Below are 246,933 nucleotides of genomic sequence, written 5' to 3'. Positions count from 1 at the left end.
TGGGCAATTTAGTGAGAACTGGCTCAAAATTAAAAACAGAACTCCTCCCCCCTGATTTTATTTTGGTTTTTTGTGTTCTCTTGTGAGACAAGGTCTCACTACATAGCCTAGGCTGGCCTCAAACTTGCAGCGATCTTCCTGCTTCAGCCTTCCAGGTTCTGGGATTACAGGAGTAAACCACTATATCTAGTTTCAGACTTTTTGTTACATACACACACACACACACACATTTGACTAGACCTACGTAAGATTAGGATTATTAAAGTCACCACAGGGCCCTCTACATTGTCCCCTGGGAGACAGGAAGAAGGGCAGTGCCGGGAACAGAGTCGTGTCCCCCCACCCAGCACCTCCCAGGGACCTACCTGCCTGAGCCACTCTGGGAATAGAAGCACAAAAGAAATCAAAAACAAAAATATGACACCATCAGAATAACAATAAATACATAAAATAACAATATAGCACACACAGAAGGTTGGCACACCCTTGTCACCCTGGTGATACAGAGATGGCAGGGGACCTCCAAATATTCCAAATAACACAAAGGAAATATTACAACTCCCAACCTGGGAGCCTGCTAGGTGTCCCACGCGCCAAATTCATGTCCTCTAAAACCAAAGAATTCTAAGAACAACGAAGGCGAAAAGCACAAAACATTTATGGGGGAAAGAAAGCTTCCCTCTGAGACCCACAGGAAGGTTCCCATGTGAGTGGCTGGGGACTCTGCGGCTGAAGGGAGTTTCATAGGCCAAAACCACCAGCTGAGGCAGGTATAAACGGGGAGAAAATATAATTAACCAATAAAATTACAAATATAATCATTTAGGTAACACTGGTCCAATGGAAAATCATGAGGTGGGGCAAACTACGATGAACCAATAAGATTATGAGGTTAGTTGCTTAGGTAACACTGATTCAATGGGAAATCATGAGGTGGGATAACACTACAGCTAACCAATAAAATTATGAAGCTAGTCGCTTAGGTAACACTGATCCAATGGGAAATCGTGAAGTGGGACAACACTATGGTGAACCAATAAGATTGGCAGTATAGTCGCTTAGGTGATATTAATTAAATGGGGATCAAATGGGCATGGAACAGACCAGGGGCTTTCCCAAAGGCAGGTTTGGGCCCCCACTTAAGGTGATGGTACCGGATTAGAATATCAATCATTGTGCATCGGTAGGGGAAATAATGGTGGTGTAGTCATTTTTCTATCCTTAGACCTGAACTTCAAGGAATGTACCTCCAGCCAGCTGTTTTCGTACTGACTACTTTGAGGGCCCAACCCTGTCTGAGTGCCTAGAATATTGCTAAATAACTTAGCTATCTGTAATACACTCTGGAAGGCTGAGGCAGGAGGGTTGCAACTTCCAAGGCCAGTCCAGAAAACATAGTGAGACACTATCTCAAAAACAAACAAGCAACTAAATCAGTAAACACACATCTGTAACATCCTTTATTATCATCAGCAAGCAAGCAGTACTGGACTGTCCACGTCCTTTTTGCTTTGTTTTTTTGATAGAGCAGATAGAATCCAGAGGCACTGTACCACTCACCTACATCCTTTTTAAATGTTTTTTTTTATGTTTTTATTTTTATTTTAAGACAGGCTCTCACTAAGCTGCTCAGGCAGACCGTAAACACTATTTATTTATTTATTTGTCTTTTTGAACAGAATTTTGCTATGAAGTTCAGGATGGCCTTGAACTTACTCTGTAGCCCGGGCAAGCCTCGAACTCTCAGTGATCCTCTTACCTTAGTGCTGGGATGACAGGTATGCACCACCACACCCAGCCTAGACCTTAGACTCTCAATCTTCCTGCCTCAGCCTCCTGTGTAGCTGGGATGACTGGTGTGCACCCTGGCTCCACCAATGTGGGCCCTATATTTTTGTAAGATTCAAGTGCAACAGGTCTGTGTGCACCAGGGTCCTCTGAACAGCTGGGGAACGAGTGACAGTGCCACAGTGTCCCTGGGCAGCAGAGCTTCTCAGTTCCGTGATAGCCTTATGAGTCTGGCCTGGGTATGTAGCTCATTTGGGGAAGGAATGAAGCAACTCCAGTGTGTATTCTGATGGGCAGAGACGTGAGAACTGTGAGGAACAGGCGAGGCAGAGACCAGCTGAAGCTGCAGGGTCCGTGTAAAGGCAGCAGGGCACAGAAAGTATTGTACCTGAGTGTAGGCAGACAGAGGGCGAAAAGGCCATCTATCAGGAGCAAACAGAAGTGGGATTTTTACAGGGCTTGAATGAAGGCCAGGTGTCGATGTCCGCTCCCGGCCGGCAGGAAGGACACACGACAAAGTCTGGTAGTGGACAACCTTTTCTTTTTATTTTCCTTCTCCGTACAGCCTGCCCTGGGTTCTCCCAGCTGAAGCCTCCTCTGGTCCGCTCCCCGCGGCTCCTTTTGTGCTTCAGTCTGCCCCAAAGCCTCTACCGGTCCGCTCTCCGCGGCTCCTTTTGGGCTTCTACTTCCGGGCTTCTATCTGGCTTCTACTTCCGCCCAGGGGTGGCACCGGTATATATACGGGTACAGTGTCCAATCATGTTAAAGTAAGCAAGGCAAGCTGATTGGCTAACATCATCAGTTGCCAGGCAGACTATATTGTTGAGCGGGTTGTTTACGCGGTAAGCAGGAAACTAACATATTCGATGGGAGGGGTAATCTACCTCAGGCTTTGCTCTTTACCACAGGCCGCACGTCCGCCGCGCAAGGCGAGCTATCACAGACGCGGCTCCCAACATCTCCCCCTATTTTATTTTTTATGAATGTGCGCATCGTAGCCCTTCCTGGACTGGGTGCAGAGGCTTATGCCCTATGTGTAGGCCCACCGTAGGTCCTTGGCTTAGACCCTGGTCGGCCGTCCCATGGTCCGCCAAGGCCCTGAGGCCCTCGTCCTTTTTCTAGGGCCAGGCACAAACTGGACGGAACCTGGATGCACACAAGCTTGCACTCATTTCCTCTCCGTAAAGAAATCCCCTCGGAGAGAAATTTAGACCTGGGCAGCATCTAACAGTCCAGCGGCTTACGTGCAGGATGGGGTAGGGCCTGGCTTAGGTCGAGTCGTGCTGGGGAGGCACGCTCTTACCCGTCATTGACTCACCTACCCTGCTGTGTATTGTCACCTTATGGAGGAGAATGAGGGATGCCCGCCATATCTAGACTCGGTCGTGGGCCAATTGAGCAAGCCATGCATATGCCTGAGGATCTTCTTGTCCATTTCGGGCTACCGCTATTTCTATTCATCTTATTGGTTGGTCTGTGATGGATCTCCAGTAGGGCAGGTCTGATCTTCAGTCGAGGGCTTTGTTGCCCGTGTCAGTCTCTCCGGTATCCACAGTGGTTCTCGTCCCGGTTCCTGTGGGAAAACACAAACCGCGCCTCGGTTCCAGCTGACCACTGGATCCGGGCCCATCCATTGTCATGCCATAGATAACCGCGCCTTTGGAGGCAGGCCTTGGCTTACTCCCCCTTTTTGTTTTTTATTTTTTATTTTTTATTTTTATCTTTTTCGTTTTTTTTTTTTTTTTTTTTTTTTTTTTTATTGGTACCAGGGATCGAACTGGCGATTGCCTGCTTACAAGGCAGGCGCTTATGCCGCTAAGCTAAATCCCCAGCTCCCATTTCCTCGACCGGCGTTTCTCTCAGCCTGCTCTGCAGAGAACTCTGCGTACCAGGCTCGCCAATCCAGGTAACTGCCCGAGGGCAGACACGCCTTTGTCAGCTGAATCCAGTCCGCGGGGGCGAGGGGCCCAGAAGACAGATTCTCCAGCATGGCAATGGTGTAAGGCGCAGTCGGCCCAAAGGTTGTAACTGCATTTTTAAGTTCTCTAATCTGCTTTATCTCAAAAGGCTCCCATACATTGCGTCCCTGGCCCATAGCTACTTGTACAGGAAATATCCCGTAGGGGCCACTATCTATCCCAGGTGGATGTACCTCATGAGACAAGCGTCCCCCCTGCCAAAGCCGCCTGTAAAAATACCGACCCGCCGGCGGCGGAGCATAAGACAGCGGCCGGGATTGGGCGGAAAATGGGGGCCCGTGCATCACTTCCTGTTCTGGCGAAAGGGGAGAGAGCTCCCAGGCGGCCGCCTCGTGGCGAGGAATCGCCTCCGGAAACGGCCCCCAAGGTGGGGCGGAAGGCTTCGCCTCCCTCTCGCGCCGGGGAGCGCTCAGGAGCTCTCTACTCCTCCGCAGACCAGGTTGAGCAGAGCGCAATTCGCGGGGCAACGCTGGAAAAGAACCCTGCGACTCCTTATCGAGCGACTTGGGCTCCTGACAGCTGGTCTCTTTGGCCTCCTTGCCATTCAACTTTCCCTCGTCCTCGGAGTCAGACGACTCCGAGGCTAGAGCCCCGTCCTCCTCCTTAGCATCCTTGTTCCCCTTGACGGGCCCCTCTCGGGAGCTCCCTGACTGGGCCTGCTCAGATACCCTGCGTACTTTTGTAAGCTCTTGAGAGCTTTCTCCACAACCACCCTCGCTCTTAGTGTTGCTACCTAACATGTTTCCCATCTTTTAATATGTTACTCACCGCGTGAGGCCCAAGGAATCCGCCACTTACGCGTGAGCCTGAGGGGAGTCTAAAAGCCCTGTAGGTGCGCGCCACCCAGAGCCCAGGCTTATCCCCAACTCACCTGTCTCGCAGCTCTGTACTGGAGCGTTGTCCACTTCCACGTCTCGGGGGTGATCAGTCCCCGGGCGGGCCTCCAAATGTCGATGTCCGCTCCCGGCCGGCAGGAAGGACACACGACAAAGTCTGGTAGTGGACAACCTTTTCTTTTTATTTTCCTTCTCCGTACAGCCTGCCCTGGGTTCTCCCAGCTGAAGCCTCCTCTGGTCCGCTCCCCGCGGCTCCTTTTGTGCTTCAGTCTGCCCCAAAGCCTCTACCGGTCCGCTCTCCGCGGCTCCTTTTGGGCTTCTACTTCCGGGCTTCTATCTGGCTTCTACTTCCGCCCAGGGGTGGCACCGGTATATATACGGGTACAGTGTCCAATCATGTTAAAGTAAGCAAGGCAAGCTGATTGGCTAACATCATCAGTTGCCAGGCAGACTATATTGTTGAGCGGGTTGTTTACGCGGTAAGCAGGAAACTAACATATTCGATGGGAGGGGTAATCTACCTCAGGCTTTGCTCTTTACCACAGGCCGCACGTCCGCCGCGCAAGGCGAGCTATCACAGACGCGGCTCCCAACAGCCAGGCCCATTAGGCGGGATGATCTTATAAACCTCATGGGTCTCAGTTCTCTGGATGTCTCCTGCCTCAGTGGGCAGAGTCCCTGAGGCATCTGCTATGGATGCTTGGATGTCTTCAGACATCTGGGTGTTTGCAAGATTTCGGCTCCAAATTGATTCTTCTACGTATCCCATGTTTGCCAAGGGCATGGGTGCTGACCCAAGAACGCTGCCTTGTGGCACACAGAGAGTCAGGTCCAAATTGAGTCTGACAAGAACCGGGGGCCGGAATCAACCCAGTCATCCTGGAAGCCACCTGCCACATCTCTAAGCAAATCCCATCCAGGACTGCACCAATATGCAGGTTTCTCACATGAAGTAGCTTCCCACCTTCATGTTATGGAAGAAAAGCAAGGTTTATGTTCAGTACAGTGGTGCATACCTGTGATCCCAGCAATCCAGAGGCTAAGGCAGGAGGATCACAACTCTGAACTCAGCCCGAGCAATTCAGAGAAACCTTGTCTCAAAATAAAAAATACAAAGGGCCTAGGATGGTGCTCATGGGCAAGTGCTGGTGTTGCATGTGTGAGGCCTGGGGTTCTGGCCCCAGCAGCAAAAACATAAAAAATGAGTGTTGGTAGTGAAAATAATGGGCGTGAAGCAGATGTTGCTAATGGGATGGAGCTGAAGTTCTGTGTGGTCCTGATCCAGGCGTGGGCTGGCCTGATTCTCCCAAGAAGCCTGCATTCCCCTGCTTGTCCTGAAGGACTTCCTGCCACAGACCTTCCCCCGGCACTGACAGCTCCGGCCTGGGGTGATCGGGGTTAGGCTTAGGGTCAGATTGTGCTTACCCTGTGCTTTCCTGGGCTTCTGGCTGCGTGCATCTGGGGCCGTCGCAGCCCATTGGTGAGCTCATGGAAGCCAGCAGTGGGGTCAGAGTGCCAGCACACAGGCAAGATGTGGGCAGGCCACACGAGCTCTAATTCTGCTGCTCACAAGTGTGGCGCTGGCTGAGCCCCGCCTGCCTGCACAAGGCATCTACTGGGTTAGGTCAAGGGTAGCTGAGCATGGCTAAGCCTGGTCTTCACAGCTGGGATGTAGCTCAGTAGCAGCCATGGATTTTCATCCTCAGCAGTGCAGAGCAAGAAAAGAAAAAAAATCTGGCTCTCCACTTATATTTGTCAATAAAGTTTTATTGGCACACAGCCCATGAACTGATCCCCTCTTATGATTCTCATACCTATCACTGTCCATCTCATTATTTTTGTCTTGTTTTCTGGAGAACTCTAACACAGGCTTCTATATCAATTACCGAAGCCTATGTAGCTCACAAACATTTATGCTTCCAGCCCTGGAGCCCAGGAAGTCTGAGATCAAGGTCAGGGGCAGCATCAGGCAGAGATGGCATCTGGAGAGGGCAGAGAAGGGGAAAGATCCTGTTACTTCCTCTTTTACAAAAGCCATAGTCTTAGCCCCATGTGGTGGTGCACACCTCTAATTCCAGTTGTCAGGAGGCTGAAGCAGAAGAATCACCATGAGTTCAAAGCCAACCTGAACTGCATAGCAAAACCCTATCTCAAAAAACAAAAAGTTTATAACCCTACATGGGAATGGCACCATTGATCATCTCCAAATACTACCCCACAGGCAGAGTAGGACTGAGCAGAGAAATACAGGTGACCCAAACACTGCAGCATGGGAGTCAGCACAAATTCAATCAACAAACCCTTGTTGAAGCCTAGTGGGTCCCATGCGTACTTTAGGGCCACCAAGACCCAGACACCCTCCTTGGTCCTGTCACCATGACCATGCCCTTGGGACAGAGTACTCAAAGGAGCAAAGCTTCGTTTGGATCACAGTTTCTGAGGCTTCAGTCCATGTCACCAGGCTGCTGGTCTGATGTTACCAGGGTGACACAGAGTAGGTGGAAGCAGAGAGCCAAGGGGAGGAGCCAGGGAGCTAGTATCTCCAGCCCATGGCTCAGGCTGGGGATCGAACTCACGACTGACTGCTTGCAAGGCAGGCACTTATGCCGCTGAGCTAAACCTCCAGCCCCCTAAGGCCCTTCTCTTAAAGGCCCAATAAAAACTGTAGATGTTTCTTTTCTGCTTTCTTTGCTTAGTTTTTGTTTTGTTCCACATGTAGTTGAGACTTGCCCTGGAATCACTGTGTAGCTCAGGATGGTCGCGAACTCGCGGCAATCTTCCTGCCTCAGCCTCCCGCTGTATTCCTGCGTTAGCCAGAGATGGCACTCATGGCAGTTATGATAGGAACAAAAACACTTTGCTAGTAATAATTGTAAGAATTAAAGCGGATGCAACAAACCCATAAAAACATCAAAACGTTACTGAAGAGGGTCCATCCTGCAGGGCAGGCTAGCCTTTAGGGCGCTGTAACTGCAGGCCCATGACAGGGTCCTGTCTGTCCGGGGCAGTGGGGTGGCATAGGGATGCAGCCTATGCTCTGCGCTGAGCCCCTGCGTTCATCTGCATTTTCAAGAACACGACGTGGGAGAATGTTACCTGTTCTTCTGCCATGGCTTAAAGATAGAAAACACTGTTAATCTTCAGGGCCAGGTTGGTTTAAAGGTTGCCGGGCACCGCACCGCCCCGCCCTGCCGAGCCCCGCCTCTCTCCTCCCGAGGACTCCCTAGGATCCTCCCCCATCAGAGGACCGGACCCTGCATGAGGACCATACTCACCCAAACCCCGCCCCGCCCGAGCCCCGCCCCGCCCGAGGGCCCCATCCAGCGTATCGCAACTGTCAGGGGCGGTCGCGTTGATGCAGTTCCAGAACTGGCTGGCAGAGGGCGCGGTTCCCCCGTGCTTCAGAGCAGCCGGAATCGCTGGGAGGAAGGAAAGGCCTGAGCCCAAGGCTGCAGGATGACTCCGGACCGTGCAGCTCTGGGCTTCTCCGAAAGAAACCGGGTGTTCTAGCTGTGCGCCTGTCATTCCGCACTCGGGAGGCTGAGGCAGGAGGATCGCTGCGCGTTCGAGGCCAGCCTGGGCTATGTAATAAGATCCTGTCTCAAAAAAAAAAAAAAAAAGAGAGAGAGAGAGAGAGAGAGAGAGAGAGAGAGAGAGAAAGAAAGAAAGTGGACGTCATGCTCTGGACTGCAGGACTCCCAGATGCGGGGGTGGCGCCACAGGGCCGGGCGTCCCGCCACCCTCCCACCCTCGCCCACTGTCTTCTTGTCGCTTATGGAGCAAAGGCTCTGCGCCCTGGGTTTGGGATCTGGGCCCCCAAGGCCACAAGGCACCGAGTCTCGCGCGGCGCGGTCCTCTTCTATGACCAGGGCCTCGTCTGCGTGGACCCTGCGAGACCCTCCCTCCTCGCGCCGTCCGGGATGCTCCGGGATCCCCTTTCGAGGGTCTGCATCAGGCCGCGCGACGGGGCCCTGCGGGAAGGGTCCCGGCAAAGGGGCTGGGTTAGGAGGTTTATGACGACCTGGCATTACCGAAACATCATCTTTGAAGTGCCATCGTGCACTGTATTTCTCGCTCCTTCCACGGACACAGTGCTGTACTGCCTACTTAGGTGACAAGGACGAAAAGAGAAGCCTGCGTGTGCTTGGCACCGATGACCTCTCCTTTCTGCGTTTCCCAAAACCGGGATCCAGACCCAGAGAAATCTGATTTCCACCCCGGCGGCTACAAAGCCTTTGAGGAACCCTCTGCTGGTTCTGGGTGACCCTTGGCTCTGCCCGACTCCTGGAGCCTCGCATCCCTGGGTCCTGGGAGGAGCAGGGCAGCCAGCACAGTGACACAAGCTCAGTGCCTTGGGGTCACTACCACTGTTATGGGTGAGGAGGGGATGGAAGCCACCCTTTCCCAGGATCATTGGCACTGTCAGGATGTTTTTTTTTTTTTTTTTTTTTTTGTCTTTTTCCTTTTTATCGGTACCAGGGATCGAACTCACAACTGCCTGATTGCAAGGCAGGTGCTTATGCCGCTGAGCTAAATCCCCAGCCCCCAGGATGGGTTTTTATTTTGTTTTGTTCTTGCTTTTTTGAGACAAAGTCTGGCTGTGGAGTCCAGGCTGCCCCTGAGCTTGCAGCGATCCTCCTGCCTCAGCCTCCCAAGTGCTGTGTTCCAGGCATGCGGCCCTCTATTGGCAGATGTCCAGATACATTGGTGGGGAGGGTTCAGGGGCAGATGCTGATGAACCAATCACAGCCCACAGGACCCTGGGGACCCAGCCCAGGCACATAGTGACAAGTGGGTGGCGATTTCCTCACCCCTAGCTGGGGCAGTCAGCCCAGCCTTCCTGGCTGGCTTGCTCCAAAGCTCCGTGGGGCCAGGCACACAATGGTTAACCTGCAGCCTGACTGCAAGCTTGCCAAGCCAGGGTCTTCTTTGTTACCCATTTACCAGGGAGGCTGCCAGCACAGACCTGGAAGGTACCACGGACAGCAGTTTCCAAGCTGGCCTTCTGGGTAGCAGACCTGTTTCCCAAAAGGTTCTAGATTGACCAGCAGCCCATGTTTCTGGGGCCTGGAGTCCCCGGGAAGCCAGAGGCTACACCACACAAGGCCTCTGTCGTTCAGGATGCCCAGGCCACTTGGTGCTTGGCACCTCTCTATCAGCCCACAGAGGGGACAGGTGCTTCCTGGGCACCTTTGGGGCCCTGAGCACTCTGACCACAGCATCCACAAGACTGCTGCTCCTGGGCAGGAGACAAAAAGCCTACGAGGGGAAGGTAGCAGTGGTAAGCACTGGACAGGTGAGTGGGCACTGGCAGCCCTGGGATGGTGGGGAAACTGAGCCTCAGGACAGACAGGCAGCACCTCTTGAGTGGCACAGAATCTGAAATGTGAATGACGTAAGAGGGTGCAAAGTGTAGAGTTTGAGCTTGCATGTGCAAAGGTCCTGGGGCTGCAATGAGCTGGATGTGCAGGGTGGAGGATTGCTAAGCAGGGAGTCTGGAAATGCTGGTGATGGTCAGAGAGGGATATTACTGACATCTAGTGACACCTGGTGAGTACAGCCAGGGGCCAGAACAAGGTAGACCCCCAACCCCAAAAATTGACCAGCCTATGTCCTGTGGAGACCGATGGAGTGTGGGCTAGGAATGCAGAGCAAGTAGGGTACGCGTCACAGTCAGCAGTCCTCCCATGGACACAAGAAGCAGTGCCCAAGGGGCGTGGCCAGCACAGCATGGGTGAGGCAGAAAGATGAGGAAGGACAAAGTCTAGCCTCAAACTCAGGGATCCTCCTGCCTCAACCTCTGAGTGCTGGTATGACAGGTGTGCACCACTGTGCCCAGCATGATGCGTGGATATGGTGACTTTCAAGAGCCTGGTTTGGTGAGTGAACTGCCCCTCTGCATGGGCTCCCAGGCATCTGCATCCTGCAGGTCATGGGGCTAAGCTGGGGCAGGGCAGCCTACCCTGTTTCTACCCTGGTGACAGATCATTTTGGGGTTTGGGGACAGATCATTCCCTGAGTGGGTGTGCTGTGCATTGAGGGTACTCTGCACCAGCCCTGGCCCTTGAACCCCAAGTGCCCAGGGCATCCTTGTGGGTGACAGCACCTAACATCTCCCTCACCATGGGTGTGCAGGGACAGGGGACAGCTCTGGCAGCTGATGGGCAGGGTGCAGGACCCCTCGGGTGCCCCAGCAGGTGCCACTACCTCCCCGCTGCTCTGTGGCCACCCACCAGCTCAATTACACAGACTCTGGGGACCGGTGCCCTGAGCCTGGCAGCCCCTGGCCTCTTGGGAAACAGAGTTGCTGTGGCGACACTGAGCACTGACTTTCAAGGCAGGAGCCTCGGCAGTTGTGGGAAGAGCAGTAACACTTCAGGACCTGCGGGTCCCTGACCCATGGCTGCCCCACCGTGGGCCTGAGCTTGGGCTCGGCCATCCCCAGGAGGGCAGCAGCATGAGTGGCGGAGGTCCCCTCAGTCCGGGTACCCGCTGGCGACTGCTCCACGGCCTGGCAGGGCCACTGCCTGCACCCGTCCCCAGAGGGGTGGCCGTCTACATCAGCTCTGCCACCTCGGGTGAGCTTGTTGGGGGGCTGAACCAGGAGGGTATGAGGGTGAGACAGCACAGCTGGGGGGGTCTGGCTGCAGGGGCATGGGGACGGGGCTAGGGCCAGCACCTGCCAGACCCACTGGGTCCCCCACGAGCGCATAGAACTGGACTCAGCCAAGCAGGTGTCTGCTTCCCCTGCGTCCGTCTCCATCTCTGTCTTTCTCTGTTTTTCCCTGTATCTCTGTTTTTCACTGTCTCTGTCTCTGTTTCTATCTCTCCCCTGTCTCTGTCTATGCCTCTCTTTGCCTCTGTCTCTTTTTGACTCTATCTCTGTCTCTCTTTGTCTCTATCTCTGTCTCTCTGTCTCTCTGTCTCTCTGTCTTTCCTTTGGCAGTGCTGGGCCCAAAATTCAGGGCCTCAACCTCACCCCTGAGCCACACCCAAATCCTTTTAAAATCTTGAGACTGGCTCTCACTAGGTTGCCCAGGCTCCCTTGGAATTTGCCACCCTCCTGCCTCAGCCTCCTCAGTAGCTTGGATTATAGGCATGTGCCACCTTGGCTAGGCTGGTGGAGGGCTCGCCTTCCCCTCCCCTCCATCCTTCCTTTGTGGTGCTGGGGTCGGCGCCCAGGACCCCTCCAACCCGAGCCAGCGCATCCCCTGTTCTGTCTGACAGCCACGCTCAGGGTAGGTGATGTGGCTTTCAGAGGTCGAGGCTGGCAGCCTCCTGCGTGTCCCTTCTGGCCCGAGCCTTGGTGGGCACTGACAGCTGGCAGATCGGCCAGAGCAGCCCCGGTTGGGGTTCCATTTCTACCACTCACTTGCCTGAGCCCTGCAGATATGGACGCGGAGAGGGAGGCCCTACTGGGCACCGCCTGCCCAGAGCTGCTGACCATCTGCCAGAAGCATGGCCTTCCCTTCGAGGTGAGCACTGTTTTCCAGGCCCGTTCACTCCCACAGTACCGAGAGGGCCCCAGGGAGCCCCCAAAGCTCCCCCCCACTGCTTTTTATTCTTTTCTAATGGGACAGTATCTCACCAGGCCACCCAGGCTGGTCAGAATGTGCAATCTTCCTGCCTCAGCTTTCTGAATAGCTGGAATGACGGCATAGCCCATCAACCTCTTCTTGGCCTAAGTTGGAATTTCTGTCCTCACTGCGCTAAGGAAGCTGGGCTGGCAGGGACTTCCCGGTGCCCTGTGCCCCCTCGGCCTCTCTGTCCAGTGCCCTCACAGCCACGTACAGCTGCAGATATGGGGTTGCTGGAGTGTGGCCCCTCAGCACCCCCTCCCTTGCAGGGGATACGGGGACAGGGAACATGACCCACTCACTGAAGGTCACCATAACGATGCCACCTTGTTTCTCTCAGAGGTCTTCAGCTGTGAATTTTTTCTTTTTTTTTTTTTTGTTGTTTGAGGTAGAGTGGCCCAGGCTGGCCTCAAACGCACAGCAATCTTCCTGCCTCAGCCTCCTGAGTGCTGGGAGCACAGGCATGGGCCCCCAACCCCAACTTGTTTAAATCCTTGTAATTCACATAAAAGAGAGGCTGCCCAAAGCTGCGGAAGGAAACAGTGCTTGGGTCCAAGGGCACTGAAAAAAGCAGCCTCCTCAAGTCACCCCACACACACACCCCTTCGTCCCCAGGCAGTAGATCTGCGTTGGGGCCTGCGGAACTCAGAGGCTGCTGAACAGCTGACCGTCGACCTCTGCCTAGAGGAGCTGGAGCGCTGTCAGAGGACGTCCTTGGGCCCAGCCTTTGTTGTGAGTGTGTATGGGGGGTGAGGCCTCAACCCTCTCTCCGTCAGCAGAGTGTGGCCCACCTGCACCCCAGTCCAGCAGCAGAGGCAGGAGTAGAGAGTGGGAAGGACTGAGGGGTAGAGGGTGGGGTGGTGTCTCTGCTTGGCTCCCTGTCCCTTGGCCTGCCTGGGGCAGATATGGCTGTCCTCCCAGCACTCTGGGAGGCTGAGGCAGGAGGATCTCAAGTTTCAGCCTGGCCTGGATAACTGAGCGAGACCTTGTCTGGAAATAGAAAGTAAAAAGGGCTGGGGCTAGGATCAGGCAGGAAAAGTACAGCACAACTCCCGTTCACAGGGGACAGAGCCGGCCTGGGCACAGGGGCCTTGCAGTGCCCGCTGCTGCCCTGCCAAGCTCCCTGCCTCCAGCACCTGCTGGGCCACGCCCGCTCCTCCCCTGGCGGGTCTGGGAATTTTCCATGGAAACTGGAGCTTTGGGGCCCTGGGCCATGGGGACAAGACACTGGTAAATAAGTCAGCGCCCGTGGGACTGGGCTTCTGCGGGGGGCTCCCCAAGGCCCCGTCCTGGTCCCAGGGCCCCTCACAGCCGGGCTCAGAGCGGTTCCAGTCTCAGCTCTGGCTGCTCCCGGCAGGCTATTTCTTCTTCTCTTCCTTGTTTTGCTTTGCTTTTTGCTCTGGAGTTTTGTCTTTTGTGACAAGGTCTTGCCCTATATTCCATGCTCAGGAACCCTCAGGATCCTCCTGCCTGAGCCATGCAAATTCTGGGATTGCAGGCCTGTGCCAGCCAAAGTTTCTCTCTCTCTCTCTCTCTCTCTCTCTCTCTCTCTCTCTCTCTCTCTCTCCATTGTGTTTTTCTAGCACCAGAGATTGAACCCAGGGCCACTGCGCAGAGCTGCAGTCCCAACCTCTTTTCCATGTTTCTTTTGAGACAGAGTCTCACTAAGTCACCCAGTTAGCTCAAACTACCAACCCTCCTGCCTCAGCCTCCCAAGTGCCAGGATAACAGGCATGCACCGCACACCCCACTGCAGAACTATTGTTGGATAAGGCTGTCCCACCTGGTGGGCACCAGAGAAGCCTGCCCTGCCTGCTCCCTGCCACTGCCCACCTTGCTAAGGCAGGCAGAACCACCGAGGCCACACAGGGGACAGCCTCGTGTCAGGCCGGTGGTCCTGGCCAGGCTCCCTGCCGGTGACAGAGACAGTCAGGCCCTGCCCTTTGCTGCTTTGGGGTTTTCAAAAATGTATTTATTTATTGTTTGGTACTGGGAATTGAACTCAGGACCTCAGGCTTGCCAAGCAGGTGCTGTGCCACTGAGCTAAGCCCCTGGCTCAGAGCCATAGGTATGTGATGGGGTAGGGGGAGTCTGGTGACTCTGGGGTACAGGGGGTGTCAAACGGGAAGCTGAAGCACAAACCTGGCACATTGGCATGGGGGAAGAGCCAGGAAGTGAGCTGCGGGTCCAGGAGCCAGTGAGGGGGTCATGTGACATAAAATAAGAGTGAGTGGGGCTTTCCACCTGAGCTGTGCCTGCTCGGGTTGGTGCTGGTGACCCCATCTCATGTCTTCACGACATCCTTGGGCTGATTCCTGAGCTGCCTCGGGAGGGATCCAGGAAGAGAATGGAAATGTTTGGGACTCTGAACCCTTGATGGTAATGAAAGCTCCCCTGTCCAGAACAGGCACAGCAGTGCCTGGCTATACTCCCAGCTGCCTGGGAGGCTGAGGCAGGAGGATGCCTTGAGCCCAGGAGTTGGAGGCCTGCCTGGGGAGCCTGGCAAGGCTCTACCTCAAAAACAAGGTGACACAAAACAAAGCCCAACTTATCTGCCAATTGTCCAACACCTTGGATTCTAGCACATGCAAGAGCCTATCTCTGCTTGTATTTTTTTTTTTTTGTTCTTTTTTTTTTTTAAATTTGGTTTTGGTTTGTTTCTTTGGTTGGTTGGTTTTGTTTTTTTGGTACTAGGAATTGAACTCATGACCTTGTGTTTGCCAGGCAAGTACTGTGTCACTGGACTATATCCCTAGCCTCTTTTTTCTTTTTTCTTTTTCTTTTTTTTTTTTATCAGTACCGGGGATCGAACTCACGACTGCCTGCTTACAAGACAGGCGCTTATGCCGCTGAGCTAAATCCCCAGCCCTTCTTTTTTCTTTTCTTTCTTTTTGGTACCAGGGATTGAATCCAGGTCTTAGGGTAAACTGAGGCACAGCTGAGACCACTGAGACAGGCAGAGTTTAAGCAATGTGCAAGGACTTTATTGCAGACCGGGTACGGCCAGGCCAAGGGCGGAAAGACTGCTGGCCCCAAGCCAGGGATGAGAGTTTTACGGGGGTTTAGGCAGGAGCTGGGGCATTGCTGAGGCGGTAAGCATTTGGGTCTCTGAGTAGGGCTTTGGGGCTGGGTGATGAGCAAAATGAGGTACAGGGTGTAGGCAGAATCAGCTCTCTGCAGGCTGAGCTGCCAGGGGCAGTTGCCAGCTTGCTGTTGAGCATGTCCCAGGTCTAAACAACACATCTGGGGGTATCTCCCTTCGGGCTGAGCCCGCCGCGTTACTGGAACAGAAGATGGATAGGGGGTGCAATTTCTCAGGCTCTCTGGGTCTGAGTGCTGGGGGTCGTGCAGGATTTTTGAAGAAGAGACAGAAAAAGTGAAGGGGATGGGGCTGAGCTGAGGATAACAGATGTGGCCTCCCTGGTGTAACCATCATCCCTGGCCCACGGCCCTGAGGGGCCCTGGCATGCAGCCCTTCAGCCAGCCACACCCTCCACTGTGTCCCCAGGCACTCGTTGGTGACCAGTACGGCCCGTGCCCTGTGCCCCGGCGCATCGAGGAGAAGGAGTGGGAGGTACTGCGGGCCCAGCTGAGCACCAGGCCCCGAGACCTGGAGCTGCTGATCCGTTGCTTCCGGCGCGACGAGAACTCGGTCCCCCCCAGCTACGTGCTGCAGGCAGTGGGCAATGAGGAGGCCACGGGGCCCGATGAGCCCACCCTGACCTCAGCTCTGCGCACCGCAGCGCAGGAGGCCCAGAGGCTGGGCCTCATCAGCCAGGAGCAGTGGCAGCGCTACCACCACTCAGGTGAGCAGGGACCCTCTCGGGGATGTGCACCCGCGTCCTAGGTCCAGAAGACACAGCCCGTGTGTGGGGCAGGGGAGGCAGGAGGATCCTAAGTCCGAGTGCAGCCCTGGCCATGGAAAGACTTAACGAGACCTGGCCTCCACATAAACAGAAAAGGCTAAAGAGCAGTGAGAGAAGAGAGCCCCAGGGTCCAGTCCCCAGGACTGGAGAAAGAATTAACAATCAGACCGGTGTGCTGAGGGGCAGTGGGTGCTTTGGGGTGACTTAACACAAGCATTGTGTACCCCGAGTGTGTGCTGTGGTGCCCGGAAGATGTGTAGTGACTATGCAGCCAGTAGCCAGTCTGGGCTAGAGTGACTTGCACATTAAAATTTAGGAGTCAGGGGCTGGGGATTTAGCTCAGCGGCATAAGCGCCTGTCTTGCAAGCAGGCAGTCGTGAGTTCAATCCCCGGTACCAATAAAAAGGAAAAAGACAAAAATAAAATAAATAAATAATAATAATAAAATTTAGGAGTTAAACCAGATGTGGTGGTGCACTCCTATAATCCTAGTGCCCAGGAGGCTGAGACAGGAGGATCACCATGAGTTCAAGGCCAGTTTGGGCTACATAGTGAGACTCTGTCTCAAAAACAAAAAGAAAAACAAACCTGACAAGCTGGTCATTTCCACAATTCTGTATTTTCAGGCCACCATTGGCCTCAGGCAGCTAAATCCGTGGACAAGGGAAGACCATATGGAAATATTAAATATGAAATTTTCTATTACCAACATATCCAATGTATTCAAGACTATCAACATCAAATATATTGATTTACTTTTAAGACTTGATAGATTCTTGTTCTGCATGATTGGAGATTGGACTCTGGATCTTTCTGCTGAGCCCTATCCCTACCTATTTTTAGTTTTATTTTGAGACAGGGTCTCTAAGTCACTAAGTGGCCCAAGTTGGACTCAAACGCAGGATCCTCCTGTCTCAGCCTCCTGTGGCACTGGGCTATTCTGCTTTATTTACCAATATGAGGAATATGTATGAACAGAACCTTTGCCAAGAGCAAGAGACTAACTCTGCACACTTCTGCCTACCAGTTGGTGGATGTACTGGGACTTTGGTTGCAGGCTGCAGGTGGGACCTCACAAGACCTAGCATCTGCTCACATGTTCCAGGACACTTGTCACCCTTAGGCTCCCCGCCTTCCTGGTCCCTTCCCCCCATCTTTGTTTTTTGTTTGTTTTGACACAAGGTTTTACTGTGTAGCCCAGGCTGGCCTGGAACTCACAGTGATCCTGCCTCAGCCTCCCAAGTCCTGGGAGGACAGTGTGTGCCACTGTGCCAAGCTCCCATTTAGCAATTTAGTGAGACCCTGTCTCAAAACAAAAAATCTAATTAAAAGCTCAGTGTTAGAGACCTTGCCTGGCATGCCTGAGGCCCTAGCTTCCACGGAAACAAAACCCAGATCTGAAAGTTTAGATCATTGCTACTCAGTGTGTTCCCTGGACCAGCAGCAGGGGCATCATTTAATAGGGGGGTGGTAACGTAGACTCACAGCCCCTCCCATGAGCTCCAGATCAAAACCTGGGGGGGGGGGTATAGCCAAGCTTGGAAGTGCACATCTATCCTCCCGACATTCTGGGAGGCTGAGATGGGAATATCTGAAACTTGAGCCCAGCCTGTTTAGTGAGACAAGGCTCAAAGTAAAAAAATCAAGATGTGGCTGCAGCAGAGGCCTGGTGCAGAGGCACAGGTTCCCCCTGTACGGAGAAACCCCACCCCATGGTGCCCGGCACCAGCCTGGCCACTACGGTCACGTCCTTTCTGCAGGGCTGCAGTGGGAGCTAGAGCTTGGCCTGCTTAGCGGTGCCCCGGGGGCTATGGCATTTCTGCGAGAGATCCCTGAGCTCGACAGGCACCTACTGCAGGACTGTGCCCTGGCTGTGGTGGACCGGCTGCCCGATGGCTGCGTGGATGTGGCCGCCCAGGACGTGCTGAGTGGCCTCAAGCAGCGCATGACCCAGGAGAGGCCTGGGGCTCTCAGGGTGCTCCGCCTGCCATGGGCTCGCGACCTGGTGAACCCCAAGAACAAGGCCCATGCATGCTACCTGCATGAGCTGGGGGAGCAGTTTGTGAAGGGCGCCTCGCTCCAGCTCCTGCAGCGCCTGCGGGAGCTGCCACCCAACCCACCTGGCCCTGCTAGGCTCTTCGAGGACATCCGCCACCACCTGTGGCAGGGTGCCCAGGCCACTAGGACCTTCATCGGCCGCCAGGAGCTCTTGGTGCGGCTGGGCCAGCGGTTGCGGCAGGATGATGGCCACTCCCATGGGCCCCTGGTGCTTGGCGGCACCCCAGGTGTTGGGAAGACCACAGTGCTCTGTAAGCTGGCGGAGCAGGCGGCTGGGCTGCTGGGCCGCAAGACAGTGACGGTGCTGCGGCTGTTGGGGACCTCGCAGGGCAGCTCAGATACCCGTGGGCTCCTGGCTGGCCTGTGCCTACAGCTGTGCCTGGCCTTTGGGCTGCCCACTCCACCTAGCCAGGTGCTGCAGGCCCATGCCAGGCTGGCTCACTTCTTCCATGTCCTGCTCCACACCGTGAGCCGCAGGAACTTCGAGTCGTTGGTCATCCTGCTGGATGCTGTAGATGACCTGGACCCTGGACACCCCGCCCGAGCCATCCCCTGGCTGCCTGTCGTCTGCCCTCCACGGGTGCACCTCATCCTGTCTGCCTGCTCAGGGTGGCACGGCGCTCTAGACGCTCAGCGAGCCGCTCTTGGGGACCAGGATGCCTGCTGGGAGGTGGGGCCACTCCCAGTGGACCAGGGCCAAAAGATGGTGCAACGGCTGCTGGCTGAGGCTGGACGCACGCTGAGCCCAGCCCAGCACGACATGCTGTGGGCTAGCTTGCCGGAGTGCGGACACCCAGGGCGCCTGTGGCTGGCTTTCCACGAGGCCCACAGCTGGGCCTCCTTCTCCGTGCCTTGGCCCTTGGCTGCCACCGCTGAGGAGGCCACACACCAGCTCTGTGCCCGCCTGGAGCTGACACATGGCCAGTTGCTGGTGGCCCATGTGCTGGGCTACCTCGCGGCTTCCCGGTAAGTCTCCACTTTGTCGAATGCTTTTTTTCCTATGCTAGGGCTGAGAGCCAGGGCCTTGGGCTCACTGCTGAGTTCAGCCCTCTTTAAATATTCTGAGATGGCAGCGTCTCCCCTAGTCTCTAAGTTCCCCAGAGCTGGGCTGGAACCTCTGACCCTCCTGCCTCAGCCTCCCAGAGTGCTGGGATGGCAGGCATGTGCCACCGCACTGGTCCAGGCAGGAAAACCTTTTGCAAACAAACTTCTCTGAAGAACTGATCACATAGAGTAAACCCTCTAGGTTTATTTTCCAGTTTGTCAGGTGGAAATCAGCCAAAACCAAAGGGGAAACCCCAATTCCCGTGCATTTGTGGTCACAGAAAGAATAAAAACCAAGTTTACCAATGCGTCAGGAGACTTGAGGGATTGAGGCCCCCCCCCAAGCGGCCAGCAGGACCTGGTCTCAAACACAAATGCATGGAACTCCCAGAAGCCGAGAGAAGAGGACGCTGGTGAGGGCCAGGGGTTGGAGAAGGGGAGACGGGGTCAGCGGCAGGCTCAAGCTTTTGCCATAAGACCAAAGGGACTTGGGCACAGCAGTGGGCACCTGTCACCTCAGGACTCCAGGAGGTTGAGGCAGGAGGATGGCAGGTTCCAGACCAGCCTGGGCAACCCAGCAGCTTAGTGAGACCCTGTCTCATAATACAAAGTGAAACACCCTGGGGTGGAGCTCTGAGTGGGGATCTCTGGGTGTAACCTGCAGTCCTGCCAAACAGTAAAAAGGAGGAAAGGAAGGGAAGGACGAGGGAGAGGGGATGCTGCATTTGGGGGGGAATTTGGACCCGAGGCCTAGAGCTGAAACTGCTGTGGCTCCAGGCTCCGGAGCGGCCTGCAGCCCAGAGACAGGGGCACTGTGGTAGCATCCAGAGGAAGAATCGCTATGGCAGCCGAGTCACCGTAGGAACCAGGTGCCTGGGATCAGTTCCCACCCCTCTCCCAGGGTCCCCGAGTGCAAGCCCCCACTCTTCTCTGGGCCTGGGGCTTCAGTTGCTCTGTGATCACATCTGCATGCCTGGCCTGAAGGGTAGGAATCTTCCTGGCTCACGGTGCCTGTGGGGTCAGTCCATGGTAGGCTGCTCCGAGGCAGAAACAGTTCACAAAAGGGCCTATAGGGGGACAGCTGCTTGCAGCATGGTGGCCAGGAAGCAGAGCGAGAAGGAAGGGGCCAGGGCAAGAGTTCAGTGGCCTCCTCCAGCCAGGCCCGGTCTCCCACAGCACCTTCAGCCAGGAGCTTAGCCATGGAGAAGCCTGGCAAGAGCATAGTGATAGAACTGTGGGGGACTGGCGGCAACTGAAAAGATAAGAAGTATAAAATATAAATGACCTTTATTTTGAGAATGCAGGGAGAGACACCCCCGAGCACCTGGGGAGCGGCATCTCCACCACGGGGTTGGCAATCTCTCTGTGGAACACGTGGAGTGAGGCACATAAGTAGCCTCAGTTTGGGGTGGAACCTAAGGGGGGCATTAGGGATGCACAGGTAGCCCATTAGTCTTTGTTTGGTGCCAGAGGTAGATTCCTAGGGGAGGGGGAGATAGGAGCTCCTTGGCTTTACCGGCTACAGTGTCCTGTCTGGCCAAAACCCTTTCATATAGGACCCTAATTCCATGAGGCTCTGGGGACGGCACCACTCTGCTCCACTGGCCCCCAGGAGTGGGCTCTAAGCCCTCAAAGGCAAGGCCCTGGGGCCCTGGTTCTCATACCACACGTGTGGACTTGCAGAAACCCACTGCAGCTGGAGCCAGCCCTCACAGTCTTGAAGCTCCCTGGTGTGCTAAGGGTCCCTATGACTGAGCACTGGCAGCTAAGAAGCAGGAGAGAGACCAGGACATCTCTTCCTGATGCCCTGGACACCTCAGGATTCCACAAGCAAGAAGGTGGCTGGCAGATGCGGCCCTGGGCCTCAGACCACAGTTATTTCCACATCTTCCTCAGCCAGTGCGCCAGGTCTCAGCAGAGGAAAACGTGTGCATGGGATTTTAAAACCCACAGCCCAGAGCCCAGAGCCCAGGGGCAGTGTATGTGCAGCCAGCATGGAAGCCTCTGCCCTGCCCCTCCTGCTCTGATGTGCTTGTCCATCTTCCCAGTACTCTGGGAGGCTGAGGCAGGAGGGTCCCAAATTCTAGGCCAATAGGGCCACTTAGGCACTGAGCGAAAGACTGGCTCAGAATAAAAGTGGAGAAGATTTAGGGGGTGCAGTGCAGTTCCTGGCCTGGGAGTTGGGGCGTGTGCAGGAACCCTTGACAAGTGGCCTGGGGGTAGGGGTAATGGCGGCGGCTGCATGAGAGATGCGGGGCACCTCGCCGTGCAGAGCTGGCCACTATGCTCCGACCCATCCCCTAGGCATGGGCTATCGGAGGCCGAGCTGAAGGATGTGCTGTCCCTGGATGACGAGGCACTGCTGGCTGCCTATCGAGACTGGACGCCACCCAGCCAGGAGATGCTGCGCTTCCCGCCGCTGCTGTGGGTGCGGCTGCGCCAGGACCTGGGCCACTACTTGGTGCAGCGGCCCATGCATGGCACCACGCTGCTGGCCATCGCCCACAGGTGGGGCCAGGGCCTGCGGACCCACAGCTCAGGCTCCCAGAGCTCCAGGCCATACTCCAGTCACTCTCAACCCACCCACTCCAAGTTCTTAAGAACATATTTACTAGCCAGGCATGGTAGCACATGCCTGTCATCCCAGAACTCAGGAGGCTGAGGCAGGAGGGTTGCCAACTGTCCACAGCCAGCCTGAACTCAAAGCAAGACCTGGTCCTAGGTCTGAAGTGCTGGGGTGGAACCCAGGGCCTCAAGCATGTGCAGACAAGCGCTCACTGCTGAGGGCACTGCAGCCCTGTTTATTTCTCTTATTTCTTCGTGAAAGCAGGGATGCAGTTCAGGGATGTCCCACCCAACCCTTTTTGATAAAGTGTTTGAGGCAAGGCTTTGCTAAACAGGTCTTGAATCTGGAGTCTCCTGCCTTGGCTTCACTGTGGTCACAGGTGTACATGTTGCACGCTGCTGTGGTTCTGCCTTTGGTGTAAGAGAACTGGAATCCAGGACTCCACTCGTCTCAGGCCAGCGCTCAACTCTGAGCTGCATCGTTTAAACAGGGCTTAGCAGCCCTGTTTAAAACTGGAGTGAATCATGTCATGCAGTTTCTGGTTCTCAACACAGCACAGTTGAGTGGTGGTCAATGCCCTGCCCCATGCAGCCACCATCTCGCTTCAGATGTTTCCATCCCCAGGGAGCCCAGTCCTTGAACCACCCCTTCACTTCTCCTCCTCCAGCCCTTGGGGACAGCCAGTCCACTTCCTGTGGACTCTCCTGTGCTAGACACCTCACATCAGTGGGGCCATATGCCATGTGGCCTTTCAGGTCTGGCTGCTGTCACTCAGTATCGTGGTTCCTAGTTTCCTCCATGCTGTAGCTGTGTCAGAGTTGTGCTCCTTTTCATGGGTCAGTAATATTCCATTCTATGGTGGACTCCCCTTCATTGTGTTTATCTGTTCATCTGCCCACCTGAGGTCTTTCTACCTTTCCACTATTGTGTACAGTGTTGCCATGAACATGCACAGTTTATTTTTCATTACTTTGTTTTTCGTTCTTTTGTATTTATTTATTTTATTGAAATTGAGATCTTGCTAAATTCTCCTGGATGGGCTTGAATTTGCAAGCCTCCTGCCTCAGTTTTCTGAACGCTGGGGTAGCCATGTGCCATCAAGCCCGGCTTCCAAAGGCTACTTTTTAAAGTCTATATATTTAAGCAACAGAGAACCAGCCAATTTAGGAACAAACGCTAGGTGACAAAGGAACCCAGACCTAGGCAGAAAGCCCTAGAGGGCATCTGGGATGGCCTGGGGGGGGTGTCCAGCGTGGCTCCCCAGGGACACAGGTGGCTCCCTCTGGGCTCTTAAGTGCACGGACCCAGGCTGCATCCCCGCTCCCAGCCTTGTTTCCACCACCAGTCTTGTCCCGCCCCAGACTGTGTCCCAGCCCCCGTTTTGTCTCCAGCCTCCGGCCTCGCGAGCTATCTTTGCCGTATTCCTGCCCCCGCCCCTAGCCTTTCACAGCCCCATTCGGAATCCCGCCTCATCCCGTGTCCCCGCCCCCACCCTGAGTCCCAACCCTCCCAGTCCCAACTCCCCCCCCCCCGCCTTTTCTCCGCCCCTCCCGAATCCCCGCCCCTAGCCTTGGCCCCGCCCCATCCTGACTCCACGTGGCCACACCCCCTCGATGTCCCCGCCCCTTCTCGAGTCCCCGCCCCCGGGCCTTGTCCCCGCCCACAGCGTGTTTCCGCCCGCAGGCAGCTGGCTGAGGTGGTCCAAGCGCGCTACTTGTCCCCTGCTAAGGCGGCCGCACGGCACCACGTCCTGGCCGACTTCTTCTCCGGCGCCTGGAGCCAGGGCACCAAGAAGCACATCACTCTGCTGTGCGTGGGAAGACCGCAGAGCCTGGACCGCAAGGTGAGAGCCCCTGCCGGCCTCCTTGGCCACCTGGTCTTCTCCAGCCCACTGTTCTCCCCGTGAAGCCGAGGCGCCCCAACCCCGGGGCACAGCGCGGGAAGGGGAGCTAAGGAGGAGGGGGTGCAGAAACCCACTTGCCAGGAGAGAAAAAAAAATCACTGAATTTGGGAACATTAATCCACCCCCAGGCCAGGGATATAGCTCAGTGACACAGCACCTGCCTGGCAAACGTGAGGTCCTGAGTTCGATTCCTGGTGCCAGAAATAAATAAATATATGAATAAGAAAAGGATGAAAGGGCTGGGGGCACTAGTCAAGGGCCAAGCATCCACCGATCCCTAGAGCACACATGTCATCATAGATGACACAGCCGCTCAGAGACGTTGAGCCCCTCCCCCCTGTGGTCCTAGGAGGAAGGTCAGACAGGACCCTTCACATGCCCTGTGTCTTCCGAGCGACTCCCGCACTGTCCCTGGCTCTGAAGCGCCCCTTGTCTTTTGAGCCGAGGTGCAGGGCGACCTTGCTGGTCTCTTCCCACTCCACTCAAGCCTCTGTAGCCTCCCAGCCTTCTGCTGCATCCTGAAACCCTTGTCCTCCCTCATACCTCCAGGTCTGTGCCTTTGCTGCTTTTGTTTGCTTTGCATAGAGATGGGGTCTTGCTCTGCTGCCCAAGCTGGACATGGACTCCTTGGTACATGCCACACTCCTGCCTCAGCCTCCCCAGCAGCTGGAACCCCAAGTGTGTGTGTGGAACTTTGCAACTTTGGTGCTTTCTGCACACTGCCAAACGCACTCCTGCTCACCCTCTGAGGCCCGGCCCAGTGCCCCTGGCTCTGAGACCTCCCTGTGCTCAGGAAGGGCCTCACCCCTGCTTCAGATGCCTAGCTTGGGGCCCTTACTCTGCCCACTGGGGTGCTGGAAGGACCTGGGCCTCCAGCGCTCCAGCCCCCATCCCCACCCCTGCAGGTGGCACCACAGCCCCTGTGGTTCTCAGACTCCGTGGCCAATGAGCGGAAGCTGGCAGAGCTCCCCTACCACCTGCTGGGGGCCGGCCGTAAGGAGGAGCTGCTTCGGGACGTTCTGGGTAAGAAGGTGTGCCAGGCCACAGGGCAGCCAACCCAGGGTCACTGGCGTGTAGGAGCTGGGCACTCAGGTCCCTGGGTCAAGGCTGGGACACTGTATGTGTGGCCTCTAAGGACAGCGCACAGGGCGACAAAGCCTGTGAGAGACTCACAGAGAGTCTGTCTTTCTGTTATCCATGTGTCCATCATGTATTCATGTATTCATTTGTGTATCATTCACCCACTCACCCATCTACCCAGGCATCCATCAGTATGTATCCAGCTACTCATGGAACCCATCAGTCTACTCACTCACTCATCTACACACTCACCCGTCCTCCCACCCTCCCATTCACCTGTCCACCTACCAATCCAGCCACCCCCCATTCCCCATCCCCACCTACCTGCCCATCCTCCCATCCACCCACCCACCCACCCGTCCTCCCACCCATCCTCCCACCCACCCACATGTCCACCTACCCATCCACCCTCATCCTCCATGCTCCCAGCCACCCACCTGTTCACTCACCCGTCTTCCCACCCATCCCGCTCTCTCCCACCCATCAATCCCCCATCCCCCACCCACCCGTCCTCCCACCTACCTGTCCATCCTCCCATCCACTCATCCATCCTCCTGCCCTCCCTCCTCTGATTTTCTGCCCCATCCTGGAGACCTTGGTGGGATTTCCTGCCCACAGTGGTGGCGGAGGTGCTCTGCCCATCCCCCACAGTGCAGAGTGCAGCCCCACTCCAGGGTGAACGAGGCTGCTATGTCCTGCTGGGTTGGGACCCTGACGGAGGTGGAGGACCCACTGAGCCCTGTGTCTGCAGGTGACATGAGCTGGCTGTCCTGCCGGGTGCTGTCCGGTGGTCTCGATGCCCTGCTGGATGATGTGGACCTGTGCATGCCCCATGTGGATGGCCCGGAACTGGGCCTGGTGCGGGAGACACTCGAGCTCTGTCGCCCAGCCCTGGAGCTTCGGGGTGCAGGTGAGCGGCTGGCCCTGCTGGGGCCTCTCCTGCCTCAGCCTCTGAACTGCCTCACTCCTGGAGCCTGCTTTGGTAGTTGGTGACTCAGTGACCCCTGGCATGCCTGGCCCACACTGCTCCCTGGAGGGCAGTGGCGGCGGCATCACCTCAACATGTCAGCTCCCATGGGCTCCAGACACAGTGACCATGGGGTCCACTCGGGGGTGAGGGGCGCTTTCGGGGAGCAGCTTCGCCTGCCTGGGCCCCGGACCACTGGTTCTTGCCATCTGTTCCACTGCAAATGCTGGGACCTGTAAAGACTGGTTTTCACAGCCCTGGGGGTTAACCCTAGGGCTTCGGTTGAGCTCCATCTCCAGCCCTTTTTATTTAATTATCTTTTGGGGCAGGGTGTTGCTAAGTCACTAATTAGCCCAGGCTGGGCTAGAACTTGCTTTCTGCCTCAGCCTCCCACAGAGCTGGGGTCCAGGGCTGTGGTGCATGGGGGGCAAGCACTGGGTTCTCCCAGCCCCTATTTTACCAAGCACTGATGCCTGATGTTGCCTGTTTCCCTTGGCCCGTTTTTTTTTTTCAGTGCTAGGGATGGAGGCCAGGGCCTTTGCACGGAGCCTCACCCTCGGCCCTTTTTACTTTTCATATTGAGTCCTGGTTTCCCTGAGTTGCTACACTGCTCAGGCTGATCTCATATTCCCATCCTCCTGCCTTGGCCTCCCTGAGCACTGGGCAGACAGGTGCTGAACCCTGCTTCCATTTACCACCTCCAGCTGCAGCAAGGGCGGAGCAGCCTGGGCCGTGAGACCTGACGAGCAACCTCTAGAGTTGTGGGCTAAGTTTTGCCTCTGGCTGCCAGGAAGGGCTTGCGAGGCCACCCCCACCAGGTCCCTCCGGGGTCCTGGACACCCTGCTTCCTGAGTCTAGCAGCCTCAAGACCCTTGGTGGCCTGGGCCTTGGTGCAGCCCTTTCTGCAGGGCGCGGTTCTCAGCTGCAGCAGGAGGGGCAGGAGGGCCCTGTGGAGATGCAGAGTCCAGGGCAGAGACGAGATCCTTGGCGACCTCCAGGCCTAGGGCATCTCCCGAGCTCCAGGACGGATGGGCCCTCATCCAGGTGGTACCTCAGTGGGCCCTTGGCCGACCACACAGTTGGGTGGGCTCAAACCCAGCTACCAGCGGGCACCGCAGGCACCTGCCTGCTCCAGGCTGCAGGACCAGGTCCAGGTCCAGGACCACCTCTGCCCGAAACTTCTCTCTTGTGCCCTCTTGGGGTCCTCAGGCCAGAGCTCATCAGGGCCACATTCCCAGCCCTTTTTGTTGATTCTGAGCCAGGGTCTCACCAGTGTTGAGTTGCCCGGGCCAGGCTTGAACTTGGGCCTCTCCGGCCTCAGCCCCCCAGAGTGTTTTTGCTGCAGCATTGGCAACAGTCAGGAGCCTGGAGGCTGCCAGGAACGGTGGGTGGCAGGGACCACACGGATGGTAACAGTCCTGTGTACCTGTGTCCTCTGCAGAGAAAAGCGTGCTGTACACCGAGCTCCTGGCAAGGCTGCAGGCCTCAGCACCCTTGTACCCAGTGCTGGTGGGGCCGCTGTGCCAGCAGGCCCAAGCCTGGCTCCATGCATGCCCATTCCCACTGTTGGTGCCACTGGCTGGATGCCTGACCCCCCCTGGGGGCCCCCTGTATGCCACGCTCACTGGCTGTCACAGAGGTGGGTTTCCTGGCTGTGAGGTGGGGTGGGTGTGGGCTGGGGTGGGTCCCGGGGACACCATCAGCTGGTGCCAACTCATGCTGACTTGGCCCTCGGTGCCCTGGGGAGACAGGACCCTGGGGTAAATCTGTCCCTGAGCCAGGCTGGGGACACTGTGTCACCCCAGGGCCTCTGCCAGGTCCTGACAGAGGGCAGCGCCACCTGTGCCTGGGCTCCCATCTGCAAAGGGTGGCCCAGCTGTGAATGCACAGCTGTCGTCCCTGTGTGGCTGCAGGTGTCACCGCCCTGGCATGGAGCCCAGAGGAGCAGAGGCTGGTGGTGGGCGCCCAGGACGGCATGGTGACCGTGTGGGATGTGCAGAAGCAACGCGTGAGCTATGTGCTCATGGGACACACAGGTGGGGCAGCCAAGGGAGTGGGTACCATCTGGGTCCCACGTAGACAGACTCCAGGGGCCCTGCTGAGCCTCCACTGTATGGAAACCATATAGTGCATTCCTGCAGTGCTCAGCTACAGCTGTCTGACCCATTGCACCCCACTCAGGGTGCACCTGGAATCCCAGCCACACAGGAGGCCGAGGTGGGAAGATCACAATTTTAAGTCCAGTCGGGGCCACCTGGAGAGACCCTGACTCAAAATAAAAAGTTAAAATCAATTAGGAATGTAGCTCAGTGTGAAGGCTCTGGATTCAATCCCCAGAGAGAAAGCAAGAGAAAGAGGGTGATAGAGAGAGAGACAGACAGAGAGATAGACAGAGAGACAAAAAGACAAAGACAGAGACAGACAGAGACAGAGTCAGGGAGAGAGACAGAGACAGACACAGAGAGACACAGAGACAGGGAGAGACACAGAGACAGAGACAGGGAAAGAGACAGAGACAGGGAGGGGGAGAGTGAGCGAGCTGTGGATGGAGCTTGGCAAGAGGGTTCTGAGTGCAACCGTGAGTACCACAGAAGAAAAGTCCCCCTCCCTCCTGCCCTGGCATTGCTCTCCCCTGACAGTTTTAGGGGAGACATTCATGCAAACCACAGCAGATTCTAAATTTGTCCTTCTGCCTCTTCTATCCCCACCCCCCGAGGATGGGGACAGAACCCAGGGCTTCAGCTAAGCTGCAGCTCAAGCCCCCTCTATTTTATTTTGAGGCATGGTCTTGCCAAGTTGCCTGGGCTGGGGTGGGACCTGGATCCTCCTGCCTCAGCCTCCCAGTTTGCTGGGATGAGTGGTGCATCACCAGGCCGTGTAACAAACTCTTACTTGTTGTTAGGAAAACACTGAAAACAGTTTATTGAGAACCCCAAAGCTGTCATGGGTGTCAGTGGTCTGGAGCGGGCAGGCTCGCTACTTCATGGAGGCTGTACATGAGGGTACATGAGGCTTCAGGGACTCTGTGAGGAGACTGTCACACGGAGCGACACTAAAGGTCACATTATAAAAACTTACAGTGGCTAACTAGTGTTCCAACCACGCAGCACAGACTGAAGGTTTCCCATGCTTGTCTCTCCCCAGCTCTTAGAAACTGACATCATCCTGGCAGGGCATGGCAGTACATGCCATCATCCTAGTACTCAGGAGGCTGAGGCAGGAGGGTCCTGCAAGTTTAAGGCCTGGACTGCATAGTGAGACCCTGTCTCAAAACAACCAAAAAAAAATTTTTTTTAATACCTCCTGGACAGGCAGCCTTGTAAAATGCAGGCTTGATTATCACATGTTCAGTCTCTGGAGGACCCCTTGCCCCCTGCCCTCCATTGCATTTTTCACTCCCCTCTGTGATCCATTGCTCAAACTGCCCACCTTGTCTTTGAAAGCCAGGTGTCCTTGCACCCACGGCCCCAAGATGATCTGATAGAGACAAGCACCCTGGCTAACACCTGAATCCTGCTGCAGGCGAGGTGATGTGCGTGGCCGTGCTTGCCCGGGGGACACTGGCCATCTCTGCCTCCAGGGACCGCTCGCTGTGCCTGTGGCACTTGCTGTCTGGCCGGGAGAGGTGGACCCAGCGGGACATGGGGCTCCCAGACTCCCAGCCCTTCAGCCTCTGCGTGGATGAGGCCCACGGCGTGGTGTATGTGGCCTGGGGTTCGAAGGTAATGCGCAGCCACCCTGCTCTTGGAAGCCCAACTGGGGCCAGAGCATCCAGCAGCCACAGGGTGTGGGGCTCAGCACTGGGAGGAGCTGGAAGGGACTTTGAAGGTTGCCATTGGCTGAGACAGTTTCTGTGACCCTAAACCTGAGACTCTGCTCCCCTCTTATTGGTCCCTGTAAGTACCCTTTTATCACAGCCACAGTTTTGTCGTGCTGATGCCAAGGTATTTCATGGTGTTGCCCAGGCTGGCCTCAAATTCAAGATCCTCCTGCTTCTGCCTCCTGAGTGTAACTGGGTTACAGGTGTGCACTATCATGCCTTGATCTATGATGTTTTTATTTTGGTTTGGGTTTTGGAGACAGGGCCTCACTGTGTAGCCCAGGCTGTTTTCAAACTTGCAGTGATTCTTCTGTGTCAGCCTCCTGAGTGCTGGGATCACAGACGTGTACCACCACCATGCCTGGCCACATGGCTTCTACTTTTAAAACTTTTCCTAAACCTGGCACAGGCTGAGGCTGAGACAGGAGGATCACTACAAGTCCAGGCCACCTGAATGCTATACTGAGATCCTGTCTCCAAACAAATAAGCAGACAAAATCATACACAAAACAAGAATGGACATGAAGAAAGGGGCTTGGCTGGGCACAAGTCCAGCCTGTCTCCAGCTACTTGGAAGGCTGAAGCAAGAAGATCTCTTGAACCCCAGATCCAACTCCCTCCCACTCCCACCAGGTCAGCGCTTGGAGTCTGCAAACCTCAGAGCTGGTTTTCCGCATCCTGGGTGACACTGCCAACCCCTGCGTGTGCACAGCTGTGCTGGTGTCCAGGGCCAGGCTGCTGACCCTGTCCAAGAGTGGTGCTGTCAGCATGTGGAGCTCGGCCACTGGACAGCTTCAGGGGACATGGTCGCTGTCCACCACCCCAGAGGAGACCCTGACCTGTGTGGTCCCCATCCAGCAACAAGGGAGGGTGATCGCGGGGTTCAGAAGTGGCTCTCTCACCATGGTAAGTGACTGACTACAAGACCAACACCGCTTCCTCTTTCAAGGGCATGGCAGTCACAGGCAGTGCATGTGAGGGTGACCTTCCTCATGGGTTTTACTGAGTGCACTTGGACACCTGGTGTCTCCTCCTCCTCCTCTTCCCATCTCTTTTTTTTTTTTTTTTTTTTTTTTTTGGTTTTTGTTGCTTTGCTTTTTGAGACAGTGTCTCCCTGTACAGTTCAGGCTGGCTTCGAACTCACTGTGGAGCTTTGGCTGGCCTCAAACTTGCTATCCTCCTGCCTCAGCCTCCTGGGTGCTGGTATGATGAGGGCCGTTATAGTTTTATCTTACTTGAGATCTCTGGGGCTCCTGCAAGGGCCTGGCCAAGTTCGAGGCTGGCTTGGGCTCCACAAGGAAAAAAAGCTCTGGGCCCTGAGCTGTAGCTGCAGGGCAGCAGCTGACACCCCTGCCCGTGGCCAGGTCTCCCCGGATGGAGTGCACAGAGACCGCCTGCTGGATCGGCTCCCAGAGGCACCGCGGTTCCTGGTGCTAGCCGAAGATGAGTCCCTGCTCGCTGCAGGTAGCCCCTGGCTCTGGCTCTGGGGACCATGGGAGGACACAGAGTCAGGCTGGCGTCGGGTGCAACCAGGCCCTGTTGCCCTCATCCATGCGTGCATTCCAGGCTTTGGGACACGTGTGCGGGTGTTCCTGGCTGACTCTGAGGGCTTCCACCGCTTCCCAGCCGCTGACCTGGAGCATGAGGACGTGGTGGAGACGGCGGTGTTTGGACTCCAGAACAACCTGTTGGTCACCGGGTCCCGGGATGGGCTCGTGCAGGTGAGGGGATGTCATGCCCCACTGTGGCTCTGTGGAGATGGAGGGCCAGAGCATTAGGGACTGCTGAGCACACCACGCAGGGCTTCTCCCTGGGGGAAGCGGAGTCCCCAGGTCCCAACAGACCTGGGTGTGCCTTGCTCAAGTGGCCCAGAGAAAAGCAGTGCCCCTGCCCCACCCCCCAAAAAATGGGTCTGGGCTCAGAGCACCGTGTGGGGAGAACGAGCTCAGGTCCAGCATTGCCAGGGGTAACAAAGAAACCCCAAGATGCACACCTGCGAGCCCAGTTACCTGGGAGACTGAGGCAGGAGGATCTCCAGTTTGAGCCTAGCTTGGGCAACTTAGTGAGACCCTCAAGTGAAACAGATAAAGCTGCAGGCACAGCTCAGTGGCATCACACTTGCTTAAAGCATCTGGGTCAAAATAAACTAGGCAGCAGCTTGCCTGCCTGGCTTGTGCAAAGTCCTGGGTTTCATTCCTGGCGAGAGAGAAGAAAGAGAGTTTTCTAATATCCTGGTCTCAAAAGTTCTCTGCAGTGTTTTTCTTTCTCTCTCTCTCTCTTTTTTTTTTGTGCTGGAGATCAAACTCATGACCTCGGGTTTGCCAGACAAGTGCTCTGCCGCTGAGCTAAATCCCCAGCCCTATTTTATTTTGCTTTTGAGAGGGCCTCGCTGTGTAGCCCCAGTGGGCCTCCAACGCACCGTGATCCTCCTGCCTCAGCCTCCTGAGCGCTGGATGGCAGATGTGTATCACTGCACCAGGCGCTCTGCAGTCTTAGAGATGCCTGAGGATCTCAGAGAGCCTTGGTAGCCCAGGACTTTGTGTGTGTGCACGTGTTGGAGCCGTGGTTTTTGGCATGGCAGTGCAGAGGCGCAGGCTGGCTACACACAATGCCAGAGATGCCGGGAGGTGCGGACATCCTTCCCAGCCCTGCCCCCCACCCGCCCACCCCTTAAGTATCCAGCCCCTGCGGGGCCTCCTTAGGGAGCAAGGTCCTGGCGCACATGCGATAGGGGACGCGTTGTGCTGGCTGCTTGCGAGACACATGGTGACTTGTGGGGTTTCCAGGGTCACAGCGGCATCACCGAGACCACGCGTGTTCCTTTCCCAACACTGACATCCCAGGGCATGTCAGCAGCCATGGGAATCAACCTTCCTGATGTCACTGGCTTTACCCGCATCCTTTTCCACTCTGGGATAGGCCTGCCTCGAGTAGCCCTGGATGGTGACCTTGATGGTGACCATGAGGTGGCTCCCAGGGGTACGGGGCGGACTCAGGAAGGCCCAGGGCTTCCTGCAACAATAATTCGCACGCGCGCACACGTGTGTGTGTGTGTGACTATGCACACGTGTGTGCTCATACGCACGCGCACACATGCACTCGTGTATAGGTGCGGTTACACATGTACCTGCACACATATGCACGCTATAGACTTCCTGCATGCCTATCCTTCCTCATATGCACAGGTCTGCACACACCTGGACATGGGTGTCCGTGGACTCGGGATATGGTTTCGAGTTTCCAAGCCCTGCTGGTGCCTGGCTCATGGGAAGCCAGGCAGGCTTACACTGACTGCACTGCACATTTATTTCCAGGCAGTCAGGAAACTTCTGGAACTCTCTGTCGCTTACTCTGGAAGAGCAGAAAAGGGCTACACAGCGAGGCCCTCTTCTTTTGGAACTATTAGGAAAATGTGTTTCGGGGGTTGCGCTTTTTTTCTTTTGGACAGTCTCACTGTATTGCTCAGGCTGATTTTGAACTCCTGGCCTCAGGTGACACTCCTGTCTTAACCTCCTGAGTAGCTGGGATGTTAGACAGGCACCATTGAACATAGTTCCAATCCTACAAATACCTTGAGAGGGCCAAGGGTGCCTGCCACTTTGAGAACTCTCTGAGAACCACTCTGGCATTTGCTTGGGGAGCTCTGGGTAAGTTAAAAAGTATAGGCAAACCAGGCATAGTGACACACTCCTGTCAGCACAGTCCTAGGGAGGCTGAGGCAGGAGGATTGCCTGAGTTCAAGGCCAGCTTGGGCTATGTGGGGAGAACCTGTCTCAAAAACAAAACCAGAGGCTGGGACCTAGTGAAAGCCTACAAGGGCGCCTGAGACTTCAGCTGAGCCAGATAGATGGATGGACAGTGCCTGTGCAACCATCTGCCTCCCTGTCATGCTGCAGGTATGGAGTCTGTCAGAGCAAGGGGTCCTGCTGGATGTCCTGGAGAGTACAGGCGGCCCAGTGAATCTGCTGGTCCACGCTGGGACCCTGGTGGCCTCTGCATCCCGCCAGTCCTCGTCCCTCAGGGTCTGGGACCTCAGCAACCTGCAGCAGCCACGGCATCCTGTGGCCTTCCTGGACCGCACTGGCCTGGCCGCCGTGTCACACCATGGCAGATATGTCTACTTCCCAAAAGTTGGGGACAAAAGCAAGATCACTGTGTGGGATGTGGCAGAAGGTATGTAAGCCAGGACTTGGGCCCTGTGTATGGTGAGGATGGAAGCCCTGCCTCGGCTGAAGAGGTGAAAGCAGACCTAGGGGGTGGGGGCTCAGGAGACAGTGTTCACACTGAGGTCTGGGGCTCAGGGGGCAGATCCAGTGCTGGAGTGCCATGTCTGGAGTGGGGAGGCCCACTTCTGGGTTGCTGGTTGGTGGACTTTTTCTATCATCCAACAGTGTGGGAGAGTGTTATGTCCCCATTTTATTTTTATTTTAAGACAGGCTCTTGTTATGTTGCCCAGGCTGCACTTGACTTTGTGACCCTCCTGCCTCAGCCTCCCAGGGTGCTGGGATGATGGGCATGCGCCACCTGCCCAGCTGTGGCCAGGCTCTTGTGCCCTTCTCCCAGGCACTCTGGACACCCATGGGGAGACCTGACTTTTCCAGATGAGGGGCTCCCTCTGGCAGAGGGCACCACTAGACAGAGGTAAAGCAGCGGGCACCCTAGGCTCTGGATGAGCCTGTAGTTGAGGGGCCTGCAGTGGGGACCCAGAGAGATACTGGGGTAGGAGGCTGAGGCAGGAGGGTCATAAGTTGCAGCCCTGGCCAATGGCAACTTAGCCAGACCCTGTCTCAAAATGAAAATTGAAGACAGGGCCAGGGCTACAGATCAGTTCAAGGCCCTGGGTTCCATCACCAGTGCCACAAAAAAAACAAAGCCAGCCAGCTACATGGCACCCTCATGGCTTCTGGCTCTCCCCCGGCAGGTGAGGTGCAGGATGTCCTGGACGTGTCCAGTGAGGTCCGGTGCCTGGAGGTTGCCGAGGGGCCCAAGCTCCTGCTCGCGGGGCTGGCATCAGGAGCCATGCTGGGCTTCCCGCTAGACGCGCGGCAGGATGTGTTGTGTGTGCCCCCACCTGAGGCCCACAAGCCAGTGGTGGGCATGGCCCTGAGCAAGCGTGAGGACCGGCTGGCCATCGCCTACGACAACATCGTGCTGGTGCTGGACGTGGTGCCTGGGGACCCATGCCCGGCCATCGAGGGCCCCGTGTGCATCTTTTACACGCAGCTGCCTGAGACCGTGACCAGTGTGGCTGTGCTAGATGACTGCCGTGTGCTCTACGGCATGACCAGCGGCAACCTCTTCCTGTACGCATGTACCAACTCCCAGGTCTTCCCCCTCGAGGCCCATGGCAGCCCCATCACCTGCGTGGATGTCAGCCATAGTGAGCTGCTGGCAGTCAGCGGATCACAGGAGGGTCGGCTGTGTCTCTGGGACCTGAGGGCATGCGAATGCAGGCTGGAGCTGGACCATGTGGTACGTGCCCGGGAGCTGGGGTGTGGGTGTGAGACCCAGATGGGCCATTTAGCAAAACCTTGTTTCAAAAACTAAAAAACAAAATAAAACAAAACAAAAAACTAAAAATGAGCCGGGCATGGTGGCTCATACCTATAATCCTAGCACTCGGGAGGCTGAGGTGGGAGGATCGTTGGGAGTTCGAGACCAGCCTGGGCTACAAAGTGAGCTCAAGGCCAGCCTGAACTGCATAGTGAGACCCTGTCTCAAAAAGACAAAAAAAAAAAAAAAAAAAACCCAACTAAAAAGGGCGGAGTATCATCCTTTGAGTTTGGTCCCCATTACCGAAACAAAACCACAATGGAAACCAAAACGAAAACCTCTGCAATGGAGAGGAATACAGGTTGAGTGTTCATTATCTAAAATGCTTGGATGTTGGACATGGTGGTGCCCGCCTATTATCCCAGCACTCAGGAAGTTGAGGCAGGAGGATCTCTGTGAGTTGGAGACCGGAATGGTTTACATAGTGAGTTCAAGGTGACTCACTACAGATTGAAACCCTTAAAAAACAAAACAAAACAAAACAAAAAAACACGAGCCAAAATGTCCTGTGTTGAGGATCTTTTCAGATTTTGGAATATTCGCAAATCTCTAAGACGTATCTTGGGGATAGGACCCAATCTATGCAGGAAATTCATTTTATGGTTTAATATACACACCAATGTCACTTTATACAATATTTTTAACAATTCTGCCCACGATAGGAAGTTTCATGGTGTGGAATTTTCCACTCCTGGGTTTCCTGTTTCGAACTTGAAATTCTCAACCTGTGATTCACTTTTCCTGTTCTGGAGTCTAATCTGGGGTCCCCCAGCATTTTCTTTTCTTTCCCTTCTTCCCTTCCTTTCTCTGCGGTCCTCAGGATTGAACCAGTGGCTCATGCGTGCTGGGCAGGCTTCTCCACAGAGCTACAGCCCTTCGGCTTTAGTTTTTATATTTCATTTTGAGGCAGGGTCTCACCATGTTACCTAAGCTGGTCTCATGGTTGTCTCCTGCCCCAGGCTCCTGTGTTGCTGAGATGACAGGCATCCACTGCTGCACCTGGCCTGAAACGGGGCTTTCAGCATAAAATGTTTAATTCAGTGAATTTATAGTGAGCATTCATATGTGCGAGGCCCTGTGGAAATGGGGCACTATCATTTGCACTCTCTGGTGCAAAGCATCTGCCACCTCCCAGACCTGGGACCCCCACCCCCCATTTACCCAAGCTTTCCTCGGACCCTTCCCCCCCCCCCTGTGGGGCTCAAAGCCTGGCTCCAGGGCTGGTCCCCAGTGACTTCCCACTTGGCATTCAGATCCTGTGGTCTGTGTTGAACAGAGCTCCTACTGCCCCGGGGTGCGCTGTGCCTGCTTCTCCAAGGACGACAAGTATGTGTTCTCGGGCTTGGAGGACCGCTCTGTCATTGTGTGGAGCGTACTGGATGGTGAGTCTCACTTTGGATACCGAGGGCCCTGGCTTAGCTTCTGGCCCCCAAAGGCCCCTGCCTCACCTCCACTGGCCTGAAGGAGGACCCCTGACTTCTATGATGACAGATCCACACATGGTCTGCACAGGCTTCTCCCCAGGGGCAGCCTCTCAAGGGAGTGCATGAAGGAAGTGGCTGTGGGTGCTGCAAAGGGGTCTGCGTGTCTGAGGAGGGTTCGTGGGGTTTTCTTGGTCATGGATACAGCCCCTCAAAGTGGGAGAAGGTTGCTGAGCCACACATGGCAGAGGCCTGGCTGTCCCATGCCACATTCTAGCTGTAAGTTTGAACTTGACCTTCCAGGTGTTTCTGAAGGCACCTTCTTAAATGTAGCAGGATAAAACATACTTGGTTTCATAGTTTATGAACTAGATTTGTAGCCATTGTATGTCTTTTGTGGTGTGGATGATGGAATCCAGAGCCTTCATGCCAAGCTACATCACATTCCTGTTTAAATTTTTCATTTTGAGACAGGGTCTAAGTCACTAAATTGCCCAGACTGGGCTCAAACCTGCCAGCCTCCTGCCTCAGCCTCTCAAGAGTGCTGGAATGACAGGCATGGGCCAATATACTGACACCCTGTAGTGTAACACAATGTAGCTAAGACACTAGTCAGCCACAGACAGTTCAGAAGCCAAGGTCTAAGGACTGTGGCCTTAAAAGCCCATCCTGACCTGGTTCATAACCTCCCTTCCTTCTCTCCCTCCAATAATGACACTGACTGACCCCCTTCAGGTCAGAGACATATACAAGGAATCTAATCTGCAGTTTATCTCTGAATCTTCAGAGTTCCCTTATGCAGGTAGGTTTTGCCAAGGGAATTCCCATTCTAAAGATGAAGGGAAGAGCAGCCTGGAAGGTTCCTTGTGACACCATGCTGGTATGGGGTATAGCAAAGACCCTTGTACCCTAGCTTTCTTGTCTTCACCCAACAGGCACGCTGCTGGCCAGCCAATTTGTTCATGCAGTAGTGACCAGAATCATCCCCACTTCCAATGGCTTCATTGCCCCCACAAGCCATGGTTACATCCTCCGGCAGCGGTTCCAATGCCCAGCCTCCTGGGCCTCACAGCAGTACCCGCTAAGGAACTTCCAGAAGGCAGTGTGGAGGGTCAAATGCAGGCAGAGACAAGAGCTGGCGGCGGGTGCCCTGCAGGACTCGTCGGAAGGGGCCCAGGGAAGGAAGCCCAAGCCCAACAAGCGTTCCCAGGTCTGCCTGATTGTGTGAGTCCACAGGTCAGTCCTGTTCAGACTGCCTGCAGCACAGAAAATGACTTTCTTGGAGGACATCTGGCCCCATGACCTCCGAGCATTTTCTGTTTCTCCCTTCCTTTCTTTCCCATAAGGGCCATTCTCAGACCTGCAGCTCCTGGTTGGCAATATGCAGGCCAAGGCCCTGCCAGCTCCAGGTAAGGGGATAAAGTGCTTCCGGTTCCTAAGAGTTGCCGCTAGCGGCTCGTCCCGCCTCCAATTGGCTCCGATTGGCTGAATTTGCGTCCTTGAACCAGTCACCTTGCTCTGTGAGAATGCAGCACTCTGATTGGCTACCCTGATCCAATTTCCGCCCCTGGGCTGGCGATAAAAATAAAAAATCACAGCAGGCTAGGAAGGGGAAAGGTTGCTGTTCCGGTGCTGATAGGGAGTGGAGTGGGTGCGGGAGTGGGAGACAGGCTAGACCAGCCGTGAACCGCGGAGCTCTTGGGTCAGCGAAGGCGCAGAGGCAGGTAGAGGCGGGTCCCAGTCACCGGCTCCTGCTCGGAGGTCAGACACTGGGTCCACTTTGCAGACCCAGGCGCTGGCCGTGCAGAGGTGACTCGGGTACTCCAGGTCCCAAGGCCGAGGCGTGAGAACGTTGAGGAGTGACAGCCAGGAGCCGTCCCTTCCGATCCTTAGGGCCTGGTTTGTCCTGGTTAGCCTTTGCAGGGAGGCGGATTACTGCGCAGGGGGTGGGGTGGAGGATCGCAGCTGTAGCGCCCTACTGTCAGCGCTTGGTTCCTGGTGTACGTCGCCGGAAAGCCAGACTTTCCACCACGGGTTCCCGTTTGTAAAAATTGGCAATGGACTCAGGTGCGCGACTGACCCTGCCTATCACCAGTGCGTGAGCTGGTCGCAGGACTCGCGCTGGCATTAAGATGATAAGCATGCTACAGTTCTCGCGTCCCCAGTCTCTGCAGCCCTAGTTTGCAGGATAAAATGCTGTTACAGCTTGCAAACTGCAGGCTCTCGGGAGCAGCAGAGAATGCGCGTGTGTCTCTGCTCTGCTGCTGGCCCGTTTACCCATGTAAGTGGGACAGCCTTGCGGTTCCCGCCCAGTTACACAGAGCTTCCTCTTCCTCTTTGCCAGCAGCCTTGAGAGGCTCCCCTTGCCTTGAGGCTTTTGCTGTAATGCTAGGAGGCTTCAAACCATCCAGTCAAATCCCTCCTTGCCTCCACTGTAGCCTTTGGAGATTCCAAAATGCAACCCTGCAAAAAGGCTTTTTCACGGAACCAAGTGGAACCCAGGGCTCTTACAGGCTAGGGAAGGGCTCTAGGGTCCAAGACGCACCCCAGCCCAGAAAATAAAGCTTTTGAGCTCGATGAGACTACTAGCTCATCCATTCATTCCCAAACCAGGCCTCCAAGGCAGGCCAGGGTAGTTCTACAAATATCTTGGTCTCGTTCCATTTTAAAAACGGTTGTTAAAACAGTTGGTTGAGTGCAGAGGCACACACCTCCTGGGGAGGCTGAGGCAGGAAGATCCCAAGTCTGAGCCGGCCTGGGCAACATAGCCAGACTTTGTCTGAAAATAAACAGTTTTAAAAAGCACAGGAGATGCAGCTCAGATTAGAACACTTTTCTAATGTGTAGAAGGCCTGGGTTCAATCTCAGCCCTGACTGAAAACGAAATTAAGTTGTCCTTTCAAAATGATGTCCAGGGGCATTGGGCAAGAGCTTTTTTAGGTTTTTAAATTATATTTTATATTTATTAACGTGTATTAATTGTACTTACTAATGGGCTTTGGCATGATAAGCATAAAGTATGCACTAATGTGTGAGAAGACCTGTAATTGGCTGCCACCTTATATCTGCAGGCCGCACCACCTTAACTCCTTCTAGGAGTTAAGTTTGGTAGTTAAGCAGCACCTTGCCTACCTAGCTTGTTTGGCCTGGCCTATTCAGGAATTATGATAATCAGCCCGCCTTATGAGCGAGTGCGGGAAATTTGAAAATTTGAAAATCTAGATTAACCTATAACCCTCAGTCTTGCCACTGTTGCTAAGTTACCTGCTGATGTCTCAGAACCCAACTCTCTCCTCCCCAGTACCCTAATATTTGATACTCATTCCTTGAATAAACAAGACTTGATCGGACTCCGTCTTGTCTCCATTCTTTGCATCTCTTGTTTCCTTTTCATCCCCACTCTCCCTCTAGGGTCTCTGTGGACTTACCTGCAGGCTGGGACACTAATGAAATTCAGTCTCCATTGATCCAACCCCCATTCTCAATGTTGTGATCACGGTTGAACACTCAGGTCGACTTCTTTAGCTTCCGTGTATGAAAAAGGTCGTCTCTGTCTGCTTCGTTTCACTTCACATAATGATCTTCCAGTTCTATCCACTGTGCTGTGAATGTTGGGATTTCATTCTTCTTTATAGCTTAATAATATTCTGTCATATATGTACCTTGGTTTCTGTACCCATTCAATCATTAATTCGACTCAATCAAGCCATAGCCAAAGCAACATCTTTTAGGGAGGTGGGGATTGCTAATTTAGGATTATTCTATCATCTCTATTTACCTAAAGAACCCATGTAGATTATAAATGGAGCCTTCATAAAACAAAAACAGCATAACAGAAAAATCCCTTGTGACCCCTTCTCCAGGATTCAGGAGTGTATGTCATACAGAAATAAAGTGGATGCTGTGATGAAATAAGATTTCATCTCTTTTAAAATCACTGTATGCCTCTCAACATGGGCAAGGAATCATTGTGTGTGAACACAGTCACATAGCCTTTGTGACAGGAATACCTCTGAAACATACATGTGAGGCACCTCCACCATGGTGAGACCATTTGGCAGGGGCTCACACAGGGAGGTGCTGACATCCCTAATGATGTGATCTTGTGGGACCAACATGGGAACCTGGGCTATCCCTGACCACAATGACATTACCCAGCTTGTGACTATACTAATCGTACACAGGAAAGATATTTTTACTAATAAAATACTATAAATAGTTGCTTGGATTTATTTTTTGGCAGGGAGTTTTCATTTGATGATGTTTGGTTTGCTCTGTTTGTTGGCTTTTGTTGCTATGACAAAATGCCTGAGATACCAATTTACCAGGAGAAAGGTTTGCTTCTACTCACGGTTTCAGCAGGATTGGTTAATGCTTGATGGCCCTGTTGTTTGGACCTGAATTTCATGATGTAGGGGCATGGAGATAAGGCAGAGGAGCTCACTTCATGGAGGCCAGGAAGGTTAGAGACAGAAAAAGAGAGAGCAGAAAAGGGGCTAGAGTCCCAATATCCCCTTCAAGGCCACATCTGATGACTTCAATTCCTCCTACTAGGCCTCGCTTCTTAAAGGACCCATCATACCCCAATAGTACCATCAGCTGGAGCTTAAGCCTTCAGCACAAGAGCCTTTGGGGACGCTTATGCTCTAAAACGTAACAGTTGCTGTGGATGTTTGGCCACCACTGTGCTGTGGAGAAGATGAGCCTGCATGAGGTCTCCCAAGACCAGCACAGTAGTGACAGCATGGTCATTTCCATCCCCTCCTTTCTCTCTCATGGCTATAGAATGGGCCACTCAAGATAGGGCACTTTTTGACTATTTGACCAATTACTTCCAGCAACAGAAGTAAACTGAATTGCCCCAAAGCAACTGGAATATTCTGTCCTTCTATTGTTTCCTTATCACAACTATTTCCTTGGTTCCAGAGCAAAGCTGCACTGTGAGAAGAAGGAATGTTACATCATTATAGGCTTGGTCCTGGGAGAGATGTGGGACTTTTAAGAAGTGGAGCCCAATGGGAGGAAGCTAGGTCATTGGGGGTATGACCTTGGAGAGACTGTAGGATGCTATTCTTTCCAGCCCTGCTCCTGGGTCTCCTACCATGATGTGTTCCTCCCCATATCCCCAGAGGTGCAGAGCAAATGGTCATAGACTGAACCTCCACATCTTGAGCCCAAGTGAATCTTTTCAGTTGGGCATTTCAGGTGTTTTGTTACAGTAGCAGAAAGCTGACTCAGTCTCTGGCTCAGCACTGAGAAGCAGCAATTGTCATGCCTCTGTCAGTCCCCGTACTGAGGCCTGGGCCTAGAGCAGACTCAGAGAACACCTGTCTCAGGCATGCAACTGGAGAGGCAAGGGAAACAGTCATCAACACGATGGCACAATGGTGAGTGCTTGCGTTGCCTGCACTTGGCCCTGGCTTCCACGCCCAGCAAGAAAAATAATTATTATCTTATTTTTGAAAACATAAGTTGAATGCAAGCCAGCTGTGGTGGTACATGCTTCTAATCAGCACTCAGGAGACTGAGGCAGGAAGATCCCTGCAAGTTTGAGGCCCGCCTGGGCTACAAAGTGAGTTCAAGGCCAGCTTGAACTATATGGTGAGATTCTGTCTCAAAAAGGCCATAAATAAATATTGAATGCATAAATTGAATAAATAAAATGCATGATAAAATATCAATTTTATTTATTTACTTATTTGTTTGAGATTAGGTTCTGCTATGTAGTCTAGGTTGGCCTTAGACTCACTCTGTAGCCCAGGCTGGCCTTGAACTTAGGTGATCCTCCTGCCTCAACCTTCTGAGTGCTGGGATGACAAGCCTGTGTCAACATGCCCAGATTTAAGAGTTTTAAATAGGCATTCCTGCATGAAATGTCCCTCATATGCCCCCAAACATCTGTTATAGCTATTGCTTTCAAACTAGAATACAATCGGGATGGCTCTGCACATTGTGATTGGACATATGCAGATGTTTGTGTTTTGTTCTTTTATGTTCTAGAACAGGGATTGACAGATTACACCAACAAACCCGCCTCGTCTCTTCTTTTCTTTTCTCTTCTCTTTCTTTTCTTTTCTGTGTCCCTTTCTTTTGCAGTGCCAGGAATGGAGCCAGGGCCTCCTAGATGCTCTACCACTGAGCCACGCCCCAGCCCTTTTGTTTTTTGTTTTGTTTTGTTTTTCTTTTTTTCTTTTTCTTTATTTTTATTTTTGTGTGTGTGTGTCTTTTTCGTTTTTATCGGTACCAGGGATCGAACTCATGACTGCCTGCTTGCAAGGCAGGCGCTTATGCCGCTGAGCTAAATCCCCAGCCCCCTGTTTTGTTTTTTGGAGTGAGACACAGGGAAATAAGGAAGGCAGGACCATTGGCAAAGAATATGTGCAAAAACCAAGGAGGCAGGGTGCCTGCACAGAGCATCATCTCGATTGGCTGTCCTGGATCCTCCCCTCCCCCCCATCATCCAGTCATCCAGGGACCTACGGAGACACTGTCTGGATTCAGTCTTTAAACCACCTTCTCGTTTTATAAATAAAGTTTTATTGGCACACAGCTGTGCTTGCCCGTAGGTGCTGCATGTAGCTAGCTACCTTTCTGCCTCAATGGCAAAGCTGAATGGTCTTCCATGGCATGAGAGAAAAGAGAGAGCAGATGAGAAAAGCCCTTGATTGAGGGCACTGGAGAGCTGCTGCAGACTCAGGCACCCGCTAGAAGCTTCCAGACTTCCAGACAGGGGACTTTATTTGGAATTTGATAGTGGGCGGGGTTGAAGGGGCGGGCAAAATGATGTATTGACAGCTGATCGGAGGAGCCATTGGGCTTGCGCAGAAAGCAGGCAATTTGACATTTGGGTTTGCCAAAAGAGCTCAGGGAGGCGCTGTCCAGGAATCACTGAATACCTAGGATAGAGAACGAACTGTCCCAAAGCCACAAACACTGACTGTCTGGTCCTTGCTGAAAAATTAAGAATAAACTAAAAATGTCAGTCATTGTTCTTAAGGCCTAACTCAATTCAAAGTGAACATTTGTTTTCTTTCTTTCTTTCTTTCTTTTTTTTTTTTTTTTTTGAACATTTGTTTTCAAGTAGATTTCATTTCTTTGGGTGTGTGGGTGACTGGGCTGTGACATCTGTCACTACATTGATTGCCCAGGTTGATCTGCTTGTGTTGGCCAGGCAGGTGTCCCCTTCTTCCATGCCTCATGCGCCATTTCCTGAGCTGCACACTCTGCTGAAGAGGAGCCCACCAAGGATATGAGACTGTGCTCCCATGAGGACCTCCAAACAAGCTCTCAAATAGACTTTGGTTTTTGTTTTGTTTTGTCTTTTTGAGACAAGGTCTTGCTATGTAAGTTCAGGCTGGCTTTGGGCTCACTTTGTAGCCCAGGCTGGTCTCGAACTCACAATGATCCTCCTGCCTCAGCCTTCCAAGTGCTGGGATTACAGGCCTGTGCCACCACACCTGGCTAGAGACTTCATTTTTTTACAGAGCAGCTTTAGATTCATGGAATGGAAGGCACAAAGATTCTCCATGCCACATCCGTGCTGTCTCTGCCATCCACCACGCAGGGCGAGAGAGTTGTTATCATGAGAGAACAGCCACTGACAAATCACTGTCCCTGGGTAAACTTCATAGTGGTTGTTGCACAACTGAGACTGAACCCAGGGCCTTCGCCCTGACCTGCATCCCCAGATCCTTATGTTTTGTATTGTAAAACAAAGTCTTTTAAGTCACTAAGTTGCCCAGCCTGGAGGTCAATTCAAGATCCTCCTGCTTCAGCCTCCCAGAGTGCTGGAATCACAGGCATACACCACTGCACTTGGCTCCAGATTGGCATTTTATAAGGATATCTCATAGGTATATTAGTTCTCTGGCTCTGTCTCTCTGTGTTATGGTTTGTATCTAGCCATCTGCCCATAACCTCCTGCAGTCATAAGTGGGGCTTTTCAGAGATTTCTGGATCTAGAGTCTGTGATGCCAGCATCAAGGGTGTGTGATTTAGTCCACCGGCTGGTTTGGCATAGTCCTGGGAGCAGATAATGGGGAGGCCACTCGGTGTGAGTGCTGCCTGCCCTAAGGGTGTGCAGCCTGGGTAGACTACAGGGCCAGAAAGGCTGCTGTTACCCCGATGCTTCTTCACTACTCTGATGCTTTGCTGCCTTCTGCCCTCTATGAACTGTTTCTCCTCTGTGATGCCCCTCTGCCTTGGAACCAGCTATAGACTGAAACCTCTACCATCTGTGAGCCAAATAAACTTTTCCTCCTTTGACTCTGGGTGTTGAATATTTTATCTCAGCAATGAGAAAAGTAACCACCACCCTTTGTCTTCCAGGGTCTTTACACTGAGTTGCATCCCCAACCCTTTTTATTTTTTATACAGAAACAGGGTCTTTCAAAGGCACCAGGTTTCCCAGACTTACCTGGAACTTGAAATCCTCCCACTTCAGCTGCCAGAGTAACTGCAATTACAAATGTGTGTCAGTGTACCAAGCTGGTGTACTAATTTATCTCTGCATAACAAATCACTTACAATGAAATACACTTATCAGCCATATGTGGTGGCACATGCTTGTCATCCCAGCACTTGGGAGGCTGAAGCAAGAAGATTGTCACAAGTTTGAGTGTAGCATTACTACATAGTGAGTTCAAGGTCAGCCTGAGCTACATAGTGAGGCCCTGTCTCAAAAAACCAAACACACAAAACCCTACTACCACTACCGACACCACCACCACCACCACCAACAACAACCCGTGCACTTATCCCCTAAACCCTGAAGGCAGGGCTTAACTGGACTGAGGGTGGGTGCAGGTCGGCTGCACAGGCATTCACTGAGAAGTACAGAGGCTGCCGGAAGCTCCTTCAGGTTGCAGGCAGAACCCAGCTCCTTGGATGAGGGGCTTAGCTCCCAGGGGACTGCCTTTCCTTGAGAATTTTTTGTTTTTATTTTTGTTTCTGAGGCAAGATATCTCCATGTAGCACAGGCTGGCCTCAAACTTGCCATGATTCACCTGTCTCAGCCTCCTGAGTGCTGCTATGACAAGTGTATGCCATCATGCCCTGCTTACTTGGGCAGTTTGCAAAACAGTCAGATCCTTCTTCAAAGCATTTTTCTGTCTCTTCTTGTCCTGACTTCCAGGCTCTTTAGATGCCAGATTAGGCCAGGCCCACTGGGCATACTGTCTTTGCTTATCAACTTAAAATCAGCTCCCCTGGGACCTTAAATGTACCAGCAGGGTGCCCCCACCTCTTCCAGCAGAGTGCCTGCTATGGTTTGGATGGCGGTTCAGTGTGTACCCCAAAGTTTCACGCTCCAGGAGCCAGGTCCCAGTTTGAGGATGCTGTTGAGAGCTGGCGGGACCTTTAAGCGGCAGGGTCTATTGGGAGGAAATGAGATTATCAGGGGGGCCTAGTGATACCCTGGCTCTTCCTCTTATTTGTTCCCAGGCCCAAGCGGAAGCTGTTCTGGGATCTGCTCCTCTCCCCCTCCCTTCCTCACTGCCGGTGAGAACAACAGGGCCAACTAGTCATGGCTCAGAGCTGCGGACCTGTTGGCCAAAATGCACCTTTCTTCTCTGTAAATTGATTTACCCTGGATGCTTGCTATGGCGACTGAAAGCTGAGCCAGTGTGCATACCTGGAGGGAGGTCTTGATCCCAGGGATGCACAGTTCCATACTTCAGAAATTTGGGATTCAAAGTTCATCACCTGTAGGCCAGGGATTTAACTCAGTGGCATAAGTGCCTGCCTGGTAAGTGCCTGGTCATGACTTCAATCCCCGGTACAAAACAAAACAAAACAAAACCCAGAAAAACAAAGTTCATCACCTGGGAGGACTACATAACCTCCAAATGGGACCTTTCAATCTTTCATTTTATTTTTAGTGCTGGGGATGATTTCAGGGTCCTACAGGCAAGAGCTCTGCCACTGAGGCACACCTTGAGCACGCCTCAGCCTTTATACTTACTGGACTTATTTTGAGTTGAAGTCTTGTTATGTATTACCCAGGCAGGCATGAACTTTCAATTCTCCTGCCTCAGCCTCCAGAATATCTCTTGTGACAGGCATCCTTGAGGCAGGAGATTAGTGCTTGGCCAAGCTGTCTGGCCAAGCAGGTGTGACCTGTCAATCACAGAGATCCAGGAGACAAGCATCCAAACTCTGCTCCTGGAACCAATCAGAGAGTGCTATCTTGAGTTGCTCTGGGGAGTACTCAAGCGGGTCTCTGATAGGCTGGCCTGGCCCTGTCAGCTTGAGGATGGAGGTGTGGCCTCTGTGTTTGTCAGCTGGTGGCTCACTCTTAAGACCTTGCTTCTTCCACTTCCAGTTGGCTCACATTCGCCCTGCAAAGTGTCTTTCCTTTCCTTAATAAGTGTAAAACCTCGCTATCTTTTGTGGGTTTTTTGTCCAGTTCTTTGTTCAGGAGAAGAACCTGGGATCGCTAGAAGGGTCCCCAGCACTCTGGAACCGGTGCCACCTCCACCCCTAGCTTAATCCCCTCTTTTCCACTTGCTAAATGCTGTCTCAAGAAAGAGCAACCGAAGAATCTTATTTTCATACCCAGTGAACGCTTAAATCGGAACAGAACCCGCACCCCTGAGGGAGGTGGCATTGTGCACCGACCCCACCTGCACCGCCTTGATAGCGCATGCGCTTTTGGTGCTTGCCTACGACCACACTCTGCGCAGAGCGACTGCAGACTGCAGAATACCTGGTTCCCACGCAGCCATGGGTAGGACAGGGTGCAGGCCCTTTCTGGGCAGGGAGCCTTGGATTCTGGCTGCTTCCTGCCCCTTCTCTCGCTCTGTTACCCAGCGCCCATCATGCTTTGCGTAAGTGATGAAACAGTCTCCCTGCACCTCCTGGCTCCTCCAACCCCTTCCTTGCAAGCAGTGCAGCGATGGGGAAAGCAGTGTCTGCTCCAAACCCATGCTAAGGCCAAAAGCCTTAACTCATCCCCTGCCTGCTGTTTCATTATCCTGCACTCTCTTTCTCCCCCTACCTCTCAGAACTCCAGTTTTTGTTTTGCATTTTGAGACAGCATCTTGCCGGCCTTGACCTCATTATGTGTTGGGCGCAGGCGCTCAACATACCATACCCCACTTGGGACTAAGGACCACGCCAGCTTCCGCAATGCGCTACGTCCCTCTTTAAATTAGCCAACCCGTGTGCACTTCGTGCTCACTCCATACTCTGTGGCAACTCCTGATTGGCCACAGCTGGATATAGTAGCCAGAGCCTACATCCCATTCCCGCCCTGCTTCCTTGTGGCAGCCTGTGATTGGTCACGGCCGAATATATAAACCAGAGCCCACCTAAATAAACTAGCAGTTAACTGTCGTCCACAAGAGCGTCTCCTGTCTCCTGTTCATTGGAGCTGCGCCGGTCAACTGGTGGCCCGTACGGGGGGCCCGGAGCACTGAGACCCTCTCTCCGACAGTACGAGGAGAGCTGAGACCCTCTCTCCGATGGAACAGAGCGTTAACAGGTAAAACCGTCAAGCGCCAATATCGGGGGCTACTTGGCGGGCGGGGGCTGACAGGTTAAACTGCTCAACGTTGGTAGCGGGGGCTACGCAACAGGCAGCGGGGGCTGCAGGGCCGGATAGCGGGGGCTATCGGGCAACCTTGGGCGGACGCGTCGCAAGGGTCAGGAACTCGTAAAGAGAGTTCCGGGGGCCGTAAAGAGGCCGGTTTTGGGGGCGCCGTAAAGGGGCGCGGGGACTAAGCTGTCCCTGTTACAAAAAAAAAAAAAAAAAAAAAAAAAAAAGGAAAAAAAAAAAAATAAAAAGAAACTCTTGAAATTCCGGTTAACATGGGTAACACGGCTACTCAGCCACTGTCAGTCGCCTTAAGCGACTTACTGAGAGAAAAGGGATTACAAATGAAACAAGAACAAATTCAAAACTTCCTCGATCAGGTCGATAAGGTAGCACCTTGGTTTGGTCCCACGGGGTCCATTACCATCCCCAGCTGGGATAAATTAGGGAGAGATCTTGACTTTGCAGCAGAAAATGGCCTCTTGGAGCCAGGAGTCAGACCCCTTTGGGCAGTAGTGAGAAGCTGCCTTGCAGACACCTCTTGTCGTGACCATATAAGGGCTGGCGCCATGGCGCTTGATTACCATCAGGCAGAATCCTCCCGCGAGCAATCTCGTGAGTCCAGTGCCGTAGGCGAGGTGACCTCACCCAACTCAGAAACAAAGGACTCGTCAGATAATGAGGGGGAGGAAGAAGTATACAAAATGGTGGATGCAGACACCACCAAAAGAGGGGAAGTCACACACACGCAGTCGAGAGGGCCTTACTCTGAGGCCATAAATGAGCTGCAACGCAGGATTTCTCAGAGTAAATGGGTCAATGAAAGTGAGTACGGGATCCCAGGGCCGCCCTGTATAAGTCCTACAGCTCTACCTCCCGACCCGCCAGATTATCATGCTCACCGGAGACCCTGCCATCAGCTATGTAGCTGTCCGCAACGGGTCCAGACGTCCCCTGGGACATTCCAGGAAGACCTTTGGCATCAAGTCAAAAGAGAGGACCCAGGAGGCCTGGGCCGTTTTCTCCAGGCTTTTCCGGTTGCTGTAGATGCTCAGGGAAACAGAGCCCACCTGCCTATAGATATGAAGGTGATAAAGAATCTTAAGGAGGCCAGCACCATGTACGGTGTTAATGGAGCATATACCCTGTCCCTAGTAGAAGCCATGGCAGGAAATGCCATGACACCTGCTGATTGGGCCAGTTTGTGCAAAGCAGTGCTCAGCCCAGGCCAATATCTTGATTGGAAAGCTTGGAATGTTGAACTTGCCACAGAACAGGCCCAAGCTAATGCCCAGAACAATCAGGCCGCCTGGAACGTAGATATGTTATTAGGACAAGGGCAGTATCTCAATAACCAGCTGATTTCCACAAGAGGTGTATGCACAGATAAATAGAATAGCCATACAAGCATGGAAACGGGTCTCGGCTAGGGGAGAAGTCTCAGGCCACTTGAAAAAAATTTTGCAGGGCCTGAGCGAGCCTTTTTCAGATTTTGTGGCCCGCATGATGGAGGCAGCAGGGAGAATTTTTGGAGACGCAGAGACAGCCATGCTGCTCATTAAGCAGCTCACAGCTGCTCTGGGTCAGCACCAGGTATAGTTCGTTAACTTGGCAGGAGTTGGGGCTTGCCATTGTTGACGGCCCTACCACGAGACAAAACAGAAGCCGCATCCAAACTTATTCAAGAGCAATTAAAGTTAGGCCATATCAAACCCTCAAGTCTATTCTGTTTAAACAAAAGGAGGGTATTGCCCAGGGCATGACACCTAGGGCCAGACTAAATCTCGCCCTCTTCACTTACAATTTTGTAAACATCAACCCACAAGGATCCACGCCAGCACAGCTACATGCCAACCCTGTCGCACCCAAACATGGTTGGGTACGCTGGAAAGACCTCCTGCATGGGGTGTGGAGAGGCCCCAGTCCAGTACTTAGTTGGGCGAGAGGGGTGGTCTGTGTCTTCCCGCAGGAAGAAGGCAGCGAACCTGTCTGGGTCCCGGAACGCCTGATACGTCCCTGCAAACCACCAGACCCTGACCCAGAGGAAACGTCAACCACAGAACAGGGGAACCAACAGGAGCCTCACAAGCCAGACCAAGCAAGTATACCCACAACTCCCATTAACTATGGCACCTTGACCAACTCCCCTGGTTAGTAGCCTCCTTTTCCCCTCCTTCTTGCATCTCGTACGGTCCTTGCAGCCAATTACTTTTCTAAATTGCTCCACCGCAACCTGTTGTATGTTATAATGTTGGGATAACAGTACACTTTCAGCTGTTGTTATGCAGGTACTCCAGTTCGCACCGGTTCCAGTTATGGCGGACTCAGACGAGTTTCCTGTGATCCAGCTCGGGCCAACTCTCCAATTGGCTTTCATAAAGGAATGGGCAGGAACAGGGGCTCTGGCTACCATAACTACACTTGCCGCATTCGGCAGTCTACTTCTGCTCTGTCGGATTCGCAGACAAAGGAATAGGGACAAAGTATCAAACAAGCATTGCTGATCATGGAATCTGGTCAAAGCCCGGCAGCATGGCTCACCATGCTGTGACGCAGGTGTGGAGCAAAGCATCGCAGGGGGTGTCGTCCTTGGCCAGGAGACACCCCGGTCCCCATGTTGGCGAGCACGCGGGTTGGGCTCATAAAACAGATTTCCCGCCCCCTCCAAAAGAGCACCAACGAGTAGTGAGGCACTGTCATGACTGCAGCGTGACACCTCACGAGGGGCATCGACCTCTGGAGACCCTGCGTCAGTTATAAAGAAAGGGGGAGATGTTGGGCGCAGGCGCTCAACATACCATACCCCACCCGGGACTAAGGACCACGCCAGCTTCCGCAATGCGCTACGTCCCTCTTTAAATTAGCCAACCCGTGTGCACTTCGTGCTCACTCCATACTCTGTGGCAACTCCTGATTGGCCACAGCTGGATATAGTAGCCGGAGCCTACATCCCATTCCCGCCCTGCTTCCTTGTGGCAGCCTGTGATTGGTCACGGCCGAATATATAAACCAGAGCCCACCTAAATAAACTAGCAGTTAACTGTCGTCCACAAGAGCGTCTCCTGTCTCCTGTTCATTGGAGCTGCGCTGGTCAATTATGTATCCCAGGTCATCCTGGAATTCACAGAGATCCTCTTCCCTCAGCCTTTCCCTTGCTGGGATTACAGGTATACACTACCCACCTGGCTACCTTCTTTTGGTGACTTGAAAATGTACAAAAAATGTACACATTAACTTCCCTTGAGGAATATAAACATTATGTGCTACACGCATGTACTAATAAACTAAAATAAAACATAAATTTTAAAAATAAAACCTACAAAGGAAATGCATTATCTCTTGCCACTGATGTGTTTGTTACAGGTGAAATTTCACATTTGTGTGTTGATTATTTGATGCCTGTCTATTCTGAAAGAGCGTTCTCTGTGGGCGAGCTCCATGTCAGAGTTCAGCATTTTATTCCCTGTCAGCTCACTGCTAGTATTTCCACTTTTCACCACCCCTGGGTTACTCATTGACTGTTCATGTATTTGATAAACACCTGCTAGTGTGACTCTCTGTTACCAGGATTTGCATTAGAGATGAACCACAAAACCAGGGTGATATGCAAGGAACTGTGGCAGGTGGGTGGGGGCTTCTAGTGACGGTGTCTCTGGATGACGAAGTGGGATGGGGGCACAGTTCTGGTGGCCAAAGAGCCTCATATGTCAGGCAGTGGTGGGAAGCTCCGTACAGCAGAGGGCAGTGGCTTGGCTGGAAAAGTCTCCCAAAAATGATTGCAAGGACCTGCAATGTTGCAAGTGGGTGATTAGATTTCAGCTCTGCTGAAACAGGATCTTGGAGGCGTGGGGGTAATGAAGGAATCATACATGTTCTCTGTGGGTTTTTGTTTCTATTTGGTGTTTTGTTTTGCCTTGCTTCGCTTTTTGGTACTGAGGATTGAATCGAGGCTCTTCCCACAGGGCTACATCCCCAGCAGCCTCCCTGTTTTTTTTTTTTTTTTTTTTTTTTTGTCTTTTTTGAGACGGGTCTCGCTATGCAGTTCAGGCTACCCTTGAGCTCACTTTGTAGGCCAGGCTGGTCTTGAACTCTCAATGATCCTTCCACCTCCAGCCTCCTAAGTGTTGGGATTACAGGCGTGAGCCACCACGCCCAGCTTAGCCTCCCTGTTTTAAAAGGGCTTTTTTTTTTGGGGGGGGGGGCTTTCTTGGTTTTTGTTTTAATTTGAGACGGGATCCAATTAACTTGCTAGGTTGCCCAGGCTAGACTCAGACTTGTGACCCTCCTACCTCAGCCTCCCAAAGTGGTGGGATTACAAATGTACCCACAATGATCCTTTCCCACTTCACACCACCTAGGTTGGGCCCTTGGTTGGGTGGTCCCTGGGCTCCTGAAGTGATCCAGCCAGGAAAAGATGCGGTCAAAGACAGAGAGTGAAGGTCAGAGCAGCAGGACTAAGGGGAGGACCATTGGCTGAAGTACCACACCCAGAGCCCTGTACGGGGTGCCCATACTCCCTTATCACGTCGACCTCCTATAGCAGGGATCCACCAGCTGTCTCCAGAGGCTCAATACAGAAACACCAATAAAATGCATCTACTAACACTGAAATGTGCATTTCTCAGAATTTTCATGTGGCACGAAATGCTGCTTGAATTTTTCTCCCCAGCCAACGTGAAATCTGTGAAAACTATCCAGAGCTTGCACGGCCAGCCCGAAAAAGCTGGCAGCAGGTTCTGCCCTGCCTAACCTGGGTCTGTCAATCGCGAGATCTAGGATTCCAGCTTCGAAGCAAGGAACTTGCGACGATTTTCGCCAGAGGCCACGCCCATCCCTACCATCAGGCCTCGCCCACAGAGCGTGGCGGCACATGCGCGGTTCCGGCTCGCGCGGGGGCGGGGGCGCCGTGGCTGCACTTCCAACATGGCGCACGCTGGCGGCGGGGTTCCCGCGGGCCGGGGGCTCGGCGGTGCCCGCTGGGGTCGCTCGGGCTCCGCGGGCCACGAGAAGCTGCCAGTGCACGTGAGTGGCGCCCCGCTCCCCGAAACCCAATCCCGCGGCCCCGCAGCCCGGAGACGCGAACCCCGGCCCCGCCCGGCCCTGCCTCAGCCAGCCCTTGGGGCGCAGCCCGGAACCCTTGACCCCGGGCGCCCTGACCCCGCCCCGCGCCCTCTCCGGACCTCCGGGGCCCGCTCCGGACCCCACCCCGCCCCGTTTCACCCTCTGCCCGGCCCACCCGCGCCCCCGCCCCCCGCAGGTGGAGGACGCGCTCACCTACCTGGACCAGGTGAAGATCCGCTTCGGCAGCGATCCCGCCACCTACAACGGCTTCCTGGAGATCATGAAGGAGTTCAAGAGCCAAAGGTGACCGCGGGGACCCTTCCGGCCCGGGACCCCTGCCCCGCCCCGGCAGGCGTTTCCCAGTGGGTCGAGCTTCTGCCGATGCCCCCTGCACCCCGGTGACCTTGCAGGAGGTTGACCCTGGTCCCAGTCTCAGCTTTTCCTAGAGAAATCAGGGTGCCTGGTCCCCACCTTGCGCTGCAGTGGACATTGCTTCGCAGAGGGCCGCGGTCCATGGGAGGCAGACTGAGCTGGGGCCTGTCTTTCTCAAAAATGTTGGCTGTTATGGAAATTTTGTTGATGGAAGATCTGGAGAAATTAATTTTGATTTTGTTGTGCTTCATTTTGTAAAGCGCTGCGTGAGAATGGTTTTTCTCTTGATTGATTGCATTTTGGCGTGGTCTCCCCTTTAAGGCTTGTTCTCCAGGTGCCTCTCCTGGTGCCCCCTAATCTCAGTCCTGCTTGGAAGGGACACAAAATGCTTAGTAAGGTGGAAAGCATTATTATTCATGGCCTGTTTTTTAGGCTAGAGGTGGGAAGGTGCCTGGGATGGGCCTTTGTTTTTTATGGGAAACTCACTGGACCTCGAAGTAGATTTTAGGGATCTACCTCCTTGGCAGAAATGAGGCCCTCAGGTCCCACGCTTTAGGAAGACCTGCGGTCTGTCGTTATGTGTTGAGTTTTCCAAGCATGAGCAGAGTGCCTGGGGGAGCTGTGCCTTGTGAAAGTTCTTCATTTCTTCCCAGAGGGCCTGGGGTCCAGGCCTGGCATTGGGATGCAGAAGGTGGATGAGCCCTCTGCTCCCCTGTTAGATGCATGTGGTTGTGGTGTGGAGGCATTGGGAGGGGGTCCACTCCGCTGGCCACCCCTCTCGCCCACTCGAGGTCTCTCCCTTGCAGCATCGACACTCCCGGAGTCATCAGACGTGTGTCCCAGCTCTTCCACGAGCACCCTGACCTCATTGTGGGATTTAACGCCTTCCTGCCCCTCGGGTATAGAATCGACATCCCGAGGAACAGCCGAATAAACATGCAGTCACCTCTGTCGGGCCAGGTATGGTGGTTCCAGTCTCGGGCCTGGCACATCCCCTGCACGTCATTGTGGGAAGCCAAAGTGTAGGCTCTGTTGCTTCACTAGAGCAGCACAAGCCAGAGCAGACATCGTCACAAGGGAAGCCTCTGCCTCTCCAGCCGGTGCATGAAGACACGCACAGGAGGCCTGGGGTGTGGATTCGAGGCACCCCCAGGAGCCTGCTAGATGCCATGGTTGAGCCATGGGTGTGGGAAGCTTTGCGGTTGGCATTGCTGGGGTTGTGGGCTCAACCCAGGCTTAGACTTTCCATGCTTTCCTTTTGGGGTGATGGCCTGCTGCCCTGTCCGCTGCTGTGTCCCTCTGATGCTCCCCAGATACCCCCCCAGCAGAAGTGCTTTGGGGTGTGACTGGGTGCCATCTGTATCAGCGCAGCTGTCTTCAGCCCTGGTTCTTCCCTGTGGGGGATGGGGCTGCCTAGCACCTTATGGTACCCATAGCAGCACTCTCAGCTCCCAGCGGCTGGATTGTTGGGCAGTGACCGCAGACAGTGCTGCTTGTGTTGCAGACCTGTCTGAGTGACCCACAAGTGCAGCAGGGCATGTGGGAGCCCTAGCAGGGACACTGAGGCATCTCCTTCCAGGAAATGGAGGAAAGGAAGGAGGAGGGGGAAGAAGAGAAGGAGCAGGGAGCTGGGTGCACAGAGGAACCAGGAAGGCTTGGGACAGATGCACTCTCCCCTCCTGCATGCCAGGCATGAGGCCAGGCAGCCCTGCTGTAGGAATGCAGGTCTCTGACCCCAAACCCCCGGGAGCCTGGCAGCTTCTGCAGCTTCTGAGGTGTGGGACGGAAGTGGCCTTGCAGCCCCTAGCCTCCAGGGGCTTCCGTGCTCAAGGTTGGGCTGGGAGACCAGCCCGGATGCCCCACAGGCTGACCCTGAGGGTGGCCAAGGGCCACCTGGGATTTTTCCTTGTGGTGCTGGAGGACCCCAGGGACTGACCCATTGGCCACCACACCCCACATTGGGCAGTGCCCTTGGGGTGCCAGATGCCTTGGAAGCCCAGTAAGGTCCCCTCACCCGCATGAGGAGGTAGGGACTCCGGACATGTTTTCTGGCTTCATGATTTCAGCTGTGGCTCCCTTGTTCTCTGGACCTCTGCAGCTAGGATGGGAGAAGGTGGCCCTGGGGGCTAGGGTGGAAGGTGGGGCCGAGGCTTACCATGTCACCAAGTGTCCCTGGGCAGAACACCAAGTGCCTGGGGTCAAGGAGCAGACATGGCACCAGCCAGTAAGGACCGGGGAGCTGGGAAAGGTAGCCAATGCCGGCCTCCATTGTAACTGCAGCTCCTGAGATGTCCCACCCCTGCTCAGGTCACCATCACACCACCCTGGGTTCAGCCATTCAAAATAGCACATGCCTGTAATCCTGGCCCTCAGGAAGCTGAAGCAGGAGAGTCCCAGATTCAACAGTTTAGTGTGAATCCTGTTTCCAAAGGTACAGTGAAGAGAGCTGGGCCTGGAGCTCAGTGTGAAGGCCTGGGGTCTGTCTCTTAACTACACAGGGAATAGAGCAGACAGAGCTGGAGCTCAGCTCCCATGTCACTGCTGTCTGGTGACCCATGGACACCCATTTGTGGCCTGCAGTCCCAGAGCTGACTTGGGTAGGAAGAGGAGGCAGAAGGTGGTGGGGTGGTGCACTTCTGTTGTCGCAGCACCCTGGGGTGATACAGGAGGGTTGTGGATTCCAGGCAACTTGGGCGAGGGTCTGAAGGAAAAAGGCCTCAGTGTGGTTCACTATGGAGGCCCTGGCTTCCGTCCTCAGTGCCACAAGAGAAAAAGCAAAACAGCAGGCAGGCTGAGGCCTTGAGGGACCCATGTGCTGTCACCAGGATGTGGCGGGCTGGATGCATCCCTGCCTGGGGACCCCAGCTGGGGAGCCAGAGGTGGGGTGGGGGGACATCCTGGATGAGGTCAGGATGCAGGAGCAGCTGTGAGCAGAGATGCAGGACGGATTGGTGACAGCCTCCTGTGAGAGAGGTGCTGGGGGAGGTGACCCCTCCCCTAGGGCCAAGTGACATCGCTGGAGGAGGATGGAGACTGAAGCTACACTGTCCCAAGAGGTCCCCAGGCAGCTGCTAGCTCTGCGTGCTGGGTTCCTGTACCACCCTTGATGCTGTTAAATGCTGTTTGAGATCTAGGATCACTGTGGGTGCAGCTCAGTGGCATGGTGCCTGCCTGACTAATGCAAGGTCCTGAGTTTGAGTACTGGTACCAAAAAAAGATAAAATCTGAGGTCACCTGAACACACAGGGCCATGGGCAGATGCCTCTCCTGGCAGTCAGGGTCTTCCCAGTGTGCTGTGGCTGCCACCACTGATCCCAGATGTTCTACTTTCTCCAAAACAACCCATCCTGTGGCTGCACATGCCCCTCGAGGTCTGCGGCCCGAATTGCCCCCATCACCCCATGGTTTGAAGGATCAGCCACGTGGGCTATGCTGAGCTCCATTTGTTTGCTTTGTGTCTTGCACTACTGGGGACTGAACCTAAGACCTTTGCACTGAGCCCCGCCCTCGGCCCTTTTCTGAGATAGTCTCCCTAGGTTTCTTAGGCCGGGCTGCAATGTGCAACCCTCCTGCCTCAGCATCCTTGAGTACCTGCTTGTGGAGCACACCTCTCCCAGCCCCCTTAGAGCCAGGCTGTCCCTGGCCATGAGCAGTGCTGCTGTCCCTCAGATGGAGTTGAAGGATCAGAGCTATGTTGGGCTCCACCACACTGGCCCTCAAGCCTGGCTGTGCTGGCCTGTGTGTGGGCAGGGACAGCGTTTTGCATTTTATGTCATTTTATTTCTGGTGCTGCTTGGAGCCACTACCAGGCACTGTCTTTCTGTCACCATTCTCAGGGACACAGTGGCAGCTCTGGTTGGGGGAGGGAGGGCGTCCATTGTGGCCGTGTGCACCCTGTCTTGGGCCCAGTGCCCTGGCTGTTGTGTGGGAGGGGTCTGGAGCCGGCCTTTTGAGACCTTGGGCAGCTGTCAGGGACAGTGAGGCTGTGTAGGGGCCTGGTGATGTGACAGTTTCCCAATTGGAGGTGGTCAGGGCAAGGGCAAGGTCACTGTGCAAAGGGCTGGCTGTGCCCCGAGGAGACTGGGGAACCGGGGGGGGGGGGGGAGTGGATTTAGTGGATACACAGGGTGGACTGGGCAGCCCGCTCTGCCCTCTAAGCCCCAGAAAAAACCAGTTCCACATTTAATTCGAGAAACCAAACTTGCAGGGGAGCACGGTGGTACAGGCCTGCAGTCCCAGCCGTGCAGGAGGATCGCAGGTTCAAGCCCAGCGTGGACAGCTTGTGGAGACCTTGTCAGAAAATAATAAAGGAGCAGGGCCTGGGACGGGGCTGGGGAGCCCACAGGGAAAGTGGATCCGCTGTGCCATCCGGCGCTGACTGCCTGTCCCTGCTGGTTGTCAGGAGAACGTGCACGGCCATGGTGACTGCGTGGAGGATTTGAAGCAGGTGCCAAACAAAGAGGACAAGGCCATGGCGCCACTAGAGGCTGACTCGGTGGAGTTCAACAACGCCATCAGCTACGTGAACAAGATCAAGACTCGCTTCCTGGACCACCCAGAGATCTACCGCTCCTTCCTGGAGATTCTGCACACCTACCAGGTGGGCCCTGGCCTATGTCCCAGGCCTCTGTTTTACTTAGGTTGGGGCCCAGATCTTGCTTGTTGCCCAGGCCAGGCTGGAACTTGTGATCCTCCTGCATCGGCCTCCCCTAAGGCTGGGATCACAGGTGTGCGCCCAGGTGCCCAGCTCTTTACAGTGTCTATTTTGAAACAGCGGCTTGCTGAGGTGCCTAGGCTGGCCTGGAACTTTCAATCCTCCTGCCTCAGTGTCCTGAGTAGCTGGGATGATGAGTGCAGCCACCACACCCAGTGTGAGCTCTCTATTTTTTTATTTTAAAGAGAGTAAAATCGAACACAATAGAACAGAACAAAAGAGAACATAAGAAAGCAATGTAAGAGACGTAAATTTCAAAGCAAGACAGAGATCTTCACTGTCTTATCATATTGTCTGTTTTCTTCCAAATAGTTGACCATATCTTCACATACATAGAATTCACATGAAACAGCATAGTATAGAACTGATCTGAACAAGATGAAGAAGGCATTTTAGGTCAAGATTAGACAACAGGAAAGTCAACAATGGCTGTCATTGTGTCTTTGAGCTCTCTCTTAAAAATGAAATCTAGCTGGACTCAGGCCTGTCATCCTAGCACTATGGGAGGCTAAGGCAGGAAGGTCAAATGTTCAAGCCTAGTCCCAGAATAAGGAGGTATGGGGCTGGCAGGTCAGCCTGATGGCCCTAGGTTCAGGCTGCAGGGCTGCTCCCGAATCTGTATGATCTTGGTGTGTCCTGGGCAGAGTGAGGGGTTCCTGGCACGCGTGCCCATGTCAGACTGCTGTGGTCCCTGCCCCGCCTTGCACTTGTCCCCCTACCCACCCTGGCCTCATGCACCCCCATTACCCCACAGAAGGAGCAGCTGCACACCAAGGGCCGCCCATTCCGGGGCATGTCAGAGGAGGAGGTCTTCACTGAGGTGGCCTCCCTCTTCCGCGGCCAGGAGGACCTGCTGTCCGAGTTTGGCCAGTTCCTGCCTGAGGCCAAGCGCTCACTGGTGAGTCTCAGGGTGTGGGAGGGCAGCAGGTGCATTTGTGTGGCCTGGGTACCCCCACCCCACCCCCATCCACTGTGGCTGGTGCCCTGCTTTCCCTGTCCCGCCTTCTGCCGGGCCTGAAGCTTCCTGGAAAAGCAGAGGTGTGATTAACTTGATGTCTTGGAACTCTCTGTGCCCAAGCACCATAAGGCCATCACCTCTGTGGAGCTTTGGGGCACTGGCTGGCTGCCAAGGGAACCCCAGCCGCGGGAGCCCCATTGGCTTCCTGACCCCATGGGGTGGCCGTGTGTGACTGGCCACTGCTGCTCAGTGTCGTAATCTTGAGGATCGTACAGTTGTAGCTGTGTCAGCCCGGTTGCACTTCATGGCCAAGTAATAGGCCACTGTGCCAATGGACCCTGTGTGTGGGTATGGGTTCTCCCGATGACTGTCGGGTCTTCTGGCTGCTGCCAGGGGCACTACTGTGTCCTGTGCTCCTCTGAACACCAATTCCAGCCCTGACCACTGCCCACCTTTCAGGAGCTGCTGGAGCTTAGGTGAATGCACACGCGTACGTGTGTGTGTGTGTGTGTGTGTGTGTGCGCGCGGGTGTGTAAAATGCTGGCATACAGGCACCCGACCTACTTTCCATGGCAGCTGTACTGCTACACAGCTGTGCAGGACCCACCATGCCCATGTCCTGGCCACGATGCGTGTGTGTGTGTGTGTGTGTGTGTGTGTGTGTGTGTGTGTGCGCGCGCGTGCGCGTGCTCGTGCATGCTGTGTTTCTGGCTGCTCTAGCTCCTGAGCCCTAGGCTGTCTCCTGCTCCCCACATCCCGTCCTTGCTGAGTCCTGAAGCTTCCTGCAGCGCCCGGTGTGATTTCCCCTCTGCCCCGTGTGCCCCTCTCTGTACTGTGCTGCGAGGTGCGCTGAAGTGGCTGGCATTGGCGGAGTTCATGACCTCGGTCCCTGCCTTGCTCCTGCTTTCGGGTGGATGTGAGGTGCCATGGAGGCCATGTAGTGCTGCTTGCCCCTGGAGCCCTGTGAAGCCCAGCTCTGAGGCCAGGGTTAAACAGTGGCTCCCAGTGCGGGGCCTTCACCCAGGGCTCTACCGCCGTTGGCCCTTTCAGGTTTTATTTTGAGGTGGGATCTCACCAGGGAGCCAGTTAGCTGCTCAGGGTGGCCTAGAACTCGAGATCCTCCTGCCTCAGCCTCAGTAGTGCTGGCATGGGCACCACCGCGCCCCTCCTCAGTTCTCTGGTGAATGTGTATGTGGAGGGGGTGGGTCCTGGAGGAGACACCATCGTCCCCAGGCTGGGCAGGGTGGTCTGCAAGCCCTAGTTCTGACTGTAGGGCTCTGCTTTTGGGCCGGCCTGACACAGCTTCCTGTCCTTGAATGCTGGGCAGTGTGGGTTTCCCTGTGTCCTTGCTGTGCTGATGAGTTGTTGGCCCTGGAAGGTGACCTGCGCCGGCCCTGCTGCTCCTGCCCCTGCTGTCGTGGTTTGTGGTCTGCTCTGTGTCTTCTTCATCTGAGGGTGACAGGTGGCACGTGGGAGCGGGTGAGGCCTTTGGGGTGCCTATGTGTCACCGTCCCCGGCAGGACGGGGCTGGCAGTGCTGGCTTCTCACCAGGGCCAGGCGATGGCGCCCTGAGCGCCTGGGCAGGCATTGTTCTGGTCAGTCCGGACTCCTCTATCCCAGGCAGGTGTGGGGTGGGGGTGGGGGCTCTGGGGCCACCCCAGCCTACACAGGGTGGTGGGATCTGTGTGGAGCTGCAGGTTCCTGGGGCTGCATACCCCCTCACCAGTGTTCAACAGCTGGCCAGGAACGCCTGTGCCTCTGTCCACCACGCTGGCCTGGGCTGCAGTGAGACCTGTCTCAGGGTAACTGCAGCTGCTCGAGCAGAGGTGAGGAGGGTGGCCGAGGGCAGGGGAGTGCGAAGGTCGGGCCTCAGCTTCCTTCCCTGGGGCTGGGAGCAGCTGCGGTGGTGCATGTATCTGGGAGGCTGCTGTCTGCTGTCCCATGTACCTCGATCCTCGTTGGCTGTGCCCTGGCTGGGGTCCACAGCCTGGCCTCTGTATGCCTGGTACCTGCAGTGTGCTCCCCACCTTTTGTTTCTCGGGTCTTGTTGAGTTGTCCAGTTGCCTACTTTGTGATCCTCCCACCTTAGCCTTCCAGAGTGGGGGGGTACCAGGCGAATGCCACCACATTGGTCCAGAGACTTATGTATTAGGGGACAGACGGTGTCCTGTTGGCCCCATGCCATGGCCTTTTGTTCTTTCGGCTCTCATCCTCGGGGTCTGTGGGCACCCGACAGTGTCATATTGGTGCCGTCTATGTGTTGTGTCCCTGGGCTGCAGCTCCCCACGTTCAGGGTGGTAGGAGGGTCTGGGGGAGCCAGGGCCGCTGTGGGGATGTGGGCGCCACCCACCCCATGTTGCTGTGCCCTCGCTGTGCCCTGGTCCTTGCAGGGCGGCCGCCTGGTGGGGCCCGCCCCTGACCCCAAGTCCCTGCAGTTCACGGGCGGCGGGCCCTGCGAGGTGAGTGGCGCCCCGAAGAGCGAGCACGAGAAGGGACTGGAGCATGGCAAGAAGCGCTCTCGGCCCTCCCTGCTGAGGCCTGTGACGGCGCCTGCCAAGGTGAGCTCCGCCTGCGGCAGCCTGGAAGGGGCCCAGAGCCATGGGAGCTATGGGAGCCGACCCACCCTGCCTGGCTCTGCCCAGTGCTGACGCTGACCTGCGCCTCTCACAGAAGAAGGTGAAGCTGCGGGGCACCAAGGACCTGTCGCTGGCTGCTGTGGGCAAATATGGGACTTTGCAGGAATTCTCCTTCTTCGACAAGGTGAAGCTCAGTCCTCCCCTTGTCCACCCTGGGGGCCTCAGCCCCATCCTGTTCCTGGGCTGGGGTGGAGCTCAGGGACCAGGCAAGGCTCTAGGACACACCCCACAGCCACCTGAGCCACTGGGTGTTGGGGGTCAGAGAGTAGCTGTGCTGGCCGGGCACATGGAATGTGCTACCCTGTCCCCCAGGTACGCCGTGTACTGAAGAGCCAGGAGGTCTATGAGAATTTTCTGCGCTGCATTGCCCTCTTCAACCAAGAGTTGGTGTCAGGGGCCGAGCTCCTGCAGCTTGTCAGCCCATTTCTGGGGTGAGTAGTGCCAGAGTGGAATAGTGGGTCCAAAGGAGCTGTCCTCAGTGCCTCAGGGTAGTAGCTCAAGGGCAACTCCCCATAGCCCTGTGGACACGAGAGGCACAACAGTGCCCTTAGCACCCTGAGCTGCCATGCCTGGCGCTCAGCGGGTGGGTGTTTTCTATATATGATATTTTGCCCCAAGCTCTGCTGAGTCCCATCCTGTTCACCTGGCAGCATGGTGTTGGTACACATCGAAGCCGGGCCGGAGCAGCCCCTGGGGTCCACGTGGGTTTCGATGCCAGGATCTTCATGTCTGGTCCCCTAGGAAGTTCCCGGAGCTCTTTGCACAGTTCAAGTCCTTCCTGGGGGTGAAGGAGCTATCGTTTGCACCGCCGCTGGGTGAGCGTGCAGGGGATGGTGTGAGCCGAGAGATCGACTATGCATCCTGCAAGCGTATCGGCTCCAGCTACCGCGCCCTGCCCAAGACCTACCAGCAGCCACGCTGCAGTGGGAGGACGGCCATCTGCAAGGAGGTGACCATGGCAATGGGGGTGGCTCTGTCTGGAGTCTGGCAGGGATGTGGGGCCGGGCTGCTTCCTTGCCTTGTGGACCTGGATTGATCCCTGTGGGGCCCTGGGCCTTGGGTCCCTGACCTCAGCTTGGTGCCGTGTGAGTGTTCAGGGTTGGTGGGCAGCTGCTGCTGTGGTTGTAGATCCCTGCCTGCGAGTGGCCCTGTGGCTGGAGTTGCCTGTCCAAGCCCAGCTGGCCATGTAGCCAGGTTTCCATTGCCAGGGTCTGGGCATGGGCAGCATGGTGTCCCTCAGAACAGCCCCACAGTTCATGTCCTGTGTGTGTGACCAGGTAGCAGCAGCCCGTGAGGTGGGGAGACCCCAAAGTGCCTGTGTCCGTTCCCTGTGTAGGTGCTGAACGACACCTGGGTCTCCTTCCCCTCCTGGTCCGAGGACTCCACCTTTGTCAGCTCCAAGAAGACACCATATGAGGAGCAGCTACACCGCTGTGAGGACGAGCGGTTTGAGGTGTGCACCTGGCCCCAGGATGAGCGGGACCACAGCACATGATGGCCTGTCTGCCATCCAGTGTAGTGATCGGGCACAATGTTGCTCACCTGTTATCCCAGCTACTCAGGAGACTGAGGCAGGAGAATCACAGGTCAAGGGGAAGCCTGCTCCACTTAGCAAGACCCTGTCTCAAATTTAAAAACATTTTAAAAAAAGAACAGGGTGTAGCTCAGTGGTGAGCCCTGCTTAGTGGGCGAGAGGACCTGAGTTTAATTCTAGATACTACAAAAAGCATAGCTCGAATTAAGCTTTATTTCTGCTCGTTGAACCTTTGAAGTATCAATTATGAACAGCATAAAATGTATCTGAGTCCTAGGTCTCCTAGGAGCATTATCTAGGAGCAGTGATGTCACATAAAATAAGCACAAGCTGGATGTGGTGGGGACAGGTAACCCCAGCACCTGGGGGACTGAGGCAGGGGGTTGCCATGCGTTTAAGGCCAGGCTGAGCTATGTACAATACTCTGTCTCAGACAAAATAAGTAAAATTCCAGCACAGAGTCACAGCCACGGTGTTGACTCCGTGATGCCCACCAGTGTACTTCACAGCTCAGGGACAGGGTCTCACTGAGCCTCCAACTTGCCCAGGAAGGGCCCAGATCTCTGCCTCAGCCATCTGGAGGCTGAGATCGCAGCTGTGCCTGGCCACATGCTCATGGGGTTGACTGATCGGGAACAGTGGCACCTGGACTCCTGGTTCTGGAGACCCAGAAGCCCAAGGTCCAAGGCTGGGGCCTGGCACAGGCCAGAGAGTGGGGCAGAGCCAGCAGAATCATGTGAGTTTGTGGGGGGGGGGGCAGTGGTCCTTGCACTGAGTTAAGTGTCACCACACCAACCCTGCCACACACTCCCTCCCTGGGTCCGCAGTTGGACGTGGTCCTGGAGACCAACCTGGCCACTATCCGAGTGCTGGAGAGCGTGCAGAAGAAGCTGTCACGAATGGCGCCTGAGGACCAGGAGCGCTTTCGGCTGGACGATGCGCTGGGCGGCACATCCGAGGTGATCCAGCGACGCGCCATCCACCGCATCTACGGCGACAAGGCACCTGAGATCATTGAGAGCCTCAAGAAAAGCCCTGTGGCTGCCGTGCCTGTCGTCCTGAAGAGGTGCCCATGCCCCCTGGGGTACCCTGCTGCCCAGCGTCTGGGGGTTGGGACCGGCGCCATCTATGTTTAGCACAGATGGGACTTTAACCTGTGATTGCATAGCTGGGTGTGGTGGCACGTGCCTGTCATCTGAGCACCGGGAGGCTGAGGCAGGAGGGACACTGTGGGTTCAAGGCTCATTTGGGCAGTGTAGGGAGACCCTGTTTCAAAAAACAAAACAAAAGCAATTTGGTTGGATCTGCAGATTGGAAACCTAAGACAGCAGGGCTGGTTGTAGCTCCTTCAAACACAAGTGGGCTGGGCCTGCTGCTGCGTGGAGCCTCCTCGGTACCCTGGAGGCTGAGGCAGAAGGATCGCTCCATGGTCAGCACTTCTCATGCAAGAGGCCCCAGGCTCCTGCCCCAGTACTGGACGGGACGCATCCCCAGATGGGGCCCCTATGCTGCTGTCTGACGGTCCGTCCTGTTTCTGTGCGTGGGTTCTACACAGGGCAGTACCAGGTGGCACTGCTGTGTCCTGGTGTCCCGGAGCCTGGGAGGGTGGCTATGAAGGGTGCTGCCCTTGGGCTTCAGGTGGGGGGCTACAGACCCTGTCCACCTCTAGGCACCTGAGCACATTTAGGGCTCGTGCCCGGGCCTCCCCTTGGAGCTACATCCCCCTTCCACATCTCTTAAGTCAGTAAGGTTCCCAGGATGGGCTTGAACTGGAGATCCTTCTGCCTCAGCATCCCAGAGAAGGGTGCCAGTGCCCTCTGTCCCTCATGTGTCTCACCCTGCTTTGCCCCTGGCCCCCTGAGCCCCTTGCCCACCCACCCACAGGCTGAAAGCCAAGGAGGAGGAGTGGCGCGAGGCACAGCAGGGCTTTAACAAGATCTGGCGTGAGCAGTACGAGAAGGCCTACCTCAAGTCACTGGACCACCAGGCCGTGAACTTCAAGCAGAATGACACCAAGGCATTGCGCTCCAAGAGCCTGCTCAATGAGATCGAGAGCGTGTATGATGAGGTGAGTGGGCGCCCTGTGCCTGGTGAGACGGGCAGGGTGCTTGGCCCCGGTTGGCAGTGGTGACAGCCGTGGTGGGACGGTGTGGGGTTGTCTCCAGGGCAGGGCACCGTTGCCCCTTGGGACACGGAACAGCCTGCAGGACCACTCAGGCCCAGTGCCTGTGTTCCCTGGAGGGTTTCGTGACCTCACTCAGGCTGAGGCCCCCTCACCTTGCCTCACCTCCCCGGGCCGGGGTGACAGGTGGTACAGGGATTTAATGAGGCAGGGGCCCTGTGCCCCTGGGAGAGGGGAGCCGACCCAGAGGTCCAAGGCCCCGGCTTCCTGCCTGTGGGATGTTGCCCCCTGAGCCTGCCATATTACCCATACCCAGGGCAACCTCTTTGTGGGTCGGGGACCCCTGTGGGTGGGGGCAGGTGGATTGGGTGGCTGGACTGGGCCTCCTAGTGACCAGCTGCACCTCACAGCACCAGGAGCAGCACTCAGAAGGCCGCAGCGCACCGGCTAGCGAACCGCACCTCATCTTTGTGTATGAAGACCGGCAGATCCTGGAGGATGCGGCGGCACTCATCAGCTACTATGTGGCACGGCAGCCGGCCATCCAGAAGGAGGACCAGGCCACTATCCAGCAGCTGCTGCGCCGCTTCCTGCCTGGCCTCTTCTCCCAGCAGCAGCCGCCGCCACTGCCCGAGCCTGATGTGGCTGACGAGGGCAGCCCAGCTACAGACTCCAGCAGTGGGGGCAGCCAGCGGAAGAAGTCAGGGCCTGCGCTGCAGGGCGGTGCCTCCGAGGACAAGGACAGGGACAAGGTGTCCCTGGGGGATGCTCCAGCCCCTGAACCGCTGCTGCCACCGCCCCAGGTGCTGGATGACGTGTACAGCCTGTTCTTTGCCAACAACAACTGGTATTTCTTCCTGCGGCTGCACCAGACACTGTGTGCGCGGCTGCTGCGCATTTACCGGCAGGCGCAAAAGCAGCTGCTGGAGCACCGCAGTGAGAAGGAGCGCGAGACACTGCTGCGTGGAGGCCGGCGCGAAAAGGGCGGGGACCCAGCTATGGAGCTGCGCCTAAAGCAGCCCAGTATGTGCCACCACAACCCCTGCTGTGGGCTGGGGTGATAGGGAGTCGGGGACGGGAGGACACGCTGGCGCTGGGCATCGCACGCAGCTCTGCCTGGCTGATGTGGGTGGGGCCCAGGTCCATCTTGGCCTGGGGAGTTTAGGAAATTCCAGCTCGGGCTGGGGATTTAGCTCAGCGGCATAAGCGCCTGCCTTGCGAGCAGGCAGTCGTGAGTTCTATCCCTGGTACCGATAAAAAGGAAAAAGACAAAAAAAAAAAAACCAACAGGAAATTCCAGCTCAAGGGCAGGACGAGGAGACGGGGAATTATCCCGGTAATCCCAGCACTCAGGAGGCTGAGGCAGGAGAAATTATCCCGGTAATCCCAGCACTCAGGAGGCTGAGGCAGGAGGATCACTGCAAGAGGGAGCCTGGGGCTGCCAGAACTGTGTAGCAGGACCTATCCCAGAAAACCAGGAAGGGTGGGGTACATGCTGGGCACAGAATGCCTCTGGGCTGGGGAGACAGTGGAGAGCAGGAGGGTTGGCCACACTGGTCTGGACTGCAGCCCCCTCGGGCCCTCTCTGCACATCTGGGGTGTGGGGGAGGCCAGGTCACCTCAGTTGCAATGTATGCCTTCCATGCCCTCTGGACAGTACAAGTGCCTACCACCAGTCCCCAGGGAGGGTGCTGTGCTTAGGCCTACAGGGTCCAGGTCCACCATCGCCACTCACTGAGCCTGCTTGCTGGTACACAGGCGAGGTAGAGCTAGAGGAGTACTACCCTGCCTTCCTGGACATGGTGCGTGGCCTGCTGGAGGGCAGCATTGACCCCACACAGTATGAGGACACACTACGGGAGATGTTCACCATCCACGCCTACATAGGCTTCACCATGGACAAGCTGGTGCAGAACATCACGCGCCAGGTAAGGGGGTGCCAGGCCGGGAGATCTCACCCTGCCCCTGCCCAGGAGGCACCCAGTTGGCAAGCTGACCGCTGACCACTCCTTTCAAACACTGATGAAATTCTGATGTGTACTGGACCATGGGAGCAGGGCATAGGAGAACACACTTGTGTTCCCCTGCACTTTTGGAGGCTGAGGCAGGAAGATCACAAAGTTGAGCCCATCCTGGCAGCTCAGTGAGATCCTTGTTTCCAAAATTTAAAGAGGTTGGAGTATAGCTAAGTGCAAAGGGTCCAGTTCCCCCAGGGTCCTTTCAGAAGTAACCAGTTCTGGAACATTCTGAGCATCCAGATCCAAAACTCCTGTGTCCACAATGCTCTGGCATCAAAGCCTTCTGTCTTCCTTGTGATGGCTGCGCTGGGAGCTGCGTATGTCCGGCGGAACTGTTACAGCTCATGAGAGGCATTGAGCAGGGTCCTGAGTTCCAGTCACCCATACTCCAACCTAAGCCACCCTCCTTACCGTGCAGACCCCCAGAAACGGACATAGCCCAGGTGTAGGAGGCTGAGGACCTGACAGGAATTAGGACATCCAACTGTGCCTCTGTCTGGGCAGACACCACCACCCCTGGCCCAGTGCCCCTCCGAGTGAGACCCAGCCGCCTGCCCATGTCCCCATCTTGCATTGGCTTTGTGGGTCTGAACTTCTCCCTGGGGGGGGGGGTTCTGGGAGGGTGCTTCCATGTTGGGCAGCTGTCACTTGGCACCGTGTATCCAGGCCTTGGCCACAGGTGGTCTGGGCTGGCACCACCTCCCTCTTCAGGCCTGAGTAGTACTTGGCTGTCCTGGGCCTTGCTGTGGCTATGTCAGTTCCTCAGGGAGCCGGAGATGGAGCTGCCCTGAGCATCAGTGTGCGCTCTGGGGTGACTCAGCCTGCATGCTATGCTGGGTTATAGGACCTGAGGTGCAGGAGACTGGTGTGGCCCCTGGCAAGGGCACTGTCTTCAGAGCTGGCTCCCTCCAGTCTCCCGTGCCCCACTGGGGACCCCTGAACCCCCTCCTGGCACCAGTGATGACATACAGCCATCCTCCTTCTCTGGGACCTGGGGTGCTGGCCTGTGTGCCCCTGGGTTCACATGTTTTGATCAGATTTGTTTTGATCTGAATGGGCACAGGGCAGTCTGAACTAGTTTTGGGCGGCCTGGACTTGTTCTGGCAGGCCTGAGCCAGTTGGGGTCCAATTGGCTCCCGTCCAGTCTGGTTCGGTCTAGTCCAGCGCAGCACAGCCTCCACATGCCCTCAGCCCACCCTGTGCCCACAGCTGCACCACCTGGTGAGCGACGACCTGTGCCTGAAGGTGGCCGAGCTGTACCTGAACGAGAAGCGGCGTGGCGCGGCTGGTGGGAACCTGTCCTCCCGCTGCGTGCGTGCTGCCCGTGAGACTAGCTACCAGTGGAAAGCGGAGCGCTGCATGGCCGACGAAAACTGCTTTAAGGTGGTGGTGGGGTAGCCCCTCCCCCATTCCTCTCACCCTTCCCCTGCCCAGCCTGAACCCCCTCCCGCTTTCCAGGTGATGTTCCTACAGCGCAAGGGCCAGGTGATCATGACCATTGAGCTGCTGGACACTGAGGAGGCGCAGACTGAGGACCCTGTGGAGGTGCAGGTGCGATGCAGGCCATGCTGGGTCCCAGGGCCTCGTCCTCGGTGGCCTCATCCTTGGTGGCCTCATCCTGGCTGGGGCCTCTGGGAGCCATGTTCTGTGAGGCTAGGACTGGTTGCTGGACCCCCAACTCAGGAGCAGTGAGATCGCTTTGCACTGTTGACACCCCTGTGCCCCAGTCTGAGCTTAGGCAGCCAGGGCTGTGGCTTTGGCCCTGGTACTCTGGGAGGCTGAGGCGGGAGGGTCACAAGTTCAGTGTGGACAACTTTGGAGACCTTGACTTGCAATGAAAAGGGTGGGGGTTGGGGGTGGAGCCTGGTGCAGTCTCAGCGTCCCTGGGAGGAGAATCGGTGACTGGCTGCATGCTTTGTCCTTTACTGGACCCCTGGGAAGCACCCCCACCTTCAACCCCTCCCCTTTTGCACTTATGTCTTGAGGTTGGTCCCACTTCCGAGCGCCAGGCCCTGTGCTTGGCCTCTAGCCTTACACAGCCAGAGTAACCAAGGCTGAGCCCTGAGGCTGCCGGATCAGGCTGGGACTCTTCCTGCCTCAACCTCCAGTGGCTGTACCCTAGGCCCGGCCTCTGCTTTCCTCCTGCTTATGGCCCAGTCCCTCCATGATGGCCCAAAGGGTGGCAATGCAGCTGGTTTGTGGGCTGTGTATGGCTGTCCTGGGTTGCTGCGCCTCCGGGCTTAGGGGAACGACAATGTGGCTACGTACTCTCTGCAGCACTTGGCCCGCTACGTGGAGCAGTACATGGGCACTGAGGGCACTGAGGCCTCGCCTGCCGAGGGCTTCCTGCTGAAGCCGGTATTCCTGCAGAGGTGAGGCGGGTGGGCTGTTGTGCTCCACGTGATGTGGGTGTGGGCTGGGCCTGTGGCCCAGATGTCCTGGTTCCTTCTGTCCCTTCCCTCTGCGCCCGGTGCCCAGGAACCTGCGCAAGTTCCGGCGCTGGCAGAGCGAGCAGGTGCGAGCCCTGCGAGGGGAGGTGGCGGGACCCTGGCGGCGGCTGCTGGGCGTGGAGAGTGCGTGTGATGTTGATTGCCGATTCAAGCTGAGTTCGCACAAGATGCTCTTTATCGTCAACTCCGAGGACTACATGTACCGCCGTGGCACACTAGGCCGCGCCAAGCAGGTAGGAGCTCTGCCTGGGAGCCCCACTGAGTTCCCAAACCCTACACCTTAGGACCCTAAGTCCTGGCCTGGGAGCCCTGCCTGAACCCCCAAATCCTGGGACCCAGAGCCCCAGACCAGGGAGCCCCGCCTGAGCCACCAAACCCCAGGACCCTGAGCCCCCAAACCCTGGGACCAAGAGCTCTAGTCCAGGGAGCCCTGTCTGAGCCCCAAAACCCCAGGACCCCAAGCCCTGGCCTTGGGAGCCCCACCTGAGCCCCCAAACCCCATACACCAGGACTCTAAACTCCAGCCCAGGGAGCACTGCCTGAGCCCATAAACCCTATACCCCAGAACCCCAATCCCCAGCCCAGGGAGCCCAGCCTGAGCCCCCAAACCCCACACTCTGGGACCTCGAGCTCCAGTCCAGGGAACACCACCTGAGCCCCCAAACCCTGGTACCCCGAGTCCCAGCCTGGGAGCCTTGCCTGCCCCCTGCCCCTGCAGGTTCAGCCCCTGGTTCTACTGCGCCACCACCGGCATTTCGGGGCATGGCACGGACGCTGGCTGGAGGACCACGTGACTGGGGAGGCGGCTGGGCTGGTGCAGGACTGGCTGATGGGTGAGGAGGATGAGGACATGGTGCCTTGCAAGACGCTGTGTGAGACGGCCACTGTGCATGGGTTGCCCGTCACCCGCTACCGCGTGCAGTACAGCCGCAGGCCCGCCTCACCCTGAGCACTGGGTCCTGGACCCAGCCTGGCCCACTGCATCATCACTGCAGGGACCCTGGGGCGACAGGCAACGCCCCTGCCCTGAGCACATGTTCCTGCCCGTCATATCTACGGCTGCAACCTGAACAGCTCTGGCCCAGCTTCCTGGCCTCTACTGCAGGGGACAGGGTGCCCAGCTGTCACTGTCCCCAGAGCCTGGATCAGGATTGGGGCCTGGGCCCTGAGGGCAGCCCCCCTGCAGAGCTGTGCCTGCCTGGTGCTCGCCCGGCTCCTGCAATACCCCATTGGCCCCTGATGCCTGGGAGGAGCCGGAGCCTGCCCTGCATGCTCCTCAGCGCCCTTACCTTGAGTTTCTTTTGGGCCTTGAGCCCCCCACAGCTGTATTGGATGTAGCCCTCCTTTTCTATTTATTTGCACATTAAAGATTAACATGAACAGAAGCTGAGGCTGTGAAAGTCTTTGTGGGAAGAGGTGGCTGTGTCTATGCAAGTGCCAGGTTTCAGGACAACCCCGGCCTGTGCACTGCTGTGTACCTCCCAGAGTCCTGGCAGGCAGCCCTCAGGAGGGACAGTGCTGGGATGGGTGGGGCAGGGCTTTGAGGTGCCACCTGCAGAAGGTGGCAGCCCTGTGGGCCCAGTGAGTCCTGCAGCTCAGCCCTGCATGTTTTTCTGCTTTGCACAAAAGTCTCAGCAAAGTGTAGATGTGGTGGCCTGCTCCTGTCATCCGAGCATGGGGAGGCTGAGGCATAAGGATTCTAAGTCTAGCCTTGGCAACTTAGCCATACTGTCTCCAAGGCTAAAGGGGGTTGGAGAGGGAGTGGGTGGGGTCCTGGGCTGTACCCCGGGATGAATCTCTGTCCCATACTCCTAGCGTCTACATTTCAGCCATGGCCTGGGTGGCGTGTGTATGATCTGTCGGGGCTGTAAGCGCAGGACAGTTGCACAGCAATGCCGACATCTCATGCTCTTCTTAGCACTCCATGGGCCCAGGCTGAGGTACAGCCCTCGCTGGTCCTGGAACTCCGGGCTCCGGCCTTCAGAAACATGTCCCTGGGTCACCACCTCTGCCATGCATCACCTCCTGTCAGAGGCAAAGTGGGTACCCCAACTTTGCTCTGAAGATGGAAACGCATGGAAGCTGAGCAGGAGATGGGGCAGAAGTTCCCACAGTATGGCTGGCCCATGGGGTGGCATCATGGGCCCCATGGGCACAGGTGCTACACACATGCCTTGCTATGGTGTCACGGAGTCACTGTGCCCTACTGCGTGTGCATTTCTGGCCAAGTTCTGAGCCAGAGCCCTCGCTTGGTGCAGTGTGGTCCCAGCTTTGATGACCAAGGCTCCCAGCATTTGCCCTCCCTCCCTGGGGGTGGTGCCCGGGTCTGGGGCCCTGGAAGGCTGGAGACAGCACAGTCACTTTCCGGCCATCTCTGTGTGGGACTGGAGCAGGAAACGGCCACTTGGGAGCCCCACCCTCAGTTTCTGTTACTGTCAGGGGCCCGGCCTGGCCACTGCCTGGAAAATCCCTGTGGTCACCCTGGGACCACTCCACGGACCACTCTGCTCTGCTGGCCTGTGGAGGACACCATAGAGACAGCGGGAACAGGCCACCTGCCCACTCACACACTCGCAGCCTCCCTGGTGGCCTTGGGAGTACCAGGTCACCACATCCCACTTTATCTCTGCAGCTCCGGAAGCTGCCCTGGGTGACAAGGCAGGAAGCGTTGGCCACTGACGAAGGGACGGCAGCATGTGGGAGCCCCTGCTGTGGCTGCTGGTGCTGGGGCTCGGCCTGGCAGGTAGCACCTCAACCCCCAGTGTCTATGATGAGGATGACGGTGAGTGGCCTGGCCTTGAGGTGGGGACTCTGCCCGGGGGAGTAGAATGTGGGGGCCCTGGCCCCAGTGCTGGCTTCTCCCTTCCGAGTCACTGCCTGTCTGGTGCTAGTCCCAAGCTGGGTCCCTGAGCCCTCTCTCCCCTCTCTGCAGTGGGCTTGACAGGGCCTTGGGCCAGTTCTGAGGCAGCAAGGACCCCACAGCAGGTGGCCCCACGCAGCTTCCCGGGCCAGGCCTCTGCCAACGACAGTGATGTGCTGGAGCTGCCGGACCGCTTGCAGGTGCTGCTACTGGGCTGGGCACCCACACGGCTGGTGCCCGCGCTATATGCGCTGGCACTGGCCGTGGGGCTGCCGGCCAATGCACTGGCACTCTGGGTCCTGGCCCGACATGGTCCACGGCTGCCGGCCACCGCGCTGCTCATGAATCTGGCAGCCGCCGACCTACTGCTGGGCCTGGCACTGCCCCCACGCCTTGTCTACCACCTGCGTGGCCAGCGATGGCCCCTCGGGGAAGCGGCCTGCCGAGTATCCACAGCCACCCTCTACGGTCACATGTATGGTGCAGCGCTGTTGCTGGCTGCCATCAGCCTGGACCGCTACCTGGCGCTGGTGCACCCCCTGCGTGCCCGTGCGTTGCGGGGCCGCCGCCTGGCCACTGGGCTCTGCATGAGTGCCTGGCTAGGGGCCGCCACACTGGCCGCACCCCTGGCCCTGGGGCGCCAGACCTTCCGCCTGGCAGGCTCCGGCCACCTGCTCTGTCATGATGTGCTGCCACTGGCCACACAGACAGCCTTCTGGCGGCCAGCCTTTCTCTGTCTGGCTGCACTGGGCTGCTTCCTGCCGCTGCTGCTCATGGCACTGTGCCATGGGGTCACACTGTGTGTGCTGGCAGCTGGTAGCCGGCGCCACAGCCATGCACTGCGACTCACGGCATTGGTGCTGGCTTCTGCTGTGGCCTTCTTTGTGCCCAGCAATGTGCTGCTGCTGTTGCACTACACAGACCCCAGCCCGGGTGCCGGTGGGGAACTGTACGGTGCCTACCTGCCCAGCCTGGCGCTCAGCACCCTCAACAGCTGTGTTGACCCCTTCCTGTACTACTACGCATCCCCTGAGTTCCGGGACAAGGTGCGGGCACAGCTGCGCTGCTGGTTGCCCAGGACCACTGCCACATCCCAGGGTTCCCAAGACGTGGGCAGTGCAGGCACCGGTACTCACTCCTTGCACCCCTGATGGCTCTGCGACCTTGGAGGTTGGAGGCCTCTGTCCTGAAGAGGGTACACAGTGGCCCTGGCCCAACGCAGCTGGAAGTGCTCTCCACCCAGAAGTCCCTGCCACTGTGGACCCCATGGGTCACGGTCACAGCAGCCCTGGGAACCCAAGGGCTCAGGTGCAGGTCCCCACGATGTGGCCCCACTGCAGCCCAGCCTGTGCAGCCCTGCCTCCCTGGAAGCCGGCCTGCTTTCCTCTCCACCCCGCCCTGCCCCCCACACCCACCACCTGGTCCCTGTCCCATCTGCCTGGCCTCATAGGGTGGGGGTGGGGACACTTGAGTTGGGCTCACTGTGGTCCATGATGCTTCCAATAAAACCTTAAAGGACATGAGACAGCAAAATGTCTGGCCCTGCACAAACAGGGACAGTACACCCTGGCACTAAGGTGGGTCTGGGGAGGGCAGGAGCCTCAGTGATGGGAGGGCCCTGTGGGGAGAGGGGCAGAGGCAGGCCAAGGGATGGCCAGGGTGCTGGATGGGTCGCCAGGCAGCTGGGTACAGCAGTCCAAGGGTACAGGAAAGTGGCCTGCAGCATTTGACAGCACTAGGGGAGGCCACTCTGGGGCCTGACCCAGGGCTCCTGTGCCAGCCGAGCTTCTGCCCACCAGGCTGCACCAGGCCCCACTATGCTGATATAGGGGCTTGCTAACTTGCCCAGGCTGGTCCTGAACTTGCTACCTTCTCATCTCAGCCTCTAAAGGAGCTGGAATGACAGCTGCTTCTGGTGAATTGGCAGACTCCCCAGGAGGCAGAGTCCCCTCTGTATCTCTGAGGGACTGGCTGGGTACTGCACTCCTACATACCCTCCCTACTTCCTGTCCCAGAGGACCCCAGGCCACTGTGTATCTGTGTCACCTGCCGTGTGCTGCTGTCACTTGGCCAGGACGTTTCTGGTTTCTCCAAGGTACCAAACCTCCTGAATGCTTTCCCACCCCAGCCAGAGACATTAAGGGTTTACCTTTGGGTGATGTGCTGGGCTCAGAACCCTGAGCCTCGTTCAATGCTAGGTTGGTTTGTACAATTTTGAGACAGTATCTCAAAAGGAGCCAGCCTGGGCATGAGCTCCAGACTGTCCTGCCTCAGCCTCCAGGTTGTGGCTCAGTACCTGCCTCTTCCTGCCTGGCATGTCCACAGCTCTTTCTAAGCCCCAACCTGTCTGAGCAGGGCCCTGTGGCCCAAGTGATCTGTAAGGGGAGCTGTCCTCTAGCCCTTCCAGCCCTGTGGCTCAGAAAGGCTTCACACTGCAGCAGGGACAGGGATGGGGCCCGGGGCTCTGCAGTGGCAAATCCACCTGCAGTCATCAGGTGGCAGCTTTATCAGTACCAGGGATCAAACTCACAACCACACACTTGCAAGGCAAGCGCTTATGCCACTGAGCTAAATCCCCTGCCCCCAGGTGGCAGCTTTAAAAAACATAAAAAAACAAAACGCAGGCCAGGTGTGATACACATCTATAATGTCAACACTTTTGGAGGCTGAGGCAGGAAGGTTATCTGTTCAAATCCAGCCTGGACAACCTAGCAACTTAGCTGGGCCGGCTGCTCTCACTGGGTGTGGTGTATGTACCTCAAGCCTTGGGAGGCTGATGTGGGAAGATCCAGTTCCACGCCAGCCTGCGGTATGACCACAGTGAGATGGTCTCAGAAAACATCAGCCAAGAGTGTGCTGTCCCTGGCTTGCTGCATTGGTACAGGCCCTGGCCATCAATCAGGAGCAACAGGAAGCCAGCAGCATGCTGGGCTCAAGGCTCTCTGTGTCCCGTAGGTGGGGGCAGGAGAAACTTTCTTTCTGAGCCGCACAGGTTTCCTCCTGCAATAGGCCTGGGGGGCTGCCAGGGCACGAAGGCTAAGGGATCCAACTGGCCAGCGAGAACTGTGGGTGTCCAGGAGTGAAGTCACCTGGGGTGGGCCTGGATGACTTGGGGAGCAAGGCAGAGTGCAAGGGTGTGGTGGGCTGGCCCTGGGACTAGGGGGGACATTGGCTTTCCCAGACTGGCTCGTCACCCACAGCCACACCCCTTCCTGCCATCCCTTGGGGTCACACAAGTTCCTTTTAAGCATGAGACACCGAGGGCCATGCTAAGCAGTGAGGAGCTCCATGTCGTGAGTGGGCGGGTGGCATCCAAGGACTCTGTCCTCAGCTGGCCCTGGGGGGCTCCGACGTGCTTCTGGCGGGGTGAAATACCAGCGGCGGGCAGCTTCAGCACCCTGCATGTCCTCCCAGGCCTCCTGGTTGGCCAGTGCTGCCTCCTTGCTGGCCTGGGCCGCCAGCTCCATCACCTGCGCAAGGCTCCTGCGGGAATGGAGGAGGTAAGGAGGTGTGTGTGTGGCCGGAAGAGAAGGAAGGCCATGACCCTAGAACTCTGGGAGGCTGAGTAGGAGAGTCAGGAGCCTAGGAAATGCAAATGGCTCCTTGAAAGCCCCAGGTCTGTTGCCCAGTGCTGCAAATGATTGCATGCACATGCAGAGTCCAGCCTGGGAAGGCGGCAGCCCTAAGTCACTCAGGGCCATGCATCCCTTTGGCCACCCCTCCCCTGCCTGGGAAACCGAGCCACCCGTTGGGTAGGGGCCACCTCTGGAGTTCGAGGTCCTTCTGCTTGGTCATGTCCCTGAGCTCTGCCAGCAGCACCAGTGTCTGCCTGTGCTCCTCAGTGCCAATGCCTAGGTCGGCCAGCAGGCGGCGGGTGGTGGCCAGCTCGGCCTGCAGGCTACCTGGAAGGACAGGGCACTGGTCAGGGGTGGGCACAGGGTCCTGCCCCGTGGGGACTGGCCCAGATCCTACCGAGGAGCTGCTGGCCGTCACCCTCCAGGTGGATGGCTCTCACGGGCAGCTCATGCCGTGTGGTGTCCAGGGCCATGGCCAGCGTCCTGTAGTGCTCCTGGAAGCAACCGGCCACTGCCTCGAGGGGCTGCAGCACCTCCACCTGCAGGAGGAACCCAAGAGGCCAGGCTGCAGGTGGAGCTGGAGGCAGTGCCGTCCTTCCCAGTCCTGTCTCTGAGTTCCCACAGTAGTGGCAAACATAGGAAAGCTGTCTCCCAAAGACCTGGCCTGCACAGCACCCTGAGGCTGTGGCTGGTGAGGTCTGGGGGATACCTGTGCCCCAGAGGGGCCACACCCCAGTTCACCCCAAGGGCCTGCCAGTGTCCTGGGATGCGATGACTTTGGGGCAGCAGTGATGGGGGCAGATGCATCTGGGGTCCTAATGGGAGGAGGAAGCCAAAGCAGATATGGGGCCTACACCTGTCACCCTAGCACTCTGGAGGCTGAGGCAGGAGAGCTGGCTCGGGCCAGGTACTGCCACCTGCACCCACCTGGGCATCCAATGTGCCTGCCAGTGCCTGGCGCCTCTGCTGGAGCAGCAGCTCACGCTGTAGCTTGTGGCACTGCTGCTGCAGCCGGGCACGCTCCTGGCCCATAGCCAGGAGACTGTGCTCTGCCTTCTCCTCCAGCCCTGCCAGCCCATTCTCCATCTGCAGGGATGCAAAGCTCAGCTTGGGCCATGGATGTCCAGGCCCCATCCCTCCTACCCTTGGGCCCAGGACAGTGAGGCGTCACCTTCAATGTTAGCAGGGTCAACAGTAACGTCTGGGACTCCACCATCTCCATCACCTCCGGCAGATCCTGTGAGGGAGCAGCACTCAGGAGGCTGAGGCAGGAACACCACTGAGCTGTAGCCCCTGTCCTTTCAAAAGTTGAGACAGGCTCTCCAGGCTCTTGCTGAGACAGCAGCTGCCCAGGCTGTGTTCAAACTTCCCCTGCCTCAGCCTCTGGAGTGCAGGGAGGACAGGTGTGCTCCCCACACAGCTGGAGGAGCCCACTAATATGCATGGGGACTTGGGGCTAGCCCCCGGAGACCAGGCCAGTGTGGCCCAGTGTCCTCCTGCTGCATGCTTACCAGGCCCTTTCTCTGCGGGGCCATGAAGGAGGTCGCCTTGGGTTTCCTTGACAGCATCTTTTCCAGCTGTGGTGTTTTCCTGACCATGCTCCTGTCTACAAGGACAGTGGGAGGGGCACAGACTGTGTGTGGGGGCTGGGAAGATGTGGCCACCACTGGGGCTGCCTGGGAGCTGCACTCGCTGCTGCTGCTCAACAAGCATGAGAGTGCACTGGCCAGGCGGGGACAGACCCCAGTCCCACACAAGGTTCCCACAGTACACCTGCGCCCTGGCCGCCCCCACATACCATTGATGGCCGAGAGGTCCAGGTCAGGCGGTGCTGTGCCATGACCCTCCAGCAGGGTGGATTGCAGGTCACCCTTGTCCACACCACTGCAGTCTCCTATGTGGACAAGAGGCAAGGTTGGCGCGGCTGACCATGCCACAGTTAGAGGCGGGGAGTCCAAGTATCCGCCCCAGCCAGAGTGGATGCCCCACAGGCCTGGGGACCCTGCGCACCTGCGGGCCTAGGTGGCTGGCCAGCTCTCCTCACACCATCTGTCACCTTCCCACCGCCTCTGGCAGTGGTGTCTGCAGCTGGGGTCTGTGCAGGATGGCGACACTCAGGGGATGGACGGACCACACTTCTGGCCCAGCCGTGTGAGATGGCTGGACCCTCATAGCTAGGGTGGGCTCAAGGCTCGTGTCAGCCAGCACAGAGGACACAGGAAACCTTGGTGCCAGTCCTGTGGGACCAGAACCCTAGTCCCAGGCCATGGCTGCCCCCTTACCTTCTTGGCTGCCTTCTTCTCATACTGTAGGTAGCGGGACTCCACCATCCTCCCACCTGCCTCAGAAACCAGAGGCTGGTGAACGGGAGGACTGAGGAGCCCAGGGCCTTTGCACTGGGCCGCATCCCTGGCCCTTCTTAAACTTCATTTGGAGACAAGGTCTGTGCTGTCAAATGGCCTGGGCTGGGCTGGGCTGACCCTCCTGCCTCAGCCTGTCAGAGCGCAGGAAGGAGGGGCCCGTGCCAGGGACGCATGGGGCACTTTCCTGGCAGGGACCAACACACTCACCTGGTACTCTTCTTCCCCTGGCCCTGGAGCTGCCAGGGGTGCTGGGCCCCGACATGAAGGGCTTCCTGCAAGAGGGCAGAGGTCTCGTTCATCTCTGCACCGAACACCTAGTCCCAGGGAATGGGGGACAGCCACCTCCCCAGGAAGAGCAACAAGGTGGCCAGGGCCATGTGAGGAGGCATCGAATGGGGATTCGGACTCTGAGCCTCACTGAGACGGCAGCTGGGTCCCTGGTGGGGCGGGCCAGGGCCCATCCGAGGTCACCCTCCTGCCCCGGCCTGGGTGTTTAGGTGCTACCAGTGCCCATGGCACTGCCGTCCTGTCCAGGAGGTTGGACCTAGGGCTGGCATGGTGATGCACGTGTCGCTGCGTAGGCTCAGACACAGTAACAAGACTGTGCCTCTCTGGGATCGGAGACACCAGAAATCACAAGGGTAGGGGGCTATTGACATGAGGAGAGGAGCTGGGTCAGCTCAGCACCCACAAAGCCCTGCGAAGGCACCTGGCACATTCCCGGCATGGCTTGGGGGGCAGGAATGTGGTAGTACATGCCTGAAATCACAGTACTCAGGAGGACTGCAGCTAATTCAAGGGCAGCCTATCTCAGAAAAAAAAATGTGTGGGCATGAAATAGCGCCCAGGAGATGATCTTGCTGCTTGGCATAGGGAAACCTGGAGAGAGGAGGTAGACAGCCTGGGTGACTGTCGCAGGTTCCCCTTCCCAATAGTAAAGGCTCTGGAACCAGGCTGGGGCAGGAGGGCGACCTCGGATGGGCCCCTGGCCCAGCCCACCAGGGACCCAGCAGCCGTCTCAGTGCAGCTCAGAGTCTGAATCCCCATTCGCAGCCAGCTGGCTGGTGAAGTAGAGAATGGCCAATGTCATGTTCAGCTTGTAAGAATTTAAAAATAGACGGCTGCCGCCTGATGTAACAGAAAAGAGGGCCTGAGACAGGCCTGGCCGACTAACCAGGGATGCAGCCTCCCTCTGGGATGATACCAGACTGGGCCTAGAGGACGGAGGCAGGGCTGGGGAGGCCAAGGCCAGCCCTTATGGGGCTGAGGCAGGAACAAGATATCACCAGCCTTGGGTGCCTGCTATGCTATGCAAAACTAAAGTACTGGAAACCTCCATCATTGTGGATGTTGATGCAGGTGGATCACCAGGAGTTTAGGGGCTGCCTGGGCTACATAGTGAGACCCCATCTTCAAAAAAAACAAAACCAAAACACATAAACTTAAGCAAATCCAAGAAGCCTTGGTTTCCTAACGTCCAGATGCAGTGATGCATTTGGTTCTAAATGTGAGCCCCAGCATAACTCTGATGTGCTCTAGGGCTGAGACTGTCCCCGAGGGACAGCAGGAGACAAGAAGCCCTGCCCACACACAGCTTCACCCTTGTGCAGATCGGTCAGCCAGACGAAGCTAGATCGGTTTGCATTGAGGGGAGTGAAAGCTCTGTTTGCTCATCATGCAAAGATCTCCAGGCATACCCTTTTGTGGAAAGGCAACTCCTCGAGTACTTTAGTAAATCAGTCTGAGAAAAGTGTCTTTTCTTTTGCCTTGACAGGAGCTGTGACTTTACCCAGTCTGTCCAAATATTTATTTATACAGTCCAATGCTAACAGTTTTTTTTTTGAGACAGAGTCTTACTTAATAATCTGGGCTGGCCTCCAACTCACAGTGATCCTCTTGCCTCAGCCTCCCATGTGCAGGGATCACAGGTGTGCACCACCATACCTGGCTAATGCTAAGTCTTTTTTTTTGTTTTTGTTTTTTGTCTTTTTCGTTTTTTATCAGTACTGGGGATTGAACTCACGACCGCACACTTGCAAGGCAGGCACTTATGGCGCTGAGCTAAATCCCCAGCCCTAATGCTAAGTCTTAAGAAAGGCTGAAACGGCTTTTTTTTTTTTTTCCCTTCAGCAAATAAACAACTACTATTTTTCTGTCTTATTGTTGAGGAACATTAAATCTTGAGAAAGTTAAGAGTTTATTTAGGTGCCTGTTCAAAGTATTTTTAAAGTAAAGTTTTATTTTTAGGAAGCTAACTGTCCAGGTTTAATACAATCACACTCATTGCCCTAACACGCAATAAAAATAAACTGTTCTGCTAAATTGCTACCTTGTGTATTCCTTACAGGAATTTAGCTGCCAAGAGCTTTGTTCCTCCTACTCAGTGAGAGACAGTTGTGCTTTATTATAAAAATGTATATTTTTGGCCAGAGGTATAACTGAGTGGCACAGTGCTTGCCTGGCAAGCATGAGGTCCTGAGTTTGAGTCCTGACTCCACGCACATGAAATGTATGTTTAAAACAAAAAGTATGTTTTAATTGGTAAACAGACATTGACTTTTGTAGACTATACAAAATCTTGCAGTTCTCTGTACCTAAGAAATTCTAAAGATGCCCCCATAAAAAACCACCAAAACAAATGCAGCCTAAGTGCTAAACTGTAATTCCTGGTATTTTCAAAATATTTTTTGTTTTGAGACAGGGTCTCACTATCTAGTTCTGGCTGGCCTTGAAATCGCAGGGACTCTTGCCTCGGCTTCCCTACTGCTCCCTGTGTGGGCCCACACCACCATGCCCAGCTGTAATTTTTGCTACCTGACATAATTAAGTGCTTGCCCCAAATGCTAATCCGAGTTTGGATAAGAAGAGGGCTCTGACTGCAATGCTTAAGGCACCTCCCCAACAAAAGTAAACCTGCCTCACAAATTGGTTCTGACGGCTGGAACCTACTTTGCTCTTACTAGTTTTACTTGTTTTTACATTGTGGTACTTGGCATGGACCCCAGGGCCTTTATGCTGAGCTCCCATCTCCAGCCTTTTCTACTGTGAACCTGGTTTTGCTAAATCGCTGAGGCTGGGCTTGAACTTGCCATCCTCTTGCCTGGGCCTCTTAGAGTGGAGGGATTAGGGGCCTGTGGCTCCTTACCCAGCTGTTTTCCTTTTTGCTCCTAAGCTTTGTAACTACCGAGAGCAAATCTGGTGTTTCAGGGCATTATCACCTACAGCCTGGCTACAATGAAACGACATGAACTCTACATCCACTTGGCCTGAAAATCACTCTGCTGCTAAGGGGACCGGGCGCGAGGTCACAGCCAATTAGGGGGAAGCTAACAGCCACCCGGGGTAAGGGAGAATAGGACGATGACAACACCAGAATTAAGCAGAGGACAGAGGTGCTGCGAAAGCGCTCTGTGAACAATGGCTTGAGAGCTCAGTGAGGTGGGGCAGTGCCTATGCGGGTGAAACGGCTCCTTATAAGTCAGCGTCTCTCAATGAGAACTCCGTGGCTTCCCTGACTTCCTGAGGCTGCGGGCGGAACCGCTACCCACGCTTCGCTTCAGCTCCGATGCTGGCGCAGAGGTGGCCCAGCGGGCGACCCGGCTCGCGCGTGGGAGAGGAAGCCGCGGACTCCGCCCGCGGCTTAGGGCTCCCTAGCTGGTCTGGCTGTCACCCTCCCGGACACAGGAGCCGGGCATCGGAGGCCCCAGAGACTCCCGCGTCTCCTTCCTAGCCCTTCTCCTTCCCCTTCGCTTTCCGCCAACACTGTCCCCCTGGTTGTTGGGGGCCGGCAATCGGGGTGGCCCCGACCAGAGAGGATAATGACACTCGCCCGGCCCGGAACGCGCAGCTAGCGTTCCACTTCTTCCTTGCTCCTGCTGGGGGAGCCTGGGAAATGCGTCTTCCTCTCTCGGTGCGCCCCCAGAGTCTCCTCCATAATCCGGGAGCATGACGCGTGCGGCGAGAGGAGGCAAAGGCACGCAAGGGTGGGCGCCGTCACTGCAAGGGCGCTAACGCCCCTGCTGTACGCCAACACCTCCCCCAGCACCTCCGAGGGCACAGGGCGTCACTGGCTGTGTTTCGGGGCGCAGAGAAGCGAGGCAGAAGCCGAATCACTCGCTCTGACTCACTAACACGATAGCGCAGAGCCCTGGACTCGAACTCCAGGCCGGGTCAAGAGCGCGAGTTCCGGGCATGCGCAGATGCCACAGGGAGCGGGGGCACAATTGCCGCACGGTTCTCAGAGGGGTCGGGTCCCGAACTCGCCCCAACGATTCTCCTTTCTCAACTTTCTGCTGGCGAGCTGCAGCCCTCGCCAAGGCCTCCCCTGAGGTCCCCACAAACCCAGAACGCGGGGCCTCCACTCACCCCGCGCCGCGCCCCGAGAACTCCGCCATTTCCCGCCTTCCACTCAAAGGCTCGGCGCCGCAGGTGAGACCTCACGGCGAAGGCGCAGAAGGGGTGCCCGCCGGGCGGGGCGCGCTGACACAGTGCGGAGCGGACGTCCCGTGCGCAGGGACTCCCCTGCTTTCCTCATACTTGGTATCGCCCAGCTGCTGCTGGGAGCGGTGGCCGCGGTCCAAAGGAAGGGGCGGGAACTAGAGGCGCCCCGCCTCCGCCAGCGCGGGCGTCACGCTCCCGGGGCCCGCCTCTCCGGAACCCGGAAGTAGGCCGCGCGGGGGAGCGGCGGGTGCGGTGGGGCGGAGCGCGGCGGCGGGGCAGCGGCGGGGCAGTGGCGGCGGCGGGCGGGCTGGCGGGCGTCCGAGTGAGGATCCCGCCCGGGACCGGCGGCGCGCGGCGGCCGAGGCCCAGGTGAGCGCTGAGTGGCTGCAGGAGGGGGCGCCAGCTCGAGACGGATGGGGGTGCAGAGCAGGGTCTAGCTGGGGCGCGTGAGGGGTGGCGCGGGGTCCGGGGGGCGGGCAGAGGCCGAGGGACCGGGAGGCGGAAGAGCGCGGGCAGCCCTGAGGAGGACGTGGCTTTGGGGACCCTGAGGAGAGTCGCAGGAAGCAGGGCTGCGGCCGAAGAACTTAGTCGGGGGCCCGGCCGGGGAGGCGAGGCTGGGTGCGGCTGGGCGCGGAGTCTAGACCGGCCTGGGACGCCCCGGGAGTGAGCGGCTCCCAAGCCACTGATGTGGCAGCCGCCGGCTATTGGGAAGGGGGAAGCGGAGGTGGGAGGGGAGAAAAAGGGGGGTGGCTGATGAAGGGGACGCGGGGAGGCAGGGGCGGCACAATCCTGTGTGGGTGTTGGGGTGCAGTCCCGGAGGTCTCCCCTTCCGTCTTGATTCCCCTTTCTGGCTTCACACTCGGTAGCTCTAGGATGGCTAGGTCCCTCCCCCGCCTTGTCTTGGAAACTCTTAAGCGCTGTAGGTGCCCAAGAGGGTCTAGCTGGATCTTGGGGTTCCGGAACGTGGGGGCCCTGAGCTGTGTTTCAGAGGGGATGGGGATACTGCCACCTCTGCAGCCTCCATCCTTAGACTTAAATGGGTAAAACGACACACAGGAAGTGTGTCCCTGGCGATGGCGGCTGTGAGCTCAGCCTCGGCAGTGGCCCAGCCACCGTGTGCCCCCCCTTCTTTCCGGGGCTCCCTGGAGGCCAAAAGTCGCTGAGGGGCTGCTGCTATGCCCCTCTGGCTGGTGGTCGGTGAGGCCATCCCCTCGGGTTCCAGCCCCTCCCCTGCCTCCCCAGGCATCTTCTGGTGTTGGAGTCCCAGGAATCCTCAGGTGTTGGGGTGGGAGGCCACCTTGGCAGCTGAGGGCACAACCGGGGCCTTTGTCTCCCCTGTCGAGGGGAAGCAGCTGGAGGTTTCATTGGCATCAGTGTTTCCCATTCTCCACTGTGGGGTTCTTATCTGTGATCTGCTAGAAAGGATACTGCTTATGTGGGAGATGGGTCTGTGTAGTTCAATATGTAAGAAGGCCATAGAGGAGCACCCCAGATCTTTTCCTGAATGTTCTGTCTTGGGAGGCAGAAGGTTTGCAGCCTTGTTTGCCCCAGGACACACAATTACAGCCCAGGCTCGTGTGTAGCAGACGTTGTCTTTGTGCCTGCTCTGGCTTAGACACCCTGGTGGCCAGGGGGCCGGGACAGAAGGACATAATCGTCCATCGTGGGATCTCGTGGGGGCTGCCTCCCTGCACCAGAGCATGGTCCCCTGGGGTCTTGGATGGGACACCAAGGGTGCTGGGCACTGCCTCGGACAGGTCTCCCCCCAGTCCTTCAGCTGGGAGGGAGTGGAAGGCATTGGCATGATCAGCGTTTTCCACCCAACCCCTCTCATTAACTCTGCCGCCTGCAGGACCCGCCCTGCCTTCTGTGTTCTGCAGCACTGGCTCCGAGGTGGTTCTTTGGGGTTCTCTCCCTGCAGTACTGGGCAGGGGCCCGGGACCTCATCCGTGCCAGGCCAGCGCTCAACACAAGCTGTACTCCTATGCTTGTCTTGGTGAGGAGAGTGCAGTGCCCCTGTCCCCAGAGTGGTGCCTGGGAATTATTGGGCAGGGTTATCCTCACACCTGGCCTGTGCCTGGGCACCAGCTGGGGGCTTGGGAATCTCCCTTGCTTTCTGACCATGGGATCTACTTCTCTTCCCCAACAGGGGCCACTGAGCAGCCACTTCCCTTTCCTTGTCTTCTCGAGCACCAGGTGGCCTGAGCTCAGTGCTGGGCATGGGGCTGGCCCTCATTTCCTGGGGACGGGTGCCTGGGAACATTTGGTGTTTGGGTATGGAGGCAGAGGCCACACAAGGTGTCCCTGGGGCGGAGCTGGGTATGAGCCAGGCCCATCTGGGACTGGGGGATTCCAGCAGGCTTCCCAGGAAGAGGCAAATGGCATGAACAGGTTCCTAGCTGCCCCTCACCCAGGACCCGGCTTGGTGCATGGATCCCCCATTGCTCTCATATTCTGCCAGCTATCAGCAGGCATGTCTTCCTTGCCAGCCCTGTGATGGGCACTGGCTGATGGCAGCTTTGGGAATTGGGCCTGGGCTTTTGCAGGTGCAGAGTCCTGGCTTGGGTTAAATTGCTTCAGTTTCTCAGCTGCACCGCCACTGTGCACCATCCTTTGCTCTGGACCACCGTGCTCTGGGTGAGGCCAATTCTAGGAACCAGAGGTTCCCAGCCCAGATCCTGGCCTCAGTGGGCCTGGCATCTGTGCCAGGCCGCTTCCAGGGCGTGGAGATAGGACCCCAAATTGTGTCTCGAGGTCACTTCCTGATCCGCAGGTCACCTGTGAACCTGTAGCACCCGGGTCTGATGGAGGAGCTGTGGGAGGGGGTAAGGGGGAGCAGCAGGGACAGTGCAGGGCCTTGGGGACTGATGTCCCTCCTTCCCTGTGGCACCATGTCTTGAAATTTGGAAGGCACTGTCCCCGTGTGGGAACACACTGTCACTCCTCTGCTTACGAGATTAGAGATACCAGATCCCGGTCTCAGAAGCTATCTCTCAGGTTGGCCTGGATAGAGGCTGAAGGCAGCTTTTGTTATCTGCTGTGCCTGGAGATGCCCATGGGTCCCCGTGCCCCTCACTGTCCCCAGCCCCCGCAGAGTGTGGTGTGTGCGCCCAGAGGCCTGTACCCTGGCCTCCAGCATGCCTGTGCCAGGCAGCCCCTACACAGCTGCCCTGCAGAGAACCACACAGGCCTGGTCCCTTGCCCTAGGCCGTCCCTGCTGCAGAACAAAGGGCCCTGTCTCGTCCAGCTGGGTTGCTGCTGCTGCCGCTGCTACCACCACAAGCTACTTGAGGTCCCCCAGGGCCAAAAGGCACCCCAAGTGGTTCTGACTCAGGCCCTGCGGGGGTGCAGGGTGATTCAGGGTTCAGCCAGGACCTGCTCATGAGACTGATTGGGAGGAGGTTAGCTTGTGACCCCAGTGTCCCTGCATGCCGGTCTGGGGTCGAGGATAAGTCCCTTCCCTTGGAGGCTGTCGCGCAGGCTGAGGTATCTGGGGACCTGGTCTCAAATGAACTGGCAGAGCCAGCTGCCTGTCATGCTGGGGCTGGGGACATCGTGTGCCTGTCACCCTGGGTGAGGGACACATTGCTTCCCAACAGGAAGAGCCAGGGAAGAAAGGGGTCCAGGCCTGGACAGCTTTGGGAGGTTCCACTGGGGACTTTGGATCTCCCAGTCACAGAGTGACAGGAAAGCAGGGACCAGCACAGAGGAGCAGAGCTCCTGGAAATTCATGGGGGAGTTTTAGGGCTGGGTGGGAACCTTGGGGAAATCACAAGCAGGCGTCTATCCAAAAAGGGCCCTAAGAAGGGCGGCCCCCCAGCAGCTCCACTTGGGGGGCCATCTTGGCCTGATCTGGTGGCTGCCCAGGGATGGCATGAGAGAAGCTTCTGGAAGAGCCACTGTCACCTGCAGCAGAGCCGGCTGGGTGGTGGCCCCCAGGGTCCCACGGGCAGCGGGGGGGAGGGCAGGGCCAGCTGCGGGGGTGACAGATGCAGTCTCCCAACGGTGCCATGCTGCTCGCCCTGGCTTGGGGCTTTGCTGGGTCCTCCCAAGGCCCAAGTATGCTTTCCCATCTATCTGAGGTGGTTCCTCGGCTTGGGGTGGGAGGTTTGAGGTGGGCAGGCCACCTGTCCCACAGGGTGCTCAGCACTGTGCAGACCCTGCCTCCCAGATGCCAGCTGTGTCCCTCCCACGGGGCTCCCCCAGGGTTCCCTGCAGGATCAGGGCTGGAGGGTAGGACCTTTGGGGTACATATGAGCTGGCAGTCCTGGAGTTGAGGTGACAGGATGGATCCCAGGGTGGTGGGCACCTGGGCAGTGCTACTCCCTGGGCCACAGGTGGCATGGGAGGCTCCAGGTCACGGCCAACAGCAGAGGTGCTGGGTGGCACCAGATGGGAGCAGGACCCAGGCCTTCGTAACCTGCTGTTTCCTCAGTCCTTGGGTTTAACTTTCAGAAGGGGTTTCCCTGAGTCACCGAGTTGTGTGGGCTGGACTGGGACTCGCCATCATTCTGCCTCAGCTTCCCGGCATACTGGGACCCCAAGGCCTTCTTCACAGTGACAGAGACTCGACCTGTGACTGTGATCTGTGCATCAGGGCCTTTGCTGCCCATCAGGATCCCTGGATGGCCCCAGCACCCGGCATGCTGGGTGCTGACCTTGGGGACCCAGATCTCTGGGGAGGGGATGCGGCTGGCAGGGGCAGGGAGGGCAAGTGGACCCCGTCTGGGGATGGAGCAACCCTGCCCACAGGTGACTGAGCCTAGGCCCCTGGTCCTGTCCCTAGCTCTGCAGGGGAAGAAATCAGAAGGGACCAGAAGCGGCAGTGTGGGAGCCCACAGTGGCTGGCTGGCTGGTTGCCATGCTGGGAGTAGAACCCAGGACTTGTGTGCCTAGCTGCATACCACTCCTTTTTAATTTCAGTTTTTCACTTTGTGACAGTATCATTAAGTCAACTAGGTAGCCCAGGCTGGACTTGAACTTGCCATCCCTCTGCCTTAGCCTCCCAGGGTGCTGGGGTGGCAGAGAGTTTCAAGTTTAGCTTGAGTCCCGTTTTTCAGGTAGCTGCTGCTGACTGTCCAGAGCCCAGAGATGGCAGGCTGAAGCCTTGGACCCTGCAGGCTGGCACAAACAGTCCCTGACGGGGTGGCCTGGGACCCTGCCTGATCTAGCTCCTGCTGGTCGTATCCTGGTTGCCTGCAGGGGCCCAGGTCCCTGCCCCCATCCTGGCCCCTGCATCCACCCTGGGGTCTACACCCTTTCCCCGCTGCCAGCCTCACTGGCTCCTGTCCTGTCCCTGAGCTCCCAGGCACCCAGCTCCCCTTCAGGATGTCCATCCCTTTGGTCCTCCCATGGTGATAGCCAGAGCGCATGGGCGCAGAGCAGCCTTGAAAGTACCGCTCATGGCTGGTCTATCACGTGTCCTGTCTGTGACCACAACCTAGAGAGGGGACCAGAGGGCCAATCTTTGATTCAGGGTCGCCGCCTTGGGGTGCACGGGCTCAGACCACAAGGGTGGTGGCTGCCATGCACCCCCAGCCCCAGGTGGGACCCCCCCACTTCCTCCTCCGGGGTGGGGGCATAGGTCACCTGTCTCTGTGCCGTTGCCCCTGCTGTCTCCAGCACAATCTCGCCTGCAGCAGGAGCATATGCTGAGGGTAGGGGTAGCTGTGAGTTCCCTGTGGGCGATTTCACCCTTGGGGACCCAGATTCAGTTGTTTGGGACAGAGTTCCGCTGAGTGGTCCAGGCTGGCCCCAGACTCGCAGGGATCCTTTTGCCTCAGCCTCCTTAGTGCGTGGAGCCCCAGTGCCAGCTATAGACGCAGTTGGTGATGCCGCTGCAGAGCTGCGCTGTCCCAGCTGTGTCCCTCATGCCCTTCAGGCACCCACACTAGTGTCCACCCCCCTTGCCCAGTGGCAGGGCACAAGCCTAAGCTGAGTTGACCTCACCGGGTCAGCCCTGGAACAGCCGAGGAATCGGCCACATGATTATCCACACATGCAGGGCAGTTGCCTGCGGCACCCAGATGAGGCAGGGAGAGTGCGCAGAGCTGCACGGTGTCACGTCACCAACTGTCGAGTGCATTGGGGATCATGGGCCCCATGTGGGTGCCGTCACTCCATGGCTGGGCTGGATTTCCATGTGGCCAGGTTCTTCGTGGACAAACTAGTACTCAGTGGTTCCAGAATGTACTGAGCCCTGAGACAGCCCAGTGCCCTGCCTACTCTGTGCTGTGCCCTGTGTAGGCTGCTTTCACAGTCCCTATTCTGGAGGGGCAGGAGCTTTCCCTTTTCACAGCTGCATAGTACTCCAAAGGGCCGGTCCTGTCCTTTGTGTTCTCTGTCTATCCTGGGCACTGCAGGTGCATCACCCAGGACCATTCCTGGGTTTTAGTTGGGTTTGCACTGGTGAGGAGGAGATGGATCCTGTGTGAGTCTATGGCTGAGTTCCCCCTGCTTCCCCTCGGCTGCTCTGAGTCCAGAGAGGACAGTCTGTCTGCATGGCCACCTCCTGCCCAAGACCACAGCCACGCCTATGGAAACCCCAGGTACCCATTCTGAAGCACAGACCTGCTTCCTATGGGCTCCACGCCCATTCATGACCGATCCTGAATCATTTGCAGCTGACGCCTGCCCAGGTCTCCATGAGGAGCCAGCAAGGCTGCCGGCCTCTCCTGAGGCAGAGGACAGCATTCCCTGCTTGGGGTGGCTGTGGGCATTGGAGCTAGGATGGCAGCTGCTGTGGTCCGTGCTCCTGTGCTGTCCCACGGATGCAGGTAGACTGTGAAAGACAAACCCAAAAGCTGGAATGGGGTGTAGGGTGCATGCCTGTGGCCCAGCTCTATGGATCCTCCCAGCCTGACAAGGGCCTCACACCATGCTTGGCCTCTTCTCCCTGCGTTGTGGTTTCTGTTTGCCCATGCTATGCTGTGTGGCCATGTCTTTTTTTGTGGCTGAGTAATATTCTGCTTCTGTTTGACTATGCCCCCTGGATGGAGCTGGCTTCCTTTCCACTTCACGGTCCTGGGATCATGCTGTGCATGTTTGTGAACTGGGGTCCCCTGTCTGTCTTGGGCCCTCTGCTCCATGGGTATTGGGCTAGGCGCTCATATTGCCTGTTCTGAAAGCCCACTGGGAAGGCCGAGCCCAGGGCAGTGCCCAAGAGACCCGGAAGGAGCAGTGGGAAGGGACTGGAAGGCCAGCGCAGGGCACACACGTGTCGCCCTAGTGCTCGGGAGGCTGAGGCAGGAGAGGGTAAGTTCCAGCCTGGCCTGGACAGCACAGCCACTTAGTGAGGCTCCATCTCTAAGTAGAAGTTACATATTTATTTAAAACTAAGGGAGAAAGCCCAGCCCTAGGCCGTCAGAGCCTGTCAGGGTGGAGGAGTGTTGTGACCGTGGTGTGTGTGAAGAGCTGGGGCCGCATCTGAAGCCTCCTCCTGGCCAGTGAGGGGGTGGCCCAGGGCCTGGCCAGTCCCTTTGTCACAGCACCAGGACAGCACCAAGGCTCTTCCAGCTGTCTCCTCCCACACCAGCCTCGTGCTTTGTGTCATCCCAGCCTCTGTGGCTGAGTCACGCTTCAGCTGGGCCAGAGGTCAGCTTACCCTCCCTGTGTGGGGCATGGAGCCCTCCTGTCTCTGCCCTGACTGCGTGTCCTGTCCCATAGTCGCAATCTGCCCAGCAATGGGCTTGTCACACCCTCCTTGCTGTTTGTGCCCCTTACATGATCTCCTCTCTATCCTTAAGGACCCATCATAGATGGTACTATGTTGGCCCCTTAGAACGACTGCACTTGACTCGTGCACATTTGGCAAACTGCTCCCCCCCCAAGGCTGACCAGGCTCTGCTTATCTTCCTTCCTCAGCTTCCTTGGGTGGGACTCAGCCTGTGTCTAGTCCTCATGGGCCAAGGCCTCCGTGGTCTGTGGACAAGCGATGCTTGTGTTCGCTTTCCCCGGCCTTCAGAAGAGAACCTGTGTGTGTTTTTCCTTTTTTTTTTTTTTTTTTTTTTTTTTTTTGAGACAGGATCTTGCTGTGCAGTCCAGGCTGGCTTTGAGCTCATTATGGAGCCCAGGCTAACTTTGAACCCATGGTGATCCTCCTGCCTCAGCCTCCTGAGTTCCAGGATGACAGGCATGTGCCCACCCCCAGCACTTGAGCCTGATTTAGAGCTTGGCTCTTGCAGGGCTGGGACACAGCTGGGGGGGCACCTGCTGAGCAGGACCCAGGCACCAGTCTGCATCCCTAGGAGCAGGGGGGAGGAGAGGCTTTTCCTGTGCGGCTGGTCGAGGGTCCCTGGAAAAGCAAACTGGTGAGGTCGTGCAGTGCTTGCCTGCCCTGACTGCCTCCAAGCCCTAGCGCCCCAGCATTCCCTATGGGAGCTGAGCTTCGTGGGGCCCATGGCTTCCTGCCTGGCCTTGTGAGGACATCATAGGGGGTGCAGGAGGGGCTAGGGTGGGGCTGAGAGGGACCCTAATCCCAACCTGGCCGATGGACATTGTGGGCCAGAGTCCTACGCCGCTGGATGGCCGCAGTCAAACATTGACATCATCATCCACGTCACCCCTTGGGTCAGCTCCACCAGCTGTGGCAGGGGCTGGCATGACCTGGGTGTTCTCCAGGTCACAGCAGAGGCACAGGGAGGGCTGCAGTGTCCCACGGGGATCCCTTGGCTGTAGGCTGGGTGGGAGTTTGCCCTGGGGCCTATCCAGAACCACTCATCCTGAGAGCCGCAGGGAGGCCCTGCAGCCAGCACGGGACAAGGCCCGGGCACGGTGGGCAGCTCCTGTGTCCTCTGAGGCAGGAGGACACACCTGACTTGAGCAAAGCCTGTAAGGTAGCAGCCGGCATGGGGTGCTTATCTCTTTTTCCCAGCTCTCTGGGAGGCTGAGGTGGGAGGGGCACAGGTTTAGGCTCTGCTAGGGCCTTTAGCAGCATGGAATGAAAGGTACAGAGGGTGGGTGGAGCTTGGCACAGGCCCTGGGTTCAATCCCTGGAGATGAGGGTGGGGGGGCCCTTGGGTCCTTCCCCCTCCCTCGACTCCTTCTCCCTTGCAGCTGCAGGAGCCGGCGCGCGCCCAGGCCCGGGCGGCATGCGGAAGCCCCGCGGGCGGCAGCATGAGTGCGAGCACAGAGGCAGGCGGCTCGGGCCGCCAGGAATCGGGCACCTTTGGCCTGCACATCTACCCGCAGCTGTCCGGGATTCCCAGCCCGGCCTCCTGCTGTGTGCCAGCCACCAAGGACAGCACTACGACCGAGGTCATCCGAGAGGCTGTGGCCCGCCTCCGGCTGGACGGCAGCCGGCGCTATGCGCTGGTGGAAGTAAAGGAGGCAGGCGGCGAGGAGTGGGTGTTGGACCCTGGCGATGCACCTGTGCACCGAGTGCTGCTCTGGCCTCGGCGGGCACAGGCTGAGCACCCGCGTGAGGATGGCTACTACTTCCTGCTGCAGGAACGTGGCGCTGACGGCGCCATCCAACACGTGCCTGCTGCCCCAGCCACCCAGGCCTCGGCCGCCCGGCGCCTAGTACAGCGCGGGCTGCTGCCACCTTCGCAGGCTGACGTGGATGACCTGTGCAACCTGCCTGAGCTCACTGAGGAGAACCTGCTGCGCAGCCTCAAGTGCCGCTTCCTGCAGCAGAAGATCTACACCTATGCTGGCAGCATCCTGGTGGCTGTGAACCCCTTCAAGTTCCTGCCCATCTACAACCCTAAGTACGTGAAGCTCTACGAGAACCAACGGCTTGGCAAGTTGGAGCCACATGTCTTCGCACTGGCCGACGTGGCCTATTACGCCATGCTGCGCAAGCGTGTGAACCAGTGCATTGTCATCTCGGGTGAGAGCGGCTCCGGCAAGACGCAGAGCACCAACTTTCTCATCCACTGCCTTACGGCACTCAGCCAGAAGGGCTATGCTAGCGGCGTGGAGCGTACCATCCTGGGCGCTGGCCCAGTGCTTGAGGTGAGTGTGGGGCAGGGGGTGGGGGCATTGGTGCTGTCAGACTGGGCTTGACCCCCATCCTTCTCCTCCTCTGTCAGCCTTGGATGCGGGTCTAGGTGCTAGAGGTTTGACTTGATGACAGGTGTGGCTCACTGGAAGGGGAAGCCACCAGTTGAGAGGAGGAATACTCATCCCAGCATCTGTGATGCCTGGACTCAGGAGGCTGAGACAGAGGGTCATTGTGAGCATGAGACCAGCCTGAGCTTCGCTGTGGGTTCAGAGTCAGCTTAGATTATTGTGAGACCCTGTCTCAAAAATAGTTAAATAAGTGAATAAGTAAATGAAGGGGCCGTGAGCAGGAGCTGGAGCTTCAGTGTGCCTATGTTGGTGTCAGCATTGGTATGCCAGGCTCTGTGCTGGCTGGGGTGCTGATGCAAGCATCACACACATACCTTCCCAGCTCCATCTCAAGCAGCAAGAGGAAATCACTGTGTCACTATCATGTGGCAGTGGTGTTTGTGGCCCTGCCACGTCTTTCTGGTCTCTGAGCTCTGAACCATCTTTCTTCCAAACCTGTAACTCTTCCGGTGCCCACCCAGGCTCAGCAGCAGGAGGGGAGCCATTCTTGAGGATCCTGCTGACCTCCACTGCATGCATGCAGATGGGGTTCTCCTTGGAGTCCCTGGCAGTGTGGGGTGACAGCAGTGTCTCGGCATCCAGGCCACTTGGAGGAGGTTGTTGGCAACACTGCACCCTCTCATGGAAGGGACCTGAGCCCTGAGACTGTTGGTCTGTGGGCTGCTGTCACTAGGACCATGAGAGCATCCGTGAGGGGTTGTGCCTCCCTGGCCTTTGCTGCCCCCAAACCAAGACCAGAGCCACAAGTAGCCAGTGCCTGCTGTGGCTCGTGCCTCCCTGGTGGAGTTCCCTGAGGTGTCACCTGGTTCTGCAACCTTTTCTGAGTCTTCTGTAAGAAACACAGTCAGGGTCTCAGGGTCTAAAAGCCTTGAGCACCGGTGGTGGGGTCCCTGCCCCATAGACAATGTGGAGCCCCTAGTGCTGTCGTTGTGGTTGGCTCTGGCTGGTGATGGGCGCAGGCTGTGGGGGCAAATGGGAAGTCGGAGCCCTGCTGCTGGCTCAGGCCTGCGGGCAGGCAGGAAGCACAGCGGGGTCTCTCCCCACCCTCCCTGCTGCCAGTGGGGCTCTGCCGCTGGGAACCCGGAAGCCACAGGCAGCCCCATCTGCCTGCACACTGCCTGGCTCTGGGGGTCCTAGCTGGGTGATGTTGGGGTGCTGGGGCCTAGAAGGGCAGGTGCTGGTCTGAGAGGGAGCCACAGTGCCTGGCGGAGAAGGTGGGGAGATTTCAGCCCACTGAGGAGGGTGCTGCCCACCAGGAGGTCGCACTGTGATGGGGTGGGGTGGCCAGGAAGCAGAGCTGGGGAGCCCAGGTCCCCTAGGCCATGTCCTCAGAACCTGCAGACTCCCAGTGAGGCAGGCTCATCCCTAGCAGCAGCTGAGCCCAGGGCTGGGGTGGGGTGTGCCCCAGGTCACTCGGCATATTTCTGGGAGCCAGGGAGTTTTTTGACCTGTGGGGTTGCCACCTGGCTGCTGCAGCTAGAGCTCCAGGCACTGCCGAGTTCTGGTGTCCAGGTGGGAACGTGTGCAGAGCTCTGGCAGGGGTCCCATGGTGGGCATCAGGGTATTCAGTTCCATGGGGGTCCTGGGCCCTGCACACATCCTAGCCCAGGTCAGTTCCTCCAGTCACCAAAGTACCCACCTGAGCAGATTGGGCCAGGCTTCTTGGGCTATCACCAAGTCCCCCACCCCTGGCATGCAGCTGTGACAACTTCAGATGTGCCTGACAGTGCTGGTGGCCCCCGGGGACCATATCTGCCCTGTGTGGGAACTGCCACCATCATCACCCTAGGACCCAGGGGCCGTGTCAGGCACTGTAGTCTCCAGGTTGACAGTAACTCGGTGGTATCAGTCTCACTGAAGGGCCCTGGGGGCCACCTCCCCTGGTATGGGGATGTGTCACCCCTCTGTGTCTCCAGCGCCCTCCCCTTGTCACTAGGGTCAGGGTCCAGGGCAGAGCCTCCATCACTTGGAGCTCCCCTGGACTCTTGGGGCCCCTGCTTTTACCTGCCCACCTACGTCTGGCCTCAGAGTGCCAGGGTGACTGGCATGCAGCCCACTGCTCTTACCTTCTCACCTTACATCCACGGGGCCCTGCATCTGGGGGCCGAGACTTGGACACTGCCTCTTGGGGTGCACAAGTACTTGGATGTGGACGCCTGTCACATGTATCCTGGCTGTGCAGCATGGCCTCCCAGGCATTTGCTCAGCTCCCGGAAAAGAGAAGTGGGGTGTGTTGAGGTCAGGGTGTCTCTGAGCGCCCTCTCCCTGTGGGATTGCAGCCTTAGGGTGCAGCTCTGACCAGAAAACAGGAAGGGGTTGGGGGAAGCCGCTGACCAGCTGCCGCCCCCACCCACCCGGGACAGCAGTCTGCTCGCTGGGGCTGACTGGTGGGTGGCGGAACTTCCTGTGTGGGGCCCATGGCAGTGCGTCCGAGACCCCCGGGCTGCCTGGTGGCCATAGGGTGCAGTCCCCGAGGCTGGTGGCTGGCAGCCCAGCTGAGGTCGGGCCCAGCCTGCAGCACCAGCTGCTCTCATTCCAAAAGCAGAAATGAAAGGAGGACGCTGATGCCCACTGTTCCCAGGAGAGCAGGCCCAGCCAGACGTGGAGCCCTGGGCTAGGGAGGGCCTGGTCCCCTGATCCCAGCTGGGCCTGGCCTGCAGAGCCCCGGTCACCTTGCCTTTTGCCCTCCAGGATGTCCAGCCAGTCATGGGGTCATCGTCTCATCCTCACCCTCTCCTATTGTGGGCAGCTTGGCCCCCTCCCCAGCACAGGGGGAACTGAGGCACATGGTGGCAGCATTGGGCCAGTGAGAGAGGCTATCGGGCTGGGAGTACCTACTCCTGTCCCTACTTCCACAGTTGGGGTTTTATTTTTATTGACATCTTTTTTTATTTTTTGGTACTGGTCCGGGGCACAGTCCAGCCAGTCCAGTCTGGGTCTACTGCGGTCCTGCAAGGTGGACACTGGGCACAATCACTGGTGTGTAGCCATTTAGGTAGAGAACAGTGTCCCTCACATAGACACTCCAAACCCCAGGACTTAGGTCAGTGCTGGGCCATCCACCAGCAGTCATGCAGCCTCTCTGCTTTTTCTCAGGCAGTGTGTTCAGGGTTCTGGTGCATTTTGAGTTCATCACCCTTGGCATGGTGGGGTCCTGGGCTGGGTGGCAGGGTGGTGAGTGCTGTCCAGGGTGTGCACAGCCTGGCTGCTGATTGACCCTGTGTGGAGGCACTGTCTATGTTCTGCTGTGCAGTGCTGAGCTTTCCTGAACTGCAAGGTGTCTGTGTTGTGGGGGTGTCCAGCCCACAGGTGCAGGGGTCTCAGCTGCAGGCCTGGATGTGCTTGGCCAGGACCGCACTTGAGCCGGGGTGTGGCCAGGAGGGCAGAGGTGGTGGCTGTGGGCGTCCCCTGGCCTTGCTGGTTGGAGGCTCTACACAGTCCAAGGCTGTTTCAGCTCAGAGGGGAAGCAATATTTCTGAGAATGCCATGCCAAGAAAAGAGCAAAATTACAGGGTGTGTTTTAGGCACCTGGAAAGGTCTCCTGGACAGCGGAGAGTTGGTGAGAAGCCTTGCGCAGCATGGGACAGCCTGGTCCCCACCGTAGCCACCTAAGCTTTCTGCAGTACAGTGGCCAGGCCATCACCCCAGGAGTCACACCCCACGCTTGGCAGGTGTAGTTTGAGATGGTGTGGGGCATGTACTCCTCCTGCCTCAGCCTCCCCAGTAGCTGGGGGTACAGGTGGGTGCCTCAACACCCAGCTAAGCACCCTAGGGTTTTGCAGGTGATGGAGGGTCCTGCCTCTCTGGGTGCCTCCTTGCTGTTCACACTAAGCACGTCCAGGCGTCTATGGGTCAAGTAGCCTGGTGCTGTGGGCTGCCTGGGTCAGCAGGGTTCCCAGGAGAGCAGGTCCAGCTAGACTGGAGCCCCGGACTGGGGAGGGCCTGGCCACTGGAGATGCTCTGGAGGTGCCTCCTGTGTGATCAGTCTCTAGGCCTCCCCATGCCCCAGTTTTTGACTAGGAAAGGGACTGTGCCACCCTGAGGGCACAGCGACTCTCCATAGGCTGTGTCTATCCCATCACACGTAGATGCCAGGCCACTCTGCAGGATGGCCGAGTGCCTATAGGCCTGGAACCAGGGTCTTGGGACCTCTGTACCTGCTGAGGCATTCAGGGTGACACAGCCGAGGATGGTGGAGGATGCATATGGCCAGGGAGGGATGTCTGGGACCCCAAACAGTACAGCAGCCTGCGAGGTGCTTACCCCTCCAAGGTTCCTGTGGGTGCAGGGGTCTAGGAATTGGGGCTGCAAGGCTGTGCTGGGTGCTGGGGAGCAGGGTAGGGGAGCCAGCCCGGTGAGGTGATGGTGACAGTGACAGTAAGGAAACTCCTCCTCCTCCCCCATTCCCTTCCTCTCCTTCCTCCTCCTCCTTTCTGTCCCACCCCAAGAAAATGGGCATGTGGCCCATGGGTGCAGACCCAGACTGGGCTGCAGGGCTATAGAAATAGCAGGACAAGGAGCCACTGACATTGGGTGGGGACGAGGACAAGAGCCCAGTGACCTCCCACCTTGTCTGGAGAAGGGATAAACACAGTGGGATGGGTGGGTGGACGATAGACTAGATGGACAGACAGACAGCATGCACAGGTGGTGGGCAAGCAGAGCCCAGGTGTCCACAGAGAAGTGATGTGTGGAATGTCATCTTGTCACTGGCCCAGGCCTCCCAGAGTGAAAGAGGCGGGCTTCAGACGGCAGCCTGCAGGCCCTGCCACCCTACACAGGCATGGACGCAGTAGTGACAGACCCAGGTGGCCTAATTTCCTGGTTCAGAACTGATGCTTCTACGAGGGCAGCAGGGCTGGGACAGGTGTCTGGGCTGTGTGTGCCGGGCCACATGTGGTGGGCCGCTTAGGCAAGTCCCCCAGGTGGCAGTGGGTGTGAATAGAGATGCACTCACCTGGGTCCCAGGTCCCACAACACAAGTTGCATCCTGCCTGGTTTGTGTCAGCACACAGGGCAAACCCAGGACCCTGCATGCATGCATACCTGCTCAGAACATGGTGGTGAAACCCTCAAGAGCAGGGGACAGGGCAGCCTGGAGGCCTCAGGGATGTGACCCTGAGCACATGTGGATCCTGACAGCCAGGAAATCAGGTGAAAGCCTGCATTTCGGTGAACGCCTGATGGATGGAGACTGGCTCCTTTGTTGTGGCCAGGGTGTTGTCCTAAGGACCCACAAGCCACTTTCTGTGACTGTAGTATTACTGCAGCCGGGCATGGTGGCTCACACTTGTCATCCCAGCACTTAGGAGGCTGAGGCAAAAGGATTGCCTCAGCCCAGGAGTTCAGAACCAGCCTGGGCCACACAGCAAGACCCTACTTCAAAATACACAAGTCTAAAATACCAGTGTTTAAGAGAAAAAACAAGACTGCAGGGTTACCAGACAGCATGAGGTGCGGTGTGCACACCTTCACAGGTTGTCCCAGCCGGCCTGGGCCTGGACAGTGAGTTGGACTGACCGGGGGCCTGTGTCCCCATCCGAGGGTTAGTGCTGTCCATGACCCCCTCCATGACATGATCTTGGGCCGCCTGGTGTTGCAGGAGAGCACAGGGCACCTCGCAGGGTGCCTGTCTAGGGCACCAGGCACCCTTGCCAGCCCGTCAGAGAGTTGGGGCCACACACTTGCTCCAGGCTACCTCAGTTTCCCCTGGCTGCCTTTGCCCTTCAGCTCCGCTGGCCAAGGGGCCATGCTTGTTTTCTGTCCCCTGGGCCTTGCGCTGGCATGAGCCCTGGGGCAGAGTCACCTCCACCTCTACCCCCAGGGCCATGCTAAGTCCCGAGTCCTGGCCGTAGTGGGCACTCCCCACCAGTCACCCGGGAGCCTTGACTCCATGCTGGTACTGTTTGGGTTTTTTGCAGTCCTGGGGGTGGAACAGAGGGCCTTCATGTTGAGTGCAGCCCCTATTTTATATTCTCTGTTTTTATTTTCTATTTTTGAGATGGGGTCTCTGTTAAGTTGCTTGGGCTGGGCTAGAACTTGCAGCCCTCCTGCCTCAGCCTTCTGGAGTGCTGGGAGGACAAGTGGGCACACAGTGGTTGCGCCACCAAGAGGAGCAGTGTCTCTGGGCTCAGGGTTTTGGAGCTTTCAGTTAGGGTTCGCCTGGCCCTGTTGCCAGTGTTGGTTTGGATGCTAGTGACTAAGCAGAGTGGAAGTGGGGAGGCTGCGCCACCAAAAGGCCCAGCCCCTCACTCCCCGTCACCACACACACACGCACACGCACACACATGGTGTCCCCACGCTGTCCCCTGGCTCCAGATGTTGTGCACCAGACCAAACAGGGCTCTGGAGCCCAAGGACCACACGCCTAGGGTCACCAAGACCAGGTGGGCACCCTGCCAGAGGGGATGTGAGGGGACAGCCCCTGACGGTCCTTGCCCTTCCCACCCTGCTGTGGCCTTGAAGCCGCTGAGTGGGACCTGGGACTGTGCAGATGCCTGGGTGCAGCTGGGTCCCCTCAGCACCCTGCTCAGGCCTGAGCCATACCCCAAGGGTAGCTGGGGTCTCTCTGTGCCCCAGGCTCCCAGGGAGGGGTGAGGGCTGTTGGGAGAGTAGACCAGGTGGGAGGGCGAATCCCAAGACTGGGCTCAGAGTAGTGTCTAGGCAGTGTGACCACCGATGGTAGGCAGCGTCTATCAGTGTGACACTCGTGTGTTTTGGCCCCGCTGAGGTTCACAGAGCACGGTAAACTGGTGTGACTGTGTGTGACTCTGTGACCCTGTGTGTGTGTGTGTGTGTGTGTGTGTGTGTGTGTGTGAGAGAGAGAGAGAGAGAGAGAGAGAGAGAGAGAGAGAGAGAGAGAGAGATTAGGGTGGAGCGTGGTGGCCCATGTGTCTCACACACCCTCAGCCTTTGGTTTTTTTGTTTTTGGTAGCAGGGGTTGAGCTTACAACCTCAAGCTTGGCAGGCAGGTGCTGTGCGGCTGAACTACATTCCAGCCCACCCCTGGCCCTTTTTTCATATTCACCTTGAGATGTGGTCTTGCTGAATTTCCTAGGCTGGCCTTGAACTTGTGATCCTCCTGCCTGAACCTCCCCAGTGGCCTACTGCACCACCAAACATGGCTAGGATTTTTTTTTTTTTTTTTTGAGGCAGTTCAGGATGGCCTTCTACTCACGAGGCTGGCTGGGAACTTGCAGGGATCCCCCTGCCTCAGCCTCTGAGTGCTGGGATGACAGGCTACACCACCACACTTAGGTATGGTTAGAATTTTTGCAGGATCCTCCATGTGGACATTTTTTTTCTTAAAATTTGCTGAACAACTCTTGGATGAAGGACAAGATAAACTCTGAGATGCATTTTTGTTTTATTTTTAAGAGGAAGATATCAAGAATTAAACTTAGGTCCTTGCCTGTGCCGGGCCAGCTACCACGCCACTACTTTTGTACCCCCCCCCCCAGCCCCTACTTTTTTAGCCCAGGCTGACCTTAAACCTGTGGTGATCCTCTTGCCTCAGCCTCCCTAGTGCTGGGATGACAGGTATGTGCCACCACACCCAGCTGTATTTTTATTTTACAAATTACAGGTTTTCTACAAGTCACTAACCAACCTATTACCAGAATCCCAATGTGGCAGTAGAGGGCAATATGGCCCACCCCTGTCATCTAGCCACTTTGGAAGCTGAGGCAGGAAGATCTCAAGTTCAAGGCTAGCCTGAGCAACTTAAAATTTCAAAAAAAGTAGAGAAAGGGCTGGGAGTGTAGCTCAGTGATGCCTGGGTTCAATCTCCAGTACCTCACAAAAGTTAAAAAAAAAAAAGAAGAGAGGAGAGGAGGGGAGGAGACAGCGTGCAGCTATAAAGCCTGTGTTCACGGCAGGCGAGTGGACTTAGGTCTCTTGAAAAGAACTGAGAGAGAAGCAAAAGTGACCCCAAAGGCTGAGGGGGTGTCCAGCGGGAGCTTCGGGATCACTGGTGGCCGTGGGCAGGGCCCCTGCACCTCTGGCTTGGGTGCGGGGTTGTGGGGTTGAGTGTACAGCATCCTTCTGGTCTCCGGTTCCATGCATTTTGATTGGATTTCCACTTTTGCCTCTCGGCAAGCTCTGGTGGCGTCTCCCTTCTGTGTCTGGTTTACTGCACTTCACACGGCTTCCTTCCTTCCGTGTGGGAGGAATGATAGGACCTTGTCCTTTTTATTGACTGAATGGTGCTCCATTGCCTTGTGCCATTTTCGGTCTGCACTCATCTGTGGCTGGGCCCGTCTCTTCTCTGCTGTGGCCCATAGTGCTGTGGCAAATATGGGGTGTTACTGTTGTCCCTCTTACACACAGACTTGGTTGCCTTTGGGTAGACCCAGGCATGGGTGATGCTGTAGAGTTGGCATCCCTGGGCTGTCCCCGGGGCGGTCCTCTGCCTGCTTTGTGGCCCCTTCACACAGAACTGCATCCCCATCTCTTCTCTTAGAGCGAGTCAGGCTCTTACTAAATCACTGAGTTGTCCAGGCTCGGCCTCCTGGAGCACTGGGGTGATAGATGTGCACCCCCATACCCACCTAGCAGCCTTTTCTTACTTTGTTCTGAGGCAGTAACAACTTCTTGTTACTAATATTAACATTATTTCTTCTATGTGCTTATAGATTAATCCACCTGTCAGGGGTTCATTAAGTTTTATTGGTATTAAGAGTTATGTGATTTGTTGAGCTTGAACGCTTTCTTAATTGATGGCTGCTTTTAGGCCAGCTATGAAGGTCCTACTTTTTACCCGCTGTTGAAGGTTGTTTCCTTATTTTAAAGAGCTGTCCCTCTTTAAAGTAAGTTTTAAGTTTTCATTGAATTTGGTAATTTGGGAAAACTTAAAGCTGAACTAAGATTCTTACTTGGATAGCGAGCTGTCACCAAGCTCGGTTGGCTTCTCACCTCTACTTCCAAATCTCACTATTTTGCCACATAGACGAGTTTGCTGTGTTAGCTGTTTGGAAGTAGCTCGTTTAGTTTCGTGGTAGTTGGCTTCAGTTCACTTTGCCAAATTGGTTCTAGTTAATTCATTATACAAAAGGTAGTAGGGATAATCTATGCTTTTTTTTACTATTAATTCTTATCTTTCATCTTTCCCTTGCGGTACTGCCTCTATAGCACCAAAAAAAAGTTCTATCTCCTATACTTTTTAAGAAAAATGTTTTGTTTTATATTCATAAGGGTAGTTGTAGTTATAGGTTTTAGGGCTAGGGTAGGTTCAAAGTGGTCATTGGTAGTTGAAATCTTCCGGGTGTAAGCTGGATGCTTTGATTTAAGCTACACTTTGTTTCCAAGCACACTTTGCAGTATGCTTACCTTCTTACAACTTGTCTCCTCTTATATATATTAGTTTTGTATTGAAAATTTTTGGGTACTTGAGGAGGGTGACAGGTGTGTGTACGTGCTTCATGGCCTAGTTCAACCAAGCTCTCTATTATTGGTTTACTACTAAATCCTCCTTAGGTGCTTAAATTTCATAAAGACTTGCGACTGCTGTTCTTCAGTAAGAAAATGTAACCCATTTCTTCCCTCTCCATTGGCTACACCTTGACCTACATTTTTATGTAATATACTTGTGCTTACTTTGTTTCCATAATTGGGTTTGCTGAAGATGGTGGTATGGTATATAGGCTGAATTAGCAAGGGGTGGTGAGGTGTATCGGGGTTTATCGATTATAGAACAGGCTCCTCTAGGTGGTTATAAAGCACCACCAAGTCCTTTGAGTTTTAAGCTATTGCTAATAGTTCTCAGGCGAAAACTTTTGTTATGCAAGTTTTTTTTTTTTAAATTTTTTTGTGTTTTTACCGGTACCAGGGATCGAAGTCATGACCACACGCTTGCAAGGCAGGCGCTTATGCCGCTGAACCAAATCCCCAGCCCCTGTTATGCAAGTTTTTATGTTTACGGTTAAGCATAGTAGGGTATCTACTCCCAGTTTGGGCCTTAGCTTTCGTGTGTTCAGACTTACTAAGATTACTTTCGTTTTTGGTTTATACTTTATCTGGAGTTTTCTATGACTTGGATAAAGCTTAGTCTTATTTTTTATATTTCTAAAAATTTTTACGCCAGATTTTATTAATTTGGGTTAATCGTATGACCACAGTGGCTGGCACGAAATTTATCAACCCTAATAGTTGCGTGACTTAGTCAAACTTTCGTTTATTGCTTAATTTTTATTACTGCTGTTTCCTGTGGGGTGTGGCAAAGCAAGGCGTTGTGAGCTACTTTGTAGTGTGCTTGATACCTGCTCCTTTTAACCTGGATGTAGCACAGAGGGCATTCTCACAGAGGGCATAGGGATTTTTGTATGTATAACCCTGCAAACAACTAGTAAAAAGGCCAGGACCAAACCTATTGTTTATGGAGTCAAGGACTCATCTAGGCATTTTCAGTGCTTTGCTTTATGTATAAGCTACATTAACTTGGGTGCGAGTGTATTATTATATAGTATAGTTCATAGAATGGGCAATTCCTTAGCCTCCATCCTATGAATACGAATGGGTTTGTGTTATGACAGTATAATAAGGTTATTATACTATTTGGATGTTAGTTATCTCTTGTTTTGGGGTTTGGCAAGGGTTAGCATGCATTTAGCAGGCAAGTAACTTGTAAGGATAATATTTTAATGGGGGGTAAGGGGGGTTTGTAGCTGGAACAGCAGGCACCTGCCCTCTAACTGGGCACAAGGTTTTATCCCACCACCAGTGTGCCTCATGGTGTGGCCGAGGCCACTGTTCCCTGGAGAGCAGAGAGGCTTGCCTGGAGGCTTTTCCAGCCTACCTTCCTACTGGTGACAGTGGTCCCCACGCACCGCCTACTGGTCCCCCGTCAGGGACCCTGCTTGCACGACGCCCAGCCCAGTTCCCTCTGTCTTCTGGGCCATGTGAACGTTGGCACCGGGTGGACAGCTATTCCTGCCCCATCCCCGCCCTGGGGCGCTGGGTATTTTTAGGCTGTGCAGAGCAGCCTAGAGTGCATACCAGATGTATGAGGTCACGGAGCAGCCTGGGGGGGGAGTGGGCAGCCGGGAGACAGCTCCTGCTGGGGAGGGACCCTTGCAGCTGTCCCTCCCCAGCTTCAGGCACCCCAGCAGAGACCCCAGGCGCCTGCCTGGCCAGCTGCCTGTGGTGGGGATGCCAGGCATGTCTTGTGCCTCCTCCTAGGGACCCACCCGCACCCCCCCCCCAACCCCCTCACTCCCGCTTCCTGTCCTGCCCAGGGCTCCGCCCCCAGACTGAGCCTTCTCAAGCCTGGCCTCAGCTAGGGACTGAGCTGGGGAGACCAGAGGCCCCTGGGACACTCCTACTTCTGCCTCTGCATGTGCAGGGTTCCATGCACCTTGGGCCACACAGCACCCACTGCAAGCCTGGCCAGACTGGGATTCATGAAGCCACTGAGAGTCTGACTCAAAACCTCTACCTGTGCCCTCCCTCCCTGCTGCTTTACTACTATTATGATTTCTTTTTTACTGTCTGTGTCTGTCTGTCTTTCTTCTTCAACTATTTATTTTTTGAGATGGTCTCACTAGGTTATCCAGGCGGGCCTTGAACTCACTGTGTAGCCCAGGCTGCCCTCAAACTTGCATCAGTCCTGCTTCAGCCTCCCAAGTGCTAGGATGATAGGCCTGCCCTCTCAAGCTTGGTTCCCCTCTGTCTCAAAATCTGGACATGGAGATGACTAGGGCCACAGTCCATCTCAGCACCACTACCACTTTAAAAGCAAGCTTCCCTCAGAACCTCAGCATCTCCCACAGAAAGCCCTGTCCCCTGGAATGGGCTGATGTCCTTGTCTAAACCCTGGGGTTCAGGTGCCTCATGGTCTTTGCTGGCTGTTTGCGGGTGCCCAGTGAGGTAGGTGGGCGGGGGCGGGGTGCCCCTGCACACAAGCCCTGTGACATGCGGCCCAGGAGACCCCACACTGTGCCTGAGTCTGGTTGGTAACACTGCCGTCCGGCTGCTCCAAAAGCTGAGACAGGAAGATGGTGGCTTGAGCTGGGAGTTTGGGACAGTGCAGTGAGAGTCCAATTCAGAAACAAAACAGAAAAGTCAAAGCAGAGCTGAGCAGGGAAAGATGAAGTGGGGGGTCAGCAGGGAAATGGGCCCCAGGCAGTGCTGATGAGGGTATTTGATGTTGGGGCCACGCTTAGTAACCAGCCTGGCAGCTCCTCAAAAATGTCAGACTTGAATGCACCGAGTGACCCTGCCCATCACTCAGAGAGGTGAAAATGTATCCATACAAAACCTGCCCAGAAGGGCTGGGGATGTAGCTCAGCAGCACAAGTGCCTGCCTGGCAAGTTTGAGGTCATGAGTTCAGTCCCTGGTACCAAAAAGAAAAAAAAACACTGCATGGTATCACTACACACAGCAGCTAGAGGCCAGCACCATCCAGATGCCCCTCAGCAGGTACATGGGGGCACAGTCTTTTTCTGTGTGGAATGTTACCCAGCCAGGAAAAGGAAAAAGGTTTTTTCTCATGGTGGAAGCTGGTGCTGAGTGAGAGACACCCAGCCCTGATGGCCACCTGACGTGTGCTGTCACTAACAGGACAAGCCCTGAGCAGGTGATCCATAGGAACAGGAAACAGATTCAGGGTTGCCAGAGCAAGGGGCAGGCTCACAGGGACAGGGTCTCTGTTTAGGCTGAAACCACTGTAGCCTAAGTGGGAGCGGCAGTTAGTGACATTGGGAATTTCCCAAACGCACTGAACCATGCACTGTAATGTGGGGAGTCTTAGCCCAGCAAGGTGGCACAGCCGTCACCAGCTTAGGGAGGCTGAGGCAGGAGAATCCTGAGAGGTCAAGGTTAGCCTGGGCCACCTAGCAAGTCCAAGACAGGATGAAGAAAGGGGGCAGCCAAAGCAGCGGGTAGATTAGTCCCCGTGTGCTGCCTCAGGTGAACGATGACCCCTTGTCCCTACGGCAATGGTTGAGTCTCCCCTGCAGCTGCAGACTCCTGGGGTGACCTGGCACCCTCAAGTTCCGTGCTAGAAGGTGTCCAGGCCTTTGATGTCCCAAGGCTCTGCTACGCTAACCCCATGAACTCAGAGGGATGCTGCCCTGTGGAGAGTACCCCATGGGGTATGGGTTGGTATGTGGGTGTCCCCTTGGTGCATCGGTGTGAGGATGGGTCTCAATGCCTTGGCCCAGGCCCTTCAACCCCTGCTCTAGGCTGCAGAGCCTTGGACCCTGACCTGCAGCTGGGCTGCAGCAGGAAGGAGACCGGGGCTGGGGTCTGACTGCCTCCTGCCTCTGTCCCCGCAGGCCTTTGGCAACGCCAAGACAGCCCACAATAACAACTCCAGCCGCTTCGGCAAGTTCATCCAAGTCAACTACCTGGAGAGCGGCATTGTACGTGGGTGAGTGTGCTCGGCCTCAGGCGCTTCTGACTGCCTATCTGAGACGGGGTCTCACTGTAGAGGCCAGGTCAGCCTCGAACTCACGGTGACCCTCCCACCTCAGCCTCCGAGTGCACCTGGTTGAGGTCCAGCTTGTGACCCAGCAGCCCCAGGATGCTGCAGGCAGCTCAGGTGCTGACTCACGGCCAGGGAGGAACAGGAAGAGGACGGGTGGGGTCCAGTCCCCTCCTTAACTCCCCAAGGACTGAGGATCTCTACCCAGCTCCACCACCTCATGGGCTGCCAGAGCCTCGATGGGCCTTTATTGCCTGGCCCTTTGTGGATACTTAAGACCCAAAATGTACCCTCAGGAGGCTGAGGCAGGAGTATCCCAGGTTAAGGCCAGCTGAAGCAGCTCAGCTGGGTTGGACACAGCTCAAGCAGGGCTTGCCCAGTGTGAGAGAGGAGTGTGGTTCCTTCCTGGTGCTGTGGGCAGAAACCATTGGCTGCAGTGGGTGTGCGTGACGGACGTCTTCCTCCTTCTTCTCTGCTCACTGCTGCTGTAAAGCAAAAGCCAGGTCTCCCTGTTGGCCTGGACGGTCCTCCTGCCTCAGCCTATCAAGGAGCTAGGTTTTGACCCCATGCCTGACTTCCCCTTTCTCTGACAAAGCAGTGCCCGGCAGCTCCTGCTGTCACCCACGTGCCCTCCAACCATCAACAGGGGCTTCTAGGACTGAGGGCCATGCAGCCCACACAGCCCTTCAGTGCCAGGAAGGCATCACTTGCTGTAGGGACCACCCCACCACCAGTGCTGGGGGGTACCAGAGGTGCCCTGTCACTCCCAGCTCTGACCCTTGGTGTTTGGCCTCTGCTGCACCTGTCTGTTCTTCCCATGCTCTCTCCCACCTTGTCCAAAGCACTTCCTGCCTGGAGGAGAGGCCCTGCCAGTTCTGCTTCTGCTTGATGCAGGGCAAGTGATGTTTGTCCTGCTGCTCCTCACTTGGCCCAGATCAGGGCTGGCCATGCTGCCTTCACTTCCCCAGTGTGTGAAGGGTCAGCTTCTTGTGTCTTCACACATGGGCTCAGGGCCCATCAGGCCCCCACCGTTTTCCTGGGTCCCAGGGCCTTTGCAATGGGCTCATCCCTGGCCCTTTTTATCTTTTATTATTGGGTTGCTGAGCTTCAACACCCCTCTTGCCTCAACCTCCTTGAGTTCTGAGACGACAGATGTGTGCCACCCCACTGGGTTTAGAAGACCACTCGTCAGGGGCCAGGATTTGAAAATGATCAGGAAGGGAAAAGGGAAGGACCGAATATGTCCAGTGACAGCTCAGTGCCCCCATGGGTGTTGGCCTGTCATACCCCTACAGCACAGGGAACGTCCTCAGGGGGTTCACACATGTGACTCCACACCCCAGTCTAGCGCCTGCCATGGGAGAGTCATGGGGGAAACAGCAACAGGTGTCCCCGGCCGAAAGCGTGAGGATAGCTCCACTTTGGGGTGACGCAGGTGTGCACTCGGCATCAGGTGGGTGAGCACAGTGTGGTACAGCCCACCACGGACTATTACTCGGTTGTTGAAAAGGGAAGGCAGCTTGGTGTACCCTGTGGCACAGTCTGTTCTCAGAGTCTCAGCACAGACTCCCTGCTGTTCCCTCTGCTTGAGATTCTGGAAATGGAAATTCATCCCCAAAGACAGGAGGACACGATCAACTGCTTGGGGCCAGGGGAGAGTCTTGGGGTTGTGACATGTTTGCTGACCTGACCACAGGCCTGGCTTCCTTGGGCTCACACGGTGGGCGGGAGTGAGTGTGTTCTGGCTCCCTGCCCCAGCCTGAGGAAACGGGCCCTACAGATGAGCGGCTGAGCAACCTGTCCCTGAGGGAGTCATCAGGCCAGTCACCATCGCTCAGGGGAATGACCACCCAGCGCCTGTCAATGTCGCTCTGGTGGCAGGCAGGGTGGTATTTAAGGTGACCACTGTATGCCATAGAAGTTCACTCATAGTAGACCACGCCCCCATGCACCCTGGTGACACCGCAGTCCTCATGTGAGAAACTGAAGCAGGAGGATCATGAATTTGGGGCCAGCCTTGATTACAAAATGAGACCCTGTTGCAAAAACAACAACAAAACCAGTCAAGGGCAGAACGTTCCTGATGGGGATGCAGCCCCAAAGCCCTGCCTCTGCCCATAGTGCAAACAAAAACACAACTGAAAGCAGTGAGTCACCTAACACTGTGCTCCTCCTCTGTTGGTGACAGAGCTGTGGTGGAGAAATACCTGCTGGAGAAGTCGCGCCTGGTGTCGCAGGAGAAGGATGAGCGGTACAGGGCCCCTAGGGGCGGGGTGTGGGTGGGGCCACTGGGCAGCTTCCTCAACCTGGCCTCACAGCATCTCTAGTGCTGCAGTGGTCCCGACTCTGCCCAAACAAGGTCACTCAAGGACCTCACTGGTCAGTTGGGGGTGGTGGCTACACCTGTCACTGCCGCTCAGGAGGCTGAGGCAGGACTGCAGGTTTCAAGGGGCCAGATGACATGAGGGTCCATGGTGCTCTGCGGCTACCCTGCCTGGTGTCCTCAGCCCTAGTGTCCCCCCACCTTCCAGGAACTACCACGTGTTCTACTACCTGCTCCTTGGGGTCAGCGAGGAGGAGCGCCAGGAGTTCCAGCTCCGGCAGCCCGAGGACTACTTCTACCTCAACCAGGTGAGCGTTGCCCGGCTTGGCCTGCCCCGGCCACCATGGAGCACAGTAGGAAGTCCCTTCCCCTCTCCTCACCTGGCTTGGCCCCAGCATCCTGCACCCTGCCCCACCAGCCCACGGCCGGCCATGTTTTCCAGCATAACTTGAAGATCGAGGATGGGGAAGACCTGAAACATGACTTCGCACGGCTGAAGCAGGCCATGGAGATGGTGGGCTTCCTCCCTGCCACCAAGAGGCAGTGAGTGGCCTGGCCTGGATCTCAGGGCTGTGTGGGGAGGGGGCATGGGCCACCCGGGCAGGGGTGCCAGTCACTGCCCAGCTGCATGCACACTTGACCACAGCTGTGATCTACTTGGGAGGCTGAGGCAGGAGTGCTGCAGGCTCAAATCCCTGTAGGCAGCTGAGCAAGGCCCTGGTCTCAAAACACAAAAGGGCTGGGTTCAGGCCCTAGTTGCACAAAGAAACAGAAAACAGTCTACAACACAGTCTGCCCTGGTTTCACCTTGTGTCATCGTGTGGGGAAGGAGGCAGCCGCTCACCGTGCCTGCTGTCTGGAAAGCAGCCCCAAGCGGGTCAGCTTCAGCCTCAGCCTAGGCTGAGCTGCTCAGACGGGGACAGACGTTCCATCCTGTGACATGCAAACTGGGGCAGTTTCCTGAGCTCTCCTGGGAAAGTGTGTGCTGTGCTTGCCTCTGTGTGCATGTGAACCTGGAGTCTTTGCCCACAGCTGGATCCCCAGCCCTGTTTATTTTATCTTGACACCTTGTGTCCCTGAGTTGCCCAGCTGGGTGTGAGCTTAGGCTCCTTCTGTCTCCACCTCTGTGCCCCATGCCAGGCTATGGGCCTACTGACCTGTTGCATGTTAGGGAGTGTGGTGCGATGTTCTGCTTCATGCACACAGGCATGGTGGCGCAATCTGCCCCTCCCAGTACATAGGAGGCTGAGGCAGGAGGATCTAAGGAGTCCCTAGGTAGCAAGGCCTATCTTAGAAATTCCAGAAGATGGTAATGGTGATGTCATTGTTCACAGTGAGTGCCTGTGCTGTAGCCCTTGCCTAGCATGTGCAGAGCCTTGGGCTCCGTGCCCAGATCTCCCTTAGACAAGAGTGAGTCACCTGGAGGTGCTGGGTGGAGAGCTTGGGTACCACTTTGGCCTGGCTCCTACCTTAGCCAGGAACAGAAGTTCAGTCCCGGGGAGAAGCAGGGGGCTCCTGCCCCCCGGGAGGGGATCTGCTGCCCCTGACCCCCTCGCTTGTGCCCGCAGAATCTTCTCTGTGCTGTCTGCCATCCTGTACCTGGGCAACATTACCTATAAGAAGAGGGCCACTGGCCGAGACGAGGGCCTAGAGGTGGGGCCGAGTGAGGTGCTAGACACGCTGTCGCAGCTGCTAAAGGTACTGCATACACACCCTACCACCCTGTACCACAGCCGGGATAGACAGACGCCTGCGTGTCTTCCACCGGAGCTGGCCAGTGGACTTTCCTCCCGTCCCTGCTGCTGGGTCCCTTCTCATTTCTGATCCTCTCCCTGGCCTGCACCACCTCCCGTTGCATCATTCAAGCAAAACGCCCTTGCAGAGTCAAGGGTGGTGGCACACACTTGTCATTCTGGCACTCAGGAGGCTGAGGCAGGAGGATTGCCACAAGTTTGAGGCCAGCCTGGACTGACTGTATAATGAGACCTGTCTCATAAAACCACATACACATACCCAAAAGTGGTTTGGCCAGGCATCTGTTGTCCTACCTTCTAGGGAGGCTGTAGCAGGAGGATCCCTTGGACTGGGGCTTAGAAGCCAGCCAGGGCAAACTAGCAGTGCAGCCTTGTTGTCCAGGCCGTTTTTCTGGGGATGTGGCTCCCTGCCGCTGGTCTCCACTGCAATAGCTCAGCACCTTAGCCCTCAAGGCAGTGTCTGAACACAGCTGAGGTGGTGGTGGAGGTTGGGGCACCCCTCAGCACCCTATGTTGCACAGGAGGGTACCCCCTGGCAGAGCAGCTCAACCCAGGGCTGGCTGCTGTGGGCTTAAAGGTGGCCTATGTCCTTTTCTTTTCTGTTTTGTTTTGTGAGTTCTGGCTGAGGCCCATGGTCTGGTGCTGAGCTAGATCCCCAGCCCTTTTTTGGTTTCAGACTGCCTCTTCCTAAGTTTCCAGAAAAGTGTTTTAACTTGGGCTCTTCCTGCCTCAGTCTCCCATGCAACACCTCGTTTGACTAGCAGCTTTGTTTAAAGAAGGTATCTTGGTCTGCAGCCTCTGTTGAGTCCCTAGGTTGCATAGGCGCGTTGGGAAAGATGATGGGACCCCCTGGCCCACACCATTCCTACTGGGGTCAGCTAAGGGCAGGCTGAGGGCATCAGGTCTTGGTCTTGGTGAAGCCCAAGCCCACACCTGGACCCCACGCACAGGTGGGGACCTGGAGGCTCTGCACATTCAGGGCACTGCCTCGGAAGTGGTCCCGAGGTTCCTGTCAGCCCATGGGCCTGGACACAAAGCTTCTCCTCCCAAGGCCTACCTCTCCTTGACCTTGACCTTGACCTTACTGCAGGTAAAGCGAGAAATCCTGGTTGAGGTCCTGACCAAAAGAAAAACAGTGACCGCCAACGACAAGCTCATCCTGCCCTACAGCCTCAGCGAGGTAGGTGCCACCTGGCCTGCAGTGGGGGCCACTCTGTGGACATTGTGTCCAGGGGTCAGTTCTGAGATGGAGAAACACGCCACAGCCCGTGTTAGTATTCATTACTGTAGAAGGCACGCTGCAGGCATGCCCGCTGCTAGTCCCAGCTTGGCCCACAGCCGCCCAGAGCCCTCTCTCCCAGGGCCCCTGCGCCCTGGGGACCCTTCACCTTCCTGGCTGTTGTGACGCCAGGCGGGAGCCAGAGTGCCCCGTGCTGGGTCTGGTGGCCGAGGTGCCTGGCACTGCCTCTCCACTGAGTGGCACTTGTGGCCGTGGTCCCTGGGTTTTGGGTCAGATCTGGTGCAGACCCTCAGGAAAGGAAACCCCAGAGTGGCCATGGATAGCGCCAGGACAAGGGGCAAGTCCCCAGCTACCCTACCTTTGGTCTTCATCAGGTTTTTGAAATATAAATACAACCGTGGTGTGTGTGGCCACCCCTGTTCCCCTGAGCTGCAGCTCAGCTAGTCGGTGAGCCCTGTGGAAAGGGCAGCCCCAGTAACTCAGCACCAGAGGACCAGAGGACAGACCTGGCAGTATGTGTGGGGAGAATCCCGCAGGCGGGGAACGGGCGTCTTCTGCTGGGCTGTGACCTGGCCACCAAAGCTGCTTGCTGAATAGCTTTGCATGACCAGTGGGGTCGCTGGTTGCATACCCCATGGGGCTGCTGGGCAGAGGCCCCAGGATGGAGCTGGCTTAAACCACCAAATTGTGTTTCCATGGATTTTCCACCCGGCACTTTCAGCCCCTTGTTGATGGCTACTCAGGGAGCTGTGGATAGTGTGTGTGAGCGCGAATGAGTGTGTATGTGTGTGCGCGCGCACACTTCCCTGCCCAAGTAGTTATGTTGGCTCACAGCTATACCCAGTCATTTGCATACTGACCATTGCTGCCCTCTGGCTTCTACAGCAGAACCTAGTGGGTGCAGTGAAGCCCATTCTGGCCCAAATTGCCTGAGATCCAGACCTCTCTCCTCAGCCCAGAAGGCACTTATGCAGGGCTGTCCCCATGACAGCGTGGTCCCCAAAGCTCTCCTGGGTCCCGCCTCCCTGCCACCTGACTGCGGGAGTGGTTGAGCTGAGTGACTGGGTCAAGTACCTGGGCTCAGGGGGCCATTTGGGTGACTGCGTGGCATTTCTCACATGTGTTGTGGACAGTCTGGGCCATGAAGACCAGGGTTCGTGCAGCACCACAGGAAGCCGCTACTGTATCCCAGAGAAGCAGAGAGGGGCAGGGTGCGTGGCTTCCACATTTGCAGCAGTGACCTGAATACTGTAACCTACATACAGAGCACTTGACAGTGTTGAGGCCACATGAGCTCATGGAGGCACCGACCAGACCTCAGTAGGGGTAGCTGGCCCTATAAAAGTCACTGGGCCACTGAGACCTAGTGGCTGCCCTGTGTGTACCTGTGTGGAAGGGATGCACGGGGAACAGGGAGGCTGGCCTGGTGCTTGCAGGGCACTGGTCCCCATCCCAGCTCCTCAGGAGGCTGTGGCAGGAGAATCACTGAGGCCCTGTCTGAGAATAACAAATAGAGGGCTGAGGGTGCCCCAGGGCATAGCGCTCCTGGGTTCTGTCCCAGGTTCCAGATGGAAAGCACAGGGGCTTGCAGTTCTATTCAGGAAAGAGGCAAGTCATAAACCAAAACATAAATACAAAACAAGATTTTGTTTTTAAATGAGAAAGTAACCAGGAGCAATGATTTGTACCTGTTACCCCAGCTGCTCAGGAAGCTCAGGCAGGACAGGCTCTTGAGCCCAGGAGTTTGAGGCTGACAGCCCCTCAGCTCTGCACAGCCTGAGCAGGTGCCCTGTCCCCAGGCCATCACTGCCCGTGACTCCATGGCCAAGTCCCTGTATAGCGCCCTGTTTGACTGGATCGTGCTGCGGATCAACCATGCACTCCTCAACAAGAAGGACATGGAGGAGGCTGTCTCGGTGAGTGTCCCCCAGGGATCCCCAGCCCTGCAATCGCTGTTGGGCTGATCCATCCAGCAGACAGGTCCTATGACTCTAGGTATCTGGCACGGGGCAGATGGGGCCTCCTGGCTGGGGCATAGTTACTCCAACCCCAGCACGCAAAATAAACACAAAAAACAGCCCCTTAGTGAAAAACTGCTGAGCTCGGTGGCCCACACAAGTCGTCTCAGCACCAGGAGGCTGAGGCAGGAAGATCCAAAGTTCAGCCCAGCCCGGGTAACTTAGTGATACCCTGTCTCAACGAGAAGAGGACGGATCCAGCCCCAGTGGGAAATGGAAAAGATGCAAAACCCCACGGGTGAGGGCTGCTGGGAAGGCGGGCCCCCAAAGGACCCAGCTGTGACAGCCTCTCTGTCACCAGTGCCTGTCCATAGGGGTCCTCGACATCTTTGGCTTTGAGGACTTTGAGCGCAACAGCTTTGAGCAGTTCTGCATCAACTATGCCAACGAGCAGCTGCAGTACTACTTCAACCAGCATATCTTCACACTGGAGCAGGTACGCATGCGCAAGTCTGCTGCGGCTCCACCCGCTCTTGTGCATGCGGCTGGCCTTGGTAGGGGCCAAGTGCACCTACACGGGCCGCCTGGGCCAGGCTAGGTCTGCGGCTGCATCCTCCCCTCTGCTGCCACCTGCCTACCTGCTTTCCCACTCTGTGGTCCAGGTATGAACAGGGGCCTGCAGTGTGCACTCTGGACAGTCAGTCCTACTCCCAAAGGCCCTCAGGCTGCAGCCACCCTCCCTTTCGGGGGCTCAGTCACACGTACTGTGGGACCCCACTTTGTGTAGTCCGTCTCCTGGGATGTGTGGGGGGCTTCCGCGCCTGTCTTTTTGTGAACAGTGTTGCAGGGAATGTGGGTGCAGTGGCCAGGAGTCCAAGGCAGGAGGATCACACATTTGAGGCCAAGCTGGGTCACTTCATGACACTGTGTCTCCAGATGAAATTTAGACAGGCCTGTGAGTTGGGCACACACCTGTCATTCTGGCACTTTGGGAGGTGGAGGCAGGAGGGTGGCAAGTTCGAGCCCAATCTGGCCAAGCAATTTAACACATTAATCTGGGCAACTTAGCAACTTAGTGAGACTCTGTCTCAAAACTTAAGAGATTTTTAAAAGCTGGAGACAAACTGAAAGTAGAATTGCTGAACCCTCTGGTCCCCAGTCAAGCATTGTCGGTCACTGGCCCACGGGAAGTGGGACTTGCAGCCCAGAATCTCCCTTGAGGCCCAGGACACCAGAACCTGACTGCAGGGAAACTTGACAAAAATCCCACCCAGCCCCAGGGTGAGGAAGCTATGAAGCTGTTTGGAGCCTTGGGTCATTTTTAAACTTTGTCTGCCCAAACGGACAAGTCCTCTCCCAGAGAGGGGCTTGCTGTGGTCAGGGGCAGCAGTTGGTGTCACTTTAGGACTATGTGGCCAGGCTATTCCAGTACTCTCCCTTGTTCTGATGGCTCTGATGGGGAAATCCTGTGGATTTCTGCAAACATGCAGTCATTTTCCCCATCAAGCCTAGCAACTCCTGGCCCTTAGAACTTGGCTGGTGGAGTGGTTGGGAGAGCAGGATGTGGGCTGGTTCCCAGCGATGCCTGGGGGGTTTAGTAGCTGGCAGCATGTTGAGCTGTAACAGAGCCCCCTATGCAGCCACTGTGTGGAACAGGAAGGGTCACAGAGGGTCATGGTGCTCCAGGCTTGGGGGCTGTCTCCAAGCCACACCCTGTAGCTCTAGTGAGGGTCCCCTCGGTGACACCCATCTCTGCAGTCACCAGAGAGAGAGAGAGGGCTGCCTTTCCAAGGACCCTCTGGTCCCCCCTACCCCCACCCCCGCAGCGTCAGGACACAGCACTACATGAGGCTGGCACGGCTGGCTTTGGCAAGGCTGGAGTGTGGCTCAGAGGTAAGCCTCTGTCTAACAGGTGTGAGGCCCTGGATCCACTTTGGCATCACAGAAAAAACCAAAAAGTGCAGCTAGTGGAAATGGAAATAATGCAGGTCACTCATTCTACAAGCATGATGAGCCAGCCAGACGTGGCAGTGCAGGCCTGTCATCCCAGCACTCAGAAGGTTGAGGCACCAGGAGGTTGAGGCATCAGTCCCTCAGAAGGAGGGTCACCAGGAGCTCAAGACCAGTCTGGACTACATAGTGAGACCCTGTCGCAAAAAGAAAAATGTTTAATACAGTAAAAAACATACTCCCTGAGCACTCCTCACAGTACTCCCTCGGCCAGCCCTTCTTGGTTCTCTTTACCATCACAGTCTTAATTGTTTGTTGTTTTTGTTTTTTGAGACAGGGTCTCTTTATGTAGCCCAGGCTTTGAACTCTTGGTGATCCTCCTGCCTCAGCCTCCCAGTGCTGGCATGACAGGCTTGCCACCATGCCTGCCTTGTCACAGGCTTTGTGACATGAGCCCTGGCTGTATTTTTCGGTCACCTTCTGTATTTCCCCTGGTTCCTTTCCTGTCTGGCTCCTAAAGAGCTCTCCAGCCCCTTGTGGGGCACAGGTGGGGATCTGGGAGCTTTCGGACATGCACAGGACACCCGGGCCTTGATGAGAGCGAGTGTTCTTTCCCATCAGATTTAGATGCAGGCACTTCACGTGGTCACTGTCATGTGCACACTGGGCTGCTCGGATGTTCTGCTTTGCTTATCTGTGTCCCCCTGATGATTTGCACCAGACTTGAAACAAAAATATTCCAAAGATGAACTTCAGTACTGGCAATGGCGACACACCTGTCAACCTGGAACTCTGGGAGGCTGAGGCAGGAGGAGTGCTTGTTCGAAACTGCCCTGGGCACCTTCACGAGTCCCTGTCTCAAAATAAAATACAAACAGGCTGAAGATACAGCTCAGTGCCTCTGGGTTCAGTCCCTAGTACCCAGGGAGAGGAGGAACCACATTTATAGTAAACACATGCATTTTTATTCTTATTCGCTGAACGCTACAGTATGACTTCATACAGTGGACCCGTGTGAGGACTCAGGTCTAGTGCATGGGGGGTGATGCGTGCAGCTTACCTGCAAATTCATGTACCTAAAGGGACACGAATGGTGTGGGTTTGGGGACCCTGGGACATAAGACCCTGTGCGTCAGGGGACACCCACACCTCCGGCCAGTCCGTGCCAGTGAAGCCTGACCTTGCCGGCCACAGGAGGAGTACCAGGGTGAGGGCATCACCTGGCACAACATCACCTACACCGACAATGTAGGCTGTATCCACCTCATCAGCAAGAAGCCCACCGGCCTCTTCTACCTGCTGGATGAGGAGAGCAAGTGAGTTGGACATGAAGCACATTCTACCGCCCCGTCTGCCTGGGTGGGGTAGGAGGTCATGCCCACACTGACCAACCCCTTCAAGGTCCTGTCCTTTCAAGGTCCTGCCCCTCCCCTAGAGCCCAGGTCTGAGGAAACTGCGGTCTGGCAGCCTGCCCACTCCATATCACCCAGCTGGTGGGCACAGGCAGGTCCTGACCCCTTTCTCCTTCCTGGGGCCCATGCAGGCCACCCACAACTTCCCATTCTCACTCCAGCTTCCCCCACGCCACAAGTCAGACCCTCCTGGCCAAGTTCAAGCAGCAGCACGAGGACAACAAATACTTCCTGGGTACCCCAGTCAGAGAGCCCGCCTTCATCATCCAGCACTTTGCAGGGCGAGTCAAGTACCAGATTAAAGTATGTGCCAGAGCTGCTTCGGAGGTTGAGGTGGCAGGGTCTCTAGGTCCTGTCCAGGCCAGGCAGTTCTGTGAAGACTAAAAGCCTGGCCGGTGGTGGGAGGTCCTGGTTCCGTGCTGGTGGTCTGCCTGCCATCGCCTGTACCTGCACTCACCCCCACCTCCTGCACCTGCAGGACTTCCGGGAGAAGAACATGGATTACATGCGCCCTGACATCGTGGCACTGCTGCGGGGCAGCGACAGCGCGTATGTGCGCGAGCTCATTGGCATGGAGCCTGTGGCCGTGTTCCGCTGGGCTGTGCTGCGCGCTGCCTTGAGGGCCATGGCGGTGATGCGGGAGGCCGCACGCCTGCGGGCCGAGAATCGGGAGAGGGCAACAGGTAGGTGCCCCCTACTTCCCGGGGATGAGGAGCAGGAGACAGACAGAGACTGCAGCTGCGCACACAGGCACTCCACCTCTGACTTGGAGTTTGCCCAGCCCTGTGCACTTGCAGCTGGGTCCTCAGACTCTGCCCCTTGCCCCCCTAGCCACTCCCATCCACACAGGGTCCACCTCCCGCTTCTTCCCTTCTGCTCCTTTGGGTTTCTCGAGTAAGGGAAACCGTGGTTGAGATACTTAAGCTCGCATGTGGTTTGCTTCACTTAACATTCTAGTCTCAGGGCACATCCATTTCCTACACAAGACACAAGCTCATCCTTCATGGCAGAGTAGTATTCCACACCACATTTCTTTCTCCATGTGTCTGCTGGTAGGCCTGCAGGCCACTTCCAAGACACAGGTCCTGTGAGTGGGGCTGCCGAGGTGGGACCATGTGAGCAGCAGCAGTCCCAGGAACAGGACTATCACATGCAGTGGTTCCGTGTCTTAGCACTTCGTGTCGTCTCTATCTCAGAGGGTGGGATCTGAGGGGTAAGGTACAGCTCAGAAGGCATGAGTCCTTGGCATCACCCCTAGCCTTGGAAAAGGAAAAGGAAATTGACCTAGCACTATAAGAAAAGGTTAAAAAGAAGTGATCAAAGCCCAGATGTGGTGATACGGATCTGTATTCCTAACTATTTAGGAGACTGAGGCAGGAGAAGTTTGAGTCAGCCTGTCAGCAAGACCCCATCTCCAAGTAAAACCCAAAGGGTTGGCAGCCCAAGATGTGCATCGCCTGGCACTCAAGCTCCAGCCCCAGCCCCACCAGAAACAAAAACAGCAAAGGGATCTCTGTCCCTTTGCAAAGGCCAGCAGGCTCTGGGAAGCCCTGCTGAACAGTGTCCCTGCTTTGTCCTCCAGGTCTGGGCAGCCCAGATGCCCAGAGTCACTCAGCAACACCGCCTGCAAAAGCCGACACACCGTCCGAGAGGCTGTACCGGTGAGCAAAGCCAGTAGATAATGGCACTGTGCCCTACCCAGTCATGGTGGCCCCATGAGCTCCCATCTTGTCGGAAGTTCCCGGGTATGCAGCAGGCCTCAGGCGTGGGCATGTGGGGCAGCCTGGCACACAAAGGACGCCTTTCAGGGCTGGGCAGCAGGGCGGAGCAGGCCTGTCCTACAGGGCTTGGCTGGGTAGGAGGTTGAGAGCCCGGCTCTGCTGTTCCTGGCATCCACAGGAACCCCACAGATGACATCCCTAGGGCAGGCAGCATCGGGCTCCAGTTGCACACATGGGGTATCACAGGTTTATGGTCCCTGAGGGGAAAGTGGGTGGGGGCCGGGCATCCTGTCACCCTGCACTATGGGAGGCTAAGGCAGAAGGATGGAAGGTTCTAGGCCAGTCTGAGAGCTTAGAGACTTAGTGAGAGATTATCTCAGGATTTTTTTTTTTTTTTTTTTTTTTGTCTTTTTCCTTTTTATCGGTACTGGGGATCAAACTCACGACTGCCTGCTTGCAAGGCAGACACTTATGCCACTGAGCTAAATCCCCAGCCCCAGGATTTTTAAGAAATACACTTAAATGAATAAATAAAAAGGTCTGGGGACATAGCATGAGGGCCCCCTGGGCAAGTGTGTGAGGTGGGCAGAGCAGGGGAGCCCAAGAGCCCGGCTAGCTGTTCTGAGAAGGGGCCAGGGTCCCAGGTAGCTGTGGTGTGGCATGTGTCTGTAGTCCAGCTGCGTGGAGGCTGAGGCAGGAGAACCGCCTGAGTTCAAGGAGTTATGCAGCCAGTTTGGGAACATGGCGGGACTCAGTCTCAAAATGAAAAAGGGCTCTAGAGCAGGCCCGGCAGGCAGGGCCAACCAGCTGCCCTAGGCAGGTGAAGAGGACCTTGAGTCCTTGTGCCTCATGCCACCCACCGAGCAAAGCACACATTTAGGGGGCTCTGCATGGACCCCTCACCCTGTATCACTGTGACCCCAGGTTCCATGCTCAGCTCTGCCAAAAACAGAGGCTGCTGCCCGGAGCTCCCGCTGGCCAGATCAAAGACCTCCTCGGGGCTGCCTTCCCTGTGAACAAGGGCTCCCCAATCTTGGTCAGCAGTGGGGACTTCGGGTATCACCATAGGGTGCTGAGTGGCTCCCTACTGCAGCCAGCAGCATTCCCAACTCCCGATGACCACAGATGTCCCCCGACTGTGATGCTGGCTCTTGGGCCGCCTCTCCAGGTGTAACTGGAGGTGGCTGGGGACCCTGAGGTGATGGCCTTGTCTTTCCGTTGTGGTCCCCTCCCTCTCAGCGAACTGCACCACCAGATGATCCAGAGCATCAAGGGCTTGCCCTGGCAGGGTGAGGACCCCCGCAGGCTTCTCCAGTCCCTTGGCAGGCTCCAGCGGCCGCGCCTCTGTGACCTGTGAGTCCCCATCGCTCTTAGTCTCGCCAGCTGGTGCCACTAAGATGCTCAATCGCAGCCTCTGGCTTCCTCTTCTAGCCGGCCGTGCTGGGGCCTTGGTGCTCCTGAGTTGCCCTGGCCGTGTCTCACCTGCCTGTCCCTGGCACTGACCCATCTGCACACCCAGCTGCCCTTTGAGATGCCTGTGCAGTGCCGTCCCCAGCCCACATTGTGCTGACCCAGCACCAGGCGGGGCGGCACAGCTCTCTGTTAACCAGCACCTCTGTCCGTTTGAAGCCACTGGGCGCATGAACAGCTGCACCCAGCGTTGTACACAATGGAGCCAATTTGGAGAGTTCTGCTGTGTTTTTTGTTTTTGTTTTTGTTTGTAGTCCTGGGGGTAGAGCCAGGGCCTCAGCACTGGGCCGCATCCCCTGCTCTTGTCTTTGTTTTACTCTGAGTCAGAGTCTCCCTGAGTGGCTGGGTGATCATCCTCCGGTCCTTTAGGGCCACTGTGTGGAGCTGGTCCTGAAAAGGCGGTGTCACCCGGCACCTTCTGGTCTGTCACGCGCTCCCTCCCTGTCCTGCTCTCTAACCCACAGGTTGTGGCTTGCTGAACTAACCCAACCCTGCCCCCATGTTCCCCTTGTTCACAAAACCGTTTTTAATATTTTGACAGGAAGAGTAAAGGTATCAAACAAAAGCAGATCATTCCCAAGGTAAAGCCCGCGCGACGCCCTTATAGCTGTCCAGTCCGTCCCCACCTGTCTCCTGTCGGCGTCGGACTCGGGGTGGCCGGGAAGGGACGCACTGTTGCCTCCAGGGCTTCTTTCTGTCCATCTGTAGCCCAGGCCTGGAGAGCAGCACAGGAAAGGGCCAGTGGAAATCGGCTGAGATAGGCATATGCACAGCCGCTCACTGAGGGGTTGGGATGGGCTGGGTGGTCTGGTCCAAGTCCACACAGCCATGGCTTCCGTGGGCATAGCAGATGAAGTCCGCATGGCAGTTACATGGAACCTGCACGCATGTGCCAAGCACTCCACACCGGCTCTGGAACCTGTGCGCGTGCTCCAAATGCCCTAAATCCACTTTAGAGTCTGAGCACATGCTTTGAGCACCCACCCTGGAACTATGCACATTCGCCCAGCACCCAACAGCTGCTGTGGCTGGTTGCAACCCATGACACGGTGTGATCTCTGTGACAGTAGTTACAAAAGCAGCACAGGGGACCCTGATGTGTGTGCTCCATATACAGGGTAGGATTGATTTTTTGTTTTTTGGGTATAACGGGGATCAAACTTATGACCTAGTGCTTGACAAAATCTTAGCTTTTTTTTTTTTTTTTTTTGTAGCAGGGATCAAACTCACAACCTTGGGATTGCAAGGCAGGCACTTACGCTGCTGAGCTAAATCCTCAGCCCTGGTTTTTTTTTTTTTTTTTTTTTTTCCTGTGCCGGGGATCGAACTCATGACCCTGTGCTTGCTAGGCAGGTGCTTGTGCCACTAAGCTAAACCTCCCGCCTGGGTTTTATTTTTTTGTCTTCAGTTTTTGAGACAGTCTCACTACCTCAGGGTGGCCTCAAACTCGCAGGGATCCTCTCGCCTCTGCCGTCGAAGTGCTGGGATGACAGCTGTGGGCCACCAGGCCTGGCTGGGTGCATGGTTTTAAATATAGGTTGGATATTCCTTGTCCAGACTTCTTGGATCCAGAAGCATCCCTCCAAGTTTGTTGTTGTTTTTAACGTTTTGAGCTGGTTGTGGTGGTTCACACCTATCATCTAGCATTCTTCGAGGCTGAGTCAGGAGGATCGTGAGTTCAAGGCCAGCCTCAACTAAACAGCAAGACCGTCTCAGAACCCCAGGGAATAAAAAATAAATGTGAAGCGCTGGGTATTTGCTGAGTACAGAGGCCCTGAGTTCTTGCCCAGCACACACACAAAGAATATCTGCATACATACGTGGAACACATGGGGCTTGGACTCCAGTCTAAATGCAGAAGTCACTTATTTTGTGTACATTTTATACATATGACCCAAAGATAACCTCATATATTTTCAATGATTTGAGGTTTTTTTATTAGGGGATTTTCTATGGGTTGTAGGGTTTTGTTTTCTTTTTTTCTGTTCTCCCCACACTTGGTTTCTGAGACTGGGTCTTGCTATGTAGCCCAGGTTGGCCTTGAACTCAGCAATCCTCCTGCCTCAGCCTCCTGAGTAACTGAGATGACATGTGTGCCCCACCATACCTGATGATATTTTTAATGATTTAGCAGTGAAACAGACTTCTGTGGTGTGGGACTTTCTATTCGTGAGTGCTCACAGCCTTCCCAGCTCCGAGGCTTTGGGATTTAGGATTGGGGACTGGGTCTGCACAGTGTACAGATGTGTAGCCGAGGGCTGGCTGTGGACGGGCAGGATGGGGCAAGGCAGGCAGGCTCCTCCTGGCCTGGGCTGAGCTCCGGGGGTGGGTGAGCTGGGCAGAACTGTAGCCCCGCCCAGACTTTATACCGAGAAGGAGGCAGGTGCCTGGCATCATACCAAGGCAGCAATGCTTCAGTGCCAGCCGGATCCAGTAAACGGGTGCAGGGTCCAGTGGTGGCACCCTGCCTGGCTCTGGGGGCTCCAGGGGTGCATGCTGTCTCAGCCAGACCCTGCCATCTGTCCTAGAACTTGCTGGACTGCAAGTCGCTGAGGCTGATTGTCAGTATGACACTGCATGACCGCACCACCAAGTCCCTGCTGCACCTGCACAAAAAGAAGAAGCCGCCCAGCATCAGTGCCCAGTTCCAGGTGGGCACCAGCCGCGTGGGGACTGTCTGCACCCTCCAACAGCCCCTCCATTCCCACACCCTGCATCCAGCCCATCCAGGCAGCAGGTTTCCCTTCCTGCTTGGGCCACCAGGAATCTCAAAGATTCTGCTCTAGGATCCAGCCTGCCAGGCCTCACTGTTCACTCTCCTCTCCTTCTGAGCCTCCTCTTCCCACTCAGCTCCCCCAACAGCGCCCTCCCATGGGAGCCCTGCAAAGCCTCTTATGTGCGGGGTGAACACCATGTCCTCCTGTGTGCCAGGCACAAACTCCACCACGAAGCCGTACTTGCCCCGTACAAAGCTTTTTTGAAAGCACCAGGCCTGTATGGGACTATGCCTTGTCCAGCATGTACAAGGCCTCAGGTTCTGTCCCCAGCACTGAAAATAAGGCAAGAAAAGAGCAGGCAGGGCCCAAGACTACCACCTCTTTGCGCACCAGGGTCTGGCCATCCCTCCATACCGGCACTGTCTGCTGGGAGCACAGGGCCTGGCCTGAGTCCCCTCCTGTGCTAGCAGGGAACCTTGTCCCACCTTTCTTGAAGCAGCATGGCTGTTCTCTGTCCCCAGACATCCCTGAACAAGCTGCTGGAGACCCTGGGCAAGGCTGAGCCCTTCTTTATTCGCTGCATCCGTTCTAACGCTGCCAAGGTGAGCATACAGCGACACCTCGGAGTGGTTTGGAGCTCAGGGAACCACAGTGAGGGGACCTGATCCCAGGGCCCCAGCCTCCAGCTCTGTCCCTGGCCTGCCCTGTCCCCAGGTAGCCAGCTGGGGGTTCTGCAGGGCCATGCCAGGGTTTGGGCTCCCCATAGGGACACCTGGGTGGGAGCTTCCTGGGGACACATCTGCTCCCCTTGCTCTGTCCTGCCTCCAGCCCACACCTCTGCAGGTGCTGTGGGTGTCAGGCAATGCCCTGGCCTCCTTCTATCACAGCAGCCCCATTGCTGCCCTCTGCTTGGGTCTCAGACAGCTGTGTCACTGGCCCTGGGCTGCCTCTTCCTCCTCCAGCCCTAAGTCAGCTCTTGTAGGTGACAGGTGCTGGGTGGGCTCCCCCACTGCTCACACCTCTACAATCCACTTGGGTGCTCATAGCACTGCCAACTCTGGCTGCATGATGTGGCCAGTAGCCCCGTCTTCTGTCCAGAGCACACGAGGGACAGCCAGGTGTGGTAGCACATACACGTCATCCCAGCACTTGGGAGGCAAAGGCAAGAAGGTCACCCTAACTTTAAGGCCTTCCTGGTCTACATAGTGAGACCTTCTCTTGAGAAACCAGAAAATAAAAAAGCCATGAGCAGTGGACAGGAGCCCCTTAACTACTTAGGTCAGCCCATGTAAGCTCCTAGCCCCAGGATGGTGCGGCACGGCCCTGACCCCACTGTTGTCTTGCAGAAGGAGCTGTGCTTTGATGACGAGCTGGTCCTGCAGCAGCTACGCTACACAGGGATGCTGGAAACTGTGCGCATCCGCCGCTCGGGCTACAGTGCCAAGTACACCTTCCAGGTGGGCCCTGCCAAGCAGCTGCCTGCCCTGGGGATAGGCCAGAGATGGGTGGATGCAGAGAGCTATCTGGGAGGCTGAGGCAGGAAGACAACACAGCACAGCCAGGGCCACTAAGACCAGGGCCCAGCTTCCGTGTTCAGCGCCTGTGTCATGTGCAGAGGCTCAGGGTTTTGTGCCCAATACCTCAGAAAGCTAAGCAAGGAGGTCAGGCTTGGGCAGATGGGCAGGGGCCCTGGCTCCTGTTCATCCAGAGAGGCTCTCACGGTCTCCTCCCCCAGGACTTCACAGAGCAGTTCCAGGTGCTGCTGCCCAAGGACGCCCAGCCCTGCCGTGAGGTCATCTCGGCACTGCTGGAGAAGATGCATGTGGACAAAAGGAGCTACCAGATCGGGAAGACCAAGGTCCGCCACTGCCCTCTGCCCCAGGGCTCACTCGTGACACAGTGGGTTCCGCTCCACTGCCCACTGCTTTTCTGAACCTTCCACAGAAAGGTTCATGCAGCCCACACTTCTGGGAGTCCAGGAGCTGGATACCATTCCCACTCCCCTGGTGGACCTCGTATGGCAGTGGTGGGGGAACAAGAGGGCACAGAAGGACAGGAAGCCAGGGTACAGTGGTACACATTTGTGATCCCAGTGCTCTGGGAGGCTGAGGCAGGAGGATCATAAGCTCAAGTCCAGTCTGGGAAACTTACTGGTTTAGTAGGATCCACCCTCAAAATATTTTTAAAAGACGGGAATGCAGCCCAGTGTGAAGGTCCTGGGTCCCATCCCCAGTGTCGCCAAAGTTATCAAGTAACCCTGGCCCTCAGGTCTTCCTGAAGGAGATGGTGCGCCAGACCCTGCAGGAGACATTGCACAGAGAGGTCCTTCGCAAGATCTTGCTGCTGCAGAGCTGGGTACGCACGGCACTGGAGCGCCGCCACTTCCTGCAGCTGCGTCGCGCCGCAGTGGCCATCCAGGCCTGCTGGCGCTCCTACAGTGCACGCCGGGCCCTGGAGAGGACGCAGGCCGCTGTGTGCCTGCAGGCCGCGTGGCGGGGCTACCGGCAGCGCAGAGCTTACCACCGCTGGTGCCAAAGCATCATCCGCCTGCAGAGCCTGTGCCGGGGCCACCTGCAGCGCCGGAGGTGGGTGGCCGGCTGCTGCCTGCTGAGGTGGCTGGGACCAGGGGACAGGAACCCGAGCAGGGCACAGGGGCTATTCAAAGATGTTTCCAGCTTGCCAGGTGGACACCCCCAGGATCCCACCGGGCTGGCTTCACCACACAGCATGTCCTGTCTTGGAGTAGGGGCTGCTCTCCACAGTGGGACTCTATGGCCCCTGTGCATATTGAGCTTACCTCCCCAAGAGCAGCCCTGCCCAGCATGGGCGCCCCCACCTTCACCTCAAGTAGGAACTTTGCTCTTGGGGCGGGAGTCCCTGTTACCAGTACCCTCTGTGCAAGGCCTCCCAGAGGTGCCTCCACACAGGCATAGAGCCCAGCACACTGCAGGCTTATAATCCTCACACTCAAGAGGCTGAGGCAGGAGGGTCAGAAGGTCAGAATCAACTTGGATAACTTAGGAAAATGTCACTCAGTGAGAGGACATTGGGTTCAAACTACAGTACTGCAAAACAGCAAAACAAAATGAGACCTGAGGATTTCCTGGAGAAACTGTGCACATAACAGGCCCTGTGAAGATCCCTTCTCTGCCCACGCCAGAGCCACCGGCTGTAGCATGGCAATACTGTGGACCAGGACTGCCTATGCCCCTGTGATAGAGGAGGTCGCAGCTCCATGAGTGACCACATGTGCCTAGGAAATGCGGGGACCAAGAGCACGTGCAGTCCCCACAGCTGTCTCTGACTTTACTCCTTCTGTCCTGTGCAGCTTCAGCCAGATGCTCGCAGAGAAACAGAGGGAGGAGGAGCAGTCGCGGGAGAGCCAGGAGGCTTCAGTGATGCAGGACACAGAGGCTGGGCAAGGCTTGGAGGCCACCGAGGAGCAGGTAGCCGGGCAGGAGGTAGAAGCTGCTGGGGACAGTGAGCATACGGCTCCAGGGCCCAAGGCACAGCCAGAAGACGGGTCCCCGGTGCCAGGGCCTGAGACACAGCCAGAAGACGGGTCCCCAGCGGTGGCGGAGGTGGCTCCAGGCCCCGGGAATGGGTCCCCAGCCCCCAGGAGCACGGCGGTGGCCAGTGAGAGTCAGGAGAAGGCGGCCAGCAGCCGGGAGAAGCGCGAGTCCCGGCGGCAGCGGGGCCTGGAACATGTAGAGTTGCAGAACCGGCACATGCAGGCTTCCCGTGAGGAACTCAGGGCTGGGGACGTGGACAGCAGGTCTGGGGATGCACACCATGGCCCGCAGCCCGAAGCATCCCCCTCACCGCTGCCCCAGGAAGCCGCTGGGACCCCGGGTGACCCCGCACAGGATCCTGGGCCCAGCCCTCCTCAGCGGCCCACCAGCCTGGCCCTGGACATGGTGCCAAAGGACAGGAGCCAGCTGGCTGACAGCCCCGGGGCTGCAGTCCATATCCAGCGGTACCAGCCTGCTGAAGGCGAGCGGCTGGCCATAGCTGTGGAGCAGTGGCGTGGTCGGAAGCTGGGGGCCGTCGTACTCAGTCAGTCCCTGGACCTTGGTGACAAGCACAGGGCCGCGGGTTCTGCCTCCAGCCCCACAGAGTAAGCCCTGACTGGACCGGAGCCTCAGGCCTGGGGGGTGGCCTGAGGCCTGTGGTAGCAGTAAACAGGATAGGAGAGAAATTGGGGGTCGGAATGAGGGAGTAGTGAGGCGCAAAGGTGCTGGGATGTGGGCAGGGGAAGTGGCAGAGATGATGGGCACAGGAGAGTGGTGCACAAGGAGATAGGCCAGTGGAATGTGACAGGAAGAGAGACAGACAGATGGACATGCGCGAGGTGTCCATGTCTGCATTGGGCACATCAGGCTGCCTGGGTCTCTGGCAGTGCGGCTGGGTGCTCAGAGGGTGGCTGGGGTTGGGAGAGGAAGGGTGTTCAGTGCTGTCCGGATGACAGTGAGCACAGGCACAGAGTGCACACATGAAGGTAGTGGTCCATGGGTGGTGAGATGCATGGACCTGGAGCTGTTTGGGAAAGGAGGCGGGGCCACCACCTGCTGAAGGCCTCGAGTTGGTGAGTAGTTTGTTTCTGTGACCTTCAGGGAAAGGCGCATCTCCTTGTCCACAGACGACATCTCTAAGCTGTCCCCAGCCAAGGCACAGGTAAAACAGTCCAGCTCACTTCCACCTCAGCTGCCCCAGCCCCACCCAGAGGGCATTTAAAAGAGAAATGGGCTAGCCAGTTATTCCAGATCTTAGGAAGGCTGGGGCTAGAGGATCTCAAATTCGAGCACAGACTGAGCAATTTATTGAGACTGTTTTATAATTAAGAAAGGGCTGGGTTGCAGCTCAGTGGTCAGTGCTCCATTCCCCCACTCAAAGGGGCAGCCAGAGTTGGTGAGTGGAGCACATACCACGGAAGCCACACCCTCAGCAGAGGTGGCCACTCACCTCACCCGGCCTCTCCCAATCCATCTCCACAGCCTTCTGCAGAAACTGATGGGGAGCCCAGCACCAAGAAGCCAGTTGTGCACAAGAAGAAGTCGGGTGACATTAGCTCAGGCCTGGATGCAGGAGTATCCCCTGGCTCACAGGCCGACTCCAAGTAAGGGGGCTGGGGCTTCAGCCCCCAAAGGATGCCTGGGGCTCCTGCCAAGGCCATGAGGGAGTCTGGGCTCCTGCATGGATATGCAGTCCAGATTTCAGGAAAAGCAGCTGCTGGGCAGCTCCACCAAGGACCTTTGGCTTACAATTTCCAAGGGTTCAGTCCAGGGTCACCAGCCCAGGGCAAGAGCACCATAGGAAGCAGAGAGTGGAAACAGCCCGAAAGGAGGGTCTGGGGGTGGGGCTCACCCTTCTGGGCAACTCCTGGCAGTCCCTGCTCTTGTAAACACAGTGGGCTTATCAGGCTGAGGGTGGCATCCTCACAACCCAGTCAACCCCTGGACCCCACCTCTACCTACCACTCCTTTGGGGTCCCATCCCTCTGTGCAGGAGTCTGGCAATGTTTCACACCAAGGTCATGGCAGAGATCCTGCAAGGGTCAGTCTTAAAGCCAACCTAGAGCAGCAGGGTGCCTGCCTCACTCAGCCAGTAGCGATGATTCACAGGCAGCATCCGTTCTCTTCTAACCCTGTGCCCATAAAAGGAGATGGCTCAAGTCATGTTACTATTTTCAAGAAGAAAATGGAATTTTGGCCAGATGTGATAACACACACTAGTAATCCCTGCTTCTCAGGAGACTGAGGCAGGCAGATTGCAAGTTGGAACCTCCCTGTGGTTCCAACTTAGATCTCATCTCAAAAGCTGTTTCTCCTTGTAAAGTGACCCTATTCTGCTATGTGCTTGGTCAGGGGAAGTTTAAGCCTCACATTATTTTCACTTCCCAGGACTTCAAAGAGACAACTCAGACAAGCATGGTGGCATACACCTGCAGTCCAAGCTACTTGGGAGACTGATGGGGGAGGATCACAACCTAGTGACTTAGCAAGACCCTGTCTCAAAATTTAGAGTGCCTGGGGAGGTAGCTTGGTGCTCCCTGCACCCAAAACCCTGTACTGAAAAACTTGCTTCCAGGCATAGTGGAACCTGCCTGTAAGCCTACCACTTGAGAGGCTGAGGCAGGAGACAACTTGAAGGCTTGTCTGGACTACATAGCAAGACCCTATGGCCAAAAAAAAGAAAAAAGAAAAAAAAAAAAAAAAACTTTGTGTGCCCTGCAGGTCCACATTTAAAAGACTTTTCCTACATAAGACCAAGGATAAGAAGTCCAGCCTGGAGGGCGTAGAGGAAACAGAGACCACAGTGTCTAGGCATGCTGCACTGGAAGCCACCACTGTGAAGAAGAATCTGGAAGGTTGGTCACCAGAGCTGCCAGGCAGCAGTGGGGCCTGTGGCCCCAGCTTTCCACGTTCCTGTCTGTGTCCCACAAGGCCAGCACCATCCCCAAACCCATACTTAGGGCTCCTCTACATTGCCCACAGCTCCGTCCGGCCATCAGCCGCACCACACAGCATGCGAGAAACACACCAAGGATGCGGGCAGCAAAGGAAAGAAGAACCGCAACCTCAAGATCGGCAAGATCACAGTGACTGAGAAGTGGCGGGAGTCAGTGTTCCGTAAGATCACCAATGCCAACGAGCTCAAGTACCTCGACGAGTTCCTGCTCAACAAGGTGGGCTGGTGGGGGCCAGTGGGTTGAGAGGCAGGGGCAGGCAGGATCTTCCAAGAACCCCTGCTGACAGAGGAAGTTTCCTGAGCTCCAGCCTCAGCCCTAGGGAGTTAAGCCTGGCTTCCAGGTATCTGAAACTGCATGACACTCTGTTGTTGACTATATCACACACACTGTGCAGTATGAGCACCAAAAGTCACTCCTGTCAAGCTGAGTACAGGGCCACACGCCTGTAATTCCCTCACTTGGAGGCTGAGGCAGGAGGATTTCAAGTTCAAGGCCAGCCTGGGCAACTTAAGATCCTCACAGAAAACAAAATTTACTCCTGACTGAAACTGTACCCTCTGACTTCTCTCCCCATCCCCCTGCCCCACTCCTGGGCGGGACATTGCTCCTCACTATAGCCAACAGGGACACCACCGGCCATGTGGTTGGAGGCCAGCATGGTGCCTGCCCTATGCTGTACCTTGCCTGGGGCTGAGTGGTCTGGAGTCCCTGGCACTGGCCAGCAGAACTGGAGCTGGGCGTGTGCAGCCTGAGGCTGAGAGACAACCTCTTCTTGCAGATAAATGACCTGCGCTCCCAGAAGACACCCATTGAGAGTCTATTCATCGAGGCCACCGAGCGCTTCAGGAGCAACCTCAAAACCATGTACTCCGTGCCGGTGTGTGGAGGCCCCACCCCTGCGACTCCTACCATGTCCTCCACAGCCCCTGCAGGTTCGCAGGCTTGGGCTCAGGGTGATACCTCATGTTCCCGCAGAACGGAAAGGTCCATGTCGGCTACAAGGACCTGATGGAGAACTACCAGATCATCGTCAGCAACCTGGCCAGTGAGCGCGGTGAGGACACCAACCTGGTCCTCAACCTCTTCCAGTCGCTGCTGGACGAGTTTACCAGGCGCTGCTCCAAGAATGACTTCGATCCAGTGAAGGTGTGGCCCCGCCTGCTACATCCTAGACACGCCTACTGCTGTGGCCCTGCCCACACCGGGAAACACCCAGCTATCTGGCCCCACCCACCCGTTTCCTGACAGCCCATCCCTTCAGACTTGCCCACTTTTGGCCTGGCCACAACCTTCCTGACCCCCACATCTCCGGGCATACACGTATCCATGCCACCTCTCCTGGCCCTCCCCCACACACCCCTCTTCCCTGGTTGTGTCTCAGATGGATGGAGGGAGGGTGTCAGGGCCACTGGCTGGGGATGTGCCAGGCCAGGGATCCCTGAGTGACTCTCCCTCTGGTCTCTCAGCCAAGCAAAGCTCAGAAGAAGAAACAGAAGCAAGAACGAGCTGTGAGTAGGGGACCTTGTGTGGCCCCGTGGGCGGATGTGAAAGGCTGCATGTGCACTATGCGGCCTGCTGAGCCCTGCTGCCCACCTGCAGGTGCAGGAGCACAAGGGCCATGTGTTTGCCAGCTACCAGGTCAGCATCCCACAGTCCTGTGAGCACTGCCTCTCCTTCATCTGGCTTATGGACAAGGCCCTGCTCTGTAGCGGTGAGCACCTACCCCTGCTTTGTACCAGGCGTCATAGCTACTTGCGAGGCCAAGGCAGGGTGATCATAAGTTCAAGACTCCCTCCTTCCCTACCAACCCAGAGAGACCAGATCCCCAAATAAAATATAAGAAGGGCTGGAAGCGTGACTCAGTGCTAGATCTAGCCTCTGGGAAGCCCTCGGTGTCACTCCTACTGGTGCAGAATAAGTAAAAGGCAGTTGGGACCGATATGGGGGGAATGTGGCTCCGAGGACCTGTGACTGACTTCCAGTATGTGGCTCCTAGTGTGCAAGATGACCTGTCACAAGAAGTGCGTGCACAAGATTCAGAACTGCTGCTCCTACCTGAGTGGGAGGAAGGTGAGCATGTTCGCCCAGCCCCGCCCTCCTGATCATTCTCCCTGGAAGTCCACACCCCAACTCTGCTCCAAGACGCTGGGGAACCATGCTGGGTTAGGGGGCAGGAGTCTCCCCAACGGCCTGCCAAAGTCACTGCACTGACTCTGGCACCCCAGCCTCTGTGCTGAAAAGGACAAGGGGCTGGGGTGGGGAGGTGGCTGGCCAGGAAGGCCCACCAGCTTCTGGAGGACCCTCACCCCTGCCCTGCACTACAGAGTGAGCCAGGTGCCGAGCTGGGCCACTTTGGCGTCTGCGTGGACAGTCTGACCAATGACAAGACCTCGGTGCCCCTGGTACTGGAGAAGCTGCTGGAACATGTGGAGCTGCACGGGCTATACACGGAGGGCCTATACCGGAAGTCAGGCACCGCCCACCGCACGCGTGAGCTCCGGCAGGCACTGCAGACAGGTGGGCAGGGCGACGGGTAGCCCCTAGGTCATTCCCCTCTCCTCAGCCCCAGGCTCACACTGCACTGTCCGTCCTGTCCTGCAGATCCCGCAGCTGTGCGGCTGGAGGACTTCCCCATCCATGCCATCACTGGCGTCCTTAAGCAGTGGCTTCGAGAACTGCCCGAGCCTCTCATGACCTTCGCCCAGTACAGCGACTTCCTCCGAGCTGTGGGTGAGCCAAGCTCCACAGGACTGCAGCATGGATATAGGGGCCTCTCTGGGCCCCAGTCACTCTTTGCGGCCCCAGGGTAGGCTGGGGAGCCTGGCCTGACGCACTTGACCCCTTCTGCAGAGCTGCCAGGGAAGCAGGAGCAGCTGGCTGCCATCTATGCTGTCCTGGAGCTCCTGCCCAAAGCCAACCATGACTCACTGGAGCGGCTTGTCTTCCACCTCGTCAAGCAAGTGCCCAGGGATGGCCCTCCCCTTAGGGTTGGGGCTCTGTACTCTTCTCGGGCCCCAGGGGACCTCCTTTAGCTTAGCTCCCTCTAACCGCATGTGGCCCTGCAGAGTGGCCCTGTTGGAGGACGTGAACCGCATGTCTCCCGGAGCGCTGGCCATCATCTTCGCACCCTGCCTCCTGCGCTGCCCTGACAACTCGGACCCACTGACCAGCATGAAAGATGTTCTCAAGATCACCACGTGAGTGCTGCCAGCCTGGGCACTGCCGTGTGGGCCCAGTGCCAGAGCAGTGCCCTCACCAAGTGGCCCCTGGCCTGCAGGTGTGTGGAGATGCTGATCAAAGAGCAGATGCGGAAGTACAAGGTGAAGATGAAGAACATCAACCAGCTGGAGGCAGAGGAGAGCATCGTCTGCCGCAGGCTCTCTCTGCTGCAGCAGACTGAGGTAAGCAAGGGCAGGCGGGGCCTGGATGGCCCACTCAGGTGGGCGCCTGGCCAGTGGGTGTGGCCTGTCATGGGAGGGGTACTCTGGCCTGGACTGGGCAGCTCGGACTAGGCAGAGTTTCCATCTTGGTCCGAGCTCAGCCCTCCATTGTGGTTCGTGGATCCTCACTGGTGGGAGCGAGCAAAAATCCCCAACTGTGTGCAGGTGGTTCACTCTCTATCCCTCTCTTCCTAGCCCTGGCCTTTCAAACTGAGTTTCTCATCTCCTTGTGAGGGGGTGCTGGTATGTAGTGTGTGGTGGCTGCGGTGCATGCTGGTCCCCTATGCTAGAGCACAGCCTAACTTCCCCCATGCATGCTGGGCACGCCCTACCACAGAACCTGTGGCCTCCGCAGCCCACTCCCTAGTGTCCCCACACCTCCTATCACCACTGACCCCCACCTGTTTTCATCCCGGGCCTCACAGCTGCCACCTGCCTTGCAGAGCAAAAGCCCCAAGATCTCTGAGAGCCGAGAGGGTGACCTGGAGGAGCTGGAGGCCCTCACCGAGGAGGAGGTGGCTGGCGGTGGTGGGAGCAGCGAGAACCAGGAGAAGGAGATGCTCATGGAGCGCATCCAGTCCCTCAAGGAGGAAAAGCAAGTGTCCCTGAGCCCTGCTTCCAAGCTCTGCCCATCCACCCTGCAAGCAGGGAGCCGGGTGTGCGTGGATGCCAGCATAGGGAAGCAAGTCCCATCCTCCTGGGACTCTTGTCCTGAGTTTCAACAGGCACTCCTGCAGCTGGCTTCGTCCCAGCGAGGCTCTGCTCCAGGGGCCCACAGTGAGGCCTCCAAGCAAAGCCCCAGCCTCAGCTTAAAGCTGGTCCCAGCCGGGATGGGGGCATTGAGGTTAGAGTGGGGAAGGGGGTACTGTTAGAAAGCAATATACAGCTGAGAGGTAGCTCAGTGGCACAGCGCCTGCCTGGCAAGGACAGGTCCTGAGTTCGATTCCTGGGAGCAGCAAGGCTCTGATTCCATCCTAGCACTGCAAAAAGAAAAGTGGGCTATGTGCTTGTGGTCCTGCTGCTTACTGTTTGGAGGCTGAGACAGGAGGATCACAGGAGCCTAGAAATTGAAGAACAGTCAGGGCAACACAGCAGTCTGTCTCAAAAAACTTTAAAAGCTAATGCCAGGAGAGATGAGGCCAGGGTCCTTGGCCAATTTAGGCTCAGGGAGTAGAGATGGGTGTCCCAGGCAGCATCACATGCAAAGGGCCTGGGGCAGAAGCTTACTGCTAGTCCAGGGCTGGGTTCATGGGCTTCCTTCTGCTGCTCAGCTTTGCCCCATGCTGAGCTTCAGGGCCATGGGCATCTTAGAGCAAGTGTGCTTGGGATGGTGGCAGATTGGGCACAGAGGATGGCCCTAAGGAGTAGGACTGCTCTGCCTCCATTGGCTAGCCACTTCCCATGTGTGGCCTCATGCTTTGGGCAGTCCTAGACATATGACCCTGCTCCCCAGGGAGGACATCACTTACCGGCTGCCGGAGCTGGACCCCAGGGGCTCGGACGAGGAGAACCTGGACTCAGAAACGTCAGCTAGCACCGAGAGCCTGCTAGAGGAGCGGGCTGGGCGGGGGGCCTCCGAAGGTCAGTATTAAGGTAGGGTTTGCTCTGCTGCTGCCTGGGCAGGTGGGCGGGGTCACCATGCCTGAACAGCAGTGACCCGCATCTGTCTCTCCAAGGGCCCCCTGTGCCTGTGCCCCCCCACCCCACAACGCCTGCCCCAAGCCCCCTCCCTGCAGCAGCCCCTCCAAGGCGCCGGCCAGCATCCTTCGCCATGGTCAGAGTGAAGACCCCACGGCGGACTCCTGTCATGCCCACGGCCAACATCAAGCTCCCACCTGGTCTGTCCTGCCACCTGCCCTCCCGAGAGCCCCCTGCCCGCCGCCCTGACCAGGTTCGCTCTGTGTACATTGCACCTGGCCTGGGGCTGCTCACACTCGGAGCCCTTGAGCCCCTGGACGAGCACACACAGCCGACAGGGGCCAAGCGCAGGTACTCGGACCCCCCCACCTACTGCCTGCCCCCAACCCCGGGCCAGGCCCCTGGCTGAGGAGCCTGCACTGGGCTGCAGTAGCATGGGTTCCAGGAAGAATCCAGGTCAGAAGCTCTGGAGGGTATAGTTAATGGCACTGCCCCTGCCATCGTGCAGGGCAGAGGCCCCTGGGGCCGGCTACCCTTACCTCCAGGCTTCCCAGCTGCTGATGCGCCATCTTGGCCACCAAATCCCGGAAGTGGCCTCTTGTGTCCTTGCCCCTTTTGTACGTTTTTATAACTTTGTACGTGGTTTACATAACTTGAAACTGTAACAGCTTAATGGGAGACCAAATTGTTTTATACTGTACATTCAGACTTTGCTATTAAGGCTGGGTGCATCCCTGTAACCTGGGCCCTGGCAGAGCAGAGACCACAGCGGCAGCCACACTATAGTCTCCTTGGAGTGGCCACGGGGACTGTGCACAGTACAGGAGCTTTGGACTCTGGGGCCAGCTCAGCTATCTTGGACAGGGGACCCGCACTTGCAGTAGGCTCAGCCTCCTTACCAAGGTACATTCTAGGAAGCACCAGAGCCCTCTGAGAGTCACAGGACATGAGCTGGGTGACCTTGCCTGGAGCAGCACCAATCTGCACCCCAGGGAGATCGTGTGGCCGCCACACCTCTGTCCCTTTGTGCCTTGGGTACCAGGGCCTGGAAGAGGCCAGCTTTGTGACTCAGGACCATGCCCTGGCCTGAAGCTGTCCGTTCCTGCAGACCCACAGCTATGGCCCATGCTCTTTGCAGGCCCTAAAGCTCCCAGACATGGACACTGGGACCTGGGGCACCTGCCCAGAGCTGAAATAAAGATAAAGTGCCTGTGACCTGGTTGTGCAGGAGTTACGCTCACATGAAGCAGGGGCATTGCTGCCCTTGAGACATCACACAGACTCTTCACAGCCCAGGGCTTGGGGTAGGGGATTGGGGGATAAGGAGCCCACAAAGTATGAGTGCAGGCTGTGCACCCCTCACCTGGAACTGGATGCACTCCAGCGCTGCTGATACCACACTACAGGTCGGTCTGATGTCATGTGAGGGTCACAGAAGTGGCTACTAGAAAGCAGGAGTTGCTGAGGTGGGGGGGGGGCAGGTTTCATGGGGTTGTTTCATGCAGCTTGGGTGCAGCACATGCTTAGCTAGGCCCTGGATTCCAGGCCACCACACAGGGTGCAGGCTGCATGGGAACCACTAGCATGGCATGTGCTTGTTATCCCAGCACTGCACACCACGCCAGGAAGATCTGCACTGGAGGCCATCCAGAGCTGTTCCAGACCCTGTCTCAAAAAGCAAAAAAAAACATGAGGATAGAGCTCAGTACAGGCCCTGGTTTCAAGCCTCAGTAGTCCCCCAGAAAGTGAATGCATTTTGTGTGTTCAGACTTGTGTACCATCTCTATCACACCTCATCATATATGTATACATTCCAAAGCGGAAGCCACTTGTGACCCCACACATTTTAGAAACACACTCAAAAACTGTTTTGTGCAAGGGCCAGCCTTGCTGTGGAGAGAGGGGCTGCTTCCTGTCCTGGGAGGACTATGAGCCACCACCCTACAGATGGCCATCAGCACCTCTATAGGTGTGGGAACTGGTTTGGGGAGGTCTAAGGATGGGCTGCTTGTCTGGGAAGGGGTGTGCTGGGGTCCTCAGTCTGCAGGGCCTGCTCTGAAGGACCTTTATGGATCCTGAGTTTAGGCTTTTCTGGTGTGGGACACTGGGGCACCCAGGTGGCCCTAAGGGTGAGGAGTCAGCAGCAGCAGGTCAGCTTCTGTAGACCCTAAGGCACCCTGGCTTCCTGAAGACCCAGGTAGGCTGGGGTGGGTTGCTTTTCATGGGGTTCCCGGCATTTGAGAACGACCAGCCCCCACCTCTCTCCCAAGACGAGGCTGTGACCCATGGGACACACGTTGTCACACTGCCCACTTCCCAAAAAGGCCCAGAAAGCTAAACTAGGCCAGGTTGAGGGTGGCGACAAAGCTGGGTCCTATAAGGTTATGCAAACCATCCATGAAGCAGTGTGAGCCTCTGTGACCCATACAGTACAAGTGGAGGCCTGGGACAGCTTAGATGAGGAATACACTGGAGAAGAATCCAGACACTCTGAACATGCGGAATGGAATAACTAGAAGAAAGGACCTGGTTCTTTCCCAAGATTCCCAGAGGGCTTAAGGTCGTTTCAAAGAATTGCATTTTGGCCCTGAATAAACATGGCCAGAATGGTGCCTAAGACAAGATACTACTTCCGCCGCAAAAATGAGCCAGCCAACCAGAGAGAAATGAACACGCCCGCCCAGAGGGTACCCAGATGAAGCCACTTCCGCCCCTTCCCAAAATGGCGCCAGCGGAAGGAGCAGGCTATCAGTCGCTGACGATGGCTGCGTCCAGGCTGGAGCTAAATCTGGTAAGGCTGCTGTGCCGCTGCGAAGCAATGGCTGCGGAGAAGCGGGACCCAGAAGAGTGGCGGCTGGAGAAGGTGAGGGGCTCCACGCTTCCGTGAAGGACCTAGCCCCTGCAGGGTAGCTCTTGGGACGGCGTCTGGCCGGCCTGCCTGCCTCCCCCGCCAAAACGACCTGTTCACCACGCCCCTCCTGTTAGGTTTGTCACGTCCCCGCCAGTTTGCTCTCACGTCCCCGCCAGTTTGCTCTAACCTGGGCCCCGCCCTTCTCTGCTGGTCCGGTAGGCTTGTCCTGAACCCTCTCCTGACCCCGCTTCATTGCCATTTTGGCTCCTCTTTTTCCTGCTTATACTGCGCAGCGCCACACACCTATCGCTCCCACTCCTGTCTCGCCCCACCCCCGCCTCTATTAGCCCCGCCTCCTCAGCGCCTGGCCCCTCCCCTTCCCTACCTCCGTGAGGCCCCGCCCCTTCACTGGTTCAGCCTCTCAGTGCCTGACTCCTCCCCTTTGCTGGCTCTTCCCCAGATAGCCCCGCCCCTCATCGACTGGCTCCTCCCCTCCCCGCCCCTCGGTGCCAGACTCCTCCCCTTTCCCAGATGGCCCGCCCTTCCCCGGTGAGCCGGCCCAGGTGGGCCTCACTGACCCTCCTCTTTCCCTGCAGTATGTGGGAGCTCTGGAAGACATGCTGCAGGCGCTGAGGGTACAGGCCAGGTGAGTGTGGCGATGCAGCCCCCGGTAGTCACAGGTGGTGTGAGGTGCGGCCCCCATATGAGCACAGCACAATCCTGTTTTCCCCCGCAGCCGGCCAGCTGCCGAGGTGCTGCACGAGTACGCGCGCAAGGTGGACTTCTTGCGGGGCCTGCTGCAGGCTGAGAAGTTGGTGAGCCCTCAGGCCCGTCTTGGCCCCACCAGTCATGGCCCTGCCCACAGCATACCCATTCCCACCCACCCTGACATGTGTCCTGTCCGTGTCCACAGGCCTCCTCTTCTGAGAAGGCGCTGGCCAACCAGTTCCTAGCACCTGGCCGTGTGCCCACCACAGCCCGCGAGCGTGTGCCCACCACCAGGACTGTACACCTACAGACGCGCGCACGCTATGCTGGCGAGATGCGACAGGAGCTACTGGGCACGGTAGGCAGGGCGGCGACAGATCCTGGGCAGACTGAACAGGCAGAACCAGGGTCCAACAACTCTGGGATCCCTGCGCCCTGGCAAGCTGAGCCAGGAGGATAAAAAAGTTTGAGCCGAGCCAGCTTGGCCAACTCAGTGACTTGGCAAGACCCTGCCTCAAAATGAAAAAGACATACAGATCAGGGGTGCGACTCCATGCAATATTGAGTTCCATTGGGGGGCCAAAATAAAAATCTGGGTCTGGCCACGCCCCAAGCTGGCCTGGACTGGCCATGCAGACCTCGAGGGATTCCCTCCCTGGGACCTCACGCCTGTCCTTTCTTCCCTAGGACTCTGCCAGAGGTGAGTCGCTGAGCGGAAGAGGATTCCATGTCCAGGAACTGGGAAAGGACATACGTCCTGTGTTCCTCATGCCCCAGCCACAGGCACTTATTCCAGGAGCTGGTATAGGAGTAGCCCAGCAGAGACCCAGCTGGGCACTGCTAGCACACGTGCCAACCTGAGGCAGGAGGGAGGGACCTGAGGCAGGAGGGAGCTCAGGCAGAGTAAGAAGAGCTTCTGCTGGTAGGGGCGTTCTAGCTAGGATTTTGAGCAGGAGTAGGAGCCCAGTGGGCAGTACTCAGCAGGGGGAATTGGCATTATGGGTGGCAGTGACGGCAGAAAGCCTTGGAGGCTGGAAGCAGGGCAAGAAGTCTGTGTTTGCTTCCAGAGCAGGAGCCTGAGGTGAGGAAGCGAAGGTGAGTATCCACCCATCTAACCATGGGGGAGGGAAGGGGAGGAAACTGGACACCTGGAAGCCAGTTTTGGGGAATGGGGAAACCAAGTTATGAACAGGGCACTTCTGGGAACATGTTGGCCTCTTTTCCTACCCCACCCCTCTCACATGCCCCTCGGCCACCTTGTGCGGGGTCGGTGGGGTGGCCAGACCCAGGCCCACAGATGAGAAGCAGTCAGCGGCCGAGCTGGACCTCGTCCTACAGCGACAGCAGGACCTGCAGGAGAAGCTGGCTGAGGAGATGCTGAGCTTGGCTCGGAGCCTCAAGACCAACACACTGGCTGCCCAGAGTGTTATCAAGAAGGACAACCAGGTTCGGGGCTGCAGGAACTCTGCTGACATCAGAATTGGCTCTTCAGGAAGGGGGCATCATTACTGGGGCTTGGCTGGATGAGTAGGAGTTTGGTAGAAGCCCTAAAACATGGCATTCCCACCAGAGGGTACAGCACTGGCAAAAAGCGAAAGTTCTCGGGCTGCCCCAGGGGAGTAGTGAGAGACCACTCCTCATACAGCTGTATTGACCTAGTCACCCTGCACACAGACCCTGTCGCACTCACTCAAGATGGCTGACCAGAACCTGGAGAAACTGAAGACAGAGTCAGAGCGGCTAGAGCAGCACGCGCAGAAGTCAGTCAATTGGCTGCTGTGGGCAATGCTCATCGTGGTCTGTTTCATCTTCATCAGTATGATCCTCTTCATTCGCATCGTGCCCAAGCTCAAGTAGTGGGCGCTCCAGAGCCTGGGCACCAGGCTGCACACAGGGCTGCCCGCAGCGGGCACCAGGGGGAGCCAGACATGCAGAGGGCTCCAGGGGGAGCGGACCCAGAGGGAGGCTGAGTCAGGAGGATCCCTGGAGACCAGGAGTTCAAGGCCACCCTGGGCAGCACAATAAGACTCCAACTCAAAAGCATAAAATCAGAAAGCAAAATAAAAAAACGTCCTCGGGCTGTGAAATCTATTGGAGGATTCCAGGTGTCATGGTAACCGAAAGACTCATTTCATGGAGACCTGCAGAGCCCCCAAAGCACAAGAGAGAAAACAAAGGCCTGCGGGGTACACACAGGAAAATAGCAAAAATGGTTTCAATCGTCACTCACGGGCTGAGGCAAAATTTTAAACTGAAAACAACCTCTGTTGTCCCAGCACCTAGGGAAGCCCAGGCAGAAGGATCGTAAGTGCCAGCCCAGGCTAGACGACTCAGTGAGATCCCATCCCAAAATACAAAGGCCTGGGGGTCCATCCCAGAACTAGAGGGGGAAAAAAAAACATTGTTTCTTTTATTTTGATACCGAAAATCGATCTCATCTTTGCTGGCAGGCTCCGTGCCACTGAGCTACATCCCCAGTCTGAGGTGCACTTGGGGGACGACTCGGAGACGCGCCTGGGCCTGGCGTCCTGCAGGGTGTGCCAGGTGGCCTGGAGCTGTCACTGCCAGGGCCTCTGCTCGGCAGGTGGCGATAGCGACCTTTGCTGTGTCCTGTGCAGTTCCTCTATTGTTTGTGTGCGTCACTGGGGCTTGAACCCAAGATCTGTGTACCGAACTGCATTATCGGCCCTTTTCATTGTGTGAGAGGGTCTCACAAGGTTCCCCAGGCTGGGCTCGAACTTTTGATCCTGCTTCAGCCTCCCAGAGTGCTGGGATTTATGGCTGTGCGCTACCAATCCGAGCTTTAAGGAAATATTTTTAAAATATAATTACTGAACAACTAAAGTTCGTGAAAACCGCTTCTTCAGGTCAGATAGGTAAGAACTGAGAGTCTCAAGGTGACCTCAGAGGGGCTGAGTCGGGGTCTGACGCGAACCTGGTCCTGTGGAGCCAAGTCCCGCCCTCGCTCTAGTTCCGCCCCCGGCCTGTGGTGCTGCTCCACCAGTTGGGCTAGAGCGCTGTAAATACACAACTCGGACTCGGGTGCCTTTCCGGCCAGGAGCTCAGGCTCGGCTCCTCGGACACTGGGGCAGGTGACACCGGCGGGAGCGATGCGTGCGGCTCGCACGCGGGCGGAAGTGCCCGGGACACTTCGGGGGTGGGGGCATGGGCTTCCCTCTGCCGGGAGGGAAAAACACCACTACTGCGGGGATTAATTTAGCCGCTGGCGGCCTCCCGCTGACGCCACGGCTAATTTGCATAGAGCTCTTCCGGGTTACGCGGTTTGGAGCGGAGTCTGTGCGTACAGCCAGCCAACCGCGTGTGTATATGCAAAGAGCGGCGGGGCTGGAGGCGTGCTGGCCTCTGCGCATGGTCCTTGCCGCCTTCAGGCGCGCCCTACCCGCATATTCGCAGGCCGCCCGCAGGCTATGTCCGCTGGGCGCGGGCCTGGATGCTCCCCGAAGGTCTCGCCCTCCAGTCGCGGAGGGCGCCTCACCAAGACTGATGCCCAGCCGCGAGCGCTCCCGGGCGCATGGCTCCCGGGGAAACCCGCCTGGCGCCGACCCCCCGGTGAGTGAGCCCCGAGGCCCAGCATTCAGCCCCTCCGGGCCAGGGACCCCACTTGTGGACATCCCGTAACCTCAGCCCACGGTTCCCATGGCGTCGGCAGACTGTGGTGTCTCCAGGCCCCAGAGCCGGTGTCTGGCGCCCTCCGTGCCAGCCTTCACCCGCACGTCACCAGCCTCGGACCAGGAAGATCGTATTTGAGGATGAGCTGCCCTCCCGGGTCCCCCTGCGCGGCAGGAGACCCGGTACAACTGGACCGTGCGGGCAGACGCTCAGGCCCCACCCAGTGCGCGACTATGAGCTGTGAGTGCCCCCATCTGGATTCTGCATGCCCGATAATAGGAAAGGGGCATTGAAGCTGGGGCTTTGCCTGGCGAATAAGAGTTTATCAACTAGAGAAGAGAGCATTTTGAGACTAAAAACAAATTAGGCGAATTAAGAAAGATGAGGTTCTTGGGCTGGGGATTTAGCTCAGCGGCATAAGCGCCTGCCTTGCAAGCAGGCAGTCGTGAGTTGGATCCCCGGTAGCGATAAAAAGGAAAAAGACAAAAAAGAAAAGAAAGAAAAAAGAAAGATGAGGTTCTTTCCACTCACACTCGGATCCTCGGATCTCTTAGTAAGTACCCGCCACTGAGGAACGAGAGGGGCAGGAGACGCTATGTCGCCGTATTCCAGGACCAGCATGCAGAACTCCGGAAGCTCCAGCGCGAGGTGGATGACACTGAAGCCAAGCTACAGCAGCTAGAGATGCTGCTGCGCTCGCTGCCTCCGCCCCGATGCCAGGTACAGACTGGCGTGGCCCAGGCAGCCAAGGGAAGGGCTATTGTCTCCTGAGCCTCCATTTCCCATGGTTCCTTGTCCTCCCGCCATGCAGGAGGAGGCCCGGGCCACTGCCCGCGTGTGGCGGGAGCTGGAAAAGAAGCGCAGGGTGAGCCAGGGTCTGTAGCCCCCACTGCCCCACAGTGGGACCCTCTGCCCAGTTCAGTGAGGGCAGACTGAGGCACAGCCTTGGTTTTCACCCTCCTAGGACCCTGGCTTCCTGCGCAGGCAGGCACGCTGTTTCTACCTGAAGGGTAAACTGAGGCACCTCAAGAGCCAGATCCAGAAATTCGACGACCAGGCAGACAGTGAAGGCTCCGTGTACTTCTGAGGTTCCCAGATGCAGACACAGAAGGGTGTGACCCTTGAGCTCGCCCAGCCTGGCTACATTGGCCAGGCAACCGGGTGGGACTCTGGGTCTCTGCCCCAGTGGAACGAATGTATGAGAAATACCTGCTCTGTGCAGTCATTTCACACCCCCAATTGTCACCGGAAGCCCGTTCTTCCATTTTCCAGAGTAGGAAAAATAAAAAGACCCCAAGAAAGGGCCTTGTTCAGGACCGCGGCTGGGGAGGCTGTGATCAAACTTCCTTGGTGCTTAATAGCTCCTAGATCAAACGGTACCCGAGGCCCTCGGTGAGGTTTCAATCCCTATCGACTCCACAGCTCCCACCTATGCCTCCGCCCCGGTGCCCTCATTGGCTCCCCTGCAAGAGGCAGCTCCGCCCTTTCAGCTGCCTCAAGGGATTGGGGGGGGCTGCAGGGTCCTGGGGCCCCTCTCCCTGTGGGCGGGGCCCGGGCCTGCGGCGCACCCCAGACATTCCCAAGCCTGGAGGAGAGGGTCTCTGACGTCTGCGACACCCCACCTCTTCCACGCTTCCGGCCCCCACTTTGCATGTCAGTTTGAAAGACAGTGTTTTAGCTGCTTGTGGAAAGATGCTAAACTCTCCGTAAGAAAGGGGAGACTGGGTTTGTAGAATGGGAGACACCCGAGGGTCTCAGGTGTGGCTCGGTGCAGGGGAAGGCGGCCTCCCATCCTCTGCTTCCTGTCGTGGGGCCCTTCCAGCTCAGGACCAGCTCGGGATCAGGTATCCTGCATCGCACAGCACGTAGCAGGGGCCGGGGGGTTGCGATTGGCCGGGACGAGGCCACGTGATGCGCTGCTCCAGCCCTGGCCTCAGGAGCACTGACCCGTGAAGCTCCTCTGCGAGCTCCTACCCAGCTTCACCCCCAGACCCGAGCCAAGGTGTGGACGCGACAGTGGGGCTAGAGAGAGTCCCAAGTTTGAACCCAGCCTAGGCAGCTTAGCGCCACCAGCTCAAAGGAGCTAGGCTACAGCCCAGGGACAAGCCCCTGTCTTCAGATCCCCCGCACTGTAGAAACAACGGTGCAGTGAGGCTGAGCGGTAAAAATCGTCTTTATTATCAGCCTGATTTGTCCACGTCGAAGGGTCCCACGCCGGTGTCCACTCCAGACCCCGGGCATTCCGCGATGCCCGCCTGCTTGCCACCCACGGTTCATGCTGAGGGACCAGGGACAGGGCTGTCACCACACCCTGGCTGGGGATGCCATGGGCACGAGGTGGTTCGGGAGCTCCGTCTTTTTGGTTTTTGATCATTTAAAAAACGGAAAGGACAAACGTCTCGCGTTCTTTAAAAACGGTGGGCACGCATCACTGGCCAGCGCCGTAGGGCCAACTGAAGGTGCTCCCCGACAGCAGCATGTCGCGGATGAGCGTCTCAATGGGCGTCTTCCCCACCAGGCGCATGAAGAACAGCTGCGAGATGAGTGACGCGGGAACGGCGCGCAGGGCAGGCAAGCGCAGCAGCAGGCGGCCGAAGCGCTGGGGCTGCGTCGGGTATTGGGCGCGCACGTACTCGGTGAGCGCCACCTGCGCCTTCTCCTGCAGACTCTCCACATGTGCTGGGTCTGACAGGCCGCAGGCATCTGCAGACAGGGCTGCATCAGAGCGGGGCCTCTCGAGGCAGGACGGGTTCTTAGACGCCAGTAGGGTACACAATGTAGTGGGGCTCGGGCTGCTGCCTCGAACAATGCAAACAAGCCTCGGCTCGCTAAGGTATCCTGGCTGCGGTCAATCTGGAGACCCTCCTGAGTAACTTCCCAAGTGTTGGAGGTGCTTCCAGCAAGCCTGTCCCCCTTCGGGAGGCTTTGTGCAGCCCTTCCAAGAAAGCAGCAGGCTCAGGCAGTCAGGCTGCCCGGGACCGTGAGACACCTGGAACCATGGCTCCCTGTCTTCCCTTCCCTGCAGCGGTCAGTGTTCAAGGAGCAACAGCAAGCTGTGTGCAGGGCCCCGCTCTTAGGGACTGCGGACATTGTTAGGTGGGGAGAAGCCAGGTGAAACCTCTGCGTGGCCCCAGCAGCCCTCAGAGTGGGGTGTGGGGCCAGTAAGAGCCCCGGGAGACGGGGTCTGGCTCGTTAGTAGAGCCCTAGCCCAGTGGGCGTGGTAGCAGGCCTGGCGTCAGTCTCCAGGCGGAGCCTTGCCCCAGGGCGGGGCTTGCCCCGGGCGTGGTACGTGGTGCCCCGCCCACCCCACGCCCGACCCCGGAGCTCACCTGGCGTGAAGAGGGCGATGGCCTTGAGGCAGCCATACTCTGCCGAGTCCACCTGCAGACGGCCCAGCTTGTCCACCTGCTCCTGGAAGGCGCGCACCTGGTCCATGAAGGCCACGGCCCGCTCGGCGGCCATGGGCGCGGCGTGCAACCCGGCGGCAGCCAGCAGCGATGCGGTGTGCAGCGGCAGCGCGGCCTGCGCGGCATTGAGCACGAAGAGCTCGCTCCAGCTGAGGCGCAGCAGCGCTACCTGGTCGGCGACCGGCAGCTCGGGGAAGAAGGGCGCGTGGCGTGCCCACTCCACGGTGCTGAAGAGCAGGCGCGCCGCCAGCTCACACACGTTGTCGATGCCCAGCACCGCACCGCCGCCGAAGCGCCCGGCCGCCGCGGGGTAGGGCTCAGCACGCAGCAGCTGCGCGATCAGCTCGGACACCGGCGGCCCCGGGAAAGCGTCCCCGCCTGCGGTCAGCGCTGAGCCCGGAGGGCTGCCAGCAGTGGGCGGGGCGGCGCCTGGCAGCGCATGCGGGATGCGGCCGCGCTGCACCGCTAGAGGACGGGACAAGGGAGATTGGGAAAGGGGCGGAGAAACACGGTGGGGGTACAGGGAAGACAAAGTGAAGACAAAGGTCATTCAACCCCTCCAAGGCACAACCATCCCCAGACCCCGCCCCGATGAGAGTCCTCTACACCCTCACCCTCCTTAGCACCTGGGGTCACAAGGACCCCATTTAGGGGTCTCTGAGCTAATTTAACTGCTAGCGGGTCTAGCACTTTGGCCAGCCAGGTTCCCAGCTAAGGTCCAACCTCTGCTCCGCCCCACAAAACAGCCCAGAGCTGCTCTGTCCAGGCCCCAAGGCGCCCTGGAAGCCTTGCCCATGACAAGAGCAAGTGGGTGGGCAGAGGAAAACTGAGAAGGCTGGCTGAGTGCCAGAGGCTAAGGGCACGTTAAGAAGCTGGCAGGCCCTGTGTCACTGCACTGCCGGGTTAATGCTAGGCCAGGACAGCAGAGCATGCAGCCACTGGAAGGGGCTTGGGTGGGACTGCCAAGTGGGTGTGGCAGGGCGGGAAACAGCCCGGGGTGACCTCTTGAGCTCAGCCTCCAGCAAGGGGGTGCGGCAGGGCAAGGTTCCCAGGCCCAGGGCACCCTCTCCTTCGTTTTGCTCCCTGGGGAGTGAGCCCCAGTCAGGCTATCTCTGCCCCAGGGCCTAGGGCTCCTCCTCTCCTGGCCCTCTTTCAGCCCACACCCAGGTTTCCCTCTTGCTGTCCAGGCCTTAGCCAGCTGTAAGGCTCTGGGCCTCAGCTCCCTCATCGGTGAAATGCAGGTGGTGGTGGTAGTGGTGCTGCTGCTAACACCTGCTCAGCATTTTTGTTCTGGTTTGTTAGGGGGTTTTTGACATAGGGTCTCACTATGTAGCTCAGCCTGCATAGGAGTTTGCTGTGTGGGAGCTCACTGTGTGTGTGGCCCACATTGGCCTGGAACTGTAGTGATCCTCCAGTCTCAGCCTCCAGAGTACTAACCCCGCCCCACCACAGCAGGCTCCTCTCACAGAAGGTGCTGAAAGCCACTTACTGAGCACTTTCTGCATACCAGAGCCTGGACTAAACTCTGCAGAGGGACCAGTGAATGAGAGAGACAAAAAGCCCTGCCCTCCAGGCATGGATACTCAAGAGGGCACAGATCCAGAGCAAAGCAAAGCAGATGGTGACAAATAAAGGGACAGCCATGCTGAAGGGGATAAGGGCAGCCTGCCAATCTCTGCAGGAGCACCTGAGCAGAGGCACAGCCTGTGCAAAGGTCCTGTGGCTGGAATGGGCTTGAAGAGGAATTAGGATCTGGAAAATTGCCACCTGAACCTGGAGATCAGTGCCATGATCTGAGGCACTTCAGGATCTGATCAAAGGGGCCAGTGATTTAGCTCAGTGGTTCAAAAGCTTGCTTGGTAAGCTCAAGGTTGGGAGTGCAATCCCTGCTACCAAAAAAAGATCTGATCAAAGGCACAGAGTCAAAATCCAGATTAGGAGACTAGAGAGTCACTCTCCCACTGATGGGACTGAGGAAGGGGGACTAAGAAGCCCTCCAGATGCCCTTAGAGGCCTACTGACAAACAAGGAGTGTCCAGACAGATGCAGTGCGGGCAGACGGAAAGCCCAGGGCAAGTGTCTGGCCACCAAGTCCCCACCTGGGTAATGGTGGCCAGCGCCAGGTCGACGGGAAGGTGTGCAACCTTCACTTCACTCTGGCTTCACCCTGGTGGGGTTCCTGCCTGAGACTGACAGCGCAGGGGGAGAGGCCGCAGGAAAAGCAGACCGAATGCAAACTAAACTCATACCCAGAAGAACAAGGAGGTCACCGCCGTGTCAGGGCTGGGCAGGGGGCACGGGCTGAGGATGCAGGAAGTCCCGGGTGGCCCCAAAGCGGGCTTACCGGCCTCTGCAGCAGCAGGCAGGGCATAATTGGATTCCTGCAGCCCTGGAGCCCAAGGGATCGGGATGGTGGTAATGAGGTTAGCAGGCAAAGGTCAGGCACCGCCCCCTAGGCCCTGGCCCCGCCCCGGAGACGCGGGCCCTGCCCAGCTGCCCCTCCCCAGGACTCACCCTCCTTCCGCATGCCCACCCGGAAGCACTTCTTGAGGCGGCAGTATTGGCACTGGTTCCGGTGATGCTGGTCTATCTGACAGTCACGGTTGGACCTAGGGACACACAGAGGCCAGGACTCCCTGGGTCACCAGATCTCCAGCTAGGGAATCTGACCCTGGGAAACACCAAAGGGAAGGAACCCTGGACCTGGGGAAAGCGTGCAGGGGCTCTGCAAAAAGGAAAGGACAACTTGGGTGGGAGTTGACACATGAAGAGGAGTCTGTGAGAGTTGATGAGCTCAATAGGAAGGGCGGGCACTTTGGGACCAAGTTTTGAGGAATGCATATAAGTTCCCCCAGCCATTGCTGGCACAGGATGCAGTGAGACCAAATGGTAGGCAATGCAAATACCACAGGACTAAATGACTTAATTTCATGTGCTCATGGTCAGGCTAGGAGGTGCAGTCACCACAGCTGACTGTGAAAGCGACCTGGCCAAGGATCTGGGCTTCAAGAGACTGGAGGCCAGGCCCAGTGCCAAGTGGGTTACAGGGTCACAGCACTGCTGCCCCCACCAAGGAGGATGGGAGGCTGGAAGGGCAGAAGGAGTCCTCTCCTCACAGAAGGCCTAGCATGCTGCCTCCAAGTGGCCTTCGAGCCCGAGGCTGTCCCCTGGCACTTGTCCCCTCCGTGTCTCGCTGAGGACTCTAAAACCTGGGCTGCAGGCAGACACCAGGACTGGGAACCGTGCCCAGGGGTCCAGGAAGACCCTGCAGATCACACCCAGCCCTGCACCAGCCTCAGTGTCTCCACCTGAGCCAGACACTGGACACCACCCAGCTTGAGGGCAGCTGGCAGCATCAGGAGGCCCTGAGCCCCCACAGTGATGAGCCGGGAAGGGCCTCCAGGCAGCAGGAACTCAGGCAGAACCAGAACAAAGCAGAGGCCGGGTGGTGGGAGGACCCAGGCAGCCAGGTGGAACAGCCAGGCCTGGGGTGGCGCCAGTGCCAGGGCTCAAGGGATCCCCAGCCTCTGCCTGGCTTCACCTACTGTGGAAGGGGGGCAGTGCTGTCCCTCCAGGTACTGGAACATCACTCCTGAGGGAGCACACACTTTGCCCATGTGGCCCAAGTCAGCCTCCTTCACTCCAGCCCCTTTTTGAGACAGACTCCTGATGGTGTCCAGGCTGGCTCCAAACTCTGAGGTTCAAGGGATGCTCCTGCCTCAGCCTCCAGGGTAACTGGAACTACAGGTGTAGAGCGCTGTACCTGATTTTCAATCCAATCTAATCACCTCGATCTCCTGCCTACACCCAGGGGATCCCAGGTGCTCTCACCAGCAACTCACACCAACGGGGGCCCCAACAGGCTGGGCCAGGCCCGCTCACAAGAGGGTCTCCCGCTGCCCTTCTGGACCTGGGCTGAAGGGGAGCACCCTTTGCCCTCTCCTGCCTGGGGCCCCATGCCAGGGAAAGCCTCTTGCTCCTTCCCTAGGATGCAGAGCTTACAGGCCTGGGCCTCTGGGGCCTCCAGACTGAGACTGGGCCTGGGCCTGGGCCTGGGCCTGAGGCTGGAATCTTCCCTGGGATACTGGCAGCAGACCACCCCTGCTGTGAAGAACCCACCTCCCCTTAGAGCTCCCAGACCCTGCCACAACCTGTGCCCTTCCTGGGAACCCAGGGAGAAACACAGTGCATTCCTTCCAGCACCAGAAAGAGGCCAAAGTCTGCTGGCCCAGTTTTCAAACCCCCACCGGGGAATCTGGAGCCCCACTCCAGTGACTCCTTCGGCCCCCAGATCCTCTGTGAAGCAAACTGGGGCAGGTTCCAGGGCAACTGAGCACCTGGGTCTGGTACATCGGAAAGAAGGGTCGGACCAGCCCTACGGAGCCCAAGCTGCAGCACAGGAGGCTGCCCCAGAGTGTGGGGTGCCGAGTGGCCCTGACTGGGTCCCAACTCTTTTCCAAACGACCCTGAGCCTCCGGTCAGGTATAAGAGCTAGCAAGGTGATCCCCACTGAAAGCTCTCAAGAAAGAGATTCCCGGGACACCTTCAGGAACACTGCTCTCCTCTCCCCTCTCAGAGCAGCCCTGAAGTTTAGAGGACTGCCCCAAGCCCTCGAGCCTGCACCTCTCCCAGGTGAGGGGGATGCAGTCAATTCCCGTGGCCCCGCCGACCCCAGGGGCGTTTCCGGTGACCCTGAGCCTAGGATGTTCTCCCTGATAGGCAGACCCGGAGGGCAGCGTGGACCTGCCTGCAGGGCCGCCTGGCTCGGCAGCTGCCGTGGCGCGCGGCGACTTTGGAAGTGATATTTGACCCCAAGGGCGCGCCGTATCGATCCGCGCGCCGCAGACAATGGCCAGGACGCTGCGGGCCGTACGGGCCAAGGTCCACGCCGGGTCCCGCGGGGCGTGCAGCCGGCGGGTCCCGCGACAGGGGCTGAGTAGAGCCTCTCGCCTGACAGCACCCGGCCCCCGCAGAAAGCGGAGGGGGAGGAGCCGGTGAGGGCCCGGGGCGACCGGGGGTGGGGAGCCGCGCAGCGCTTGGCCCCGCCGTGGACATGCGGCGGGGCGGCGCGGAGATCGGCGCGGGCCCAAGGTGACCGCGGGCGCGGGCTCACCGGCAGGTGTAGCTGAGGTTGCGGCGGATGCTGCGCTTGAAGAAGCTCTTGCAGCCCTCGCAGGTGAAGACGCCGTAGTGCTTGCCACTCGACTTGTCCCCGCACACCACACAGTCCACCTGCAGCCCCGGCCGCTCCTCGTCGCCGAGCTCCGCGTCGCTGGCTGCCCCAGGGGGCGAGGCCGAGTCCTCCTCGGCCGCGCGCGGGTAGCCGCCCGCTTTGTCCACGCCGTTCGCGTCGCCGCCGGGCCCGGCCCAGCCTCCGGTCACCATGGCCATAGCCCCCGGGGCAGGCGGCGGGGCCGTGGCGCCCCCTGCTCGCGCCTCCCTGCAGGCGGCAGCCCGAGGCTGCGGGGGGCCGGGCGCGCGGCGAAGCAGGGGGCGGCACGGTTGCGCCCCCGAGAAAAGTTTTGCAGCAACTTCCTGCGGCCGGTCCGCGCGCTGGGCGGAACTGGTCGGGCCGGTTCCAGGCCAACTTTCCCACGCGCGCGCTGGGCCGGCGCGGGGGGGGTGGTGCGCTAGGGGCGCAGGCCGCGGACTCCCCGAGGTCGCGCCCCGCCGACCAGGGATCCCGGTGGGGGCGCGCGGGCCATGACCGTGCTGGCGTGCGCGGGTCGCCCTGGGGCCTGCGGGGCCGCTGCGGACTCAGCTGGGCTCCATCGGCGCGCGCCCGGCCGGGGGGGGGGGGGGTGGGGAAAGTTTGGCCGCAAGTTGCGCGGCCGCCCGCGGCGAGGGGGAGGGGCGGTGCCGGGTCTCCCCGCGCACCCCGGCTCACCCCGCGATCCCCGATGGCCCGCTGCGGCCGCTTGGGGCCTGTACGGCCGCGGGTCGGCGCCTTCCAAGTTGCGGCCCCCGGGCTGCCGGCCTAGGCCTGCGCTTAGCTGAGCCTCGCCCTCGCCGCGCCTCACCCGCGCTGCCAACCCCGCGCCGGCCTCGCGCAGCGGCCGGTTTGACACCGCGTTCCCTCCGCGGGGCGGGCGGGGGCCGGGGGCGGGGCGGGGGCGCGCGCCGCGGGCTGGGGGGCGGGCGCTGGTTGCTCCGGCGACGGTCGCCCTTATAAGGGCATGGGTGGCCGCGCGCAGCGCCGGGCGCCTGGGCCGGCGGGAGGGACGGGGCGGAGCGCGGGCCGCGGGCCTGACCCTCCCCCACTGCGCCCCCGCCCCGCTTCGGCCTTAACCCCTACGGGGCCGTTCCGCCCTCTGCCCTCCTCTGGCCTAGTCAATATGTCGCTCCGGGACCCGCCTCCGCCTCCGGCCCTGGCCTCGGATGCCCGCCCCCCCCCCCGCGCATTCCCGGCAGGAGCCCCCGGGGACACTGCACTGGGACGCCGCGCACCGGGGCGCTGCACGGGGTCACGCCCCTGAGCAGCACGCGCGATCAGCCGGCCGGCTCCGCCACGCAGGGATGTGTTTGTTTCCGCCTAGCCAGAGTCGCCGCCCGACCCCCACACCGCTCCGCCTGGCTGAACACCTGGTGCCCGGCGCCTCCGCCGTGGATGCAGGCTCCGAGGCGCCGACTGGGGGGCTATGGGCCTCTGGGGGCGGGGCGCCGCGACCCCGAGGCCCTGGGGCGGCAGGAGGGGGACTCTGGCCGCCTCTTTCTCCCAGCTGCCTTTTCTTTCGGGGCCGCCCAGGGAGCGCCCGGCCGGCTGGACTGCAGATGTCGCCCGCGGCTGCCCAACTGCCTCCGGCGCCCGCCCCTGGCCAGCCCCTTGCTCGCGTCGCGTCCGCTCAGTCCCCGGCTGCAAGCCGTGACTCTAGGCCTGGTCACATCCGGCCGCTGCCGAGCCCACCCTTCCCCGCCACCCAGTCCACACCTGCTCCTCGACAGCGTCCGCCGCAGGGCGACGGGCCAGGTGCAGCCGCCGGGTGTTCCCAGCGTGGGGCTCTGCCCGCCTTGGTGAACTCGGAAAGCAGCCGGCGGGACTCGGGGCAGCCACAGGCAGAACTTCCCCGGGTATAACCTGGGTGGGCGCAGAACGCTTTGGTTTTGGGGCTTTGTGCAAATGCGGGGGCTCCGACCACTCATTCGGGATGAGGACGTGGTCCCAGGAATGGGGCACCAGGGTCGGGGGTCTCAGAGAAGTGATCAAAGGAGAACTAGGCGAGGGAAGTAAGGGGACTGAAAAGAGGCGGAGACGGCACGGAGGTGGACTCGGACCCCACTTTCCCACAGCGGACCCCCTGAACCCCAGGGGCCACCCTGCTCAGCCCCGCCCCCTGACCTTTGCCCGTGGCCCCGCGGTGACATCTGACCTTGCGGCGGCTGCGGACTGGGGGACAAAGGGGACGGGGACCATCTGCTGCGGGGGCGCCCGTGGGAACTGCCAGACACTGGCCCGGGGCCTGGGAACCCACCCTGCCCCCCCCCGGTGACCTTGGCTTCCTTGTCTCCCACAGGCCAAGGGGGAGGAGGACTGGGAACCGAGATCAGCCGTGAACTAGCTCGTGGTGGGTGAGGGAAGTCGGTGGCCTGCCTCAGTTTCCTTGCTTGCTTCCATCCTGGGCTAGGTGCAGAGCCCAGTGAAGAAGGACAGGAGGAGACCAGAGCCCTCCTCCATCTGCTGACTCGGAGAGGGGGAGAGAGGGAGTTCCCAGCGCCAATTCAACTCGGGGTGACCTCCGAACAGGCCCATGTGACCTTTACTGTGGAGAGGCAGCCGCTGGCCCACACCTGCCCAGTTGTGGCCGGGAGCGCCCGCCCCAGGCTGGGGCCCAGATCTTCCTAAGCCTCGGCTTGGGTTTCAGCTGCAGCTCCCGAGGGGACAGCTGGCCCCTGACCTCGGCTCCTCCGCCCCGCCCCGCCCATGGGCATAGGGGTGTGACCTACAGAAGGCCTTGGGGACCAAACCAGCCCCAATCTCTGCCGGAGGGGAGCCAGAACCCCGGGGCGGGGGCAGCACTGCGAGGAAGGGAGGGCTGTTTCCAGCCTCTGGACCTCTGTTCTCACCCGCAGGCTTCTGCCTTTATTGTGCCTGCCCCCACAACCTCTTTATTTTAGTTCTACTCTTTAAGGTTTTTTCAAGGCTGGGGATGGAACCCAGAGCCTTCACACCTGAGCTATATTCTTAGCACTTATTTTGATTTTTTTGAAACAGTCTCACTGAATTGCCTGGAATTGAGATCCTCCTGTCCCAGCCTCCCTGAATACTGGATTTAAGATTGTGTTCCAACTTGCTTGATCTTTAGCTCCACCTTGAAATGCAAGTCTCAAAGCAGTCTCAGCCTCCTCTCTGCTAGCTCAAGCCCTAACCTATCAGGAACTTCAACTGTCCGGCCTCAGTCTCCCTTTGGAGCACTGTAAGACCTGCGTTTCACCGGGAGCAGGGTGGCCAGGGAGGCAGTGTCTTGCCCACATGGACCCCTTGCTGGGCTTTGGCTGGGGACGTAAGCCCTGGCTAGGTGGCCTCACTGACCCGGAAGTGCCCCCACCCCAGGGTCGCTGCAAGGTCCAGCTTGCTTCTGACCCAGCCCTGCAGAGGAGCCCACACCAGGGGCCAAGCCAGAGATACTGCCCAGCCCCCAACCACGTGCACAAAGAGCAGCAGGCAGGTTGCTCCTTGCACAACAGTGTTGCTGGAGGATGCTTTATGACACCAGCTACAGAAGGGTCTCCCCCAGCGGTGGTGGTGGAGAGTGCAGCTGGGGTCTTCTCAATGCTCCAGCCATGGCTTCCAACCTGGCCAGCTCCTCAGCCTGCCGGGTTTCCATCTGGGTCATCTGCTTCTCCAGCTTCCGGCGCTGCTCCTCTTGTTTCCGGTGGGCTCCCCGGAAGCCCAGTACCAGGGCACTGCAGGGACCCAGGTCAGGGCTCTGTCCTCCCATTTCCAGGCTGGGCACCAGGATGTCCCAGCACCACTCAGCAGCCATCAGGGGAGAAGAGGGGCAGCCAGAACACACTGGGAAACAGGCCCAGGGAGCACCACCAAGCCAGGGCCCCTGCCCACCTGTTAGTTCTGCAGAGGTCACCACTCAGCTCAGCACTCTGGGCCCGGCCTGCTCGGCCTTGCTGGGCCACCTGCTCAAGCTGTGCCCTGAGGGACCGCAGCTGCTCCTGAAGGGCCTGGGCACTGGCAGGGTGGAGCCAGGGGTCACCAGTCAAGGATCATGGCCACAGCCTGCCTCTCCCTGCCCCTGCCCTTGGGCCCCAGCTCACACCGGCTGAGGGATGATGCCAGGTCTTGGGTCAGCTGCTCCTGGTCCCACGCTCTGCATCCCAGGCCTCTGTCCCTGCCAATGGCCAGGCCCTGTAGGAGGCAGAGGGAGGGGAGAAAGTAAAGCTGGTGGCAGCCACAGTCCTTGTCCTCGGGCTCATGAGGTCACCCTGTGAGGTAACCCTGTGTGGGTAACCAGCTTCCTCCCAGAAAATAAGGAAACCACATGCAAGGCAATCCAGATGGCCTCATGAAGGAGGGGACATAGAGTGGCAGAAAGTCAGGGACTTCATTATTTCTTGATTTATTAGATTTTTGAGACAGGATCTACTGTGTAGGCCAGGCTGGCCTCGAACTCAGAGATCCTCCTGCCTCAGCTTCCTGAGTGCTAGGGTGACAGTGTGTGCAACAACCTGGTCACAGACTTCAGCATGCTGACAAGGAGTGACCTGTGTTCTTGACAGGGCCATGGAGGTGAAAAGATGATAACAAGAGACCACCGTGGGTTACCTGGATCTAGCTGAGGACAGCAGCCCATGGCTGCCCGGAGGAAGGATGAGGCAGGAAGACTGCTGAACACAGGTGTTTAAAGTGTGGGCCTGTGCTGGGCAACACAGCAAGACCTATCTTTAAAACGGAGGAGAACCTAGCACTCAGGAGGCTGAGGCAGGAGGGTCACTGTAAGTTCGAGGCCAGCCTAGGTTACGTAGTGAAACCCTGTCTCCAAAAGGTGGCAAAAAAAGAAGCTGAAGACAGACGAAGTGGTATACACCAACACTTCAGAGGCCATGGCAGGAGGACTGCAAGTTCAAGACAAGCCTAGCTAACTTAGCAAGACCATGTCTCAAAATAATATATAAGAATATAAAGGGAGCCAGGCGTGATAGTGCATGCCTGTCATCCCAGCACTGATGAGGCTAAGGCAGGAGGATCCTTGCAGTTTGAGACCAGCCTGAAGTACGCAGAGAGTTTGAGACCTGCCTGACCTGCATAGCAAGACTGTGTCTCAGAAGGGGGAAAAAAAAAAAAAAGAACAGAAAGGCCTGGGGCTGTAGCTCAGTGGTAGATGCTTGCCTAGCACACACACAGGAGGCCCTCAGTTCAATTCCTCAACACCCAGGGAAGACGTTAAATGGAGGGACACACATGACCAGGCAGGGAGGGAAAAAAAAGGGGGAAGACAGGAAGCCATTAATGCAGGGAACAGAACCAATCTGGAGGAAGTGGAGCCTCAGGCATGAGGATCACATCCGTTCAAGGCCGGGCTACATACTGAGACCTTATTTCAAAAAATGAAAACAGGGCTGGCGATTTAGCTCAGCGGCATAAGCACCTGCTTTGCAAGCAGGCGGTCGTGAGTTCAATCCCTGGTACCGATAAAAATGAAAAAGACAAAAAAAAAATGAAAACAACAACAAAAAAATTAACAACACTAAGCGTGATCCGCAATTCTCTCCTGAGCTAATGGAAGCCTTTCAAAGGTGATAGGGTCCTGAGGGTCTAAACTGACTTCCGGTTACCCTCCCTGTTCAGAGGAGGCGGAGCCACCCTCTCGGCTCCGCCCTTCTCACGCCCCTTTCTGCGCGCCCTGGTGCCAGCAGCTTTCCTCCGCTTGGCCCTGCCGCTGTCCCGGAGCCAGCTGACCATGGACTGGAAACGCGACCACAGTCAGCTTGTCCTCCTGTAGCTAGTGGGACTCGGGGTTCCGAGCTCGGCTCTTTGTTTCCCTAAACTGCCCAGGCCAGGCTCCAACTGCGATCCTCCTGCTTCAGCCTCTGAGTGACTGGATAACCAGTCTCAGTATGCACCTTTCTGGGGAAGCAAAACCTGAGGTGAGCAGAGCCACTCCCTGTCTGCGCGGGTTCACCTGGGGCCATGCATCCTCATCCTCGCTGCTGTCGCCCACGCTGCTGTCCCCGCCGCTGTTGTCCCCGGCCTCGAGCTGCGCCTTCTCCCAGCGCAGCTGGCCCAGCAGCAGTCTCAGCGCAGGCGCCTGGGCGCGCAGGGCCGCCTCCCGCAGCTCCAGGCCCCTCTTCTCGCGCCTCGCCAGCTGCAGCTGCAGCACCAGGTCTGCAAGCGTCTCCTATGGGCATGGGGCACAGTGGTGTCAACTGCAGACCAGGCAAAAGACCAACCATAGCCTTAGCAGGTGGAAGTGCCTGTGGATGTAATAGGCCCTTTTATTTGAGACGGGGGTCTCTCCAGGCAGTGCAGGCTGCCCCTGCCCCTGAACTTACAATGTAGCCCAGGCTGGCTTTGAACTCACAACATCCTGCTGTCTCAGCCTCCCAAGCACCAGGAGGACAGGAGTGCGCCACCACGCCTGGTTTTAGAAATGCAATTTCCTAAAGGACAGTTGTCTTAGACAAGGTCAAGCAGCAGCTCGATGGAAGCTTCTGGAATTTAACTCCAGAGCCCTTTTGAGTATGTTTATTTTGGAGCTGAGGATGGGACTCAAGGTTTCATGCATGCTGGACACATACACTGCATCGCAGAGTAACAGCACCTGCCCCACAATCTCAAATCCTTTATACAGAGCTACAACATCCAGGTTATCCCCTGCCCCAAGTCTTCTCCTAGGATGAGCATTCTCCAAAGCCTGATTTAGAGTCCAGTGAGAAACTGAACCCATAGAGCAAACTCCTATGCAGTCCTCCAAATCTCACCTGCAATTCTCCTTCTTGCCCATGACATCCCTGTCAACCTCCACAAAAGGTTTTGTCCCTGCAACAAAGACTGACATGGCAACCTCAGCCCATGTATACCCGTGTGGTCACCAGGTCCTGTTGGATTTGTGTCTTCTTCAGCCTGGGCAGGGCCGGGCCAGGCTGAGCCTCCAGAATGGCCTGTACCATGGCTTCTGCATGGGCTGCGGTTGGCTTGGGAGCAGAGGTGGGACCCGGCTCAGGTGGAACCTTCACCAGGGCCCGTCGCTCCCGGAGACGTTGCACATAGCCATGAAGCTGAGCAGCCACTTCCTGTGGAGTAGTAGCAACCTTGCTGCAGCCTCCGGAGCTGCGGGAGGCAGAGGAAGCAGCATGAGTGTGAACGTCGCACAGTGCTCTCGAGGTGATCACCATCGCCTCAAAACAATGACCACTGCTGCTTGTAGGAAAGTAGCACAAGGGTCATGCCAACCAGCCGGCCCCACGCCCCGATCATCGCCCGGACCAGAAAGCAAATGGCTGGTCGACAGCACCTGCACCCTGTGGGCGCTGTGGCTCAGGACACTGTGGCAGGCAGTGCACGCTAACCCAGGGCACATGAAGGCCCACGTGCCAGCCCAATAGACAACGCGCGCCAAAGTGGAAGAAGCTGTTCTGCTGAACCCAAAGCTTCAGCCACGGCCACCACCCCGATTGGCACTGGCTCCCCACTCGATAGCCTCATGGCGCTGGTTCCAAGCGGGGCGCCAGCTCCTTACCCTGCAATCTGGTGCCCGCATACCTGGGCTTCGGAGCCTCCTCCCGGGCCATCAGCCTTCGCGCCTCCTCCTGCACCACCTGCAGGCCGCCCCCGGGGGCTGCAGTGAGCGCCTCCCGCAGGCCGAGCAGGGTGCCCAGGGCCTCCTCGTGGTCCTCGCTGCAGGACATGAGCTTCAGTGTCCGGCCTGCGCGGCTGCAGCCCGCCCCTCCCACCAAGCACCGCCCACCCATACAAACCCCCTCCCACCCACCAAGCTCCGCCCATCCCCACCAAGCCCAGCTCATTCCCACAAACCCTTCCCACCAAGCCCCGCCCATTCCCACACACCCCCACACAAGCCCCGCCCCTCCCACTGCTCACCTGTACTGCAGGGCCAGGCGCAGAGCGGTGGCCTGGGACTCGCGCCAGCTCAGCTGCAAGCTCAGCGCCTCGCAGCGGCCCTTGGCGCCCCGCAGCGCAGCCAGCAGCAGACGGTTGAAGCCCTTGAGTTTCTCCACGCTCCTGTGGTGGTGGGGACCCACTCAGGGCTTAGCCCTTGCGCCCCACCCAGCCCAGCCCAGCCCAGGCCTCTTTCCGGGGCCTCACCCCCGGAGCCGCTCCTCCTGCTGCTCCAGGGTGTTTGTGTCAGGGCCCTGGGGCCACAGGTGAGGAGGCCGGAGGGAGTGGACGCTGGGATCGCTGTGCAGGCGCCGGAGCAGGGGGTGAGCAGAAGAAGGGCCCTGCAGGAATCGGTGACTCGATTTACCTGGATTATCATCCAGAGCCCCCACTGTTAGGTGGGGTTCTCTATAATTCTTGCTTTTGGTAGTGATGGGATTTGCACCCAGGTCGTTTGTACATTTTAATTTTTTTACATTTTTACAGAGTCATGCTAAGAGGTCTGGGGGTCTAGCTCAGCGGCATAAGTATCTGCCTTGCAAGTGTGTGGTCATGAGTTTGGTCCCCGGTACCAAAAAACCAAAACCAAAAAACAGAGTCGCTAAAATGCTAATTTTCCCAGGCCAAGTCAAACTCGTGATCCTTCTGCCTCAGCTTTCCAAGAAGTAGGATGACAAGTGTGTGCCCCTGTGCCTGGGTCCCCAGCTGTTTTTTTTTTTTTTTTTAATATTGTAGAGGGCATAGTGGTGCAAGCATGTCATCCTAGCACTTGGGAGGCTGAGGCAGCAGGAGGGCTACTGTGAGTTTGAGGCCAGCCTGGGCTACATAAGCAAGCTCAAAGCCAAGGTCTGACTATGTAGCCCAGCCTAGCCTCAAACTTGCAGTGATTCTCCTGCTTCAGCCTCCAGAGTGCTGTGATCCCAGGTGTGTACCACCCCACCCAGCTTTTTTTTTTTTTTTTTTTTTTTTTTTGAGAGTCTCAAATTGCTCGAGCTGAAGTCAAATTTGTGATCTTCCTGCCCCAGCCTTCTGAGTATCTGGAATGACAGGTATACACCACCTAGTTGGGCTGAGTTTGGGCTTTCTCCAACACCAGAAGCTACTGGGTCCCATGAGCAGAATTGAGCCTCATCTGCCTATGTGCTAAGGCCATTGGGACTGGGGTTGGCATTTGTGGCACTCACCTGCAGCCCCCGGGCTACCCCATTAGCCCCAGAGCTTCCAGCATCGCCATACACATCTCGACCCGTGCTGCTGTGGTGGGAAGGTGAGGTGGACTGCAGCCTCTGCAGGGAATCCTGCAGCTCCTGGACCTGGGGCAGACATGGACGGGTCATCAGCCTGGGGCCCTGGCCACCTGCCAGCTATCTCCCAGGCATGGACAGAAGGGGCACTGGTTGGAAAACCAGAGCCCGGGCCTCAGTTTCCCCAGTCCATTGTCTCCAGCTACTCAAGCCTCGTCTTTCCCAGCAGGAAAATGAGTCCCTTCAGGAGAGAAAATGATCCACTTTTTTCTTTATTATTTTTCAAAATAATGGCTTGCTATATTTCTTAGGTTGGCCTCAAACTTCTGAGCTTCTCAAGTGATCTTCCTGTCTCTGCCTCTCTTCAGGGTAGCAGGGCCCACAGGTATAAACCACCACCACCACCACACCTTGCAAGGGAGATTTCATTTATTTTTTTTTTGCAGGGTGTGGGAGTCTCGAGGATGCAATGCAGAGTCTTTTGCATGCTAAACCTGTGCACTGTGCCACATGTGATGGCATATGCCTGTCATCTCGGCGCCCTGGGAAGCAGAGGCAGGAGAATCATGAGTCCCACCTGGCCTGGGCTCCATACAGGCTTGTGGATTGAAGCAGAAGTGGCTGTCACCCCTGCCTCTCCTGTACCCCTCCTACAGCACTCACCTCCCTTTGCAGCGCATCACTCTGGGCCCGCACCTGTGCCAGCTCATCCTCCCGGGTGTCCAGTGCCAGCTGCAGCCAGGTATTCTTTTCGGCCAAGCGGGCTGCCTCCTGCCCGGGCCCTGGTGTCCCCTCCACCCCGCCTGCCACCTCCCCAGGCCCAGGCCCACTCAGGGGCCTTGGGCGCCAGGCAGCAGCTGTGGCTTCCAGGGAGTCCAGGGCGCGCTGCAGGGCCTGGAACACATCAGACTCTCCATGCCCAGGAGTGACAGCACCCTCATCTTGTAGGGCCACCTCCTCCAGGTCCTGGTGCGCGTCCCCTGTGGACAGCTGGGGGCCCTCTGGGGCAGAGGCTGGCGACCTATCCCCGTCCTCCTCGGCCTCTTTGTTGGCCCTGTGGAAGCCAAGCAGGAGCTGAGCCGTCAAAGCACACAGAGACTTGGGGTCCCAGGCTGGTGGCCCAGGAAGGAACTGGGAGGCCACTCATGCAGAGACCAGGCTCGGCCAGGTCTGGGAGGGGTCCAAGGCTGCTAGTACCAATAAAGAAATGAGAACCAGGTTTCATGACACAGGTCTGTCATCTCAGCACTGGGGGAGGCTGAGGCAGGAGGATCATGAGTTCTAGCCTGGGCAATTGAGGGACTCAGCAAAACCCTGTCTCGAAGCATGAAGAAGGGCTGGGATGGGTTCAGTCTCTAGCACTGGAAAAAGAATCAAGGACAGAAGAGAGGAAGGGAAGAAGGAAGCCATTAGAGTTTGCAAGGTAAAGAAAGATACCCAGGACCAGGCATGGGTAGCACCTGTGGGTAACTGTGGTACTCTGGGAGGCTGAAGCAGGAGAGTTCTGAGTTCTCACTACTCAGTGATGTAGTGAGACCTTGTCTCAAAAGAATAAAAACAAGGGAAGAAAGGGCCTAGGTGAAAGCAGGGCCCAGGCAAAGCCCCCTGTGTCCTGCCAGGCTACACACAGGAGGCAGGCTGAAGTGGACATGTGCTCAGAGCAGCGTGGACTGGCATGGTTGGCAAAGGTGCAGGTCTGAAACAGGGGTGCAGACCAGGGCCCTTACCTGTTCCCTGGGTCATGGCTACCCAGCTCCCCCACAGGCCCCAGCCACTGCAGTCCAGAGCTCCCAGGTGTGGGCACAATGCCGGGCCCCGAGCTCCCTCCAGCCACCTCGCCTTCCTCAGAACTCTCGGCCACGGGGTCCAGTTCACCCTGTGGTTGACCCAGCCAGCTCTGAGTTCAGCAGGCCTGGGGGCCACTGACCAGGCATGTGATGAACAGGATCACTTACCGGCAGAGTGTGCCTCCCACGCCGGCTCCGGGGTCGCATAGCCCGGGCACTCATTGCTGTGGAAATCTGGGCTGATTCCTCCAGCTTCCTGCCCTGAAGACACAGCTTGCCCTCAGTGCCTGTTTTTGTCATTCAGGGCAAAGGACAGCCTTGGTCTTCCCTCTGGGCAAGCGGGCGCTGGCTCTTCCTGCAGAAGGGATCTTCCCTGACTCCTATGGCTGCTGCTCACTTGGATGCCTTCTTGGATAGGCAGATCACTGTCTGTCAGATTCACCCTGACTGCAGTGTTCTTCTCTGCCTCCTAGACTTCTGAGCTTCCCTTTCTCCTTTACCTAGGCATGGGGTGGGGACCTCTGGGGCCCTCTCTTCCCCAGGGTCCCCTGATCCCAAAGTGCTGCCCCTGCGTCTTGGCCTTACAGCTCAGCCCCTCCGCTCTCTGTACCTCTCTGCTCCCTGGGGCACTGTGGCCACAGCTTGGGCTCTCAGGTCACTGTCCACTACCCATGTAGGCCTGGGCCACCAGGGCTGGTTGGGGAGAGGTCAGGAAACAGGAAGCCCCCTGTCCGGCCATGTGACTGCTTATTGTGTGGCTTCCTTCTCCTCCTGGATGGCGTTTCCTCCCCAACCACTGCTCCCCACGTCCACCCTTGTACCTCTGCCCCTGGGCTGTATTTTCCAAGAGCCAAGTGTCCCCCTGTCCCCCATGGCTGACAATCACGGCCCCCCCCATGTAGCTCTGATTTGGGGTCACCACTCTCCTCTACCTCAGCATGGACAGGTCTGGGTTCTGTCACTCTGAGCCAGCCACAGCCCCTTTGAGGTTTTTTTCTTTTCTTTTCTTTTTTTTTTTTGTAAGGGGAATCAAATTCAGGACTTTGCAGTTGCCAGGTAGGTGCTTGTGCCGCTGAGTTACATCCTGGCTCTGCAAATCTGCCTTGAGAAGCACAGCCTGCCTCAGTGACACAGGGATCTGTTTTGTTTTTGTTGTTGTTTGTTTATTTTTTGGTACCAGGAATCGAACTAAGGGCCTCCCGCTTGCCAGGCAGGCGCTGCACCACTGAGCTAATCCAGGTGGGTAGGTTTTGTTCTTGTGCTTGTGAGGATCTCATTGCTTCCTGTTTCCACTTTCCCCATGGCTCCCACAGCTTTGGGAAAACATCTCAGCCTGGCATTCCAGGCTCTGCTGCCTGAGTCATGCTACGGGTTGTCCCCTCCAGTGGAGGTAAGGTTCTCACACTTGGAGGTTCATCGCACTTGGAGGCTTTGAGCCCCGCCTACAGCGCGCTTCCTATCCTTCTGCGTTTGGCTTAAACTGTGCAGAGCCGGAGCCTGAGCCCTCCTCTCCATCCCCAGGGAAGAGAAGCCCAGGTGGCTCGAGAGGAGCCACAGTTCTCTGAGCCAAGAAGCTCGACCACACATGAACCCGGCAGCATCCCGTGGATGGCATCGTGCCTGTTTCCATGGCAAGGGCTCTCGCAGCCCCTGAGGCAGGTGGGCTTCACTGACCCTTTCATAAATAAACCAAGCCAGCTGTGGTGGTGTGGGGCTGTCGTCCCAGCACGCTGAGAGACTGAGGCAGGAGAGAGGCAAATTCCAGCTCAATCTGGCGATTCGGTGAGACCTTATTATAAAATAAAAAATACAAAACGGTTTGGGGAAGGAGATCAATTCTGGGTTCAATTCGTAATACAGGAAAATAAAGATCAGTGTGTTTTTTTCTGATGGGGATGGAATCCAGGGCCACACGCATGCTAGGAAAGTGCTCTACTACTCCAGATTGTGTTTATTGTTTTTTTGATGTATGCATAATATGTAAAATACGGACAGAATTAAACAACTGGGAAGGGCCATGGGACAAGGGCACGCCCATTTCCTTCCGGAAGAACCCGCTCCCACTGAGGTGCAACCTGGCTCCGTCAGTCATCAGTGAATCCTGCCTCTTCCCCAAAGTCCCGTTCAAGTCAGTCTCACTGGATTTATCAAATTGCGAACTAGACCTTTTCCTGCACTTCTATCTAGTGTCAGGCTATCATGGTAGAAGCACTGACCCACTGTAGTCTGATTGGGCCAGAAACCTATAAGCACCGCCGAATTTGAGGTTAGCCAATCCTATTTCACGACTCGTCCCAGTACATCCTATCACATTCCAAATACCGTCCCATTTGGCCTCAAGCCCTTGCATCTAGTTATAAATCCCACCCTCTGGCACAATCCTAGCCTATCAGGTTCCAAGGCCTCTTCGGCCTCCTTCGGAGCATCTCTGCAAAGTCAGAGGTTCGCCGAACTACATTTCCCTGGAGGCGCCGCGGTCGCGGCCGCGCCTCACAACTTCCGGTTGGGAAAATGGCGGCTTCCTAAGGAGTCGGGAGTGGACTTGGAGGAAAGCTTAGGGTGCAGTGAGTGGACATTGGGTGGTGACGGCGCTCGAAGCAGGGCCCAGGTCGGCTGGCTCCCCTGGCTCCAGAGCCCCGGCCACTTGGATTCCCCGGGGCTGTCTCCTTTCGGCCTGCTTTCTCCCGCGGCTGGCCCCCATTCTGCTTACTGCTGCTGCAGCTCTGTTTCCTGAGAAGGCGGGGCGGAGGCGCAGGGCACTCTTTTGAAAACTGCTCCCCTGCGCCCCACGTCTCCCCAGGGACCTGCGGCACCCAGATCCAGCGTCCCCGAGAAGACTGAAAGCCTACTTATTCACCCAGACGGTGCCAGTTGCAGGTAACAAAACCCCGCTCCGAGCGGCGTCCGCCAGATGGCCGTCTGCCTTGTTCCGGGTGGGCATTGCTTTGGGACCTCAGGCCCACTTGCGTTTCCTGCTAGAGGCAGAAGTGGCCCTCAGCAGCTCTCGCTTTGTATCTTCCCAGCTCTCTAACGAGAGTCTCCTCCCTAAAGTCTCCATCGGAAGTCTTAAATGTACCCCTCGCTGCCCAGTAGGGTTCCGTGCCGAGTCGGAGCCATTCTCAGGGAACAGAGCGCTGGGGCGCGCCCAGTGGTGGAGTGACAGGGGAGACAGGGTGCCCTGCAGTAGAAGTAGGAGCTATAGACTCCGGGCAGATCGGATGCTGGGCGGAGAGCTGTGATAGTGTTCGTTCTCCAGGTTCGCAAGCTCAGTCCTGAGAGGAGAGACTTGGCCCATGTTCCCTCTTTGTAACCAGATGTCTTTAAAACCTCGAAGGGGAGGATCCTGGCTTCCCCAGTCCCTGCTCTCTCCAGCCACACGGACACCATGAACGTGGCTGAGCCCGGAAGCCCCACCGAAGAGGAGGAAGAGGAGGAAGAGGAGGAGGAGGAGGAAGAGGAGGAGCAGTCGGCTGAGCCTAGGCCCCGAACACGGTCCAATCCCGAGGGGGCCGAGGACCGGGCGCTGGGGGCACAGGCCAGTGTGGGGAGCCGAAGTGAAGGGGAGGGGGAGGCGGCCAGTGTGGATGATGGGGCCCCCAACCCTCCAGGAGCTGTCCCCAAGCCCTGGCAGGTGCCACTGCCCCCTCTTGAGATCCAGATTCGAACACCGAGGGTCAACTGTCCTGAGAAGGTGGTAAGTAGAGGACTTCACTTGGCCTTTTAGGCTGCCAGCCCAGCCCGTTTTATTTTTTGTTTCGAGACTGTTGCTCCTAAGATGTTCAGGCAGGACTCTAACCCCCACGCCCATCCTCCTGCTGTGGGCTTCCAGAGTGCTGGGATGACAGATGTGTGCCACCACACCCAGTTCAGGACTTGTCCTTTGAGGCCACAGTGCAGCCTACTATGTCCTCTTGGCCGTGTTTCTTGTCAGCCTCTGCTGTGTTTATTCTCTCAGCCCAGTTTTGTTTCCCTAGAGCTTGTGCCATGCATGGGAATTAGGGGTCACTGTACCCCCTTGCAGACAGAGCTAGGGTACAGACAGAGGAAAGGGTGGGTAGAGCAGTGCAGGCCCAGTGTGTGTCCAGGCACCCGTGACCTACCCCCTAACTTCTTGCAGATCATCTGCCTGGATCTGTCTGAGGAGATGTCACTGCCAAAGCTGGAGTCATTTAATGGGTGAGGAAAGGGTGAGGGACTTGACACATGGCCATAGCAGGAACAGATTGGCCCCACCTAGGAGGTCCCTGGGGGCCCTGCCAGTTTGGTGCAGGCTTGGGGTGCTAAAAGGCAGAACCAGGATTAATCCCAGCCTTGGGTGGAGTCGTGGGTGCAAGCAGCTGAGTCCCATGCAGACAGAAGGCATCCCTGGATGCATCCCCAGGAGTTTCAGGGAGCTGCAGAGAATAGGAGCCAAAAGGTGGCACATGTCCGAAGTCCCAGCTACTTAGCAGGCTGATGCAGGAGGATTGCTTGAACCTGGGAGCTGAGAATCAGCCTGGGCCACAGAGTGAGACGCTGTCTGTGGCTTCCCTCACCTGATACTCCTGGGCCCCCATGGAGGAGGAAAAGTCTAGTGAGGCCTCCCTGGGGACCTTGACATGTGCCCCAAGCTGGCCAGAGGGGCCCCCCAGAAAGGTGTGAATGCTGAGGTCCACAGGGCTGGCTCTTAGGACCCTCTGTGCTCAGTCCTTCACCCTTTACTGTGCCTTCGCAGCTCCAAAACCAACGCCCTCAATGTCTCCCAGAAGATGATTGAGATGTTTGTAAGGACAAAGCACAAGATCGACAAGAGCCATGAGTTTGCACTGGTGGTGGTGAATGACGACACGGCATGGGTAGGCCAGGAGAGGAACTAGGGGGCTGGGGGCCAGGGAAACCCACTGAAACCTGTGTCCCTGCAGCTATCTGGCCTGACCTCCGACCCACGTGAGTTGTGCAGCTGCCTGTACGACCTGGAGACGGCCTCCTGCTCCACCTTCAGTATCCTTTTGCTGGCAACTTGGCACCTGGCTCCCTGCAGACCTGAGCTGGGCAGCCAGTGGTCCCCGCTGTGGCAGGGTGGGGCCAGTGACCCATCTGTCCTGGGCTGCACAAAACTGCCCACAGGTCAGGGTTGAGCAGGGTATGGTGCCCCACACGTCTTCTCAGCACTCTGGGAGGCTGAAGCAAGAGGATCCCAAGTTCGAACCCTGCCTGGGTAACTTAGTAACTTAGGAAGATTTTGTCGCAAAATGAAGAGAAAGGGCTGGGGAGCAGCTCTGTGTGAAGGCCCTTGGGTCAGTTCCTAGTAGTGGAAAAAATAAGGTGCAGAGGTGGCCCAGATGCCCATAGAAAACAAACCCCGTGAATTTGAGGAAAGTGGCGAGTGAGATGCCCATGGCTTTGGCACTGGAAAGACAGCAGTCCTGTCCCTCACAGAGGGGCACAGGGCTGGGGCCCGGGTTGTGATCAGTGCTGGGAGGTAATTTGCTCAGGGAGTCCAGGTTGCCTGGCGGATCACACCGCCAGTCCCTGGAGACGTTGGGCTCCCAGCTGCAGAGTCAAGAACCCGCCTGCCTCTGCCTCCCATACTCTGCTCCAGCCTTCTCCTTAGCGTCCCCCCCAGACCTTGAAGGACTCTTCAGCCTCATGTGAGTGACCCAGAGGCAAATGGCATGGTGGGGTATGGCTCCCAGGGAGCACTCATCTGCCAAGTGTGGGGTCCCGGGGTTCACGTGCCGGCACCTAGAAAAGGCAAAAGGCAAGGAGCATGTGCCCCTGGGTGAAGGCTCTAAACAGGAGCCTTCCAGTCAGCGTCCTGGGGCCTCCTCACCAGCCTGCGCCTTGGCACCATTGCACATTTATACTTTGCAAGATGTCTCCTGCAGATACTGCCTCGGGCACCCCTCTCTGAGGCCACAGCCCCTAAGCTGGTTGTGACCTAGAGTCACAAACTCTGTAGGAGGCCATGTGTTAAATAAATATCTTTATCCTAGCTAGGCCTGGGTCCGCCTGCCCACCATCCTGACACTCAAGAGGCTGAGGCAGGAGGATGGACCGTTCTAGCCTAGCCTAGGCAGTGTAACAACTTAGCGAGACCCTGTCATGAAATAAAAAAATTAGTGAATTGAGCCTGGGCTGTGGCTCTGTGTGAAGGCCCCAGGTTCCACCCCAAGAACCGAAACACAATCCGGGTCCCTCTTGAGGTGTGCCCGGCCTGGTAGGGACCAAGGAACTGCTAGCAGTCCCAGGGGGTAGGAGTCAGAGTGGGAGAGGGAGAAGGAGGGCCCCACTGGGCCTTGTGCTCTGAGCTCTGAGCCCTGTACCCTACACCTGCAGCCAGCAGAAGACCGAGCTGCCTGTGACTGAGAGCCTGCAGACCATCCCTCCACCCTACGTGGTGCGCACCATTCTGGTGTACAGCCGCCCGCCGCGCCAGCCGCAGTTCACACTGACCGAGCCCATGAAGGTGTGCGCATGTGCATGGGGCCTCCTGGCAGGAAGCAGTGGGCAGGCCTGGGGGTCGGGGTCACTGCATCCCAGCCGCTATCCTCTCTGCAGAAGATGTTCCAGTGCCCGTATTTCTTCTTCGATGTTGTTTATATCCACAATGGCACCGAGGAGAAGGAGGAGCAGCTGAGCTGGCAGGTGAGAGCTGCCTGCCTGGAGTCTGCCTCCACTTGGTAGCTGGGAGCCCTGGGCCTTAGAGTTGATCATTCAGTCATTCAACAACCATTCCCCACGTGTCTGCCGCGAGCTGGTGGAGACTGAATTTGGTGGGCACGGTGGCAAAAGGAGCATGTCAGGCTCATTTTTCCCCACCACACAGCTTTCCTGCTTCCTTTTTTTCTTGCTTTGCCTTGGCCTTGCTCTCAGCCCAGAGCACATGTCCTTACATCCTCCTGAGGTTGATGGCCCTGCACATCCTAGCCATCACCAAGCTGTAAGATCTCAAGTGGGCCACTTGTATATCTGTATGAACAGTGAGACCATCTCTTACTCCCCTCAATACCCTTGTCAAAAGGCCTTCCTTTGCAGTGCCTTTCCCCATACTCAGGTAGGATCATCACAGGGCTGGGAGATGCATCTGTGTCTGTTTTTACACACTGCAGGGCTTGGGGGCTGTTAGAGGGCCAGAACAGAGACCTTTAGGGTTCCATAATGCCAGGTGGGCATCAAGGTTGCTGACTGAATACATGTTTTCTGCTTGGCAGACAACTCTACCCTGCAGAGCCCATCCCAGATGTCCCTTCCTTTGGGACAGGGATGGCCTGTGCTGGGGAAGGGCAGTCTGAACAACCCCTCTCTGTCTCCCAGGATATGTTCGCCTTCATGGGCAGCCTGGATACCAAGGGTACCAGCTACAAGTACGAGGTGCCACTGGCCGGTCCGGCCCTAGAGTTGCATAACTGCATGGCGAAGCTGTTGGCACACCCACTGCAGCGGCCCTGCCAGAGCCACGCATCCTACAGCCTGCTGGAGGGTGACGATGAGGCTGCCGAGGTCGAGGCCACCGTGTGACACACGCGAGGGTGGCAGCCTCTGCATGCTGTGGTACCCCACTGGTTCCCCGGCAGTGCCCAGGGCCCCTGCAGGCCCTTGCCCGAATCCCTGGACTGGGGGCGCCCTGGAGTCCCAGTTGTGCACTCGACGTGTTCATTGGCACATGCCATTTGTCACTTGTCATTTTTGTTCCGTTGGTGATTTTTGGCATCAAAATAAAATCTGTGTGATACTAATCCAGCCTGGGGCAGGTGAGCACAGGCCAATGGCTTCTGCTGAGGTTGCAGCTACAGGTGGGGCAGTGACCAGAAGGCCACGGAGGGGCCACCGGGGGGCGCTGCCCACCCTTGGCTAGGGACTCGGGAAGGGGTGTGGCCGCGCTCCAGCACTACAGAGGTTTGAACCTGTGTGGCTACGTGATTCTACTGTGAGCCAATCATGGTCCAGGCTTCTGGGCTTCTCTGATTGGCTAGGTCTGGGTCATTCACTTTTCCGGGAAAAAGATTGACATCTGGCAACGCCCCTACCCCAAAGGATGCAACCCTTCCACTGGGTCCAGTTCAGCCCCTTCGCTGACCTGAGCCCAGGTAATGACGAGTTCGCCAGTGAAATACGCTCAGTTTTGGCAAAACGAACACAGCTTTTACTGAGGATCCGCTTTCCTCCCGTGGCACCGGCGGGGCACCTGCCGCGGGTCTCCTCCCGTGCCGAATCACACTCCTGGCATGCAGATGACAAGTTGGAGCCCTCGAAGGCATCGGCCGGCAGAGCAGTAGGCTCAGCTGTGCTAGGCTAAAGAAGGGGCACAGCTTTTGGAAGCGGGAGCTAAAACTGGAGCTGGAACTGTCATTTTGGCCCTTCGGGCAGGAGGGTCGAACAGTTCGAGCCCATTCGGGGCAACGTAAGGGTCTGGTGTGCTAAGGGGGGCCGCTCCGGCGGACGCGAGGACACCCGAGTCTTGGCCTCCTGGCCTGGCTCCTCCTTTTCCCGAGGGTGCGTTCCGAGCCCCATCTTGGCGACCCGATAACGGCACACCCTTGGCCTCCCCACGCCCCTTATCGGCCGGCCCAGGCCTCCCCAGCGCGCCACCGAGGGTGTCCGAGCTCCGCGGTCACCAAACCCCCAGAAGAATGAGAACGCCGTTTCTACGCTGGCGGGCGCCTCGCAGCGACCAAGTCCGGGAGTGGGGCTGCGCGTGCGCACTCGGTCGCCGCGGGAAATTGAAACAAGGCAGCACCGGATTGTGAGCGGCGACTCAGCGGGGACATGGGCGCCGCAGCCGACGACACAGACACCGCGGCCCGCCTGGCCCAGAAGCTTCGGGCCGCGCTAGTCCAGGAGGAGCCGAGGTGGGCCGGAGCCGAGGTCTGGGTGGTTCCTCCTAAACCCCAGCTTGGGTGACCCCCAATCCCTGCCCGGGTGCCCCTGATCCGTGTCCTGGCCCCCCTGATCTGTGTCCCGGGTCCCCTTGACCCCGCCCTTGTGCAGGGCGGTGGAGGCGCTGCTCACTCGCGGCGCAGACCCCAACCTGGTGCTGCAGGACGGCGCTGCCGCCCTGCACCTGGCAGCCCGGGCACGACGCCGGCGCGCTCTGTGCTGCCTTGGGGCCCTGTTACGGCGCGGCGGGGACCCCAATGCCCGGTAAGCGGGGTCGCCTGAGGCCCGGGCGAGGACGGAGGGGATACAGGGCTGCGGTCTGGCTGGAGGTCAGGTCCCGGGCACGGGTCGGAGCGGTGGCCCTGCCCACGGTGACCCTGGCCCCTTCGCAGCTCTACCGAAGCGCTGACTCCGCTGCACGTGGCCGCCGCCTGGGGCTGTCTCCGCAGCCTGGAGCTGCTGCTACGCCACGGGGCGGACCCAACGTTGCGCGACCAGGTGGGGACCGGGGGTGTGGGGGCGGAGACACGGGCGGGGACCGCGGGCAGGGACAGTGACCGAGCACTGCTCTGCTGTTTACCCCCCAGGACGGTCTCCGGCCGCTGGACCTTGCAGAGCAGCAGGGACACGCGGCCTGCGCACGCGTCCTGCGGGGCCTGTGCTCCCCAGGCTACCCAGCTTCGGGGACGGTGACAGCGACCACGGGGACCCACGGTGAGGGGGCTTTGGGGCCCAGCTGCGCCCGGGCCTGAGCAGGATGTGGTTGTGAGACTCCAGCCGGTCTGATTTTCTTGTCTTTTCCTTTCTACTGGGGATGAAGCCTGGCACCTTTTCACTGAGTCGCACCCCCAGCCCCTTTTTCTATTTAATTTTGAGACTAGGTCTCACTAACTAGCTAAATTTTTTTTTTTGTCTTTTTATCGGTACCGGGGATCAAACTCACGACTGCCTGCTTCCAAGACAGGCGCTCTTGCCACTGAGCTAAATCCCCAGCCCTAACTAGCTAAATTGTCTGGGCTAAATTGAATTTAGGATCCTCTTGCCTCAGCTTCTTGGGTGCTGGGATTACAGACCAGCAACTGTCCCCTTCCCTTTCTGCCTCTCTTTTTTTTTTTTTTGAGACAGGGTCTCGCTATGCAGTTCAGGCTGGCCTTGAGCTCACTTTATAGCCCAGGCTGGTTTCGAACTCACATTGATCCTCCTGCCTCAGCCTCCTGAGTGCTGGGATTACAGGCATGAGCCACCACGCTCGGCTCTTCTGCCTCTCTTCTTGCCACACCCGATCCCAGTGTCTGAGCTGACACCATGTCTGTCCCCCCTTCCTCTCTGATCTCCGTCTTTAGGAGACGTCCTCGTGTCCTCCAAGGTGACCCTGGAGCCCACCTCACATCAGGTTGAGCCCAAGTGTGGGGACATGGGCCTGGGCCCCAGCCGGGAGGTCTCGAGTCCTGCTGAACCCCTGGAGGCTGCTGGTGAAGATGGGGATTGGGACAGTAGCTCCAACGAGGCCTTTGTCACCGCAGTGGAAGTTTCTGGCTCGGAGGACACAGCCCTGGAAAGAAACTCTGTCGGGGACTGGTCATTGCCCCAGGCAGAGCACGGACCCATGCAAGCAGCCAGCCCAGGGCCACTGAGCGAGGAGGCCGAGCTCAGCTCCCGGCTATGGGCCATGACTCTGTCCCCACCCCGGGCCACCTTCTTCCCACCCCTCCCAGCCACAGGCACAGCCCACAGCTGCAGCCAGCAACCTAGCTTCTGCCCCCTGGCAGAGGAGCAGCTGTCCCTTGGCAGTGACATGGCTGCCCTTTGGCTGATGGAGAAGGACACCAGCACCACGGAGCACAGGGACCTTGTCCCCACTGGCAAGTGTCTGCCCGTCCCTGCCATTCCTGGCCTGCAGCAGCTGCACAGGTCCCCAGTGCTTGGGCACAGTCATGACCCAGCCGCTCCATTCAACCAAAAGCCACGTGGCCTCTGGCAGCAGGAAAAAGCTGGTGCTGCACCCGGTGAGTCCATCTTGGGGTGGAGAGTCCAGGCCACCCGGCTTTCAGTCCCCGAATCACCCTTCCTCCAGCTCTGTGACTCAGTTTCCCCTCCCATCCCAGACTTTTCACAGTACAGCCCAGAACTGGCCGAGGCCCTGCGCACAGGCTGCATCCCTGACTCCCAGGCTGACGAGGACGCGCTGGCCCAACAGTTCAAGCAGCTGGATCCTGCAAAGAAGTGGCGGGAGGGCACTGCGAAGTCCAGCTTCACGTATCTGCTGCTGGACCCCAGGTGCCCAAGGTGGAAGGTTGGGACGGGGATGGAGGTCACATTTGCTATGTCCCTGGGCAAGATGCGGCTCTTGCTGGCATCAGTGTCTGCAGAAAAGGGCTGGAAGTCCCGGGAACAGGCAGTCTCTGTCCTCCAGCTGAGGACCCGGTGCGGGCTCCGTGGTGCTGGGGACCCTCTCTGGGGCCTCAGTCACTTTCCCAGCCTTCCCCTCTCTCCAGGGAGACCCAGGACTTAACTGCCCAAGCCTTCTCGCTGACACTGGCCCAGTGTCTTCAGAGCTTTGCCCGTGCCATCTTCTATGTGGGCAAGGGGACACGCACCCGGCCAGATGCCCATCTCTGGGAAGCACTTGGCTACCGCGGGCGGCCAGCAAGACAGGTATGCCGATGGGTCAGTTTGGGTGGAAGGAGCAGGCATGGCCAGGCTGTGGGAGGTGGCTCACAAGTGACCTGAACCCCACCCGTCCCCAGGCCTGCCCCAAGGTGCGCCGGATCCTGGACATCTGGGCCAGTGGCCGCGGCGTGGTCTCCCTGCACTGCTTCCAGCATGTGGTGGCCATGGAGGCTTACACACGAGAAGCCTGCCTGGTGGATGCTCTAGGTGGGTGCCTCAGCCCTTCTCTTTCCTGGCTGTTCCTTTGCTTGCCAAATGAGCAACTACTGAGCACCCCTGAATACACACATGTGCATGTAGTTGGCTTCAACTATTTGTCCTCACTTGAGGGAGAGTCAGGATGTCTTTTACTGCCACCTCCTGCTCAGGAAGGGGCACCGAGACCAGTCTTGTGACCCTGCTTCCTGTGTCTTCAGGAGTCCAGATGCTGACCAACCAGAAACAAGGACACTACTATGGCACGCTGGTGAATTGGCCTGCAGCTCGGCGTCGCCGCCTGGGGGTGTACCTTCTGTATCGCGCCCTGCTCATCTTCCTGGCTGAGGGGGAGCGGGAGCTGCAGCCCCAGGATATCCAGGCTCGAGGCTGAGCTCTGGAGTCAGCTACCCAGCATGGACAGATGGCGAGGATGGTGCCTGCTATCCTGGTGCCGAGAGCAGACCCCACTGTGAGTGGCTACAGACAGCAGGTCATGCGCATGTGTGTGCATGTGCATATGTATGTCAAGAGCACTAGGGTAGCCCCCACCTCAGTCTGAGGGAGGGCTTTGTGAGCCTGGGACTGCTGGAGAGGGAGTGAGCTCCCCATCATGGGAAGAAACCAAGGGGCAACCAGAAGGTGATTTGGAATACTTCGGTGCTCTGGCAGTCTTTGAGGAATGTCTTATCTTTTTGAGACAGGGTCTCACCATGCAGCCCAGTAAGCCCTCCTGCCTCTGCTTCCTGAGTAGTGGGATTCTGGATGTGCATCTCCATGGCTGGCCTTTTGTGCATCATCTTAGTCACATTCTTATCACTGGGACAAAATTCCTGACATCCACAACTAAAAAGGAGAGAGATTTGGGCTGGGGATGTAGCTCAGCGGCACAGTGCCTGCCTGGAAATTGGGAGGTCCTGAGTTCGAGTCCCAGTACCAAAAACAGAAAGAAGAGAGGTTTATTTTGGTTTAAGGATTCCGTTCATGGTCAGCCAGCTCCAGTGTGGAAACATCATGGCAGAAGGCCCAGGCAGAGGCCAGCTGTTCACCTCATGGTGGTCAGGAAGCAGAAAGAGATGGGAGGGGCTAGGGACAAGAATGCACATTCCAGGTCATACCCAGTGACCTTCTGCAGCCAAGCCCTGCCTCCTACAGCACTTTCAGCTGTGACCTCCTCCCTGAATGAACACACAGATGAGCACAGCACCCTATGATCCATCGCTTGCCACACACAGGCTTTGGGGAGACAGTTTTTAGATGTTACCATAACATGGCCCAAGACACTTTTTTTAGTTGAGACTCTGAGCTGTGTAGTGTAGGCTGCCCTTGATTCTCCTGCCTCAGCCTCTGAGTACTGGGACTGGCTCCCAGTCCACCTTTAGGTCCTAGATGGAACCCAGAGATGGACCAGCCAAAGTTTCCTCAGCTCCCCATGGGGATCTGCCCTTCTCAGAGCCAGGTTCACTCCTGCTGGGCCAAGGGCACTGTCCAGGTCCCATGCTTCCCTTGGCCTCAGTGTGTACCATGGACAGAGATTCCCTGGCTGGAGATTCCCACAGGCAGATGCAGGGAAGCGGCTGGACTCTGGACAATGGTGCGCAGGCCTGCTATCCCAGTCCTGGCAGAAGGTGACAGTGAAACTGATCTCTAAATAAAATATAAAAAGGGCTGAGGATGTGGCTCGATAAATTGCTCACTGCTGAGGCTCCTGACTGAGATCTGTAGTACAAGGAAGAAGAAGGAGTGGGCCTGAGCTCCACCACTGAGTGCCAACCCCAGAGCTTTTGTTCATTCTGAGATGCTAAGAACTGGATCTGGGCTCCTCCAGCCTAAGCCAGGGTTCTACCACTGAGCGACACTCTCAGCCTCTTTGTTTTTTTGAGACAGGGTCTCATTGTGTAAGCCAGGCTGGCTTCAAACTTGCAGCGATCCTCCCACCTCAGCTTCCCAAGTGCTGGGATTACAAGCTTGCATCCGGCCTCTCCAGTTTCTTCTAATGTTACTTTGAGATGGAGTCTCAGTGAGTTGCCTAGGCTGGACTCAAACTTGCCATGCTCCTGCATTGGCCTCCCCAGGCTGAGGTAAACAGGCATCTGCCACCATACTCAGCTTAGGCTAAATGGCTCTTTGCCCCGGGTACCATCCCTGTGCATTGGGGGGGGGAGTGCTGACCAGATGTCAGGGACACAGTCACCAAACCAGCAGTTCAGACCACAGGTGGGCTAGACCTCAGGAAGCCAGCCAGCCCCCCAGGTCCCAAGGTCAGCCCTGGGGAGGGAGACTGGGGCTGGGGGTGGGGGTTGGTGTAGGCCCCGCCCTGGCTTACACTGCACAGGCTGGAAACTCGGATTGTCACTTAATGTTTATTGAGTTTCAGTAAAGATGTGCAGTTCGGAAGTCAGCCCCGCCCCAGTCCCTCCCCCCTTGGGCAACAATAGCTCCCAGCGCTGAGGAGTTGGGCAAAGGTGCGGGTCTCGGGCAACAGAACCGAACCCCCTTCCGAGGGGAAGGAGGAGAGCCCCAGGGCAAGCACAGGCGACACGGAAGACAGAGCGGTGGGAGGGCGCGCGGTGGGGCCTCTGTACAACCTCAGCGTCCACCACCGACCAGAATGCACCGAGCGCGCAAGCCGGAAGTAGGCCGGGTCCCTCCGCGCAAGCGCGGGCCCGCGGCCTGGGGGCGTCTCCCACCAGGCCCCGCCTACCGAGGTGCGGACCGCCCACCACCGTGAATGCCCCGCTCAGGGGCCCGTCCGCAGACCTGATTGGCTGCGGTTCTGCTCAGCACTGTTGTCCTCTCAGCTACTTCTCCTCCGCCAGTGCGGGCTGGGGATCCGGCAGAGCCCTGGGCAAAGGCTCAGGCTCCCAGAGCAGGAACTCGTGCAGCAGCGTGTTCACCGTCTCAGGACACTCCAGCATCACCATGTGGCTGCCCTCATCGATGAGCTTCAGGAAGGCCAGCAGCAGAATCTGCAGAGGTACGCCCTGTGAGCGACCTGACCTTATCGCATACAATGTGTCATCCCAGAAACCTCCCCAAATAAGCCAGGCCTGTGGGCACTTTCAGAGGCTCGAAAGTTCCAGGCAACCTGGCGAGTTAGCAAGAGCCCAGGTCAAAAATAAAACGTGGGTCAAAGGATGCAGCTCAGCGGCACAGCGCCTGCCAGGTCGTGAGCTTGATTCCCGGTGCCAAAAGAAACCAAACAAACAACAACAACAACAACAAAAATGGCAGGGGATGTAGTCAGTGGGAGGGCTCTGAGTTCAATCCTCAGTACCATAATTTATAACACAAAACCTCCACAATAACCAAAAACTAAACTTTCCGAATATTGCCCAGTGACTCTCTGGTGACAAAAACTGGGACTCTCAAGCCTTAGCCCACTGACAATTGAGGTGAGGATGTTCTGGGAGTCTCCAAGCATTTCCAAGTGTCCCAGGGTGTGCATGTGTGTGTGTATGTGTGTATGTGACAGAATAGTCCTCACTGTTTACTGGTTTATTTTTGAGACAGAGTCTTGCTATGTAGTGCAGGCTGCTCTCAAACACAACGATCCTCCCGCTTCAGCTTCAGAGTGCTAGAACTACAGGGGTGCATCACCAAGCCCCGCTCACACTTGGTTTACACTCGATCTTAGCCAAAAGCCCGAGAAGCGATTCACACTTTGTTTAAAAACGCCAGTGTTGGGCTATCTGTAGTGCCGAAGGCCCTGAGATCTTGTCGCAGGGCCTTTAATCTAAAGATCCCTGACCCTCCTTCGTAAAATTTATATTAACGGTCCTTGGTCTCCCGCAAATCCTCAGCTGGGAAGAGGTTCTTACTACGGGGAATGGGGACACAAGAGCCCTGCTTTGCAGTGTGAGTCTACCTTTGACTCCAGATCTACTGCTCCCATTCCTCTGGGGCCAGAAGACACAAGTACACCCAAAAACATAGACCCCAGCGACACAAAGCCACACCCACCAGAAACTTTTGTTTACACAGTTTCCAGCTGTGCCAGTTTCCAGACCGCACCCACAGGCATGGCCACGCCCACCCCCAAACCCCCGCCCTCCAAGAAGCTACACCCACCTCGGAAGCTTTGCCCCTTGGAGAACCACACCCACAAGGAAAGCCACATCCACCAAGGGGCCAAGCCTGTAAGCCCTGCATTTTATAGATGGATGTGGCCGCTCCTGGAGTCAGTCCGCTTCCTACCTCTGCCATTCGCTGGTCTTCCTCCACTGGTACGAACTTGTCGTGCATGCCGTGGACAAGCAGCACGGGCACGGTCAACTCGGCGTGGTACACTTCATCACCCTCAGGCCAGTACTGGCCGCTCATCATGGCCCGCAGCACGAAAGACGACACGTTGAACGCGTTGCCCTCCTTCAGCAGCTGCTTCTCCTTGGCCCCTTGGTGTGCAAAGCCGGCCCTGTGTGGGGAGACACTGCCAGCAGGGCCCAGGACCCCTGTCGGGACACCTGCAGCCTCCCTCTGGCCCCACCTCGGGGAGAGGAGCAGAGTCACAGACCCAGCACTCACTTGAGGAAGCTCCACGCCAGGCAGGGTGACAGGCAGTGCAGGACGCACGCGGGCATGTTGAAGATGGAGCAGATGCTGGGCTCCAGAGCCGTGGGGCCGCCACCGTTGATCATGATCACCTTGTGCACCAGGTCCGGGTACTCGTGGGCCAGGAAGGTGCAGAAGGAGACGCTGGCAGAAGGGAAGAGGGGAAAGGATGGAGCACAGAGGTCACCGGGTGCAGCCACAGATGCTCCCAAGTGGGCGCTGAGGCCCCTTGCTTGTCCAGAAATTGTCAGGTTAGGAGTTGGGGTGTTTGCCACTTAGAGGATCCAGGTCTAGAACCTTATTTCTATATGCATTTTATTTTCAGTATTGAGGTTGCTATCCAGCGACTCTCACATGCTAGGCAAACTACCCACCATAGAGCTACACCTCTAGCACTTTTTATTTTTCATTTGGAGGTATGATGTCAATAAATTGCCCAGGCTGGCCTCCAACTTGCAATTTCCTGTCTTAGCCTCCCAAGTAGTAGCTGGGATGACAGGCTTGGGCCTCTAAATTGGGGTTGGCTGCTTGCTTTTGTAAATAAGGTTTCTGATTTTGGCGATTTGTATACTATTTTGTAAATCAAATTCTAGTGAAATGCAGCTGTGCTGGGTATGGTAACAAACGCCTGACATCCCAGTGCTCAGGAGGCTGAGGTAGGAAGTTTGAAGCCAGCCTGGGCTACAGAGTGAGATCAAGGACAGCCTGAACTGCATATGGAGACCCTATCTCATGAAACAAAAACAAACAAAAACATCATTTGCAAAGTTTTGACAGATTCTATGGCCTGTAGACCAAATGTTTTTCTGTTGGGTCCTTTAAGAAAATGTTTGCTGTGGTTTGAGGCAGAGCTCAGTGGTAGAGCAGCTGCCTAGCAGGAGGGAGGCCCCAGAGTCTGTGCTCAGCATCAGAAAAGGGGCAACGGGGCAGGGAAGGGTGAGGACTCATGCTCATTCTTGCCCGGAGGAGAGAAATGGGCAGGGTCAAGCTGAGACTGCAGGGAGTCCTGTGTGACCTGGGTGGCTTGCTCGAGCTCTCTAAACCTCCATTTCCATGTCTGTGAAGTGGTAACAAGATCATTATGAGGTCACAGGAATGGGTGCTAGCTGAACTAGAGGCATCCAGATGTCACAACATCAACAAGTGGAGACATAATGGAAACAAATCAGAGTTCTGTTTCTTCTTCTTCTTCAGGGCAAGTGATGGAGCAAGGGCGCCCACAGCCAAAGCACGTGCTCTCCAGAGTGTACCCCCATCACAGGAGCTGCATTTCTGGTTCAGGATGGCTTTTCCTTGTCTAACTGCGTGGGCCGTCATCCCTAACACAGAGCTTGACCGGCTGCCCTGAAGTGGCCTGCCCAGTGCCAGGCACACTATCAGCCCCCCCAAGCGGGAGGGTCACAGTGGCCTGGGCCTGTGGGCAGGGAATCCAGCAGATGGGCTTAGCCCTTCAGCCTTGTACACTGCAGAGAGCTCCAGTGCAGCCGATTTTGAAGCAGGTCTAAGGCAGCCATTCCCAGTGGCCATGACTCTGCCCACACCTCTACATGGCTCCATGTAGAGATGGTCAAGGTGTTCTCCAGCAAGGGATTTTGCAGGGCAGAGGCCAGGGATGCTGCTAAGCACCCTCCACCTCCCCAGGAAAGACCTGCCAGGCCCAGGGGTCAACAGCAAAGGGGTAGAGAATCACCACAAGAAACGATCTGTTCCATGCAGAAAGAGGGGAGACCTGGCATAAAGCAGGACAGAGAAAGCTTCTACAGCCTCTGCTCCTCCCCCTGGAGACACCCAACAATATCTCACGGATGTCCCAGGCTGCCCTTGTATTTGCCATCCTCCTACCTCGGTCTCCCAAGAAGTCCACCATGCTTGGCTTACTCTGTGACTAACCAGAAGACAGTCCTTATGAGCAATCAGAAGAGCAGGACGACTCCAAACAGGAAGTAACCCTGAGGTGCTGGAAATGTGAATGAGCCACACAAACTAGCAGATGCCATTCAGTGTGGGACCCTCAAAGTGCACACCTGTGACATGGGGTGCAGCACTGCAAAAACAGCCTCGGGGGTGAACATGGTAATTGCCCAGGCTGAGTAACTGCAGGGTGTATAGACGCACTACTTGATTGCAGGGTACCTGCAAATTTAGACCATTAAGCAAGAATGTGTAAGAATAAATTTTTAACAATCTACATGGCAGTGATGGCAATAGTTCTTGTCTTCTTGCTTCTTGTCTTGTTAATTTAGAAAATGTTCCCCTGCTTTTCTGTTGCAAGGTTGGAGATGCAAAGTGGGGGTTCCTATGTCCTAAGCAAGTGCTGGCCACTTTGCTACACTGCCCCAACCCAGCGGCCTTTTTTTCCCCCTCCTTCCTTCCTTTCCTCTCTCTCTCTGTCTCTCTGTCTCTCTCTCTCTCTCTCTGTCTCTCTCTCTCTCTCTCTCTGTCTCTCTCCTTTTTCTTCTTTACTGAGACAGGGCTTTACTGTGTAGCCCACACCAGTCTCAAATTGGCTACATAGCCCATGCCGGCCTGGAACTCTATGATCCTTCTGCCTCAGCCTCCCAACTGGCTGCACCACTATTCCAGCCACTGTCAAGGAGGAAGCAGCCTTAGGGCTGCTCCCGCCCCACACCCAGGCTGAGCACTTACCCGTAGGAGTGCCCAATGAGCACATTGCGCTTCTTGGCGTAGCGCTTAAAAATGGCCCGCATGTCCTCAGCCAGTGCGTAGAAGGTGTAGGCGGCGGCCACCTGCGGCGCCGAGCTGGCCCCGTGGCCCGCCAGGTCGGGTGCCACTACCTCGTAGCCCAGGCGCACAAAGAAGTCCAGCTGCTCCTTCCAGATGGCCAGCGAGCCGCCCACACCGTGGATGAAGAACAGCACCACATCTGCCTGTGCGCCCTTGCAGCTGGTGATGCGCTTCTCGCAGTCAATGTGAATGGTCCTCTTGGGGCGCCGTGCGCGACGCCGACGCCCGCTCCCCGAGCCCCCAGCATGCGCGCGGCCCTCAGCCCCCGCGGGCTCGGCCAGCTCCACCTCGAGCGCGGCCGGGGGCTCGCAGTCGCCTTGCCCATGCCCTAGGTCGGCTCGTGGTGCGCGGCCCAGGTTCTCCACCAGCAGCCGCCCGTTGCGGTACACGGTGATTCGGCGCTGGCAGCGCACCAGGCCTGCCCGGTTGCCCTGCACCGTTTCTGGGGGTGGTGGGGGCGAAGGCGCGGGCGCAGGGCCCGCGTGCTTCACCCGCAGCACGCGGCCTGGTTTGACCTCCACGAAAGTGTATCCGTCGCCCGACTCGACGCTCTCCAGCGGCCCCACAGCGTTGGGGGTGGAGCCCAGCAGGCAGCAGAGGAAGCCCTCGGTCACCCCGGTCAGCATGGCGTGTCCTAGGGGAAAAGGGGTGGCACGGGGGTGGCAGGGTGGGGGTTGCATACTAGGCACCAGTGCGGACCCACATAAAGGCTGGTGCTGCTGATGGCCCCACCCTCGAAGCCCTGGCCATGGCTCATTTCAGCAGGCAATCGAGGGGTAGATGGGGGCCTTCCTGGAGAAGGCAACATTGTGGCAGATGTAACCTAGCCAGTTAGGGCCTCCTAAGAGCAGGTTTTAATTTCATGCCATCTTGCAGTAATTCACTTATTCACGCACTCTTTCATTAACTCATTCATTCATGTACTCTTTTGCTACTCCTCTTTTCTTTCTTTCCTTTTTTTTTTCTTAAGACAAGGTCTCACTATGCAGTGCGGGCTGGCCTTAGCTCACTGTGTAGCCTAGGCTGGCCTCAGACTCAGGGCAATCCTCCTGCCTCAGCCTTCCCAGCGCTGGATGAGAGGAGTACTCCCAATGCCCGGCTCCCCAAGGGCATTTTAAACAGTGCCCATCCAGCCTCAGGGACCTAGTTCTGAATCCAACCCTTGAAGGCGGGGCTCCGTGAGGAGGAGGGAACAAGACCTAGCAGGCCTCAGTCTTGAGCCTGAGTGGGCAGAGGCCTGAACTCAGGAAGGAGCTGTTCTCAGCGCCCTGGGCTCAGGACCTTGGGATCCGGGCACTGCCGCTCGCTCAAGTCCCCAGGGCTGGTGATGAGGATGAAGGCGAAGACTGCAGGGAGCCCTTAGGGCAAGAGCCCTAGACGCCTCCCCCCATGTCCATGGCAACCATAGGAGGTTACATAACTCCAGGGGACACCCGCGCAGCGCACCCCCATTGCCTGGGGCCTACAGCAAGGGACCAAGATCGGTTCCATCCAGGGCCTGGGTGCTGCTGCGTGATGAGCGCTGGAAACCCGGCCCGCGCCGGCCTTGCAGCGCAGAGACACAGGCCGCACGCCCGCTCAAGGCGGCTCTCGCTCCCGCTGAGGAACGCGACTCCAGGGCGCGCCAGGCCCCCTTCCCGGGCCGGCCTCAGCTTCCCGGCTGCCATCATCCCTGCAGCAGGCTGGCAGCCGCTAGGGCTCTGTAGCGTCCTATGTGCCCTAACGTGATTTTGCGAACCCCTTTGCTCCGAGGTGGAGCTTCTGGCGGCCCCGATGCTCCCCTCCCGGGGCTCACTTCGCGCTCACCTCATCGAGGGCCCCGGGGCCCGTGGCTGGGCAGAAGGGTCCCGGGCGCGGAAAGCAGCGTCCGCCTGCGGGCGCCGTTTACATGGTGCCGCGAGGTCAGCCCGGGCGCGTCTACGCTGGCGAGCGCGGGCCCGGGCGGTCAGCGCAGGGGCATCTCGCCGCCGCCACCTAAGGAACCAGCCCTTTAAATCCCTCCCAGAGGGGCGGATCCTCGAGCAGACGGGCGGGAACCTCGGCCTATCGCTGCTAAGAACTGAGCTGGCCTAGTTAGGTGTCCAATCAGAGTCGGCAGTTCCATCGGGGGGCGGGCTCTAGAAGCAACAGCACCGCCCCTCTTAGGAACGCCGCGGAGAGGGGAGGGATGGGGCTTGGCGCGCAGCACAGACCGGGTTACAACCAGGACCCAGGGGGCTCCATCTCCTGGAAGGGGCCAATCTCAGGCCCTTGCTTTGAGAATCGGTCTCCCTGGCCAGAGCCTACCTCGGAACCCCTCTGTGCCTTCCAAACGGAGCCCCCTTGCTTCCTTTCTGGGAGTTGACCTTTACATTACAGAATTACAGAAATGAAAACCCCCAGCGCTTTGCGATTTCAGCGGGGAAACCGAGATTCACAAAGGACACAAATCAAGCAGGAGCCAAGGCTGGAATCTGAACCCACGGCTGTGTGATGCCAGTTCCCGTTATTTAAGAAGTGGAGGAGCTATGGGAAGTTAGGTAATACGTTTCACAACCAGTCAGCAACTGATGTTTGCAGCAGCAGACTCCACAGCTCTGAGGTCCCGCTGAACCATGCAGACGCCCCAAGGTGGGGAGTCGAAAGCCCAGGGCCAAATCCCGGCCCTGCTCTTTGCTGAAGTGTGACCTTGGCCCAGTATTCCCTCAGCCTCCGTTTCGGATCCTCTGCTGCTATTTCCCTCGTGTGATTGCCTGGCAGGCAAAGCTCCATCATTGCGCCTGCATGCACCGCGAGCGAGCGCTAGCGGTTGCACGCCTTGTTAGCTCTGTGGTCGCGTCGGAGGCTGCCAAACCGGTTTCGGAGGGTGAGGGGTTAAGCGCTCCTCGCTGCTCGCTATTCGGCCCCTAGAATTTGCTGCCAGAGCTGGATTATATCCAGCCACACACTTCTGCCTACAGGGGCACTCCTGGGAGTCCACACAGTTTGTTCATTCAGGGAACAGCTCCAAGCTGGGTCCGCCCCAAGCCAAGAGGGTATGCTGCTGGGAGCACTTAGGGGACTTAGCCTAAGGCCTGGCTCCTGCAGGGGCCTGAGCCCTGGAGAACCCGAGAGGGTCAGGGTTCAACTATGGCAGGGGCAAGGTAGGAAGGAGAGAATTTAAAGGATAGTAGATGAGCTGGTGATGTATCTCAGCACCTGCCTGGCAAGCACAAGGTTCTGAGTTCGATTCTGATCCCTAAAAGACAAACAAATAAATGGGGCGGGTAAACACCAGGCAGAGGGGAAGGATGTGACTGAAATTCCGGAAACCTGTATAAAGAGGGCTTTGTCCACCTGCGGGAGGAGCTGAATATTTTTCCTGGGCCGATGGAGATGTGTAAGGAGGGAAGAGTGTAGATCTGACTTAAAAAAAAAACAAAAAAACAAACAAACAAAAAAAACCAACTCTGCCACAGGCAATCTCGTAACACACAAGTTTTAGATTTTGAGGAATGGAAGCTCAAACAGGTTCAGGACTGCTTCAAGGACAAGAAAACAGCTTGAACTCAGCCTTCCTGCCACGGGGCGGAGACTTGGCTGCGGCCAGAAAAAGGCTGCCAACCAGCTGTTTGCCATCTGCCTGGCTCCTGCTGTGGGTGAAAAGACCAACCAGCCTTTTCCTCTGTCAGCTGTGCCTCAGCCACTCCGGGACACCCTCTGTCGGCGAATAGGAGGAAGAACTGCAACTCCCAGCATGCCTTGAGGCGTAATATCCTGCACGTTCGAGCAGGTCGAAGCGGCGCCATTCGCCTGCCACCTACTGGTCAACGGGAAAAACTGCGCCCTTGCTGTGGTGCGCAGGCGTAGAACTGTAGCTTGTGGTAAGCCCCGCGGTAACCAAAATCAACTACACGTCCCAGAAGCCTTTGCTCCGCGGCGGCGCCGGGATCGCGGATGGCTTGGACGGCGTAGGCAGCCGCGGGCCATGGCTTTCGCGGCTGGTTCTCTGCTGGGCCTCGCAGGAAGGTCCGTGACGCAGCTGGGTGGCAGGTGAGTTGTCCCGGAATCGGGAATGAGGGTGGTTCAGGGGCTGGCGCCAGCCTTTCCCCGCCCGCCAGGCCCGACGCCGCGTTGCGCTTTCGTGCCCCGCCGATTACGACTTGGCTTTGTCCCGGCGAGGCTCAGAGAGCTTGGGCGCCGCGCCGCGGTGACATTACGCTCCCGCTGACCTTCCTCGCCGTCTCTCCGTCCCCACAGGTGGCTCCAGCCCCGGCTGTGGCTGAGGCTTCCCGCCCCGCTGCAGGCTCGGGGCAAGGCGCGCGGGAACGAATACCAGCCGAGCAACATCAAGCGAAAGCGCAAGCATGGCTGGGTCCGGCGGCTGAGCACCCCGGCCGGCGTCCAGGTCGTGCTGCGCCGCATGCTCAAGGGGCGCGCGTCGCTGACTCACTGAGGACCGCGACCCCCGAACCTCGGCAGTGTGCGAGCGTGGACAGGAGTGCACCCAGATTACGAGGCTGGCCTGAGGGTTTTGGGAGGACTGGAAATGGGGGTGTGGCAGCCATGCTTGGCCAGGCCCCCCTGATGCGTTTGCACATTGGAGGCTTCCGCACCCAAGCAGCCGTCTACGGAAGCGAACTGTGCGCTCTGTGTCTCCCACGCAGCGTGACCGCCGGCCATCCGCGGCCCTCTGCCTCCCCCGAGTTACTCAGACGCTGATCTCAGGCATTGGATTATTTTCTGTGAATATTTCAGGCCGCCATCTCTGAGATAAGGGATCTTGAAAGCATAGTCAACGAATTCCTGTCTTCACTAAATGATCAGTGGTTTCTAAATATAATTAAATGTCTACTACGTGCCCAAATCTCTACTTTAAAAAAATATTGTAACTCACAGGTCCCCTCTACCTGCCCTGAGGGTGTTGGTGCCACCATGGGCAAGGCCTGACCTCCAGGCTGTACCGGGGTTTTTTCCTTTGCGAGCTGCCGTGGTGGAATAATTATACTTTGCAGCTTCTGATTAGCAGTTCGCTGAGCATTTGCTGTGTGTGAGGCATACATTCTTGTTCAGAAGCAGCCATCTCTCTGTCCAGTAGAACAAGTGGTCTTGGACCCAGGCAGTTTGACAGTGGGATTGGGGGTCGGAGGAGCTCACACTGGGCTTTGGGAAAAGTGCACTCTACAGCCTTCCTGAGAAAAGTGGCAGCGTCTTGTGGGAGCCATCGGGTAGAGAGCACAACACAGGTGGATGAGGGAACCTGGAGGGACCTGGAATTTGGGGCTCAGGAAGTGGGGCTGGATCAGTGGGTGACTAGGGAGCCACAGGAGGCGTTTGAGCAAGTCTGAGTTGTCAGAAAGGTAATTCAAGGCCGGGCATGGTGGCCTATGCTTGAAACAAGAGGCTGAGGCGGGAGCAACACTGCACATTTGAGGCCAGCCTGGGCTACATAGTTCAGAGCCAGTCTTAACTATAGGTGAAACCCTGATTTCAAAGACTAAAAAAAGAATAGTTCAAGTAGCTAGTGTGTAGCTGACTACTCAAACCCAAGGATGATTTTTTGTTTGTTTGTTTGTTTGTTTTTGGTATCGGGAATCTACCGCAGGACCTCACGCTTGCCCGGCAGGCGCTGTGCCGCTGAGCTACATTCCCGGCCCTTTTTGTTGTTGTTTTTTTTGAAATAGGGTTTCATATTCTGTTCAGACTGGGGTTGAACTCGCTGTCCTAGCCCAGGAACATCCAACTTACAGCGGCCCTCCGCTTCAGCCTCCAGAGTGCTGAGATTACCGAAGAGAGGGGCACCTACTGCTCCTGTAGTTGTGAACCACAACTCCCATAAGGGCATTGCGGCGTGGCCCCCGCTCACTTCCTGCTCTCTGTGCCTTCCTGGTTCTGGGCGGGGGCTTTGCTTTTTCAACCGAACCTGATAGTGAAGAGAGGAGGCGTGGCAGCCAATGGGTTCGTGTGTTAGCAGGTCTGGCCAATGGAATTACGCAGAGGACTTTCAGTAGGGGCGGGACTAGGGTGAGGGCCAATGGTAGGGCGTGGCGGCGCCATCAGTGTGCGCTGTGCCGCGGCTGGAAGTTGCTGTGCGGCGGCGGCTGAGAAGGCGGCTGTGGTGGCGGCGGCGGCTCAGGCGGCGACGGAGGGAACAGAAGATGGTAAGGGCAGCCGCAGACCCGCGCCTCCTTCCACTAGTCCACAGAGTGCCACGGGACTACCGCCCCTCGTAGTCCCCGCGGCCTCTCATTGCCCTGCCTGACCCCTTCGGGGGTTCTTCCCGACCCTCTCGCCGACCTGTGACCTCCGACCTTCCCTGGAGCTTCCTGCCGTCCCCGTCTCGGCTCGTTCCCCGACCCCTGACCCTAGCTTGGCTCCTAGTCCCTGACAACGCGTCCGTTTCCGGGTCGTAGTTCCCCCCGGAAGTGGCCTGGGTAGGGTGGGGTCCATGGAGACCCCGGTTCGGTCCCCTGCTTGGCGCGGCGGGTCCCGGGCTTCTGTGTCTCGGGGGGCTTGGGAGCCCGGTCGGTGTGCCAGGGAGGAGGAGGGGGCTTGACACACGATGTGCGGGGCTTTGTCGCCAGAGGAAGTGCGACATCGCCAGCCATAGCCGGACCCTCCCCCATCCTGGGCCGCCCGGTCACCGGAGGGTTTGCCGCCTCTCTCCCATTCCGGCCTCGCTCCGGTAACAGGGGTCTGGGAACGGACCTCGCGGGACTGTGACGTTCAGAGAAGCAGCGTCGCATCGCGCCCGGGATGCGACTTTACAGAGTGAAGCGGTGACATACCTGGCTACGTCGGCCCTTCACCTCCAAGTGAACCTCACAGACCGCCGGGAGCTAGAAACCCCCGGCCTGCCGGGGGGTTCAGTGCTTGGTGGCCTCACCTGTGGCGTGGGGTGAGGCGGGAATCCTCACAGTTGGCGCCTCGCAGGCCAGGGGAGTCCTGGTCCGGGTGACTGCAGCCTCCGGCCCAGTGTCGGGGTGTGGGGAGCAGGGATCGGATGGTGAGCCACATGTGCGACCCCCAGGTTGTCCTTAGTTAATTGTTGCCACGCCTGCGCGGGCCCCCTCGTTCCCAGCCTGAGGGGTCCAGCGCTGCCACCTCCGAAGCATTCCACAGTCCATCCCTGGTTCCCACCCTGGCCCAGCTGGCCACCGTCCGCCCCGATGCTTGCCCAGCTCCACCGGGTCTCTTGGCCACTACCCTACCCCTTTGGCAGATCTTACTTGGTCTAGAATCAGGAGTTTTTATTTTATCTTTAGTTTTTAATCTGTTGTGACAGGGGCTTACTACATAGTTCAACCTGGCTTTGAAGTTGCTATGTAGCCTGCGCTGGCCTTCATCTCCCAGATACTCTCTTGCCTTAGCCTCCCATGTGCTGGGATTGCCAGGCTACACGATCATGCCTGGTAATGGAAAAAGTTTTTAAAGTAGTGAATGAAATTGCAACGGTTGTTAATTTATAGCCCCCTCCTGGGGCTTCTTGTGTAGCCCTTTAGGAACGCAGCCCTGTCCTTTTTCCCTGCCCACCTCTGTGACCTCATCTCCCACTCTGCAAGCCCCTGTCCCACTGCCCCAGAGCCTTTGTACATGCTAGCCTTTCTCCTATAAGCACCTCTTTCTCTCCAGATCCATTTCTGACTCAGGAGCTAGAATTTTTCATCATGATTTCTTGGGTCCCTGTGAGTACTCCCTGGGAAGTACTCATGGGAAGGTGTTCCTGGAGCTTTTGGGGTTGGTCTGGCTGTGGCTGCACAGCTTCTTCCTGGCCCTCGGGCCTTGTTCTGGAGTAGCTCATTGGAAGCAGGGCCACCCCATCTTTGGGAATGTGTTCAGCCCCACCGCTTGGGCACTCTGAGCCACAGCTGTCTGCCTAACATGGCCCCCTGTACTGACTCGTGGTCATGGGGAACCAGGGGAAGGGATGCAGCTAGGATGGAGTGTGTTCCACCACAGTTACTTGCCCTTCCTGTGCTCTCAGCCAGTGAGGCTGCTGTGCAAATTAGAGACAGGGACAGTGGCTGAGTAGGGTGGTTTCAGCAGTGGGGTAGTGACTAAGTGCCCCACACAGAGATGGGGACATTCCTGTGAGTGGCAGGAAGCATTTGGGACTGGAGCAGAGAAAAGGCTTCCTCTGGCATTGCCTTCCCTGCTGCCAGACCTGGCCCTCGATGCCCTGGCCTCACCCTGGCTACACTGTCATTTCCCATGCGTTTTGTCCTTGTGCTCCCCACAGGAGGGGGACAGTGGTGGCTCAGGTGGGTGTCCAGTTCTGGCCTGGGTCTTGCTGGGTAGCAGGGGCCTGAGGAGACATGACTCCCTCTGCCCAGGGGTTCTGGGAAGCTGCATCCATCAGGTGCCATCCTCTGGAGCTCCAAGGATTGTGATGGACCTGAGGGTTCTCGCCGGGTGGCCCTGGTGCCTCCATGTGCTTAGGTTCCAGGTGTGTCACCTAATGGGAGGCACCTGGCCCCTGAAATGAGCCACAGCTTCCTCACTTTCTTGGGGTGGGGTGGCAGGCTGTGCCTGACCAAGTTATGAGATTGGGTCCAGCCATGCAGTCCCAGGAGCCCTCTACTGGTAGCACCTCACAGCCTGGCTTCGGAGTCTGAGCCCTGGGACTCAGGGAGAGGAGCACGATGTACTTCTGGAGTGGGAGTCACTGCAGACAGAGTGGTCCCATGGCTGAGCACAGCAGTGGAAGAGGGGAGGGCAGCTGCCCAGGGTCCACTCTGAGGGCCCCAGAGGCATCCCCAGCTGATAGTCACGTGCCCATTGACATCCCTGTAGTGGGGTTTGTGGATGTCCCCTGGAAAGGAAGCCTGGTGCATCACAGTGCAAGCTCTGCTTGGGTGGGAGGCTCAGGGCCCTGACCTGCACTGTGAGAAAGGAAAAAAAAGGGCTTCTAGGTTGCTTTTCTTTCTTTGTTTTTGCCTGCCTGCCTCTCTGCCTGCCTGTCTTTTTCTTCTGGAGATTGAAGAAGGACCCTCAAACTGAGTTACATCCGCAGTCTTTTATTAAAACCTTTTTTTAGTTTGTAATTTTGAGGCAGAGTCTGACTCAGTTGCCCAGTTTGTGCTTGAACTAGTGATTTTCCTGCCTCAGCCTCCCAAAAGTGTGGATCCCATGGGTAAGTCATCGCCATGGTGCTAGGAGGCTCTGGAAACTTGGGCTCCTGTGCCTGACACACCCCTTCTCATTGTAATCCCACTGGCACAGGAGTTCTTAGCACTGACAGGTGCGGCATCTCAGGTCTCTGTCTCAGGAGCACCAAGGATGGCCCAAGCCACACCAGGGTAGGGTATGCGGGGAGCACCACTGGGCCATGTCCTGCCAGCTGCCAGTTTGAGGCAGGTGACTATGTATTTGCTGTGCTGTAATTGTTTAGATGGTGATTTTTTGAGATAGGGTCTCTGTAGTTCAGGCTGGCTGTGAACTCACTATGTAGCCAAGACTAGCCTCGAACTCATGGTGATCATTCTGCCTCAGCCTCCAGCTGTGTTTATGAGACAAGGTCTTGCTGTTTTGGCCAGGCTGGCCTAGAGCTCATGATCCTCCTCCCCAGTGCTAAGATCAGGGGGCTGAGCTTTTTTCTTGGCTGCAGTGTGACTTGGCACATGGCATGCTCTCGCTGAGCCTTGGTTTCTCTGCTGCTTGCCAGGTTCTGGGGGACCTCCTGTGCAGACTGGACAGTGCCCCAGCTGGTGCAGCACAGAGGCACCTGGGACGAGGCTTATTTCTGCCCTCTGTCTTCCAGGCAGACTTTTTGAAAGGATTGCCCGTCTACAACAAGAGCAACTTTAGTCGCTTCCATGCTGACTCTGTGTGCAAGGCTTCGGTGAGTGTGTTCCGGGGCACCGGGCGGGTGAGTGGGCGGGCCTTGGGGTGCTGGGCGCGCCTGAGCCTCACTCCTCCCGCAGAACCGACGCCCCTCCGTCTACCTGCCCACCCGAGAGTACCCGTCAGAACAGAGTGAGTGGCCCTGGCCTGGTCTCGGGCAGGTGCACGCGGCCCCCGCAGTCCTGCCCTCGTGTCCCTGATTTGTCCTTTTGAGGTGCTGGGACCCCATGAGGACCCTGACAGCCTGGGGTGGCAGTAGGGACCTGCCCGGCGGAGGACGCCATAGAGCGGGACATGGACATGATTTTCAGAGTGTGACGGGAACTTGTGCTGGCTACAGTGGCAGCTGCCTCTTCTGCCAGCACTGGGAGGCCGAGGCAGGAGGATCACAAGTTTCAGCCTTGCCCCAGTGGCTTAGTGACTTAGTGAGGCCCTGTCTTGAAAATAAGGGGTAGGGGTGCAGCTCCCAGGCGAGGGGCATCCTCCACTGAATTCATCGCTAGCACTGCAGAAAGAAAAAAGCTGAGCCCCTGAGAGCCCACAGCTGAGCTGGTCAGCTGGGGCTGCCCATGTATGTGCACCTGCGACCTAGGCTGGGAGCAAGCCCGAGCCCTGTACGGGGCTGGGGCCGGGGCCCGGGCTGGGGAGGAACGGGCTGTCTACCTCTGCTGCTTTCTTTTCCTTTCAGTCATTGTGACAGAAAAAACAAACATCCTCCTACGGTACCTACATCAGCAATGGGACAAAAAGGTACGGCACGTGGGGTTCAGGTGCTGGGGAGTAAGGTGGCACAGGTTCTGAGTGATTTAAAGCATGACTGACAGAGGATTTGAGTGGGTCCTTTAGGGCTCAGTAGGAGTTTACCTGGTGCTCCAGGAGATGGCAGAGGTTCCAGAGGAAGAAGCAGGGGCCATAGGAGCCTGGTATGGGGAGGTGTTGAGCTTGGCCTGGCCTCTGTAGTCTTGACATTTAGTGGCTTTGTCGCTGTGCCCTTGAGTCTCTGCCTTTCTGCTGTGTCGAGGGTAGGCTGGCAGCCCGTGATTACAGATGCAGGTGACACAAGAGGTAGCACATAGTGAGGGTTCAGCTTTCCACTCTGGGAGGCTGAGGTAGGAGACTCACCAGTTCTGGCTTAGTGAGACCTGTGCCACAGTAAATAAAAAAGGCCAGATGTGGGGCACAGCGCAGTAGAGCCCCTGGGTGCCATTTCCAGAGTAACAGGGTCACACAGGGCTATCTACCGTCTGCATCACTCAGGGGCTAGGGCCTCAGAGCTGCTGTTGGTGTAGGGACCCATCATCCCTGGTCTGGACCTCAGCTGCCAGGAGAGGGGGCTCCTGAGGGGAGGCAGGGTACCAACTGCCCCAGGGTCCCCCACTCAAACCCTCCCTCCCACAGAATGCTGCCAAAAAGAGGGACCAGGAGCAGGTGGAGCTGGAGGGTGAGAGCTCGGCGCCACCCCGCAAGGTGGCGCGGACGGACAGCCCCGACATGCATGAGGACACCTAGGCCACCTCAGCCCCGAGCGTAAGCGCCCGCCTGCCTGCCCCGCTGCACCCTCCCGCCCCTTCCACACCGCGTCAACCTCATAGGAGCCGATGTATTTATTTCCTCGAGTTTTTATTTATGCTGTAACACGTGTCACGCGTGGGTCCCGGGGACTCAGACCCAATAGTGAGATGTCCGTAGATACTTTCCCAGTTGCTGGTCCACCACCTCCCCCAGGTCCCCAGCCCAGCCCGGGCAGCCCGAGTGTCTGGAGCTGGGGTCCTGCCGCCACTGGGTGGCAGGGCTGGGGCCAGGTGGGGACAGCCATGCCGCCCAGTGTGTCCTCTGCAGGCCGCCATGGCCCTCACCCCGCGCTGGCGGTTTTACCATGGACTCACGTGTGCTCCGTGTCCACCCCAATAAAGGATCTTTCCTACTCCACCTCGAGTCTTTGCTCCGCCCACCTCAGCCTTGGAGGACGGAGCCAGGGGTTCCAGTGTTGTCCTGTCATCACCATGGGGACTGACGATTCTGTCCCGAGCTTGCTGTGGCCATGCCACAAGGCCACCATCACCATGTCCCTTGGCTCAGAGAGACAGCGTGGGTCCCTGGACACTGCCCAGCAGGTTGCATGCAGGCAACCGGGCCATGGATAAGGTTATGCACTGTGGCTGCGGCCTCGGGGTAGAGTGGCTTGATCTGACCCAGGTCCACACTCTGAGCCCACTGGGCCCTGGTGGTGGCTGGGGCTCTGGGGACAGTGAGGACATTGGGCTGCAGTCATAGCTGGTTGTGTTAGCTGAGCTGCAGGAGTTCCTGTCCCTGTGCTGTGCCCTAGCTGTCCCAGCTCCGGGTATGGCTGGGCTGTGCCATCTGAGGGCTTACCTGCTCAGGTCAGCCCAGGGTGGTGCTTGGTGTCCCCTGGTTGGTGACAGATAGTGGGGCATGGTAGAGTGGGCAGTACTCCTCTCGGGTGTCCAGGTCTGAGGAGCTGGTCCCTGTCCTCTGTCCTGCCCTGCCTCTCTCAGCCTCGCAGTGCCCTGAACAGCGATACTCATATCCTCTTCCCCACATAGGGGCCAGTGATTCCCATTGGCCTGCTGTCCCATGCCAGGCCACCCCAGGTCCCCCTGTGTGTTGGACACAGGGTCCCACTACAGGTGCCTCCCAGAGGCAGCTGTATCTCTTCTGGTCCCTGACACCCCTGCCTGGGCCATCAGCTGGTCTCCAGCACTCAAGATTGCTTCCTTTGTTGAGGGTGCTGGCCTGGGTTACGCCCATTGTGGGAAAGCCCACGGGCTCCAGGGCCCAGTCAGCCTGGCCAACCACCACAGGCCTGAGCTCAGCATGCACGCTCACCTTGGCCACTGTCGAAATAGACTTTTTATTGCAATGATGCCATTTTACAAAAATATGACAAAATAAATTAAAAACAAATAAATAATTGCCTATTCTGTGGGGGTGTGAGGGCTCCTCTGGTTCCCCCTTTCTGGTTGAAGAGAAGATGCCAGGGGCAGTGTGCTGGGGGGGTGGGGGCGGCGCCTGGCTGCCCACCGTTGCATATGTTGGGAGGTGGCAGGCACCTAGTGCCAGCCCCCTGGCCAGCACACTGCTTGAGGGCTGGGGCTGGGCCCAGGGCCAGGATCAGGGGCCTCTGGGGGCTCCAACGGCGGCGGTGGCAGCAGCAGCGGGAGGCTGTAGAAGCTGACGTCCCCTGGTAGGGGCTGTGGTGGGGGCGCGGGCACAGCCAGGGCGCAGGGTGGGCACTCGGTGGTGGCGGCCGGTGGGCTCAGGTGGGGGGCAGCGGCCTCGCCCCCACAGCCCCAGGGTGGGTCCCACTGCCAACAGCCCGCAGGTGGCGTCGGGGGCTGGGAGCGAGGCACAGGGCTCCGGCTGCGGCGCGTGTGGAGGGCAGGGGTGCCCTCAGGGCCTGGCGCTGTCCCTGCGGAGGCGAGAGGGGCCGTTCCGGGGCCTTGTTGCCCGTCGGCCCGTAGCTCCCGCCCAGCTCAGGCACCAGAAAGGCCTTATTGCTTGGATGGGTCAGGTGGGGCCGATGGGCCACCATCCTGGGTGTCTTCAGGGCATCCCTGCCTGGGGCTGGGAAGGGTCTGCAGGGATTCCCTCTGACTTCTGTCTATGTCCCTGTCCTGCTGTGGCCTGCTGGGGCAGGAGCTGTGGCCCCTCATTGGGCTTTTGAATGGGATTTGCATAGAAGCTGGAGGTCCAGGCCCACAGGGAGTCAGCGCAGCCTGTGGTGGGCAGCCTGTGGTGGGTGGAGGGTATACCCCTGGGGTGCAGGTTGGAGCCCTGTGGGAGTTGGGGGGTGGGTGGGGCTGCTGTCCCTCAGGCCACTCCCTGGGGCAGCCACCCTCCCACCCTGGGTGCATCGAGCATCCCCACCCCCGAGTTAAAGCTTGTGACCTGAGCTTTCTTCTTCGGGCCGGGGCGCTTCTCGCTCCTCAGCCGAGGCCTCCTCTGCAAGCCCGCTCCTCGGGGCCCGGCTGCCACCACTGCTGCCACCACCGGGGGCCGTGTCCTGCCGGGCCTGGCCGCCTGTACCTGCCCCGTTGGTCTCGGCCCGCGCCCCACCGAAGGGGAAGAGCTTGGTGGCGTGGAAGGCCTTAGGGGGTGAGTGGCTGCGCTCAGGGTCCCGCCGGGCCTCAGGAGACTTGAGGAACTTGAAGCTGAGGAAGGCGGGTAGGCGGGTGTCCCCGCCGGTGGGTGACTGGGCAGGGGCTGGCCTGGGTGTGGGGCCCGCAGCAGCACCCCCTGAGCCGGCTGTGGCCCCCGATGACAGGAACTTGCCCTGCAGTGGGATGATCTGCTTCAGCTTCATGACGTTGTTGGATGCCAGCAGGGACCCAGGGCGCTTGGGCCGCTCCTGCCCATGGCTGCCCACACCACTGCCCTTGGCCTTTGCCGAAGTCTTCTCAGAGTTCACGGCGTCTGACCCGGAACCCTCGGCCCTCGCCTCATCCCGGCCGGCCTCACGCTCCCTGCGGGTGTGGTGCTCTGCGTGGCGCTGCCGCTCCTCCTCCTCCCGCCGCCGCCGCTGCTGCTGCTGGTAGCGGTGCTGGGCCTGGCGTTCGTGTCTCTGCAGACAAGAGTTGGGCGTTAGCCGGCTGGCAGGGAGATCTGAACATTCATTGGGCATCCACTGGACCCCTCAGCGGCTCCTGGGGCTCCCTGCCAAAGTGAGGGCAGATGCAATGCCCACCGGGTGCCACCTGGGCCATGCCAGGTTTTCCAGGCAGGGTGGGCAGGGATCCAGATGCCAACTGGACACAGCAGAATCCCTGGCCACACTGTCAATTTCTAGGAGCTGGGAAGAAAACCCATGTTTGCTGGCCACCAGCTGTCCTGGTCAAGACTCAGGCTGTCCAGAAGCCTGCGGGGAATAGGCCCCGAGTCCTTGGACCTCTCTTGGGGGCCTGAAGCCTCAAGGACCTGGAATCAGGACGGCTCTGATTGGCCTGAGCTGCAGCCACCCCGTGCAGGAGATGCCCCTGGTTCCATCCCCACGTCCGGAGGAGACGTTGCAAAAAGCATCAGGACTAGTTCTGGGGCCATGGCTGCTGGGCCCACAGCAGGGCCCGTAGGGATAGCCTTGTGTCCTGTGCTCAAAGCAGCAGCTGTGCTGCCAAAGGATGGAGGAACAGGCTGGTACCCTCCAAGGGGCACCCAGGTACAGTCCCAGGATGGCCAGGCTTGTGCCCCAGGTCCCTGGGCAGCTGTTCTGGACACTGAGGCCCCCAGAATCCCTCTTAGAGGGCTGTGGGGTAGGCGCCAAGCCTGTGCGCTCCACCTTGCCGTTGAGTCCCACGCTGTGAGAACCGTAGGCCAGGTGTGCAAGTCAGCCTGGTCCCGAAACAAATGAACAAATAGAAAACATAAAAGGGCAGAGTCTGTGAGTGTTCAGTACAGGTGCTTTTCTCTTCTCTCAGCGCTGAGGTTTGAATCCAGCCATTCATGCTGGGCAGCACTCAGCCTGTCATGTATGTGCTTTGAGATGGGGTGTAGCTAAGTAGCCCTGGGTAGTTGTCTCCAGTGCTGGGATGAGGACTTTCGGTCTGTGGTTTGCCAAGCCCTGGAGGGGCCACAGCCACCTGCATACTTCCTTCACACCAAGCACTGCCCACCGCAGCCCACGCCCACATGCAGGCCCATCTGCCCAGGCTTCCTACCTTGAAGGCCTCTCGTCGCTGGTACTCAAGCTTGGCCATTTCCTCAGCCACCCAGCCTGGGATGTCAGGAATAGCCACATGGATGAGGTACTTGAGGAGCAAAGCAAAGTGCTGGGGACACAGACAGGAAGCTGCAGGCCCTGGTGGCACTGCCCGGCACCCCACGCCTGCCCAGGCTGCCAGGGCACACCTCGAGCACCACCACAGACACGATGGCCGCTTCTGGGCTCAGCCAGGGGAAGAGACGCTGCAGCTGCCCGCATTGCCCGATGAGGTAGCAGTTCACCACGATGGCCAACACGCCCATGGCCTCCATCACCTTCTGCAGGGGCTTGGACTCAGTGGGCTGGGCTGGCTCTCAGCCTGGTCCCTGCACCGAACCCAGGATCCCTACCACCTGGTTGGTCCGGCCTACCTGCCATTGGCCAATGCTCTCCACACGCTGGCCAAAGGGCCGCTGCAGGCCAGTGCACAGCTTGAAGGCGTCGCTGCGGATCTCGATGAGGTTGTTGATCAGGGCGCAGAGCGCGGCCAATGGGAAGGCGGATGAGAAGAGCACAACGTAGCCGAACTGCACGAACATCTCCTGGTAGTCCTGGAAGGTGTCCTGTCAGAGGTGCGCAGGTGGGTGGGCAGATGGTGAGGGCAGGGCAGGCACCTTCTGCTGGGCTTGCACCCTGGCCACCACCTCTGCCTCCGTACCACACCTCATACTTCTTCATGCAGCTTTCCAGCTCTGCCTGGGTAAGCTGGGGTGAGTGCTCCTCCTCTGGTGGATCGATCCAAGAGGAGCGGTTCTGCCGCTTCTGTCTGGCTGCTGGGTCACCTGGTCCAGGGTCTGGGTCTTGGCCTCCCTCGGGGCCTTGGTCCTGGCTCTCGCCCCCAGCCCGACGGAGCAGGATGGTTGGGGGCTCGCACTCAGGGATCCTGGGAAGCCCCTCTGCCTCGTCATCGTCATCCTCGGCCAGGGTGAACATGGCTGGCTCCAGCCCCCTCTCCACCATGGTGGGACTGCCCTCTTCCAGGAGGGCTTCTGGGCTGGGCCCAGGCCGGTGCCGCCCGGCCCCCCGCTCGGCAAAGCTGACCTTCTTCAGCCGGAGCCCGCAGTCCAGCAGCCCACCATCCTCACCCTCATCGTCATCATCCTCATCCTCGTCGTCCTCCTCCTCCTCGTCCTCGGCACCCCCAGGCCCTTCCCGCACCTCCCCTCCCTCCCCTGCTGGCCTGCTCTCCACAGCGCTTGTCTCCTCCTCCTCCTCGGGTGCCCCACAACCCCCGCTGAGACACCTTCGGCCCCCCGCCCTGCTGCTGCCCTCGTCAGCCTGGGGTTCAAGGTGGCGGGGCAAGGGGCACCGGAGGCTGAGACCGCCAAGCAGGGCCCGAACCATCCCTGCCAGGGCCTGGAGGCCAAGCTCGCCTCGGCGAAGGTGGCCATAGAGGTGGGGCTGCAGGACCTCGCGCACATTTTGCAGGAACTGGCGGGTGATCAGCAGGGTGGCCAGCATCTGGGGGGATGGGGAGAGGCTGCGTGGGGGCAGGGGGCCAGGACTGGCACAGGGCACCCACGTTCAGCACTTGGCCACGTTCACAGCCACAGAGCACAGCCAGGCTGGAGAAGCACGTGGGCATGGCACGGAACACTCCACCCCCAGGGCTCTTGGGCACCTGAGGCCCTGGGCTCATCTGCTGCATGGATCCTCGGCACCCCAGCCCCTCTGCACATGCGCCCAGCACAGCTCCCGCCCACCCGGCCAGGCCCATGGCCTTGCCACCTGCCCGTACTTTGGCCCGGGCTGAGAGCAGGAGGCCCTGGAGGGAGAGGAGGAGTAGGCGGAACCGCAGGGCCACGAGCGGGACCAGAACTGCCCGCAGCTGCCGCTCGAGGCTCTGGGACAGGGACAGGACGAGCAGGAGCTGTGGAGGGACCGACGAACAGATGGACAGACAGATGGACAGGCAGAGAGAGGACATACAAATGGACGGACGGACAGAGAGGAGAGAAGGATGGAGGAGGGAGGGGAGAGACCGGGAACCCTGGGAGCCCTGGGACCCCTGGGCCAGGTCCGGCCCCTCGTGGCTGCCGCTGGCGCAGTCTCACCTCCTTGAGACGCTCCATGTCCTTGAGGTAGAAGCCGATGTAGAAGAGGCTCAGGTAGGAATTGACAAACTGGAACTGGGGGCAGGAGGGAGGGAGGGAGGCAGGTAGTGGTCACCCCCAGTTCTGGCAGGTCCCCGGTGCCTTGCCTGTAGCGGCCACTCACCAAAACAACCTTGATGATGAGATGCTTCTCATAGGCACTCTCCAGCCGGTAATTCTCTAGGGGCCGAGGAGGGCCATGAGGAAGGCTGGTTGGGCTGCCCAAAGCCGTAGGGACCCCCTCCCCTGCAGAGCGTACCCATGTCATTGAGCCAGATGGCTAGCTTCTTGTAGCCCTCGGCGCTCACACTAACCAACAGGGCCAGCACGACCTTGGGCAGGAAGTGGGCCAGGCGCGGCAGCCCTTTCACGTGCAGTACCAGCTCCTAGGGCAGGCGGGGGTGTGGTCAAGGTGGGCCAGCAGGTGGGCCAGGGCCAGGGCCAGGGCCAGGGCACCAGGTCACCTGCAGCTGGAAGCAGCCGAGCATGAGTAGGAAGACGCAGGCCAGGCAGGCCAGGCAGAGGGGCAGGCTCACGAGCAGCTGAAAGAGCAGCCGCTTCCAGGGTGGGTAGTAGAACTCCTCGGCGTGGGTCACTGGGCTGATGCGGCGCACGCCCTGGTGGTGTGGGGGGCCTTGAGGTCAGAGGGCTGCCCCACTGCAGACTCCCTCTCAATTTGGTTTCCTCCAGGATGCCCTTGCCCTGGGTGCCCCTTTCTCTCAGAGCCCCTGCTGCACCACCAGCCCACCCTGTGCACCCAATTGACTTTCCCCACTTCTCCTACATTCACAGCTGACCCTGAACTGGGGACGTGGCTCCTCCACAGCCTCCCCAGGTGAGTCCAGCGTCCCCCACTTGTAGGCCAGCTCTGCACCCCTCCGTTTCCACTCCTCCAAGAACAGTGTTGACCAGATCACATTGAAGAGAGCAAAAACTACGCAGGACACGTCACGGCTTGTCTGTGGGTGCCAGCGCAGTGACGGCTGTCAGGCTGGTGGCATGAGGAGGGTTTCCCGGAGCACCACCTCCCCAGACCCACCTGCTACCTGGTCAGCCTCTGTGAACGTGTATAGCACAGAGCCAAAGACAGCTGGGTATACCATTGCAGATGTGTAGAAGCCCAGCCAGGCAAAATACATGGCAATCTTCACGCCGAAGTAGTCGCAGATGTCGTCTGCCAGGGTGATGGGGATCCAGTCATCTCCCTCTGCCTCTCAGGGCTCTGGCCTGTCCCCACCTTGCCCCTAGCCCTAGCCGCACCTAGAGGCTGATTTTCACACACCGCCTGCACCCAGGACTTCATGAGGCGGTTCAGGATGCGCTGCTCATGCACAGGGAACACCTGCTGGATGATCCCGCGGGCCGCCAGCTCGGGGACTGCAGGAGGATGGAAGGAGTGACGTGGCCTCGCCTGTTCCCGTCCCGCCAGAACCCAAGTCGAAGCTGTGCCTGCTCTCAGACCCTAGGAGCTCTTCCAGGGGAGGAGGGCTGGGTGGACAGACATCTCCTTCTCCAGAGTTCAGAAACGCAGGAGTTGCCAGGAAAGGGCGGGCACCCGGAGGGCAAGGCCCCATGGGAAACCACGTGTTAAAGGCACCTGACCTTAGTTTGTGGCCATGCCTAAAAAAGCTGGCACGAAGCTCCCATCTGAAGGTGAACGTTGATTGATTTCATAGGGGGGAAACCAAGGCCCAGGCCTCACCACACAGAATGCCGAGCGCTGTCCACGGTCCTGACCCATCTTATCCCAACTCGGAAAAGAACCTAGGCCAAGCCCACCTCCCAAGGGATAAGCCCAACCCCTTTGCAAAGGCCACGCCCGTCAACACGCTGATTGGCCAGAACCCATTCTCAGCGACCACACCCCTAGAATTCATTGGTTGACCTTTTCACTAATGCCTCGTCAGTTGCCCTCAAGCCCCGCCCTCTTGCCCCCGTCCCACCCATCTTGTTGACTGTGATTGGAGGGTCGACCCCGCCTCGCTCACTGATTGGCTGGTCTTCCAGGAAGCGCACGTTGTGCAAGGCCTCCCCTTGCTTGGCGCGCAGGTTCTGCAGCCAGAAACGGATGATGCTCTGGCGCTCCTGTTTGGGACAGGGTGTGAGCTGGGTGAGCCACCTGGGGCCTGGGGCGCCCTGCGGGCAGGAGCCGGCCCCACCTGGGAGGTGAAGAAGCGCATCTCGCTCTCTACGTTCTCGTAGATGAAGTCCTCTTCGCAGGAGAAGCCTCGGGTACCGCCGCCGAACTCGGCCTTCACGGCCTTGCGCAGCCCCAGCTCATCGGCGCCTCTGAGCAGGCTGCGGGGAGGGCAGGGGCTCACAGGGGGCCCGAAGGGACGCGGGGCAGCCCAGGGGCGGGGCAGGGGCAGGCACTCGCCTCTCGTAAGTGGCGGTGACGAAGAAGGCGTAGGCGCGTGTGTGGCGATGGTGGCGGACTTGCACGATGAGCTCGGGGATGCCCACGCGGATGTGGTTCAGTAGCCAGAGCAGCGTGTGGTCGTCGGTCGTGTCTGCCAAGGGGCATAGGCACCGATGGCTCTCGCCACGGGAGGCCCCGGGGCTTTGTACCCCCTCCGCTCCGGAAGGCTGAGTCAGGAAGCCCGTGGGTACCTGGGAAGGTCATGAGCACGTCGCAGTTCTCCGTGGGCACCGTCTTCATCCATGCTTTGTGGGACACGAGGTAGCGCCCCGCCTGAAGCAGCCGCTTCCCGAAGAGCTTCTCTGGAGGTTAGGGGACAGGGGAGCAGGAAGGGATCAGACCACTGGGGCCAAGACTCTCGAATGCGACTTCCAGCTCCCCAGCACTCTGCATGACATTGGAGGCCCGCCGTACTGCCTGGGCTTGTTTTCCTCTCGTCCTTGCCAGGCCCTGCCCTTCTCCGCCTGCCTTTACCCATCTTACTTATGCTCGCCCCCTCCGCCTTCAAGTCCACAATCGCGGGGCGCCACTAGCAGCCCCGAGCAGGTGCTTAACCACCTAGGACAGCAGCCCGGGAGCTGGGCGCAGCGCTTGCCCTTTCACTCTGGTGGGGAAACTGAGCCCCAGAGCCTTAAAGCCACACACCCAAGGTCACACAGCCGAGCTGGGGTTCGAACCCGGGCCTGCGGGTCTCCCGGTGCTCCACGGAGAGGCCGGAGCGTCCCTGCCTGCGCGATCCCGAAGACCAGGTGGCCAGGTCCCCGAGGGGCGTAACCGGGCCTGGCCGAGCCCACCGTCCGCCGCAGGTTCCTGCAGCCCCGAGGATCAGCGGGTCCCGAGTGGAACTAGGCCGGAAGATGGCCTGATTGCACCCTACGCCTCCGCGCGGTCGAGCAGTCGCACACATGACATACCTAGCACTCCGGAGGCGGGGGCCGCAGGCTCGCCCTCTGGCGGGGGTCGCTTGTCCCGCTCCGCGTCCAGGACCGCGCCCCCGGCGCCCGAGGTGGGCTCCGCCATGGCGAGTTGGGTCAAGCTTTGCGCGCGGCCCGGGCGCCGGGGGGCCGCGAGCGCATGGGGCCGAACGCGGATGAGACAAAGGCCGCGCCCGCCCGCGCCGCTTCGTCCCCGCTCCCGGCGCTGCTTCTCGTCCCCGCCCGCGCGGAGCCAGCTCCCTCCCAGCCAGCGCGTCACTCTGGTTCTCAGCGCTGCCTGCCTGCACACTCTGGTTCTCGGGCCTGCCCGCGTGGTTCTCTGGGCTTCATCGCCGCCCGCCCAGTCTAATCTCTGGTGCTTGTCTCCGCCCGCACCAAGGTGCATTATTCAACTTGTCCCAACCAATATAACCTTCTGGTCTGCGCTCTGGAGCCCGGGTTTCCCGATTTGCAAACTACAGACTGATTGTTTAGCTGCGGTAGGACGTGGGAAGGACAGGCCTGGTCCTGTGAGATTCTGGGAATAGCTCAAGCACCCTAGCAAGAATGGGGTCACTGATGATAGTGGGCCTGCCCCAGGACCTTTGCATTCGCTGCTCAAAGTGTAGGATCTCATGCCTCTCAGCCTACGCTACCCTTACTCCCAGCAAAATTTAAATAAAAACAATTATAGCTTAATGCACACTTCAGATAAACAAACATTTGTTTTGTGTTGTTTTCTGCTGTACTGGGAGTTGAAGCCAGAGCCTCTGCACCAACCTGTATCCCGCAGCCCTTGTCTTATTTTTTATTTTGAGGCAGGGTCTCGTTAAGTCCCCACTACATTCGACTGAGAACCTGATTAAAGTCCGGTCCCTGCAGAGCATATAGTAGACGCTGGGTGTGTACTTAATCATAGAGGGAATCACCCATAGAGGGAAACAAAGGATGTCCCCGTGGATCCCTATTTTGCGTATGACAAAGTCGAGCGGGGAAGGATGAGGACGCAGCCCGGCCCCGCGCTGTCCGCACCCCTCGCCTGGCGTGGGTGTCCCGCCCGCTCCTGCCGAGAACCATAAGATCGATCAGGGCCAGGCTCCCGAGGCCCCGCCCCCACGCCCGGAATTCCGAGATCAGCGCTTTCTCGGGCTCGGCGCTGTCCCGAGTTAACCTGAAAGCGATCCCGGGACTCGGGAACCGGGCGGGGGCTGCGCTGGGCTCCTGGACGGCTTCCTAGACGAGGGGGCCTGGCGAGGACCCAGAGGAGGAGGTGTCTAGCGGGGGTACGGGGGTCGGGGCCGGGAAGGAAGCGGGGAGTGGTAACAGGGAGCTCCCAAAAAGTTTGGGCAAGATTTTCCCTGGGCCAGGACGAAGGCCCCTCGGAACTCATCCTCAGCCCTCTGTAGCTTTTATTTTGAGACAGCGTCTCGTTAAATTGTTTATTCTGGGCTGGAACCAAAGATCCTCCGGCCTCAGGCACTCAGATTGCTGATGAGGCACCTTTCTTGGGCAGGAAAACAGCGTAACCGTTTTTGCCTCGCCTCGGGCCACAAACTAGCCAGGTGGAGATACTGGACTCAAACCTAGCCTTGCTGCGATTCCCTGTATGCCAAGCTCTGTCGTTCTCCCCACCCATCCTTTCTTTCCTCTGCAGCTCTAGGACCCTAACAATTCAGTCCAACATTGCAAAGGATTGCGTTGCAATCATCGCGCTACACTGATAGGACAACGGAGCTTCAATCTGTGGGCGGGACTTGTTGTAAATCACCCAATGGTAGTTCAGAAGCGTGGAGCGCTTTACCAGTCACATCGCAGGGTGGACCGGGCCTGCTGCTCCACATTGAAGCAGTGCTGCAAGGTCGGGCAGGCGAGTAGCAAGTTAAATCCATGTGGCGGAAGCTGAGGAGCCTGGCGGCCTGGGGACCTCGCAGGTGGGGTGTGGCGGGGTGGGGTGCTGCTCGGGTTCTCTGGGTTTCCCGGCCTGATTACTGCCGTACCCTTTCCAGCCTCAGTCTGCCCGTCCCCGGGTACACAGCGAGCCCAGCCCGGCCCCCACCCAAACCCTAGAGCCTCTCTCCCGTCCCAGGTTATGCACGGCCCCTGGGGCCACCATCTTCGCGCTGAGCTCCGGCCACGGCCGCTGCGGCGTCGCGGTGATCCGGACCAGTGGCCCCTCTAGCCTCAAGGCGCTGCAGAGCCTCACGGCTCCCCGCGCCCTGCCCCGCCCGCGCCGCGCCAGCCTGCGCCTGCTGAGTGACCCGCGCTCGGGTGCCCCGCTGGACCGCGCGCTGGTGCTCTGGTTCCCAGGTGAAGCCACCTCCCTCCGGGACGCGGGCCCGCGCGGCGCCCCGCCCCTGACCCGCCCCTTTGCCGCTCCAGGGCCACGGAGCTTCACGGGCGAGGACTGCGCCGAGTTCCACGTGCACGGAGGGCCCGCCGTAGTGAACGGCGTCCTCGAGGCTCTGGGTGAGCGACAGCGGCCAGGGTCCGCGTGGGCACGGGGCGAGGCCCTGGGCCGCAGGACGCGGGCGCTAAGGTCCCAACTTCCCGCAGGCGGTGTCCCTGGGCTGCGGCCAGCGGAAGCTGGCGAGTTCACCAGGCGGGCCTTCGCCCATGGGAAGCTGAGCCTGCCCGAGGTGGAGGGGCTGGCAGACCTGATCCACGCGGAAACTGAGGCACAAAGGCGGCAGGCCCTGCGGCAGCTGGACGGGGAACTGGGTCAGCTGTCCCGCGGCTGGGCCGAGACCCTCACCAAGGCTAGTGCCCCAAGGCTCTTCCCCGCCTCCGGCCCTGTCCTGACTGTCTTTCCCCACCCACCCTCACCCTTTGCCATATGAAGATGCCAGTGCGGTTCCTTGGATTGGGCTTGACCTGGTGTCAGATGGGGGCCAGTGGGGGCTTAGCTTGATGGCCCCCTCGTACAGGCCCTGGCTCACGTGGAGGCCTACATAGACTTCGCAGAAGATGACAACCTGGAGGAGGGTGTCCTGGAGCAAGGTGGGTCTGAGCATGGAAGCTGACGGCACAGCCTGAGTCGCAGCCCTGGAGGCTTCTGACTCCCTGTCCTCTGCTTGCAGCTGACCGAGAGGTGCAGGCGCTGGAGCTGGCACTGGGCATGCACCTGCAGGACGCCAGGCGCGGCCAGAGGCTCCGCTCGGGGGCGCACGTAGTGGTTGCAGGACCACCGAATGCCGGCAAGAGCAGCTTGGTGAACCTGCTCAGTAGGTGGAGGAGCTCACCGGGGGTGGGGGTGGGGGAGTGGAACCTGAGAGACTGGAGTCTGCGGAAGATGCTGGGGCTGACCAAAGCTCCAGTCCAGCAAGAAGAGGCTGCAGCAGGAGCTCTACCGCCCCAGCCTACCCCTTTCTCCGACCTCCATGTCTCCAGGCCAGAAACCAGTTTCCATCGTGTCCTCGGAGCCGGGAACCACTCGTGATGTGCTGGAGACCCCCGTGGACTTGGCTGGGTTCCCTGCACTGCTGAGCGACACAGCGGGGCTGCGGGAGGGCGTGGGGCCTGTGGAGCAGGAGGGTGTGCGGCGAGCCTGGGAGAGGTGAGGAGTACACCTGCCTCCACCTCCACTGGCTGATGCATTCACTTTCCCTTCTTCCTATAGGGAGAGGTTGCCACACTCCCTCCAGTGGGCAGTTCACCTCACCAGCTTCCCCTCCCTAGTGGCTTTACCCTGTCCAGGATGGCCACGCCCGCCATCCCATTGTCCCGCCCCCCCCCCCCCCCAGCGCCCTCCTGTTCTCTCTTGCCTCCAGGCTGGAGCAGGCTGACCTGGTGCTGGCGGTGCTGGACGTCACTGACCTGGCCGCTCCGACCTCCCGCGACTTCCTAGACGCGGTTGTGGCACCCCTGGCCTGTCGGGAGCCCAAGGGGAGCAGCCCGCATCTGCTGCTGGTGCTGAACAAATGCGACTTGCTGCCCTCCGAAGGCCCATGTCCCCGGCCCGGGCCATATCCCTATCTGCTGCTGTCCTGCCTGACTGGGGCGGGGCTGGACGGCCTGCTGGAGGCCCTGAAGAAGGACCTGGCTGTCTTGTGAGTCCTGCCCGCTTCCAGCCTGTGTCTCTATCTGCAGTATGGAGTAAACTGCCATTTTGTTTATTTACTGAGTATTGAGGTTGAGACCAGTCATCCAGTTGCCCAAGCTGGCTGGAACTTTGGGGAACCTCCTGCCTCAGTCTCCCCAAGTATAGAGATTATAGGTGTGCAGCGCCAATGCCTAACCTAAGCTTGCCCACTTTGCAAGGCTTCTGCAGATCTGGAGAGACTATTTCCCTTCCAGGTGCGGGAACCCGAGCACAGGCCCGCCGCTCCTGACCCGTGCACGGCACCGCCACCACTTGCAGCACTGTCTGGATGCACTGGGCCACTACAGGCAGGCAGGAGACCTGGCCCTGGCCGCCGAGGCCCTGCGCATTGCCAGAAGGCACCTGACCCAGCTCACAGGTGGAGGCGGCAGTGAGGAGATCCTAGATGTCATATTTCGGGACTTCTGTGTGGGCAAGTGAGGAGCACCCAGTTTTCGCAGTACCCCAGAGACCCCAACCCAACATACCATGAGACCGAGGACCTTCTGGGGCCAGCGCGGGTCATTTTGGGCTCTATGGAGACTGGAAGATCTCAGGCCGGCCTGCTTTGGGGTCTGCACCTGGCCAAACATCCGCAGGCTGGCCTCTGATTTAAGAGCCTCCTGCCTTAGCCTCCTAAGTGCTGGGATTACAGGTGTGTGCCACCATGCCCGGCTGCTTTGATTTTATTTTTTGGTGCTGGAGTTGGAACCAAGGGTCTCTTTCATACTCAGTGAGGGCTGACCGCTGAGCCCAGTGGCCAGCCTCCAAGTGTCTTCATTTATCTTGCAAATACCAGAGGGCTGTGAGACTCATGTGATTTGGACATGTTGCATCACAGGGCCTCCCAGACCACCTCTCCTGGGGTCCCCACCAGACACTGGCGTTTCCAACACTGCTGAGTCCTGGCTTCTTGTGTACCTGTCGATCAGATGTGTGGTTTCATCTTTGGGTTTTCTTTTTTGGATATAGGGTCTCCCTAGGTAGCTCCAGCCTGCCTTGAACCTGCAGTGATCCTCCTGTCTCAGCCTCCCGAGTGCTGGGATGACAGGTGAGCATCATCATACCTGGCCTTTGTGGAATGTGGGTAACAGTGTGACGCAGTAGGTGTTTTGTTCCTCGGGAAAACAGCTCAGAGAAGTGGTGACCCACAAGAAGTCCCCAGCGCTTGGGCTGTTGGGCTTCAAATGTGAGTCTGGCATCTGCCTTCTGTGTGCTAGACAGTGGGCAGGGTCTGGGGACAGTTCAGGGACATGGATGACTGCAGTTAGGGCTGGGTACTGCTGCATGACCATACCCAGAAGGGACCAGCTGAACAGAGCTCAAGACTGCACAGGAAGGCCTTGTCTTTTCTTTTTCTTTCTGTTTTGGTTTTTGTAGACATGGCCCAACCTGGCCTTGAACTCAGTATGTATCCCAGATTGGTATTTAATTTGGGGTAATCCTCCTGCCTCAGCCTCCAGAGTAATGAGATTACAGGCACATACCACCACCCAGCCTTCCTTTTTATTTGTGTGTGTGTGTGTGTGTGTGTGTGTGTGTGTGTGTGATACTGGAATCAAACTCACATCCTCGTCCTGCCAGGCAGGTACTTGTGCCCCTGAGCTAAATCCCCAGCCCCTTGCTTTTTTTTAAATTTATTTTTTGTGCTGGGGATTGAACTCATGACCTTACACTTGCCAGGCAGGCGCTTGTGCTGCTGAGCTAAATCCCTCCTTTGGTTTTTGAGACAAAGTCTCACCATGCAGTTCAGACTAGCCTTGAGCTGTAGCCCAGGATGGCATCAAACTTGCATTCTGCCTGCCTCAGCCTCCAAAGTGCTGGGATGACTTTCATAGGCCAGCACCACCTGCGGGAAGCGCCTCTGGAAACGCTGGGAGCTCGATGCGGGGCGAGTGGCCAGCAGAGGGCGCCGCACCCTAAGGAAGGCCAATCGGGCAGAGCCTGCCTTCCTCGGCACAGGGAATTTGTTTGCCTGTTTGTCTCAGCTGCTCTGCTCAGGAGCCTAAGGTAGGGGTGTCGCAGGGTTTGAGCCCAGCCTGAGTCATTTAACAAAACAAAAATAAAAAGGGCTGGAGTGCGGCTCTGCTGTGTGTGTTTGCCTTGCATGTTTGAGAGCTCAGGTTCCATCCCTAGCACCTGGTGGTTCCACTGCGCTTGGGAGACTGAGGCAGGAGGACAAGCTGGAGCTCAGCCTGGGTAACTCAGACCCTGTCTCAAAATAAAAAACAAAGTCTGGGGATGCAGCCCAATGGGAGGGGCCTGGGACTGAGATAAAAAATGAAACCAGCCAGAATTGGTAGCTGAAGGTGCTTTCTTCAGGATTCACTGTGAAACATGGCGCTTTGGCAAAGCTTTGCAAGTCCACCCATCAGGGTGCACTCTGAGTGGGGGTTCCTGAGGGAGAAGGCCATACAGTGAGCCAGACCCGTGGCAGTCACTGTTGTACTCATTTTTCACATAGCTAAACTGAGGTATGGGGCAGAAAGCAAAGCCAAGGGTTCTGGCCAGTGCTGGCTGAGTGGAGGAGACCCTGGCAGCCCCATGCCAGGCATAAGCCAGGTGTGTGGGCCGCTGCTGGCTGGCCAACTGGCCAAGCTGCCCCTGCCCTCTTGGAGTCTGGCACCTGTGGGACCCAGCCCTTGGCTCTGGCTTCTTTTTCCAAGAAAGATGAGGTGTTTGTGGGAAGTGATGGGTTATTTATAGAGGCGCAGGAAGCCCCCCAGGTCAGAGCTCCCCATAAAAGATTCAGCTGTTACTGCCCAGGGCCTACAAGGATGCATACCACTGCAGGGAAGGGGCTGGGGGTGGATGAGCCCCTGAGGTGGTCAGAGGAGCATGCATTCTGGAATTTGAGGGGGACAAGGAAGGATCCGCATCTGGGGAGGCCACAATGCTGACTGTCACACTTTTTAGGAGCAAGGAGTAGAGAGAATGGGCCCTCCACTGAGCTGCATTCCCCACACCTTTTTGAGACAGGGTCTAAGTTGTCCAGGGTGGGTTCAAACTCCGGATCCTCCTGCCTCAGCTCCTAGAGTGCTGGGAGGACAGGCACACATACTGTGCTTGGGTTTTAAATTACTATTATTGGGGCTGGGGATTTAGCTCAGCGGCATAAGCGCCTGCCTTGCAAACAGGCAGTTGTGAGTTTGATCCCTGGTACCGATAAAAACGAAAAAGACAAAGAAAAATTACTATTATTACAATTCCCACTTCTCAGATGAGAAAATGGAAGCAGAGATGGACACATGGGGATGGAGACCCTGGGGTGTGTTCATGTGGACCCTGAGTCAGCCCTGTCCAGCACTCATGGCTCCAAAAGACTCGGCTCACAGGAGCAGCTGAGAGCCAGGGTAGCCCCCGTTTCCTTGGGGGTCCTGACAGTCCTATCCAGGTCACCCGCCGACCCTGCCCGGCCTGAAAGCCCCAGCCAAGTGTTTCCTGTGGGAGCTTCTCCTGACCGGGCTTCCGCATCCCGGAAACTGTGCTCCTTTGTCCCCTGCCTGCCTGCCTGCCTGCCTGAGGTAACACTGCAAGCCAGACCCCATGACTCACGGCCAGGGCGGGATGTGGCCCAGGCCACCCGGGAGGGGTTGGGGGTGAGGTCTGCACTACAATTTTAGCCTTTTTCCCTCGATGGCTATTTGCTCCGTTTCCTGGAGTCTGCTTAGAAATAAGACTCTGGCATCTTCTCGCTGAACTCCAGCAAGGCACAACAGGATTTGCGGTTGTTTTGTTTTTGATACAGGAGTTGCATGCCAGCCCTTTTTATTTTGAATTAGGGTCTTGCCAAACTGCCCAGGCTGGGCTAGACTGGTGACCCCCTGCCTCAGCCTCCCAGAGTTGGAGTGACAGGCGGATAAGGACTTGCCTTTACACCACCCCAGGGGGACAAAGCTTTCCACAACTTTTGCAACCGCTGACCTGTGGGCTTCTCTATGGTTCCTCCGCACCACGGTGCCTCGAGCTCCCCCCAGCCCTGCCTTCCCCTTCCCGCGCTCTGCACCACCCGGCTTGGGGGCACCTGCACCCCAGCTCCCCTCGCACTTTTTCTGCAAAATACCCACTTGGGGCCTCTGGCTGGGGAGCACTGCTCTTACCCCTGCTGGAAGCCTGGAAAACGCAAAGCCACAGGGACCTGCAATCTCCCAGGTCTTCCCTCGAGGCCCCACGGGGTCTTCACAGGTGGAAGGAGGAGCCCGGAGCCACGGGATGCTTCTAACATTTATTAAGTGGCTCTAGTGTGTCTCGACCGCAGGCAGGGCTGGGGTGTGCGTGCGGGGCCGGTAGGGCGCTCATCCTGGGGCCGGGCCTCCTTGGCTCCTGGAACTCCCCGGGGAGCCTCGAAACTCCTGAGAAAGGGCTAGAAACTCTCTAGAGCTGACCGGGAAGCCGGGGGCGGGGTGCGGCAGCCAATGGCTTCCTGTTCGCACCTCCGGTCCCGGTGCTGGAGATAAGCAAGCAGGAGGGTGGTGCGGGGTAGCCGGGGTGCTGTGGGCGCCGAGCAGAGGTGGGGTGCGCGAGGCACCGCTGCTGCCGCGTGCGCGTGCCAGAAGCCAGGGCCCTGCAGGTCGGGCTTCGTGGCCTCTGCAGACGATGTCAGCGCGCAGCGCCACCTCGGCCTGTGATGCCACTGCGGGGTTTTGCGTCCTGGCGTCATGCGGCGTGGGGCCCGCGGGCGGCGTCGGTATAGGTGTCCCCGCATCGTCCCCTCCGTCTCGAGGTCGCGGCCGCCTCAGCCCCTACAGAGGAGGGGGCAGCTCGCAGGCGGGCTCAGACCCAGGCCAGGCCCTGTGCAGACCTGGGGCCTCAGGGCCGGGGCGGGAGGGTCACAAACTCCAGCCCCAATCCCAGGCAATGGAAGGATAGGACCCGGTTCAAAATAAACTTAATAAAGGCCAGGAATGCAGTGCGGTGCTAAGGCCTTGGGTTTGGTCCCCAGTGCTGCCAGAAAGGAAGCCCCATTCACTCCCGGCACCCAAGGTCTCCCTTGTCCCTTTCGGTCTCAGGTCAAAGGTCACCTCAGGGTGGAAATGGGACCCTACAGAAATCCCCTCCAGAGACCTCAGCCTCTTCACTTATCCTTTATCCTTCCGCCCCTTTTTCAGTTGTTGTCTTTGGTGCAGCAGCTATACCTCGATTTGTTGCTCTATCCACCTCCACAGTGCTTGGATCAGATCTCACCTAGGGTTTCTTTTTACATAAACTGTGTATTTTGTTTTTCTGAGTCAGGGGCTCGCTGTGTAGTGCAGGCTAGCTTCAAATTCCTGGATGCAAGCAGTCCTCCTGCCTCAGCTTCCCATGTAGTTGGGCCTCCAGAGGAGGGACCCTGTGCCTGGCTCATTGTTTTGTAATTGCTGTCCTCCCAGCATCCTGGGAGGCTGAGGCAGGAGGCTGCTAAGTTTGAACCCAGCCTGGGCAACTTTGTGATTTAGTAAGACCCTGTCTCAGAATAAAAACAGGCTGTGGACACAGTGCAGTGCAGAGGCCCTGGGTTCTGTCCCCAGTACTGAAGGAGGGGGAGAAAAAGACCAGAGCTGGGTAACTGAATAGGTGCATTGCAAATAAAATTCAGTTCTCAAATTGATCAAGCCATGTAAATAAAGGGTGAGGGTGTGCTTAGTGGTGAGCGCTTGCCTGGCATGCGCAAGGTCCCAAACCCACAAAAGCTCAAAAGGACCACAAATACCAAGAGGTCGGGCCCCCTTGAGGTCGGGTCTGGCTGATGCTTGGCTCTGGATCTGCCCTTGGTTTACAACCTTGGGCTGACAGGGCCTGAGTAGGGGCATCCAGGATCCATATTAGTACCAGCCCGGGCATGCCTGGGGGTGCCTCACCCACTGAAGAGGCTGAGACAGGAGGGTCACTTGAGCTCAGGAATTTGAGGCCAGCTTGGGCAACATTGAGAGTTTGTTTCCAAAAACAAACAAAAAGCTGCTGACAATGTAAGGGCCAAACCAGCCCCACGGTGCCCAGCAATGGCTGAAACCCAGCTCCCAGCCCGGTCCCCAGGGGAAGGCTGGGCCAGAGCCCTTCCTGTGGCCCTGAGGCCAGAGACAGGAGACAGGCTTAAGAGCTCATTGTTCTGTCTCTTGGTACGTCATTTGGGGTAAACAATGTCAAGAGCTTCCCCGGTTCTCAGCCTTGCCGGACAGTCCTGGGCTGGGAGCCTGGCCAATGCGTGACCCCAACAGGGGCCTCAGTTTCCTCCTCTGAGAAGTGGGGATAATAATAGACTCTCTTTCCTTGTCATTAGGGCTGTGGGCCAACGTGGAGAGAGGAACATTGTGTCCCCTTGGGGAGGGTGTGGTTCCCTCAGCATTTTCTTCCCACCCTCCTGCGGGGTCAGGGCCCCATCGAAGGCTTGGAGACACAGTGCGGTGCCCACCCAGCCCTAGTCCCTGCCCCAACCCGAACTGCCAAAGCCACCCAGGGCCTCCTAAGCCTCCATGCTAAGGCATGTGGGTCGCTGTGTGTGGGAGGGAGGACCTGGTGGGCTCAGGGTCCTCTGGGAGGGCATGGTCACCTAACTTGTGGCACATATGCCAGGTGCTGCCCGGCAGAAGCCTAGCCTTGGGTGAGAGGGTATAGGCACTGAGCCAGGCACAGCAGGTGCCAGATGACCTCGGTGCCCTCACCTGGCTTCTCTAGGCCCCGAGGCCAGCACCTGCACTTTTCGTTTACTCTGGTGCTGAGGATTTGAACCCAAGGCTTCCCGAACACTAGGCAAGTTCTCATCCCTGAGCTTCACCCCTGCCCTTTTTATCAATTTTGAGATAGGGTCTCCCTAAGTTGGCCAGGCTGAGCTCGATTTTATGATCCTCCTGCCTCAGCCTCCAGGGTAGCCAGGGTGAGAGAAGCCCTCATCAGGCCCACTCAGTGCCTAGCTTTCCCCATTTAGAAAGTGAGGATAACGGTAGCTAATTCAAGCCAGGTGTGGGGGTGCATACTCATCGGCCCAGCGCTCAGAGACTGAGGCAGGAGTGTCGGGCCGGAGCATCAGGAAGACAGAACTGGCCGTGCTCCCCTGCAGCGGCAGGAGGTAGAGGCTGCGCATGCCAAGAGTCTGCTGCTCCTCCCCCAGCTGGGGTCGCAGGCCCGTGCAGCAAGCCTTACCTGACCTGGAGCACGACACCACGTTGAGACTCCAGGATCTTCCTCCGGAACTCATCCAGGCTGACCGGGTCTGTAAAGGGAGCGGGGGCTGAACAGTGCCCTACTGGGAAGGGGCTGGCCATCCACCTGCCCGCCAGCACTGTCACAGTCACTCACCAATGGGTGGCGGGTTGGGGACCGGAGCCACGGCGCGAGAAGGGGTCAGCGGCTGCGACTGTGGAAGGAAGGGAGGCTGATGGAGCCAGGGCCTGAGCCCTAGGCACACAGGGGGCCCGTGTTTCCAGGGGCTTGGCTGCCTCAGGGTCCCCGTAGGGCCACTCCAGCGGCGCCCTCCAGACCAACGCCACCTGGGCCCAACGCCAGCCCTTTAACGCCCCTGGAGACTCCAGAGCCACACCTGAGCCCAGTACCCCAAATCCGGCCCCAACCTCAACACTGCTGCGCCTTCCTCACAGCCACGCCTGTCGCCAACTCCATGCGGATCCCGCTGCAGCTGGGTTTTGTTTTTGGGTTTTTTTTTTTTTTTTTTTTTCCCAGTGTCAGGCCCAGGGCATTCTCACGGAGCTCCACCTCCAGCCCCTTTTACATTATTTTTAAATTTTGCGACAGTTTCATGGAGTCACAGAGTTGTTCGGGCTAGGCCTGAGGTCGTCCCACCCTCCTGCCTCTGCCTCGCAAGTGCTGGGATGTCAGGGGTGCACCACTCCGCTCTGCCCCGCCCTCCTTGCCCACCCCCATCCTAGTCCCCACCCAGGTCCTGCGGTCCCAGGCCCGCCTCTCCCACGGGAGCCTCGCGGACCGCACACCTTTGCTTTGACGCAGGTGCTCAGCGTCTCGCTCTTCACCGCCACCTGCATCTGCAACTGTGCCACCTGCTGCTTGCGCTCCTCCAGCTCCTTGGCCAAGGCGTCGCGCTCCTTGCGCAGCGCTGTCTTCTCCTCCAGCGCCAGGTCTGTCTGGCGCGAGCACTCGGCGCGGAACTTGGCCTCGCGCTGCGCCGCCTCCTGCTGCGCCTTCTCCGCCGCAGTCTGCCCGGCGCGCACGCGCTGCTCCGCCTCCAGCTTCTGAGCATGCAGCCGCTCGTTCTCGCGCGCCACGCGCTCGATGTCCGCACGCAGCCGTTGAGCCAGCTCCTCGCTCTTAGTCGCCATGATTGCGGGCAGCTGGTCGCAGGCTCGGCGCAACGAGACCGGGTCTGTGCCCGGCCCGTGATACATGCTGTAGCCCGCGCCGAAGTTCAGGTTGTCCAGCGCGCGCGCTATCACGGAGTCCCGCCACACCATGCGCAGCTCGGTCTCTAACCTGTTGCGGTCCAGCGGTGCGCACAGCGCCTGCACCTGCTGCAGCCGCTCCTCCGACAGCTGCTTCTGCTGTGCCAGCTGCCCCTGAGCGCGCTCACACTCGGACCGCTGTGTCTCCACCTGGTGCCGGGCCAGCGCCAGCGCCTCTTTCTCACGGCTGCACAACGCCTTGTCCTTGGCCATCTCCATCTCCAGCACCTTAATCTTCTGCTCCAGCACGAAAAACCGGTCTGCAGGCACAGGCGGGAGTCAGGTGCTGCCAGAGTCCTGGACAAGGAGCCCTTGCCCCGCGTCCCTGTCCCGACCCCACCCCGCCGCTCACCGTGGCAGGTCTTGTTGTCCGTCTTTAGCTGCTCCTGGCACTGTTGCTCACTCTGGATGATCGCTGCCATGTACTGCTGGTGTATCGTGTAGGTGACCTGTGGGCGCGGGGACACGGGACACTCAGCGTCCACCCGCAGCGCGCACATGGCCCAGGCAGGGCAATGCCAGGAGGGTCTGTGCACTCCTAAACCCGGCAGCGTGGAGAAATCAAGTTTTTACGTTTAAACACTACTTGGCCAGGTCAGGGGTTTAGCTCAGCGTCACAAGTGCCTCGACCCTGGTACAAAAAAAAAAAAAAAAAAAAAAAAAAAAAAAAAAGCCATAACAAAAAACTACTCAGCCATCAAAAAGTGTCAGGCGGAGGGGCTGGGGGTTTAGCTCAGCGGCATAAGCGCCTGCCTTGCAAGCAGGTAGTCGTGAGTTCGATCCTCAGTACCGTTAAAAAGACAAAAAAAAAAAAAAAGTGTCGGGCGGGAGGGGATGAAGAAGAGTGGAGTAATATCCAACACAGGCACGAGGATGAGTCCCAGTGTCCTATAGGACAGTAAGATTGCTAGAGTTTGCAGGAGCTCATTGTGGACTTCAAAATAATCACAAGCAAGGATTTTATTTTTGGCTTTTTGACACAGGGTCTCACCACATATAGCAAGCTAGCCTTGAACTCGCAGCCATCCTTCTGCCTCAGTCTCCTGGATGCTGGGGTTACAGGTGTGCACCAACACACCAGACTCAAAGAGAGGACTTTGATTGTCCCTGCACGGAGAAACAGAAGTGTGCTGATGACCGATGTGCTAACTGCCCTGATCACATGCAGTCCAGATGTGGAAATGTAACACTGTACTTTAGAAATGTGGAGAATGGCTTGGTGTTGACTTTGAAAATTTAGCATCTCATGTAATCCCACCACATGGGAGGCTGAGGCAGAAGGGTCTCTGTAAGTTCAAGATCAGCCTGGGCTACAAAGTGAGCTTAAGGCCAGCCTGAACTGCACAGTGAGACTCTGTCTCAAAAAGACAAAAGTAAATAAGAAAATAAAATCAAATAAAACAAAATTTAGTACTTCTGAATGTAAAAGGATCGAGTTGCTGATGCTGGTTGCAAGGGTGAGCTTGAAAGGGGTTGTCTACCTGGAGGCAGCAGCCAGGGCTGGGGCTGTGTCCCCTGCTCGCTCACTCAGGACCAGCCTGTCTTGCAGAAGTGGTTAAGTCAAATCACCGTCCTAAAGGCGACCCTAACTTCAGTGCAACTGGTGTCCTGATAACAAGGGGACATTTGCCAGGTGCGGCGGGCATACCTGTCACCCCAGTGTTCTGGGAGGCTGAGGCAAGAGGGTCACCAGTTCAAGCCCAGCCTGGGCAACTTAGTGACATGGTGTGTGAAATAGACAGACAGAGGGACAGATTGACAGGGAGAGTGGAGCACAACTTGGGTGGAGGGCCCTGGGTTCACTGTAGTACTCCCCTCCCCCAAACAGAAGGTGTCAGCAAGGTTAGTTTCTCTCTTGTTTTTGTTTTTTGAGACAGGGTCTTACTTATGCAGTTCAGGCTGGCCTTGAGCTCATTTTGTAGCCAAGGCTGGTCTCAAACTCACAACAGTCCTCCTGCCTCAGCCTCCCTAGTGCTAGGATTACAGGTGTGAGCCACCATGCCCAGCAAGATTACTGTTTTAATTTTTATTTTTGTTTCTTTGTTTTGTAGTACTGGGGTTGGATACAGGGCCTTCACACTCAGCCACCTCCCCAGCCCTTTTTTATTTGAGACAGGGTTTCGCTGAGCTTGAACTTGTGATTCTCCTGCCTCAGCCTCCTGAGTGCTGAGGTGACAGCCTGGCCCAGTGCCCCATTATTCTTTTAAACTTTAATTTCCTGCTATTTTCCCTTTGTGCTCCTGGGCACTGGACCTCACAATGCTGAGCCAGTGCTGTGGCCCTGAGCACATCCCGCCCCCTGCTTAATGGAGGTTAAATCTGGATGACCTAGCATTTGCCAGTGGTTTCCCGGATCTGACAATCCTACATGCCAGGAAAGAAGACTGGAAATGCCACATTTCATCAGCATTAAAAACCTTTCAGCTTCAACCGGGCGTGGTAGTGCACACCTGTCACCCTGACACTCAGGAGGCTGAGGCAGGCAGATTACCAATGGATTTAGGCCAGCCTGGGCTACATATCGAGACCTAATCTCAAAAATACAAAGGAATAGGGGCTGGGGATTTAGCTAATCGGCATAAGCTCCTGCCTTGCAAGCAGGTGGTCATGAGTTTGATCCTCGGTACTGACAAAAAAAAAATACAAAGGAATAAAAAATGATTCTGGCAGCTCCTCGAATGGTTCAAAATGATAAAATCCACACGAAACCTGCAGTCCAGTGTCCACAGCTACACCACACACAGACACACAGTGACCAAAAGCTGGAAACAAACCAAATGCCCAGAAGGCAAATTGAAAAACTCAATGCAGCCCAGCCCTACTGTGGAATGTTACTCAGCCATTAAAGGGAATGGGACTCGCTCGCACTCTCTCTCTCTCTCTCTCTCTCTCTCTCTCTCTCTCTCTCTCACACACACACACACACACACACACACACACACACACACACACAAGGCAGATGAAGACGCTGGTTGACAGTGGCAGGCACAGGACAGGAAACAGCCAGAACAAGTGAGTCCACAGGGACAGGAAGTTGGATCAAGGTTGCCAGAGCCGGGTGTGTGTGTGTGTGTGTGTGTGTGTGTGTGTGTGTGTGTCCTGCCGGCTGGTGGGGGCAGGGTTTCCTTTGGGACCCAGAATATGGTGGTGCATGCACACTTCTGTGTGTGTCCTGGCACCAAGTTGTGAAATTGGCTTGCTTTAGGGTGATTGGAGGGCATACAGTGGGGCTTCCGGGCCACTGATTTACAGAAGGTCGTGATGGTTCCGAGTCAGGCCATGAATGGTGCCAGGGAAGGAAGGGGAAGCAGCCCCTCTGCAGCCCTTACCCCTCTTTCAAAACTTCCTTGGGCTGAGTCCCCGAGAATGAGTGCGAAGGACACTCCTGTCATCCCAGCACACTGGGAGGCCGAGACAGGAGGACCACAAGTTTGAGCCCAGGCTGGGCAACTCACTGAGACCCTGACTCAAAACATTAAAAGGACAGGGGATGGAGCTCTGTCCAAGGGCTCCGGGCTCTCTCCCCAGTGCTGAAAAATGAACACATACAAAATATTGTTTTAGAGTCATAACATTTAAGTCAAAATCACTTTCTTTCTTTTTTTTTTTGTTTTTTTGAGATGGGGTCTCCCTGTGCAGTTCAGGCTGACCTTGAGCTCACTTTGTAGCCTAGGATGGTCTCGAATTTGCAGTGATCCTCCTGCCTCAGCCTCCTGAGTGCTGGGATTACAGGCGTGAGCCACCATGCCTGGCTCACCTTTATTTATTGACTTTTTTTGGGGGGGGGGAATCAAACTCAGGACCTTGCACTTGCCAGGCAGGCGCTTATGCCACTTGAGCTAAATCCCCAGCCCCACCTTTATTTCTTGATGCCACCCAGGATGGGCTGGGGATACCTGGCTGCTGTCTAAGTTGTTCTCCCACGAAGGGGGAGCAGGGTGATCCAAGGGGCCCTAGAACCCTCTGACTCTCAGGAAGTGGGGGCCGAGGGATTTCTCAGCCCAAAGGAAAAATGCAAGGAGAGAGTGGGGCACTCAGCTATGATTTTCAAATGCTTTTGTTTTTGTTTTATTAAAAACAAATTTAAAAAAGAAGGAGATTAAGATAAAAGAGGACATAACATAACAACACAGGTCAGAACAGAACAATTTAAGTAACCTAGTGCTTCACAACAAGATAACCCAACATAACAGTAGTTACTATAGTGTCTCTTTCCTTGAAATATTTGATTTTCAAATGTTGAAGTTTGAAAATTCCAGGATCAGGGCTAGGGATGTAACTCATGACAAAAACACCCACTCAGTGGGCCCAAGGTATTGGGTTCCACCCCCAGCACCAATAAATAAATAAAAATACATACATTTAAAATAAAAATTTAGAGCCAGGTATAGTGGTACATGCCTGTGATCCCAGCACTCAGGAGGTTGAGGCAGGAGGATCATTAATTTGAGGCCAGCATGGGCCACAAAGTGAGCTCAAGGCTAGCCTGAACTGCATAATGAGACCCAACCTCAAAATAAATAAATAAATAAATAAATAAATAAATAAATAAATAAATTTTTTAAAATTTGAAACCAGATACGGTGGTGCATGCCTGTCCTCCCAGCACACAGGAGGTTGAGGCAGAGGATCATTGCGAATTTGAGGCCAGCCTGAATTGCACTGTGAGACCCTGTCTCAAAAAGACAATTAATAATAATAATTTGAGCCAAGCATGGTGACATACACTTGTGATCCAAGATGCTTAGGAGACTGGGGCAGGAAGATCCCAAGTAGCTTGGGCAACTTCTTGATCTAGTGAGACCCTGTCCTAAAAACAAAGCCAGGTGTGGGTCCCGCCCGGGCCTGAGGCCGGACGCCGGGGGTTTCCAGGACTCTGGGTCATGTGTGTGAGTCTGAGACTTAATGATTCTGGACCAGATCCTGAGTGCATCCTGGAATCCAAACAGGTAGATTCCCAGGGTGGAATCTGGGGTTCTGTGACCTGAAGGGGGTATGTGGGACTCAGTCCTCTGAGCCTGGATGTAAACAGGGCCTTGGCACTGAGCTACCTCCCAGACCCAATTCTAGAATTTTCTTTCTTTTGTTATTTCTGGAGTTTTCAAACTTAAAAATAGCTAAGTCACTTAGTGGCCCTGGCTGAGCTGAAGCTTGTGACCCTCCTGCCTCAGCCTCCCAGGTCTTCTGGGGATCTTCTTCATTCTGGGGTCTGAGGGGTTGGGGGGTCTCACTGGGTAGCAGGCTGGCCTGGGGAACCCACCTGCTCTAGAGAGGGGGCAAATTTCTGCCCTAGGCCCCAGGATGTAGGGTCTGAAGGACTCTGAGCCTGGAGCCACTGAGTAGTTCCTCCCTGCCCTGCCTCGTCTGCTCCTCTGCCTGTGCCCTGCCAGAGGCTGCGGCCCCCAGATGGCGCCTTCCCTCATGCCTGGCAGGAGAGCAAAGGTGCTGCTGGAGTGTTGGGTGTGAACAGGGTGCAAGGGCCAGCGTGTCCACTGGGTCCCTGTGCCAAGTCTCAGACATCACACAGTCCGAGGCCCTTGAGAGGCGACCTCTTCCCAGGTCTCCAGCCGGGGAGATCCTGACTGAAGCAGAGGTGAGCAGAAGTCAGGAGCCACAGTGAATGTGTCTGTGTGTCCCCATGCACCATTGGGAACTGAACCCAGGACCACTGGGCCAATCCCTAACCTTTATTTTTTACGAAAATTTTTGAGACAGGGTCACAAATTACTTGAAACTTGTGATCATCCTGCCTCAGCCTCCCAAGTAACTGGGATTACAAGCGTGCACCAGAGTCTGGCTACTATGATTATTTTCTGAGGTGCTGGGGAAGGAGGGCGGAGGCTCCTACCCTCAAGGCAAACGCTCACTGTGTGTGGCCCCCTTGGTGAGGGCTGGAAGGCTGAGTCCCTGGACACTGCCCTCTGTGCCAGCCCTGCCTGCCGCTCGCTGCTCCTGGCTGCCCCTCTACATTGGGATGCTCCATTCAGCCTGGGCCTAAGTGAAAGTGCTGGGGGCTCAGTGTCTCAGGGGGGCTGGCTGGAGCTTGGTCCCCACTGGGTATGTATGGTAGTGGCCTGTTAGGAACCAAGCTCCCCAGATTCAGCACCCGGAGCTGAATGCCAAAGAAACCTCTACATTCTGTCTGTCTTCTCTCTGTCTCTCTTTTTGTTTTTCTTAGACAGGGTCTTGCAATATAGTTCAGATTGGCCTCGAACTCACAGCGATCCTCCTGCCTCAGCCTTCTGTGTGCTGGGATTACAGGTGTATGCCACGACACCTGGTTTCTGTCTCCCTTTCTGAGGCAAGGCCTCACTGTATAGACAGCCTGGCCGGAAACTGTACATAGTCCAGGTTGGTTCTGATAAACTTTTATGCCTTTTTTTTTTATGCCTTTTTTTTTGTTTTGTTTTGGACAAAGTCTCTCTACATAGCCCATGCTGGCCTCGGTCCCGAAATCGTCCTGCCACAGCCTCCAAAGTGCTAGGATATTACTGGTGTGCACTGCCACACCCAGCTCCAAAGCCATCCTTAGAAATTATCTGATCATTTATTTTGTTATAGGACCAGAAAACAGACAAAGACTCATTAAAAAAAGAACAAGCCAAGTTGGGGATTTGGCTCAGTGTAAGCCCTAGGTCGTGAGTTTGATCCCGGGTACAAAAAAAAAAAAAAAGCACAGGCCGGGCATGGAGGTGCACACCTGTCATCCCAGCACTGATGCATAGCGAGCCCCCGCCCTCGCGACAGAAAGCCCTGAGCAAGCAAAGCAAACCCGCGGCCCGGCCAGACAAGGGGCTCACCCGGTCGGCCTGGCACTGGCGGAAGCTGTTGTTGAGGCCGTCCAGGTCGCGGCGAGTGCTCAGCAGCATCTGCATGATCGCGTCCTTGGCGCGAGCCGTGAGGTTGAGGTCGCGTGTGAGGTTGGCCCGAGCGCCCGCCAGCCCCACTACCTGTGCGTGCAGCGCGGCGGCGCGGCGCTCGGTATCCTGCAGGTTGGCCTCGGTCCCCTCGTGCACGTTGCCGTAGACCATGAAGAGCACCAGCCCCAGGATGATGAGCATCTGAATGAGCGAGACGAAAAGGAAGAAGTAGCTCAGGTAGTACCAGCATCCGCGCGCTGAGCCGCCCGCGCGCGTGTAGGGCGCCCCCGGCTGCATGGCGAGACCCATGGATGCGGCTCCCTCCGTCTGGCCCAGAGGGCCGCCAGTCCCTTTATAGCCGCGGGCGCCGCCCCCCACCCCCGCCCTTCCTGGCCCAGAGGAAACGGGTGGTTGCGCCCCACCCGCTGCCCTCTCCGCTGCTGGCCCCTGACCCTGCGAGGGTGCACGCTCCCCCGCTCCGTGTCCCTGCCACGAGGCCCCCGGCTCTGCCTTTGCTTTGCTGTTTTTCGTGTTTCTGATACCAGCTATCTCTGTGTAGCAGCCCACAGTGGCCTCACACTCTCAGCGATCCTCCTGCCTCAGTCACCCCCTGGTGCCGGGATGACAGGTGTGGACGACCCTGCGCAGCTCTTAGGGTTTATCTCATTTAACCTTCTTGGGACGGTTACCCAAGGAGTATGGGGTAAGGGATGGTCCTCGGGCTCTGCAGCTTCGGCTGATGGCTCACAGGGCTCGTGACATGCGTGCCTGCATGGCTGGGGCATCACTTGGGGTGAGCAATCCGTGGGCACACCGGGCCTCGTGGCAGCTGCGTGTGCATGTGCCACTCCACCCGCTCGTGTAGGTGCTTAATACTTGCTCAGCCCACGAGTGGTGGTGCATGCTCAGAACCCCGTGGCTCTGGAGACTGAGACAGGATCATGCAGGGAAATTAGGAGACCCTGCTTTAAAATAAAATAGAAGGGCTGGGAATATAGTTCAGCGCACAGCACCCACCTGGCAAGCTTGCGGTGAGTGTGATACCCGATCCCCAAAACAAAACAAACAAATAAAATAAAAAAGAAGGGTGGGGTATGCAATGCTATTGGGGGCCTGAGTTTGGTCCCCAGTTCTGGAGTGAGCAAGCCATTCTGGAGCAAGGGCTTGGGGCCTTGGAGTGGGGAGAGGGTCCCTGAGGAGCTCTGATGGGGTATCCACTGCATGTGCCTGTTTCCCCTCCAAATGAGGTGGTCGAACTCTGAGCAGGGTGCCCCAGGCCTGCTTGCCCATTATCCCTCCCGCACTCTGCATCTGTGAGCCGCACTGTCTGGGGCTGCCTGTCCCCACACCCATCTCAGGCTCCTAGGGTCACTGCAGGCTGGGGCTCATCCTCAGGTGGCCATGGCAAGGGAATAGTGTGGCCTGAGGTGGGGTGTCGGAGTCCTGGGGATCCAGTAGCAAATGATTCTGGGTGTGCTCTCCCCGGGGCCTTGGGAATGTTCTAGAGTCTTCTGTGCTAGCACCACACTGGGGTGCCAGGGTCTCCACAGGGTTCAATCTGGCCCTGCCATCAGCTGCTGCTGGTCTTGGGGCACAGAGAAACTTGGCAAGGTCTGGGCTGGCAGGAGGGACGGACATGGGGTGCTGGGCAGGGAGAGATGACCTTGCCACTAGCCACCCCTATACAGAGACAGGGCGGGTGTGGGGTCTGTTGTCCCTGCCACCAGGCAGTGGGCAGGGGTCTGTGGCCACAAGGAGGGGGCCAGGGTGTCGCCACCACCTGCCGGTGGGGAAGGAGGAAGTTCCCAGGGTGGCAGGAAGCCCCTTCGACCTTCAGCCTCTGCAGCCACCAGCGATTCCTGCTGGGGCTGGGGGCGGGAGCCCAACCAGGCAAGAGTCTGGTTGGCCAGGCAGGGCCCAGGGGAGGCCATGGGGATGGGTGACAGGTGAGGCCCGATGCCATCTCAAATGTGTGACCCCAGTCCAGCGAGTTCCTCTCTCCCAGCCTCAGTTTCAAGTGAAGAGGAAACAAAACGTGAAATGTGACTGAAAAATGCAGTGTGTGGACAAGTTTTACAAGATTTCATAACTGAAAGCCCCATTGCCATGAGTTCCCCCCAAAATACTTCCTTTTTTTCTTTTTCTTTTTGAGACAGGGTCTCACTATGCAGTTCAGGCTGGTCTTGAACTTTCAAGAACCCTCCTGCCTCAGCCTCCTGAGTGCTGGCATTGCAGGAGTGCATCACCACCGCAGGCTTTTTGTTGTTGTTTGCTTTTTTTTTTTCTTAATTGGTACCAGGGCTCGAACTCACAACTGCGCACTTGCAAGGCAGGCTTATACCACTGAGCTAAATCCTCAGCCTGAGTTTGTTTGCTTTTTGAGACAGGGTCTCATTATGTAGTTCAGGGTGGATTTGAATTATTTGTGTAGCCAGGCTGCTCTTGAACTCCGGATGATACACCTGTCTCAGCCTCTTGAGTGCTGGGATTGCAGGAGTGTGCCTCAGTGCCTGGCTCACTGTCATTGGTTTTCAAAGGCACTGTTCACCCCATGTTTAGTCACCCCTTGTTGTGAGTGGTGTAGTGCCACCGTCAGGGCCGGGCCATGCTTGGTCTTAGCCAGTGGTGACTGTGGGGGGACAGGGTAAACTGAGACCTCTTGGGCCTTGCCTGGCACCCGTGCCGCCTTAGTGATGGGGACTGGAAGGAGCGCTGTGACCACGCAGGGTTGCCGTGGGGCAACCAGGCCCCCTCCGGGAAGTGTGACAGCCCATGTGTGCTTGAACCTCCAGGAGGTGCCCATGCGTGCCTGCAGATGTAAAGGTGACAGAGGGGATGGTGCCCGGGACCCCCTGGATGGCTGGAGGAGGCTGTCATGCTGTGCAGAGCAGGGGTAGAGGCGGGGGCACCACGGCTTTGGAAGACCTCACCCCTTCCCAGGACCCCAGGCCTGGCAGCCCGTCTGGTCACCCCCCAAGCTCTGTTTGGGGACCGGGCTTTTCGGGGTGGCCCAGACAGAGCTCACACTTTAATCCTCCTGTCTGCTTTCTGGGGTGACCTGTGTGACTCCATCTGACTCAGATGTGATTTTCAATCTTCTTCCCTCATTGGACAAAGAATTAGAAATTATCTGGCGCCCCTCCAAAACAGCAGAAGCAAAGGTGCATGGCAGGCACAAGGAACCCCCCCCCCCCCGTCTTGGGGTGGGAGCAGCACAGTGGCTAGCACGCACCTGAGTGTGGGAGGCCTTGAGCTTCATCCTGAACACTGACAAAGCACAGATAAAGGCCAGAGAAGGGAGGGCGTCTCAGAGACGAGGCTCGGAGCAAACTCAGCCAGATCCGCTGGTAACTTTTCTATTAATAAAAACTTAGCTAGGAACCGGGAGTGGTGGCGCATGACTGTCATCCCAGCACTCTCGAGGCTGAGGCAAGAGGATCTTTGTGAGTTTGAGGAGGCAAGGAGGGTGGCAAAGTAGAGCCCAGCCTGGGCAATTTAGTAGTTTAGTGAGACCCTGTCTCAAATATTTAAAATGTTTTTAAAGGGCTGGGGCGTGGCTGAGTGGCCAGGGTCTTCTTCCTCAAGGCGGCCACCTCACATGTCCTGCTGGCTGTCGACAACGTGTGCTTCAGTGATTGCATGACTCATGGCCCGGCCAGCGGGGTCCAGGTCCCTCAAACAGACTTGGAGCCGTCCCCACTGCATCCCTCAGGGAATCCGAGAGGGCGCGGGCACTCACACCATCACAGGCCGGCGCCTGGCCAACGCAGGTTTTTTCCTGAGAGCCATTTGTCACGGTCACAGGAAGCTCTGCCAGGGAACCGCTCTTCCCCAGGGTCATCGGGTCACCCTTGGCCTCCCCCCCCCCCCCTCTGTTTTTTCTAAGCGGAAAACAATCAATTGGGGTGAGTTGTTTGCTTGGCTAGAGGGAGGGAGGCTGGCTGGAGGAAGTGGACTGGTGTCACTGGCTGGAACGTGACTGTTGAAGGCCCTAGGAGAGGAGAGGTGAGGTGAGGGGAGGGGAGGAGAGGAGAGGAGAGGAGAGGAGAGGAGAGGAGAGGAGAGGAGAGAAGAGTTAAAGTCCCAATGGCCAGAAGGCTTTATTTATTCCAGGGCTGGGACCAAGCCAGGGACTCACACGCCTGCTACACCCTGCCCTTTTTACATTTTCAGAGAGGTCTCCCGAATTCCCCAAGCTGCCCAGGCTGTGCTGGGGCTTTTGACCCTCCTGCCTCAGCCTCCGAGGTGGTGGGGTGACTGGCATGGACACCATACCCAGCTCAGAGTGGTGTCTCCCTGAGGTTCCACACCCCTTCTGTCATGGTTGCTGGTATTAGAGGGACCCCAACAGCCGACTTAGATGGGGAGAGTATGCAGGAGACAGCAGAGATGGATGCAGGGACCCTCAGAGCCCGGCGTAAAATCCCAGCACTCTTGAGGCTGAGGCAGATCTGGCCTATCTAGTGAGACCCTGTCTCTAAAAACAAAATAAAACAACAAAAACAAGAAGGGGAAGAGAGCAGCAACAAAAAAAGAGGCCCGTTCTGCAATTCTAGTGCTTCAGGAAGCTGAGACAGGAGCATCTGGAATTTAAATCCTGCCCAGAAACTTTATGAAGACCTAGGGAAATAATGGGGGCCTGGGGGTGTAGCTCAGCGGTAGGGCATCCCTAGGTTTGAGCACCAATTGCCCTGCCAAAAAGGAGAGACTGAGACAGAGACAAGGAGAGACAGACAGAGACAGAGAGAGGTAGAGACAGAGACTCACTAGGGAAACTGGAGTGTGAGAGAGAATGCCGAGCGCTCACCTAGCTGAGGACACAGACCTGAGTGGTCACAGAAGGAGGTCGAGGCAGGAGGGTGCAGGCCCTGCGGGGCTGCTCTGTGGGTGGGGCAGGTCACACTGGTAGCCCTTGATCTGGGTCACCGCAGTCCTGGTGACCCGGGTACCTCCCTGGGCTGAGCCAGGGTCTCAGACTGGATCTCCGGGATCCCGCAATGAGCCCACGACGACCCAGCAGAGCAGCGGCTGCGACCGTGCCACTCCGCCTCAGTAAGCCCAGGCGCCACGGCATCTGCGGGCTGGGGCGGCCTCTGGTGGCCACGCGCGAGACAGCACTCACGCACCCTGTCCCAAACCGGTCCCCCCCTCCCATCTTTCTCAGTCCTTTCCTCTATATGTCTTATTTTCTCTCTCAGTCTCTCTCTCTCCTCCACCTTCTCCCTTTTTCTCCCTTCTCTCTCTCTCCTTCCTTCCCTCTTTTTGGTTTGGTTTGAGACAGGGTTTCACTATGCAGCCCGGGCCTGCCTCGAACTTGCAGCGGTCCTCCTGCCTCAGCCTCCCGACAGGTGAGCGCCCCTGCACCTGGCTCATTCTTGCATCCCTCCTTCTCACCGCGACCATCCCGACCTCCCGCAAGTGAGCTCCAGGACCAGGCACCCCCAAGCCCCGAGTGGGTGGGGGACAACAGGCAGGACAGGCTACAGAGGTACCCACGCCCAGCCCGAGGCAGTTTTAAAGCTTTAAAAAATTTATTTTTAAAAGGCAATAATGCAAAAAAGGCAATAATGCAAGTGTATGATTTTTTAAAATACAGGCTGTATAAAAAAGATACAAAAAACAAAAGACACATAGGACCGTGGGGCCGTCTCCCAACCCCTGAGCCCCGATTCCCTCGCCAGAGGCCTTGCCGGCACCATCTCCTGCGGTCTCATGACAGCGCGCGGGGCCAGCATGGCTGTGTGTTAAAGTGCACGGGGGGGGGGCACTCCTTGCTTTGCCCATGTTGGGTCTGGTACCATGCGACCCTCCCGCCTCGGCCTCCTGAGTCCCTCGATGACTGCCCCTCCCCCCGCACCAGCTTTTATTTGCACCTTTGTTTCTTGGTCCTGATCGCGCTGATTGCTTTCTGTAGGATCAGCCTCACGCGGGCCTGAGCTCGCAGCGGACTCCGTGGGTCTCAGATTCCCCGTCTGGGGGCCAGGAGCGAGTGTTGGAGACAAGTGCACAGTCTTCTTCCCGCGCCGTTTTCCTTCGGGGCGCTGGTGGGTGTCGTCCCGCTGGCTCCGCGTCGTTCCGGGAACTCAGTCTCGCACGCGATGCGGCGGCCGCCGGCAGCCACCGGAGGGCCCAGGCCGAACGCGCGTCCGCGGCTGGGGTCGCGACCCTGAGCGTGGCCGGGGTCCTCGGCGCTGGGGGCCTAGCGCGGCCTCCAAGGCGGAGCTGCGGGCAGAGGGCGTCTGCAGGGGCCACGCCAGGCCCCACCGGCGCCCGACAGAACAGCCCTTGGGAGCCCCTGCTCCGCCCCCCCCAGGCCCCCAAACCACCTACTCTTATGTCGGCGCGACTCTATTTTATCTGTGCCCTTCCGTGCCCCGTTATCTACCGGGGCACTGACCTCCAATTTGCTCTCTCTCTTTTCTTTTGAAACAACGTCTCACTAAGGCCTGGAAGTGTGGCGATCCTTCTGCCTCAGCATCCCGAGTGCCTTGATTCCAGGCGTGCGCCCCAACACCCAGCCCCAATTTGCTGTAGATCCCAGCCTTCAGACTGCCAGCTCCAACGGCGGGGGTGGCCTTCGCTCCCAGAGAAACCCCCACCATCACCCACCCCTCTTCTACTCCCTGTCCCTAGGGAAGTGTCCCAAAGCCCCGCCCACTCCCGCATCTCTTCCAGCCCGCCTAAACCACACCCGAAGCGCTGATTGGCCGAACGAACGAGACGCTGCAGTTATTGGCTCTGCATCCGGTTTGACCGTCCCCCGCGGGCCCGCCTCTTACTCACACGCGCTCCCGTAGCACCGCCTCCCGGGCCCCGCAGGCTTCGCGCTCCGCCTCGGCCGCGCCTGCATGCTGTTGTGCTTTCTCCCGCTGCCGCGAGGCCTCCGCAGCCGCCGCCTCCCAGCTCGCAAGAGCCTCTGCTGGCGCAGGAGCGGGGTTGGGGGCTCAGAGTCGCAGGGGGCGCAGGGGTGAGGTCGGTGGGCGCAGCAGCAGAGTCTGCGGGCGGGGCAGGGAGCGGGGAGCCGCGCGCCCGAGCCCGCACCCCCCTCCCCCGCACACCTGTCCCAGGCGAAGCTAATCCGCGGTTTGCGCGGCTCTGCACCATCTCGCGCCTCGGCAGGGGGCGCTGGAGTCTCAGGGGGCGCTGGAGTCTCGCGCGCGCACTTCCAGGGGCGGTGGTGCGCGGTCCCCCGTTCCGGGTCTGGGATCCTGGGCCCCTCCCGCCGGCTAGGCCCGGCCCCGCCCCCAATGCACCTGTCAGCGCCTGGTTCTCCAGCCCCAGCCGGGTCTCCCGTGCTCTGGCCTCGCGCGTCTCAGTCTCCAGCGCCTTCATCTCTGTCTGCATCCTGCTCTGTGGGCGGGAGGATGTGACCCGGGCCGCCCTCCCAGGGACGATGACACCCCGGCCGCTCCCAGGCCCTTGCTTGGATCAGCAGAAAAGGGCGCGGTCTGGTTCTCCCCGGGAACAGCAGCTTGGGCCACCTCGCTGAACTGCACCCCAAATCCTTCTTTAGTTGTCATTTTGAGACGGGGTCTCGCTAAATGGCTAAGTTGTCAGGTTGAGCTGGAACACGCGATCCTGCCTCAGCCTGCCTGAGTGCTGGGATGACGGGCGTGGGCCAGGCTTGGGTTTTCTTTATTTTCTTATTGATTGCAGGGCCTGGGGTGGAATCCAGGGCCCGGCGAAGTGTGGGCTGCATCCCCGGCCCAGGCTACTCCACAGTCACTCAATAAATGCAAGCTACTGGGTTTGAGGATGGTTGGTCAATGACGCTGTGGGCTGGGGAGGGTTATTACGGAGTCCGCCTCGAAGGGCGCGCCGGCGGTATCTCCACAAGAGGCCAGTTTTAGTCTCCTAATTACAGGTGACACAAGTGTTCCTCTCCCAAAATAGTACGGCCAGGAACGGACTTGGGACTCGAGTGGGCATTGAGTCAGCACAGCCCCTTCCCTGGCGGGTCCTGGGGTGTCCCCAGCCGCCGTTTATTTTATTCTTTGTTTATTTGTTTGTTTAAGAAGAGGTCTCTCTGCAGTTCAGGCTGGCCTGGAACTCTCGAAGACCCTCCTGTCTCAGCTTCCCAAGCGCTCAGATTACAGGCATGTGCGAGCCTGCTCAGCCCGGCCACTGTTTATAGAGCAAATAGCGAAGTGAAGCCTTTTTTAATCACAAGGTGGAGTCCAGGAATTGCAAGGATCATAAAAGACTTGGGGAAACTGAGGCACAGGCAAGGGAACTTAGGAACACGTATGCACCCCCCACCGCCGCACTATAGACCTCCCGACTCCCCACCTTCTCGCCTACCTGGCGCCCCTCGAAATCCTTCAGCGCCTGCTCCAGCTCCTCTCGGACGCGCTCTGCCTGCCTCAGCCTCCCCATCAAAGTCTCCTCGCGCTGCGCAGCGTCAGCCAGCCGGCGCCGAAATTCTTCAAGATCCAGTATCGGGTCCCTGGTCGGCGAAGTGGCGTTGGCCTCCGGGTCAGGACAGCTTGGGCGCCGGGCCGTTGAGGCCGCCAGGTTCCAGGCCACCAGGGCCCCGCCCGCCGCTGCCGCTGCCAAGAACAGGGCGGCCCCGCACAGCGCGAGCGCCCGCCACGCGCGTCCCGGCTCCGGCCCAGGCCCAGCCATGCGCGCAACGACGCTGCGCGGCCACCAGTGGCACCTGGGGCGCGGCGACACCACGCCGGCCCGGCCGCCCGCTCCGCCCCGCGCTAGCCCTGAGCGGGAGGGGCGCTCCGGACTCAGGAGCCGCTGGGCCTCTGCGCCCTGCTGAATCCTGGAACACAGTCACAGCACCGACGCACAGTGCTCCCAAGGGGATCCACGGGGGTCTGTGTAACCTGTCTCCACCCTGGGCACGGGGACACTGAGGCCGAGACCTGGAGCGTGGGGCTGCGAAGGTGCTGCGGGGACCAAGGACTCTCTCTACAGTCAGCCTGGCGACCAGGGTGAGCACATCACCCAGTGGACAACTGCAGGCTCCTTGCCCCTCCATCCCCTCTCAGTCCCCCTCCCCGCTGTCTCTGCAGCTGGACCCATCCACCTTGACTTCCTTTCTTTCCCTTCTCTTCCCTCCCACCCCAGTCTTCCTGCCCCAGGCCCTTTACACGGAGCCCACTCCATCTGAGCCATCTCCTCCCTCTTTCCCAGGCTGCTGAATCCTCAAGGCTTAGTCTCCTCCCTAGCCCAGCCCCACCCTTTCCTGTCACCTTACCTTTCCGACAGCCCACTGCCTACCCAGCACACTAGGTGAGCACCTGTTCACCGTGTGCCAAGGCTGAGGCAGTGTGAGATAATCCTCCTGCCTCAGCCTCCCGAGGTCTTCTCACCCAGGGGTGGGACACAGTTTGGGGCCTGAGCCCCGGGAAGAAGGAGGTTGTCAGGAGAAAAGCTGAATGCAGAAAGTTCTTGGGCTGGGGATTTAGCTCAGCGGCATAAGTGCCTGCCTTGCAAGCAGGCAGTCGTGAGTTCGATCCCTGATACCGATAAAAACGAAAAAGACAAAAAAGAAAAGAAAAGAAAGTTCCCCTTTCCAAGGATGGGGGCGAACAGGTCACATTGTCAGATCACTGTTCACCAGCACGGTACCGTGGGGGTGGGGCATAGCGACAGGGCCTCCCGGGGACCTCACAGGGCTCGAATTGGGCCGGGTGGAGGTGTAGTGGGGAGAAGGAGCGAGATCTGAGTGGGGATTGCTTCCTGCACAGAAACTCGCTTCAGGCGGTTGGGGGGGTTGCCTGGCAGAAATGACCTGTCGGATCCCCTGGCCAGACCCGATTTCCTTACCTGCCTGGAACCGGTGCGGGGGAGGTGCTGTCACCTGCAGGTCCCCAGGAGCTCATCACTGGGCCGGTCCCACTCCCCCGCACCGTCCCACTCCCCCGCACCGGAGGACAGAGGCTTGAGGTCGAGTGTCCTGAAGAGGGTGCACCCCAGGGACACAGAGGATGGCGTTTTTGCAACGCTATCTGATGCAGGGGTGGAACCCAGGGCCTTTGCACAGAGCTGCATTCTCAGCCTTCTAGGTGATTTTTAAACTTTTGACCTAGGATCTCTAAGTCTCTAAGCTGTCCGGGCTGGGCTGGAACTGATGACCCTACTGCCTCAACCTTCCAGTGCTAGATGACAGAGGACCCCCACTCTGTTTTCTCCTGTTGCTGCCTGGAGTGGGGTACAGTACAGGTGTCTAGTGGGGTAGGCGTTGGGCTCCAAGCAGGACGTTATAATTATGGTCAGACTCGGTTTCCCAGCCATGGGTCCTCCTTCCTGTCCAGGGGTGGGTCTTACCCTGCTCATACTCCTGGCACCGGGCCTCACCTCCGATGACAGGCATCACACCACCATCAATGAGATGGTCACTCCAAATAGACTTCCCTTGCTCCAGGTTATGGGATGCAAACCCCAGGTGGGCAGCTCCCCAGGCAAGGGCCCTCCACACCAGTACCCTGTTTCAGAAGAGGAAGCCAGGCGTGCTGCCACACCTGTCATCCCAGCACTCTGGAGGCTGAGGCAGGAGGATTGCTGCAACTTTAAAACCAGCCTGGGCTACAAAAGGAGCTCAAAGCCAGCCTGAACTTGCATGGTGAGACCCTGTCTCAAAAAAAAAAAAAACAAAACTAAACAAAAATAAATAGGATGAAGCCAGATGGAAGACACACAGCAGATCCAGAGGAGGCACTTGGAAGGCAAACAGCATTATTGTCACCAGCAGGCTGGTGGAAATCAGTTCCAAATCGCCAGCCCTGTCTTGGGGTTAAACAGACATTTATACAGGTGGTTAGCAGAAAATTCAAGAAGGCTAATAACAGGATATTCTATAGTTAGCTACATATTGTCTTGTCATCCGTAGATAGGCAGATTTATTTCAGGAAAGTGAGTTGGGGGGTTTCCATCCTATCGCAGGAAGGTCAGGGCCAGGGTGAACAGGAAGACTCAATCACTCAAACTGAGCCAAGCTGACTCCTGGGAACCTCGGGCTGGAGGACAGAGCCGGGCCTTTGTTGGTGTCATGCTTATCTCACAAGCTGATGCAGGCGTGAGTTTTGCCATGCTGTAAGTATGGAAATGGGCCCGACCTGCCTTTCCTGCCCTTGAACAGAGTGGCAGACTAAGTTTTAAAATTTCCTTTACACTCTGAGGCGGCAGCCAGGGGACAGCTACACACCTCCCCTGCCTGGTGTGGTGCCACACACCTACCCAGCCCAAATGTCCCCTGCTGGGTTGGGCAGCAGCAGGGTGGATTTGGCGCCCTCTTGCAGTGACCATTGGGCATTGTGGGAACTGAGGACACAGCAGAAATCTGGGACCTAAGACTCCAGGCTGCATTCTCACGGGCAGGAAATTGCAGGTTCAGGAGAACTTGGAGGAAGAAAAATTTGGGGCAGGAATAGACTGCACAGCCTGGATGAAGGGTGGTCTTTCCATCCATGGGGACTGTACCTGTTACTTTTGAAGACTTTTCTGATTTTTTTTTTTTTTTTTACCGGTACCAGGGATCAAACTCAAGACCACGTACTTGCAAGGCAGGCGCTTATGCCGCTGAGCTAAATCCCCAGCCCCTTGAAGACTTTTCTGAAGAGGGGGTCCCAGTGTGGGTTGCTGCAGTATGAATAAGAGCTTGAGGAATAGAGACATTTTGACAGAGGCTAGGCCTAAATGCGCCTATGGGTGGTGGTTTAAACCCAAACCCAGTGCTTCCTGCAGCAGGCAGGGAAAAGCAGGACAGTTACCCCCCAGCCTCAGTTTCCCCACTAGGACCAGGGAGAGGGCAGGAACACAATGTGTGTTCTTTGGGCCCTGCCAGGTTCTGAGCTTGCTTTGGAGGGTAGCTGGGTGGTAGGACTTCAAGGTGTAGGTGCAGCAGGGTCCCCAGCCTCACCCACAGGGGCTACCCCTGAAGTCCAGTGGGGGGCAGCGACGCTCTGGGAACCTGAGAGCAACTTCTTTTCTCTAGAAACCGTGTTTATTTTTTTGGAACAGAAAGGCCCTAGAAGAAAGGGACCCCTCAGCCTTGACAGTGAGAAGCAGAAGCAGGTGCCCTCATCCCACCCCATAGAAGGGTTTTCCATCTGGAGACATAGCCCAGTTCCTCTCCACCATACCCAGCCCCAGACTGCCCCTTCCCTCCAAACCCAAACCATGCTGCCCGTTCATCCTGCAGAACTGTCGGTCAGGGGACTTCGAAGCCAAAAGAGCTGGAACCAGATTGGCGCACACTGCAGCCTAAAATGGATTAGGAAAAATGTGATTTCATACAGTGGAGTACTACTCAGCCCTAAAGGTTAAGCTAGAGACATTTCTAGGTGAATGGATGCAACCTGAGATCACACTCTTCAGTGAAACAAATCAGACACACATGTGTAAGTACTGCATCCTTTGCTAGTGGGAGCAAGTGTAAACCAGATTCAAATGCGTAATAGACAGCTGGAGTTATAGCTCAGCGGCACAGCGCCTGCCTGGCAAGCACGAGGTTGTGAGTGTGATCCCTGGTACCAAAAACAAAACAAAACAAAACAAAACAAAACAAAAAAAACAAGCAAAAATGTATAACAGATACTGAGAAATAGGAAAAAATGTTCAAATAGGAAGGAAAACAAGAACAGGAGGAGGGAGGAAAAAAGGAAGTGACAAGAAAAAATAGAAGAAAATGGAAACAAAACTTGTAAATGAGGGGAAGAGGTGTTGAAAGGAAGGGACTGGGAAAAGACAGAGCACCTACAACTTCGCTACGATGAATGTTATCACTATGTATATTTAAAATGTACTAATAAGAAAAAAAAAGAAAGCGAGAGACATTTTTAAAAATTTGTAAAACAGGACTGGGGATTTAGCTCAGCGGCATAAGGGCCTGCCTTGCAAGCAGGCAGTCGTGAGTTCGATCTCTGGTACCGATAAAAAGGAAAAAGACAAAAAAAAAAATTTGTAAAACAGATGAAGACTCAGCAGAGGGGGGCCCCGCCCAATCCCCGCCCCTCCCCTCCCACCCAGGCCCCTCCCTCCCCGCCCAGGTCCCGCCCCCTCTTTCCCCTCCAACCAAGGACCCGCCCCTCCCACCCGGAATCCGCCCACCAAGGCCTGGCCACGCCCCTCCCGCGCTAGTGAGGGCGGGCTTTTCCCTGCAGGGTGCAAATCAGACGCCTGGGGGCCCGACCCCAGCCACCCTCCCCGGGCCGCCCTCTCCTCACTGGCGTGCTCCACAGACCTCAGGACCGCAGCGCAGCCAGGCTCAGCAGCAGAAGCATCGCCAGCACCAGGCCGATGGAGATGGCCAAGGGGCGGGCCGAGTTTTTGGGACCCATTTGGCGGGCGGCATTGAGCTCATTCCTGGGGTGCAGATGAGGCAATCAGGCAGCTGCCGGCCGGGCCGGCCTTCTGCTCCCCTCCACGGCGGACACGCTGCCCTCCCTGGGACTCGCCTTTACACCCAGGCGGCACGGATGTTGCAGGCTGGGGGGGGGGGTCCTGGGCTCAGGGAAGAGGTGCTGGGTGAGGGGTGTGGTCTGACTTGGACTGGGATCTCTGACCTGAGGTGCTGCTCCCTCTCCTGAGACTCTTGCAGCTTCCGCTTTAAATCCGTGATTTCATCTAGGTTACAGCGCCGGGTCTCTCAACACGTGGCCCTGCCCCTCGCCCGGAGACCATGCCCTCCCACGTGGTCCCGCCCACCCGGCCGGTGGCCGCAAGCCCCGTCAGCCCCACCCCCACCCCTTGCGCAAGCCCCACATTTTGCCCTTCTCACCCCTCAGGTCCTGCATTTGTTCCTGCTGCTTCTGCACTTGAGTTTTCGTGTTGGTCAGGGTCGCATTCAGTTTTTCCTGTGACAGAGCCAAGGATCAAAAGCAGGTTCTGAGCCGTGCGTGGTGATGACACATGTAAATCCTCCCAGTGGTCCGAAGACTGAGGCAGGAGGATTGCCACGAGTTCCAGTCAGTCTAGACTATATAGAGGGTTCAAGGATAGTCTGGACTACAAAGCAAAACCCTGTCTCAAAAAGCAGACAAACCAAAAACAAAATCCCCAAGCAGTTCTGGCCCTGGTGGACGGGTGCTGACTGCTGTCCTGGGCCCGATGGCCCGCCGCAGGGTCTGTCCTCAGAGGCGCTGCAAGCCAAGCCCTCTGCGAGGTCCCCTCCTACCCTCTTCTCTGCGCCTCGATTTCCAGCCCCACAGGCTTGGCCCACCGGAGCTGCCAATAGGCCTGTGACCCTTGCAGTGGGGTTTGAAGGCCCCCCATATGAGCATCTGCAGGTCTTCCCCCAAACTGCATAGAAATTTCCAGATTCTCTGTGTGATTCTGCAAGATTGAGCTAGTGCTTGCCAGAAAGGTCCCCACCCACTCTGGGTATCTGGGCCCTGTCGGATGTCTATTGAGGGTTTCCAGTTTCCCCACACCAGTGCCCTGAGGGAGTTCAGAGCTCCCTCCAAGTCCCTGAGGGATTACTGACGCCCCTGATGCCTATGTTGCCTGCAATGCCCACATCAGAGACCCAGAGAGAATTCAGATGTCCCCAAACTCAGGCATATGCACCAGGCCCTTGTGATGTAGGAGATCAGGAACAGTTTCCAGGCCACCCTATCTTCCCCCAGGTGCCTCAGCGGTTTCCGGGGAGGGTTTCCCGCCCTCCTGCTCTGCGCTCCCTGCAGGAGTTTCCCGGCTCACCATTGTCCTGTTGCAGGTGGTCTGGTCCTCTCGCCAGACCTGCCAGGCCATGCTCAGCTGGCTGCGCAGGTGATTGGTGACGTTGCGGCACTTTTCCTCCGCCCGGAGGCCACTTTGGCAGGCTTCGCTGTGGACTTGCACTAAAAAGTGCATCAGGGCTACTGCTGTCGCCACCAGCAGGAGCACCAAACACCCGAGCGCGAACAGCAGCTTGATGTGCCTGCGGTCCTTGCCATTCCACTTGTCGTCCATGAGCAGCGGAGAGAAGGAGTAAAAAGAGGGAGGCAGAAGGATCGGATGGAACGGCAACTGACCGCGCGAAGAGACACTCTGCGCTGGGGACCGCACCTCCTCAGCCTGGGGGACTTCCCGGCAATTCTAGGCGCCTGTATTAGCATAGGGGGCTTTCCGGCCAGTAGTAGGCCGCCTCTCATTAGCATAGGTGGCTTCCTGGCCAATTGCAAGTTGCAGAACTGCCTTCAGCAGCCCCCGCCCGGCGAGGTTAGACTTTCTTTTTTTTTTTTTTTTTTTTGAGGTTAGACTTTCAGTTTCGGGTTCCTAGTGGGAGCTGCGCGCTGCATTCCTGTTCTCTGGCTCTGCCTCGGGATGCTGCGTGCCAGGAGTAGGCCAGATAGCGCCAAGGGAGAGACTGGGGCTGGCCACACCCCCGCCTCCGTCCTGAACTCCCCTGGCGCTCGCTTCATTTCCACCCACGAAGGAGAGGCCAGCCAGCATCGTAGGTCCAGCTCCCAGCCTGGGACTCAGGCTGCGGAGCTGGGGGTGGGGGGGACCCAAGACCTGGACTTTGCGCTCAGGAGCCTTCAGAGAGACTCAACACCACGCTGCACCAGCCCAGAGGCCTAGGGAGCCGCGGAGGGTGTGTGCAAGAGGGCAGCTACAGAAGCCGGGCCAAGCCGACCAACGCTCCCATGGTGTGGACTTATCAGGGCCACTTCCTAACGAGTGGACGGCCAAGGCTTAAACAAAAGACAAGTGATGTTAGAGCTCCAGGAGGCTCAAAGCCCTCCAGCAGAATTCTATATTCTCTGGTGCCTGTCCTACTCTAAGAAAATAGCTTGGTTATATGTGTATTATAGCAAACCTGTAAAGTGGCTTACTAAATGTGTTTTTTTATCCTTTTTCCCTAACTGATATGTTAAGTGACCTAAATTGATATGTTGAGCAACACTCTCCTCTGTAAAGAATTGCAAGAATCTCACCTAATTGGTATGTTAACCATTGTTGCCCTCTACAAACTACAGAAGTTGTGCTAAAACAAGCTAACAAGGGTTGTTAATCACTGTTAGGTGCCTCTATTCTCCGCTAAAGAGCTAACGAAAACTAGAATGGCTCATTAATTTACAGTTGTTTAAAGTAACCTGCTTGTGTGCAGAGAGATTTGCGTTTGAGTTTAACCCTTTACCCTGACCTTGACACATAACCGCGGTTTTCTGTTCTGTATGGCGCCTTATTACCTCCCTCTCCCCTCACCTATTTATCTAAGCCATAAAGAATTTGGGTTTCTGGTGACCTCTTCCCGACCCGGTGATGATCTGTCATAAAATGAGCCCACCCCAATTTTAAGAACTGTTTAGCTTCAAAGAAATTACCGGGAAATACTATGGCCCAAACCCCAATCGGTGCTTTCCTTTTGTTCTGTATGCATCAAATGAGTTAGATATCAGATCTTTGTAAAACTTAAGTTTCAGCTTCTTGTAACTCTTGACCCCTTTGTACCCACTAGAGAAAACGAGCTGTCCTGGGATAATTAACTGTCCACTTTCTTCCCCAAATATTGCTGCAGATGTGCCACTCCGAGATAATGTCAGTCTGTAGGATGGGAGTAATTTGAGAAACACCAGAAACTCCCGAGATTGTCAGAGCTAAGTGGACAGCAATACAGTTTCCAGACTTGGGTCAACAAGTTTGATGGCTCTGCAGGTTTCTTTGTCTCCCCCCACCCTTTTCCTCCAGCCTCTTTTTAAAGTCCTCCCTTCAGTCTCTGGGGGACAGTCTCCAAATTGGCTCCTGGAGACTGGTCGCCAGGCCTGGAAATAAAGCCTTTGCCACTTAAATTTTCGGTCTCTTGCCTCCTTGGATTTTATACCGGGGCCCAAGTTATAACAGTGCCCAGTATTTACAAAGGGAGGGGATACTGAAGAAAGCATAGGGACTGAGCAGGACCTTGGAAGTCGGGTCAAACACAGCCCCAAGTAGTCAGTTATGCTAATAGGAGGACTGTCTCCTCTCCAGGCTGACAGTTACTGCAGGAAGGAGACCTGCAGTCACAGTCCCTATCTAGTTAATTGGGGTTGGAGCCAGGGATCCTCAGCTGTGGCCTTGTCCAGTCCTTGGAGGTGTCCCTGGCATTGTGGGCCACTACAGGCCTCAGACAGGCCCCGTGATTCAGAGGTCCACTCACTGTGAGTCCGCTGCCCATCTCCAGTCAGGGGGCCTCAACCTGGGACACTCACAGATAAACATGAGAAGCCAGTTAGTTAATTTTATTTTATTTCATTATTTTTATTTTGTCTTTTTCGTTTTTATCGGTACCAGGAATCGAACTCACAACCGCACACTTGCAAGGCAGGCGCTTATGCCACTGAGCTAAATCCCCAGCCCCCAATTAGTTAATTTTAAATCCTGCTCAGAGCTGCCTCGGAGTGGTCTCCATCCCCACCCCCACCTTACCCGCTGCCCTCACCCCAGGGGAACTTGGTCTCTATCTAGAAACTCCCTGAACCCTTTTGGTGGCAGTGATAGGTTTGGGTGCCAGCAGGTGCTCACCGGATATGCGGGCAGCCTGCTGTGAGCAGTAGGATGGATAGGGGTACCCAGGGGAGAGGGTGCAGAGGGTCAGGGGTCAGGGACATGTGTCCTTTTGGCCTGGCCCTTTGGAGCAGAACTTTCTGTGGGAAATAGGCCTGACAGCTGCCACCATCGGGTGAGACAGTCAAGGGCTGTTTTTGTGGTGGCCTGGTCACTGCCTGGACTACCGTGGAAGCTGTTTCTGGTGTTTGTGAGCAGCTGGGCAGTGACAGGCTGGGCCTGATGCTGGGTGAGCCCTGTGCTAGGCCCCTGCCTGGGTGTGGAGTGGAGCCTGCTACAAAAACCAGGGCATGTGGGTCCCCTCCCCTGGAGAGGAATGCCACCCAGGAGGGGACCCAGGTACCACAGTGACTCTTGTTTTTTTTTTGAGACAGGGTCTCACTGTGTAGTTCAGGCTGGGTTTGGTCCAGGATGGCCTCAGACTCTCTGTGATCCTCCTGCTTCAGCCTCTCAAGTGCTGGGATTATAGTTATGTGCCACCATGCCCAGCTCAGAACCTGGAAAAGAGGGTTGTCATTTTCTCTTTGAGGCACTAGAGATGGAACCCAGGATCTTCACACTGAACTATATCCCCAACCTTTTTGGGTTGTCATTCTGGGATGTGGTCTTCCTAAGTTATTAGGTTGCCCAGGCTGGGCTCAAACCTGCCATCTTCCTGCCTCAGCCTCTCAGAGCACAAGACTGACCAGTGTTCAGCCCCACACAAACAGGCTTACTGGGCAGAGTTGAAATCACAAGCTCAGAGAGAACAGAGCAGGCCTCAGGAGAGGGTGCAGTGCGGGCCAGGCTCAGGAGTTCTCAAGGGCTCGGGGCTGTCTTTCAGGGCAAGAGGAGGCTTAGCCCTACTCTGCCTGGCTCCTGCTGTGGGTGCCCGGTGAGGCTGCACAGGTTCACCGTTCACCAGTCTCGCTGCTTCCTGGGGGACAAGGTGTTGGGGAAAAAGGACTGTGTCCTGCTGAGCTGATTCACTGGGCTCCTGTGCTTCTCAGGTCTAATAGGTGAAAATGTTCATCGAGGACAAGCATATCATTAACACTCTAATAAACCAGTCTCAGATCAGTGGGTCAGCACCTAGGCCTGCAGAGACTCACTCCAGGGGAGCTTTGAGGTTTGAGATAATGGCTAATAAACAAGCTTTAGGAGGCAGAAGAGTCACTGAATTGCCCACCCTGGTGTATACAGACAGCTGAATTATGTGGAGATGTCATAGGTAGTGGGGCCCTCCAGGGAGTCCTGCAGGGGATGGGAATACAGTGCCTGCTGTGGCATTGCTGGGGCCCAGGCCTCGGGACAAGACAGAAGCACCAGGATCGCTCACTCCCCAAGGGTCAGGGGTGACACATGGCCCAGTGCAGTTCGGAGAGACATCAGTCACACCATTGTGTGACTGGGACCTCCTGACTCATCCCTTCCAAAATGAGATTCTGGCTGCTCCACAACCTGCCCCTGTCGACTGGTGCTCCCCTGGAGTCTCAAGGCTGAGCACAGCTGCACCTCACCTGGCCCTCGATAGGTACCGTGGGGCTTGAGGTGACCAGCCAGGCTCTCCTGCCAATCCGAGCTATCTCCCTCTCAGTCAGTGTCCCCATTCCTGGCCTCCACTGTTCCTCAGAATTCACTCTCAATTTGAGATATAGTCATAGAAAAGCAAACCAAAAACTGGATATGATGGTGCACGCCATCTCTAATCCCAGCACTTGAGAGGCTGAGGCAAGAGAATCACTGTGAGTTTGAGGCTACATAGCAAGACACTATCTCAAAAAGACAACAACAAAAACATAAAAAACCAGGGGATATTCAAGGTCACCTGGAGGAGGGCCAGGGTAGTTGGTCCCTGTAAAAGAGAAAAACTGTACCAGAATTGTCCTTTTTAAAACTTTGTGTTTTTTGAAGCTGCCTAGCTCTGTAACTGCTTCACAGTTCCTTGACCCCTGTAAGCGCCAGAGCATAGGGAACACATTGACATCTGATGATAACAGGCTCCGTGCCCACTAATCCAGCTGTAATCGGTGAGCTGGCCCTGCTGGCTGACCACAGCGCTGCTGGCTGTTCTGTCCCCGTCTGCACTCTTGCAAAATGCTGCTTGCGTGTGGCTCCTGGTTTTGTTTTGGTGGGGGGTGGCAATGCTGGCCAGAACCCCTGGTGTAAAAGGAAGCTGCTCACCACCTCCAGACTCAGGTGTTGCTCCTTTCCAGAACTCAGTTTTGTGAGGCACTCATAGAAATAGGGCAGCTGCTCCAGGCATGATGGCACTCACCTGGGAGTACAGCGTTTTGGAAGGCTGAGGCAAGAAGATTGCATGTTCTAGTCCAGGCTGGGCAATTTGAGAGCTTATTGAGACCCTGTCTCAAAACAGAACATAAAAGAAGTCCTGAGGATGTAGCTTGTTGAGCAAGCTCTGGATTCCATCCCTCGTGCTGAAAAATAAAGTCTTTGGAGCAAGCTCAGGGCCCCCCACCACACCTGCACACTCTGGAGGCTGCAGGGTGCCCCAGGGCCAAGATAGGGCCAAGGTGGCCAAACTGGGCCGGCTGCTCCTGCAGGCCTCTGGTTCTGATGGTGGAGAGGGGCAGCACCAGCACCCAGGGCAGTGTAAAAGCCCTGGTTCTTGTCACCAGCTGTGGTGACAGTCAAAGCTGCACACTAACCAAGGGCCCAGCTGAAGCCTCTGGGGCAACACAAACACATGCCGTCAGGAGGCAGCCAGGCCTCAGTGTGCAGCGTCAGATCTGCTCATCCTGGGACAGTGTGGACCAAACAGCGGCCTTGAGCCCATCCATGGCCAAGAAGTGACACTGCCTACCTTGGGTGCACCAGCAGGGAATACAGAGGTGGGAGGCTGGGGGTGATGGGTTTGGGCCAAGGAGGGCTTGAAGCTGGTCCAGAGGCAGGAACTACATCAGGCACAACACTCGTGTCCCAGGGATGTGGCCCAGTGGCTTTTGAGAGTCAGCATTCATGGAATCAAGCCACAAAGTCGACAGGCTCCTCCTTGGCCTAGCCTAGTGACATCTGTGTAGCCCTGGGAGGGAGCCCATGGCAGGGCCTGCCCCAACGCTGCATCTGGCACTCAGTCACAGGTAGGTTCGGGCACAGGGCACCCCAGAAACAGGGCAGGGTGGCCACAGAGGCTACATCTGGTCTTGCCCTGGCACTGACAGCTCCACCACCAGCCTAGTGTCACATGTGCGGAAGATACAGCATGGCCAGGCCCCAAGGTGCAGTGGGCCTCGGAGCCTCTGCTGGCTACTGGGTGGAGGCAGGGATGCCTATGTCAGACTGAGCAGGGCATTCCAGCAGCCCTACTTCCACAACCACGCATGCGGTCACCCCGAGGCTCCCGGTGTGGGGACCCATGAGAAGGTACAACGTGGGTTTGGTTTCCATGTGACTCCATGCAGGCTGCCCACCCTTTCCCTGGGTGCTAGGAGAGAAGATGCCAGTTCCTCCGAGCTTGGGAAATAACAGAAGAGTTGGCACCCGTGCCCACCAGACCCCTATGTGGGTGCTAAGCCCCGACCCCTTCCCACCAGGAATCTGCCCAGCCTGTCCCATGAGCACGGGATGCTCCACCTGACACCACTTGGACCTCGGGACCTGTGGCCTATGACTTCTGTAACATTCCACTCTGCTGACCCCACCTGACCCAGCCCAACACTATTTATTTACTGGCACAGGGAACTGAACTCAGGACCTCTCGCTTGCCGGGCAGGTACCCCGCCTGCACCGCTGAGCTACATCCCTGGTCCCCACTATAAAGTGTCCTCCTATACACCCCGCCCTCCCCCGTGTTTGCTGCCTGGAATCCAGCACACAGCTCCTCTGGGCCAAGGCCTACCAAGAACCTGGCTCCCTGCACCTCTTCCGGTGCCCGCTGGGTTTTCCATGCCACCGGGGAGTTGTGGTTCCTGATTCCCACTCAGCAGGGAACGGTGTGTGTGCTACAGGGCGTGTAAATGCGCCCTGTGTAAATGTGCGCACACGCACACACACGTGTGTGAACTGCACGCTGCTGCCGCCGCCGCTGGGGCAGTGCGATAAAAATACAGCCCGGCTCCCCAGCCTGCAGGCCCCCCACCCTACACCCCAATTCCTAACACTCCTCTGTCTGCTGACAGTGTACCGCCCTGCGAGAAGCCGGTTTGGAAGACTTCCTTAACACGTGGTCCTGCAGGCGTCACATGAGGAAGGCTACTTTTGTAACTCAGAAAGCAAAGGAGTTGAAAATAAGCAGAAAATGCTGGTGCCGGCTCTCGCCCAGCGGAGACATGCAAGTGGGGCTCAGGTTGAGCCCTGTCCTTTACATTTCAATTGGTCCCATGCACTGTAAGCAGGGCTGGCTGCGGAACTGATGCGTGATTTTTGAAGTTGCCAGTCGCTGTTTGGGAGACCATAAGCCTCCTAAACCATGGTTGAGCTAGTGGGACGCAGAGTCCCACCCCCTCGCTCCAGGGCTGTCAGCTGGGATCCACCTTCAGATAAGAGGCTGGACTTCCCAGGGCAGAGAAGTTGGCACATCACAGCCCGCTATGCAGCTCCTTAGGTTCTTGGTGTTAAGAAAAATTTTTAAAAAGACAAAGCTGAGTTCAGGTGGAACCCTTATCCTCCTAATGAGAGGAAAGGAACTGCTCAACCCCTGTAGCACCTTTAGTTATACACAGGGAAAGATGATGTCAATTTCAGCCCCTCTGCCCAGCAACCCACTGCTTGGCAGGCCTGGGCCCTTGACTTCTTGATTCAGGAACAGCCTGTTTATGTAGCTTGTTTTGGTTCCTCTGTTTTTCCTGGGCTGGTCTTATTTTAGCCCCACACATGTGATCAATCTCCAGCTTCAATGGCTCCCTACACTCGCCTGTGATCCCAGAACTTTGGGAGGCTGAGGCAGGAGAATCACTGCTTTTTTTTTTTGGTGCTAGGAATGAAACTCAAACCTCACACTTAACCAGGCAGACACTGTGCCACTGAGTTATATTATATCCCTGACCTTGCATGCTGGTCTTAAGCTCTCTATGTAGCCCAGGCTAGCTTGAACACACAGCCATCCTCCTGCCTCAGCCTCCTAAGTACTGGGGTTACAGGTGTGCATCACCATATCTGGCTTATATTTTTTATTTTAAATTGAGGTTTTGTTTTTGTACCTGGGATGGAACTCATGACCTCTGGCGTACCAGGCAAGCACTTGAGCCACTGAGCTAAATCCCTGGCCCCATGCTGAGAATTTTTTAAAGTGATGTTAAAGGGTTTAGTGGGAAATCTGAAAAAACCTGCTGTTTTGTTAATTATTAGAAATGGAATTTCAAATCCTTAGTTTCTTTAAATAAATTGGTCTCTAAATTGTCAACCATAGCCAATAAAAAGTGAAGTATAAGACAGTTTGTCACTAACACAGAAGTAAAATCCACTATGGATGTAGAGATTCTTCAATTATTTTTCCCTAGAAATAAAATCCCTTTCAGATTTGACCAAAGAGTTGCAAATTTCAGGAGTACACTGCCAAATTGTGAGTCAGGGTCTCTGGTGTCCCAGCAGGAGTTTGTCCTGGCCTTTGCTAAGCCATCACAGAGAAAGGGGGAAAGGCAGAGTGGCCACCAAGGACCACAGGATCGGAAAGGACAACCAAGGGCAGGCCAAGGCTCGAGAAGGATGGTAAAGGCAGAGCCACAGAATGACAGTACACTGCCACTGGTTTTGCCCCAAGGCTGTGACAGGCCAGTGCTCCACTACCTATGGTTGTTTGGGAGGTGGGACTATTTCGAGGGAAGGGAAGGGAGCAGTTCATTTCAGGCCTGACTCATGCAGTGACACCAAACCAGCCAGTTTCCCTGCACCCACATCCATCCTTCCCTCCTTTCCAGCTCCATTTCCCCTACTCCCAAACTCTCTCTCCCTGCTATATTCACAAGGGTCTCCCTGAGCAGACTGTGGTGTTATATATTGCTGTGCCTTTCAGCATTCTATTAGCTAGACTCCAGGTGAAGCTGAAGTAATCAGTGGACAGTGAGAACAGAGTGACTTGGGCCACAGTTTACATTTCCTCCCTGTAGCAGTCAAGAGGTTAGTGGTCCAGAACTGGCAGAGCGGCACGGCTCCACGGGATCATTTGGGAACCTAGTGCTCAAAATCCAGTTCCTATACCATCTCCTAGGGAGAATTGAAGTGTGCTCATCTTCCTGTCCAGCAAAGAGACAGCCCAGGGTCGGTGTGTTGGCTCTGTGTCTAAGGACAGGGCTCAGGAATCACACAGTGGGCCACTGCTCAGGCTGTAAGCTGCACTGTCACATGTCTGTGCCTCATGGCAAGGAGGCTGCAAAGTGTGGACCTTATGTGGTGGCAGTGTGCTCTTCCCCCACACAGCGTCTTCAGGGGAGAGGGGAGCAAGGAGTTTCTGCCACCTGTCAGCTGTTTTCTCAGCCTGGGATGAACTCTGCTGACCTTGAGGGTCACTCATCTTCCCTTTGCCTTTTTCATCTTAGTAAAAATAAACCTCTGCCCCTCAAAAAAAAAAAAAAAAAAAAAAAACCAAAAAAAACCCAAGCAAAACAAAACTGTGCTGTCTTTTGAAGTTCTGTAAAAGGATAATTTTTTTTTAAGAGACAGGGTTTCACTATGCATTCAAGCTGACCTTAGGCTCACTTTGTAGCCCACGCTGGTCTTGAACTTGAAACAATCCTCCTGCCTCAACCTCCTGAGTGCTGGGATGACAGGTGTGTGCCACCACACCTGGCAGAAGAATAATTTCTAACAAAATGATCAGATCCAATGTTGTGAGTGTTGGGCGCAGGCGCTCAACATACCATACCCCACCCGGGACTAAGGACCACGCCAGCTTCCACAATGCGCTATGTCCCTCTTTAAATTAGCCAACCCGTGCGCACTCCGTGCTCACTCCATACTCTGTGGCAACTCCTGATTGGCCACAGCTGGATATGGTAGCCGGAGCCTGCGTCCCATTCCCGCCCTGCTTCCTTGTGGCAGCCTGTGATTGGTCACGGCCAAATATATAAACCAGAGCCCGCGTAAATAAACTAGCAGTTAACTGTCGTCCACAAGACCGTCTCCTGTCTCCTGTTTCATTGGAGCTGCGCCGGTCAGTGAGATGTTGGCCATCACCTAAGAGAACAGATGAGATTGGACTTGGCAGTGATGCCAGGTAAACAGCCCAGAGCTGCCCCTTTGTCATCCTCTTGTTGCTCAGATGTGGCTAAGAGGGGTGGACGCTGACTGAGTTGCTAGTCTCTTCCCTTCAACTGTGAGGCCAGATAAGACCAGCAACCAGAGCTGAGGGTGCAAGTTTATTATCCCAGCACTCGAGGAGGCTGAGTCAGGAGGACTGCAAGTTGGAGTTCAGTCTAGGCAAGTTAGAGAGACCTTGTCTCAACATTTAAAAAAAGCAGTTGAGGATGGAGCTCAGAGTGAAGGCCTTGGGTTTGAAGAGACCAAGAAAGCTCGTTCTATCTGCTGCTCCCCCTCCCCTTCTCCCTTCAAATCCAACTAGGTTAAGTTTTAACTTCCTAAAGGCCATGTACAAGAAGAAGGGGGGGATGAAAGGGTTAACTCCCTAACTCCCCAGAGCTATCAGAGCAGAGCAGAAAGGAATGCCTAACTCCCCAGAGCTATCAAAACAGAGCAAAAAAGAATGCACCTGCAAGGTTGTTCTGTCTCAACGAGATAAGTAAGACAAGTAACTGTTCTGTTCTGGGCACATAGTGACTGGGCTAGGACCCCCAGTCTCCATGGTTACTCAACCCCAAACTCCTCCAATCAACTTCTGCCAAGTCCTATGCTGCTCAAAATTAACCAATGCAATCTGCTTCTGTAAACTTGCTTGCCTCCCGTTTGCGCCCTTAAAAACCCTGCACAATTCCCCCTCGGGGCCCTCCGCACTTGTTTGCCTGGGGGACCCCATGCGCATGGAAATAAACTTTTTACTCCTCACTACAAGCTGAGTCCTTGGGGTCTTCTTCCCTGCGACGCCGGTTCTTACAGGTTCTGTTCCAAGTACCAGAAAATAAAAACAAACCAGCAACCGGAGCGCATTCCAGCAATGAGAAGCCAAACCCAGAGCAAAAGGAAATACTGGCATTGCTGATTGTGTGAGAACTGTACAACCAAGATGGAGTCACTTGTGCCAACCCTGCCAAAAAGCTGGGGGAACCAGGGAGTGTGTAGGAAGATCCCGAGAAGCAGTGCTGAAAATGATCCAAGCCAGCAGCCAGCTGTGTCCCCGATGCCCTGGTGTGGTTGGCAGAGGCTGGCTCCTGGGGATCCGTGACTTTCAGGAGTCCCTATGGCAGGAGGGGCTGCTGGGTTTTGTCAGTGGAAATCCTAGAGCTGGGGCAGGGTGCTCCCGAGGAGCATACGGGCTGTTGCTGCAGCCCAGCTGCACGGAGTCGCTGTGGCTGGGGACGCCCTGCTGGGGCTGCAGAACCTGGGGATCAGAGCAAGGCGCGGTGGGACGCTGCCGCCTCCTGGCCGATGAGGGCAGTGCGAGGGACGCCGTGCATGCCTGGGGAGAAGACCTGGTCACTCACGGCCACCTCGGCTGAGGACCCTGCTGTCACATCGGTAGCAAGCCTGTGGCCTTCTGGGCGCCACCAAGGACCTTCGAGTTGGACAGGGTGCAGCCCCTGACCCGCCCTGCCTGCTGACTAAATGCTGTAAGCGGTCGCTGCAGAGCTGGGACAGGGTGATTGTGCTCTCACCCCTGCCTGCCCTCTCTGTGCGGCACTGAGCATGGTTAGAAACACCTTTGCTCTCTGCCACTACAATCCTCACAAGCTTTTC

General features: G+C 57.2%; 19 protein-coding genes and 2 long non-coding RNA genes across 66 annotated transcripts; 11 read left to right on the top strand and 10 right to left on the bottom strand.

Moving 5' to 3' along the window:
* The first annotated feature begins 11,262 nt into the window (after window positions 1-11,262).
* On the top strand, window positions 11,263-39,808 carry Nwd1 (NACHT and WD repeat domain containing 1). Its single transcript, XM_003464247.5, has 18 exons — window positions 11,263-12,078; window positions 12,796-12,912; window positions 15,689-15,986; window positions 17,807-19,070; window positions 21,453-21,656; window positions 23,398-23,557; window positions 24,523-24,640; window positions 25,449-25,607; window positions 27,106-27,303; window positions 27,578-27,700; window positions 29,187-29,386; window positions 30,118-30,390; window positions 30,849-30,948; window positions 31,051-31,205; window positions 33,381-33,657; window positions 34,406-34,956; window positions 36,314-36,419; window positions 37,394-39,808. Exons 1-18 carry the CDS (start codon window positions 11,995-11,997, stop codon window positions 37,684-37,686), a joined length of 4,680 nt encoding a protein of 1,559 aa, XP_003464295.3. The 5' UTR covers window positions 11,263-11,994; the 3' UTR covers window positions 37,687-39,808.
* Window positions 39,809-42,980: 3,172 nt separating this feature from the next.
* LOC134471204 (uncharacterized) lies at window positions 42,981-46,156 on the bottom strand. Its single transcript, XR_010040515.1, has 4 exons — window positions 46,090-46,156; window positions 45,700-45,829; window positions 44,875-44,913; window positions 42,981-43,354 (listed from the first exon to the last, which is right to left on the bottom strand). It is a non-coding gene; the product is annotated as an uncharacterized LOC134471204 (long non-coding RNA).
* Window positions 46,157-52,856: 6,700 nt separating this feature from the next.
* Window positions 52,857-71,241, top strand: Sin3b (SIN3 transcription regulator family member B). Of its 6 annotated transcripts, none has more exons than XM_063228099.1 (19): window positions 52,857-53,013; window positions 53,249-53,355; window positions 54,231-54,384; window positions 57,827-58,024; window positions 58,893-59,036; window positions 61,532-61,654; window positions 61,770-61,856; window positions 62,045-62,163; window positions 62,474-62,681; window positions 63,069-63,185; window positions 64,094-64,332; window positions 65,151-65,334; window positions 65,799-66,411; window positions 67,147-67,316; window positions 68,616-68,789; window positions 68,865-68,957; window positions 69,684-69,778; window positions 69,885-70,089; window positions 70,575-71,241. In XM_063228099.1, the coding sequence occupies exons 1-19, from the start codon at window positions 52,915-52,917 to the stop codon at window positions 70,803-70,805; spliced, it is 3,360 nt and encodes a 1,119-aa protein (XP_063084169.1). In that variant the 5' UTR covers window positions 52,857-52,914; the 3' UTR covers window positions 70,806-71,241. The 6 variants fall into 6 exon arrangements, with proteins under 6 accessions (XP_063084169.1, XP_005001217.2, XP_023418397.2 ...); XM_005001160.4 differs by having other exon boundaries at window positions 61,767-61,856; XM_023562629.2 differs by having other exon boundaries at window positions 61,487-61,654.
* Window positions 71,242-71,696: 455 nt separating this feature from the next.
* On the top strand, window positions 71,697-74,249 carry F2rl3 (F2R like thrombin or trypsin receptor 3). The gene is made up of 2 exons (XM_003464180.4): window positions 71,697-72,638; window positions 72,789-74,249. Exons 1-2 carry the CDS (start codon window positions 72,551-72,553, stop codon window positions 73,865-73,867), a joined length of 1,167 nt encoding a protein of 388 aa, XP_003464228.2. The 5' UTR covers window positions 71,697-72,550; the 3' UTR covers window positions 73,868-74,249.
* Window positions 74,250-75,346: 1,097 nt separating this feature from the next.
* Window positions 75,347-83,232, bottom strand: Haus8 (HAUS augmin like complex subunit 8). 6 transcript variants are annotated; one of them, XM_063228102.1, is made up of 11 exons: window positions 83,020-83,228; window positions 78,862-78,926; window positions 78,574-78,629; window positions 78,302-78,386; window positions 78,090-78,185; window positions 77,803-77,897; window positions 77,463-77,528; window positions 77,219-77,377; window positions 76,689-76,830; window positions 76,480-76,618; window positions 75,347-76,199 (listed from the first exon to the last, which is right to left on the bottom strand). In XM_063228102.1, exons 1-11 carry the CDS (start codon window positions 83,046-83,048, stop codon window positions 75,986-75,988), a joined length of 1,146 nt encoding a protein of 381 aa, XP_063084172.1. In that variant the 5' UTR covers window positions 83,049-83,228; the 3' UTR covers window positions 75,347-75,985. The 6 variants fall into 6 exon arrangements, with proteins under 6 accessions (XP_063084172.1, XP_003464229.2, XP_063084175.1 ...); XM_003464181.5 differs by having other exon boundaries at window positions 78,090-78,182; XM_063228105.1 differs by lacking the exon at window positions 77,219-77,377 and having other exon boundaries at window positions 83,020-83,232.
* A 99-nt stretch (window positions 83,233-83,331) lies between these two features.
* Myo9b (myosin IXB) lies at window positions 83,332-135,896 on the top strand. Of its 7 annotated transcripts, none has more exons than XM_003464182.5 (40): window positions 83,332-83,463; window positions 92,149-93,051; window positions 106,441-106,535; window positions 108,778-108,840; window positions 109,121-109,220; window positions 109,355-109,455; window positions 110,481-110,610; window positions 111,757-111,846; window positions 113,706-113,822; window positions 114,226-114,360; window positions 117,009-117,130; window positions 117,388-117,529; window positions 117,705-117,909; window positions 118,809-118,887; window positions 120,187-120,300; window positions 120,959-120,998; window positions 122,946-123,068; window positions 123,656-123,736; window positions 124,481-124,591; window positions 124,870-124,992; window positions 125,403-125,719; window positions 126,463-127,251; window positions 127,748-127,808; window positions 128,129-128,250; window positions 129,368-129,501; window positions 129,629-129,819; window positions 130,382-130,480; window positions 130,579-130,749; window positions 131,070-131,111; window positions 131,203-131,314; window positions 131,600-131,673; window positions 131,928-132,120; window positions 132,205-132,333; window positions 132,454-132,559; window positions 132,669-132,800; window positions 132,881-133,004; window positions 133,239-133,286; window positions 133,487-133,638; window positions 134,497-134,624; window positions 134,720-135,896. In XM_003464182.5, exons 2-40 carry the CDS (start codon window positions 92,209-92,211, stop codon window positions 135,088-135,090), a joined length of 6,309 nt encoding a protein of 2,102 aa, XP_003464230.3. In that variant the 5' UTR covers window positions 83,332-83,463; window positions 92,149-92,208; the 3' UTR covers window positions 135,091-135,896. The 7 variants fall into 7 exon arrangements, with proteins under 7 accessions (XP_003464230.3, XP_063084153.1, XP_063084151.1 ...); XM_063228083.1 differs by having other exon boundaries at window positions 133,487-133,642; window positions 134,501-134,624; XM_063228081.1 differs by having other exon boundaries at window positions 133,469-133,638.
* LOC134470968 (uncharacterized) lies at window positions 135,302-137,875 on the bottom strand. The gene is made up of 2 exons (XR_010040262.1): window positions 137,720-137,875; window positions 135,302-136,346 (listed from the first exon to the last, which is right to left on the bottom strand). It is a non-coding gene; the product is annotated as an uncharacterized LOC134470968 (long non-coding RNA).
* On the top strand, window positions 136,345-141,084 carry Use1 (unconventional SNARE in the ER 1). The gene is made up of 8 exons (XM_005001164.4): window positions 136,345-137,544; window positions 138,129-138,178; window positions 138,269-138,347; window positions 138,446-138,598; window positions 138,928-138,940; window positions 139,308-139,335; window positions 139,524-139,686; window positions 139,915-141,084. The coding sequence occupies exons 1-8, from the start codon at window positions 137,377-137,379 to the stop codon at window positions 140,095-140,097; spliced, it is 837 nt and encodes a 278-aa protein (XP_005001221.1). The 5' UTR covers window positions 136,345-137,376; the 3' UTR covers window positions 140,098-141,084.
* Window positions 141,085-141,338: 254 nt separating this feature from the next.
* Window positions 141,339-143,186, top strand: Ocel1 (occludin/ELL domain containing 1). 2 transcript variants are annotated; one of them, XM_013146511.2, is made up of 5 exons: window positions 141,339-141,810; window positions 141,911-142,110; window positions 142,425-142,590; window positions 142,682-142,735; window positions 142,835-143,186. In XM_013146511.2, the coding sequence occupies exons 1-5, from the start codon at window positions 141,406-141,408 to the stop codon at window positions 142,955-142,957; spliced, it is 948 nt and encodes a 315-aa protein (XP_013001965.1). In that variant the 5' UTR covers window positions 141,339-141,405; the 3' UTR covers window positions 142,958-143,186. The 2 variants fall into 2 exon arrangements, with proteins under 2 accessions (XP_013001965.1, XP_013001966.1); XM_013146512.2 differs by lacking the exon at window positions 142,682-142,735.
* An 839-nt stretch (window positions 143,187-144,025) lies between these two features.
* Window positions 144,026-152,224, bottom strand: Nr2f6 (nuclear receptor subfamily 2 group F member 6). Of its 6 annotated transcripts, none has more exons than XM_063228093.1 (5): window positions 152,206-152,221; window positions 147,792-147,886; window positions 147,622-147,666; window positions 145,200-145,742; window positions 144,026-144,665 (listed from the first exon to the last, which is right to left on the bottom strand). In XM_063228093.1, exons 2-5 carry the CDS (start codon window positions 147,802-147,804, stop codon window positions 144,241-144,243), a joined length of 1,026 nt encoding a protein of 341 aa, XP_063084163.1. In that variant the 5' UTR covers window positions 147,805-147,886; window positions 152,206-152,221; the 3' UTR covers window positions 144,026-144,240. The 6 variants fall into 6 exon arrangements, with proteins under 6 accessions (XP_063084163.1, XP_063084161.1, XP_063084165.1 ...); XM_063228091.1 differs by lacking the exon at window positions 152,206-152,221 and adding an exon at window positions 150,391-151,388; XM_063228095.1 differs by lacking the exon at window positions 152,206-152,221 and adding an exon at window positions 150,391-151,378 and having other exon boundaries at window positions 144,026-144,573.
* Window positions 152,225-153,941: 1,717 nt separating this feature from the next.
* Window positions 153,942-162,102, bottom strand: Ushbp1 (USH1 protein network component harmonin binding protein 1). Of its 3 annotated transcripts, XM_013146515.3 has the most exons (13): window positions 161,988-162,102; window positions 161,546-161,638; window positions 161,318-161,466; window positions 160,254-160,644; window positions 159,531-159,659; window positions 158,554-158,687; window positions 158,329-158,469; window positions 157,990-158,124; window positions 157,308-157,557; window positions 156,410-156,625; window positions 154,547-154,635; window positions 154,336-154,458; window positions 153,942-154,178 (listed from the first exon to the last, which is right to left on the bottom strand). In XM_013146515.3, the coding sequence occupies exons 2-13, from the start codon at window positions 161,597-161,599 to the stop codon at window positions 153,989-153,991; spliced, it is 2,001 nt and encodes a 666-aa protein (XP_013001969.2). In that variant the 5' UTR covers window positions 161,600-161,638; window positions 161,988-162,102; the 3' UTR covers window positions 153,942-153,988. The 3 variants fall into 3 exon arrangements, with proteins under 3 accessions (XP_013001969.2, XP_013001967.2, XP_013001968.2); XM_013146513.3 differs by having other exon boundaries at window positions 161,546-162,080; XM_013146514.3 differs by having other exon boundaries at window positions 160,287-160,644; window positions 161,546-162,080.
* Window positions 162,103-163,765: 1,663 nt separating this feature from the next.
* Window positions 163,766-169,095, top strand: Babam1 (BRISC and BRCA1 A complex member 1). 12 transcript variants are annotated; one of them, XM_063228098.1, is made up of 10 exons: window positions 163,766-163,941; window positions 164,178-164,254; window positions 164,750-164,912; window positions 165,495-165,553; window positions 166,092-166,212; window positions 166,279-166,357; window positions 166,959-167,007; window positions 167,696-167,825; window positions 167,918-168,004; window positions 168,674-169,095. In XM_063228098.1, the coding sequence occupies exons 3-10, from the start codon at window positions 164,763-164,765 to the stop codon at window positions 168,875-168,877; spliced, it is 879 nt and encodes a 292-aa protein (XP_063084168.1). In that variant the 5' UTR covers window positions 163,766-163,941; window positions 164,178-164,254; window positions 164,750-164,762; the 3' UTR covers window positions 168,878-169,095. The 12 variants fall into 12 exon arrangements, with proteins under 12 accessions (XP_063084168.1, XP_013001975.1, XP_013001977.1 ...); XM_013146521.3 differs by having other exon boundaries at window positions 164,750-165,071; XM_013146523.3 differs by having other exon boundaries at window positions 164,712-164,912.
* A 130-nt stretch (window positions 169,096-169,225) lies between these two features.
* On the top strand, window positions 169,226-174,769 carry Ankle1 (ankyrin repeat and LEM domain containing 1). Of its 2 annotated transcripts, XR_010040260.1 has the most exons (10): window positions 169,226-170,208; window positions 170,348-170,500; window positions 170,629-170,734; window positions 170,824-170,950; window positions 171,580-172,242; window positions 172,342-172,513; window positions 172,732-172,891; window positions 172,984-173,113; window positions 173,323-173,573; window positions 173,806-174,769. XR_010040260.1 is itself a non-coding variant. In XM_003464185.4 (9 exons), exons 1-9 carry the CDS (start codon window positions 170,126-170,128, stop codon window positions 173,493-173,495), a joined length of 1,767 nt encoding a protein of 588 aa, XP_003464233.1. In that variant the 5' UTR covers window positions 169,226-170,125; the 3' UTR covers window positions 173,496-174,769. The 2 variants fall into 2 exon arrangements, 1 of the variants encoding a protein (XP_003464233.1); XM_003464185.4 differs by having other exon boundaries at window positions 173,323-174,769.
* Window positions 174,770-175,445: 676 nt separating this feature from the next.
* On the bottom strand, window positions 175,446-182,399 carry Abhd8 (abhydrolase domain containing 8). The gene is made up of 5 exons (XM_005001169.4): window positions 182,204-182,399; window positions 180,299-181,031; window positions 177,626-177,796; window positions 177,299-177,515; window positions 175,446-176,070 (listed from the first exon to the last, which is right to left on the bottom strand). Exons 2-5 carry the CDS (start codon window positions 181,021-181,023, stop codon window positions 175,903-175,905), a joined length of 1,281 nt encoding a protein of 426 aa, XP_005001226.1. The 5' UTR covers window positions 181,024-181,031; window positions 182,204-182,399; the 3' UTR covers window positions 175,446-175,902.
* Window positions 182,400-184,249: 1,850 nt separating this feature from the next.
* Mrpl34 (mitochondrial ribosomal protein L34) lies at window positions 184,250-185,222 on the top strand. Its single transcript, XM_003464187.5, has 2 exons — window positions 184,250-184,408; window positions 184,616-185,222. Exons 1-2 carry the CDS (start codon window positions 184,344-184,346, stop codon window positions 184,809-184,811), a joined length of 261 nt encoding a protein of 86 aa, XP_003464235.2. The 5' UTR covers window positions 184,250-184,343; the 3' UTR covers window positions 184,812-185,222.
* Window positions 185,223-186,359: 1,137 nt separating this feature from the next.
* On the top strand, window positions 186,360-192,127 carry Dda1 (DET1 and DDB1 associated 1). Of its 2 annotated transcripts, none has more exons than XM_003464188.5 (5): window positions 186,360-186,516; window positions 190,116-190,196; window positions 190,279-190,330; window positions 190,887-190,948; window positions 191,597-192,127. In XM_003464188.5, exons 1-5 carry the CDS (start codon window positions 186,514-186,516, stop codon window positions 191,705-191,707), a joined length of 309 nt encoding a protein of 102 aa, XP_003464236.2. In that variant the 5' UTR covers window positions 186,360-186,513; the 3' UTR covers window positions 191,708-192,127. The 2 variants fall into 2 exon arrangements, with proteins under 2 accessions (XP_003464236.2, XP_005001227.1); XM_005001170.4 differs by lacking the exon at window positions 186,360-186,516 and adding an exon at window positions 186,800-187,361.
* A 924-nt stretch (window positions 192,128-193,051) lies between these two features.
* Window positions 193,052-201,600, bottom strand: Ano8 (anoctamin 8). Of its 4 annotated transcripts, none has more exons than XM_063228088.1 (19): window positions 201,341-201,600; window positions 200,618-200,728; window positions 200,385-200,517; window positions 200,167-200,305; window positions 199,996-200,092; window positions 199,268-199,384; window positions 199,054-199,181; window positions 198,805-198,966; window positions 198,472-198,624; window positions 198,267-198,393; window positions 198,132-198,187; window positions 197,969-198,043; window positions 197,653-197,784; window positions 196,578-197,375; window positions 196,286-196,477; window positions 196,061-196,189; window positions 195,871-195,981; window positions 194,108-194,780; window positions 193,052-193,628 (listed from the first exon to the last, which is right to left on the bottom strand). In XM_063228088.1, the coding sequence occupies exons 1-19, from the start codon at window positions 201,444-201,446 to the stop codon at window positions 193,270-193,272; spliced, it is 3,798 nt and encodes a 1,265-aa protein (XP_063084158.1). In that variant the 5' UTR covers window positions 201,447-201,600; the 3' UTR covers window positions 193,052-193,269. The 4 variants fall into 4 exon arrangements, with proteins under 4 accessions (XP_063084158.1, XP_063084157.1, XP_063084159.1 ...); XM_063228087.1 differs by having other exon boundaries at window positions 196,061-196,192; window positions 201,341-201,599; XM_063228089.1 differs by lacking the exon at window positions 197,653-197,784 and having other exon boundaries at window positions 196,061-196,192; window positions 201,341-201,598.
* Window positions 201,601-202,453: 853 nt separating this feature from the next.
* Window positions 202,454-207,502, top strand: Gtpbp3 (GTP binding protein 3, mitochondrial). 4 transcript variants are annotated; one of them, XM_063228078.1, is made up of 12 exons: window positions 202,454-202,623; window positions 202,995-203,271; window positions 203,427-203,647; window positions 203,720-203,806; window positions 203,894-204,096; window positions 204,265-204,337; window positions 204,418-204,561; window positions 204,728-204,893; window positions 205,108-205,386; window positions 205,634-205,855; window positions 206,391-206,469; window positions 207,257-207,502. In XM_063228078.1, the coding sequence occupies exons 2-11, from the start codon at window positions 203,228-203,230 to the stop codon at window positions 206,419-206,421; spliced, it is 1,470 nt and encodes a 489-aa protein (XP_063084148.1). In that variant the 5' UTR covers window positions 202,454-202,623; window positions 202,995-203,227; the 3' UTR covers window positions 206,422-206,469; window positions 207,257-207,502. The 4 variants fall into 4 exon arrangements, with proteins under 4 accessions (XP_063084148.1, XP_063084147.1, XP_063084146.1 ...); XM_063228077.1 differs by having other exon boundaries at window positions 207,228-207,502; XM_063228076.1 differs by having other exon boundaries at window positions 206,391-207,502.
* Window positions 207,503-209,631: 2,129 nt separating this feature from the next.
* On the bottom strand, window positions 209,632-221,004 carry Plvap (plasmalemma vesicle associated protein). Of its 2 annotated transcripts, none has more exons than XM_003464192.4 (6): window positions 220,606-221,004; window positions 214,158-214,254; window positions 213,341-214,065; window positions 212,691-212,748; window positions 212,535-212,604; window positions 209,632-210,160 (listed from the first exon to the last, which is right to left on the bottom strand). In XM_003464192.4, exons 1-6 carry the CDS (start codon window positions 220,972-220,974, stop codon window positions 210,154-210,156), a joined length of 1,326 nt encoding a protein of 441 aa, XP_003464240.3. In that variant the 5' UTR covers window positions 220,975-221,004; the 3' UTR covers window positions 209,632-210,153. The 2 variants fall into 2 exon arrangements, with proteins under 2 accessions (XP_003464240.3, XP_063084150.1); XM_063228080.1 differs by having other exon boundaries at window positions 220,756-221,004.
* Window positions 221,005-226,235: 5,231 nt separating this feature from the next.
* Ccdc194 (coiled-coil domain containing 194) lies at window positions 226,236-232,462 on the bottom strand. Of its 2 annotated transcripts, XM_063228075.1 has the most exons (4): window positions 228,967-232,462; window positions 227,919-228,015; window positions 227,449-227,581; window positions 226,614-226,887 (listed from the first exon to the last, which is right to left on the bottom strand). In XM_063228075.1, the coding sequence occupies exons 1-4, from the start codon at window positions 229,288-229,290 to the stop codon at window positions 226,749-226,751; spliced, it is 693 nt and encodes a 230-aa protein (XP_063084145.1). In that variant the 5' UTR covers window positions 229,291-232,462; the 3' UTR covers window positions 226,614-226,748. The 2 variants fall into 2 exon arrangements, with proteins under 2 accessions (XP_063084144.1, XP_063084145.1); XM_063228074.1 differs by having other exon boundaries at window positions 226,236-226,887; window positions 227,449-228,015.
* A 140-nt stretch (window positions 232,463-232,602) lies between these two features.
* Bst2 (bone marrow stromal cell antigen 2) lies at window positions 232,603-235,746 on the bottom strand. The gene is made up of 5 exons (XM_003464252.5): window positions 235,321-235,746; window positions 234,401-234,476; window positions 234,186-234,246; window positions 233,864-233,985; window positions 232,603-232,884 (listed from the first exon to the last, which is right to left on the bottom strand). Exons 1-4 carry the CDS (start codon window positions 235,570-235,572, stop codon window positions 233,865-233,867), a joined length of 510 nt encoding a protein of 169 aa, XP_003464300.1. The 5' UTR covers window positions 235,573-235,746; the 3' UTR covers window positions 232,603-232,884; window position 233,864.
* Window positions 235,747-246,933: the final 11,187 nt, after the last annotated feature.

The sequence above is a fragment of the Cavia porcellus genome, unplaced genomic scaffold (genome assembly GCF_034190915.1).
Source record: "Cavia porcellus strain 051 isolate PalLab524CR breed Dunkin Hartley unplaced genomic scaffold, mCavPor4.1 scaffold_17, whole genome shotgun sequence".
Classification (NCBI taxonomy): Eukaryota; Metazoa; Chordata; class Mammalia; order Rodentia; family Caviidae; genus Cavia; species Cavia porcellus.
This window is presented reverse-complemented; position numbering and strand designations above follow the sequence as displayed.

Coding starts and splice junctions, on each gene's coding strand:
- Nwd1 (XM_003464247.5), top strand. CDS start 11,995: ATGGACGCGGAGAGGGAGGCCCTACTGGGCACCGCCTGCCCAGAGCTG. Junction 23,558..24,522: donor CGCAGAGCCTGGACCGCAAG/GTGAGAGCCCCT, acceptor CCACCCCTGCAG/GTGGCACCACAGCCCCTGTG. Junction 27,701..29,186: donor TGTGCTCATGGGACACACAG/GTGGGGCAGCCA, acceptor ATCCTGCTGCAG/GCGAGGTGATGTGCGTGGCC.
- Sin3b (XM_023562628.2), top strand. CDS start 52,915: ATGGCGCACGCTGGCGGCGGGGTTCCCGCGGGCCGGGGGCTCGGCGGT. Junction 62,164..62,473: donor CTTGTCAGCCCATTTCTGGG/GTGAGTAGTGCC, acceptor CTGGTCCCCTAG/GAAGTTCCCGGAGCTCTTTG. Junction 70,090..70,574: donor CACTAGGCCGCGCCAAGCAG/GTAGGAGCTCTG, acceptor CTGCCCCTGCAG/GTTCAGCCCCTGGTTCTACT.
- F2rl3 (XM_003464180.4), top strand. CDS start 72,551: ATGTGGGAGCCCCTGCTGTGGCTGCTGGTGCTGGGGCTCGGCCTGGCA. Junction 72,639..72,788: donor TGTCTATGATGAGGATGACG/GTGAGTGGCCTG, acceptor CCCTCTCTGCAG/TGGGCTTGACAGGGCCTTGG.
- Haus8 (XM_063228102.1), bottom strand. CDS start 83,048: ATGGCGGAGTTCTCGGGGCGCGGCGCGGG. Junction 77,898..78,089: donor GGACCTCTCGGCCATCAATG/GTATGTGGGGGC, acceptor CTGTCCTTGTAG/ACAGGAGCATGGTCAGGAAA. Junction 76,831..77,218: donor CAGGCACATTGGATGCCCAG/GTGGGTGCAGGT, acceptor TTCCTCCTGCAG/GTGGAGGTGCTGCAGCCCCT.
- Myo9b (XM_063228081.1), top strand. CDS start 92,209: ATGAGTGCGAGCACAGAGGCAGGCGGCTCGGGCCGCCAGGAATCGGGC. Junction 106,536..108,777: donor GAGAGCGGCATTGTACGTGG/GTGAGTGTGCTC, acceptor TGTTGGTGACAG/AGCTGTGGTGGAGAAATACC. Junction 124,993..125,402: donor ACCAGATCGGGAAGACCAAG/GTCCGCCACTGC, acceptor CCTGGCCCTCAG/GTCTTCCTGAAGGAGATGGT.
- Use1 (XM_005001164.4), top strand. CDS start 137,377: ATGAAGCCACTTCCGCCCCTTCCCAAAATGGCGCCAGCGGAAGGAGCA. Junction 137,545..138,128: donor AAGAGTGGCGGCTGGAGAAG/GTGAGGGGCTCC, acceptor CTTTCCCTGCAG/TATGTGGGAGCTCTGGAAGA. Junction 139,687..139,914: donor TTATCAAGAAGGACAACCAG/GTTCGGGGCTGC, acceptor CCCTGCACACAG/ACCCTGTCGCACTCACTCAA.
- Ocel1 (XM_013146511.2), top strand. CDS start 141,406: ATGGGCTTCCCTCTGCCGGGAGGGAAAAACACCACTACTGCGGGGATT. Junction 142,111..142,424: donor CCAGTGCGCGACTATGAGCT/GTGAGTGCCCCC, acceptor CGGATCTCTTAG/TAAGTACCCGCCACTGAGGA. Junction 142,591..142,681: donor TGCCTCCGCCCCGATGCCAG/GTACAGACTGGC, acceptor CCCGCCATGCAG/GAGGAGGCCCGGGCCACTGC.
- Nr2f6 (XM_063228091.1), bottom strand. CDS start 150,668: ATGGCCATGGTGACCGGAGGCTGGGCCGGGCCCGGCGGCGACGCGAAC. Junction 145,743..147,621: donor GCCTGCTGCTGCAGAGGCCG/GTAAGCCCGCTT, acceptor CCCGTCCTCTAG/CGGTGCAGCGCGGCCGCATC. Junction 144,666..145,199: donor CATCGCCCTCTTCACGCCAG/GTGAGCTCCGGG, acceptor TGTTCGAGGCAG/CAGCCCGAGCCCCACTACAT.
- Ushbp1 (XM_013146513.3), bottom strand. CDS start 161,677: ATGACAAAAACAGGCACTGAGGGCAAGCTGTGTCTTCAGGGCAGGAAG. Junction 161,467..161,545: donor GTGGGAGGCACACTCTGCCG/GTAAGTGATCCT, acceptor GGTCAACCACAG/GGTGAACTGGACCCCGTGGC. Junction 159,660..160,253: donor GTGATGCGCTGCAAAGGGAG/GTGAGTGCTGTA, acceptor TGTCTGCCCCAG/GTCCAGGAGCTGCAGGATTC.
- Babam1 (XM_013146521.3), top strand. CDS start 164,763: ATGAACGTGGCTGAGCCCGGAAGCCCCACCGAAGAGGAGGAAGAGGAG. Junction 165,072..165,494: donor TCAACTGTCCTGAGAAGGTG/GTAAGTAGAGGA, acceptor AACTTCTTGCAG/ATCATCTGCCTGGATCTGTC. Junction 166,358..166,958: donor GGCCTCCTGCTCCACCTTCA/GTATCCTTTTGC, acceptor ACTCTGCTCCAG/CCTTCTCCTTAGCGTCCCCC.
- Ankle1 (XM_003464185.4), top strand. CDS start 170,126: ATGGGCGCCGCAGCCGACGACACAGACACCGCGGCCCGCCTGGCCCAG. Junction 172,243..172,341: donor AAAAGCTGGTGCTGCACCCG/GTGAGTCCATCT, acceptor CTCCCATCCCAG/ACTTTTCACAGTACAGCCCA. Junction 172,514..172,731: donor TATCTGCTGCTGGACCCCAG/GTGCCCAAGGTG, acceptor CCCTCTCTCCAG/GGAGACCCAGGACTTAACTG.
- Abhd8 (XM_005001169.4), bottom strand. CDS start 181,023: ATGCTGACCGGGGTGACCGAGGGCTTCCTCTGCTGCCTGCTGGGCTCC. Junction 177,516..177,625: donor CTGGCGTGGAGCTTCCTCAA/GTGAGTGCTGGG, acceptor CTCCCCACACAG/GGCCGGCTTTGCACACCAAG. Junction 176,071..177,298: donor AAGACCAGCGAATGGCAGAG/GTAGGAAGCGGA, acceptor GTACCTCTGCAG/ATTCTGCTGCTGGCCTTCCT.
- Mrpl34 (XM_003464187.5), top strand. CDS start 184,344: ATGGCTTTCGCGGCTGGTTCTCTGCTGGGCCTCGCAGGAAGGTCCGTG. Junction 184,409..184,615: donor GTGACGCAGCTGGGTGGCAG/GTGAGTTGTCCC, acceptor CCGTCCCCACAG/GTGGCTCCAGCCCCGGCTGT.
- Dda1 (XM_003464188.5), top strand. Junction 190,197..190,278: donor ACTCTGTGTGCAAGGCTTCG/GTGAGTGTGTTC, acceptor CTCCTCCCGCAG/AACCGACGCCCCTCCGTCTA. Junction 190,331..190,886: donor AGAGTACCCGTCAGAACAGA/GTGAGTGGCCCT, acceptor TTTTCCTTTCAG/TCATTGTGACAGAAAAAACA.
- Ano8 (XM_063228087.1), bottom strand. CDS start 201,446: ATGGCGGAGCCCACCTCGGGCGCCGGGGGCGCGGTCCTGGACGCGGAG. Junction 200,306..200,384: donor GTCACCGCCACTTACGAGAG/GCGAGTGCCTGC, acceptor CCCTCCCCGCAG/CCTGCTCAGAGGCGCCGATG. Junction 198,188..198,266: donor CATCTGGCTCAATGACATGG/GTACGCTCTGCA, acceptor CTCGGCCCCTAG/AGAATTACCGGCTGGAGAGT.
- Gtpbp3 (XM_063228078.1), top strand. CDS start 203,228: ATGTGGCGGAAGCTGAGGAGCCTGGCGGCCTGGGGACCTCGCAG. Junction 204,338..204,417: donor GGAGGGTGTCCTGGAGCAAG/GTGGGTCTGAGC, acceptor CTCTGCTTGCAG/CTGACCGAGAGGTGCAGGCG. Junction 205,387..205,633: donor AAGAAGGACCTGGCTGTCTT/GTGAGTCCTGCC, acceptor TTTCCCTTCCAG/GTGCGGGAACCCGAGCACAG.
- Plvap (XM_003464192.4), bottom strand. CDS start 220,974: ATGGGTCTCGCCATGCAGCCGGGGGCGCCCTACACGCGCGCGGGCGGC. Junction 214,255..220,605: donor GCCAGTGCCAGGCCGACCGG/GTGAGCCCCTTG, acceptor CCGCGCCCACAG/GTCACCTACACGATACACCA. Junction 214,066..214,157: donor GGACAACAAGACCTGCCACG/GTGAGCGGCGGG, acceptor CTGTGCCTGCAG/ACCGGTTTTTCGTGCTGGAG.
- Ccdc194 (XM_063228074.1), bottom strand. CDS start 229,290: ATGGCTGGGCCTGGGCCGGAGCCGGGACGCGCGTGGCGGGCGCTCGCG. Junction 228,016..228,966: donor AGGATTTCGAGGGGCGCCAG/GTAGGCGAGAAG, acceptor TCCCGCCCACAG/AGCAGGATGCAGACAGAGAT. Junction 226,888..227,448: donor GCGGTGCTACGGGAGCGCGT/GTGAGTAAGAGG, acceptor CTCTGCCCGCAG/CTCCGCCTTGGAGGCCGCGC.
- Bst2 (XM_003464252.5), bottom strand. CDS start 235,572: ATGGACGACAAGTGGAATGGCAAGGACCGCAGGCACATCAAGCTGCTG. Junction 234,247..234,400: donor ACAAATGCAGGACCTGAGGG/GTGAGAAGGGCA, acceptor GCTGTAACCTAG/ATGAAATCACGGATTTAAAG. Junction 233,986..234,185: donor GAGAGGGAGCAGCACCTCAG/GTCAGAGATCCC, acceptor TCTGCACCCCAG/GAATGAGCTCAATGCCGCCC.